The sequence below is a fragment of the Oncorhynchus keta genome, chromosome 34 (assembly GCF_023373465.1).
Source record: "Oncorhynchus keta strain PuntledgeMale-10-30-2019 chromosome 34, Oket_V2, whole genome shotgun sequence".
NCBI classification, from domain to species: Eukaryota; Metazoa; Chordata; class Actinopteri; order Salmoniformes; family Salmonidae; genus Oncorhynchus; species Oncorhynchus keta.
Window position 1 is genome coordinate 41,404,196 of NC_068454.1, and position 288,358 is coordinate 41,692,553.

The 288,358-nt window shown below is 42.5% G+C and overlaps 3 protein-coding genes across 4 annotated transcripts; 1 reads left to right on the forward strand and 2 right to left on the reverse strand.

Annotated features, from left to right (window-relative positions):
- Positions 1 to 11,811: 11,811 nt before the first annotated feature.
- On the reverse strand, positions 11,812 to 42,326 carry LOC118367144 (protein Wnt-6-like). The gene is made up of 5 exons (XM_035750228.2): positions 41,753 to 42,326; positions 41,435 to 41,526; positions 34,468 to 34,688; positions 14,590 to 14,900; positions 11,812 to 13,433 (listed from the first exon to the last, which is right to left on the reverse strand). The coding sequence occupies exons 2-5, from the start codon at positions 41,512 to 41,514 to the stop codon at positions 12,972 to 12,974; spliced, it is 1,074 nt and encodes a 357-aa protein (XP_035606121.1). The 5' UTR covers positions 41,515 to 41,526; positions 41,753 to 42,326; the 3' UTR covers positions 11,812 to 12,971.
- A 6,500-nt stretch (positions 42,327 to 48,826) lies between these two features.
- Positions 48,827 to 68,080, forward strand: LOC118367145 (chondroitin sulfate synthase 2-like). Its single transcript, XM_035750229.2, has 4 exons — positions 48,827 to 49,464; positions 53,864 to 54,428; positions 60,668 to 60,850; positions 61,476 to 68,080. The coding sequence occupies exons 1-4, from the start codon at positions 49,184 to 49,186 to the stop codon at positions 62,736 to 62,738; spliced, it is 2,292 nt and encodes a 763-aa protein (XP_035606122.1). The 5' UTR covers positions 48,827 to 49,183; the 3' UTR covers positions 62,739 to 68,080.
- A 4,420-nt stretch (positions 68,081 to 72,500) lies between these two features.
- Positions 72,501 to 173,475, reverse strand: LOC118367146 (acid-sensing ion channel 4-A). 2 transcript variants are annotated; one of them, XM_035750230.2, is made up of 11 exons: positions 172,522 to 173,470; positions 84,496 to 84,640; positions 83,969 to 84,096; positions 83,709 to 83,862; positions 82,867 to 82,920; positions 78,720 to 78,873; positions 78,113 to 78,204; positions 77,756 to 77,835; positions 77,186 to 77,293; positions 74,409 to 74,562; positions 72,501 to 73,417 (listed from the first exon to the last, which is right to left on the reverse strand). In XM_035750230.2, the coding sequence occupies exons 1-10, from the start codon at positions 173,095 to 173,097 to the stop codon at positions 74,431 to 74,433; spliced, it is 1,623 nt and encodes a 540-aa protein (XP_035606123.1). In that variant the 5' UTR covers positions 173,098 to 173,470; the 3' UTR covers positions 72,501 to 73,417; positions 74,409 to 74,430. The 2 variants fall into 2 exon arrangements, with proteins under 2 accessions (XP_035606123.1, XP_035606124.1); XM_035750231.2 differs by lacking the exon at positions 74,409 to 74,562 and having other exon boundaries at positions 172,522 to 173,475.
- Positions 173,476 to 288,358: the final 114,883 nt, after the last annotated feature.

Consider the following 288,358-nt stretch of genomic DNA (forward strand, 5'->3'; position numbering starts at 1 on the left):
TGACTCAACCCAGTCAAGTGATGCACCCCTCCCAGGGATGGCATGGAAGAGCACCAGTAAGCCAGTGACTCAGCCCCTGTAATAGGGTTAGAGGCAGAGAATCAGAGAAGCAAAACCTTCAAATCAGCCCTTGCCTTAACAGGAAGCCAGTGTAGAGAGGCTAGCACTGGAATAATATGATCACATTTTTTGGTTCTAGTCAAGATTCTAGCAGCCGTGTTTAGTACTACTTCATGTCTTTCAAGGCAATCTTCCTGCTCACTTTCTGGGTAAAAGTTTTGCAGCGTTTTGAGAATAGAAGCTTAATTCTTCAGTCAGGATATATTTATCTGGACACACAATAAGGCACTACAGGAAGAAATACAGGCTCTGCATAATCAATTTAACGCTCTTCTGGCAGAAGCCTCCACGGTGGCAAATGAAATGGGTGTAACTACTCAGTTTCACAGTGAACAGAGGAGCCGCCAGAGAAAAAAAGAAAACGTTTCCCTGACGAGACCGAAGATGACAGAGCAAATTAACCGTCAGACACTGGATTTCGCAACACAGTGTTTTATGTGGCTCTGGATAGTATAATCAGTCATTTGGATGTGCAGTTCCACACGATTACAGCTATACGCGAGGAGTTTTCACCAATACTTACATTTAGGAAATTGACTGAAAACCAAATTTGTGTATCTTGCCACAAATTGAGAAACAAGTACTCCAAAGATCTCACAGATGGATTTGAAAATGAAGTGCGGCGTCTAAAGACGATATATGGTGTCACTTTTTTCAGATGGTCTTAAATGCCTTAAATCCTATATGCCATCCACAAGATGCAGCTACAGAGCATTTTTGGAGAGGTGTGCGTTGCACCGCGAATCTTCTGTACAATGACCTGTAACAGTTGCTGGAGGTGAACGTGCCTTCAGTAAGCTGAAACTTACAATGAACTGTCTAAGATCTACGATGTGCCAAGACAGGTTGGACATCCTTGCTATCCTTTGAATTGAAAACCAGTTAGCTAGAAAATGTAACTTTAAAGACATTATGAATGAGTTTGCTCACAAGAAGGCTCGACGCTGGGCTCTTGGTGCAGTGTAAGCTCTGAGTTTTGTTTACAGGGAACAAACGCAAGGACAAATGCCTTAACCTGTTCTACCCAAGCCTGCCCGGAGATGGGCAAAATACTGTTCCAGAGTATTATCTGCTATGGTTTATCTCCTGTTGAATTTACTCAAGAAGGCCCACATAATGTCTTGACACTACAGTTGCAGTTTCACAGATGCTTGTTCTCTGTAGATACCACATTTATGCCTGCAGTCCACATAATTCAGGACATGTATATTTATTTTGGGTATGTTATTTAGGCATATATTTAGGAATTATGCGTAGGGCAGAAGAGGGTTAGCCTTGTTTATAAGAATTGGTATTCAATTCTTTAATCTGAAACATGGATCATTGGTCATTTCTTCATTAAAACTGACTACAATACCATATATTGTTTTTTTAAAGTCACCAATTGTGTAGTTATTTATAATAAAGCATCATAAAAATGGCATGACCCAGACTGCTTTTGTTAACATTAGGAACCAAAAATGTTTGCAGTACTGTTAATATAGGCAAAGGACGAAGGTGGAAACTAGAATCTGCACAATTATAGAGCAGCAGAAGCTTATAGTTAGTACATGTAATAACACATATTGTTCGGTACGGTATTTTCATCTGAAATGTTCTAATTTCTATGTTAGGGGCCCGGTAGTTTTTTTTCTTCAATTCTGGCAACACCCCTGGGGATCCTAATAAAAATAATAAATTGCAGATGTCCTTCACAACAGGTAGTCTTCAATAAAAGTCTGCTGGCTGCACAGTTTAAATGATTGTCTTATTCAAAGTTGACTTAATATCTATCAATGTGCTCTCTTTCATAAAAAAAAAAGGTAAATAGTACTCGAGACATTGGAATAATTTCCAAATTTCAATAGATTTAATGAAAATCAGAGGTCCTTCTGTAGCTCAGTTGGTAGAGCATGGCGCTTGTAACGCCAGGGTAGTGGGTTCGATCCCCGGGACCACCCATACGTAGAATGTATGCACACATGACTGTAAGTCGCTTTGGATAAAAGCGTCTGCTAAATGGCATATATATATATATAAGAAAATTAATTTCACAGTATAATTTCAATGTGATGGTGAAAGCGTAGTAAAAAGGTTCACACCAAGTGTGATGTTGAATTTTTTTATTCAGAATTAAATTATAAGGAGGATCAGGTATCAGCCAAACAGCAATCAGCTAGCTTGTCTAACTACCTTAGCTGGCATACCTTCTGGCAAGGTTGGTAGACTTTAGAAAAGCAAGCAATTACTAAATGTACTGAATATGACTCACATTCCTTTCAATCTTTTACCTAGATTTTTAGCAGAGATGAAGAGAAGCATATTTCATTTCTTTAAAAAAAAAAACTACTAGTCAGGAGGGTACAGACTGTTCGAGAGATATGCTTAGATACGCAGAAAAATAAACATAGAATTAAGCATAATGTTTATGGCTCTAGATTGTAGAAAAAAACTGTTTAATGTCTTTGAAACATTCAAAATTCTCCAACTTCCTGAAAGAGGGTGTAACGAGCGTCGTCGTAGGTGGAAGGAGGTGAGGACCAAGGTGCAGCGTGGTAAGTGTCCATAATCTTTAATAAAGTAATTGAACACCGAAACAATAAATAAAACGACAAACGAACAGTCCTGAATGGTGCTGGAAAAACACTGGACAGAAAATAAACACCCACGAAACCCAGGTGGAAAAAGGCTACCTAAATATGATTCTCAATCAAAGACAACTAACAACACCTGCCTCTGATTGAGAACGATACTAGGCCGAACACAAAAAAACAACATAGAAAAACATACATAGACTGCCCACCCCAACTCACGCCCTGACCATACTAAAACAAAGACAAAAACAAAGGAACTAAGGTCAGAACGTACTGTGTGCCACTTCAGATATTTGCGTTGCATGACGCCCCCTGCTCCACTGTATCATGTCCTGTGTGGATTGGATTTTCATGCTGGTAAGGTAAAATTCTCTTAAAAACAAAAAAGCTAAAATGTCTACTATTCTATTCCATCATATTATATTCTACCGCATTCTATTATATTCTGTTCTATTCTCTACTGTCTGGGTATCTTCAGTTATTCCCAGATATTCCGTGACCAGGTAGTTTATGGTTTGAACTAAGCATTGGATGTGTTATTAATTCCTGGAGGGCAATAAGCAGGGAATCTTCTGTGCTGGTGTTTACATATCAGCTGGCTCTCCAGAGCTCATTGAGGAAAATCAGAACATCGCTTATTTTCGTTACCGCTTGAATTACTCCTGAGTATCCCTAATTGGGCATAATTACATGTTTGTTTGATATTGTTATTGTGTAAGAACATCTGTTTGTGCAATGCTGGAGATACGACCAGAGAAGTATGTAAGACAGAAAACATCTCAGCAAACATGACCCCATTGGCCCCATGTGGGTACTTGTTAGGCAAGGTGGCCACGGGCTAGCCCACACCAGGCCCACAGCAATCAGGCATCAGCCCAACAGGTCTATCCCACACCAGCCCAACACAGGCTAGCCCACACCAGTCCAACACAGGCTAGCCCACACCAGCCTAACAGGCTAGCCCACACCAAGTCAACACAGGCTAGCCCACACCAGCCCAACACAGGCTAGCCCACACCAGTCCAACACAGGTCTAGCCCATACCAGCCCAACACAGGCTAAACCACACCAGCCCAACACAGGCTAGCCCACACCAGCCAAACAGGTCTACCCCACACCAAGCCCAACACAGGCTAACCCACAGAAAGCCCACACCAGCCCAACACAGGCTAGCCCACACAAAGTCCAACACAGGCTAGCCCACACCAACCCCACACCAGCCCAACACAGGCTAGCCCACACCAACCCCAACACAGGATAGCCCACACCAGCCCAACACATGCTAGCCCATACCAAGCCCAACACATGATAGCCCATACCAAGCCCAACACAGGATAGCCCATACCAAGCCCAACACAGGATAGCCCATACCAAGCCCAACACAAGATAGCCCATACCAAGCCCAACACAGGATAGCCCATACCAAGCCCAACAAAGGATAGCCCATACCAAGCCCCCATACCAAGCCCAACACAGGATAGCCCATACCAAGCCCAACAAAGGATAGCCCATACCAAGCCCAACACAGGATAGCCCATACCAAGCCCAACACAGGATAGCCCATACCAAGCCCAACAAAGGATAGCCCATACCAAGCCCAACAAAGGATACCCATACCAAGCCCAACAAAGGATAGCCCATACCAAGCCCAACACAGGATAGCCCATACCAAGCCCAACAAAGGATAGCCCATACCAAGCCCAACAAAGGATAGCCCATACCAAGCCCAACAAAGGATAGCCCATACCAAGCCCAACAAAGGATAGCCCATACCAAGCCCAAGGATAGCCCATACCAAGCCCCCCATACCAAGCCCAACAAAGGATAGCCCATACCAAGCCCAACACAGGATAGCCCATACCAAGCCCAACAAAGGATAGCCCATACCAAGCCCAACAAAGGATAGCCCATACCAAGCCCCCCATACCAAGCCCAACAAAGGATAGCCCATACCAAGCCCAACAAAGGATAGCCCATACCAAGCCCAAGGATAGCCCATACCAAGCCCCCCATACCAAGCCCAACAAAGGATAGCCCATACCAAGCCCCCATACCAAGCCCAACACAGGATAGCCCATACCAAGCCCAACACAGGATAGCCCATACCAAGCCCAACAAAGGATAGCCCATACCAAGCCCAACAAAGGATAGCCCATACCAAGCCCAAGGATAGCCCATACCAAGCCCCCATACCAAGCCCAACAAAGGATAGCCCATACCAAGCCCAAGGATAGCCCATACCAAGCCCCCCATACCAAGCCCCCCATACCAAGCCCAACAAAGGATAGCCCATACCAGGCCCAAGGATAGCCCATACCAAGCCCCCCATACCAAGCCCAACAAAGGATAGCCCATACCAAGCCCCCCATACCAAGCCCAACACAGGATAGCCCATACCAAGCCCCCATACCAAGCCCAACACAGGATAGCCCATACCCAGAAGCCCAACACAGGATAGCCCATACCAAGCCCCCCATACCAAGCCCATACACAGGATAGCCCATACCAAGAAGCCCAACACAGGATAGCCCATACCAAGCCCCCCATACCAAGCCCAACACAGGATAGCCCATACCAAGAAGCCCAACACAGGATAGCCCATACCAAGAAGCCCAACACAGGATAGCCCATACCAAGAAGCCCAACACAGGATAGCCCATACCAAGAAGCCCAACACAGGATAGCCCATGCTAAGAAGCCCAACACAGGATAGCCCATACCAAGCCCCCATACCAAGCCCAACACAGGATAGCCCATACCAAGAAGCCCAACACAGGATAGCCCATACCAAGCCCCCCATACCAAGCCCAACACAGGATAGCCCATACCAAGAAGCCCAACACAGGATAGCCCATACCAAGCCCCCCATACCAAGCCCAACACAGGATAGCCCATACCAAGAAGCCCAACACAGGATAGCCCATACCAAGCCCCCCATACCAAGCCCAACACAGGATAGCCCATACCAAGAAGCCCAACACAGGATAGCCCATACCAAGAAGCCCAACACAGGATAGCCCATACCAAGAAGCCCAACACAGGATAGCCCATACCAAGAAGCCCAACACAGGATAGCCCATACCAAGAAGCCCAACACAGGATAGCCCATACCAAGCCCCCCATACCAAGCCCAACACAGGATAGCCCATACCAAGAAGCCCAACACAGGATAGCCCATACCAAGCCCCCCATACCAAGCCCAACACAGGATAGCCCATACCAAGAAGCCCAACACAGGATAGCCCATACTAAGCCCAGCTAAAGAAGGGGGCTCATTCGATTATTGTGTGGTGTGCACACAATTACTTTTATGCAACCATTACTGAGTGTCGTTCCAGTTTAAGCGTTATGTTGTGAGATGCCCAATTTTTGGGATCTTGTACACTGCCAATAATGAAGTCTTTAAAAAGACTTCAAAAAGTGCATGTGACATGAGAAATTAAAAGTCGGTCCCACTCCTTGTTCGGACGGCGTTCGGCGGTCGACGTCACCGGCCTTCTAGCCACCGCCGATCCACTTTTCATTTTCCTTTTGTTCTGTCTTTGTCTTTCACACCTGGCTTCACTCAACCAATTACTTGTTTATTATTTAACCCTCTGTTGCCCATGTTTTGTTTGTGAGTGATTGATCATTGTACATCGGTCCGTTTTTGTGGGCTCGCTATGTTGCTGTGTATTTTTGTATTTTGAGTAAAGTACGTTGATTACTCATATCTGCTGTTCTGCGCCTGACTCTCTACACCAGCTACACATAGGACTATTACAGATGTCTTTCTGATACAATAATGTATCACATTCCATAAAAACCTTTAACACTTGGAAATTATGCAATTTATGCATTGAATGAAATACTTAATAAATGTCAAAGATGCATTGGTCCAATGTGGGCAGCCTACACGGGGACAATATTTTAGCCTGCATTGGGCCAATTTGGGAATATTTGCTAGTATTTTCTTTGTGCTTATTTCAGACAAAGTGAGGGCTGCCTTCATCAGATATGGGCTACTCACACAAGGCCACACGTGGCAAATGCCTTCGGGGCTAATGTCCAGCCAATGAGCAAAGGTGCATTGGCCCAATGTTGGCAGCCGATATGGGGCCAATATTTTTTCCTGCATTGGGCACAAATCGTGCCAATGTGGTCATGTTTGCTGGGATAGAATACACATTTTGAAATATCTGCTGTTTGTTTGCTCTACTGTGGGAATATTGTAGTGGGATCTCTCTCTCTCTCTCTCTCTCTCTCTCTCTCTCTCTCTCTCTCTCTCTCTCATAGGCAGTGCTGACCCAATCATCTGGACTGTCTCTCTCCATGGCCTCCTGTGAATCATTCACCAATGTCTTGTTGATCAAGACAAAGGATCGCAACAATTTACGGAGCGGAACTTTTACAACTTTTACGTAAACTGCACATAAACCCCAGAAAGGAGGAGAAAGAAGTGGCTTGAGGCATTATCGATGAGCAATCTGAGGAGAGAAACGGGGTGAAGATAGAGATCTGAAGATATGCTGAGCCCGGGCATCTTTCAAAACCTTTAAGTGGAGTGATCTCAGGTGACAGAGATGAAGATAAGGATGAGAAAGCAGGGATTTCAGTCTGTTGAAGCACCTGGCCCACTAGGTCTGGTCAGCTCAGTGCACGAGTGTCTCCATCCCGAATGGCACCCTATTCCCTTTATAGTGCACTACATCTGACCAGGGCCCATAGGGCTCCTCTGTTCAATGTAGTGCACTATATAAGGAAATGCCATTTGGGACGGAGACATTCGTGCACTGAGCTGACCAGGCTGACCAGGCGACAGATCACTTTGGCTGGCCAGTGGCCTTGAACAGAGAGTTATACTGAGTGGAGGATTTGAAAGCCACACAAGTCAACAAAAAGCTCCAAACCCATAGGTATTGGTGTTGCAAGTCATCCATCGCAATTAACCAGCTATTCCCTGACGCAACATTTCGAGGAGTTGTCTTTGAAGCATGGCTCAGATGGGAGAGGGAAAAAAACACCCTGTTCAAACAGCGCCATCTTGTGTCAAAAGATCATACTGTCCTCTATATTGGCCCTGAATCTCAGTGCCGATTTGAGGTGTTTTTTTTCCTTTTCGATCACAATGAATAAGATTGCATAGACAGGGGGACCTGATCCTAGAACAGCACTACTGCTCTGAGACGCATGACACATACGGCCCCAGGACACCAGAGAAACTGAGCCATATACTGTATCATAAATACTCAACAAGAGGGATGTACTCAAACAGTGAAATCAACATTTGATTCCAGACAGAGACAACTACATTAGGGAATTCCCGTATGGAGTGTTCGCAAACAACATTGTTTATTGACACAGTCCTGGAGTGACTGTCCTGAAGCCTGTTTTCTTTTGAACAGGCATTGCCAAGTCAACCTAAAACAGCAGGTTCCTCAATCACCCCCCGACCAAGCAGCAATGTTTTTACTGCAAAGGATAACAAGGAGGTCTACTTTTACTAAACAAAGAGTGCTCAATTGTATGTTCATCCAGCCAAAGTAATGATACACTGTAGGTAATTGTGTTACTCACATAGTATGATGCCGCGGACCATGGTGGGCCCCTCTCAGTCAGTCCACCACGCAGACAACAGCTGAACTTCCAGCTCCAGCGGGACGTCTCGCTCGTGAGTATCATTGTTTCATCCAAACACAGCGCTCACACACTGCTAGAACACGGAGGTTTACACTCTGTGGGTTATAATTAGATTGATTATGGATCGGATTAAATCTCACACAACGTTTGTGAGTAGATTTATAGTCGATAGCATCTCAGTGACGAGCAAGAGAAATTCACAAAAGTTCACAGAACATTGTGGTGTTGTGTTGTAACAGTTACTCTAGCTCTCACTCTCTCCTTTGTTCTTAGCAACGAGTCAAGCTGCCTGACAACAGAGAAAGATCTCCTTGATTAAAGGAGCGAACAAGAAGAGATTCACGTTTAAGTCAATTTAACTGGCTTTGAGAGGACTTCATATCGACAGCTACTCTCTGTGACAAACATGTTTCCCAAATGACACCCTATTCCCTATTTAGTGCACTCACTACTTTTGGCCAGAGTCATATGGGTCTTGATCAAAAGTAGTGCACTAGATAGGGAACAGGGTGCCAGTTGGGACATAAACAAAAGTTCTAGTATCTAAAGACCTACAGTATGCACCTTTAATGATAACCTCTAAGCTCAGTGACTAGACCACCGGGAGTTCATTCATTGCCCTTACGATAACCAGACGCTACCCCAGGAGGACTCCTATTGGTCTGATTGATCCAAGGAAATGACTGTCTGCCTCATGACATATATCCACTTACAGTGGCAGGCCTTCATTAATGTCTCTGTGTGTTTTACAATCAGCGGGCAAAGACAGACAGATCTCCGAATACACCGCATTCCTCGGGGCACTGTTTGGGGGGGGGGACATATGGAAAAGTACAACCTCTTCATTGAAACACGGCAGGGAGAGCGAGAGAGGCAGCCACATTAATACCAGAGCTTCTATAAATCTATCCACTGTCTATGCAGTTTCTCTGACTTTACCATTGCTGAGCCGTGGCAGCTTGAGGAGAGAGCGCCTCAGGCGCTCTCCATGTCTGTGGCCTACCTCTGCCTTCAACACTGCTGGCTCCACTGCAATGCGAATTCCTGGATAATATGAACTTGTGTCGACTTGCAAGGCTCAAACTAATACAGCGGGAGTTTTCCACCCCCCCTCCCCAACACCATAAATAACTAAAAACAACACCTTTGTTGCTGAGTGGCAAAAGGATATAGTTGAAGCAGAAGTGTCGAAAAGATCTTTTTGAGAATGGTCATTGGGAGTGAGGTGAAACCCTCAACCCTGACCCAGTATGAAGTCAACCAGTTAGAAATAACACTTACACTATGTGTTGAAGGTCAATGGAAGGAAAAAGTGACATACGTTTCTATAAATCTACCAGTTTATACAAGGGTAATGAATCTAAAGCTCTGCTTTATCTTGGTCTAAAAAAGTTAAGTTGATGTAGTTCACATCAAATACAACAAAAATATTTTTTAAATGAAATACCCCAAAAATCAAGAGTAGAGAGAACAGTTGACTTTTTATTTGTATAGTAAATGCAGAAACTCACTTGTCAATTCATTCCCATTTCTACACATACTGTAACTGGAAAATAACAAAATGGATATGAGACTAACTTTGTAGAATACAAAAGTTTAATCAATGAAGAAGCAATTATGGAAGTCAAAATCCTGTCTCTGAATCCAAACAAATGCTGACGAATTCTCTTCCGATCATTCAACATGCCCTGACAAAATGATGTTTTCAAAACTTGGAAATTGGGTCTTGCCTTGAATCAAACCGTCAAAGCAGCTGTCTTCCATTTTGACAAGGGCTGTTTAAACATACATGCAGTAACATCGAAAAACTCCTGGCAGCCCAACAAGTCCTAAAGTTGTTCTATGGGGAAAATATAATGGCCAGTTTTTTTAAGGTACACCCATCTAGTACTGGGTCAGACCCCCCTCTACAAGGTGTGGTGTTCAAACGTCGCTAGGAAAACATTTCACACACACAGGATGGACCATGGACTCATAATGCTTATGGCAAATCCTGACGACTCAACAGGAAACGGGATTCGTCGGAACAGGCAATGTTTTTCCACCCTCAGTTGTCCAGTGTTGGTGATCGCATGCACACTGGTGCCACTTCTTGTAGTTTTTGACTGAAAGGAGTGGAATCTACTGCAATAGCCCATCCGTGACAAGTTGTACGCTGCGTGATGCTGTTCTGCACACCACTGTTCTACTGCACCGGTATTTGTCTGTTTGTGGCCCCCCTGTTAGCTTGCACGATTCTTGTCATTCTCCTTCGAACTTTCTCATCAACAAGCTATTTTCCCCTACAGGGCTGACACTGACTGGATGTTTGTTTTGTTTGTCACGCCATTCTCAGTAAACTCTAGACACGGTTGCGGGTGAAAAACCCAGGAGGCCGGCAATTTCCGAGGTACTGGAACTGGTGTGCCCGGCACCAACGATCATGCCACACTCAACGTCGCTTGGGTCACTCGTCTTGCCCATTCTAACGTTCAATCGAACAGTAACTGAATGCCTCAATGCCCGTCTGCCTGCTTGATATAGCAAGCCATAGCCACGTGACTCACTCTCTGTAGGAGCGAACCATTTTCGTGTACCTACTAAACTGGCCACTGAGTGTGTCTCACATAGGAATAGCTACATTTGGTCTGATTTCCTGATTTGGTAGACTGCAACCTAAACGTAACATGGTAAAGTGGCCAATTCGACTGTTTATGTAAAGAATGCCTAATATTGTTGCAGAGCTCAGTCAGAATAGTTGACCACTTTACCATGTAAAGAATGCCTAATATTGTTGCAGAGCTCAGTCAGAATAGTTCCACTATACCAAGTTTTTATACCTTAACGTGATATGCTTTTGCACAAAAACTACATTTAGGTAAATGAAAAATCGAATGGTGCTGACTCCACAGACAGGACTAGTAGCTCTGAAGACAGAATAATCCTGTGCAGTGTGTATCCACTGTCATGGTAACAATATTAACGATGAACCCTCTGGCAAGGAATAATCTGGTCATAAACCATGGCATATTGGCAATAAATTGTAGCGATGTCATCCCTCATTGTACTCTCTCTCTCTCTCTCTGTCTCTCTCTCCCTCTCTTTCTCTTTTGCCCAACAAAAGATCTTACAGATCCCTGAAAGGTAAGTAGCAACAAAATCATACTCTAAAGGAAGGGTAAGACACAGTACACTAGAATACCTTTGACCTATACACGTAAAAAGTGAAAATGTACAGCGCGTTTGGGTACAACACGCTTCGTAAGTGATTGTTATTATTAATGATGGTGAAGATAGGTTTTGTTGCCCCCAAATAAAAAAAAATAAAATAAAAGCAGAGATCTGATCTGCCTATTCCGAAGAACGTAGGCCTTAGAGTCAAAATAAATGGGCTTCCTGATGTACAACTCACTTCAGCGAGTTGACTTATCAAAGAGACAAATGGATGGATTCATTGTCAGCATTGTATGTGATTGTGGAATGGCCATTCTGCAAAACATGACTATATGTAACAAATCTATACGCAGCAAATGCTTTAATTGAAAGTGCATTACAAAAGCCCTGTATATTAAACAGATACACATAATATTATACTTTCTCGATACTGCACCTCGTACGAAAAAAAAAGAAAGTTGTAACACGTTTCTCCATTTGCAAACCACTCAGACAACAACCAACGTAACATATGGTTCACAGAGATAGCTCCCATGTTCAAAGTGCTTTTCAGAGAGACGGTAGGCACGTTCCACACCTTATCACTATGAGTAGTCTTGTCATAAAATGTCCATAAATAATAGTCTCGGGTGTCAGTTCAGCTCCTCACCATGAAACGTGATGGGGTTCGTCCTCCAAACAAATAATCCCCAGATTTCCCTTTTTCATACGTTTTGTGCTTGATACCTGTATTCCACATTGTGCGTGTCCATTTTCCTTTCTTCCATCACATTCCAGTTACCGTGTGTAGAAACGTAGCATGCTGATGTGCTTGCTGTCTTGTTACCAAGACCATAAGTCTTATTTTCCACACTCAAAAGTCATTATGCTTTTGTTACAATAGTCCTCACTTGTAGTTACATGGTTAACTGACTATGAAGAGTGTTTCCCTAATTGTGGGTTGTAAGCATGTTCCTAGAGGGCGTTGGCATTGGGTTTGAGGCTAGAAACAGTTGTTATGCTATTTTCTGGTGTGTGGGTCACTGCGCAAACACGTTTGGGAACCACTGCTTTAGAGGCAACGACCTCCGTACCGACGACTGAGAATGGTACCAAGCTGTCTGATGGTCTTCTATGAGATGGGACCGAACCGTTCAGTTCTAGAGTGTTCTCAGAGCTGAATTTGAACTTTTAACCTTAGGTGTGACCTTCAATATTCCACTCTGGAGAGCTGGAACAGTTGTTGGGTAAGTTCCTCCGGTGGGTTTCTAGAAAAAGAACCTAAAAGAGCCTCCATTTCTGGGTCATAGAGCTCTATGTGGTGAGCACTGGAGTAGCGGCCATTCTGGACTGTTCTACAGCTTGAGAGAAGAGTTACTGCAGCTGTCTGTCCAAGATGATCCTAGATAAGATACTAATCTCTCAGCGTGCTCCTGAATTGAACTGTGGGAGCATGATCTCAGTGCATCTTTCGTGTGAGGCAGAAGAGGCCAGGCCTGGAGCCAACCCAGCTTCACTATGGTAATGCTAGTGACAGAGACTGAGTTCTTTCCTCACCGAGCACTTCTTACACTGCACCACGCAGCACCAGTGGAAGCGGCAGAGGCAGTTCTCCTCGAACACCACCGTCTCGTCTCGGTAGCCACGCTCACAGCACAGCAGGTCACAGCCGCTCACGTCCATGGCTGTGCTGTTGCACATGCGGCCCCGCGTGCCCAGCGAGCCCGTCTTCCTATTGGGCGAGCAGAAGTCGGGCGACTCGGCCGAGTAGATCAGGTCCTGTTTGCTCGGAGGCTTGATGTTCTGGCCTACGGGAACCAGGGTCTTGCCATCATTGCCTCCCATCACCTTGGAAGCGCCATTGAACCGCTCGAGGAGGCGATCACCCACCTCGCGAAAGTGAGGCATCTTTTTCCAGCAGGTCCGGAGTGTGCAAGACCCGGACAGGCCATGACATTTACATTCAGTCCTCATATAATTCCTCACCGCCTGTAGTAAAGACACAGAGATAGATAGGTGAGATTAAAGCAGACTCTATTCAGAAGGAATGTATCCCTTCCCCCATCCCCAACCGGCCTCTGGCCTTCCCAGAGCTCACAGGCCTTGACATCAGAACAGAGATCAATTGAGTTACAATTGAGGTAATTAAAACCCATTTTGGCATGCAGCGTTCTACCCTCCTAAGTCTTTAGCCTCATGCGGTTGTTTTTCTACATGTGTCCAACCTTTTCTTCTTGTTGTTTAATTCAAAAACCTGTCTTCTTGAGACTATAATTGGCCCAACTACATAGCCACTCCTCCCCATTTACCTGTCTCTGACCCCTTGGGAAAGGTTTTGGCTTGTGTGCCCATGTAACATACTGTGATGAAGCAATACTGACAGGGGTGAACAAAGTCCCAGGAAATTCAAAGCAATAACCTGTAATTGGCTTCTCAAAAGAGCAGACAACCTCCTAACTGAGTGCAATGCTCCTCTCGTCCTATCAACAAGGAGGCCATTGTGAATGCAATATTTTACATTTTTAACATACATGTACTGTATTGAGTCCTTGACAAAGACCTGAAAAGGTTAAAGTTTTACAAGGAGAAAAAGTAGCAGCTACTTGCCTTAAAGCCTTGAAAACTGAGGCTCACACTTGTTTTCCTTTATCCGAAATATGATTCTGGTTAAGATATCAGTTTACATTGTTACAGAACTACAGCTAGAGGCTGTCTTGGATGATGCATTGGATAAAAAGAGGAACATTCAGCTAAATAATGAATACTTTCAGCACTTTTTCACCAATTTTCAACTTTGTTTAAAAAAAAAGCCATACAAATAAATTAAAGAATTTCACTTGATGACACTTGAAAACATTTGACATGTATGCTTGCTTGTACTTTTGCTTAAATCAGCACAGGTAAAATAAAAGATAGGAGATGAGTGTGTTTGGGGGGAATTATAAAAATTCCATTCACAGCCTGGGATGGTCTAGTGTTCTAAGCTGCTGCCTCTGGAGCATGTGTACTGTACATTTTACCGCTGGCAGCAAGGGGCCCTTTCAGCTTCATTTCCTTTCTATCTCTACCCTTTGTAATAAAGGATTAAAAAGTACAAAAGGAGTGCCACAATTCTTATTAAAAAAAAGAAAAGTTCATTCACTACCAGTCGTCCTGCTTCGTTGTTGTGGAGATCGATCAACGTCCTGATGTCACTCTTGCCCTTTTTCCTCTTGGCATCCATGAACTGCTTGGACTTCTCGTAGCCAAACTCCACGTCGTCTCCACAGCCGCCCCACTCCCACTTGACTCCCTCGCCAGAGGTGGTGGTGGAGGAGGAGGCAGGCCGGGGGGGAGCCCTGCTCCTGGTCGCCTCACAGCCACACTGCAGCAGCTCCCCCATACTGCAGGCCTGAGTCACCGTGTGGGTCACCCCAGCCGCTGTGATGGCGTACACAAACGCTGTCTCCCGGATGTCTGAAAGACACGCGCGCCCCCACACACACACACACACACACACACACACACACACACACACACACACACACACACACACACACACACACACACACACACACACACACACACACACACACACACACACACACACACACACACACACACACACACACACACACACACACAGGGGTATCATCAGAGGAGTGAACAGAACAGTGACCCAGGTCACATACCGTGCTGATACCACTGGTATCTGAGATAGGGGGGGGGGGGCTAGGACACAGCTGCAGGACTATTTGTGTAGTAGGGGAGTTTACCCCTCTAGCCCAGAGGGATGTACGGCTGCAACTGCAGATTGATCCTCTGTCTTTATCTTAGGGACCACAACATCATTCTAATTTGTATTGTCCTTTGTTGCTTTGGATAATACAACATGTCTATGCAGTGTTCCTAGCTGCTATGGGGGAGAAGAGGAGGTAGGCAGTTAGTTGTCCATTGTGTCGAAGCTGAAATGAATGACATTTATTTTCTGGAGCTGGAAGACATGAGCGTGTCGTCACCGCTTACCCCTGTGCCAATTCCATATCGCATGATTCAGTGAATGGGATTCATTAAATCTAGTTAAACGGAATCGGTGCCGTGCGAGGGCCCTTCAGACCAGCACCCGGTGATATTAATACCAGCTGTCCGTCTGCACACCCACTGATGGCTCCATACAGGCCGGTTCTGTGTGTGTGGCGTCTCCCTGCCAGCCCAGACCCAGCCTCAGCCCCAGCCCAGCTTGGACCAGCACCTGAACACACAGTTCTCCTCACATTCTGCTCCAATAAAGCCCTTCCCTGCCTGCCTGCCTGTCGTGTGCATTGTTAAGGCCATTCCCCATCCCACATCATCCCTGTTTCATCTCAGGTTTAGGATGTAATAGATCTGGGGGGGAGGGGGGGACAAATGTTCTCCTTCCAGGACAATTGAGCGTACAGAAGGGATAGAGCTGACTAACTCAACAACTTCTGTTGAGACTTCTCTTAGACAGGCCAGTCATGTCTGCTTTTGCAGGAGGTTTCATATAGGTTGCGTCCTAAATAGTACAATATTCACTTTATAGTGCGCTACTTTCGACCAGGGTCCACTGAGTGCACAAAACATTAAGAACACCTTCCTAATGTTGAGTTGCGTTCACCCGCTGAATGGCACACACACACAATCCACGTCTCAATTGCCTCAAGGCTGAAAAATTCCTTCTTTACCATGTCTCCTCCCCTTCATCTGAGAAGTTTATTTAACTAGTGACATCAGTAAGGGATCATAGCTTTCACCTGGATTCACTGGGTCAGTATGTGTCATTAAAAGAGAAAGTGTTCTTAATGTGTTGTAATCTCAGTGAATATAGGCCATTCTACAGAAGTGATGCAAATTGGGGGGTTAAATGTTTTTTTTTGTATCCTATTTCTCCAAAACTTTAAGCACGTCTTACAACACACTGTATGTCAGATAGACATATCTACCATTGGAGGCTGCTGAGGGGAGGACGGCTCATAACAATGGCTAAAACGGAGCCAATGGAATGGCATCAAACACACAAACCATGTGTTTGATGTATTTGATACCATTCCACTTATTCCGCTCCAGCCCTTGACACGAGCCCGTCCTCCGCAATTAAGGTGCCAGCAACCTGCCGTGATATCTACTACTCACACACTTTGTTTGTATTGCATATTTGAAATAATGTACCGAACTCCAAGCCACTAAATTTGTCACTACCGAAACATAGTGATAGTTGCAGCAAAGCGAGAACCATGCACAGTAGTGATCATTGTGATTAACCTTCTATTACAGATACATTTATTAAACGTTATTTGCAGACAACATTTACAAAATAGGAAAAAAACATGATTTTTAACCAGATCGTCAAAATATTTCAATTTCATTTATAGAAATATAATCTCTATTATTCTCTATGAAAGGTTCAATGTTGATTTTATGAATCTGTAACGACTCTCGTGGGTTGAAGAAGGGGACCAAGGTGCAGCGTGGTAGGAGTTCATGATTTTTAATCAACTGAACACCGCAACAAAATAACAAAGTAGAAAAAACGAAAGCGCACAGTTCGGTCAGGCAACAAAACAGATAAACAGAAAATAACTCCCCAAAAACCCAAACGGAAAATCACAACTTACATATGATCCCCAATCAGAGACAACGATAGACAGCTGCCTCTGACTGGGAACCACACTCTGCAAAAACAACAAAGATATAGAAAACATAGATTCTCCCACCCGAGTCACACCCTGACCTAACCAAACATAGAGAATAAATAAGGATCTCTAAGGTCAGGGCGTGACAGAATCTGAAACTTATTGATTCATTATGCATCTAATTAGTTATGTTCGTTAGATGTTTCAATTGTCACTTTGTCTCTGTGGCAAAACATCAGGCGTTTCGGTAGTGGCCAGGTGTCACATTAGGAACTTAATTAGGAACTTAATTGCTTACTTAATTGAAACCATATCAAATATGATACACATAAATATCACAATCAATAAATATCTTTCTGTTTATTTCTGCCTTTTCACTGCTGCCCTGCACAGTAAAAAATAAAAGTGTTAATTTAACTCCAATAGAGTTTAATTCAACACTGTTTCAGATAACATTTGGTCCCAGTCTACAAAATTAATTTGACTCAAAATGGTGTGTTAAAATGTGTAATAACACTGGTTTAACATATATAGGCTATTACTCTACAATTAAGTAAATGTCAAAGTGAAAACCTTGCTATTAGTTGTTGACCTTACTTACAATTGCGTTGACAAGTAAGTTGAAATAATGATCATCCACAACCACAGCAGAGGATTGGCACGTTTTTTCATTCCACTGAATTGAGTTGAATTACACTGCAATGGCTGCATAATTTTACACTCCGACACTATAGCTCATTGACTCCTCATAATGTTGAAAAAAACTCATCCCGGGTTCAAATAAGTCAACACTAATTCTTACACCCACTTTTTTACTGTGTAAGAATGTTGTTCATCGACTACAGCTCAGCCTTCAACACCATAATGCCCTCCAAGCTCATCACTAAGCTCGGGACCCTGGGTCTGAACCCCTCCCTGTGCAAAAGGGTCCTTGACTTCCTGGCGGGCCGACCCCAATTGGTGAAGGTTGGCAACAACACCTCCGCAACACTGATCCTCAAACACGGAAGCCCCACATGGGTGCGTGATCAGACCCCTCCTGTACTCCCTGTTCACCTATGACTGTGTGGCCACGCACGTCTCCAACTCAAATCATCAAGTTTGCTGACGACAACAGTGGTAGGCCTGATTACCAACAACAATGAAACAGCCTACAGGGAGGAGGTGAAAGCCCTGGCGGAGTGAAAGTAATCTCTCCCTCAACGTCAACTAAATGAAGGAGCTAATCGTGGACTACAGGAGGCAGCAGAGGGCATGTTGGGCATGTTGTCCGGTCCTCTGGCAGTCTCTATGGGGGTGCCACAGGGTTCAATTCTCGGGCCGACTCTTTTCTCTGTATATATCAATGATGTTGCTCTTGCTGTGGGCGATTCCCTGATCCACCTCTACGCAGACGACACCATTCTGTATACTTCTGGCCCTTCCTTGGACACTATGCTATCTAACCTCCAAACGAGCTTCAATGCCATACAACACTCCTTCCGTGGCCTCCAACTGCTCTTAAACGCTAGTAAAACTAAATGCATGCTTTTCAACCGTTTGCTGCCTGCACCCGCACGCCCGACTAGCATCACCACCCTGGATGGTTCTGACCTAGAATATGTGGACATCTATAAGTACCTATGTGTCTGGCTAGACTGTAAACTCTCCTTCCAGGCTCATATCAAACATCTCCAATCTAAAATCAAATCTAGAGTCGGCTTTCTATTCAGCAACAAAGCCTCCTTTACTCCTGCCGCCAAACTTACCCTAGTAAAACTGACTATCCTACCGATCCTCGACTACAAAATAGCTTCCAATACTCTACTCAGCGAACTGGATGCAGTTTATCACAGTGCCATCCGTTTTGTTACTAAAGCGCCTTATACCACCCACCACTGCGACATGCATGCTCTCGTCGGCTGGCCCTCACTACATATTCTTCCCCAGACCCACTGGCTCCAGGTCATCTACAAGTCCATGCTAGATAAAGCTCCGCCTTATCTCAGTTCACTGGTCACGATGGCAACACCCGTAGCACGCACTCCAGCAGGTGTATCTCACTGATCATTCCTAAAGCCAACACCTCATTTGGCCATTCTTTCCTTCCAGTTCTCTGCTGCCTGTGACTGGAACGAATTGCAAAAATCGCTGAAGTTGGAGACTTTTATCTCCCTCTCCAACTTTAAACATCTGCTATCTGAGCAGCTAACCGGTCGCTGCAGCTGTACATAGTCCATCGGTAAATAGCCCACCAATTTACCTACCTCATCCCCATACTGTTTTTATTTATTTACGTTTATGCTCTTTTTCACACCAGTATCTCTATCTGCACATGACCATCTGATCATTTATCACTCCAGTGTTAATCAGATTTTTTTTAATTATTCGCCTACCTCCTACCGCCTTTTGCACACAATGTATATAGACTCTTTTTTTCCTACTGTGTTATTGACTTGTTTATTGTTTACTCTATGTGTAACTCTGTGTTGTTGTCTGTTCACACTGCTATGCTTTATCTTGTACAGGTCGCAGTTGTAAATGAGAACTTGTTCTCAACTAGCCTACCTGGTTAAATAAAGGTGAAATTAAACATTTTAAAAATTAAAAAGAGAGGATCCAGATTGTCTAACCCAGCAACGCTTTCAGAACATCAGCTATCTGGATTTGGTTGAAGGAGAAATGGAGGAGGCTCTGGCAATTTGCTGACCAGGGTAGGGGTAGCCAGGTGGAACGCATGGCCAGCCATGCTTATTGAAATTCTCAATTATCGTGGATTTATCGGTGGTGACAGTGTTTCCTATCCTCAGTGCAGTGGGCAGCTGGGAGGTGGTGCTCTTATTCTCCATGGACGTTACAGTGTCACAGAACTTTTTGAAGTTTGTGCTACAGGATGCACATTTCTGTTTAGAAAAAGCTAGCCTTTGCTTTCCTAACTTCCCTGAAAAGTTGCATATCGCGGGGGCTATCCGATGCTAATGCGGAACGACACAGGATGTTTTTGTGCTGGTCAAGGGCAGTCAGGTCTGGAGTGAACCAAGAGCTATATATGTTCCTGGTTCAAAGTTTTTTGAATGGGGCATGCTTATTTAATGGTGAGGAAAGCACTTTTAAAGAATAACCAGGCATCCTCTACTGACGGAATGAGGTCAATATCCTTCCAGGATACCCGGGCCAGATCGATTAGAAAGGCCTGCTCGCAGAAGTGTGGTTCTTCTGTAGCTCAGTTGGTAGAGCATGGCGCTTGTAACGCCAGGGTAGTGGGTTCGACTCCCGGGACCACCCATACGTAGAATGTATGCACACATGACTGTAAGTCGCTTTGTATAAAAGCGTCTGCTAAATGGCATATATTATTATTATTATATTATTATTATATATTATATATATTATATTATATTAAGTGTTTTAGGGAGCGTTTGACAGTGATGAGGGGTGGTCGTTTGACCGCAGACCCATTACGGACTAAAAATCAAGTGTCGATCATAGAGATAAATAGAGGACTCTTGATGGATATGACCCATTTAAGTATGGACATTGCAATTGAGGGCTTCAACCATTTTAAAGAATTTCAAAGTTAGTTAAATACTGTGACTTACTAAAACATTTCGTAGAAAGAAATCCCATCTTCAACTAGGAATCGATTCTTAAGATTCAGTATTTTTTTTAAAAGGAGGAGACTGATCAGTTGCTGTACTTCCGAGAACACACGCATCTTTCATAGCGAGCTAGCGAGGAGGGGCACAGTATAGGCAGGCATTTTTCTTAACGTTAAGGATCCCAATTTCATTTAACTTTTTAACATTTAAATGTTCACACTTCTACCCAAAACCATACTTTACATATTTATTGAAATATTAGATGTTCGCTAGTGACATTTCTTAAAAATACATGAAGATTTACCAACTTTTCTCTAAAATGTTTGCACATAGACTACTCACCATGTGGCCATGCTGGAGAGAGGTGCGATCCATTCACCTGGTGATATTTGTAGGGGTGTGGCTTAAGGCACATTATACAACTGGTGGGTCTAGTCCTGAATGCTGATTGGTTAAAACAACATTCCAGCCGGTGTCTATTCCACAAGTTAGCACCGGCTAAATCTATGACGTTAAAATGCCTATTTACTCTGTTCTATCTGACTGCGCAATTCACTGTCTCATCAGCCCAGCCAAGCAATTTATAAACTTGATCTTGACATTATCTCACATTTCTTTTAGACTAACATTTTGTTTTCAACAGCAGAGATTTGTATAAACCTTGCTGTCTGTCTCTCCAACATTTGTAACATTGTTTCAATATTCAAATTCGATCTCCAGCTGTCCTATAGTAATGAAAGTGGTTGGGACGATTGTGTTAGCTGTGTTGTTGGCTAGCTCCTCTGAACAACAGTGTCCTGACTAAAGAGCAAATGTTCTATGCCAGGTGAAATCGTGCCTCGTTAGCTCATTGTTATGGATGTGTCCAATTAAATGTCAATAGAAAACAGCTTATACAAATGCAAATGCAGCTAATTTCCTGTTATTCTGGCTGCACTTTTTGACGTGGCTGTAAATTAGCCGTCGTTGGCTAGATAGCAAGCAAGAGATAAGAACGTTGCCAGCCAGAATGGCAATGGAACATTTAGAATGAACGACTGGGTCGCGTCCATAGATACAGAACAAAAAGACTGAATGACTGGGTTGTGTCTCTGGCAACCGAACCGATAGAACGAATGACCAGCCGGCTTGGGTAGCAACCCTAGATTTGTGTCAAGACTATATATTGTGGACGGATTAAATAGTATGAAGAAATTAATCAAAATAATGTTTTTAATGAAAATATGTCAACCATTATTTGAATATGTTGGTAACCTGTTGTACAAAAGCGAGAGATTGCCCCTCGAAGCCAGTGTTTGGAGGATATATTGGCACTTTGTCTCGGGCCTAACAGCACCCATGCCAATATCCTCCAAACACCGGCTTCTCGGGCATCATCACTTAATTAATTCTGCAGTCTTTTAATGTGTGTGTTTCAGTAGTGTCATCAAAAGGTGGGACAGCATTTTTTGTGTGTGTGGGGGGTCTTTAAAAAACAAACAAAACTACTGATTAGAACAGCGTCTTCCAATGTAATTATAGAACAACTCAACATGTTCTATTGAAATAATAGGGGTAAAAACAAAAATATCATAAATCAAGATGTGCTTTAGGAGTCAGGGTGTGGGACAGCCACCTCTCAATAGAAATAGGTGTATAAACAATGATTTTGTACTATATTAATGTAACAATATGTTTGTTATTGCCTTGGAATGAATTAAAGCATTCCAAGGCATCATTTTTTTGTTTTTTAATAGTTGTTTTTGGGGTGGGACAGCAATGTACCCCTCTTCTGTTGAATCACCCATATATGGGATAGGGTGCCATTTGTGACGCGTCCATAGAGGGATTATGGGTAAATGTCTAACAGTCACGCCTGTTTACTGTTTCAGTTGGAGAGGCGGGGATTTAAACGATGCGAAGAGAAATCGAACCGTAGACAACTAATCAGCCTCCACAGAATCTCTGAGGAGGTCGATGTCTCGACAAGCTACAGTCATAGGTGTTTCAGTAATGTCCCTCGGGCTCGCTCGTCTTTAGCCCCTGCTCGCTCGTCTTTAGCCCCTGCTCGCTCGTCTTTAGCCCCTGCTCGCTCGTCTTTAGCCCCTGCTCGCTCGTCTTTAGCCCCTGCTCGCTCGTCTTTAGCCCCTGCTCGCTCGTCTTTAGCCCCTGCTCGCTCGTCTTTAGCCCCTGCTCGCTCGTCTTTAGCCCCTGCTCGCTCGTCTTTATCCTGAGCAATGCAATCATCGTGTCTATATTGGAAAGAAGACATTTCATTCATAGAAGTGAAATGAAACGTTATAACACAACCAAAAAGTATGTCTGTACAGTTGTATCATGTGGCCCAGCCCCTTGACTGAGATAATAAAAACACGCTTACATGACAAAGAGAGCAGAGGTTATGAAAAAAAAAGATTTAAAAGAAATATCTTGATTTGAATGAACACCATTTTTCTATTTTCCCCAGAGACAAATATTCCCCCAAAATCCTCCAGCAGCCTACGCCTAGGCCTGCCTGGGAGATAACTTGGTGCCAGAAGGGGCTTTGCAAGGAATTAGACAATATAATACTCAATCTTTGAGTCAATGATGCATGCGTTCAGGTTCAAATGAATCGACGAAACCCAGGGCCCCTCTATGCAGCAGTACATGTGACACGGCCTGATGAGTGTGAATCATTTTGGTTGATTGATTTTGCTGCCCTGTGCCACAGTCCAGGGGAAGGTCAAACCTTGTACAGCACATATCTCATTGCATCTCTGAAATCCATTCTGTTACCTTGAGACTTACAGAACAGTGAGTACACCACGCAATCCCTAAACATGCATCAAGCAGACAAACACACGTACTCAAAACGACACACATTCCACCTTAAAAATGATGCGTAGCCTTATATCGAGCAGATTTGACTATAATCTGAAAATTGACGAAATGCAGCTGCTCTGTTGATCTCTCAATCAACACATACAGTATTTCTTTCATCATGCATTATAATATTGATCGATAAGACTATGACTTTTCAGATCACCCAGTAGTGCTTTCTGCGGAGTAAGCTTCAGGTAAATATTGCAATTCTTCCGCCATTCCTGGACCCTGGATTTCTAGTCCAAGGCCATATGACCCACTCAAGCCCTCAACTTACAACCAGAGGAATGTTTAAGATTGTGGCTGAACACTGGTGTTCAACGGACGCACACTACTGTGAATAAAAAGATGACATTGAGGAAACACGAGAGACGATTGAGCTACAGTAGCTGAACTCCAGTGGACCCGTGAGAGTGTAATCGAAAGTGGCACGGTGTTACCTGATACAACAAAGCCATTACACCCTCTTTTATCTGAGTTTAGAACGGAGAGAAGAGGCAACATCTTCACTTTGATCGTATCAGTGTCAGGGCTTGACACAGGATCAGGATAAGCCCTGTGTAATTAACACTTCAGGGCTAATCGGTTCTAACACAACCGAGATTAAGGCAATTACGGTGGTAGATCATTACCGAGAACAGTAATTGCCTAAAAACAAGTGGATAGTACATGACTTTAATGTTCGCAGTGGTACGTAAACGTTTTGTATGTTCATTCATATTTGTCCACACCGTAAAAAAAAAAAATAATCTAGGTGTTTCAACTAATTATTATTAAGTAACTGGTTCCACAGCCTTTATTTCATTTACTCAACTTTTCGGTCCAAGTGTTACCTGAACTAAAACATTTATTTGGCCCAAACTTAGCTCCAACTTGAGAAAACTTTGGCAAAAATGGTGTTTGTTGAACTTGTTTTTGGAGGGAAGCTTAACTAAAAAAGGGTGCGCAACTGTTTACACACACACACACTGCTTTTAACATACAATGTTTCCAATGTACATAGTTGACACACGTTGACATACATTTTGCATGTTCATTCATACACTAATTGAGATTTGAACTCACAACCTATCACTATGACGAACATAATAGCTTTTCTTGAGTGTACTTTTAACAGAGCTGAGATTTACAGTGAAGTGCAAAGTGTAGCAATACAGGTGAAATCAGTAATTGACACAGACATGATGATGATGTAGCAGGAATATTGTAATGCTGTGAACCAAGAGGTTCCGAGTTCAACTACCAGGTTGAGGACATGTTGAATACTAATTACTGTGTACATGCACAATGTAATCAAGTAGGTCAATGTGTGTCAAATCTGTACGTTGAAAACATTGTATGTTAAAAGCACTGTGTGTAACTCGTTCCACAGCCTAAGACGTCCAAATAATAGTTTCTAGTTCAAATCAAATGTCATTTGTCACATGCGCCTGTATATAACGGTGGTAGACCTCACCGTGGAATGCTTACTTACAAGCCCTTAACCATCAACGCAGTTTTAAGAAACCCCCCCCACCCCATCAGTAACAAATAATTAAAGAGCAGCAGTAAAATAGCAATAGTGAGGCTATATACAGGGGTACCGGTGCAGAGTCAATGGGTGGGGGCACCGGTTAGTCGAGGTAATTGAGGTAATATGTACATGTAGGTAGAGTTATTAAAGTGACTATGCGTAGTTAATAACAGACAGTAGCCACAGCGTAAAAGAGGGGGGCATTGCAAATAGTCTGGGTAGGCATTTGATTAAATGTTCAAGAGCCTTATGGCTTGGGGGTAGAAACTGTTAAAAAGTACCTTGGACCTAGACTTGAAGATCCGGTACTGCTTGCCGTGCGGTAGCAGAGAGAACAGTCTATGACTAGACTTGGAGCTCTGGTACTGCTTGCTGTGCGGTAGCAGAGAGAACAGTCTATGACTAGACTTGGAGCTCTGGTACTGCTTGCCGTGCGGTAGCAGAGAGAACAGTCTATGACTAGACTTGGAGCTCAGGTACTGCTTGCCGTGCAGCAGCAGAGAGAACAGTCTATGACTAGACTTGGAGCTCAGGTACTGCTTGCCGTGCGGCAGCAGAGAGAACAGTCAATGACTAGACTTGGAGCTCTGGTACTGCTTGCCGTGCGGTAGCAGAGAGAACAGTCTATGACTAGACTTGGAGCTCAGGTACTGCTTGCCGTGCGGCAGCAGAGAGAACAGTCAATGACTAGACTTGGAGCTCTGGTACTGCTTGCCGTGCGGTAGCAGAGAGAACAGTCTATGACTAGACTTGGAGCTCTGGTACTGCTTGCCGTGCGGTAGCAGAGAGAAGAGTCTATGACTAGACTTGGAGCTCAGGTACTGCTTGCCGTGCGGCAGCAGAGAGAACAGTCTATGACTAGACTTGGAGCTCAGCTACTGCTTGCCGTGCGGTAGCAGAGAGAACAGTCTATGACTAGACTTGGAGCTCAGGTACTGCTTGCCGTGCGGTAGCAGAGAGAACAGTCTATGACTAGACTTGGAGCTCAGGTACTGCTTGCCGTGCGGCAGCAGAGAGAACAGTCTATGACTAGACTTGGAGCTCTGGTACTGCTTGCCGTGCGGTAGCAGAGAGAACAGTCTATGACTAGACTTGGAGCTCAGGTACTGCTTGCCGTGTGGCAGCAGAGAGAACAGTCTATGACTAGACTTGGAGCTCTGGTACTGCTTGCCGTGCGGCAGCAGAGAGAACAGTCTATGACTAGACTTGGAGCTCTGGTACTGCTTGCCGTGCGGTAGCAGAGAGAACAGTCTATGACTAGACTTGGAGCTCAGGTACTGCTTGCCGTGCGGCAGCAGAGAGAACAGTCAATGACTAGACTTGGAGCTCTGGTACTGCTTGCCGTGCGGTAGCAGAGAGAACAGTCTATGACTAGACTTGGAGCTCTGGTACTGCTTGCCGTGCGGTAGCAGAGAGAACAGTCTATGACTAGACTTGGAGCTCCGGTACTGCTTGCCGTGCGGTAGCAGAGAGAACAGTCTATGACTAGACTTGGAGCTCAGGTACTGCTTGCCGTGCGGCAGCAGAGAGAACAGTCTATGACTAGACTTGGAGCTCAGGTACTGCTTGCCGTGCGGTAGCAGAGAGAACAGTCTATGACTAGACTTGGAGCTCCGGTACTGCTTGCCGTGCGGTAGCAGAGAGAACAGTCTATGACTAGACTTGGAGCTCCGGTACTGCTTGCCGTGCGGTAGCAGAGAGAACAGTCTATGACTAGACTTGGAGCTCCGGTACTGCTTGCCGTGCGGTAGCAGAGAGAACAGTCTATGACTAGACTTGGAGCTCCGGTACTGCTTGCCGTGCGGTAGCAGAGAGAACAGTCTATGACTAGACTTGGAGCTCAGGTACTGCTTGCCGTGCGGCAGCAGAGAGAACAGTCTATGACTAGACTTGGAGCTCAGCTACTGCTTGCCGTGCGGTAGCAGAGAGAACAGTCTATGACTAGACTTGGAGCTCAGGTACTGCTTGCCGTGCGGTAGCAGAGAGAACAGTCTATGACTAGACTTGGAGCTCCGGTACTGCTTGCCGTGCGGTAGCAGAGAGAACAGTCTATGACTAGACTTGGAGCTCCGGTACTGCTTGCCGTGCGGTAGCAGAGAGAACAGTCTATGACTAGACTTGGAGCTCCGGTACTGCTTGCCGTGCGGTAGCAGAGAGAACAGTCTATGACTAGACTTGGAGCTCCGGTACTGCTTGCCGTGCGGTAGCAGAGAGAACAGTCTATGACTAGACTTGGAGCTCCGGTACTGCATGCCGTGCGGTAGCAGAGAGAACAGTCTATGACTAGACTTGGAGCCGGTACTGCTTGCCGTGCGGTAGCAGAGAGAACAGTCTATGACTAGACTTGGAGCTCAGGTACTGCTTGCCGTGCGGTAGCAGAGAGAACAGTCTATGACTAGACTTGGAGCTCCGGTACTGCTTGCCGTGCGGTAGCAGAGAGAACAGTCTATGACTAGACTTGGAGCTCCGGTACTGCTTGCCGTGCGGTAGCAGAGAGAACAGTCTATGACTAGACTTGGAGCTCCGGTACTGCTTGCCGTGCGGTAGCAGAGAGAACAGTCTATGACTAGACTTGGAGCTCCGGTACTGCTTGCCGTGCGGTAGCAGAGAGAACAGTCTATGACTAGACTTGGAGCTCCGGTACTGCTTGCCGTGCGGTAGCAGAGAGAACAGTCTATGACTAGACTTGGAGCTCCGGTACTGCTTGCCGTGCGGTAGCAGAGAGAACAGTCTATGACTAGACTTGGAGCTCTGGTACTGCTTGCTGTGCGGTAGCAGAGAGAACAGTCTATGACTAGACTTGGAGCTCAGGTACTGCTTGCCGTGCGGTAGCAGAGAGAACGGTCTATGACTAGACTTGGAGCTCCGGTACTGCTTGCCATGCGGTAGCAGAGAGAACAGTCTATGACTAGGGTGGCTGGAGACAATTTGTAGGACCTTCCTCTGAAAAAATTGTCAAAGACTCCAGCTACCCTAGTTGGATGAACATATGAGATAATTTGAGCAAAGCCATCACTTTAAGTTGACTGAATTCTTGCCTATGTTTTCTTATTGTTGGAGCCGAATTTGTTAAGTTCAGGTAACACTTTGACTAAAAAGTTGAGTAAACAAAAAGAAAGACAGCGGAAAGTGTTACTTAATCACATTTAATTGAAAGAACTTTCTTTTTTTTTTTACAGTGCAATTTATCCCATGTCTAACTGGGATCATTTCATTGACATTATGACATTATGCCACAGTGTCTCACCTCATCCAGAGAGTTTGGCCAGAGTCCTATGGGTCCTGATCAAATGAGGTACACCATATAGGGAATTTTATTTTATTTATTTTTTTATTTCACCTTTATTTAACCAGGTAGGCTAGTTGAGAACAAGTTCTCATTTGCAACTGTGACCTGGCCAAGATAAAGCGTAGCAATTCGACACATACAACAACACAGAGTTAAACATGGAATAAACAAAACATAGTCAATAATACAGTAGAACAAAAGAAAACAAAAAGTCTATATACAGTGAGTGCAAATGAGGTAAGATAAGGGAGTAAAGGAAATAAATAGGCCATGGTGGGGAAGTAATTACAATATAACAATTAAACACTGGAAGGGTAGATGTGCAGAAGATGAATGTGCAAGTAGAGATACTGGGGTGCAAAGGAGCAAGATAAATAAATAAATAAATACTGTATGGGGATGAGGTAGGTAGATATATGGGCTATGTACAGGTGCAGTGATCTGTGACCTGCTCTGACAGCTGGTGCTTAAAGCTAGTGAGGGAGATATGAGTCTTCTGCTTCAGAGATGTTTGCAGTTCGTTCCAGTCATTGGCAGCAGAGAACTGGAAGGAAAGACAACCAAAGGAGGAATTGGCTTTGGGGGTGACCAGTGAGATATACCTGCTGGAGCGCGTGCTACGAGTGGGTGCTGCTATGGTGACCAGTGAGCTGAGATAAGGCAGGGCTTTACCTAGCAAAGACTTGTAGATAACCTGTAGCCAGTGGGTTTGGCGACGCGTATGAAGCGAGGGCCAACCAACAAGAGTATACAGGTTGCAATGGTGGGTAGTGTATGGGGCTTTGGTGACAAAACGGATGGCACTGTGATAGACTGCATCCATTTTGTTGAGTAGAGTGTTGGAGGCTATTTTATAGATGACATCACCGAAGTCAAGGATTGGTAGGATGGTCAGTTTTACGAGGGTATGTTTGGCAGCATGAGTGAAGGATGCTTTGTTGAGATAAAGGAACCCAATTCTATATTTAATTTTGGATTGGAGATGCTTAAAGTAAGTCTGGAAGGAGAGTTTACAGTCTAACCAGACACCAAGGTATTTGTAGTTGTCCACGTATTCTAAGTCAGAGCCATCCAGAGTAGTGATGCTGAACAGGCGAGCAGGTGAGGGCAGTGATCGGTTGAATAGCATGCATTTAGTTTTCCTCGCGTTTAAGAGCAGTTGGAGGCCACGGAAGGAGAGTTGTGTGGCATTAAAGCTCGTCTGGAGGTTAGTTGACACAGTGTCCAAAGAGGGGCCAGAAGTATACAGAATGGTGTCGTCTGTATTGAGGTGTGCCAGAGAATCACCAGCAGCAAGAGCAACATCATTGATGTATACAAAGAAGAGAGTCGGACCGAGGATTGAACCCTGTGGCACCTCCATAGAGACAGCCAGAGGTCCGGACAACAGACCCTCCGATTTGACACACTGAACTCTATAGTAGTTGGTAAACCAGGCGAGGCAATCATTTGAGAAACCAAGGCTGTCGAGTCTGCCAATAAGAATGTGGTGATTGACAGAGTCGAAAGCCTTGGCCAGGTTGATGAATACGGCTGCACAGTAATGTCTCTTATCGATGGCGGTTATGATGTCATTTAGGACCTTGAGCGTGGCTGAGGTGCACCCATGACCGCCTCTGAAACCAGATTGCATAGCGGAGAAGATACGGTGGAATTCGAAATGGTCGGTAATCTGTTTGTTAACTTGGCTTTCGAAGATCTTAGAAAGACAGAGTAGGATAGATATAGGTCTGTAGCAGTTTGGGTCTAGAGTGTCACCCCCTTTGAAGAGGGGGATGACCATGGCAGCTTTCCAATCTTTGGGAATCTCAGACGATACAAAAGAGAGGTTGAACAAGCTAGTAATAAGAGTTGCAACAATTTCGGCAGATCATTTTAGAAAGAGAGGGTCCAGATTCTCTAGCCCAGCTGATTTGTTGGGGTCCAGATTTTGCAGCTCTTTCAGAACATCAGCTATCTGGATTTGGGTAAAGGAGAAATGGTGGGGGCTTTGGCGGGTTGCTGTGGAGGGTGCCGGGCAGTTGACCGGGGTAGGGGTAGCCAGGTGGAAAGCATGGCCAGCCGTAGAGAAATGCTTATTGAAATGTTCAATTATAGTGGATTTATCAGTGGTGACAGTGTTTCCTAGCCTCAGAGCAGTGGGCAGCTGGGAGGAGGTGCTCTTATTCTCCATGGACTTTATAGTGTCACAGAACTTTTTGGAGTTAGTACTACAGGATGCAAATTTGAAAAAGCTTGCCTTAGCTTTCCTAACTGCCTGTGTATATTTGTTCCTAACTTCCCTGAAAAGTTGCATATCACGGGAGATATTCGATGCTAATGCAGAACGCCACAGCATGTTTTTGTGCTGGTCAAGGGCAGACAGGTCTGGAGTGAACCATGGACTACATCTATTCCTAATTCTACATTTTTTGAACGGGGCATGCTTATTTAAGATGGTGAGGAAGGCACTTTTAAAGAATAGCCAGGCATCGTCTACTGACGGGATGAGGTCAATGTCATTCCAGGATACCCCGGCCAGGTCAATTAGAAAGGCCTGCTCACAGAAGTGTTTTAAGGAGCGCTTGACAGTGATGAGTGGAGGCCGTTTGACCGCTGAATAAGGTGCTATTTGGGACATAGACTAAGTGTGTCACATTCATTAGAAAGGACAGATACTGAAAGACCTCAAATGAGTGGTGTTTGTTTTCTCTCCAGGAGTCTGGAGAACCCCCCTCCCTCCGGCCAGACGATGCAAAGCTCCCAAATGATGATTGACAGAGAAGCAGACAGAAGCAGGAGCATTTTAACAGAGCTAATAATGAGCTGCATTCCTGAGGTGGCAGAAGAATTATGATTATTCTATCTTGTCACAACTGCATATTGTCTCTGAGCACGTCTAAATTACTTCATTACAACCATGAGACAACATGTCGAAGCAGCCAGCATAGCTCACAGCAAACCCCTGGCATCGATAAGTCAACACAACAACATCTCTGGTTTATATGTTTGAATATAGGAAGAAAAAGCCTCCAGTCATTTTTGCAAAGGGAGAAAGATGTAAGCTACTTGGCGCAGCACCCCCAGCCCGCCGCGTGCATGTGAGGAAGTGAACCTGTCCTTGCAGATCTTCCTGCACTGACAAATGGTCATTAGAGCTACATCTTGGTAATTGTTCGGAATGCTTCAAAACATAGGAGCACTTAAGCCATACCTATAGACATGGAGGAATTTATGATTAATTGCCATTTTGGCAAGGAGATTCACTGAGTTCTCCAGTTCTCAGTGAAAGGAGTAGCTAATGTTGTAATCCTTATACTGACAGCAAAAACTCTTCACTAAATTTACACTCAACGAAAGCTACAAAGATGCTATTTAGATCTGTCTGTCTGGGAACAAATCGGGGCCTGGGTTCCCAAAAGCATCATAAAACCTTTTACATGTAAAGTTCCCTGTTTATAGGGGTCTGCGTTGTTCTGGTACCGGTTCCGAGCAAATTTTTGGCTTACGAATTGATCTGTGGACACTGTCGATCAACATGGCTTGCATTGAGCGATAGCCCTGGTTCCTACAGACACAGTAGTATATTTTGTCTGCCTGTGTGACGTAGGGCGTATGTGAAATATGAAACCACTTGAAGCTGGGATGTCCCTCCTACCATTTAATTTGCTCTTCCGACTGTCCATCAACTCCTGGCTGAACCCTACGTCACAGCCACTGACAAAGCACATGTCTGCAATCCTTATTGAATAGTGCAGCAGGAGAGAGTGATTTCGTCACAACTGCACATTCAGAGATTTAAAAAAAGCCATTATTATAAAATAATTCATAGATTTTAAACAAAAAACACATTCTGTTTGTCTTAGATGAGATGAACACCTAAGGAGTTCATTTACATTACATTTAAGTCATTTAGCAGATGCTCTTATCCAGAGCGACTTACAAATTGGAGTTCAGGAAGCCAAGCTAGAGCTCGGTGAGACATTCACAGTGGTGGAGGCAGATGTTTTGATCTCTAACACTAAGCATACAAATATGTATTTTACAGTTATTAGAAGGGTGAAATCTTATAGTTAGTCAATTTATAACTTCATTATACTATATTTAAAAAGCATATAAGTCATTTTGAGCCTTATTCATACAGTTTTGTTGAATACGAAATACATAGATATTTTTTTATTGTATCTGTACTGTGCTTGAGCTTGTGTCCTCAAAATTGGGTACACCTCAGCAATTTATAACAATTTATAACAATTTATTTTGAGTATGCAGCATTACTAGTTATTGTTTATGGCTCTCTCGTGATAAATAATTACTTTTGGAGATGACGTAAATTACCTTTTCGATTACATACATCTAGTTACACTGGTTTTTGTTAGAACCTTCGTAGGAGCATCAATAAATATCCTAGTTGTTTCCCAAAACCATCATAAGTAAAGTTGCACTTGAAAACACTTGTTATCTACTGACCGTCTCAGACCATAGAGACGAACATAGAATCAAGCTGTTTGCAATACAATTTTGTCTTCGCAATTTAACAAGCAAAGAATAAAAAGATGATTCTGAAATGACTGCATTAAAACAAAACACAGCAGGGCTATAGGCAACATAGGCCTATATATATATATATATATACATATATATTTATTGTTCAGTCAATTGAGTTCTATTTGTAGGCTACACTGTCTATAACGCCTCAGTATATTTCATGATGTGTAACAACATGTGCAATGAAGTGCCAAATTAATCTGTGATTTAGTGCATTATTATGGAGTAAGCATTAGAATGAGCCACCTCAATACTTGCAGCCATATGGTGATAGCTCTCTTGGAGCTGGTCTGTCATCAGTATTGTGGAGTAATTCTAAAGCTACGGTAAGATTTGAATGGAGAAAGCTGATCAGGGAGCTGCGCTGCCTTTCTTTCATTCCTCTCAGTATCGACAAATGGTCCAACGATGCACTTCGCTCACGCTACATCTTCGGGCGATGTGGGAAAGATGCATCGTTAAAACACTTTTGTAAGCATCGTTTCCATCGCTATCGGGAAACCGGGCCCAGTCCAATAAGAAGCGGTCACATAAAACCAGGTCAGATGAATGTTCTAGATGTTCCTTGGATCAACATCTGACGGTTGGATTCACATCTGACCGGAGGAGACTAACCGCACCACAGGCACTCTCCCCTCTGCTGACTCTCAGCTTCAAAACAGGAATGTTGCAAACCACAGTTTAAAGGAAGATGATGTATATAATCTAGCACTATAGAAGGTATCATCTTAATACCCACATATTCCTCACCGAGCGAACAAAATAACTTTGAAGCGCCTGTAGAATACTTAGCTTTGCCTCAAGAGATTAAAGGCTTCATCTGTAATGACTTAAATGGCAACGGCATGAGATATTTCTTTACTCCGAATTGAGTCTTTAGAACTAAGCGGCGGTTCTTCGAGACAAAATCTTGAAGGGAAAGTTATAATGGACACTTCTTGTGTCAGATTAATGACGGTAAAGAACAGGAATTCTGTCAACGCCAGCAGGCTGCTTGCAACGGTACTCTCATTGTTTTGAATATGAAAGAACTGCTCAAAAGATTCTTCCAACAACTGAAGGCATGCATTAGCTAGATTAGTAGAAGATAAAACCAATAATGGATACACTATACTGGAGCTAAACGGTGGTTTGTTGACAAAACACTTCCTTGTTGGTACACACAGAATGGTCTCTATTAAGCAAGCATAGAAAAGTGCAACGGGAGGAGACAACATACAAAAAGCAAGACAATAATTGCATAGTAGCAGGGCCTACATTTGTTTTATTACTCAGTTCAAAGAGCACCGACAATGGTAGAGATCAGTGGTTATATGAGAAGCAATTTAGGGGGTAATTTGGAGTTTGCAATTTGATGCAAAAGAGAAGCAGTCAAGTGTAAATCAGTCTTGTTAACATACAACAGCTGGCCTTGTTCTCCACTGCACTTTGGATCAGAGTAAAGTTGAAGTGAGGCCATTGGCTGTGCACTCAAAGGTCAAGGGGTCACGTCTTAAGTGAGACACTGTTAAACCATTTGAAAGGCACTTAGATGATTATTTTCTATGTCAGGCAGGCAGTGTGTATGTGGAGCTATTGGAAAGATTAGGGGGAAATTATCACAGGGTCCTATTTTCCATAATGACAAGTGCTCACTCACCTTGTTGGAGTATTTTGCCAAAGTACTTGTTCTGACTGGTGCAGTTCCAGCGGCGGAAACGAAACTGGTACTGGCACTCCCGCACACCCAGCTTGGCACCCTTGGCGACCTCGTGGACGATCTCTGGCTGGTTCTGGCACAGCTCAGCCTGCTTGCCCGCAAGTCGCTTGGTCTTCCGACAGATACTATTGGGGTCCATGACCAGAGGGCTCCCCACTGCCCTACAGGGAAGCATACAGCAGATAGACTGTGACTACAACTCACACTACAGCGGCATAGCATTATGATGTTTTGTTCGTGTCTTACTCTTACTCCATATAAGTATCACTAAAGCTAAATGTATGTGTTCTTCTATTAGGCCGTTTGATTACTTGACATCGGGTGTGGAGAGAAATAGTAAAGCTGCAGTGATGTGGAAACATAAAAAGGAGCAATAGAGCTGCGTCTTAATTGCCGGGTTTCTTACCTAGCGTTGACAGATGTATGTTTACCCTTAGGAAAATTGTTTATTTCAATTCCTAACGGGAGTACGGGGCCTCGGGTTCAACACTGTGAACTCTCGCCAGTCCTTCTCGTGACAGTTGCTATGACATAATGTGAGAACAGCCCTATCCTCCTGTTCCCTCGATTCAATAACTCTGCATCTGACTCCAGTTCAGGTGATGTGATCCGTAAAGCTCGGGTCCGTTTTTATCATTATGTGGGAGTAGGAGTGTGTGAGAATACCTCATTGCTTTTCACTCACCCGTGTCACAGCTAATCTTCCTGACTAATAACATTCATCTGCCTTGTGAGTTTGTTTTAAGAAGTCAAACAAGCACTCTTGCCAATCCCGAGCATTTGTGGTCTGATAAGAAGCATGAGACACAGGACCGTTGCTCTTCAAATGTAATGCATCCCATCTCCAGTAAGTCAATTACATTATTAAGTCGAAACCATTTATATATCAATGTCTGAAATGTCACTGTATATCTGTGATTCAATCAAAATAAAAATGATTTGTAGGTAGATGCACCTTTTTTAGCCATATCATCATGGAAAACAAAAAATGTAACTGCCAACATACTGTACACAAAATAGCATAATGGCTGCACAGATTAAGTATAGAAGAATGATTGAAAGCCTAATAATTCACACTGCCCTAAAAGCGGGGAGTGAACAGTAGCTTAATGCCCACAATGTGAGCTGTCTTCACTGAAGTGTGAGAACTTGACTCCGACAGTCCAGCGTCACCGGCTTCTGGGATCCTGACATCCTACTGCCAGTTACTGATGATGTATTGGCAATGTCTCTATGGAAACGGATCACAGGGGAACACATCCCTGGCGCGCTATAGTATACCTACACAGATCTGAGATCCAATGATTCCACACCCATGTGCAAGTGACATGGGCAAGATGCAGAACTTCGCAGACACACCGAGTCTTAACACCCCTTGATTATCTGACGTGTCATGGATCGTCAAACCTGGGGGGGATCTGCGAGCCAGGATCATAGCTTTGAAATTGGCTCGGCAAGCTGCTCACAAAAAAAGGGACCACGTTTTACAGCAGGAGGTGTAGACTCGTAAAAAAAAGGAAAAAGGAAAAAGAAAAAAGAAGCAAGACCATGTTTGAGTTTCTTCTCCAAGTCCTGTGTCATTGTCAAAGTGAAAGGGCAAACCCTCCTCGCCCAATTCAAAAGCAAGGCTTTTATATCACACGAGCAGCCGAAGCAGCTAGAACACTGGCAAGGACGAATCATGCGGTCTGAATATGGCTCCGGCGATATGTATGATGAAGACATTTCTCTGTCTTGAACACCATGCTTTGTTCCAGTGTCAATACAAACCAGGACCGACCTGAACAAAGCACTCACTATGAGGAACACAATGTTATCAGTGTTGAATATGAAAGGATAGGGAGCTCTATAAAAGCACACATATCGGAACGACAAAATCAGATAAGCAATCAATCTTCCACGTCCATGCAATGTGTTCATTATTCCGTCTCCCTTATCAGTCACGGTAATGCTCCTGGACACGATAATGCTGAAACAGAGTCTTATCACGAGAGAAAGGAGGATGCACTACCATCTACGCCATCAAGAGCCCTCCAAACAGTGCCTCGCATGAAATATCACAGAGATAACCAGAGACCAAAAATAGAAAGGGAAACACTGATAAAGGACATGTATCCAAATAATCTAGTCTCCATGTGGGCCATCATGATCGTTTGGAGATAAGCTGTTTGTCTAGCTTTGTGTGGACCTCAACTGACATTATGAAGCGCATGGCCATAGATATATGGGCTTTTTTTTCTCACTTTGCAAAACAATACATTTCATCCTCCTTTCACCCGAGCTGGAGAGTGGCTTGTGTTCAGCTCTCTGGTCCGTGTCGCCGAGCCACGGCACAATCGTCTCTAAAAACTCAAATCCTGAACTCAAAATCCTGCACAACACCGACGCACCGCCGCTCCCCGTCACATGTTTGTCTTGCAATAAGTGAGGACCACATGAGGTCCATGCGCGCACTGAAAAACCTCAATGTCTGGAAATTGGCGGAGGCCACATGCTCTGTGGTGAAACAGTGTACATAGCAGCCCCAGGCCAAGCCCTGTCATTGAATGAGACCTCACGTTGTCCCTTATTGCAAGACAAACGTGTGACAGACAGCAGCGGTGCGTCAGTGTTGTGCACGATTGGATTTAGTGCTGTGATGGCGCCAGAGGGGAAGGCTGCCGTCTTATTGGATCTCAACCAACCCTGCTATTTTGTTTGTTTTGTACATAAGGTTGCTGATACAGTCTATTTTGACTGAAAAGAGCTTCTGGACATCAGAACTGGGATTGCTCAACTCAAACTGGACGAAGAGTTCTTCTCAATGAGTCGGACGGGAGGGATATAATACAGACACCAGACCAGGCCCAGATCCCCGTTATTCGATGGAGAAGGAAACTGAGATTTCGCGGAAAGAGATCCGGGTGCCTTGTGAGGCTCAGGCGACGAAGGGCTAATCTGCCCATGCCTTCCGTCCTGCTAGCTAACGTTCAATCGCTGGAAAAATAAATGGGACAAACTGAAAGCACGTTTATCCTACCAACGGGATATTAAAAACTGTAATATCTTACGTTTCACCGAGTCATGGCTGAACGACGACATTAAGAACATAAAGATGGCGGGTTATACACTCTATCGGCAGGACAGAACAGCAGCCTCTGGCAAGACACGGGGCGAGGGCCTATGCATTCATGTAAGCTGGTGCACAATATCTAGGGAAGTCTCGAGGTTTTGCTCACCTGAGGTAGAGTATATCATGATAAGCTGTAGACCACACGTATCTACCAAGAGAGTTTTCATCTGTATTTTTTTTATAGCTGTCAACATACCACAACAGACCGATGCTGGCACTAAAACCGCACTCAATGAGATGTATACCGCCATAAGCAAACAGGAAAACGCTCATCCAGAGGCTGCGCTCCTGGACTTTAATGCAGGGAAACTTAAATCAGTTTAACCTCATATCAGCATGTTAAATGTGTAACCAGTGTGAAAACAATTCTAGACACACATTTACTCCACATACAGAGATGCGTACAAAGCTATCCATCGCCCTCCATTTGGCAATTCTGACCATAATTCTATCCTTCTGATTCTTGCTTACAAGCAAAAATTCAAGCTGGAGGCACCAGTGACTCGGTTTATAAAAATGTGGTCAGATGAAACTGATGCTAAGCTACAGGACTGTCTCGCTAGCACAGAATGGAATATGTTCCGGGATTCTTTTGATGGAATTGAGGAGCACACCACATCAGTCACTGGCTTTATCAATAAGTGCATAGAGGACGTCGTCCCCACAGTGACCGTACGTACATACCCCAACCAGATGCTATGGACTACAGGCAACATCTGCACTGAGCTAAAGGGTAGAGCTGCCGCTTTCAAGGAGCGGGACTCTAACCTAGAAGCTTATAAGAAATGCAGCTATTTAAACAGGTCAACATTCACAAGGCCACATGGCAGACAGATTACCAGGACGTGTACTCCAAGCATGCGCTGACCAACTGGCAAGTGTCTTCACTGACGTTTTCAACCTCTCCCTGTCTGAGTCTGTAATACCAACATGTTTCAAGCAGACCACCATAGTTCCTGTGCCCAAGAACACTAAGGCAACCTGCCTAAATGAATACCAACCCGTAGCACTCACATCTGTAGCCATGAAATGCTTTGAAAGGCTGGTCATGGCTCACATCAACACCATTATCCAAGAAACCCTAGACCCACTCCAATTTGCATACCGCACCAACAGATCCACAGATGATGCAATCTCTATTGCACTCCACACTGCCCTTTCACACCTGGTCAAAAGGAACACCTATGTGAGAATGCTATTCATTGACTACAGCTCAGTGTTCAACACCATAGTGCCCTCAAAGCTCATCAATAAGCTAAGGACCCTGGGACTGAACACCTCCCTCCGCAACTGGATCCAGGACTTTCTGACGGCCACCCCTAGGTGGGAAGGGTAGGTAACAACACATCTGCCACGCTGATCCTCAACACGGGGGCCCCTCAGAGGTGCGTGCTCAGTCCCCTTCTGTACTCCCTGTTCACTCATGACTGCACGGCCAGGCACGACTCCAACAGCATCATTAAGTTTGCTGATGACACAACGATGAGACAGCCTATAGGGAGGAGGTCAAAGACCTGACCGTGTGGTTCAAGGACAACAACCTATCCCTCAACGTGATCAAGACAAAGGAGATGATTGTGGACTACAGGACAAAGAGGGCCGAGCACAACATTATTCTCATTGATGGGGCTGTAGTGGAGCAGCTTGAGAGCTTCAAGTACCTTGGATCCACATCACCAACAAACTAACATGGTCCAAGCACACCAAGACAGTCATAAAGAGGTACGACAAAACCTATTAATGCTCACGAGACTGAAAAGATTTGGCATGGGTCCTCAGATCTTCAAAAGGTTTTACAGCTGCACCATTGAGAGCATTCCAACAGGTTGCATCACTGCCTGGTATGGCACTACAGAGGATAGTGCGTACGGCCCATTACATCACTGGGGCAAAGCTTCCTGCCATCCAGGACCTCTATACCAGGCGGTATCAGAGGAAGGCCCTAAAAATTGTCAAAGACACCAGCCACCCTAGTCATTGAGTGTTCTCTCTGCTATTGCACGGCAAGCGGTACCGGAGTGCCAGGTCTAGGTCCAAGAGGCTTCTAAAACAGCATCTACTGCAAGCCATAAGACTCCTGAACAGCTATTCAAATGGCTATGCAGACTATTTGCTTTGCCCCCCTCTACGCTGCTGCTACTCTCTGTTATTATCTATGCATAGTCACTTTAATAACTCTAACTACATGTACATATTACCTCAATTACCACGACACCGGTGCCCCCGCACATTGACTCTGTACCTGTACCCCCTGTATATAGCTATTGTTATTTACTGCTGCTCTTGAATCATTTGTTATTCTTATCTCTTACTTTTGGGGGGGGGTATTTTCTTAAAACCGCATTGTTGGTTAAGGGCTTGTAAGTAAGCATTTCACTGTAAGGTCTACTACACCTGTTGTATTCGGGGCATTGTGACAAATAAAATGTGATGTTTGATTTGATTTGATTTGATAACGATCTGGTATAATGAAGTGCTTCTCTACAGATGATGCCGAGCTGAAGCTTGGCCCAGAACCCATTCCAGGAGCGGATGAGTGGAAATGGCACACGCTATATGCACACCTGTGGGCCACACTCCTGGCTGCCTGCCAGACTATGACCCACACACAGCCAGGAGGACCGGGAGTTTACTTGTCCTGAAACTTGCAAAGGCATTCCAAAATCTCTGGTCTTCACTGCTCTCTGCCAAAATGATTAGAGCCTAATCAAAGAAGCTCTGAAAGAAGAGGTTTATCTCAGAGACGTTTCATCTACCCCCACAAATGGCATCCTGTCTGTCTGGTCGGGCTAACAACCATTTGCTTTTAAAGACAAGGGGCAGAGAGACAGGAGTGAGATGGCATGCACAGCTCTCAACAGAAAGCATCTTTGTCCTGTCAAACTGCAGGACCTCCAGGTGTGCTCACCTGAGTACTCCAATTTTGTCTTTGGGGAGAGAGGTTCACAGTTTAGCAGTACTAATAGCTGGCCTTCAAACTTGAAAAGGTTTGATTTTGTTAAACATCCCTCTTCAGATGTGCTTGTCTGAAATGAATTGATTATACTTCAGAAAAGAAATCATCTGTCTTGTGTCTTTTTAAGTCTCATACATCTCAGAGTACTGAACAAATAATTGTTTTATGATGACATATCCACTGCCTCAAGGTCCACAGGAAAAAATTCCAACTCTGACCTCCCTAATATCTCTGTTTTTACAACAGGCAATCGCAGACCTCCACAAGCTGAAGCTGAATCTTTTTTGGCTAGCTGAGTCATAACATTTAGGGACTAGTTTTTTATTGTTGATTTCATTGAGTTACTTAACCACATTTTAGATATTAGTTCGTTACCAACAATAAAAAATGCTGTATTGAAAGTAAATGTTGTGGTTCGTTATTAAGACATTTTTAGAGATTGTCTGATCAGTCATTACAATTGTTTTGAGTGAGTTTGCAGTAGGGAGGTGGTGATAGATAAAGAAAACGAAAACGTTTAATTAGTATGTAATTGTAGGCTAAGTATTACGAAATGCTTCACAGTGCGGTCAAGGTCATCAAAAGTATTACCATGTTATTACACTTGTCAATACGAGGCTCTTTGAATGGTGGTTGTATCAATAAAGTCAAATTCAGAGTTGCATGTATTTGAGTACATCCTGACATGCCAATCTTTAGCCAGATATCAACTATGGGCGCGTGCAAAACATAACCTTTACATAACATCAGATGACAAAAAAACACCGTATTCTAAGAAACCTTATTTAAATTAGCAACTCAATTTGACGCACATGTTAATTGTTTGTAGCATGACTTACCACCATAACCCAATGATATTGACCGGACACAGGAGGATGAAAAACAGGGCTAGTTGAGTCCGAGATAATGGTATCGTCATGATGAGAGTGTCCTTAAAAAAAAACAACAACGTTAAATTAAAAAGTGAGAGGCGCCAATCCCCAATTCAATGAAGGTGTTGTTGTTTTCATTGGATGTCCTGCAGAGTTCGTAATCTGCAGGATTCAGCACACACCCACTAAATGCTCAAAAAGTCATTTGAACCCCTCTTTGGATGCACAACTAAAGTTCGATTACACGGTCAGGAGGGAAGAGAGATCGTGATGAAATGTGTTAACCTCTTCATAGTCGTCTCTCTGGCAGATAGATTCAAGACTGAAACACCAGAGGCAGAGGTGACAAGCACGTCCTGACTAAAACACCCAAATTCCAATAGCACAGCGATTTTAATCTGGCAGCAAGGATACTACAGCCCGGGGGTGATGGAATGTAGCCAGACCTTGGGCAGAAAAGTAAACCCATGGACCAGCAGATTCCGTGAGGACAATCAATGCTAACGTTTTAGTGCAAAAGTAATACAATCTATTGGCCTTGGTAACAACTGTACATTTTTACTCCGCATCGAAGTGTCGGGTACTTTTCGATTCACAGGTAGGCGTAAAACCCGCAAATTTATTCGGGTGTCTGCGCTCTAATGCACGTTTCAAGTGGGAATGTACTTCCTTTGCATAAAATATGCGCTCATCTCCCACCTGGTATGATGTCGCTTCGGGCCAAGTGAAGACCTATTTTGTCACTCAGAAAAACGGGATAATTAGTTGGAAGAACCTGACTGTGTGCAAAAATATATATTTTACATCAGAATGGCCGAGAAAGGGAAACATTTTCCCCTGTGTGTTTATAGTGAAGAAATTAGAGCTTTCAGGTGTTGTATACCTTTGTCACATTTGCCAATATCTGTTGATAATGTGAACATGCATACTTCTGGGGAAACGATGTAGACCAAAAGTTGTTTTTCCGAAATAAAGTACACCAATAGACCAGTAAAGCCAACTTCCATTGCAACTGTAACAGTTGTGGAAAGGCAATAACTTTTTCATCAAAAATATTTATTTAGGGAGAGAGAGATAATATGTTTCTGCTCATCCATTCATCTATATTTGTATTTATTTATTCAGGACAAATAGCCTAAGGTAATCTTTGGGCTATTACCTCCGTCTGTGCTGAAATATATTTTATGATTTGTTTACATTATACTGTATGGAAAAACCTTCTCAGTGCTTTTTCTTTGCTGAGCTCACATTCTATTTTTTCATATTAGTCGTTCATAAATTATTTACAATCTTTTCACGACAAAAGGACACTTTGTGCCCATGTGTCATACATATTTTACATAGGATTACCATCTACTTATCTCCTTTTAGAGTTGCCAAGGGCATCCCACTTGAAATTCAAGATCTCTGTCTTCATGTAGCCCATCAAAGATTCACCCCTGCATTCCAACACAGTGATCCAATCAATCACATTATAAACACAAGCAAACAGGTCATTTCACTAGTCTCATTTGCATTTTTCATTTTTCTCTCTTATAGCCCTGAGCAGCTAAGAGGAAAGAAGAGGAGCCTTGTCTACTATCTCATGTCCAGGTCTCTTTGATTCATACCTTTTGTTTTCCCTCCAACTTCAAAGGTGAGATATGGAAGAGTTTTGTCTAAGCCGCAGGTGTGTCACTGTAATGATAGTTCAATTTATCATTAGATAATAAAAAAAATGTTAAAAAGTGATATATGGATCAATGTGTCATCAATGGGTCATGTGACAAAGCAGACATTGAATCTAAAGTTTTGTTGTTGTTGTGTGACTTACAGTAAAATCAAGATCACATGTCGGACACAATTCAGAGTAGACTGAACTGTGTATTTTCTGTGCAATTTTGTATCAAGTTTGAAGTCTCTCTTTATTAACCACATGCAGACAGTTCATGTCCCAGCTTTGAGTGCAATACATTACATTTGACCTAATCCAATAAATTGGCCTACGTAAATCTACCCTTACATTTTTGGAATTCCTGCAAAGAAAAATGCCCTGCTATTTATATGAATTGCACTCATAATCATATAATAAAGTTATGAAAATTGGGTTATCACTCCTCTTCTATATTTAACTGAGGCATAATTGCAAGCATGACTACTCCACTTGTAGTCCCCCCTCCCCTCTCTCTCTCTGTATGGGTGAGTGTTTTTGTTAGGGAAGACTGATTCTTCATACTTGGCTTAAACTTTATGGACAATAAAGATCCCATTTCAAAGTACAGCAGGGTGTTGAGCCTGGGGCCTTGGCTGAGTGTTCCTGGGAACAGCCCTAAGCAGAACTAGAGTATGTCTTTAGCTGACAGTGCTTCAACAATCCCTTGTACTGCTAGCATGTGCTTCATACTTCGCGCTTGCAACGTGGCTCAGCGTACTCACCTTTTCACACTGCCTTCGTCCAACCATGACCTACTGTCTGCCATGGGATTGCACCTCCTATCTCTGGTTACCAGAGCCTCATCTTTCTACCACACATTAGCCATTTGTTTCTCAAATCTTTTAAAATCCCCTTCATCTGGCAAAAAAAAAAGTCTGTCAATGGATTCCCCTGCGATTGTCATCCAAAAATGATTTGAAATCCCATCACACATCATATTTTATATGCCAAATTAAATTAAGGCTAAGTCAAACTCGCATGATGTGTATGTGCCTTGACCTTTTTAAACAAACCACAGTCATTTTTTTCACAACCGGTGAGGAAATGTTATTAGAAAACATCAATATTGCCACATGATACCACATATCTGTAAACACTACGTCTGTTTGGAAAAATAAATTGTGTTGTTGTCATATGTCATATGATATGATGTCCTGACTACAGCAAACGAGGGAGACGGGTGTAATATTTTCATCAAAATTGTGTAAATGTTTTTAGGAAAACAGTAAATTGCTCAGAGTAAATTGCACAGAGAAAAAAAAGGATTATCTCGTATTCTCACATAGGCAAGGCCCGTTGGTGTTGACACCTACAAATCAATGTCACTTGTCTGCACTGTCACCTATGACCCTTTGCGGTGAGTCCAGACCGCGTGCTTCCTCGACACAAACCTAATTCCCATGCAGATTACGCATTCTGACTGTAAAAACCTGTTACATTTGTTTTACTGATCATGAGCTCACCCCCTCAGCAGCAAATTGTCCCCTTAGAATCGGGTCAGCCTATTGAAAACATAATTGATTCCAGCGGTTTTCGCATCTTCCAAGTGCGTCACTTTTAATACTCCATAATAGCATCACTGTTGAACTTTTGTTTATTAGATTAGGTTTGGTCCAATCAATTGCGTGAAAGTGAGACCCACTGTCTCTCGGATAGTGTCGATCTGATAGTGTGCCTATCACTTACACGCACAGCTGCTTTTATTTCACCAAGATCTGTCCTATTGGGCAGGGTCCTTTAACACGAAGCCATGGCACTACAGATGTGTTCTTATCTTGGGCCTGTGTTGAGAAGACAAAAGAGACAAAAGGAGATAACATTTGCTGCTTCTGAATTTTCGCTCACTCAACATGTGTCTCCGTGGTGCTGCCTTGCGTCAACAGTGCCGGTGTCTTACAAAGGAAATACAGTATTTATGTACTACTAGTGAATCTCTCCCGGGAGAGAATGCTCTCTCAGAGGTCTTTTGCTTGTGTTGCACGTTTTGCAGGGAGGTGATCAGAAGTTAACAAGCCACACACGGATCACTGGAATGATAACTCCAGGTCATGCACAGTGTTCACAATGAGATGTACAGTAGTAAAACATAGTCGGGCCACAGTGTGCAACCATGGGAGAAATGCATTCCCTAGCATGTACAACAACATTGATGATAATAGTTTCTTTACTTTTGAAAAAGAAAAAAAAAATCTTTATTACTTTTCTTTTCATTACCTTCACTACATTATTGTTCATTATGATACCTCATGATGGTATGTACAGTGGGTACACTACATAGTCAAGCCCTGCTACTTTGGAAATATTTGTTTTATTCGTCTTGTCTGGAAAAACAATGATATGGTTTATTAGTATATAGCGCCACATTGTGGAAATATATGTAAAGGACGCTTCAGAGAGAAGAGAGGAAAGAATTCATGACTAGCCTTGGCTACACACACTGTAGTGTGAGCTTTGACGTCATCAATCATTTTATGAGATGTGCCATGAACGTATAAACATAGAGAGAGATATTATTAAAACACTATACGATTCCATGCAGTATTACAGTATTCTACATTAAGGATAATGTGGATGCTACAATCATTTTCAATATGCTGCATTTAATCTCTCTGAACGTCCTTGCGCCCCCCTGAACCGGTCTCTGGTGTCACAGGTCTGAATCAGCATGAAAACCAGTAGCCTACTGCTGCGGCCGTCCAGGGGACCATAATTGATGTGATGATCGTTGCTTGCGAGTGCGACTTTGGTAATCAGCGTTTGAGTAGTTGAGTAGCCTCAGAGGCGAAGCGAAGCCCCACTCCCGTCAAAAATCTATCCACGCGAGAATATAGCGATAATCAGACCATGTGGGGATTTTTTTTGCATGGATGTATTTGAGAGTGTCGGATTTGGTCAGCAAAAATATGTGATTGCTTTTCTAAGTGAGGCTTATTTGATCGAATACAAGTGCCATATTATATCTAGGTTGTTATGAATATTCTGATATAAGTGGACGCACGTGGCATTTTGGCAACTTTGAGAAAAACGATTTTATATTTGAGTTGTGTCTGTCGTTCACACACGAGTATCTGCCCTCTCACTGGCTACAATGTTCCCACCTGATCTCACCTCATTTTCCTGTCTTTGCAACGACTCCCATTGTTAGAGCAGAAACAAGACCATCTCGTCATTATATATCATTTTATTTAACCTGTTTTTTAAACTAGGCAAGTCAGTTAAGAAAAATTGTTATTTTACAATGAAGGCCTGCCCCAGCCCAACCTTCCCCTAACCCGGACAAAGCTGGGCCAATTGTGTGCCTCCCTATGGGACTCCAGATCACGGCTGGTTGTGATACAGCCCGGGATCAAACCAGGATCTGTAGAGACACCTCCAGCACAGAGATGCAGTGCCTTAGACCGCTGTGCCACTCGGGAACCTAAACACATTATATAGAGTATCTCTGATAGCCTATTCAAAATATGTTAGTACCGGAAGACACATTTCAGTTGAATGCATTCAGTTGTACAACTGATAACGCATCCCCATTTCCCTTTCCCTATTCAGAATCCTACCCTAAACCCTTACCCTAACCTTAACCCTCACAATAACCTTAAAAGCCCATTGCAGTCAAAAACATGATTTTCTGAATTTTATATGTATTTCTACACTATGTGGTTGGAATAATACTGTGACATCTTGAAATATATGATGCCCTTTAAGTTTAAGAGATGTTTGAAAAGACTGCCTGAAATTTCTGCCTGTTTTGGAGGGATGGAGTTTTGGCCTGTCTGGTGACATCACTAGGCAGAAAATTTGTTAATAATAACCAATAAGAAGGATCATTTCAAACCTCTCTGCCAATAACAGCTACTTTTCAGTTTTCATCTCCCCACTCAGACGACTCTCAGGCAGTCCTAGTAAAAAGCTATTTTTGTGTATTTTTGTATATTTTTATTGAGAAAATTCACAGTAAGGTACTTAATTGTTACCCAGAAATATTGGTATTGAGATAAAAACGGCTGCATTGAGCCTTTAACCATAACCATAATCCTTACCTAACCCTTAACCATTGAAATTCAATTGGGTAAGGGCTTCCCAAGGATCCCGATAGCAAGGAACACTCAAAATAGGTTGCCCTTCCGGTGATTTGGTGCACGTCTGCCTCGTGAAAATGTTCTTGATTTAATTTGCATACCGCATCGCAGATGCGTTTGGAAATCTTCATGAGCAATGCATGTATGCAAAGTAGCCAAGGTTACCAGTGCTATATGTTGCTTCAACGGGGAGGTGAAGGGCAAAAAGTGAAAATATGTGTCAAATGACACGGTGCATGTTGGTTCTTGCCAAGAGGTGGACCATAAACAGCTATTGGGAGAGGGTGAAGCAGATCCTTTTGCACAACCCAAAACCCCTAATTTCTTATATACTAAAACAAATACACCAAGTGGTTAACCAGGTCCATTCACGTATAGGTCGGTGACTTATCAGCACCTCCCAAGCTCCTCACTTCTTCTCTGAGTGGACTCGTGGGATGGGGGTGCGTGCGGTAGTGAGTTGTTACTGTTATTGCAACTTGGTGTGTTTATTGTTACTGTTGGTTGTCGTTGCTGATTGATGCTTCCATATTTAGCTCTATTATACAGTCCTTTGCTATGAGTGATATTATTGCTCCAGTTGTGCTATTGTTGTTAGTAGTCTGTTGCATTCTGTCTTATTCTGGATCCATGAGCTTATCCTGTGTCACAGAACCACATCCTTTCCACGCCCCTATCTGTTGTTTGTGTGTCTCTATGACAATGAAGTGATCTAACTTTGAAGTTGCCTTATTCCCCTCTGACCGGGGGAGGTACTAGTGGGCCACAGATCAGCCCAAACGGAGAGTCGCTCTCGTTCAGGTAGGTTAATGCTACTACAAGTTTTTTTAAAAAATGGGCCTATTACAATAATATTTTGGAAATATGGCCTATTTTGCAGTGTAACATCTACAAGTTTGTTTTGTATTGTCAGATCTAACTGAGTGTCCACTATCATCCATTTAAGTACCCTAGTTCCCATAGCCTCTAGTAAGGTGTCGGGGCTTATAGGACAGTGACCTGGCCTGAGGGGCTGTGACCCCTACTGGCCTGACCTGGAGAAAGATATGCAGTGTCGTTTTAAACACGTAACAATTTCTTTCTAATCTAGGGCCTTTTTAGGGTCATTTTTGCAAGGTAAAAAAAAGTGACAATCAGAGAGAGTTATCCTCTAAAATTGCACATATCCTCATAGTCCTCTCTTTAGTCTCTTACGGAAGGTTTCTCAGACACATATTATGAAAAATACATACATAATCATTATTCTATTATTTAATTAGTATTTGTAGGCCTGTGACACCCCAGGCCCTTCATAAAACCAGGCCAAGGTTTCCAAGTCAAGAAGACAACGACAATGTGCTTCTTGTAGGGCATGTTTGAACAGTCGTGCAGCTTAACATTTGTTTTATTTCACACACTAACCGTGTATCATAATTCATAGCAACCGTGAATCATTATTATTTGATTTTGTCTTAACCCGCAAATCTGGGCTTTGTGTTATGTGACTCTAGGGTGCCCTCTAGTGTGACAGCGCACCCCTGTAAATAGGCTTTTCAGCTGAAGCAAGGATTGACTTAAAAACAGCTCATGTTTTATTAAAACCAGCATTTATCTAGGCCACAGTATTGTGATCTATTTAGCCATGGGCGAGGTCGGCGGGTTTTATTTGACCAATTTTGTGATTCAGAGGGCTACAGAAAGAGTGCTGGAAACGCCTATGCTTATGTATTTCTGACGTTGGTGTGTTTTATTTGAGGCGGAGCTAGAGACCACTGACACGTAAGGATCCTGCATTAATTCCAAGGGAGAAGCTACATAGGCCTACATCTTTTTAGTCGAGAAGAATGTCCTTTTTAAATACAACCAGCTGCTAATGTTTTCTATTCGGGTTGATGCATAAAATTACCCAACGAGTCGCACATTAGGGTGCGTGTAGGCTGGCGACGTAGTCTAAAGTCAACGTTGAAAATGAGATTTGCAATGTTTATTTCTCTGCTGAGGCCGATCGGCCCGGTTATTATCGGTGTTTCTTTGGGATTTACCTTGAGTTTACTTAGTGTGAATTGGGTAGAGGAAACTTGTGTCCTCGACGGGAAAGCGAGTGAAGAAATACGTTTGGCCCAAGATGGGAATTCAAAAGGAGCGAGGAGACCCAATTCGATATCGACTGTGGATGCCGAGGAAGATTTTGAGCCAAGAATAGTGCCATATAAACCAGTCCAACAAAGCCAAACAAAGCAACTTTTTCGGTAAGCACTCAAAAGGGATGGTTAAAACCCGAAAAAGGTCAAATGTGTTATTATAAACACGATTCAACAGTGTAGCCTAATTTAGATCTTGTTTTTTTCAGTTGACTTCTGTCTGACGCTATTGCCCCACAACTTTTTTTCAGAATGAATACTTTATTGCCCGTTTTCCCAGGAAAACAATGTAGCCAATTTCTCTTTCAGAGGTATATTACGAGTTTAGGTTAATTTAGGCATGTGGTTGTTTTTCACCTTTCTTCGGCAGTTGTTCATTTTTGGCATTATTTTCAACTCATAGATGTCAAGCACACTTAAACAACATCAGATAGCAATTGATGAACAATATAACATTACATTGGAAATTAGTCCGTTTTGGAGTCTGCTTTTAATTATGACCACTAAAACAGAAACATCTGTGAAAGGACAACATTCCTGAAACTATATCACTCATTTTTACAACCTTCGCCCTATCTGTGCCCTTCAGTCTCGGCAACCAGAGTACAGTATTTGGGCCATAACAAATTATTGTAAAGGATTGTATTGATGTAGTCTACCTACTGTATGTGAAATAATATTTGGAGAATTGCATTTTAATATGGTGCCATGTGCTTGCCTAACCCTGCGTAGGATACACAGTCAAGTTTTGCATCATGGTGTAGTTGTGTATTATCCTGGATGTAGAGTCAAGTTAAACAAAAATCCTTGAACTATGAAATAACACATGGAATCATGTAGTAACCAAAAATAAGTGTTAAACAAATCAAAATATATTTGAGATTCTTCAAAGTAGCCACCCTTTTCCTTGACAGCTTTGCACACGCTTGGTATATATACACACCAAGCATGTGCAAAGCTGTCAAGGCAAAGGGTGGCTGCTTTGAAGAATCTCAAATATAAAATATATTTAGCTTTGTTTAACACTTTTTAGGTTACTACATGTTTTCCATATGTGTTATTTCATAGTGTTGATGTATTCACTATTCTACAATGTAGAAATACATAGAACCCTTGAATGAGTAGGTGTTCTAAAACATTTGACTGGTACTCTATGTATATGTACAGTGCCTTGCAAAAGTATTCAGACCCCTTGGATTTCTTCACATTTTGTTACATAGTGGGATTAAAATGGATGTAATTGTCATTTTGATTTAAAAAATAAATAAGCGCTAAAATGTAGTTGTTACATAAGTATTCAGCCACTAGTTGTTACATAAGTATTCAGCCACTAACCTAAATTAGTTCAGGAGTCAAATTTGGAATGATAGCTGTTGAAATTATCTTTTAAATGATTAACCCTTCATCTGTGCCCCATACATACTACATCTATGGTCCCTCATTTCAAGCACAGATTTTACTACCAAGACCCGGGAGCTTTTGATAAGCCTCAAAAAGAAGGGTAGTGATTGTTAGATGGGTAATAATAACAAATTAGACATTCAATATATTTTTAAGCATGGTCAAGTTAATAATTGTTTGGGGTTTATATATTAAACCACCCAGACACAAAGATAACCGTCCTTCTGCTCAGGGATGTTACCATGAGGCCATTGGTGATTTTTAGAACAACTACGTTGTTCAATGTCTGTGATGGTGGAAAACTGAGGATGACTCAACAACATTGTAGTGACTCCACAATAATGACCTAAATATTCCAAAACATGCATCTTGTATGCAACGAGGCACTAAAGTAATCCTGTAAAGGAATACACTTTATTTTGCCAAAAGATGTTTGGTGCAAATCCGGCACATCAGAGGAACTGCCTCTTTATTTTCGAGCATGGTGGTTGCTGCAGCATGGTATGGGTATGCTTGCCATTGGCAAATGCTGAGGAGTTTTTTTTTAAAGGATAAAAATAAATGGGATGGAGCTAAGCACAGGCTAAATCCTGGAGGAAAACCTGCTTCTGTCTGCTTTACACCAGAGACTGGGAGAAGAATGTACCTTTCAGCAGGACAATCGCCTACAACACAAGGCCAAATCTACACAGGAATTTCCAAGAAGATGGCGAATGTTCCTGAGTGGAACATAGTCATGTGAAAAAGTAGGCATACCCCCAGATTTATTTTTAATTTTTAAACATATTTGGACAGACGGATATGCGATCTTCACTTCAACACTATTGACAGATAAAAGGTAACCTAATTTACAAAATACACCGAAAGATTATACTTTGCAATCATCTATTCATCAAAAATCAACAAATGTACACCCCTAGCTTCAATAGCTTGTGTTTCCCCCGTTGGCTGAAATAACTTAATGTAGCTGTTTCTTTTAACTGTCTATCAGTCTCTTACAATGACTGGGTGGAATTTGTGTCCACTCTACTTTACAGCACTGCTTCAACTGTCATGTTTGAGGGCTTTCTTGCATGCACGGCCCGCTTCAAGTCCCCCTACAACATTTCGATAGGATTGAGATTTGGGTTTTGACTCTGCCATTCCATAATAACCCTCAATTTCTTCTTTTTGAGCTGTTCTGTTGTAGCTTTTGCTTCTGGGTTTTGGATTATTGTCCTGTTGCAAGATCCATGTTCGGTTCAGCTTCAGCTTTTTGACAGATGGCCCAACATTCTCAAGAATTCTCTGGTACAATCCTAGAATTCATGGTTGACTCAATGATGGCAAGTTGGCCAGGCCCTGAGGCAGCAAAGCAGCCCCAAACCATAATGCCACCGCCTCCATGCTTTATGGTTGGTATGAGGTTCTTTTGTTTTTTTTGCCAAACATGGTGTCTTGCATTGTGCTCTGGACAGATGAGGTGAAGTTGTTTGGCCACATTGTTCCAGTAGTTTTGGTCTTTACCCAGGTGTTGTTTGGCAAACGTCAGTCGTGTCTTGAGGCGTCTTCCTTCCTGACCTCCCATGTAGGCCAAGTTTGTGCAGTTTCTTTCTGACAGATGACTCCTGTACTTCGACATTGATTGTGGCAAGAGAGGCCTGTAAGATCCCTTGATGTTACCCTGGGGTTCTTAGAGACTTCTATGAGCATATTTCAGTCAGCTCTTGGGCTGAATTTGGTGGGATGACATGTCCTAGGTAGATTGCCAGTGGCCTGGAGGTTTCTCCATTTGTAGATGAGCCATCGGACAGTGGAATGATGTACTTCAAACTTCTTGGAACTGGATTTGTAACCCCTCCCAGAATCATGGGCATTAATAATTATTATTTTAAGAGCCTCGGATAGGTATTTTGCTTTTGGCAGGATGTGTTACCACACACCCATATGGTTATGACCGAACCAGACCAGGTTTCTAATCTTTACGGAAGGCTGGACCCGCCTACATTTCTCTCCAATGATTTTCTAATCACTTGCACCTGTTTTGGTGCACCTGGTTCTAATTTTAATTTTATATGATGGTAAAGTTAGGGGTGTACTAACTTTTTCTTCATAAGTAAAATGCATTTGTTTATTTTAATTGCGTAACACTTTCAAAGTGAATTTTCTTGTGTGTGGTTTGTTAAATTGGGTTACCTTTCAACGAATGTGGTGGGAATTTAGCTCAAATATGTTAAAAAATATCTACTATCTATACTTTCCAGGGAGTGTACAATCTTTTCACATGACTGTATATCTGCTTGAAAATATTTGATAAGACTTGAAATTGACTGTCTAGCCATGATCCCCAAAATTCTGACAGCTTGAATAATTTTGAAAATAATAATGGGCAAATATTGTACAATCTAGGTGTGCAAGGCTCGTATAGTATAGACTTACCCAAGTTGATGCGCAGCTGGAATCTATGCCAAATGTGTTTCTAACATGTATTGACATAGGGAGCTGGATGCTTATGCAATGACTATACATTTGCTATTTAATTTCTATTCATCTATTAAATGTTCAAGTTTTTCCTTCCACTTGGACATTAGTATTTTGTATAAATTGTTGCCAAAAAATGACAAATCAATTGTAATCTCACTTTGTAACACAATGTGAAGAAATCCAATGGTTCTGAATACTTTTGCGAGGAACTCTAAAAATAGGTACAAAATCTCTGTTTAGTCTGTTTTTGTGTACTTGATTCTCTAGATTGCTGCTATTTTCAAATGGGAAAAGTTCAATCGCTTAAAGTTCCGATCCATAGTTGCTACATACATTTTTGGATTGATAAGTACCCATCTGATTCTTGAAGAATATAACACAAATGCCTCGTGAGCTTAGTACAACTGTCGTACACCAAAAAATAAACTCCAATTTTTTGTAAACCATGTAAATGACCACTGTTTTTAATACCATTTTGATATCACGGATGATCGGTCCTTACATCCATAGCCTAGGTTCCATTTCTCCAGCCTCATCCCTCAGCTTCTTACTGAAACTGTGTTTTGGGGATGAGACTTAATATTTTCAATTGAAGGATTGCGTCTTTTTTAAAAATGTTTTAATGAGAGTGTATGTTTTCCAGGGCTAAGTACATCAGTACAGAGCTGGGGATCCGGCAGCGCCTCTTCGTAGGGATCCTGACGTCCAAAAGCACCATCAACACATTGGGGGTGGCCGTGAACCGCACCATCAGCCACCACCTGGACACTGTGGTCTTCTTCACCGGCATGCGCAACCGCAAAGTGCCCCACGGCATGTTCGTGGTCACCCATGGGGACGAGAGGCTCATATGGAACATTTTCCAGACCATCAAGTACATCTTGGAGCACTACGTCCATGAGTATGACTGGTTCTACCTGGCCCAGGACGACACCTACACCGAGGCAGACCGGATCCAACAGCTGGTGGATCATCTGAGCATAGACCGGGAGCTTTACATGGGCAGACCTGAGGAGTTTATAGGTGGGGAGATGGAGGGCAGGTACTGCTACGGTGGGTTCGGATACCTCCTGTCCCGTACCCTGCTGCTCCGGCTCAAACCCTTCCTGGAGAACTGTAGGAATGACATCCTGAGCGCCAGGCCTGACGAGTGGCTGGGCAGATGCATCATTGATTATGCCAACACCAACTGTGTGGCTGAGCATGAGGTAGGCTATATATTGCTACTGTCTTGTACAGACGAGTTCCACTAAGAGTTCTGTTCCATGGGTTTATGATCCCTTTGACCAAGAGACTGTTTTCCCGAAATAGATTAGGCCTAGTCCTAGAATAAGAAGCATGTTTAAAGGAGATTCTCTATTCAGTAAGGAGATTCTCCTTACAGTAAGGAGATTCTCTATTCAGTAAGGAGATTGTCTATTCAGTAAGGAGATTCTCTATTCCGTTTTTTTAAGGCCCCGACTAGGCTTAATCTGTGCCCGAAAAAGCATCCCCAAGTGTTTCTCAGTAAGTGAACGTTTCTTGTGTCAACAAAGCAGGACCCGTGTTGAATACATAATGTCAAATACTTGCGCTGCGCTTGATTTAGTTTGTCCAATTACAATAGAAGTAATGTATAGTCACAAAAGTGGACGCTCAAGAATTGAACATGTGTATTTGGCCCAGGTCTGCTCTGAATAGAAACTACAAGTCGATTGCCTTTCACTGGCATCTTCCCCCAAAAAGATGAAACGGAGCCTGACTTTATGACGCCTCATAAACTTGACTCATTATCTGTCAGTGTAGTCGGCTGGTTCCTGCTCCGTAATCGCTTGACACACGCATACCATATTGTAAAAAATATATATATACTACATCAAAACATAAGAGCCATCTTTCAAGATCCACCAGCCTCACATTAGAATACTTTCTTTCCAAACTACATCTGTAGTTAAAAAGTAGTCTCCTTAAAGTGTACACATTTACATTTACATTTAAGTCATTTAGCAGACGCTCTAGTGACATCTATAGAATAAAGCATGTTGCACCATTATTAGTGCTAAAACATAGTTGTAACACCATCAGTGTTTTAGTACTGCATTCTCTGTAGAGTCAGATTTGCCCGTCTTCACACTGGGGCCCCTGAGGGTACTTGTCCCCTCTGCTGTGACGGGGAGCTTTGCTTCTCCTGTTCTGCACTGACAGTCAGGGACCCAGTGGAGCCCTGTCACAGTCACACTGCTTGTCCAAGTGACAGTTTAAAGACTGTGCACCTTCGATAACTACATTGATTTAATCTGTTTGTATATGTTACCCGTTTTGGCCCATAGTGTGGCCGCATGCACATTACACCATTCTACCGCAATACTATTTAGAAGTTTATTTATTTTTTTACATAATGAGTAGTTAACGCAAGACAGTTTGAGTTTGCCTAAACTTTTTTTCTGTGGCGTGTTACGTTCTATACCCTCTTTAATTGGGCTTCCTTTTTTTCTCCTATGGTTGCATCTGAGCAGGAAACCATCTTGTTTAAGAGTGTGTATTGGAACAGAAACGGAGGGCCTGTTTCACTGCTGCGTGGTCATCTTGCCTCAGGGCCAGCACAACTCCAGGAGGGAGAAAGGAGAAGTAGGGGAAAAGTCAGATGAAAAAACATGGGAGAGTGTTACGTGGAAGTACAACTCCCATTCCACAACTGTATTTGTAACAGTTATCAGTTGTGTCGTAGTGACATTGATTCTTTAGACCTTTGCAATTAATTTCAGTCCGACGGTTGGTGACCTCTGTTCGTGCGATTTCATTATTTGTTATATTTTAATAGCTTGATCAGATTGGATAAATGCTTTCTTCCGAATTTTTAAGGTGCTTACTCTGTTTATTCTAAATGGTTGTCTCTTTAGATTAAAGCTGCAATACGTACCTTTTTGGGCAACCTGACCAAATTCACATAGAAATGTGAGTTCTAGATCTGTCATGCTCATCAAACGCAAGTAAGTCCAAGAGGCGGTGGATCTGTTCTGTGCTTTTACTTTGTTTTGTAAATTAGTTGGGGGAAAAATAATAATAAGAAATATTTCACCAGCGGTTTAGATGGTACAATGATTATCTACTGTACACTATACTTGCTTGTTTTGTCACACTGAAATTAGGCGAACATGCAGTAGACTTTTAGCAACCTGGAAATGGCGGAGCGATTTCTGCATAGTGCATCTTAAGTGGTCTTATTACTTATGGTAATGTAGGTGTTCGTACACTGATTCCTCTTAGGTTGTGACACCATACATTCCAGTAGTGTTTTTCCTATGAAGCCATTTCTAAAAGTTTGTTAAACATGAATTGTTTGGACAGAAGTTGTTTCAAGTTTTATTAGCTATAAGTACGGGATAGGCAAGGTATACATAGTCCGTCCAACGAAACGTTTACTTGCAGGTTCCTTCTCGACAATGCAACAGCAATAAGAAATGGTAAAAGAATACAACAAAGTAAAATGGCAGAAGAATAGAAAACATTTTAGCATAAGTATAATACAGGAAGGAACTATTTTTAGTACAATAGAGCAGGTGGTCAGTCCAGTTCAAGTGTTCAGCAGTCTAAAGGCTTGTAGATAGAAACTGTCAGACCTCTTGTTCCAATAGGTTTGTGTGGGGTCCCTTCCTTAGGCGTTGTTTTGAGTAGATGTCCTGGATGGGTGGAAGTATCGTCCCAGTGATGTACTGGGCCGTCTTCACCACCCGCTGGAGGGTCTTGCAGAGCATTTGAACCGGTGGGCTATGTGTATTTTTATTTCATTAATTGAAGAGAGAGAAAAAAAATACAATCTAAAGTGCTTTACTCTTACATGTTGTTAGGATCTGTAATACAATGGTTGTCGGAACTCTTAGTACAGAAAGTTGGTGCTCAAAAAGAAGCCTTTCCCTTTTGCTATGACCGATATGGGCTGTAAGGGTCAATGGGTTTGGAAACTGCTAGTGAAACAGCTGCTAAGAAGAGTTTTTCTAAAACATGTCAGAGGACCGATGTTTGATAGTGGAGCATCATCAGGGCTAAATGTCTATCACTCTGAAATGCTGTTTTAGTTTGGAAAGATAACTAATTGCCTTAGGTGGACTAAAACTGATTCACTGTCTGACACATTCTCTTATTTTTATTTTTTTCTTCATACCGTCTCTTTGAAAGCACCCCATATCTCCCCTACATTCATTTACTCCATCCAAATAGATAGGAAAGCTTCCAAAACCATTTCCAAGTAAACAATTCTATCAGCTTTCAACCGTCACTAGTAAATAATACACAGGGCTCTATTTCCAGCTTTCACTGAGGCCGCAAGTGTCAAACGCACGTTAGTTGGCCATTTCGGCATGCGTGAGGTTCGGCAATTTATCTGTCTAACATCGGCTCTCTTGCACTGAGGTGGGAGGGGTAGCAATATTTGACTTGTGTCTTCAAAAATGAAAATTTCATGGAGCACAAAGAGTGAGATTAAGACAAACGAAAAAGCAGGTCTTCGCGGTAACATGGATGGTAATGACATGGAATTTGAGGGCGGGAGCACAAACCTATTCAGCCGTGACGCACCATGCCCATACGCTCCTGTAACAAGAGGGGAAATTTGCATTTTGCGCTGGTAACCCTGGCATTTAGAAACGTGAAACCTTTTACATTTTTAAGTTGATTTAAAAAACCAAGCATAGCCTCCCCTCCCCCTCCGAAGGCAGTTTGTTTTTGGTAGCAGACTATCAATAAAGGGTTTGACTAGCGAGACTGCTTTGAAATAAACCTTAGTCACCTACAGCTTTACTTAAAGATGAAATTTGGAAGCAGCAAAACAGTGAGTGGATAAGTTATTTCAGCCAGCTCCCATTATTATTTTGGACATGTGTTAAACCTCTTAATCAAATCAAGTTTTATTTGTCACATAAACATGGTTAGCAGATGTTAATTCGAGTGTAGCGAAATGCTTGTGCTTCTAGTTCCGACAATGCAGTGATAACCAACAAGTAATCTAACTAACAATTCCAAAACTACTGTCTTATACACAGTGTAAGGGGATAAAGAATATGTACATAAGGATATATGAACGAGTGATGGTACAGGGCAGCATACAGTAGATGGTATCGAGTACAGTATATACATATGAGATGAGTATGTAGACAAAGTAAACAAAGTGGCATAGTTAAAGTGGCTAGTGATACATGTATTACATAAGGATGCAGTCGATGATATAGAGTACAGTATATACGTATGCATATGAGATGAATAATGTAGGGTAAGTAACATTATATAAGGTAGCATTGTTTAAAGTGGCTAGTGATATATTTACATAATTTCCCATCAATTCCCATTATTAAAGTGGCTGGAGTTGGGTCAGTGTCAATGACAGTGTGTTGGCAGCAGCCACTCAATGTTAGTGGTGGCTGTTTAACAGTCTGATGGTCTTGAGATAGAAGCTGTTTTTCAGTCTCTCGGTCCCAGCTTTGATGCACCTGTACTGACCTCGCCTTCTGGATGATAGCGGGGTGAACAGGCTCGGGTGGTTGATGTCCTTGATGATCTTTATGGCCTTCCTGTAACATCGGGTGGTGTAGGTGTCCTGGAGGGCAGGTAGTTTGCCCCCGGTGATGCGTTGTGCAGACCTCACTACCCTCTGGAGAGCCTTACGGTTGAGGGCGGAGCAGTTGCCGTACCAGGCGGTGATACAGCCCGCCAGGATGCTCTCGATTGTGCATCTGTAGAAGTTTATGAGTGCTTTTGGTGACAAGCCGAATTTCTTCAGCCTCCTGAGGTTGAAGAGGCGCTGCTGCGCCTTCTTCACGACGCTGTCAGTGTGAGTGGACCAATTCAGTTTGTCTGTGATGTGTATGCCGAGGAACTTAAAACTTGCTACCCTCTCCACTACTGTTCCATCGATGTGGATAGGGGGGTGTTCCCTCTGCTGTTTCCTATGTACATATGTCCATAAGAAATGTGCCGGTCGGTAGCCCTCGTATTTATTTATATATATATTTTTAAATTAAAAACTAAACTTTTTATTAGGATGATTCAACGTCCTTGGCTTCATGGTGAGAACGTCCATGGCTCGCATGAAATGCAATTTAGGAGCTGTCTGCTATTTCTGGAGAAGTGTGAATGCTATCTGTAGAGTGGATGTGTAACCTATAATGATGAGGGGACATTACCCCCTCTTTATATTGATTTTGGATCTTTGTTTGGATCTCCTATGAGAAGTTTTGTAAGTGCGTAAAACCCTCTGTCGTCTACATTGCCTCATTTATTATGTCCTCGCAGGGAGCCGTTATTGTGGCTGTAACTATATTTAGACGGCCTATTTAAAACAGGTTGTTTTGATTTTAGAATCGGTCACTCGCTTTTTAAGCCGTATCAGTAGTGACTTTAATCTTGCTTATTGACAATGTTTGGCATGTCCATCATTGAGACGTGGCAGACGTAATGCTATTTTACAGTTAGCATTTTTCATTGATATATTGGCTAGGCCATGTTCAACAATACATTTCCATATTGAAACCGTGCAATTACTTCTTCGAACAATGTGCCTTGCAAACATGTTCAACAGATTTAGCAAATATGGGACAGGCCTACATATATTTTGTTTCTGTAGGCTATTTAACAAAGTAGGCTATAACAAACTAACATTCAAATCAGTGTTGATGACAACGCAATACATAAGTCTGTAAATGCACAACTTGAAGCAACCACCTATTTAGCCATGGAGCAAGTTCTGATTGGCCAGTGAGGGGTCAAGCCTCCACCTACAACTAATTTATTCATCAAAACCCAGCCCTTTCACGCCACTGCGGCCATAATTCCAGCTGTGAAAATACCAAGAATATAGCACTATTGACAGCGCTAACATTTACCATTTGCCTTAGATTTGATGAAATGGAACCCAAAGACTTAACTCAGTCTTCTGTTTGTTTTCACCCAATTTCCCATGTTACCACTTTGCTAAATGTACAGTACCATTCAAACGTTTGGACACACCTACTCATTCCAGAGTTTCTTTATTTTTACTATATTCTACATTGTAGAATAATAGTGAAGACATCAACTATGCAATAACACATAGAATCGTGTAGTAACCCCAAAAAGTCTTAAATTATTTGCCTTGCCTTAATGACAGCTTTGCACACTCTTGGCATTCTCTCAACCCGAGGTAGTCACCTGGAATGCATTTCAATTAACAGGTGTGCCTTTAAGTTAAGTTGTGGAATTTCTTTCCTTAATGCGTTTGAACCAAATCCGTTGTTGTGACGAGGTAGGGGTTGGTATGCAGAAGAGAACCCCCCAAGAAGTGTTACTACATGATTCCATATGTGTTATTTCATAGTTGTGATGTATTCACTATTATTCTACAATGTAGAAAATAGTAAAAAAAATAAAACCCTGAAATGTGTCGGTGTGTCCAAACCTTTGACTGGCACTGTACATACATGTTTTGTTTTGTTTTCAGGGGCTGCAGTACTACCATTACGAGATGGGCAAGAACTCGGATCCGAGTAAGGTGAAGAATGTGCAGTTTAATAATGCCTTGACTGTCCACCCGGTATCTGACCCTGAGCAGATGTACAGACTACACAAACACTTCACTGAAATCGAACTTCGGAGGACATACGATGAGATCGAGAAGTTGCAGGTATACGATCTAATCCTGAACGCCACAAAACATCCTTTGTCCAGTGAACACCGATGCAGTCAGTCTCCCCTGTCTGTTTTCATTTAACATTGAGCGCTGAAGGCTTATTTCAGTTTAATATTTGTTTTGTGAATGACTGTTCTCTTGGTTGGACATAAGGGGCATTTAAAGATATGCTTGGGAACTTTGCCAACTAGTATTTATTAAACCTCCTGCTTTGGGCTGGATGAGTTGTGTAGTTCATTCATGCATAATTCCCTAGTTTTGAAAGTTTTCTGGAAGCCTTGCGGTGCCATTTTCCCCAAAATGTTCCCCACGTGGGCCAGCTCCCTAGCAATTTGAGTTCATGCCAATGAGATTCAGCCCCTCGCCATTTGAGTGACAGCTAACAAGATGTACACACAGGAGAGAGAGAGAGAGAGGATGTTGTGCAAATATCTGCATGTGACGTAGTATGCAATTTTCTGAGACCACTTTTGGCTCGTGAGCACTACTTTCAGAACTACTGGCTGAAACATACGAAAGTACTGGAGAATCTCTTAAATTGTAGCAGTACAGTATCACTGTCAGTTTGACTTTACAGTTTTTTTTTATTTTTATATCTGTACATTTCATGTGTTCACAGGCAGAGATAAAGAATGTTAGCAAAGTGGCTTTTGATGGCAACCGGAGCGCCCAGTGGCCCGTTGGGATCAATCCTACGTTTGAGCCGAAGTCCCGTTTTGAGGTCATCCGATGGGACTACTTCACAGAGGAGCAGGTCTATTCATGCATTGACGGCTCCCCCAAGTGTGAACTGCGTGGCATTGATCGGTTGGATGTGGCCGACGTCATCGAGAGAGCCATGGGGGAGCTGAACAAGAAGTACAAGCCTGTCCTCCACCTGAAGAAGCAGCAGCTGATCAACGGCTACCGCCGCTTCGACCCTACTCGGGGCATGGAGTACACCCTGGACCTGCTGCTGGAGGTGGTCAACCAGAAGGGCCGCAGTCGCTCCATCACCAAGAGGGTCCACCTGGTGCGTCCCCTGAGTCGCATCGAGATCATCCCCATGCCTTACGTCACAGAGGCCACCAGGGTTCACGTCATCTTGCCATTGACTTTTCAGGAACGGGGTGCCGTCAACCATTTTCTAGAAGTGTTTGCCACAAATTTGTTTGAGACCAGTGACAACGCCATCTTGACTTTACTGTTTATCTACGACCCATTCGAGGCCCAGCAGGTCAACCAGAATGACATATTCACCAGTGTTAAAGCGCAGATCAATGCATACGAACGCAAGTATCCGGCAGTGAAGATCCTGTGGATAAGTGTCAAGACAGAAACCCCTTCTCAAATCAAATTCATGGACATAATTTCCAAGAAGCACCCAGTAGACACGCTGTTCTTCATCACCAACGTCAACACCAACGTCAACTCCGAGTTCCTCAACCGCTGCCGCATGAACTCCATCAACAACTGGCAGGTATTCTTCCCAATCCACTTCCAGGACTACAACCCAGACATTGCCTTCCACAATCAGGAGCCCCCACCCACAGTAGACCTGGTCAAGGACGCCGGACACTTTGACCGCAGTTCTTTCGAGGAGGCGTGCTTCTACAACTCCGACTACATGGTGACGCGCACGCGCATGGCCTCCGACGTGCAGGAGAACGAGGAGATCATGGAGACCTTGGATATCTACGACATGTTTGTCAGGTACTCCACCCTGCATGTGTTCAGGGCTGTGGAGCCGGCTCTGCACCAGAAGTACCACTACCAGGCCTGTAACCCGCAGCTTAGTGAGGACATCTACCACAGGTGTGTCCAGAGCAACCTGGATGGCCTGGGATCACGTTCCCAGCTCGCCATGCTGTTATTTGAACACGAGCAAGGAAATAGCACTTGATCACCAGCCCCCTTAGAAACTTGACCTAGTATGTGTGTGATTGTGTGTATGCGTGAGTGTGATGTGTGTATGAGTGTGTGTTTGTTTTAAAACTAATGCAGTACATTCCTAAGTGGAAACCTTTTTTTTTTTTTACTAAATGTTTACAATAAAAATGTGCTGTCCGTACAGAAAACGATGGTGGAACCAAATGTGGTTTAAACATTCGGATTTGGTGGTCATGCTGGTCATCTCATTATTTTAACACTTTACAAAAGTTCTACATACCTTTGTGGCTCTTGAGGGTATGGCTTTAAACCTGCACAGCTTTTGATGCTTGGTCATTTGCAGTTTAGTAATCACTACTAAAGCACATCTGTGTGCCTTTAAAAAAAATGTTTTAACCGTCAGTCAGTCCTCTTGTATTTTCATGTCCGTTATCATATCAAGCAAAATAAGTAGAGATTTTTTACATTGTATACATTTGATCAATATTTGAGTCCTTTCCTTTCACATTACACTTCTCACATTTGAATGAATGAGCTGGCATCTGCAATATAGATTCACTCTACTCGCATGTTAACGGGAAGGAAGCTTTACGGCACTGACGTCATCAGATGCAGAATGAGATTACTGTTGGGTTGAGAGGATTGGATGGTATGTGTTGGTTGGTACAGTAGGTTCCCATAGGGTGACATCACAAACAAGCCTGTAGATGTAGAGCCTCTTCAGGAGGTTACAGTAAAAAGAGAACGATATGATTGTCTCTTATTTAGAATAGGGAATTATGTAATATTTATCCATTACATTTATATATGCAACGTTCTGAATGTTTTAACTCTGAATACACACACCCCTGGTCAGATACGTTTGACTGAAGATATTTTGTGAGAGTCCTTGTTGAGAGGCTAACGCACAGTTCAGACGCTGAAATGTTGGTTAATCGAATGGAATAGAAATTAAGAGGTTGAAAGGTTTTGCTTGACATACTGATTGGTTTCATACTACAACCGCTTTCAACACTACAGACTTCCTTGTAGGCTTTGGGTCGAATTCAGGCACAACACCTATTGTTTTAAAGAAGTTCATTGCACAAAAAGGACAAAGACAGACGATTCCCACACCTATGCAGCGCGGATGATAATGTTTGAAAAGGTGAATATGATCGGTTTAATGTGTATATTATAGGGATGGGCATTTTACAATTGTTGAAAGTTCGTGGACCCCTTTTAACCCAAATCCTAATTGCCCTAATATATTAAAACAATAAAAATGCAAGTGCCATTTTAAAATTAATTTATTGAAGCCGTAATATCAACTGGTTATATTATATCATGGAACACAATCTTCAAAAAGGCCGTAACCTCCGCATTTGCGCTTGCTTGTAGAACCCTGTGGCTGTTCAATGGCTTAGCCTTTTGTTAATTTAGCAGACAATACGCTCTTATTTCCCGAGCCCTTATCAGTCAAAACACATATTTCATAGTTTAAAATATATTACATCGTTTTTAAAATGGAACAGAATATTTTTCAAACTGGAAAAAAAAGTTGCCAGTGCAAAGTGATGCTCATTGCATGTGGAACAGTTATCACCAGTGATCATTTGACACGTTTCTTAATAGAAGAACACTCACATTGAACACTGCATGGTGATGCATTATGGCCACATCTTTTTATCGAGTAGGCATATACTTGTTTATTCAGATGAAAATACGCTCTTTGTCGTCATCAAACTAATGTTTTGAAGATGTTAAGTGTGGAACCTGTATGTTTAGGGGGGTTATAGCCTAGGCTAACAGATTCTAAATGGCACCAACAGTTCGCAAAGTAACTTAAGCGGAAATAGTCAGAACACAACTATTCCAAAACTGCAGCTCGTTCCTGGAACACATTTTCCAACTTCAATCAACCAGTCCATTTTGAATTTGTAACTGTGTTCATTTGGCTTGGAATGTAGCTTGTGTATCCAATCCGTTAGATACGTGTTTTATAGGCATTTTGTTTCTGTAGGCCCAACCGGAGCTTGTGTGGCGGGATCGGATCCCTCCACACACGAGACATTGAGGGAAAGGGGATTTGGAGAAGAAATGTGTGACGCTTAGTTTCTTTTGTTGTTGTACCCAGCAAATGCACATGTTCATATGGAACACAAGAGTCGAGGCAAATTTGAACGTTGTCTAAAGATAAAATGTCACTTGCCTGAGTTTTACAGTGGGCTATTTGGAGAAAAAAAAGTGATCTCTGGTTAAATATAGAGCTTTTACGTCCGTTGCAGTACTAATTTACTCATGCCTACTCGGTTAACGCAACGTGTCTTCAGATTTCCTGTCTCCCAGTCTCCTCAAACTTAATATAAACCATGATGTTAGCTATATTACTGCAACGTATGTTATATTTTTTCCCCCCGAGATTGCAAATAAATCTGTACGTTGTAGTGCCCATCGGTTATGAATGTTTCAACCTGTGTCGAGAAGGGGCACACTCTAAAGTGATTTTCGTACCAAGTTACGAGAGCATTTTCGCTAACCCTTTTCCTCAGGCTCCTTACTTGCTGCCTTAAATCTCCCACCCCACTGTGTAAGTTATCCTAACCTGCTACGAAAAAGTGGCGTAAAAATAATTGCCCGTGTTGAGAAGTTGTTTTTGCCGTCTGTTCAGGGTTTCAAAGATCACCAAAAACGACTAACCATGAGCATTAGCGTTTCAGCCGCCACAGAAACAGACCCTGGGTCTGTTCTAACGTGACCAACAACCTGGGTGCCTATTTCTCCCGACAGGGGAATAATTGCTCTTGCGCTCTATGAAACGGATACGCTCTTCACCCGTTCCGCGCCGAAAGAGCGGCAGAGAAGTCAGAAGGAGTGGCAGGCACCCTAGTGGTTAGATTGTTGGGCCAGAAACCTAAAAGTTCCTTGATCGAATCCCCGAGCTGACAAGGTAAAAATCTGTCGTTCTGCCCCTGAACAAGGCAGTTAACCCACTGTGCCCAGGCTCTCATTGTAATTAAGAATTTGTTCTTAACTGACTTGCCTACTTAAATAAAATAAAAACACAATTTCAGATGGCACTCCATGCCCGCTCTTCCATAGAGAAAGTGATGATTTTTTTTTTTTTTTGTGCACCGATAGAGCAGTGTTTGAACTTGGGCAAGGTGTGACTGGACTAGTTCACAGTAGTTTCGGTGTGTTACACACATGTAATCTCAATATTTTTAAAGTAGGTATTTGAAATCAGTTGAACAAGACTGCAGTTATTAAAAATAAGAATTTGTTCTTACCTGACTTGCCTAGTTAATAAGGTCAAATAAATTAAATTGTGGTATGTACTGTAGAAGTTGGCATTCAACATTGTTACATTACATTTCTATTACATCAGAATATACCTGAATATACACTACCAGTCAAAGTTTTTAGAACACTTACTCATTTGTACTATTTTCTACATTGTAGTATAATAGTGAACACATCAACTATGAATTAACACACATGGAATCATGTGTTAAACAAATCAAAATATATTTGAGATTCTTCAAATACCCACCCTTTGCCTTGACAGTTTTGCACACTTGACTCTCTCAACCAGCTTCACGAGGTAGTCACCTGGAATGCATTTCAATTAACAGGTGTGCCTTGGTTAATTTGTGGAATTTCTTTCCTTAATGTATTTGAGCCAATCAGTTGTGTTGGGGGGGGGGCATTCCATGTTATGGCAAGAACAGCTCAAATAAGCAAAGATAAACAGTCCATCATTGACTGACCTTCGTGTCTGAAAGTAATCTGGAAAATGTCAAGAAGTTTCTTCAAGTCCAGTTGCAAAAACCATCAAGCACTATGATGAAACTGGCTCATGAGGACTGGCAAAGGAATGTAAGACCCAGAGTTGGCTCTGCTGTAGAGGATAAGTTCATTAGTTACTAGCCTCAGAAATTGCAGCCCAAATAAATGCTTCTGAGTTCAAGTAACAGACACATCTCATCTCACATCTCAACATCAGCTGTGAATCAGGCCTTTCATGGTCGAATTGAACACCAATAAGAAGAGACTTGCTTGGGCAAAGAAACACAAGCAATGGACATTAGACCGGTGTAAATTGGTCCTTTGGTCTGGAGTCCAAATGGGAGAATTCTAGTTCCAACCGCCTTGTCTTTGTGAGACATGGTGTGGGTGAACGAATGATCTCAGCATGTGTATTTCCCACCATAAAGCATGATGGAGGAGGTGTTATGGTGTGAGAGTAGTTTGCAGGTGACACTCTGATATATTTAGAATTCAAGGTACACTTAACCAGCATGGCTCCCACAGCATTCTGCAGTGAGACACCATCCCATCTGGTTTGCGCTTCGTGGGACTATAATTTCGTTTTTCAACAGGACAATGACCCAACAAACCTCCAGGCGGTGTAAGGGCTATTTGACCAAGAAGGAGAGTGATGGAGTGCTGCATCAGATGACCTGGCTTCCACAATCCCCCAACCTCAAACAAATTGGGATGAGTTGCACTGCAGAGTGAAGGAAAAGCAGCCAACAAATGCTCAGCATATGTGGGAACTCCTTCAAGACTGTTAAAATCATTCCAGGTGAACCTGGTTGAGAGAATGCCAAGAGTGCAAAGCTGTCATCAAGGCAATGGTTGTCTACTTTGAAGAATCTCATATTTTTTAACACTTTTTTTGGGTGGGGGGTTACTAAGTGATTCCATATGTGTTATTTCATAGTTGTGATGTCTTCACTATTCTACAATGTAGAAAATAGTAAAAAAATAAGAAAAACCCTTGAATGATTAGATGTTCTAAAAATGTTGACCGGTAGTGTAAGGTAGTTTGAAATTACATTTGATATTTCCCTGCAACATTTATGGAAGTAAAAAAATATATATATTTCATGTTGATAAGTATTATTATATGTATTTAAATGGTATCACATTGTAGCCCTCAATATCTAATGGTTTGCTATCAAGCACACCCCAATTCCCACTCAGTATTGTGCAACCAGAGGCCTTTTGAGTGGATGCAGCAGGTACTAGAAACCTGAGTTTGAAATGTGAGTTTAAGTAAAATATGTGCAATACTGTATAGATTACAACAAAAACATTGACTGTCCAATCAAGAACAAGGATGACATTTTTGTGACGTGTTGCAAGTTGAATACATGCTCTAAATTATATTTATTTAAAACTTATACCAAGGAAATATCCTGTGTAACAACACTGAATGTGACATGAACTACATTGACTTAACTTGCATTACTGTTTTGTGTGTTAATACACCACATTAGATTTATATTGTATTATACTGACAAACAAAATGGACACTGTCTATCATGACATGAAAACCTACTTAAAATAAATAACGTAATTTTCCCTTAAGTCTTGCTTTTTTTCTTTCTTCCCCAAGTGGTTTTGTAATTGCATCCACAATTCTTAATGCGTGTCTACTTCACCAGAGACTTGAGATTACATTATGCAAATTCAGAAGGCTGAAGCTCAAATAGAGATCTCAATTTGTTTGCTTTGTATCTCTGTGTGTGTGTGTGTGATATAATTTGTTCTGTTATTAGCGTTGTTTACACATGGTAATAGTGTGCGTGATAGACGTTTCCTATTTTTGTATTTTACACAATGTATTTTATTTTTACTGCCACTGTAATTCCAAGTATTGGATTGAGAGTTTGATCAATCCTTTTATTTACCAGTAATTTGAAGTGTCCAGTGCACTGTAGTATGTTTCTAATGGTAGTGTTAACCAAAGCCATTACTCATTGACTTGAGAAACTGTGGCAGGTTAGACATTCAATCCATATCCTCCCTTTTTAAAGCAGCTGGCCCAATGCTATCCAGATATATATCAAAGGGTCCTATGTACAGTACAAACTGTGATGTTTTGACCCCATCTTAGGACATTTGTTACACAAATGCAGAACAGTTCTTCCCTACCAACAGAACCAAAATACTCATTGGTGAGTCTTCTGTTACAAAGATTTAGCATGGCATATTAATCCAAATGAGTCATTATGTAGATAAAACACTCAATGGTATACTGAAATCTTCAATGAACTGTGAATTATTGTAATTTTGAAATAAACTATTTCAGTATGAGAATTTAGTCTTATTTCCTTTTTTTAAATGTGTAGTTTGGTGATGACCCAGCGTGGATAAATAGTGAGCGGAACATCAGATTGAGGCAGTGGCGCCAACAAAGCCAAAGTTGTCCTTTAGGTGTCAGCAAAAGAGCACATAATCATTCAGCCACGGCCAAACGTTGGCTGCTTGTCAATATTGCGAAAAGTGTGTGCTACGACCCAATTTCTTCTGTTTTAAATGTTTAAAACCACACGTTCAAACTTTCAAAGGCAGTACACTATATTATACTTGGTATATTTCCAATCTTATTTTTACTTTGTCTTGTATCAAATGTTCTTTTAAAATGTGTTTGGGAAAAATGTGAAACGCTAAATTATATTTATAGCGGGTGTATTTCAAGGGCCCAATGCATACCACCCCCAGGCATGCTGTGGAACCACCTAACTATATGGCAGCTGGGATCAAATTGTATGTCATTATTGTTGCACTCCATTTGGGACTTTCTCCTCCCACAAGGAAGGGTTCATCTGAAGAATTCAGACTTGAGGATTGTGTCCCAAATGGCAACCTATTACCTATATAGTTAATTACTTTTGACCAGAGTCTGTGTCCCAAATGGCAACCTATTACCTATATAGTTAATTACTTGCACCCTTTTTAGGTGAGCTGTTCAACTTTCACATTGGTTACACCAACTTGTTATCGAAAACGCTCTTGTTTGTTTCACGTTGATGCTTTGCAGAGAAACGGTTGAGTCACACTCAACCTGTTGTAAATGTATGAGCAACGTAAGTTGTCTTCTCCTTTCGCTCTGAAATGATTTTGACAACAGTCGCAGTGAGTATTAATACAAATACCTGACGGCTAAAGCTCCTTAAAGCTCAAGAACAAAAGTGACGAAGGCAAAGAAAAAGTGCATTTACAATAGATCATATGAGGCATTTTAATGTACCAATCTAAACTTTAATATTTGTACTTAACATTTATAAAATGTGTTCTAACAGAATAAACAGTTACAATAGCAGACTTCTGAACAAAACGTCTTCAGCATTCTCCTGTAAATCTTAGTGAATTTCCATTGGTGTCATACTGTTTGATAGAATTGCTCTGATCCGTTCTTCATCTTGAGCTGTCGACAGTGTAACGGTGCATGCCGCAATGCCATTTCACTCAATGAAACCCCTATTGCTGTCATGTGGAACATTCAGACCAAAATGAGAAATTTCGCAATACACAAATTTGTTATTACAGAGAATTGATTTTGATTGTGTGAATATACAACATGTCAACAGTATTGCGAACCTGAACAAGCAGAGAAGAGCGAAATTCAGTGAACGAACGAGTAGAGTGGCAAATTTAGTAATGGTAATGTACAAAATGTCGTCAATTGGGGAAATCAAGCAAGGTCAACTCCAGCTACACAGCCACCATTTAGTTCCACTGTAATATGCACAGATGTCATTTGCAACTACTATTTGTAAAATTACATACCAAATGATTTCAGAATTCTATGGACACATTCTCAGACGAGCCAAACATGTATGCTATACACACAGCAAATCACAGACCGACTCTGAGGCTTTCCTGTATCTATACATGCATGACCGCCTATACGTGACTGCAACAAGCGAAGTCAAGCTTTACATTGATCATTTGACCCCACATTCACCTTAGTACAGCATCTCCTCAGTGTGCGACCTGTCCTTCAGTGTTGTTGATGACAGAGGAGAAACTTGGTATCGGGTGCCATCAGGGACCATGATTGGGAACTTTTGAAAATGTCATAGTGACACATGATTATGAATATTTAAAAGCCATATTTGGCCCCTGTGATTACTTGACATGGGGCAAGAGTAGATTTTATTTACGCTGATGAATGGGTAATTTCATTGTGGACTTGTCAAACAAAGCACAGCTCAGAGCACTCAGCAGGGTTACAGATATTAAAGGCCCAGTGGGGTCAAAAACGAGAGTTTACTGTGTTTTATATTTCCACACGAAGGCTGGAAAAATATTGTGAAATTGTGAAAATGATGATGGTGCCCTTTTAGTGTAATGGCTGTTTGAAAAGTCCACCTGAAATGCCAGCCTGTTTTGGTGGGATGGAGTTTTGCCCTGCCTGGTGACATCACCTACTTCATAGACTAATAAGAAAGAGTTCCAAACCTCTCTGCCAATAACCGCTAGTTTCCCCCTCTCCACTCCCAGACAGTCCTAGCTAAATTCTTGATTGAGAAATTTCTCTTTGCTAAGAACCTTTTTTCTTCATTTTTGACCATTTTAATTTAAAACAATCACAGGAAGGTACTTCATTGTTATCCAAATTATTTGATATTGAGATAAAAAGGTCCATTGCGGCCGTTTCTAAGATCACAATCAAAATAAAAAAATAACAAATAGTTATTCAAACATCTTTATCTATTTATGTGATTGTGTGCTGTAATGTGAGGTATACATGAATAACCCAGCAAAATACAAAATCATATACCTACAGTCGATTTTCAGACAGTAGTCAAAGTGATAGGTCTTTCACTGAGGCTGTTCTACACTGGAGTGGACAGCGGTTTTAGTCCAGGATAAACTTTTACTGTAACAAATTCACTATCTAAGCCAAGAGATTGCGCAGGAGACATAAAGCAATTATTTTGGAAGCAACTTTGCTTCCAACAGGGATTTATGGGAAAGGACTCTTCTGGCCCTTTCTTTAAATAGAGGCGCTCAGCTACTACAGACTGTGGAATGTGCTCAATTGTGTGTATTCTGATTCATCCATGTCAAGGGGATTCACAGCACAGCTTGTTGCTTGCTATTCATTGCCTTTTTGAATGATGACCCAATATGGACACCGTAATTGTTGTAAGAACTTCACCCATGCCCAAGTCAGTAAATAAAATTAAAATAATGACAGTAATAAACCATATCTATGTGCATTTTGTTGCTTGGAGCAAGGCAATTCCAATCATCTTTCTGACTGGTTTTGCTAATAAACAAAAATATGTCAGTGTGATTACTACAATCATAACAGCTATATATATATATATATATATTTTTTTAAATAATCTTCTCTAAAATATATAAATCAATTACAAAAATTAGTATTAGTGTTGAATTAAATTAATCATTATCCATTTAAAACAGTGCTTTCTCTCTGTGTTCAGGTTGAACCTATGTAAATGTATAATGCTACTCTCTAAAACACCTTTCCCATAAACCAGACATGTCAATCTCTCCTGGCTCAAAGTAGAGGAGAGATTGACCTCCTCACAGCTTGCCTCTGTGAGAGGTATTGACTTGTTGAAAGCACCGAACTGTCTGTTCAAACATCTAATACACAGCTCAGACACCCATACATACCCCACAAGAAATGCCACCAGGGGTCTTTTCACAGTCCCGAAGTCCAGAACAGACTCTGGGAAACTCAGTACTACATAGAGCCATAACTACATGGAACTCTCTTCCACACCAAATAACTCAAGCGAGCACGAAAATCAGATAAAACAACACCTCATGGCACAACGAGGACTGTGAAGAGACCCAAACACGTACACACAATAACACACACACACACACACACACACACACACACACACACACACACACACACACACACACACACACACACACACACACACACACACACACACTTGTAATGTGGTATTGTGGATTTTATATTGTACATTTGTAATAAAAGAGCAATAATGTAATATATTGTATGATGCGTTGTTTTATTTATGATTTCAGCTGTTGTGTTTGGTTGTGATGTAATTGTTTTAACCCTGCTTGGACCACAGGAAGAGTAGCTGCTACCTTGGCAGCAGCTAATGGGGATCCTAATAAATACTAAATAGTGTATAGCTGGTACGCAGTATGGGCCCTATCATCAAAGCGAGGATAGTATGGTTTTAACACGCCAAAATATCAATGTAATTCCTCTGATTTTGTTTGATATCTCTGTATAATGGTTCGATTGAATATGACCGACTGTCTTATACTCATCTTGTATACAACATAAAGGGGAAATGATATCTCATCAAATAATGACATATTTTACAATGATTCAAAAACAGTGAGCTGAGTGAGAACTTATTGAGAATAATAATAACAAATTAAGAAAGGTACACAAATCAAGATACTGGAGTTGAGTAGAAATGAATCAAGATGGCTCAAAATGACATGCAGTCCTTGTCTTGTTCCCATGTGGTGACCATGTACCAAAATAACCAGTATAGAAATCGCAGAGTGGCCAGCTGTCAATTGTAGGAAGATTGAAGGTGGGCGTCTCCAGCTGGACAGTAATGTGGGGTCCAATCTGTGCTTACATACAAGTGGTCTGTTTGCAGCACAGGTTTGGTGTTCAACTTTGGCTGTAGCTTTTTCACTGGTGACAGCAAGAAAGGTATAGAACTGAGGTCCCAGGGTCTGTTTTGATGCCCGATCCAGCCCAGAGAGGACACAACTTTTGTTGTCATCAGGATGGAAAGATGGCCGCCGGCTCTAGCAGGCAAAGTCCTCAAACACTCCATGTGGCTGTCCTTGGTGATGGGGGAGATGGTGGTTCGGTAGAATCGTATTGGCGTAAGCTCCTTCAGGATGACTTCTGGTCATGGTCATATCACTGGACTCCTGGTGGCCACAAAGACCACAACACAATGAGATACACAAAATGGGCCAGTTTCCCAGACACAGATAAAGATTAGTCTTGGACTAAGGGCTCTATTCAATTCGTATCGCCGAAGTATCGCTGAAGATCCATGTATACATTTTAAGGTAATTTCCAATTGAGCCGAAATATGCAGCGCTTACTGTGAATGCAGTCTCAGCGACCACGGGTACATTGAGCATCTCTACTGATCGGTGTCCCACCCACGGGACAGTTGAGCTAATGTGCGCTAATGTGATTAGCATGAGGTTGTAAGTAAACAAGAACATTTCCCAGGACATAGACATATCTTATATTGGCAGAAAGCTTAAATTCTTGTTAATCTCACTGAACTGTTCAATTTACAGTAGCTATTACAGTGAAATAATACCATGGTATTGTTTGAGGAGAGTGCACAGTTATAAACTCAAAGTTATTAATATTCCAATTAGGTACATTTGAGCAGTCTAGATACACAGGACTGGATCAGTCTAAAGCTTTGCACATACACTGCTGCTAACAAGTGGCCAAAAACTAAATTGTGCTTGGGCTGGAATAATACATTATAGCCTTTCTCTTGCATTTAAAAAATGATGGTACAAAAAAATACAAAATAAATATATATTTTTTCTTTGTTATTATTTTTTACCAGATCTAATGTGTTATATTCTCCTAGATTATTTTCACATTTCCACAAACTTCAGTGTTTCCTTCCAAATAGTGTCCTGAGCTACAGGCAGGTAGGTAGATTCAGGTATGTCATTTTAGGCAAAAATTGAAAAAAGGGGAGGATCCTTAAGAGGATCAATCGCGCTACAAAGCAGATCTTCAGCGCTCAGGATTGAATAGAGCCCTAAGAATGTTCAATGGAGGCTTAGTCTGTGTCCTGGAAACTGGCCCTAACTGATGTACAGTTTAATGTTGGCTCAATAAACCAAAATTACAATGCCTTTGAATAAACCAAAATGATAATACCTTTGATGTAATGGTAGATATTTCATGTAGATGATTTTTTTACATCTAGGGAAAATGGATGATTTTGGATGATTTTATATGAACTCGAGAAGTAATTTTGTTCCTCATGAGAGAGGGACCTGGGAATTGGAGTTGCCTCTGGGGGGATGTAATCCTGTACAGTGGGATAAAACAATATTTTTAACAAGAGACTACCCTGATGTCCTTGAGAAAGACATGCAGTAATATAACTTGTAGTGATATATACAGATGTATAGTGATATAGCTTATAGTGATATATAAAGATTCGTAGTGATACATACAGATGTATAGTGATATATCTTATAGTGATATATAAAGATGTACAGTGATTTAGCTTATAGTGATATATAAAGATTCGTAGTGATACAGTGCCTTGCGAAAGTATTCGGCCCCCTTGAACTTTGCAACCCTTTGCCACATTTCAGGCTTCAAACATAAGGATATAAAACTGTATTTTTTTGTGAAGAATCAACAACAAGTGGGACACAATCATGAAGTGGATCGGCATTTATTGGATATTTCAAACTTTTTTAACAAATCAAAAACTGAAAGATTGGGCGTGCAAAATTATTCAGCCCCCTTAAGTTAATACTTTGTAGCGCCACCTTTTGCTGTGATTACAGCTGTAAGTCGCTTGGGGTATGTCTCTATCAGTTTTGCACATCGAGAGACTGAATTTTTTACCCCATTCGTCCTTGCAAAACAGCTCGAGCTCAGTGAGGTTGTATGGAGAGCATTTGTGAACAGCAGTTTTCAGTTCTTTCCTCAGATTCTCGATTGGATTCAGGTCTGGACTTTGACTTGGCCATTCTAACACCTGGATATGTTTATTTTTGAACCATTCCATTGTAGATTTTCCTTTATGTTTTGGATCATTGTCTTGTTGGAAGACAAATCTCCATCCCAGTCTCAGGTCTTTTGCAGACTCCATCAGGTTTTCTTCCAGAATGGTCCTGTATTTGGCTCCATCCACCTTCCCATCAATTTTAACCATCTTCCCTGTCCCTGCTGGAGAAAAGCAGGCCCAAACCATGATGCTGCCACCACCATGTTTGACAGTTGGGATGGTGTGTTCAGGGTGATGAGCTGTGTTGCTTTTACGCCAAACATAACGTTTTGCATTGTTGCCAAAAAGTTCAATTTTGGTTTCATCTGACCAGAGCACCTTCTTCCACATGTTTGGTGTGTCTCCCAGGTGGCTTGTGGCAAACTTTAAACAACACTTTTTATGGATATCTTTAAGAAATGGCTTTCTTCTTGCCACTCTTCCATAAAGGCCAGATTTGTGCAATATACGACTGATTGTTGTCCTATGGACAGAGTCTCCCACCTCAGCTGTAGATCTCTGCAGTTCATCCAGAGTGATCATGGGCCTCTTGGCTGCATCTCTGATCAGTCTTCTCCTTGTATGAGCTGAAAGTTTAGAGGGACGGCCAGGTCTTGGTAGATTTGCAGTGGTCTGATACTCCTTCCATTTCAATATTATCGCTTGCACAGTGCTCTTTGGGATGTTTAAAGCTTGGGAAATCTTTTTGTATCCAAATCCGGCTTTAAACTTCTTCTCAACAGTATCTCGGACCTGCCTGGTGTGTTCCTTGTTCTTCATGATGCTCTCTGCGCTTTTAACGGACCTCTGAGACTATCACAGTGCAGGTGCATTTATACGGAGACTTGATTACACACAGGTGGATTGTATTTATCATCATTAGTCATTTAGGTCAACATTGGATCATTCAGAGATCCTCACTGAACTTCTGGAGAGAGTTTGCTGCACTGAAAGTAAAGGGGCTGAATAATTTTGCACGCCCAATTTTTCAGTTTTTGATTTGTTAAAAAAGTTTGAAATATCCAATAAATGTCGTTCCACTTCATGATTGTGTCCCACTTGTTGTTGATTCTTCACAAAAAAATACAGTTTTATATCTTTATGTTTGAAGCCTGAAATGTGGCAAAAGGTTGCAAAGTTCAAGGGGGCCGAATACTTTCGCAAGGCACTGTACATAAAGATGTATAGTGATATAGCTTATAGTGATATATAAAGATGATACATAAAGATTTGTTGTGACGCAAAGATTTATAGTGATATATAAAGATATATAGTGATATAGCTTGTAGTGATATATAAAGATGCATAGTGATATAGCTTATCGTGAGATATATATATATTTATAGTGATATATAAAGATTTATAATGATATAGCTTGTAGTGATACATATTTATAGTGATTTATAAATATTTACATTGATACATAAAGATTTATAGTGAGATAGCTTATAGCTTATATATAAAGATGTATTGATACATAAAGATTTATAGTGAGATAGCTTATAGCTTATATATAAAGATGTATTGATACATAAAGATTTATAGTGAGATAGCTTATAGCTTATATATAAAGATGTATTGATACATAAAGATTTATAGTGATATATAAAGATGTATAGTGATATGTAAAGATTTATAGGGATAGAGCTTATAATGATAAATAAAGATGTATAGTGATATATAAAGATGTATAGTGATATAGCTTGTAGTAATGTATCAAGATTTATAATGATATAGCTTGTAGTGATATTTAGATTGACAACCGTTGTGCCCAAATGGTTGTACATCACGGCTAGAGTGAACTGAACATCCCCATTTCTAGGAGGTTCATTCTCCCTTCATGCACATACTGTGGATGTGTAGGCCTGCAACATGCCTGATGCAACATGCCTGATGCAACATGCCTGCCCTCCCCAAGCAACACGCTCACCTTACTGGCTTTCATATCTTGCAGATCCACAGTTGCAACCGTGGTCGTCTGTTGTTTCTTCTCATCCTTCTGTGGCCTCAGCAGACGCTGCAGCCTGTGCTTGATCACCTGCATGAAGAGAGGGAAGAGAGAACGTCAGGAGTCCACTCCATCAGCACATCTGACATATGCCAGTGCTCAGCGAGCGGGGGCTATCCATATCATTAGCCTCGTATAACACGAGTGAAATCATTCACACTCATAATTGACACATAAGCAGTGATCGTAGTCCTCACGTAACAGTTGAAAAGGTCAAAGTCCCACTGACACTGATTAAGGCTGCCATTTTAGAATGTTGTCCTTGGGGTTTACAGATTATGAACAGCTGAAATGTGTGTAGGGTTGTAAAATTCCAGTAACTTTCCCGAAATGTACAGGTATTCCAGAAATCCCGGTTGGAATCAGGTGGGTGTAAGCAGGAAATCCGGAATCCGCCAACCAGAATTTCTGAGGAAAACTAACAGAATTTTGCAACCCCAAATATGTCCCCTTTTGTGAGCTTCATGCACATACACATATGAGACAATGTACCTCGTAAACATAATCCAAAATTTCTAAGATTGTCAAAATACTGGCTCCAATGAACAAGCCCATCTGGCCTCCAATGTCACCTGAAAAGGAAGATATCATATTAAGATTCCTCCTGGTATGGTTCCAGGTGATGCCAATGATTACTCATTAAATTCATAGTTCAAACCCATTATCTTGAGTCCAAATTCCAGTTATTACCATTTATTACTAATTTATTACAAAGAACCACTGTCAGGCAGTTTCTATATTAAGACTCATCTTTAAACCACATGAAACACCAATTATTGAAAACGTTGAATTAAATGTAAAAAATGGCGAGAGAGAAAGGGGTCTAGGGCCGTAAAGAGAAACACTCACCTAGTAAACCTGCAACATCGTACGCTTTTTTTTGTTCAATTGTTTCGTAGTTAAGAGCCTCGAAGAAGATGTCCAGCACCAGAAAGTTGTCTCTGGAGACGGAGGAAAATGTGAACATTAATAAAAGATAACTGCATATGTTTATGATACGTTTGTTATAACCAATAGTGAAGTGTTACAAAGAAAACAATACAACTTGCACTTTCCTTTTAAACTCAAACACAGCACTGCAATATTAACAGGATAAGACGTCAACACATATACTGTACCATGTCCTTTTTATGGTCATCATTAAATTGTCACGGTGGCACATTCATGCCTTAAAAGCAATTAAAAGTAATCAAGTTAATGACTGTCAGATTATGCAGCCTTTAAGATCTTAACAGCATTGAGCAGTGGACTTGAAAAGCACAGGCCGCATCTGAAAACGCAACCTAGTACCCTACTTTTGACCAGGGTCCATAGGTCTCTGGTCAAAAAGTAGTGCACTATATATGAATAGGGTGACATTTTCTCATGATGTGTAGCCAACCCCTGAGGGTGTCTCCATTTTCCAGCGCTGATCTTTTCCAGGTCATAGTAATATAAGTCGTCGAGTTAGATCTACCTGATATACTCCTCAGACTTGTCGTACTTCCTGGACAGGTAGCGAGCGGAGCCCTTGCTGGGGATCTTGACCATGGAGAGTTCCTTGCCGTAGCGGGTCAGGTTGCATGGTGTCTCACAGGGACAGGTGTCCCCAGTGCTCTTCTGGAGAAGGGCTGGGAACACAGAGCAGATTGTTACATCCTGGGTTTGCGACATAGCCTGGAACACAGAGCAGAGTGTTATAGCCTGGGCCTGGAAGATAGCCTCGAACACAGAGCAGTGTTGTTAGCCTGGCTCTAGGACATAGCTTGGGTCAGTAGGCCAGTCTAAAGCCAGGTGATCCTAAATGAGCTATAGACTCCAGTGACGATGGAACAGCTGCCATGCACAAAGTGAGGCCCTTGTTCTCCTGCATGGGCACCATCAAATAGGATGCTGGTGTGTTTGGGTTCCATCTTTGCCTCCCTAATAACCACTGTTGATGGATTTCAGTTAGCAAGTTAAAGGGGAATTCTGTTACTTTTTTTTATCCCCATATTGGTGGGATTTCCCTTTCTTATAATTCAATGTTTACTAGTTTCTAAGTTTTTATTGTCACGTGCACTGTACTAGTACCGTGAAATGCCTTTCACGCTCTCTCTTTCCCAACGATGCAGTAGTTCTATAAAAAATTTAAAAAATGAAGAAAAAAAAAATGAAGTAGACCAAAAAAAGAAGAACACAAAACAAAGTAACTCATCTATATACAGGGTTAGTTCCAGGGTCAGTGCTAATATCCTATTTACAATGGGCAGGGATACTGGAGTGATACGATTAGATATGTATAGGGGTACGGTGTGCGTATGTAGAGTCAGTATGAATATATGTGTGTGAGTGTGTAGAATGTGCATAGAGACCGTGCAAAAAATAAAAGAGTCCATGCAGATAGTCCACGTAGCCATTTTGTTATCTGTTTAGCAGTCTCATGGCTTTGGGGATCGAAAGATGTTCACGAGCCTATTGGCGTCATACTTGATGTTCGGATACTGCTTGTCGTGCGGAAGCAGAGAGTACAGTATATGGTTGGGGTGGCTGGAGTCTTTAACAATTTTCCCGGGACTTCCTTTCAACACTGCCTGATATAGAGGTCCTCGATGTCAGCGAGGTCAGCCCCAGTGATGTACTGCCTGTCCGCACCACCCCTTGTAGCGCAATGCGATCGAGGGAAAGGTGCCGTTGCCATACCAAGCAGCGATGCAGCCACTTAAGATGCTCTCAATGGTGCAGCTGTAGAACTTTTAAAGTATTTGATGGCCATTGACAAATCTTTTCAAACTACTGAGGTGAAAGAGGCGCTGTCGCGTCTTCTTCACAACTGTTTGTATGTGGTATGTAGACCATTTTAAGTCCTTAGTAATTTGGACACAGAGGAACTTGAAGCGCTTGACCCGCTCAACTGGAGCCCTGTCGATGTGAATGGGGGTGTGCTCGCCCCACTTCCGTTTCCTGTAGTACACGATCAGCTCCTTGCTCTTACTGACGTTGAGGTAGAGGTTGTTTTCCTGGCACCACACCGCCTGGTCACTGACTTCCACACTGCCAGGTCACTGACTCATTGTCGCCGGGGATCAGGCCAACCCCCGTTGTGTCAACACTTGATGGTGTTGGAGTCGTGCCTGGCCATGCAGTCATGGGTGAACAGGGAGTACAGGAGGAGACTAAGCACACATTCCTGTGGGGCCCCCGTGCTGAGGGTCAGTGTGGCAGAGGTAATGTTACTACATGCTTAATATACTTACTGAAATCATGGCTATTTCATTGGGTGCACACACTAACACATACAGTGCATTGACTTTTTCCACATTTTGTTACATTACAGCCTTATTCTAAAATGGATTAAATTGTTTCTCCCCCATCAATCTACACACAATACCCCATAATGACGAAGCAAAAACAGTTTTTTAGACATTTTCCTATATTGATTAAAAATGGACTTATCATATATACATATGTATTCAGACACTCAGTACTATGTTGAAGCACTCTTGGCAGTGATTACAGCCTCAAGTCTTCTTGCGTGGCACACCTGTATTTGGGGAGTTTCTCCCATTCTTCTATGCAGATCCTCTCAAGTTCTGTCGGGTTGGATGGGGAGCGTCGCTGCATAGCTGTTTTCAGGTCTCTCCAGAGATGTTTGATCGGGTTGAAATCTGGGCTCTGGCTGGGCCACTCAAGGACATTCAGAGACTTGTCCTGAAGCCACTCCTTCATTGTCTTGGCTGTGTGCTTAGGGGTTGTTGTCCTGTTGGAAGGTGAACCTTCACCACAGTCTGAGTTCCTGAGCACTCTGGAACAGGTTTTCATCAAGGAACTCTGTACTTTGCTCCATTCATCTTTCCCTCGATCCCTGCCGCTAAAAAACATCCCCACAGCATGATGCGGCCACCATCATGCTTCACCGTAGAGATGGTGCCAGGTTTCCTCCACATGTGACGCTTGGCATTCAGGTCAAAGAGTTCAATCTTGGTTTCATCAGACCAGAGAATCTTGTTTCTCATGGTCTGAGAGTCATTTAGGTGCCTTTTGGCAAACTCCAAGCGGGCTGTCATGCGCCTTTTACTGAGGAGTGGCTTCCGTCTGACCACTCTACCAAAAAGGCTTGATTGGTGGAGTGCTGCAGAGATGATTGTCCTTCTGGATGGTTCTCTCATCTCCACAGAGGAACTCTGGAGCTCTGTCAGAGTGACTATCAGGTTCTTGGTCACCTCCCTGACCAAGTCCCTTCTCCCCTGATTGCTTAGTTTGGCCGGGCGGCCAGCTCTAGGAAGAGTCTTGGTGGTTCCAAACATTTTCAATGTAAGAATGGCTATTGTGTTCTTGGGGACTTTTTTTTGGTACCCTTCTCCAGGTCCTGTATCGGAGCTCTACGGACCATTCCTTTGACCTCATGTCTTGGTTTTTGCTCTGACATTTACTGTCAACTGTGGGACCCTATATAGACAGGTTCGTGCCTTTCCAAATCATGTCCAATCAATTGAATTTACCACAGATGATGATCAATGGAAATAGGATACACCTGAGCTCAATTTCGAGTCTCATAGCAAAAGGTCTGAATAGTTATGTAAAACATTTTTTTGCAAAAAACAACCTGTGTTTGCTTTGTCCTTATGGGGTATTATGTGTAGATTGATGAGAAAAAATATATAATTTAATCCATTTTAGAATAAGGCTGTAATGTAACAAAATGTGGAAAAAGTGGCCTGAAAAAGGGGCCTGAATACTTTCCGAATGCACTCTACATGCATAAACAATTTCTCATTCACAGCGATAAAAGCAAATATATGCACAATCAGAAAAAAAACTCACATACTACATAAACATAGACCACAATACATGGCTTACTCAATCATCCCTCTTTTCAAGACAAAATTCAATTCAGTTGGACAAAATGGCCAGTGTCTATGACCTGATAACAGTAATTCCAATTTTATAACTCTTATAATGAGGTTATTTGTATGCAGGGGCAACACATAATCTATTCTTGGACTGAGACACAAAAAAAATCAACTATATAATACAAATATATAAATAATGTTTTAAGTTATTACCTTTCACAATGGGTGAATTTATTCTGATTATTTGAGTGGAGAATGTAACCGATATAAATATGAACAGTTCTTGTAAGATATATCTACATTTAGCTCACCCACCCATTAAATGGGCTTGGATTTTTTTGTGAAGGAGATAATTAAATGTCTGGCTTATTAGGCTTGAAAATCCTAATTGTACTAATATATCTCTCATCACATAATAAAGCGTTTCTTTTATGACCGTCATAGTATCTTTGAGACAAATCACCTCTGCATAGAGATAACCCGAACCAGACAGTGGGGAGTCGGCCGCACCGTATGGAGTTGGTTTGGTCAAGGAATATCAATGTGCTGTGAAAGCTCCAACGTGAAGTCGAGTAAGGAGTTGGGTAACATCGTTGTCACTCACAGCTTGCGCATTTCCTTCTACAATTGACATATCAACATGGAGGAAATTTCATTTTGAAATCTTTACCCAGGCTATCTCCAACCATACACTGAAACTCAATATCTCCTTATAAAGTGAGTCAACATTCTGAGTTACTGATTTCACTGTCGTTTTACTCTATTATAATAGTAAATAAAAATGTTTCTTACCAAGCGCCTTGTCAACACACTTGATGTTACTGGGAGTGCAGATATCGGCAGTTCCTGCAGTACAAAACATGAAATGAGTTTGATCAATCAAAAACAAAATGGTCGCCGCCTGTATCTCTGCCAACATGGAAAACTCTCATTGAGAACAGAACACTAGCTTATCATTCATCTACGAACGCAGACATGGGAAGATGAGTTCCAGGGATAGGGTGTCCGCCTCTGATTGCATCGAGAAATGGAGCACCGGGGCCCCACCCCAAAGGCATATTTAGAAAGTCTAAAAACCAATCAACGATTTACCTTCTCACCATGACAAACACAGAGCAGGGGGCACTAACGATAGGAATTCATCAGGAGCACAATTAATCGCGGGAAATATGTGTGGCAACGCAGACGACAAAATGTTCTTTGAGTTAATGTTTTGAGAACAGTCGCCTTTCCAATTTGCATTAGGGAAGATTGATTTGGGGACATTAAAGTCGGGGGCACAGAGGAGCAGAGTCGTCATTATGATCAGGGTAGCAGGAATGCACAGGAAATCTTTCACCATATTTTCAATGGAGAGAGGTCAGGTGTGTCTGTACAGGGGATTTTCATCAAGGAATGAAAAGAAGCAGATTGATATACCACATAGGACTCCAGCCGTGCCGAGACGTACATATTGACACAGTGTGTGAACATGAAATGGTTGAAACAGGGACAAAATATCTAATATCAGTGACCCACTGGTTGAATCAACGTTGTTTCCACGTCATTTCAAGGAAATCAGGTTGAACCCACGTGGAATAGATGTCGGATGGATGTCTGTGCCATGTAGGGAGTGTTTACAGTAGACTACTTACCGGGCATGTGCACCATCCTGCAGTTGCACTCCCGGAGCACCTCCCTGGTCTCGCAGCGCAGGCGGCAGGCACTGATGCTGTAGGTGTCGTATCCCGGGATCATCTGGTCGCTGGTGGAGCGGCAGTTCCCCCAGGGCTGGGGCAGGTAGGTCAGCTAAGCACAGAGTGATTGATTAGAGCCGTGTCTGAGCCACAGGGAGGAGAAGTGGGAAAAGTACTGAGGGGGTGGTAATCTGGGAGAAAGCAGTGCCGGGGCCTACCCTTTGTTCCTGACATGAAACAAAGGTCTGGAATCCCGGGGAGACTCCGAAGCCCAGCTGGTGAATGTAGGGAGGCTCATCCTGGCTGTGGATCTGCACGCGGATCCCTGCCTCTAACGACGTCTCATCTTCCGGGATAAAAGAGGCACGCGCAGGCAGTACAAAGACACACATACAGAGTGGATTCATTCAGCCTTTTATTCATCAATCCTAGGGGAGGGCTAATTTTCACTACGCCTATCTCAGTCATGAGAAAAATGAGACACTGACAATGTGTGTGTGTGTGTGTGTGTGTGTGTGTGTGTGTGTGTGTGTGTGTGTGTGTGTGTGTGTGTGTGTGTGTGTAGTATATGACTAACAGTGCTGTCAACAGATGTATCCCTTCCAGTAATCATTTTACAAAAACATTATTCAGGATGGTGATGCCATTGCAAAAATGTATCGCTAGGGTCCCGCACAAACAAGATTCAGAGATTTATGACAACAGACACAGGAGCCCGCAACATCACGTAAGATTTATGGCTTACTTGTCTCTTTCCAGATGGGGAGATACTCGTCCTGTTGAATATCCAACATAATCTCCAGGCCATTTCCCATTCCACCTTGCTTGGTCTTCCTGGACGTCGACTTGTTCCCGTTGAAAGTGTAACATTTTCCGTATCTGGTGTAGACCTACAGGAGAATATGTTCGTATCAGAAATGTCATAATAAACATGACAATATCCATCTCCACTATGACAGACGTACTCGTGAGGTGTCGTAATGAAGTTGAAGATAAGGCCTGGAAAATGAACAAGATTGTCTACGTGGTTTCACATTATCTGTCTGTAATAAACATAGGAGATGTGTTTTGAGGGGAGAGTTATATACCAACAGTCTTGATCTTTACTGATAAAAACATATCAAAAACACAACTTGTAACGTATACCTTTATTTTACATACTTACTGTATGACTACGATAAAATGATCCATTCAGGATTCCACAGAAATCCACAAAGATCTTTTTAATCTACGTTAATAAGAAAATATTTTTAAAAATAGAAACATTTGAAACTGATGTACAATATCATTCGAAAGCTTGACAGCAGCCTTTTAAGGAAGTGAATTTTCTTTGTTTATGGGCCTCATCTCACTACAGTACAAGCCAAAGTGACACATGTCTATTATTTTGACTTGAAATCACATGACAAACAAGATGAGCAGATGAGACAGCGGGGTTGACAGTAAAATTACATTGGTGTCAAATCCAGAATGTTTCTGTAAAAAACAAGCCTGTTTTAACTTCAACATCACCCCACTTAGAGTTGCATAATTCCAGTAACTTTCTCAAAATGGCCTGGTCTTCCAGAAATCGCAGATGGAAGATTCCCGGAACAGTAGGGAATAAGTAGGAAATCCAGAAATCCTGGGAATTATCAGAATTTTGCAACCCTAAGCACAAGCCTTATAATGACTGGTGTGACGACTAAATTAGGGACAAAAATGAGACAACACTGATAGTTACACACAAATTAAAGCCACGGTTGATCTATAAAACTCGTACACTGTCATCTGGCTCTGCTGGTTGTTGTACACCGTCCATAAAAGTCATTAAGACCAGTTTTGTTGTTGTTTGATTCCCAGATTGCCCCTTTAAGCCCAAATCAAAGTGTTTTGGTCGCCTACACAGATTTGCAGATGTTATCGCAGGTGCAGCAGAATGCTTAAACAGACGCTTACAGTTGAAGTCGGAGATTTACATACACTTAGGTTGGAGTCATTAAAGCGAAAATGTTCAACCACTCCACAAATTTCTTGTTAACAAACTATTATTTTGGCAAGTCGGTTAGGACATCTACTTTGTGCATGACACAAGTAATTTTTCCAGCAATTGTTAACAGACAGATTATTTCACTTATAATTCACTGTATCACAATTCCAGTGTGTCAAAAGTATACATACACTAAGTTGACTGTGCCTTTAAATAGCTTGGGAAATTCCAGAGAATTATGTCATGGCTTTAGAAGCTTCTGATAGGCTAATTGACATTATTTGAGTCAATTGGAGGTGGACCTGTTGATGTATTTCAAGGCCTACCTTCATACTCAGTGCCTCTTTGCTTGACATCATGGGAAAATCAAAAGAAATCTCAGAAGAATGATTGGAGACCTCCACATGTCTGGTTCATCCTTGGGAGCAATTTCCAAATGCCTGAAAGGTACCATGTTCATCTGTACAAACAATAATACGCAAGTATAAACACCATGGGACCACGCAGCCGTCATACCGCTCAGGAAGGAGATGCATTCTGTGTCCTAGAGATGAACATACTTTGGTGCAAAAAGTGAAAATCAATCCCAGAACAACAGCAAATTACCTTGTGAAGATGCTGGAGGAAACAGGTACAAAAGTATCTAAATCCACAGTAAAAATGAGTCCTATATTGACATAACCTGAAAGGATTCTCAGCAAGGAAGAAGTCACTGCTCCAAAACTGCCATAAAAAGCCAGACTACAGTTTGCAATTGCACATGGGGACAAAGATTGTACTTTTTGGAGAAATGTCCTTTGGTCTGATGAAACAAAAATAGAACTGTTTGGCCATAATGACCATCGTTATGTTTGGATGAAAAAGGGGGAGTCTTGCAAGCAGAAGAACACCATCCCAACCGTGAAGTACTGGGGTGGCAGCATCATGTTGTGGGGGTGCTTTGCTGCAGGAGGGACTGGTGCACTTCACAAAATAGATGGCATCATGATGCTTGAAAATTATGTGGATATATTGAAGCAACATCTCAAGACATCAGTCAAGTTAATGCTTGGTCGCAAATGGGTCTTCCAAATGGACAATGACCCCAAGCATACTTCCAAAGTTGTGGCAAAATGGCTTAAGGACAACAAAGTCAAGGTATTGGAGTGGCCATCACAGGATTGAAGCCCTGACCTCAATCCTATTGAAAATGTGAGGACAGAACTGAAAAAGCGTGTGCTAGCAAGGAGGCCTACAAACCTGACTCAGTTACACCAGCTCTGTCAGGAGGAATGGGCCAAAATTCACCCAACTTATTGTGGGAAGCTTTTGGAAGGCTACCCGAAACGTTTGACCCCAGTTAAACAATTTAAAGGCAATGCTACCAAATACTAATTGAGTGTATGTAAACGTCTTCCCCACTGGGAATGTGATGAAAGAAATCAAATCTGAAATAAATCATTCTCTCGACTATTATTCTGACATTTCACATTCTTAAAATAAAGTGGGGATCCTAACTGACCTAAAACAGGGATTTTTTTACTAGGATTAAATGTCAGGAATTATGAAAAACTGAGTTTAAATGTAGTTGGATAAGGTGTATGTAAACGTCCGACTTCAACTGTATTACCAAACTGGGATGTTTACTAAAACATCGTACACACCTACCATAGGGTTCCTTTGACAGAAAAAAAAATATAAACATTTCAAATCGACTGTATGATCGTTCAGTAAATGGGTACACATATAGAATATGTAGGAACAAAACAATGTTGTCAAATGATTCAAAGGCATGCAGTATAATTGTGGCTAAACCAATAGTGTATGAAGAGGACAATGGTGTGCAAGCCGCCCTCTTTGACTGACATGTGCTGTTAGTGCAAATTGGTTTAATCTGTGGAAGGCTGGCACAGAGCAAGCAGAGAAGGTAAGCTGTACCTATCATTGATTTAGCCTGCTTCATTGACATACTTAATCCTCCACCGCTGCACTCAAATCTGATCCAGCAGGCTACAGCGGTAGAGGGATTCAAGTTTAGAAATGGAAGAAGAAGAAAAAAAAAGAAGGAAAGAATAAACTCTCTTACAGAGAGTCCCCGAGTTCTGCTCTAAAAGTTTGGCTGTTTTGAGAATGCCGGGGTGTTCACAAATGATGTCCCCAGAGAGCAGGGGAAGTTTTCCCATCATCTCAGCCTGGAAAATCGTTGCTGGCAGAGCCTCCACTGATTCATTTCTCAGCTTTAGAGCCTCTCTCTCTCTCGTCGCTCCAGGAGTCTGTGTGATTGATGGTGCATTTTCTCCGCGTTTCATCTCGCACCAAATTTAGCAAAGTAACAGCTCTGACTTTGTCAATTCCAAGGAGGAACAAAGTATCCTCAAATCACACTAAGGGAGTTCTAGAAGAATCCCTCAAAGGCATCTATAGCTATACACCTTTCAGGTAAACCATGCTGTGGACTAGTGTTCTTGGTAACTTTTAATGAATGTAATAGATAGGTACATTCATGACAAAACTTCTACGATGTTCTCTGTCAAGGTATTGGTTATATTTAACAGATAACCCGGTAAGCCAGATGTCCAGTGACACAAATTTCCTAGGTGGCAAAGGTCCGGGTGGATATCGTCCTTTATTGGCGTTGTGGTACAGCTCGTCTACGACTTAGGAAAGATGTTGTTGTATAAAATGTACACTTCAAAACATGAAATCAGACAAGACACATTTGAATGAATTACAACTTTTTTCTTCAGAATGTTAACATGTGCATCATTGCGTCAACTTTGCTGAAGAACAAAAGTGATAATTGAAAACGTGGCATAATTGTCTATGCAAAAAAAGTGTACTGTGAACCATTGTAGATGGGCCTTGAATAAAAAACAAACACATTTAAATCAAATAAAATGCATGTTTTCTGGAGAACAAAGGAGAGCTTAACACAAATAACAATTTGAATGTCTCTGTGGGCCGTGCAAACTTAATGTAGAAGTCACTCTGGGCCTTGCCCTTGCATCAATGAGAGAAATTACACTTTTGGTCTCCTGCCAATGCTTTGAACTTTGGGACAAATGGTGTGAGAGCAACTCTGGGACACTGTTCATTGGTGAACCTGGAGCAGTATTTGTTTTTAATAAAGTTCATTGTGGAGAAAGCTGATTCACAGCTGTATGTGGAGCCAAACATGGTCAGGATATATAGTGCCAGTTTCTTGAGAACAGGGACATCAGCTGCAGGCACCATCTTTCCCCAGATAGTAACAGGGTCACAGTCACCAGTCTGCTCCTTCAAAGACACATTTTCTTGCAGCTCAATCAACTCCATTTGCAGTGAGGCAACATCTACCAATCTGAAGATTTGTTTTGCTTTTTCTGACAACTTTGTCACATTTGTGACCAAGAAGGGGTTCTGAATGAGCAGCAGCAGTTCTCTCCCAACAGTGAAGTCATCAAAGCGAGCCTTGAAGTTATCCATCAGCTTCTGGATGACTGCTGTTATCATATCACACACTGTGTTGTGCCATCCCTTCAGCTTAACATTCAGTTGATTAAGGTGTGATGTAATGTCTGTCAAAAATTCAACTTTTCACATTTTCTTCTTTACCTTCCAAAAACTGAGTTGCCTTGTCACTCTTTTGCTCTGATAACAAAAGCTTTGATTTCTTCCTGAATGGCCCAAAAGTGTTCCAAAACCCTGCCTTTGCTGAGAAATCTTACATTGTTGTGCAGTAGTAAGTCAGCAAAATTGGCATTGGCCTCTGTCAGAAAGCCTCGTAGCAGGCAGTGTTGTAGGGATGATGTTGCTCTCCAAAAATTTGATAAGTTTCATTGTCATTGTCATGACCTCAGGATACTCTTTCCCCAGACTGGCACACAGAACAGATTGATGGATGATGCAGTGGTATGATGTCAGGTCAGGGTGGTCCTCTTTTAAACATGCAACCAGTCCCCTCCCTCTTCCTACCATGGCTGGATCTGTGATGATGGAGACCACAGACTTCAGATCTCTCCAGCTTTTTGTCAGCATCCCTTTGATGACCTCATGGGATAGATATCCTCTCCCCGTGTGTGTGTGCTTCTAGATTTGTTAAGCCCAACATCTCCTCACAGAATTCCTTCCTTGTTTCATTGTAAAATATTTAGAAACACCAGAAGCTGGGCATTATCAGTGTCTTCTATTGATTCATCCACAGCTAATGAAATGCGTGGTGAATTCTGAATGGCCTCATCGAGTTGTGAAGTTACTAAATCTTCAGCTAATATTTCAGATTGCTGTGGAACCTGACAGTGAGCTCGGTTTGATATTTTCCCTGAGCCCATGTTTATGTTAACCTTCAAGCAGAGTGTCAGCGACTTCACACATGCCTTCTTTAACTATCTCAGCATCAGATATTTTTTTTTTTTGGGGGGGGTTCTCCCAAAACCCAAGATATTCCTCAGTGAACACTCCATTGCACGTTGTTGGGCTGTCAGGCAATTGACAAGGACTGTGGTGGGCCTCTCATATTGGGATTTGAGTTGATTAATCTTGTTCGTTCTCACCTTCGTGTTCAGGGGATGCGTCTCATCCAAATTTCTCGGGGACATAATCTCGCTTAACATTGGCACTTTTCACGAGGGCTATGGACTCGCTGCATATCAGGCACATTGGTTTTGTGCTAGTTGCGGTGAGAGTTAACGTATACTTTTCCATCCACTCATCTTTGAATATACAGTTTTCAGCGTCAACTATTTGATTATTTATTTTAAAAAGACACTGGTAACTAAGCTCCCGCCATCTGTGACATTAACAATTGCCAGGTCGCAATTGTAAATGAGAACTTGTTCTCAACTTGCCTACCTGGTTAAATAAAGGTGAAATAAAAAATAAAATGAACAGTTGAACCACGGTCAAATCTTTCTGTTTCTTTCTGCCTGCTTGTCCCAAGTTTCTGCAGAGGATATTTGGATTGAAGTTATTAGCGTCTTTGTATTAGCGTTTAACCATGCGGTTGGATTAGACAGGGTTGTGAGTTAGAGAGGCCGGTTGATTTTTAAAAGCTGTCTAAAAATGATTTATTTACTTTTATATAACCAAATGAAATGTTGTCCAGTCCGTATTGACCTGTCTCTGGGTCTGGACGAAGACCGCGGTCCGCCAGTTGAGTTTGGCTGCTGTTAGCCAATCATAAACAAGTACATAAACAGATGTAAGGGATTTACTGCACGTGTAAACCAGTAGGCGCTGAATACTGACCTATGCAGCTGCTGCTGTGCTATGCATGATGTGACATGTCTATTTTCTCAATGAACAAGTGAACCTTATCCCGGACGTTTGACACGCTGTCAGAAGCAGTCCGGTAAAATGGGAAGAAGCTGGACAAAATAACAGAATCCGGAGTTTAATCTGCTTTAAAGAGTTGACTTTGAGCGTCCGGCGGACTGGCCCACGTGGCACCGGCAATTTCACGTGTTACAGAATAGCTACCAAGCTAAGTGAAGAAAACAGTGACATTTAAGTGAGCAGACTCACATACTCTATGCGCCCAGAGGCCAAAAATATTTGGAAGACATTCACATTTGATGAAAATGAAAAAGAGGACTGGAATACAAATGCTAGCTTGGTTTGAAGAGTACTTAGTGGCTACGAAAAAATGTCATCCATGAGAAGGCATGCTTCCACTAGCGAGTCCAGCAACTGGGGGAAAAGCTGAAATGTTCATCAGGAGCACTCTACAATTTCAACGATCTGTGACTCGGTGAGCGGAGAAATGAACACGTCGGGGAACATACAGCCTTGCAGGAGGTGTCCCACCGACGTTCGGCACGGAGGAATGACAGACTTCTGTAAAGAAAGAGACACGACAGAGGCAATAGGAGAGAGAATGCCTAGTCAGAGCACACGAGCAGCAGATGCATAAAATGTGGTAAAGCTCAGCACAAGGTGGCATCTAGGTGCCCAATGGCAGTTTCGATGTGCAGGAGATGCAACAACAAGGGACACTGGGAGCCACTGGGATGTTGCAAACGATTACGAGAGTGAGAATGCATACTACCTAGGTGCCGTTGATACAGAAAATAATGGAAGGAAACAACATAATTGAGAAAGTGACACAACCCACAGACTTGTTCGCACCAATGGTGACAGTGATGAAACCGAACGGTAAAGTACACATTGGTCTGCAGAAACCTAATGGGAATGTGAAAAGAGAGTGATTCATAATACCTACTACTGAGGAAACACTAGCCAAACGAACAGGTGCCATTTTGTTCTCATGAAAACCACGCAGCAAGTGTTTTTTTTGGCAAATACCATTACACAGCGAGATGCTACACACAATGCTACAGCTCAATGGCGACAGCTGGAAACCTGTTGCATACTGTTTGGAGTTTGGGGCAATGTGAACATTTCCAAAAGTTGGCATTGACACATTCAGTCTAATAACAGGCCGTAAACCCCTCAATTCCATTGATAGATAGCGACGACTTAGATGCAGTGTCGATAAGATGTCAGAGACTTTTACTGAGATTGATGCGATTCGGGGCAACAGCAGAATATGCACCCGGTAAAACATTGGTAGTGGCAGACACACTATCACGCAGCCCACTGCGCAGGGAGCAGAGCACAACTGATGTCACTGGACACGACGAAACACTGTGATTGACAGCCTAACCTGTACAGAGACGAATAAGTCAAGGCTGTCCAGAACATTCTAAAAGTATACCAGCAACCGTGTTAGACTACTATCCGGTGAAAGATGCTTTATCAGTCATAACAGATGCACTGAGACTACTAGATTCTGTTCATGTTAGTCATGAGGGACTAAATGCAGAGAAAGAGCAAGAACCTCAGTGTGGTGGCCAGGTTTATCATCGGAGATATCAAAAGCAGAGTACTGTCATGCAAGTTTTGTTGTGAGACACGCAAAACACAACAGAAAGAGACACTCAGTCCGACCCCCACTCCCAGAGCAGCGTATAGGCACATACTTGTGTGAGTATAAAGGTCAACACTACCTCGTAGTGTCAGACTAATATTCTCGCTACTTAGAGATACGGACGTCTTGTCTACCACAACAACAGGGCCGGTTATAGCGAAACTGAAAGTGACATTCGGCAGGTTCGAGGTTCCGACCCAAAGAGTCGGTAATAATGGACCCTGGTATACCAGTGAAGCCTGGAGAGTTTATTAAACAGTAAAACCTCACAGCCTGCATTGGAATGGACATGGTGAACTTGCAGTCCAGACAGCAAAACAGATCTTACAGCAATATGTCCCACTGTTAGGCTCTTGTGTGCTACAGAGCGACACCAGCTACATCTACAGGTGCGAGCCCTGTAGAGCTGCTGATGGGATGGAAAATCCACACAACACTACCTACACTGGAAAAATAACCTACATCCGAAATGGCAAAACAGAGCTGTTATCGGGCAATGAGATGCGGCAGCAGAACAATGCGCTTTCTACTCTAACAGACGTCACGGAGTACGAGACCTATCCACTTTGAGACCGGGGAATCCGGTACTGGTCAAGCTGGAAGGGGAAAAAGATATGGAAAGGCCCAGCGTTGGTAGTGAGAGATAATGTGACTCAACGTTCTTACCTTCTGAGGTTGTGGGAGAGAAGAGGACAAATCGCCGGCATCTTCAAGCACTGCATGTGTCGGGCTCCAAAGAAATGGAACAGAGACTAGCTAGCCCTGAGCTAGGTTCGCAAGAGACGGTGGTGCGGTCAGGCCAACGCTTCACCGGGGGGCACACTGCCTAGCCTCCAGGACATCTACAGCACCAGGTGTCACATATTGGCCAAAAAAATCATTAAGGACCTGAGCCACGGCCTGTTCACCCATCTAGAAGGCGAAGACTGTACATGTGCATCAAAGCTGGGACCGAGAGACTGAAAAACAGCTTCTATTTCAGGACATCGGACTGTTAAATAGTCACCACTAGCCGGTCTCCATGCAGTACCCTGCCTTGAACTTTAGTCACTGTTACTAGCTGTCTACCACCCGGTACTCTGCCCTGCACCTTAGAGACTGCTGCCCTATGTACAGTGCCTTCGGAAATTATTCAGACCCCTTAACTTTTTCCACATACATTATATATATTTTTTCCCTCATCAATCTACACACTATCTATTAGTATGACACTACAATCCCCATAATGTCAAAGCAAAACGTTTTTAAAAAAAAAACAGTTTTGCTAATTTATAACAAACAAATCAACTTAAATATTACATTTACATACGTAGACCCTTTACTCAGTACTTTGTTGAAGCACATTTTGGTAGTGATTACAGCCTCCAGTCTTCTTGGGTTTGATGCTACAAGCTTGGCACACTTGTATTTGGAGAGTTTCTCCCATTCTTCTCTGCAGATCCTCTCATGCTCTGTCAGGTTGGATGGTGTCGCTGCACAGCTATTTTCAGGTCTCTCCAGAGATGTTCGATCGAGTTCAAGTTTGTGCTCTGGCTGAGCCACTCAAGAACATTCAGAGACTGGTCTCGAAGCCACTCCTGCGTTGTCTTGGCTGTGTGCTTAGGGTTGTTTTCCTGTTAACAATTATTTGGTTACTACATGATTCCATATGTGTTATTTCATAGTTTTGATGTCTTCACTATTATTCTACAATGTAGAAAATAGTAAAAGTAAAGAAAAACCCTAGAATGAGTAGGTGTTTCCAAACGTTTGACTGGTACTGTATATCATGGTGTGCATAGACAGTATGGACAGTATATATATAGAAAAGGTGAGTATAGCAGTAGTTATATGGGCTTTGTCATGACTAGAAGACAGCATATATATACAAAGTGTGTAAAACAGTATGTAAACATTATTAGAGTGACCAGTGTTCAATTACTTTATGTACATAGGGAAAAGCAGCCTAACAGGGTAGAGGGTAGGGTGCAGGGTAGAGTACCGGGTGATAGCCAGCTAGTAACAGTGACAAAGGTTCAGGGCAGGGTACAGGGCGGAGGTTGGCTAGTGGGGACTGTTCAACAGTCTGAATAATAGTCTGAAAGATTGTGGAGCTACAAGCAGGCAATACAAACAAACAATGTACAAAACTGTTTATTGTGTTACAGTAGTTCAAGTTGATTTCAATGAATGATCAGCAGAGTATGGAGAGGTCAGTTAAACTAATAGAAAATATGTCTCAAGCTGACAGGCTTGCTTATTTTGGAAGTTACTATAAGCGACTTGAAGTTCGAGTTGAGGTGATACCTTACTGTTGACATTACAGATTGCATAGTATGGTTGACAAAGCAGGAAAAGGGTCATTATCTTCAAGGAGGAGGTGTCAAGGTATTAGCCAAATCTATTAACAGACAACCCTGTAAGCCAATCATAGACAAGTATTTGAACCGATGTAAGGGACATATTGCACGTGTAAACCAGAAGGTGCTGAATACTGACCTATGCAGCTGCTGCTGTGCCATGCATGACGTGACATGATCTATATTCTTAATAAACAAGTGAACCTTATCTCGGGTCGTTAGTTCATTTGACATTCTCATCCTCTGCTGAGGGACAGAGGTTAGAAAGTCAAAAAGGATACAAATTCATAGGGCAACACCCACATGAACAGCTGGATAGTTACGTGTTATCCACATTAAAATGCAACCCAAGTCCGTAGCAGTATCTTTGCTTTGGAAAGATGCCTAGCTACGTCTCATTTGCATAAATCTATCCTGTTCTAGCACCCAACTTAATTGGGCTTAATGTCAGGCCATTAACAGTGTTTTGGCATTGTTTTATCCTTAAATTGCTTTCTTTCTCCCCTTGTCTCTCCATTTTAAACACATTAAGAGGCTCACCACTTGCTTTATGACAGTCATCGGACACTTCCCGGGCGCTTTCCTTTTAAATAACCCAAAAAGAATCACTTGCTTCTCCAGAGGACATCCATTTCCTAGCATGTGGCCGTGTGTCAGCGGCCTCTTTTCGTGTATGGATGAGGAGGAGGATTGGAATTCATTTCAGAGGGTAGTGGAACATGCTGCATGGCTGATTGGCAGTTGAGTCCCATTAAGGGCAGCTCACGCAGGTTTAAGGGTGAGACGGAACGTTTTCTCGTTTAATGGCTTCATTACAGACCTCTGGCAAAGTGCTAGGGATCACACAGTGGCATACATTTATGGAATACTTACATGAGAGCTGCACAACCCTCGGATACATGTCTTGTCTTTTGGTTGGTTGCTCTTGTGTTAAGTTGCAAACACTGGTAACCTCCCAAAACTTTCCCCGGTTTTCCAGAGATCCCGCTCGGAAGATTCATGGAATCAGGAGGGAATAAGCAGGAAATCTGGAATCCTCCAACCAGGATTTCTGCGTAGCCTGGGAATTTTGGGATAAGATTGTGGAATTCTGCAACCCTGTTTGGAGACCTGTCTTGGTTGGTAGCTTTTGTGTTGAGTTGCAAGGCAGGGAGGATTAAGTAAGGACTATCTACGAAGTCTCACAACCGCCTGAATAGCACATACAGTAGTAGCGAGGTGCCAGAGGAATTTAAGGAACTAAGGGAGACGGTTCTACCTCACTGCTCAAGGTGCAGTGGCTGCAGTTTAATCACTTAATTCTCAAATAATCCCGAATCAAAGTATGCTATTAGAGTCTATCAGAGGCAACATAAAACATATGAGATTTGTCATGGGTCAGACACCCAGACACTGGTTAAAAAGGAGGAGACTTCGAAACATGAAGTCTAAACAGTGTGGATAGGAATGTGAGGCACGCAAGGTTCTGCACCATTAGCTCCTGTCTCAGGGGTAAGCCACTCCACTCGGCGTCTTGGGCACCACTTTGGCACACTATCAAACACATTACATTTATTGTATATCAATTCCTAACTTCATTAAACAACTGACTGGCAGCATCTCCTGAGTGGTGGCCTATCCCTCTCACATACACCACAGTAAGTAAGATCTGTCATCAAGGACTTGTTTGCACCACTTTAAAATCAGAGTGGATTATGACGGTAGTATGAATCCTTATTTGAATTGGATATTTGTAGTATATTATGTAGTTTAAGGACAGACGCCACAGCGGTGAGATGATCCTTTATCAAACTATCGAGTCTATAATCACTGTTGAAGAGAACCAAGAGGAAAAACCATCTATATTTTCAAATGTTTCGTTATATTTTCTTTTCACAGTTTGGTTAATCATCAATATCCTGGTGAATATACAGTATATTGTGTGTGTGTGGGGGGTTGGAGGTGGGTAATTACAAATATTTATATGTACTGAAATATCAATTACTGTATTGTTCAACAACATCAAAAATTCTAGGACTTTTATTTTTCTTCTTATCTCCCTCACTCAATCCCAAAAATAAGAATGGAGGGGGGAAAAATGCACTATACTCCTTAGAATACAAATATTGTTAAAGGGCTACTTCAGGATTTCAGCAATATCAGGCCCTTTACCTATACCTTGTCCTTCTGTAGCACAGTTGGTAGAGCATGGCGCTTGTAACGCCAGGGTAGTGGGTTCGATTCCGGGACCACCCATACGTAGAATGTATGCACACATGACTGACTGTAAGTCGCTTTGGATAAAAGCGTCTGCTAAATGGCATATATATATATTTACCTACTTCCCCAGAGTCAGATAAACTTGTGTATACAATATTTATGTCTCTCTGTCCAGAATGAGCAAATTTAGAGTTAGTTTCGCGAGCCAATGCTAACTAGCGTTTAGAGCAATGACTGGAAGTCTATGGGTATCTGCTAGCATGTTAGCAGATACACATAGACCTCAGTTAGCAACTGCACTAGCGCTAGTTAGCAACTTCCTTCCGACTGCACGCGGAGACAATAAAATGGTATCCACAACTTCATCAGAAACCAGCAGTCTGTATAGCCCTCCTTCCTCTCCTCGTGTTGGATTATAACAGGCTAATGGAGCAGCACGTGAGCACTTGACAAAGACTGCGTCCCAAATGGCACCACAATGCTCTGATCAAAAGTAGTGCACTATGTCGGGAACAGGAGGTCATTTGGGACGCAAGCAGCAGCTCAGACAGATGGGGGGAAATCTACCTTGACAGTGTTGACAGAGTGTGCCAACATCCAACAGTGTACACGGGCACACAAATGAGCCATTTGGAAATGTGATTAGATACCACTAATATAACGGAGATCTATTAATTTCTATCACCAGAGGCATACAATTCTCTAAGCAGTCTTTGCGGGTAATGGAAATGAGTCCTCCCTTGCTTGTAAAAGCTTTGTTAAATGTCTTGGAGGACTGAAACAACTGATTGGGCACAGAAACGATGCCCCCTGATCTCCTCTATAAATCAAATGATTAAATCTTCCCACTTTTAAAACACCCAAAGGCTTCTATAAATGTATCATCGGGAAGCATTGGATGCGGTATGCGCTTCCTTTCTACGTACTTCTGTAGTCATATCATTCTGTCAGATCTGTATTTAAATGAGCACATTTGTTTACTGGATTATGCATCACGTGTCTAAACGACACTAACCGTTTGTGACAGTTGACTTGTGTGCCTTTTCTTGCCCACGGTATTATAGCTACAATCTCTGGCTCCCCCACTTGGATGGTCAGGATCATAGAGTGGATGAAAGGACTGGGAAAGATTAGTACAGCAGCACTGCTGACTGCATGTTATCATAGGTCACAAGGGTCCTCACCAATATATAGAATCCACGGTTATCAAATATGTGCCCGGGCTATTCCCTTCGGGTCAATTTGCTCTTTGTTCTTATCAGTGATTCTGTTTGGTAATATTTGATAGAGCTTGAAGGGGAGAGGAGGGATCGGCCCTGGGCATAGTGCGCCGAAACAGCCCTGCCTGAGGCATTAGACTAACTGTCGACTTTGTTTTCTTGCTGCGGTTTAGATTTTTCTATTTTAATTAAGGCACCTCTCTCGTTAACATAGACCTTCATTCCCCCAGCTCTCAATCTTCCACCTCTCTCTCCTCCAGACTCCTCCACCTCCCTGGTGCAAACGCTAGAAAACTACTCCCGCCGCTGTCACTTTTTGCCTGGCAAACGTTCTATTTGGTGTTCATCAGGTGTGAGACACTGTCGCGTTCGTTTTCATTTCTCTGGGAAGGAAGTCTGGGAAAAACAATATTTGTTATTAAGGACGGACAAGTCCACGTTGGAAGAACGGCAACTATCAAATAACCACCACATAACTCATCAGTATAAAACATATGGTGTTCATGGGTTTAGAACGTGTTTTTTCAGTCAATGGTCCTTTTAGAGTCTACACCTAGACTGAACACATTGTGGTCATTTGGGAAAATGACCTCGCCCAGCATTATTACACATCTATTGCAAATGTTGTTAAATAAGTTCTACGTAGAATACTTTTAGATCACCATAGCCCATGTTGTGATATTCCAAATGAGACATGCAACACTACCTTTATTCACAAGGTGGTGCAATAAGCGCAACATATTAGGCTTACCCAAACCTCTTGTTTTGGTGGGCTTAACACGAACAAGGAAACAATGTTCACCTTGTAATATTGATGATCCTGGGGACCGGTGTGGTACATGGTCTGTGAGTCAGCAGACTGTGCCTCCGAGCGGCATCTTTACTCGGGCCTACACACTTCTTCTTAGAACGTGTGGAAGTTAGTGGATGACACATTTTGCACACTTGAATTACTTTCTTTGGTTAGCATGATGGTGGGGATCAAGTGCTAGCCACCACTGTGATCTTTGTGAAGACCATAGAGTTAGATGGAGGGCGCACTTTCCACAAAGCCTGGCCCAATTCCAAATGGACCCCGAGACCCTAAGAGGATTTGATTGGTATAAGCAATATGGTGGAACTTCAACCTATCAGAGGACAAGTTGGAGCTATTACCATATTAATTGCACCGGTCATATCATCTCAGATCGCCACAAGTGCATAGGGCGAAAGGTCTAGGGGTATATTAGGATTGAGTTCCTGTTTTAGCATGGCCAGCGCCATTGATTACTTTCATCATTTTGAAGTAGACTGCTGGGTGGGACTTCCTCTGGGTTTAGCCACAATGTGAAAGATGCAAAGACATGCCCTCTATCCAACTCTATGGGCAACATATCAAAGAGTGGTGGAAGAGCTGTCCAATCCAACCAGGTCCAGATATATGATGGGCTATTAGCAGCAGCATTGGGTGCCATTCTCACAGATGTTTGGCATGTGGACTCTTGAGCTGCCAAATTGGGTCATGAGACACAAGGATATTTTCCAAGAGGCCTGTGATGCTCCCAAGATGCTCCCATCAAGTCTATGGTCAGTCAATAACACCCCAAGGCGGCTAACATTCAGGGAAAAAAGATACTACTTCTTACTGGTCAAGTCTCAGAAAGCTCACCCCTAAAGCTGTTGGACTCAAATATAACCAATGCTGTTTGGTTTTCTGTGCCAGACTTCTCTGAAAGGATTAGTAAGGTAAATATGTGTGAACTCTGTATATTTTGTGGTAATGGCAACCCCATACTGGTATGAATGTTGCCACAAGTGAGTAGACTACTAATGTCAGGTGAAGGACTCGTTTGGTATACACGGGTCTACACATATTAGAAAGGCTCCTGCGGTTACAGCGCTACCTGTCAATGTGGATTTGATCTCGCTGGTGTTGAGCAATGATGACACACATTTGGTTTTATTTACAGCCAAACTCAAGAGCTAGCGCTGATGTTATTCTGCTCTTGGGGGAAGATGAGTTGGAGGTCAAACTGATGCCAATGCATGGGTCAAGTGAGGGGAAATGACTTCTGAGTGAAAAGGATCCACTGTGTTGTACCAACACCAGAGACGATGATCAGTGACAATGATACAAACACATAAGCAGTGAGACACTGCATATAAGCAACAATTCTTTTTACATTTCTTCTTCTCCCCGTCGTTGGATAGTTCCCTCAAGGTAAATGGGTGTAACATTTTCCGTCAAATCCATTTTAAACTGGATATTAGGGTCGAACATTTTTGGTGAGCAGTGGAGATGCTATCAAATCCCATACAGGGAATAAAACAAAATAGCCTTGTCAGAATAAGCATTCAAAACAAAAATGGTCAATGATTTTGTATTATTTACAGTATAATGTCATTGGCAAACCCATTTGTAAGCGGTTAGCCTCTGACTTGGACTACGTCCTGTGGATTCAGGCGGCTGAAGTTACATGAATTCCCCAGGAAATGCGAGTCGTCTAAATCCCTGAAATGTATTTTTCTATAATAGACACCAAGGCGAGAAGGACATTACTAAATAACACTAGCGCAATTGCTAACCAGCGTTAGTGCAATGATTGAAAGTCTATGAGTATGTGTTGCTAGCTCTACCTTTCTTCGTACTGGACACAGAGACATACAAATGGTATCCACAAGTTCATCTGACTCTGGGGAAGTAGATAATGGGCCTCATTGCCAAATTCCCAAAGTATCCCATTAAGAGGGTTCATGTCACATTTGACTTTCTCCCTCTCCCTCCCTCTCTTCCCTTTACTATTAATCACATTGCTAGTCACCATAGGTTGAAAAGCCAAGTCAAACATTGTTGTTGTTGCTAACATAGACCTACTGTATGACCAATTTGGGTCCTGTCAGCCACCTCGAAAATGTCCCAAACACCTTCCTTTCGTCTGAGGAAATGTACAATCACTCATTTACAAATAAAGATCATTTTAAAAGATGGAATGAAGGAGCCTGAACAAAGACAAATGACTTATTTTGGCCTTGACGCCTTGATGCCCAGCAAGGCTTCATACGAGGATGGAATGTCTTCAGCTGAACTTGTTGAGGTTTTTGAAGGGTGTCGGGTATTAAGAAAGACCCTTAGAAATGCAATGGTAATGGATTACGTAAGCGACCATGCCCCTCTGCTCAGTGAAACACTTCGGCTTCCTCCTTTGGTCTTGTTTAAACAAGGGTAAACAACAGTAAACATGCCGTCCCCCAAGGCACATCATTCACCCAAGTCTCCTAACAATTGGGCCAGTGGTGTCTGAGATATCGTGTATGACCGCCATACGTACAGTTGATTACTATAGCGCACCCCTGGGCCAATCCGTGTAATTTTGTAAATGCCAGATCTCTATGGCAGGATGCATCATTCAGCCAAGTTTCGTCAGAATCTGGCCAGTGGTGGCTGTGATATAGCATGGGTAAGTTAGACTTATCCCAGAGTCAAACAGATCAAGCGATATAAACATGTGCCCGTTATAGCGCCACCATAAGGTTGATATGAATGTTCTTGCATATGTTGAGTCTTGACAGTGTTTGCCAGATGTGTACCACATGTTGTTACAATATGAATATCCTTGACTGACTTATATGCATTTATGTGCCAGACCACGCCCACGTGAATGTTTATTGGTCAATAGCATCTATGCTGTTTTAGGTACTAGTCTGGCAAGACACGTCATTCACCCAAGTTTCGTCAAAATCGGGCCAGCGCTGTCTAAGATATCGTGTGACTAACAAAAAAACGTACTAACGGACAGAGGCAGATCCACAGTCCACATCGTCGGGGACAACAAAGCAAGGGATGGACAAACAAGTGGAGGAGCTGTCAATGACCATTCATTAAACTCACACTTTGTTACCAGGCCCTCTATTTACTGGACAGCAGTGTGAGCTACACGTAGGGTATTTTAACTGTGTGTGATCAAGCAAAAAAAATAAACTATTACAATTGAAGGAAAAAAAGAGCCACAACTTCACAATGCAGATATAGGAACCGATTTTCAAAATGGCCACCGTACATTCAACTGATTTGCTGCACTTCAAGGCACGTTTTTGAATGTTGCCTTATTTCCACTATTAAATGAGAATAAGTGCTGTGTAATGGCTGATGAACATGTGTCAGGTTAATAAAGTAATATTAATGCTTAGCGTAGGGTAAAGGCAGACGTTCATTATTTAGAGGTCAAAATGCTTAATAAATCAATTAATCAACATGAGACAGACCACGACGGCCGTGTGCAGTAGATCACCTGCTGGGTGTCAACGAACGTGTCAAATCGTCAGGAAATTAAGATACAATGAGGGCCGATGTTCTGTGGTTACAGGCGATATAGGACATGCCTGCTGTGTATGGCTGATGTTTGTGTTGGTCCTTCTTGACCCCAAAATCAACCCTGAACGTATGCTTCACAGCAAACATACTGTAGAGATCAAGAGGATAATTATGAGTACCTGATTATACAGTATGTAATTATTCCACACACACTTTCATCCCACTATCATTCGAGTATTATCCTGAATGGTTCCCCACTTTTTGTGCTACGTTTTTATTTTAACTACCCACAAGCTTATTGTCTAACTTCTGCTCCAAATGTTTAAACTTTGCATAAGAATGAAGAGGTACCTGTGAAATGAGATGATGAAATCCAACGTCGATGTCCCACGGACCAAAATATTAAATTACCTGGGAATCCTTTGTGATGCAAGATATCAAAGAGATAGGACAATGTGCCCCCCCCCAAAAAAAAAATATTTGTCCAAACCTTTGTATGCTTTATTTTTCACTGTACCATCTTTCTTCATCTTATCACCTGAAGTTATTGCAACACACAAATCACTTATTGCACAACCCATAAGGGTGACTAGTCCCCAAAGTGGTGATCCTAAAAGTCTGAACATGCTTTAGGAGTTCTAACAAAGAACATAAACAGTTAGATATGAGAGCTTGACCCGTCCAAATTCCCAGTTTAATTAAAGACAAGTCCCCTGTTCAGTCATTTGAAGTCTCCTTTATTAGAAAATTTAAAAAGTCTCCTCCCCAGAGAGTCTCCAAGTCATAGGGAAACTGTGCACAATATGATTTTAATTTCCCAGGAGACCACAGCACGGTAACTATTTAACGATGGGAGGCGCGGCTCTACTGAACGAAACAAAAAGGGGGCGCTTTCTTTTCTTTGTCATCAAATGTGTCCTCCTCTTCACGAAATGTTTGACTGATTTAGCTGACATTCAATTGCCCTTTAACTACCATTCAACTCCAACCTGGGCCTCATTGCATTCATCACCTAACTCAGATATAGTACAGTGTTGGGTGGGGGTGGGCACTGGGTTTGGCACTGTAGGCCTATTACTGGAAGATCAAATGGACACCATAAACGTTTGTCTAAAAAAATATATAATTTGCCATTCCTCCAGAAATAATCCATTAAGTACTCTTCTTGCGGGACTAAAATGTCTATTGAAGGGTAGCATGTAGGGAAAAATGCTGGAGGGTGGAGGCATAGAAGACCAGCAGTCTGCCAGTGGTACCAGGGATTCATTTTCCCATCAGGAAAGTTGTGGGACTGATAAAGTAATCACCAGCATAGTACATCTAACTGTTAAGCACCTGGAGAACCCCAAGCCTATGCTAGACTGTTATTTATTGATTTCAGTTCAGCATTTAACTCGCTACAGCCACATGTCCTACTCAGTCAGTTAAAGCAAATGGGTGTTAAGCCGTACACCATTAGGTGGTACCACTCATTCCTGATTAGCCAAACTCAGCAGGTTAGAGTTAACGGTACACTTGCTGAGTGTAGAGACATTAGCACTGGTGGCCCCGCAGGGTTCTGTGAGTTATCCCATCTTATTCATACATTTTACACAAATGAATGCACCAGCAGTAATCCTGATAACTATATTGTCATGTTTTCAGATGATTCCGCCACTCTTGGTCTGCTGTATAATGATGCTGATACTATCGTGTACAGGTCAGAGATCCAGGTCAGAGATCCAGGTCAGAGATCCAGAGAAAATGACAACGCGCCTGTGGTTGTCCACTATTCCAACATAGCACAGGTTTGTCCAACACCGCCTCTATTTCCTACGTAAACTCAGGGTTTTTGGAGATGGCCAGAAAAGTATGCTACTGTTCAACCATGTGGTCATAGAGAGATATGGCATCCCAGTCTGGTTTGGTAATGTATCCGTCCAACTAAAATCTCAAATTGCCCACCTGACACAAACTGCCATGAAGGTTATGGGTGTCAGGCAGGAGTGGAGGATCCTCAGAGGAGGAATTGAATTTCAAGAAAAAATGCAATATGTGAAAAATGAAAAACGTTATAATTTTTTAAATAAAACTATACTAATTATATTCACTTAACTACACAATTGATTAAAACAGATAATTTTGCAACAAAGGTCTGTAGTGGCCTCAGCAGCACTCTGACGGGTAGCTGGAGGACAGCTAACTTCTGTCCTCCTCTGGGCACATTGACTTCAATACAAAACCTAGGAGGCTCATGGTTCTCACTGCTTTCCTTAGACTTACACATGAATTATGACGTTCTCCAATTCATCAGAGCTCTTGCAGCATGAACTGACATGTTGTCCACCCAGCACTGCAGAGCATAAAATGTGCTGAGTAGTTGAATCAAAGAGAGAGATGGAAAATAGTTAATGCCAGAGAGAGAGAGAGAGAGACATCTAGCTATATTTCGTAGTAAATATACTTTCATTTACTTAGCTAGCGTCTAATGCAGTTAGCTAGTTTAGCCTACTCAAACACCCGACTCAAATAGAGAGGAAGCCTATGTTAGCTAGCTGGCTATAGCTATCCAACACTGTTCCAAGTCAAGGTAAGCTTTTTATTGCCATTGGGGCCCTCCGGTGTAACTGCTAAACTGCTTCCCGCTGACTGTACACTGTATGGCATTATTGTAGCGGGATTGCTAAAGCGTTAGTTCTAGTATCTACACTACATGGCCAAAGGTATGTGGACACGCCTTCAAATTAGTGAATTTGGCTATTTCAGCCACACCCTTTGCTGACAGGTGTATAAAATTGAGTACACAGCCATGCAATCTCCACAGACAAACATTGGCAGCAGAATGGCCCGTGCTGACTTTCAACGTGGCACCGTCATAGGATGCCACTTTTCCAACAACTCAGTTCGTCAATTTTCTGCCCTGCTGCCCTGGTCAACTGTAAGTGCTGTTGTTGTGAAGTGGAAACGTCTCGGAGCAACAACAGCTCAGCCGAGGTGGTATGCCACACAAGCTCACAGAACGGGACCTCTGAGTGCTGATGCAAATAGAGCTTAAAAATCGTTTGTCCTCAGTTGCAACAATTACATCAAATCAAATTGTATTAGTCACATGCACCGAATACTAAAGGTTTAGACCTTACAGTGAAATGCTTACTTACAAGCCCCAACCAACAATGCCGTTTTAAATATGGATAAGAATAAGAAATAAAAGTAGCAAGTAATTAAAGAGCAGCAGTAAAATAACAATAGCGAGACTGTATACAGGGGGGTACCAGTACAGAGTCAATGTGCATGGGCACCGGTTATTTGAGGTAATATGTACATGTACTGTAAGTAGAGACAGTGACTATGCATAGATGATAACAACAGAGAGTGGCAGTGGTGTAAAAGAGGGGGAACGGGGCAATGCAAATAGTCTGGGTAACCATTTGATTAGGTGTTCAGACGGAACAGTCTATGAACAGGGTGGCTGGAGTCTTTGACCATTTTTAGGGCCTTCCTCTGACACCGCCTGGTATAGAGGTCCTGGATGGCAGGAAGCTTGGCCCCAGTGATGTACTGGGCCGTTCGCACTACCCTCTGTAGTGCCTTGCTGTCGGAGGCCGAGCAGCTGCCATGCCAGGCAGTGATGCAACCAGTGCTCTCGATGGTGCAGCTGTATAACCTTTTGAGGATCTGAGGACCCATGCCAAATCTTTTCAGTCTTGTTAGTTTTTGGTGATGTGGACACCAAGGTACTTGAAGCTCTCAACCTGCTTCACTGCAGCCCCATCTATGAGAATGCAGGGATGCTCGGTCCTCTTTCTCCTGTTGTCCACAATCATCTCCTTTGTCTTGATCATATTGAGGGAGAGGTTGTTGTCCTGGCACCACACGGCCAGGTCTCTGACCTCCTCCCTATAGGCTGTATTATCGTTGTCGGTGATCAGGCCTACCTCTGTTGTGTCATCTGCAAACTTAATGATGGTGTTCGAGTCGTGCCTGGCCGTGCAGTCATGAGTGGACAGGGAGTACAGGACGGGACTGAGCACCCATTCCTGAGGGGCACCCACCCCTGAGGGGCCCTTGTGTTGAGGATCAGCATGGCGGATATGTTGTTACGTACTGCTCCCACCTGGGGGCGGCCCGACATGAAGTCCAGGATCCAGTTGCAGAAGGAGGTGTTTAGTCCCAGCGTCCTTAACTTAGTGATGAGCTTTGAGGGCACTATGGTGTAGAACGCTGAGCTGTAGTCAATGAATAGCATTCTCACATAGGTGCTCCTTTTGTCCAGGTGGGAAAGGGCAGTGTGGAGTGCAATAGAGATTGCGTCATCTGTGGATCTGATGGGGCGGTATGCAAATTTGAGAGGGTCTAGGGTTTCTGGGATAACGGTGTGAGGAATGACCAGCCTTTCAAAGCACTTCCATGGCTACAGATGTGAGTGCTACGGGTCGGTAGTCATTTAGGCAGGTTGCCTTAGTGTTCTCGGGCAGAGACACTATGGTGGTCTGCTTAAAACATGTTAGTGTTACAGACTTGGACAGGGAGAGGTTGAAAAACTCAGTGAAGACAATTGCCAGTTGGTCAGTGCATGCTCGCAGTACACGTCCTGGTAATCTGTCTGTCCCTGCGGCCTTGTGAATTTTGACCTTTTTAAAGGTCTTACTCACATCGGCTGCGGAAAGCGTGATCACACAGTCTTCCAGAACAGCTGGTGCTCTCATGCATGTTTCAGTGTTATTTGCCTCGAAGCGAGCATAGAAGTAGTTTAGCCCATCTGGTAGGCTCATGTCACTGGGCAGCTCTCGGCTGTGCTTCCCTTTGTAGTCTGTAATGGTTTGCAAGCGATGAGCGTTAGAGCCGGTGTAGTATGATTTGATCTTAGTCCTGTATTGATGCTTTGCCTGTTTGATGGTTCGTTAGAGGGCAGAGCGGGATTTCTTATACGCTTCAGGGTTAGAGTCACGCTCCTTGAAAATGGCAGCTCTAGCCTTTAGCTCAGTGCGGATGTTGCCTATAATCCATGGCTTCTGGTTGTGGTATCTACGTACGGTCACTGTGGGGACGACGTCATCGATGCACTTATTGATGAAGCCAATGGTTGATGTGGTGTACTCCTCAATGCCATCGGAGGAATCCCGGGACATATTCCAGTCTGTGCTAGCAAAACAGTCCTGTAGCTTAGCATCTGCTTCATCTGACCACTTTTTTATTGATCTAGTCACTGCTGCTCCCTGCTTGAATTTTTGCTTGTCAGCAGGAATCAGGAGGATAGAATTATGGTCAGATTTGCCAAATGGAGGGTGAGGGAGAGCTTTGTAAACAAGCTCTGTGTGTGGAGTAAAGGTGTTCCAGAGTTGTTTCCCCTCTGGTTGCACATTTAACATGCTGATAGAAATTTGGTAAAACAGATTTAAGTTTCTTGTTTGCTTATGGCGGAATACAGCTCATTCAATGCTGTCTTAGTGCCGGCCTCTGACGGTGGTGGTATGTAAACAGCTACGAAAAATACAGATGAAAACTCTCTAGGTAGATAGTGTGGTCTACAGCTTATCATGAGATACTCTACCTGAGGCGAGCAATAGCTTGAGACTTCCTTAGATATTGTGCACCAGCTTTTATTTACAAAAACTGTACTCCGCCGCCCCTTGTCTTACTAGACGCCGCTGTTCTATCCTGCCAGTACAGAGTACAACCAGCCAGCTGTATGTTGAATGTGTCATGGTTCAGCCACGACTCCATAGGTGGGAGTTTATTTGATTGCCTACGAATTCTCAGAAGGGAGTCCGCCCTCTGGCCCCTTTTTCTCCTCCTCCTCTTCACATAAATCACGGGGATCTGGGCCTGTTCCCGAGAAAGCAGTATATAGTTTGTGTCAGGTTCGTCAGACTCGTTAGAGGGAAAAAAAGGATTCTGCCAGTCTGTGGTGAGTAATCGCAGTCATGATGTCCAAAAGTTATTTTCGGTAAAAGAGACGGTAGTGGCAACATTATGTACAAAATACGTTTAAAAAATAAGTTGCAAACAAAGCAAATAAACAAACAAAAAAACACAATCGGTTGGGGACACGTAAAACGTCTGCCTTCTTCTCCGACTCCATTCACTACCGGGTCACAAATTGACTTTGGAAGCAACATCAGCACAATCTTAAGGTTTAGCCCCTCTTTAAAAATGTTTTGCCTAAAATGACATACCCAAATCTAACTGCCTGAAGCTCAGGCCCTGAAGCAAGGATATTCACATTCTTAATACCATTTGAAAGGAAACACTTTGAAGTTTATGGAAATGTGAAAGGAATGTAGTAGAATATAACACAATATATCTCTTAAAAGATAATACAAAGAAAAAAACCTGTTCTTTTGTATGTTCAAAATGCAAGAGAAAGGCCATAATGTACTATTCCAGCCCAGGTGCAATTTAAATGTTGTCCACTAGGTGGCATCCGCGTATGTACAACGTTTTAGACTGATCCAATGAACCATTGCATTTCTGTTCCAAATTTTGTATCAAGACTGCCCAAATGTGCCTTATTTGTTTATTAATAACTTTTCATGTTCAAAATGGTGCACACTCCTCAAACAATAGCATGGTATTATTTCACTGTAATAGCTACTGTAAATTGGACAGTGCAGTTAGATTAACAAGAATTTAAGCTTTCTGCCAATATCAGATATGTAATGGGAAATTATCTTGTTACTTTCAACCTCATGCTAATTGCGTTAGCCTACGTTAGCTCAACCGTCCTATGGAAAGGACACCGATCCCGAAGAAGTTAATGAAAGTCTAAACGCTTTGCACAATCTTCACATTTTGCTGCCTTAAAATGACATCCACATAACCTACTCCACATTTTTTAAGTCTAAGACAAATTATAGAACATTCATGAACATGTATTGATTGCATATGTCTTCACACCCCAGAGTTACTACTTGGTGGGAAAACCTTTTGCAGCCACTACAGCTGTCAATCATTTAGAATATAATTTGTCCAACCTTGCACAACTCTTAGGGCAACATATATCCATTGGTTTTGTCAAAATTGCTCAAGGTAAGTACATTTGGTTGGGAATAATTGATGAACATCAATATTCAAACCTTGTCTCTGATTTTTCAAGCAGATTTAAGTCAGGCCTATGACTGGACCATTCTGGAATACTTAACACCTCTTGGAAAGCCATTCTGGTGTGTCTTTGGCATTACAATTTGTGTAATTGTCCTGCAGTGTTAGGTTTTTAGAAGACTGAGGCAGGTTTTTTTTATCCTGACAAAGTCCCCAGTCCCTACCAGTGACAAGCATACCCATAACATTATCCTGCCAGCACAATACTTGAAAATACAGAGGATCAACAACATTGCATTCATGTCACATTACTGGCCTGTATGACAAAGTGAAAAGGTAGCCTGTGTTAAAATCCACTCCAAATCATAATTTCAATCATCCATTATGACAGCAACAAGGCCGTTAAGTAATACTGCAAGACAACGCAGCAAAAACGTTAACTTTTTGGCCTAAATGAAAAACTACAGGTTTGGGTCCAATCCAAAACAACAAATCACAGAGTGAAACCTTCTGCATTTTCAAGTATTGTGGTGGCATAATCAGGTTATGGGTATGCTTATCACTGGCAGGGACCGGGGAGTTTGTCAGGATCTGAAAATAGGAAAGAAGCAAAGCCCAGGTAAAAAGTTAGAGTGAAACCCACCTGAGTCTTCTGAAAACCTAACCCTGGGATGGGAAAAAAATGAAACGGGACAATTACACAAATTGAAACGCCAAAGACACAGCAGAATGGCTTTCCAAGAAGTGTTGAGTGTTCCAGTCTCAGTCCTGACTTAAATTTGCTTGAAAATCAGAGACGTGGTTTGAATAAAAATTCAATTGAATCACTTTTTTCGAGGCAATTACTATGTTGCATGTGTAATATATAGCAGTGTTTAGACCACCTAAAACGAGACCGATTCAAGACCAACACTGGAGCATTTCGACTAGTTTGCAGCATCTGCAGCAGGTGTTATCAAAGAGGATGTTGTTGCTAATTTGTTAGCATCTCCCTTTTCAAGAATAACTTTCAACAAGAAGTTATGCCTCAAATGATCACCATCTGGTGAGTGGAACTGCGTTTCTTATTGCAGCGCGCTTGCTGTTGTTAGCCATCTCTTTGAAAATAACTTAAGTGTGTGAAACATTGTTGCATTTAAAGTGGAACTGACCGCATTATAGAAACATGAAATCATATTCAAATCTGTTCATTCACCCCCAGAAAGTATATTACACTTAGATATGGTCATTTTCACGTTTTCATCAATTCTTAGAATGTTTGTGAATTACGCATACTAAGGCATTTGTGAAAATTCTATAGCGATATGGAATGGAAAAGCGGCCGTGTGTTTGGACAATACGTAGACATTGCAGTAAATAAAACAGAATAAAAACATCTGTCTTGTCCAGGACTGGAGTCTACACAGACTGGTGCGCTATAGCCAATCAGAGCTCCAGTATGCCTTTATACAAACAGCCAATCAGAGCTACAGTAGGCCTTTATACAAACAAGCCATTTGCCACACGGCCCTAACATCATTCACTTTGAACTGGACTGTGTGTTTACAGGCAGTTGTGACTGCGTGACTTTAGATCATTAGAACGCATTCGCCAAAAGCCACAAAATATTATACAATCCTATTGATCAAATAACCATGAAAAGGCTCTCTCTCCCGCAGTTATGCACATCAACAACCAAAAGATCAACAACTAATGCTAGCCAGAGCAAGATGAGCTAAAATCTAACATTAGATAAAACCTCTCAAACTTTTTAAGCTAGTTGGCTGTCAAAATTGTGAATTATAGTGTCTTCGACCTTCTGCAGCTTGCCTGCCAACGCATGCTTGTCCCAACCAAGCACCCGAGCTGACTGGCTAAAGTTGGCTAGCTTGCTACTTCCAGACACAAATGAGAGAACACCCCACTCTGACCATTTTACTCGCCGTAGCAGAGCTAGTTGGGCTGTTTACATGTTATCCAGAGCTTACTTGACAAACTCTTACTTTTTTTGCCTACGTTTACTAACATGGGTCACATTCAGCGAGTGTTGCGCGTTCGTAAATTCATCAGTTGTTCTGCGCTCTGGCAGATAGCCAGAGTGAATTTGCGAACGCAAGAGATACAGTGGTTCGGGAAAGTATTCAGACCCCTTGACTTTTTCCATATTTTGTTACGTTGCAGCCTTATTCTAAAATGTATTCAAATACATCCTCAGCAATCTACACACAATAACCCATAATCACAAGGCAATTTTATTTTTGATGTGCATATTTATGAAACATTAAAAACAGAAATACCTTATTTACATAAGTGTTCAGACCCTTTGCTATGAGATTCGAAATTCAGCTCAGGTGCTTCCTGTTTCCATTGATCATGCTTGAGATGTTCCTACAACTTGATTGGAGTCCACCTGTGGTAAATTCAATATATTTGACATGATTTGGAAAGGCACACACCTGTCTATATAAGGTCCCACAGTTGACAGTGCAAACCATGAGGTCGAAGGAATTGTCCGTAGAGCTCCGAGACAGGACTGTGTCAATACACAGTTCTGTGGAAGGGTACCATAAAATGTCTGCAGCACTGAAGTTCCCCCAAGAACACAGTGGCCTCCATCATTCTTGAATGGAATACATTTGGAACCACCAAGACTCTTCCTAGAGCTGGCCGCCCTGCCAAACTGAGCAATCGGGGGAGAAGGGTCTTGGTCAGGGAGGTGACCGACAACCTGATGGTCACTCTGACAGAGCTCTAGAGTTCCTCTGTGGAGATGGAAGAACCTTTCAAAAGGACAACCATCTCGGCAGCACTCCACCTATCTGGCCTTTATGTTTGAGTGACCAGACGGAAGCAACTCCTCAGCAAAAGGCACATCACCACTCGCTTGGAGTTTGCCAAAAGGCACCTAAAGACTCTCAGACCATGAGAAACAAGATTCAAGATTGAACTCTTTGGCCTGAATGCTAAGCATCACGTCTGGAGAAATCCTGGCACCATCCCTACGGCGAAGCATGGTAGTGGCAGCATCATGCTGTGGGTATGTTTTTCAGTGGCAGGGACTGGAAGACTCCTCAGGATCGAGGCAAAGATGTACGGAGCAAAGTGCAGAGAGATCCTTGATGAAAACCTGCTCCAGAGTGCTCAAGACCTCAGACTGGGTTGAAGGTTCAACTTCCAGGACAACAACACTAAGCAGACAGCCAATACAACGCAGGGGTGGCTTCGGGACAAGTCTCTGAATTTCCTTGAGTGGCCCAGTCAGAGCCCGGACTTGAACCCGATCGAACATCACTGGAGAGACCTGAAAATAGCTGTGCAGCGACGCTCCCCATCCAACCTGACAGAGCTTGAGAAGATCTGCAGAGAAGAATGGGAGAAACTTCTCAAATACAGGTGTGCCAAGCTTGTAGCGTCATACCCAAGAAGACTTGGGGCTGTAATTCAACAAAGTACTGAGTACAGGGTCTGAATACTTATGTAAATGTAATATTTAATGTATTATTCGCTGGTAGATATAAGTTGAAACGTCTTTCCTACCGATGTCATTCGTCTGTGAGATGCTCCATTCCAAAACCAGTTGAGAGCTGCACGCTCTTGCTGCCTGCAGATGATATTCTGCTGAAACTAGGCGGTGTGACGTGCATGTGAATATATTTCACGTACTTTGTGCATGATTTTGTACTACATAATTGATAAGTCGTATACCTCCACGACACTACTTTGATACGAATCAGTAGGGATTAAGAAGTGAGTACGCGCAATCCCCACTGAAAAAAAACTGGGCACACGGTCTATACCCTCCACTACACCACTGGCCCTTTGTGTTTGACAAAAAGTGCAATCTCCCACAGGAGTGCGCTGGTAATTTGGTTGCTGTCCTTTCAGAATCAGAAACCTGTCACACATTGAAAGCCTATACTGTAGGTTCGCCACTGGGCAAAAATGTCTATAATAGATAATGCTGTTAAGATATTCATATTTCAAGAAAGGAGTGTATATATTTGGCCTGGCGAAGCAGTTTTATGCGATGACTGAATGGAAGCAGAAAATTATGATTTTTTTTACTCCGCTGGTCTCGGTCTTGTCTCAGGAAGAAATGATGAGTCCTCACTGTCCGAGTCAAGACCGAGATACTCAATATGTGGTCTCGAGTACTACACACTGATATATAGTGTCTACTTTGTATTCAGCAGTACTCTGTGTCTAAGACAATTTTCCCATTGGGGGTTAAAGTTCATCCTATCCAATCCTATCAACTGCATCATGGTAAGTCTACCTTTGATACCGTTTGGCATGTGTGGCACCTGTACTGCGCTTCACTGAGACAGACAGACGGACCTGAGAACGCCTTGGTCGCTCTGCATGGGACAAGTTGTCAGCACTTTGTCAGGCCTCATGATTTCCAATCCCCTACAGGGCCACGGAGAGGACACAGAGTGTGCTGGGGTCTCCAGGACAGGTGGGACTCCATTTGAAGTCAAATCACCCTGACAATTATTGTCATGCATTTCTCATTTCAAAGAGCTTGTGCAAAACCAGCCTACTAGGAAAAGGCCGAGTGGCTTTCAATGTGTAGTGTCATGAGTGAGACGGTCAAGTTTTTGACCTTTGCTTACGAAAAGAAGTGGGAAATTCCTATTAGAGATCTGTGAAATCGATCAATGTAAATGTATAACAACGAAACACTGTTTAATTAATGCCTGATTTCCTTTATAAAGAAACAATTTCAGATCCCTGTTCATCAAACTGAAATAACATCTGCTCAGAGGCAATACATCTCAGAGTAGAATATTTTTAGCATTGCCCTGGATTTAGCCATGTTTTTTTCTATAGGGCAAGGTCAGGTGGGGGCAAATCTACCCCCTGACTTCCAAGAAGCCTCCTGTTTGAAGCAGCTGTTTGAGAGACATGCAAGCCCCTGACCACCGTCTTTGCCTTTCATTTAAATGTTGACAGATACTGTCTGACTAATCTGCCTATAATACACTGCATGTAGCTGGTGATGACAGAAATCAATAGACACTTAAAGGACGTTCTAATCCTATTGTATCCAGCCGGGCAGTCTTTTATCCTTAAGGATTTTCACACACTAACTTAAAATCTGTTGAGTGGTCTTCAGGGCGGAATTCTTATTCCTGTCAGCGATGGGGGGGGATTATGGGTAAGATTTAAAGCTTCTACCTCCAACTTTTGCCAGGAAAGGTGGGCGAAAAAACAAAGGAGAAATGAGGTTTACATTTTGAGTGAGCCGACACCCCGGTGCATGGCGTAAAGAAACAAACAAAAAAATCACCCATCAAAGTGGCAGATGAAAAACCATCTGCTATCCTTTATCCCAGACATGTTTCAGTCATGAAAATATAAAACTGTTCTCCCGTGGAGAAGAAGCTTTACTCTCCTGTTTCAGGATTCACAACAATATACGGCGGAATATACCTTTGACAATAAAATGGAACACCTGCCTTTTTCCCAAGGATCGCTTGAGACAACATATGCACGTTTGGTAGTGCCAGTTTTGATCTGCTGGTGTGTTTGCATTATTCTTAAGCAATTCAATTAGCCCCAGTCCCCATTACACCTGGCTAATGGCAAGATTCTGCGTGCAGGTGATGAACTGGAAAGGCTTTAGAATGCTCAGTCAATTTGGACAATTACAGAGTGCAAGCTATACATGTGGGAGTGTGGCTTTCTGTTAAAATCAGAACTTTCCATTACATTTTCATTGTTTTACGATAAACGTTCCCACTTCCCATTAAATTGTGGGCTACTTATTTGTTTAACACTTTTTTGGGGGGGTTACTACATGATTCCATATGTGTTATTTCATAGTTTTGATGTCTTCACGATTACTCTACGATGTAGAAAATAGTAGAAATAAAGAAAAAAAAAACAATGAGAATGAGAAGGTGTATCCAAACATTTGACAGGTACTGTATGCTGAGACCTTCTTTCTGCTCTTTAATGGCATGATAATAACACGCAATAATGACAGAATATGTGTGGTATAATCCACTACTGCGTTTGCCCTAGTGATCCTCTTAGCAAGACTTACTCCACATTAGAGCTATTGTTGTGTCAAAATGTCCCTGCCTGCTCCCTCTTCACATCAATCCCCAGCTCAAACGCTGGTATTTGCTGCTATTTTTAGGATGAAGCAAACTTGGTAAAAAAAAAATAAACATGATTGACGTTAAGTTATTCCCCAATCCTTGAACTGTGTAGCAAGGCATGGAGTTATGACTCAAATCACAACTAAGAGAGGATCAGATTGGCACAGTGGAAAGTGTTGGTGGGTAATTGAATTGAAAAGCACAAAGCCGCTGTAGATCACACTCAAAATTCCTCAAGCCCTCGAATTCAAAACCAAGTCACGACCCTGGTCGCCATAAGTGCAATCCAAGTCAAATCCCAGTTGGTTGCATGTGTGTCTCTCTGTCACGAGCAATCCAAATTCCCCCATCAATCGGGCAGCGGAAGACACGATCCCTGACAACTTTTCACATCAGCCGGGGATTAGGAAGAGGGGTTTACGCTAGCCTTGCCAGAATCACGGATAACATTTTTGGAATCAGCAATTTAAACTAATTTCAAGGCTGGCTCCGCAGCAATTTTCTGGATCAATGGAACGTCATAGCTCACTTGGTCACTAGCCCTCTTATCGCAGGTACCTACAGCAACGGGTTGTAGGGGGGGCCTATGCTAATCACGGAGTCTGGAGGGGTGAGGGGGCATGTTCCTCCAACAGGGCATCTCTGCCCCTTTCCTGCCAGTTCAAAATCCTAAACACATTTGATGTTTCTCTAATTCAGAGTTAACAGTTATTTTATCCTAAAAAAGTGGCTTTTAGGGACAGAAATATAAACATTTTGCAAACACTAAATGTATAAATGAAAATGTCCAAATCCATTTGCTTTATTTTGAACAAAAAAATGTGTGCATTTGATCTTTCATTGAAACGAAGGTACTCTTAAATGAGACTTGCAAGAACATTACAGCTACCACTCTCCTTAACAATCTTTGTTAGTCAAAAGTCATACAATCAGATTATACCACAACACCTAGCCTTTCCATCCTTGAGCCAGACACTTAAGTGGGTATTGGTTAAAGCCTCCCCGGGCCATCTCAGAATATAAATGATGTAAATACAAACCATTCCATTTTACAGGACGCATTTAACATATATTATTGTGATTGCCATGAAACTAAGCACATCTGAGGGCTGGAGACATTCTGTATACTTTTGTAGAATATGGTTACGGGGGGGGGGTAAAAGTAAGTATCTACAAATATTTCTGTTGTGTGGCTTCAGGGTGGCACAGCTGAGGACAGCATTATCACAGCCACTATTCATTGGCGCTGCTGGCGCCCCTATTCCATTGAACACGAATAACTCAGATGTGCGACTGAATTTCCAAAGTTATTAAATCTGGCAGAGTGAAAAAGAAAATCAACAAAGATCATTCCATTGTAATCTGTGGATTACTTGGCAGTGCTTGCACTTTTTCCAATGTCCCCATGCTTGCGCATGTCAAGTCTGGGACAACGGGAGGGAAAAAGGGGGAAATAAAACACAATGAAAGATACTTTGAACTCTCCAAGACTAACACACCATGCTACTGTTGTGTTTAGTCAGTGTCAGTTCCATTTGTTTCTATGCTTCAATTACCAGAGAGGGAGTGCAGCAAGGGGTTAAAAAGCAATTTCCCCCATCATGACATCTGTACAAATAATGGTGCCAAATGTTGGAGGAAAAAGGGGCCCAGATAAGGGGTAAAAAAAAGCAGTGGTGTTGGAGGAGAGGTTAATCCGCCTGTTTAATCTGTGGAGGTATGGGGAGGCCTTATCTCTGCCTCCTGCTGCCTCTGCACACTCCTTCAGCACCCAGGCAGTCTGACTGTCTGAGATCACTCAGTACTGAGAGGCGGGCGGGCCGGGGGGAGCTAGGGGGGAACCAGGGACAGCATCCGGGTTACTGCCATCCCAGCCCTGCCTAACTCAGCCCAGACATCCCCCATCCAGCTTTGTAAGGGCCACAGAGAGGGAGCGGAGAGTACCATACCACTGATTCTATCGGACACCCAGGGGTTGGCCACTCATTCTTTCCTTCCTTCCTCTCACTGTTTGTTTTATAGAGGGGGTGATGAATCTGGGCCACCGGAGCCTTGGCACTACACTCCAGCTCATTCGACTGGTTCAGTGGGCTGCAAAAAGACTGCAAATTGTGTTTGTAAACTCAGCAGCTGTCAACTACCAAGAGGCTTAGTACAATGTGGGAAAAGCGAACAAACATAAATATCACTACAGTGATAAAAAAAAGGCTATGGGCTATATTTTAACAAACCTAACACAATGGTACATCTTATAGTGGTAGCTATACTGTAGTTCCCGGGGGTGTGTCAGAATTATTTGAGCTATTTTCACAGAGAGAATTGTGTGTGCAAATAGTTGGCGGTGGCGTGAAAAAAATGGGTTTTGATTCATAAATAAGTTGTAGGTATGACGAGGGCTTGACCATTCACTGGCCAATCAGCGTGTTCCATGACGTAATACTTGATGATGTTGTCTCGATGTGTTTGTCATCAACTCCAATTCGGCTTGGGGGGCACAAAATATTCACGTCCTAGTCCGTTGTATATTGTTACTGTTTATTAAATACGTTATAAGTGACAAATCAAATTGTTTTTGTCACATGCTTCGTAAACTATAGGTGTAGACTAACACTGACATGCCTACTTCCGGGTCCTTTTCCAACAATGCAGAATGAACTCATTACTAAGGTGTTCCTAATGTTTGTAGGTTGGGGTAAAGTGACTAAGCAACAGGATAGATAATAGACAGAAGCAGCAGTGTATGTGGTGAGTGTGAAAGTGTGTGTGTGTGTACGTGGCGTCAGTATGCATGTGTGCACGTGTTATGTGTGTGTGTGTGTCTGTGTGTGTGTGTGTGTGTGTGTGTGTGTGTGTGTGTGTGTGTGTGTGTGTGTGTGTGTGTGTGTGTGTGTGTGTGTGTGTGTGTGTGTGTGTGTCAAGATGATCTCAATGGTGCAGCTGGATAACATTTTGAGGATCTGAGGGTCCAAGCCAAATCTTTTCAGCCTCCTGGGGGGCTGTCTTGGACCATGTTAATTCCTTAGTGATGTGGACACCGAGGAAGTTGAAGCTCTCGACCAGCTCTGCGATGGCCCCGTCAAATGTGGATGGGGGAGTGCTCGTCAAATGTGGATGGGGGAGTGCTCGTCAAATGTGGATGGGGGAGTGCTCGTCAAATGTGGATGGGGGAGTGCTCGTCAAATGTGGATGGGGAGTGCTCGTAATAGTAAAATACATACAGTTTTTTCGAAATATGTTTGGAGTGTTTGGTAGTCAACATTGTTGTAGTTGCTTTAGTTGTAGTTGCCATACATGTCTTTACGCATCGCACTTAAAAATGTCTGAGGCTCCCATTAAAATGTAATGTGTTGTATGTGTGTGAGGCACGTTTGCAATATCCACTGTAGATATGACATTATAGGACTAAATCATTCGAACATGCTCGGAGGAGCACGTCTTTGGTAACCGGACAAGAGGTGGGGATGGATACAAGCGAAATGGAGTAGCCTCTGCAGGTTAGCACATGTGAACTGTGAATAATGCAAAAGCATGATGGCAAAAGCCTCACAAGTAGACCCTTTAGAAAACCGTTTGCAGGTAGGCTACTTTGCTAGTGCATAGCCAGGATTAGACCGACACCCAAAGCACTGCTGTTCAACCAACTTTTGTTACATTCAGGTAAGCTACTGAGGGCTCCGTTTTTAAAATAGAGTGAAACGGACAGCAAGCAATTGTTACAGATAAATGACTTGAATGTTTCTAAATATGAGGGTCACAGGCATCATGTCATCTGTCGTTCCATGATGGGTATATATGACATGTAGCCTACATGGAGGGAGTTTTACGCAACATCCAAAATAATAACAGGAGCCGGCTAAAATAATGTTCAAAACATAGATACGAGGTTCATGGGGCACAAAAAGCACGTATTTAGACAGACACATTCGTTAGACAGACACATTCCCGAACCTGTCGCAAGGTGTGGAGCGCCAGTTTTAACATGCTGAAATTGACAAATAACGTGCATTTGACACTTGTGCCGCCTTATCGCCAGCCGAAAAAGAGTCTATTCACAGCCTTTGCATTTTTTACATTTTATCACAGTCAGACTCAGTCTTCATTAGTCAAGCATTGTCTTTTGAAGAGAGATAAACTGTCGAATGGAGTGCACTATGTAGGGAATAGGGTGCCATTTGGAATGCATGCTAGATCTGCCCTCACTGTTCCTGAATCAGGAACAGGACTAATGACTATATGATTTAAAAACCTTTGTTTCTTGTCGTCCCTCACTTGACCTTACCATGAGCACTCTGTTTTAGCCCTTGGATCGAATGGGTCTTTCTAGTGGCATACTTGCTAAGTGTCATGTCCAAATGCTCCGTATAGCACAGCTTGAGACTGACTTCGCTTACTGCACAGCAGGGGAAACTAGTCAATTACCAAAAATGTTTATCCCAATTATTTTGCAAATGCTCAGAACAGCAACATGATTGTGCAGACATTGATGATAACATCTTATTAAACAATCTAGTCCGCGGGTTATCCATAATGAAACCATACACAGAAGGGCATCACTTCCAGGTAGACATTAATTTAATTCATCAATAGTGTAGATATTTACTAGCTAGGTTGTCTGCTGTCTTATGAGCTGTATCCAAATTGTTCATCAAGGTCTTATAACAACCAAAGGCTAAGTGATCAGCCGTAGAATTGACTGAGCATGACACTGCACCAGGATGGGCTGTATTTGATAAATGTCATTGGTATTTGAAAGGCTTGGAAAAATAGGTTTGTTGTTTTGAAGATGCAGTCTGCCCATCCCTGACCAAGCAGAGCAGAGGAGAGAAAAAGAGGTGACAGAAAAGGATTGACAGGTGTTCCTTCTTCCAGAGAGAAGGATAGGCTGTCTTTCCGCTGTCAAATCCCATGCCTTAACCAATCACGTTGCCGCTAAGACCCGACTTTTGGTGACTCTTAAATCGACCTATTTGCACTGAATGAAATGGTCCCTTTTGCGCTTGTTTTTAAGGACACGTCTCAACTATTGTCACCGCTCCCACTTCAGTGCAAGTGAGTTGATGTCGGCCAGGGACTTTTCCGAACCTGTAGCAAGGGGTGTAGTGGCAGTTTTTACATGCCGAAATTGACAACTAAGTTACATTTGACCGGTGCTACCTTATCGCCAGTCGAAGAATAGAGACTTACACAACATATGTCATTTAATTGAGCAAATATTACAGTCAGGCTCAGTCTTCATTGGTCAAGCATTGACTTTTGAAAAGAGAGAAATTGTGGAATGTAGTGCATTATGTAGGGAATAGGGTGCCATTTGGAATGCATGCTAGATCTACCCTCACTCAGAAAAAAGCCCAGTCCACTGAATCAGGAACAGGACTAATGACTATATGATTTAAAAACCTTTGTTTCTTGTCGTCCCTCACTTGACCTTACCATGAGCACTCTGTTTTAAACCTTGGATCGAATGGGTCTTTCTAGTGGCATACTTGCTAAGTGTCATGTCCAAATGCTCCGTATAGCACAGCTTGAGACTGACTTCGCTTACTGCACAGCAGGGGAAACTAGTCAATTACCAAAAATGTTTATCCCAATTATTTTGCAAATGCTCAGAACAGCAACATGATTGTGCAGACATTGTTTAATAAGATGTTATCATCAATCTAGTCCGCGGGATCACTTCTCGGTAGACATTCATTTAATTCATCAATAGTGTAGATATTTACTAGCTAGGTTGTCTGCTGTATCCAGATTGTTCATCAAGGTCTTATAACAACCAAAGGCTAAGTGATCAGCCGTAGAATTGACTGAGCATGACACTGCACCGGGATGGGCTGTACAGTACAATCGGAAAGTATTCAGACACCTTCAGTTTTTTCCACATTTTGTTACCTTACAGCCTTATTCTAAAATTGACTTAATCGTTTTTTCCCCTTCTTCAATCTACACACAATACCCCATAATGACAACAGGTTTTTAGATTTTATTTGCAAAAAAGTACTTTCTTGAAGCATGCTTAGCAGCGATTACAGCCTCGAGTCTTATTGGGTTTAATGCTACAAGCTTGGCACACCTGTATTTGAGGAGTTTCTCCCATTCTTCTCTTCAGATACTCTTATGCTCTGTCAGGTTGGATGGGGAGTGTCGCTGCATAGCCGTTTTCACTTCTCTCCAGAGATGTTTGATCGGGTTCGAGTCCGGGTTCTGGCTGGGCCACTCTAGGACATTCAGAGACTTGTCCCGAAGCCACTCCTGTGTTTTCTTGTGTGGTTTAGGATGTTGTCCTGTTGGAAGGTGAACCTTTGCCCCAGTCTGAGGTCCTGGGCACTGAGTTTTAATCAAGGATCTCTCTACTTTGCTCCGTTCATCTTTGCCTCTATCCTGACTAGTCTCCCAGTCCCTGTCGCTGAAAAACATCCCCACAGCATGATGCTGCTACCACCATGCTTCACCGTAGGAATGGTATTGGCCAGGTGATGAGTGGTGCCTGCTTTCCTCCAGACGTGACACTTGGCATTCAGGCCAAAGAGTTCATACTTGGTTTCATCAGACCAGATAATGTTCTTTCTTATGGTCTGAGAGTCCTTAGGTGCCTTTTGGCAAACTCCAAGCGTGCTTCAATGCTGCAGACTTTTTTTGGTAAACTTCCCCAGATCTGTGCCTCGACACAATCCTGTCTCAGAGCTCTACGGACCATTTTTTCGACCTCATGACTTTGTTTTTGCTCTGACATGCACTGTCAGACCTTATATACTGTAGATAGGTGTGTGTGCCAACTCATGTCCAATCAATTACATTTACAACAGGTGGACTCCAATCAAGCTTTAGAAACATCTCAAGGATGATCAATGGGAACATGATGCACCACAATTTTGAGTCTCATAGCAAAAGGTCTGAATATTTATGTAAATGAGGTATTTCTGTGTTTTATTTTTAATACATTTGCAAACATTTCTCAAAACCTGTTTTCACTCTGTCATTATGGGGTATTGTGTGTAGATTGATGAGTTAAAAAAAAATCAATTTTAGAATAAGGCTGTAACAGAACAAAATGTGTAAAAAGTGAAGGTGTCTGAATACTTTCCGAAAGCCACTGTATATGAAATATGTAATGTGTTTGTTGTTTTGAAGATGCAGTTTGTCCATCCCTGACCAAGCAGAGCAGAGGAGAGAAAATGAGGTGACAGAAAAGGATTGACGTGCTCCTTCGTCCAAAGAGTAACTTCACATTTCAGTTTGGTCTAGTCTAATTAAAGTGGCAGAAGGAACCGGTCTTTTCAAACGATATGTTGAAATGGGCTACCTTTCCCTTTGATATTCAGAGAAATAAACAGTCCTACTAAACGATTCCGCATCTCTGGCCTCCAGCTACTAAAACAATTACCAGAAAATCAATTTCTACATACAGCTACCTGTTTTTTTTATGAGTCTGTTAATGAGAACATTCCATTGACTTGCCATGGTCCTAACAACACCGAGTGCCATTTTTTTGGTTTAGTTTATTGTCCTTCGCTTCAGAGTTGGTCAGAAGAAAATAGATTTTTGTCTTGCCAAAGGTAAGTGTGAGATCCTTAAAATAGCCATTTTCAATTCCCATGTATTCACACATTGCCTTAACTTGCCTCTAAGTTTCAAACATATTGTAATACAAATCTGAGGTGTGGCCTTTTGTGTTGGATCTCTGAAGCAGGCTTTTGAGGCTGCGGGTTGCGTCCCAATACCACCTTCTTTCTCCTAAGATGTACACACGTTCACTACTTACCTCACATTTAAACCCATTGGATTGGTGGAGGCGTGGGCTAGCACCTTCTCTTACACCAGTAACTTCCTTTAAAATCAGTGAAGGGAAGTGAACAAGTGCACACTTTGGGAGGAAGGAGAGATAATTGGGATGTAGCCGAGGTTTCTATTAAGTTCTGTATTCTCCTGGAGCAAGGGCCCGATGATTTGCACTGTTAATGGCGGCTGTAATGGACAGCCGATGGCTAATGACAGGTGTATTAAGTGATCATAGGATTTTAATGGGCACTTAGCCCCGACCCTTGAAGACAGAGTCAACACAGAGCTGCTGAGAACCATCGGAGCAGCTGTCGCACTGTCAAACAGAGGGAGCTCACTCGAATGATCCACGTCCACTCTTTTTCGAGTTGTCTTTTGCACTCATTTCGCTCTAGACTCAAACGTCAAACATTGACTCAATGTGACATTTGTTTCAAAACAAATGTGGCATTTAACAACATGACTGCATCGTGTGCATCATGTATCTACTGTATCTACGGAGTTTAATTTTACAACTGCAAATGTCATTGGCGTCATCATGGATGTCGCACAACTAGAGGATGGGAGTAATATGAATTTATATTCCATTTTGACTCTACTGCCAATCACTGTGTAATATAAGGTCTGTCAAAATGGACGTCCAAAAAGGTAATGGATCTACTGTACCTTTTTACGTTCACAATCTCGCTCCTCTAAGACGAATCATTTTTATCTGATGCATACCAAACATCAGGGGTGAAATTTCAACGTGATAACTGAACAGAATGGGCAGAGTTGAACACTTCATTTTTAAAAATGTGAATTACTTTTCACATATTTCAAATCAAACAAAGAACATGTTGTGCCTGAATATTAATATGTTTCTCACATAAACATTGAGGACAAACGTTGTGGGCACGCAACAGAAAGAGATTCACAGTAGACATTATTTCCTCTTTGATTGAGTTCTCACACATTTGTATTGAAATTGTCACGTCTACCCCCCCCCCCCCTCCGGCGCTCGACGTCACTGGTTTACTAACCAGCGGTCCTGGAAAACCCTCATTACGCACACCTGGCAACCCTCATTACACACACCTGGCAACCCTCATTAAGCACACCGGCACACCTGGACTTCACCACTGCCCTGATGACTTCCCCTTTATCTAGCACTCCCAGGCATCACTCTTTAGGCAGCATTGGTTCAGCTCATGTCCAGACGCTTCTCTTGTTTTGTAACTCTTCATGTTCGTTATTATTAAACTCACCATCTGCACCTGCTTCCGGACTCCCTGCGTCTACTTTACAGAAACACGATGAACACATTCACCAGAAACAAAACACTCTAGGCAATCTACCCTAAGTTACCAGGGCATTTTGGCATTGATAGGTAGAGCTAGACATTTCCTATCATCATTTATTAATTTTGTACTGGAAATTTCAACTCCAACGGGTGGCGCAGCTAGAGACTGCACATGTTTTAAGACGTGACAGGAGCAGGCTGCTTTAGACTAGACTGCAGTAGCGTCATTTGGAGACTTAAACCTGCACCTATCAATCATATTAAAACTTGATTTATACCACCTGCAAAACAAAACTGCACCTCAGGTAAACTACAGGATCCTCTCTCGGCGAATGCTGTTACCACAGCCAAAGGGGATCTCAGTCTGAAAGTTTAATACCCTGCCATAAAACAATTAGCTAGATTGACATTGCAACACATCACTCTTGTACTTTATACAATAGTTATAAAATGGGGGAAGGTCATTTGCATTGAATTGTATGCTTGAGAGAACAGAGGTAAACTGTGTCGCTTGTCACTCCCTGTCTCTCTTCTTGCACTACTTCACTGGCAGACAGTATTATGTGACTGTCATTTGTCTTAATATAGTGCATTCATCTTCTAAGGTTTTAGCCAGGCACCTTAGGGCAGCGTCTCAAATGGGACCCTATTCGCTTTTATATGTACCTACTTTTGTAGTCAAAAGTAGTGCATTACATAAGGAATTGGGTGGGCCCCGGGCAAAAGTAGTGCACTATATAGGACAATGGAGTGCCATTTGGGATGCAAACCAGGTTCCTTTGGACAGCAGTGAGGTAAAGCCTAGGTCACAGAACCAGGAGTCCCGCAGAGTAAGCGCAACAAGCAGGGCCACGCTGTGACGTTCAGCCGTCAGTGGGCTTACTCTCTCCCGATCATTTCATTTCCTTTTCTCTTGGCCACTTCACACATTTCATCAAGCAACATTTTAAATGCCAGCGGTTTCATTGATTTCCATTAGAGCAGCTCACATCTCTTGGCTGAGGCCACGGCAGGGATATTTTAGCATTCCACTTTAGCACACTCCGCAGCCTCTGGATATCACTTGCCACAGCCTTCTCCTCCGCCTTAGTGAACAGTGTAAGTTGTGTTTAATTGAACAGCTGAAAATGTTCGAATCACATGAAATAGGGCAGAGGGCAACAACAACAACAAAAATCGAACAATTGGATACAGGAGAATAATGACCAGTGTTCCTGTTTCCTTCCCCTGTTGACATTTTCACACACCTTTCAGTGCACTCCTCCGCTGAGGTTTAAGCAGTACTCAGTCCCTCTGTCTCGCCCCGGGGCTCGCCCTGAGACCAGCAGACCACTGGTTCAATCCCTGTCTCACGGGCTGTAGCACAGACCAGAGAGAGATGCATCTCTGTTCCCAAACAGGCACTAAAGAGCAGGCCTTCGATCCAGGGGACATACTTGAATGTCACCTTCGATCCCATCACAAAAATCTGCAGAGAAGGTCAGCATCCATGAGCTATTATGAAGAATCCCATACAAGCAGCGCTGGAAATAACATGAGGGTGCATTAGGAACCCAGAGGTTATGTGCCAAATGGCACACTCTTCCCGATCTAGTGCACTACTTTTGACCATATGGACCCTGGTCAAAAGTAGTGCACTATGCAGGGAATAGGGGCTCTGATCAAAGTAGTGCACCATCTAAGGAATAGGGTGCAATTTGAGATGCAGGCAGTGACAGAGGCACCCCATTTGTTTCCGGTATGCTTTGCAGGGAGGGAAATGTGTGTGCTTGACTACAGAGGCCACCCAAGGAGAGGCAAACTCAGCCTGTTGCCACTAGTGTAATTCTCAGAGTGAGGGCTTTACCATAATTGGCCTTGGCATTAATAACAAAACAAAAAAACTAATCAGAACTGGTGATTAACATGGTATGGTCAAACGTATTCCTCCGCCACGAGTGACCGAAATACTCTCCGACGCAGCACCGTCTCCATGGCAACGGACAAAACAGGGCGATAGTGGCCAGCCTCACGAGTCTAGTTTTAATGGGGTCAATATATGGAATATGTACTCGGCTCGGAATTTTGACAAACAATTGCCCCTAGCATTGGCCTGATGAGAACACGAACACAGTGAAGGAGCAAATGCTTGTCACACAGAAAACACTCATGTAGAATCATTTCCAAAATCAATGTCTCATTCAGATCGAGGTCTGAACATGTCCAAATCCTAATTAAAGTTAGGAGTTGACCCTAAAAAAATAAAATAAAAAACGATTTTCTTTGGCCTATATCAATGTCGATGGGAGAAAGCAAACATTGATGTACGCTTTAGGTTTCACCCAGTCTCTGCCGAGCAACGTTATCAAAATGGTAAATCAAAAAAACGTGCTCTGTCAACATAAAACCCAACTCCCTGCTGGATGCCTTTATCTCACCTGCGAGCTCCCACTGACCGCTCATGTGACAGCATTTGTGATGATGCCTCAGAGCTGCACAGATCAAGCGAAACCTTGCCTTGGCTGTGCTACCTTACCTTCCCTATATAGTGCACTACTTTTGACCAGAGCTCTATGACCCCCTGTTTAAAAAAATTGTGCGCTACATATGAAATAGGTTGTGCCATTTGTGATGCAGACCATTTTTACAAAATGTCAGCTAAACAAAGCTGTTTTCAGCAGACATGCACAATCTCAAAACAAGCTCATTAAGGTGTGCTGTGCTCAAGTATTATCTCCCGGCCCTGCTGCATGCCTCCAGGTCTATCAGTAGATATTGTTATTGGAAGAATTTGGACGTTCGTGAGCGAGAAGGTCAATGAGCTGATGATGAAAATGAGTCCCCTGCTGCAGCTGATAAACTGCTATTGATTTGACCATGAGAAATGGCAAACAGAGGGAAAAACATGGCTGCCTGTGTGAGAGAAACTGTTTACGGTATGGGCCAGGTACATTTCCAGGTGGCAAATGTAGAAAAACCTTTACTCCGTTGTAAAGCTCTGATATCATACAGTATATTTTGAAAAAGGAACTCCGGTGCACTGGTATTCTGATGGAGCAAAACGTTGAACGTAACATTGTAGAGACTGAGAAGAATTGTAGGCTAAACTTAAAGGATATTATAGACCATCCCAAAAATACAGAGGCATTGCATCCATGTAGGAAGATTGTAGAGAACAAGTATGCTGGGGAATCTTTTACCTCTATGCACTGGGTACTACACCAGGTGTGCCGACAACCCTCTAGTGTACAACACACATGTTAATTAACATAGATGCTTGTTAAAAACACCAAAGAGATACTGTAAATGAAGAGGTGTGGTGACCAATGTTCCCTGAAACAAAATTGGGCACTGAGCAAATTTCACAGTTCCGCTGAGCGCAAACTTGAACATTGTGAAAGTTCTGTGCAACTTCCAGCGTGCCGTTTACTGGGAACACTGAGGCTGTACCGGCCTTAAATGACAGTTTTAACAGTGGCCAAGTAGGCTACTGTGGCTATTTGATCATAATATAGTCCTACCAGAGTGCCCTACCATCAAAGACAATGGAGAAAATGCATCCCATGACATTTTCACAGCTGTTCTACCTTTCAGCCACATTAGCAGCAAATGTGTGGTGTTCAATATAGTTCTACATTCCATGAGAATTTGGGGGGAAAAAAACATGCAGGGCTTGATATTAACCTATTTTATCCATTTGACTGAACAAATTGTTGTGTTGATTGATGCAAGAAACCACTTTACAAAATAAAATGCATTATTATTCCGATACATTTACTACAGAGAAACAGACAAATTATGCTACCCTCTGCCTATTGGCTATTTAGCTTATTCAAGCCTGTCTCAAAATACAACACTGCCCTTTTAAGAAGAAAAAAAGCTCTTTACCTGACTCATGTTTTCAAAGAGGTCAAGAAATGTACATATTCTGTGCTCTTGTAGGAAGCAATCAGTCCCCTATTGCTGACTACAAATGATGCATAACTGGGCTAATAACTCACTAACTAGCAAAGGATATAAACAAAATGTGCACACGTGGTTACATGAAGCTCTCGCTTTGATCTCAAAACAAGCGCATCTACTCACAACCACTCATGCTGTAAACACAGTCTAGTTCAAAGTAAATGGCACAGATTCATATATGGTTACGGTCTATTTGCATATAGGCCTACTGCAGCTCTGATTGTTTATGCTGCATTGGTCTGTGTAGAGTTGTCGTGCGTGTCAATGCAATAGAATCCTAATCCAATGCATTCTTCCGACAACAAAATCTCTTGCATAGTTCATTTTGTTTTGGTATGTTGCATTGAAAGTGGTTAATATTGCGGTGATTAGATCACAATTGCCACAGTATAGGGAAACGTTGATAGTGTTCACAGGGAAAACTCTAGAACAGTGGTCCCCAACCTTTTCTAAGTCAAGATCACTTCCAAAGTCGAAATGCAAGCCAATATCTACCTAACAAACTTACAAAATAAAACATGAGCCTATGCAACATTAACCAATTAAAAACAGCACTGTAGCAGTGAGGTTTGTGCATTAAGCTATAGGCCCAATACATTACCACTGCATGTTGGTTTGAATTGCACTGCCAATGCATTGTTGTTCGGGCCATTATATCTTTTTAAATGTGAGGTAAGCTGTACAGTATGATCACACAGGTAATAGATCCGTTGTTGTATTACTTGAGGCACAGCAGAGTGCACATTCATTAAAAAATAAATTTTAAATGCTTTTTATTTTTATTTTACTGGGCTGATGGTGCCTGCAATCTGATGGTCAGTCTCAGCCTGGGGGTCTGCCTCTCAACATCCCTCCATTCTCCCTTTCCTCCACTGACACGGACTAAAAAGGGACACCGTCTTCCAGCTGATGGTGAAACTCGAGGTGCACCACATTATTTTTGCCTCATGTTGTTACTTCTGTGAACAAAGGAACGTTAAATGTTCCTCTATATTAAAAAGGCCCATGCCGCTAATAACAACTACGCAAGCCTATAGATACACTTTACTACTCATTCATTACTACTGCAGTGCTTGTTGCAGCGCTGAGTGGAAATAGGAAGAACGCTCATTTTATGGCTAATACAAGTGTTGAATACAAAGTGTTGACAGTGCTGAGTAAGAACTTAAACATGAACTCACTCATAGAAACAGCAGCTCTTTCTTGTATTCATTGACAGTCTCTCTCTAGTCATGGTTTTAAACATTTTGAAATCTTACAGCATGAACTCTGCTGTAGCTTTCTTTTATGTCTGCTACATTACTGCACACACGGTAATCGGAGTCTTCCGATTGGCCAGCGGTAGGCCTATAGTGCACTTGATTTGCTCTTCGGGCCGGGGGAATGCAGATTTTGTACCTTCAGACACAGGAATTGGTTCAAAATGGCAACAGTTGCCTACTGGGTTGTTTTTTTACAGGAATGTTTGGCGATCGACTAGGAATGACCCGTTGATGGCCACTGCTCTTGGTCTGTTGAGCTTCTGCGCGCCTGCACGGAAGTCTCGGGTGCAGCATAGAGGCAACTACCACCCCTGCACATCAAGAAATATCATACATTTTTGTCATTTAGCAGACGCTCTTATCCAGAGCGACTTACAGTAGTGAATACATACTGTACATTTTCATACTGGTCCCCCGTGGGAATCAAATCCACAACCCTGGCATTGCAAGCACTATGCTCTACCAACTGAGCTACACAGGACTAGAGAGCTGAGCCACTCTCCATATTTAGTAATATGTATGAGCAGCTGGCCAGTTTATTTTTCACACGAGTAGGAGAAAGAGAGGGCTGAGGCCAGGGTGTTAGCCGATGAACTGATGGCCTTTGCTGTGTTCTACAGGGCCCGAGTCAGTTCGCGAGCATCGTTTACCTCCTCCCAGAAGACACTGGTCCATTGCTGCTGCAGGCTAATATTAATTAGTGCTTGTCAGCAGAGCACTCCTTTAAAACAGGTCATGCGCAAGGTCAATGTGTTACATTATAATTACCTTACATGTTGGAACAAGATCTTCCCTTTGAAATTGGCTGGTACACATACAGTGGGGAGTACAAGTATTTGATCACTGCCGATTTTGCAGGTTTTCCTACTTACAAAGCATGTAGGGGTCTGTGATTTTTATCATAGGTACACTTCAACCGTGAGAGACGGAATCTAAAACAAAAATCCAGAAAATCACATTGTACGATTTTTAAGTAATTCATTCGCCTGTCGTCGGAAGGAGTGGACCAAAGCGCAGCGTGAAAAGTGTTCATGATTACTTTAATATTAAAAAAACACTTGAACAAAGTAAGAAAGCGAACAGTTCTGTCAGGTAACAGAGACTAACAGAAAATAACTACCCACAAAACACAGGTGGGAAAAACGCTGCCTAAGTATGAATCCCAATCAGAGACAACGATAGACAGCTGCCTCTGATTGGGAACCACACTCAGCCAAAAACAAAGAAATAGGAAACATAGAATTCCCACCCTAATCACACCCTGACATAACCAAATAGAGAAATAAAACAGCTCTCCGAGGTCAGGGCGTGACAGAGGGAAACAGTGCCCCTCTGTCTCAGTATGTGTATTCCATGTATGCTGTCTGGACCAAAGAGTATAACATGTTGCCACTGTAGCATTTGATTGATTGATGCCAGCAAGCATTTGGCCTCCCTTGATAAAAAATACATACAAATAATTAGCCAATCAGAGTTGAGCTGAGCTCAACTGGGGGTTGTCCTGGTGCAGCAAAACACCCCCCAAGGGATGCCAGTTTGGATTTGACTTCACACAAATCAAATCACTTCTTAAGCAAAACTTAATTTTCATTAAAACTCCAGAAAAACCTTTCCGAGACTCTGTCTGGTTGTGTTGACGTGTTGATGTCCTGCAGTAGCTAAATCTGCCATTTCTTAAACCATGGATGGAGCCGGGGATTTGAACTTGTGGTTTTACATGAATTCTCTGGACAACCTAATGATTATGATGGCGATTCTGATCTAAACATAAATTCATATGTTGTGCCACTGAGACGATTAATGTTCAAAATGTAGCCTAGATGTAGCCTAGACCTTTTAGGTTCATGCTAACTAGCTAGCTAACTTAGATGGTTCATTGTTGCCCATGCTCTGAAGTTAGGCTAGCAAGCATTTTAGCTAGGTAGCCTATGACAACAAAAACTAAAGATTTACTGTATGTCAGCGCCATTGACCGTTTTGCCAACATGAAAGAGAGAATGGCATTGGCGTTCAACTAGTCTACTTTTAGAGTGAGTCAACATTTTTTGTTTTACTTGCACACACACGCACACACGCACACACACGCACACACACACACACACACACACACACACACACACACACACACACACACACACACACACACACACACACACACACACACACACACACACACACACACACAGAGAGAGAGAGACAGAAATCAGTAACATGGACAGCGACATGATATTTAGCAACACTGATTGGACTAAATAGTTTTCGGTATCCTTAAGTTGTTTTCAGTGTATTAAGCAAGTCAGCCGTATCAGCTATGTTTTTTAAAAGGCAGTAAATGAGGCTGAATTAACTGTTTCGCTGCCAGACAAGGCTCCGCTGATAGCCAGGTGTAGCAGTGGTAAGGTGTGGGGACTGCTGTTGGGACTCTGCTGTTGGGACATCTTTATGTAGGCCCTTACAGTTTGTGGAAACCGTTTGTCACAGTTATAGTGCAATTAATGTATTGTTTAGTGTTGTAATGTGTGCGCTAGGAGTCGGGAAGCATGTTCAGGGAGTGCATAATTGAATAAACCAAACAATAATATTGTAACACAATATTGTAATAAACAAGTAACACGAACAACGCACAGACCAGAAACAGAAACAATGACGCCTGGGGAAGGAACCAAAGGGAGTGACATATAATAGGGCAGGTAATCAAGGAGGTGATGGAGTCCAGGTGAGTGTCATAATGCGCGTAACAATGGTGACAGGTGTGCACCATAATGAGCAGCCTGGTGACCTAGAAGCCGGAGAGGGAGCACATGTGACAATTGTTGTGTTGTGTAGTGGCTTTGCCGGCATGCGTCCCCAATATTTTTGGTTTCTTTGCCCCACCAAGATGTAAAATCACCACTGTCTCCGTATAATGTCACACCCTGCAAAAACGTTTTCCGGCATGACTTCGGTTTTATGACTCACTCGAAAAATAGAAAAGTGAGGTGCACCTTTGCATTGGGACTTTAGATGGGTTTGCTATTGAGTTCACTATTTTACAACTTGATATTAGATGGTTCCTCACTCTGAAAGTAGTCTATGGGCCAGGAGAAACTGGAATCCTTGCTTCGGTTTTCTTTAAAAAAATCCTCAACAGACTTCAGCTAACTTTAGCCACCACAATCTAACAATCAATGGAAATGATGGGGGCATGTGAGCATGCTTTTTTTATGGCCAAATCACCTTTAAGTAACATCTAAACAAATAGCTGATTTGAATAGATTTCAGGTGATTTGGACATAGTCTTTTAAAAACATGCCGTCCCCATCACTTCCATTGATTGTTAGCTTGTGGTGGCTAAGGTTAGCTGAAGTCTGTAGTGTCTGTTTAAAGAAAAACTGTAATCCATGGTTCAGTTATCTTGGCCCATCAAGGTGTAAAATAGTGAACTACTCCTGTAAGAGCATTGGGCCAGTAAACGAAAGGTCGCTAGTTGAAAAATCAGTCAATATGACCTTGAGAAAAGCACTTAACCCTCATTGCTCCTGTAAGTATCTCTGGATAACAGTGTCTGCTAAATGACTGAAATTTAAATGTCAAATATCTCTACATTACAGCAAAGTTACAGTGTATTACCATGTCTAAGGTATACAGTATGACAGCAGTGGTACATCCTGTGACTGTGGAGGCTGCTGTGGCCTACACCCTAGTGGCACACAGCTGCCTGTCCCTGTATTGACCTTCTAAATGTGTGTGTCCCTGATCTAGTTCATTTTCCCTTGCAGTGGCAGACAGAACTCTCCAGAGGCCAAACACCGAGCAACGAGTGCATCCGCCTCGTCTCTGATCAAACATCCCTCCTAACGTAACCATCGGAAACCACAGCTTTCTCTTCTTCCCTCTGGTAAAGCCCCACAGACAGGTAGACAGGTAGGATGTGTGTCCCGCTGCAGGACATTCATCACATTTGCTGTGGATCTGCTAAACAAAAGTCCACGAAAATAAAGCATTTGTGTCCTCACCATCATTGTGACATTTTGTTACGACTCAGAGGGACAGGCGCTAATCCACCCCATGTTTCAACATCACGTCTGTAATCTGTGTAAATGAGTCAAAGGCCAGTGTGGTTTAGGAGTGGTGAAGGGGCATTACTCAGAGAAAGACACAGAGGGGAATTGGGGAATATAGTGTATTCTGGAGATGATAGTGTATTGCCATATCATCAGGAAGCAAAACAGTCCTGGCCTCTATTTACATGTACCTCTACTGAGTGTGCATCCCAAATGGCACCTTATTCCCTATGTAGTGCACTACTAAGGGTATAGAATGACATTTGGGACTTGGTCTAAGCCTTGACGATGCATAATCCAAGACGAGAGTCCTTCTGAAACGAGAAGAGCCCAGCTCAGATCCTCAATCATGGGCCATATATCGCGAAACAGTGTGTGACGTTTGAGAATGACATTTTTAATCTGCAGTCCGTTGCCCCCTGATGTGATCTACAGTACCATCGCCAAGGACTAAGACAAGCCCCGTAAATCTGACATGTATTTTACACAGCATCAAGACACCAGATCGATTTGTATCCCTTCCCCTTGAAACCAATAATGAATTCCTGATAACTCATTACCGGTTGGTGGCAACTTACAGCACAAATATCAAAGTGGAAGTTAAATTCAAAGTTACTGTATATTAGCGACGTGTCACAGGCCGCTGGTTGTAATTTCAAGATGTAAGAGACAACACGCGTCTCTATGGTTCAATCATACAATTGCACAGCTGTTAGGAAAAGACAGAGAAAAACAGTGAAATGATCTGTGAAAAATAGGTACATAAGTAATCTGACTCCATTTCTCTGGAGACTTCCAAGGCATCATTTATTTTAATCAAACTCAAAATTGTTTAATCATCCATGCACGGCTTAATTGAATAATTACGAATGTGACTAAATAGACAAAAATAACCGTGGAAAATAAATGTTTCCACAGACAATTCAACGTGCAGTAGAGATTTATTTATACAACTTCATACTCAGACTTAGACACGCTAACAAAACAGCAAAAACATCCAAGCATGATGTCCAAGTTACAGTTGTTCATATTTCTTTGTCCAGGCTGAGAACAATATTGACATACATAATAATATATTCTCTGTACTGCGCTTTCAGAAGTGCGTTTGATTTGTGCGGCCCGGAAACAAACATCATCTAACAGATATTGAATTCTGAGTTGAAACAGATTGCCGGTGCAGAAGGAAAGGGCGTTAATTGTCCTTACTGCACATGTGCCAATGCTGTTCTCAAAATATGTGCATAACGAGGTCGTCGGAAACTTCATGTTCTCATACGCAGAGGGAGACGGAAGAGTCAAGGTAAAAAAAAAAATCCCTGAGGGCTTTAACATGAAAGTCATTCACTCCCACACCTCAACCTCTACCACGCTGAGATGAAACACATACACACAATCTGCATCTCTTCTTCAAAAGCAGTCCACCCGATCTTGTCGCATAGCCCGATCACAATGAGTTTCGTCCTGAATGGCCCAAACTAGCTACTTTTAGCGATCTTATTGAGCTCTTATGATGTACTCTTCCAAAAGCACAAACAAATGCCTTCGCCCAGAGAGGAAAATACAACATGCACACAATTCCTCTCTTTTGAGACAGAATTTATGAGCCGCAATATTATTTGCGTGGTTTGCAAAGGTCAGGGAACCTACATTTATCAGGCACTCTTCATCTGTCTCTTTGGCAATCGTTGTTCAAAATGGCCTAATTATGGTGATGACAACATCAAGTGTCCCCCTGAGCCCAATGTTCATTCCTCCTAAATTGTGTGAGCACCCTACTTATGCAGAGTCACAGTTGTCCACCGCTGGGCGTGTTCGATCAGATGGGAGACATAGGTCACAGAACACTGGAGCTTAGCCTTGACAGTGAGCTTCTTAATTAATCTCAACCCTCTCCAGGTCCAACATTTCCATGATGACAACAGGTTATAGCTCACACAAGTCGACAGGTCTCCACAGTGCAATAGCCATGGTGGGTGTAGTTTTATGTGATACTTCTCCATTGAGAGTTCCTCATATTGGACCATACATCAGAAATCAAATCAAAAATCTTCATAAACAACAGGTGTAGACTGACAGTTAATAAACACTTACTTAGGGATCCTTTTTCAACAATTCAGAGTTAAAGATAAAGACACAACAATTTAAATATAAATAGTGACACAAGGAACAAATACACACAAATGACAATAATGGGTATAAAATAACCCGTCTATATACAGGAAGTAACAGTACAGAGTCAATGTGCAAGGGTACGAGGTATTTGAGGCAGCTATGTACACTGCGAAAACATATAAACGCAGCATGCAACAATGTCAACGATTTTAATGAGTTACGGTTCATACAAGGAAATCAGTGAATTGAAATGGATTCATTGTGCCCTAATCTATGGGTTTCACATGACTGGGAATACAGATATGCATCTGATGGTCACAGAAACCTTAAAGAAAAAGGTAGGTGCGTGAATCAGAAAACCAGTCAGTATCTGGCGTGACTACCGTTTGCCTCATGCAGCGCAACACATATCCTTCACATACATTTGACCAGGCTGTTGACTGTGGCCTGTGACATGTGGTCCCACACCTCTTCAATGACCGTGAAAAGTGGCTTGATATTGGCAGGAACTGGAACACACTGTCGTACACGTCAATCCAAAGCATCCCAAACATGCTTAATGGGTGACATGTCTGGTGAGTATGCAGGCCATAGAAGATCTGGGACATTTTCAGATTCCAGGAATTGTGTACAGATCATTTCGACATGGGGCCCTGCATTATCATGCTGAAACGTGACAGGTGATGGTGATGGCAGCGGATGAATGGCACAACAATGGGCCTTAGGATCTCGTTACGGTATCTTTGTGCATTTAATCGGCTACAGAGAGCGAGATGACACAGTCATCCAGAACAGCTGGTGCTCTCATGCATGGTTCAGTATTGCTTGCCCCGAAGGTAACTTGTCTGTTAGGCTCACATCGCTGGGCAGCTCGCGGCTGAGTTTTCCTAAGTAATCATTGAGAGTTTGCTAGCCCTTCCACATCCGTCGAGAGTGTAGTGGCGTAGTGGGATTCAAACATAGTTCTGCATTTACGCTTTGCCTGTTTAATGACTCGTCTTAGGTCGTAGCGGGATTTGTTATAAGGGCGGATTTCAGTTTTCCTGCATTAAAATTACTGGCCACAAGAAATGCTACCTCTGAATGTGAATGTGAATGTGTGAATGCGTGAATGTGTGAATGCCACCTCTTTTCTTGTTCGCTTATGGCCCTATAAAGCTCATTGAATGCGATCTTAGTGCAGCTACGGTTTGTCATGGTAAATAGTAAGTTACGGAACATATAGGTGAAAACTCTCTTAATAAATAGTATGGTCTGCAGCTTATCATGAGGTATTCTAACTCAGGTGAGCAAAAACTTGAGACTTCCTTAACATTGAGACTTCCTTAACATTAGAGATCGTGCATCAGCTGAAGACTCCCCCTTCGTCTTACCCGTGTCTGCCGTCCGGTCTTGATGATGCATAGAAAAACCAACGAGATGTACAGTATATTCATGTCCCCGTTCCTCGACTCTGAGAAACATAGGATATTTCAGTTGTTCAGGTCTCGTTTGTAGGATAGTCTCGAAAAGAGCTAATCCAGGTTGTTCTCCAGTGACTGCACGTTCGCCAACAGAATAGAGGGTGATGGTGGTCCGTTCGTTTTCGCTGACGTAATCTCGCCAGGGATTAGGGCCTGGTCTGGAGTAAGCAGAACGTCCGGAGCTGCCGACACGTTGAAGTAGAAATTGTCATCCACACTAAGGTTAGTGTTCACTGTTCTAATGTTCAGAAGCTGTTTTTGTTAATTGAAAATGATTGCAGAGACATTATGTACAAAATAATTTAAGATCAGATAAAAATAAAACGCAATATGGAACAATTGGTAAGGAGCCCGTAAAACAGCTGCTATCCACTGCAGTGCCATCTTGGAAAACATGTTAGATGTGCTGCGATAGTTTGTTATGAAGATGAGTAATAATCGGAACCCCATGAGATCATGTCATATAGATTACCCATGTAGTTTGCCTGGTAAGGAGATTCAAAAGTATTTTACAAAAATAATCTCTCTCTCTCATATATATAAACTATTCATTAGATGTAGGCCTATGTATTTGCCATGTATGTGCTGTGCTCTGGTTGGTTAAAGACAAATCACGTACCGTTTTGAGTGTGGTGTGGAATGATTCAGGACACTGTTCAATCAGTTTGAATTGGTTATTTCCTGCATCGATCTTAGTCATTTCTGCTCTACGAGAAAATGTGCCACTCACTGAACATGTAAGTGCCCGGCCCAAAGGTCTCATTGATTCTAAAACAACAGAAAGATCAGGCAACTCAAAGCTTTTGATAAAAAAAATAGCAGCAATACATTTTATTAATGACATTTTATTATGAAGCTCTGTTTGTTTTTCTAAGAATTGTCACGTTAATGTATAATTCGTGGGTGGCAGGTTTACAATAAGTAAACATTAGACATTTTGTTTGTCTATTCTTAATAGGGTACCTGGGCAAGAGGAAGAAAATATGTACTTGACAAGCACAAGGCGGCTAGGGCCACAGAGAGCTAATCATATGCACACAGTGTACAAACACTAATTACACAGTGCAGTTAAAGCAGCAGCTAAAACCAATACGGGTCCTAGAAGTTATCAGTGTATGTTGATAACCACCCAGACAATTCCGACCATCATTAACCTCTCGACGACCCCAGTTCAGCTCCACAATCTCTGGGATTCTGGGGGATTAATGCTACATTTACATAACTAGGGTCAGGAACGGACAAACGGCGTATTAATAACAACGGGGCTGACATGATCCTCATTGAACTTAATCGAAGTCTCCCGCTACGATTAGCTGTCATCATAATACAACACTGGTTCGGAAACAATGTGATAATAACCTCATCAAGCAGCCGACAATGTTGATTATTATGTAGAGAGGCACGTGATACGACGCGGGAGTAAAACATGCAGCGCTATTTAGATACAAATTTGATCAACTGTGTACATTGCAGCAACTCAACCGGCACTATAGTTTTTTTTACCACCGAAGAACACGCAAAGGACGCAGAAATCCAACGCCTCATTGATTGAAGCACCACTAAATGTCACGTGCGTTCTCAAATGCGTCTGCAGGGTTGCTTACATTGGTCAAACTGAACCAGCATTGAAACTCTGCATCGCAGAACACAAGGCTGCTTATTTGTAGTAAAAACACGGACTTTGCTGTTGAGCGCCACTGCATAGAAGCCACTGGTGTAATACAGTTTCTCTGGTCACCCGCAGAATCAGAGTTGCAGACACCCAATTATCACCTATGTATATACTTTATTTGGATATGGCCTATTAGATTAATGAGAGTATTATTTTGTGCTATAATATGCCATTTACCTTGAAACATTATTATTCTTTTCTTACATTGGTGTGTCTCAATGGGCTACTAGGCTATAAATAGGAGCTAAGTGCAATGGTCAGGTCACTGAGGAAGTCAGCTTGATGTCGAAACGTCAGTCACCTGTTGTAATCCTGTACAATGGATTAAAGTGAGCTCAAAGAAATCGATCTCTGCCTTTTTTGTTGAGTGCTCTTACTCCTTTCTGCCTCGAATACGTCCTTTTTGAAGTTTTTCTTGGACAGCCCTTCTCATGACTTTTGTCATTGTTGTTTTCTGAAGTGAGAAGGCCCACCTGAACTCTGTGCATAAGTATATTGAATTTGAGCGTTAGCGAATGGAGTGCAAGACAAATAAAACATATGAGTCACTTAAACCCAGGATTTTATTAAATGGTGTTACTTGACTGGCCAATGGCCAAAAGTCCTGTGTTAGATGTACTTTTTTGAACATGAAATCACAGCACCTGCTTATGCAAGTCATGACACTTTTCTTCACCACGCCTCTGGTGTTTCGTTACACTGCATCTGTTTAACACCTGCCAGTCCCACATTGGCAAGGCATTAGTCAAATTAGAAATGCCAACATTCATATCAAGCCTGAAGCCCTATCCCTGCTTGCAAATAAAGTGCTATTCTTCTTACTAAATTGCCTATTTAGCCAAAAAGGATGGAAAGTGTAGGGTAATTCCACGGTAACGGAATTGTGCTGAAACTCAGACTTTTCACTTAATTAACATGTATGCCAAACAAAAACGATTGATTTCAAAGTTTAAGGCCAGGCACCACTTACTAATAGGGATTTTTTCCCCCCCTTAATTATATCACAATCAACTTTTACCGGTTGACGTAGACACAAATATAATACTGTTTTGTATTACAATTTTTCTCAAATATTGTATACAAATATCAAAATGAGACTATATCTCATTTTGACCAGCTCGCTGGTCACCATAGCATCTCCCACCTGTAGCACACGCTCCAGCAGGTATATCTCTCTAGTCACCCCCAAAACCAATTCTTTCTTTGGCCGCCTCTCCTTCCAGTTCTCTGCTGCCAATGACTGGAACAAACTACAAAAATCTCTGAAACTGGAAACACTTATCTCCCTCACTAACTTTAAGCACCAACTGTCAGAGCAGCTCACAGATTACTGCACCTCTACATAGCCCACCTATAATTTAGCCCAAACAACTACCGCTTTCCCTACTGTATTTAATTAATTTATTTATTTTGCTCCTTTGCACCCCATTATTTTTATTTCTACTTTGCACATTCTTCCATTGCAAATCTACCATTCCAGTGTTTTACTTGCTATATTGTATTTACTTTGCCACCATGGCCTTTTTTGCCTTTACCTCCCTTCTCACCTCATTTGCTCACATCGTATATAGACTTGTTTATACTGTATTATTGACTGTATGTTTGTTTTACTCCATGTGTAACTCTGTGCCGTTGTATCTGTCGAACTGCTTTGCTTAATCTTGGCCAGGTCGCAATTGTAAATGAGAACTTGTTCTCAACTTGCCTACCTGGTTAAATAAAGGTGAAATAAATAAATAAAAATATGTGCATATTTGCAAATCACACAAATACATTTTTCAAGGCACTGGATTAAGTCAGCCTAAATGTTTTGGTTTTATTTTGTTAAGACAGACCAGGACTGAATTTACTCAGAAATATAAAAAAAAGTATTTTGGCAAATTTTTCAAAAGAAAATGTAATCTAGAATGTTTTTTTTTTTTTAAACATATCAACAATACCATCTGGGCTAGTCTAGAGAATCTATCTAAAGATAATCACACCAAATTTGATGAATGTGGCTGCTTCTGAATCTAAGGAAATGTAGTTGGCATGTGAGAAGAATCTGACTTTTGGGAAATGGCAGTTAAAGATCCTGAAGTACACTGAATTTAGATTACCAAATGCCAAACACCTATTTAGACCCAATCACAATCTTGTCAGAGTAAGTTACAACATATAGTCCAGTTTGTTACATTTTCTATGAAGTGGGCTTTAGAATTATGTGTAATTCAATGTAGTGAGCTTTGAAATTATGGATGTAATGTAGGTCCATTTTAAAGTGGTTAAAATGAATGAAATTTTGATGACGGTAGTATGACAAACTAATAAAATACATTTTACATTTTGACACTTACTTTTTTAAAATACTAATGTTAATGGACCAAACTTTTTGTTTTTTGCCCAAGCACTACACAGCTGATTCAAATAACCATCTCATCACCTAGCTTTGATTATTTTAATCAGCTGTGTAGTGCTAGAGTAAAAAACATATTATATATATGGTTATATATATATATATATTATTTTATTTACTGTTGGCACTGTGCTGTCCAAACTTGTGAAACATAGACATCTATGATTGGTTCAGATTTGATCCTGTCCGGACTATTGTGGCCTGGACCAAATCTGAACCAATCATGGACGTCTATGTTTTGGCCAAATTAAGTCCAGTCCAGACTTTTGGGGACATTGAAATCAAGGCTGGTCTGGACCAAAAAATGATGTTGTGGACGTTGAAATCAAGGCCAGGGCAGACTGACCACATTTCAACTACTTTTCAACACCCATTGACATCAGGTGTCATTCTGTGCTCGGTAGTTGGTGATGCCGGTTACAGTAAATGGAAATAGAAGGAGAGGGAGGGAGGGAGGGAGGGAGGGAGGGAGGGAGGGAGGGAGGGAGGGAGGGAGGGAGGGAGGGAGGGAGGGAGGGAGGGAGGGAGGGAGGGAGGGAGGGAGGGGTTTTCCAGACTTTTCAAACTCTTGCTTTGACCACCAGATGACAAAAATAGAAGGAAAACAGTTATGAGCTGAACAGAACAGCATGCCAGTGGAAGGGAGGACAGTAGCAAGTGACCACTCTGTGGTTTATGACGATTATGATTTCCCATTGGAGAAATTCCGTTACCAATTGTTCGGAAATTCTGTTACCGATTTGGTAACAGCATTTTGAGTTTTAATCACTTAATAATTCAGAAACAAAATTAATATAAGTAAAAGCACTAACTAATTGATAGGTCTACCTTTACTTGTTACTTCTGTGATCTTTCACTATCCTCCCTCCTCATGAGGGAGAGAAATGTGTAAATATCTTACAAATATGTGTTTTTTTTGGTCATGGTATATTATTAAGGCACAAGGCAATGTTTCTTCAATTTATAAAAATGTGCAAAAGCATGAGATGAACTATATAACAGCAACAACAAATAAATCTCAACACCATGGCAAAAAGTGTAGAATTGCTGGAAATTAGCTTTAAATCTGCAACATTTTCTCTGAGCCTCATGACAAATTGTGTAGAATAGCATTATAAAACTCTGCTCTCTGCACATTGCCAAAATTTGTTCAAATACAGGAAGTTAGCCGATTTCCCTCAAATAAAAAACTCCTGAAGCCCTAAATGCGGAAGTCTGGCCCTGAATACAAAAACTCCTTTCTTGCTTAATAATTAATGATCTGCATAATGTGGACAGATTTTGGGCGGAGTAAACACTCTCGCTTCGCCTCTTCCTCTCTGCCTGTAGTAATCTGTTGTTGGGTTAAGACAAAATGATAGCCGGTGCAAAATAAGATAAGAAAGATAAGTTATACAGTTCCTTCGGAAAGTATTCAGACCCCTTGACTTCTCCACATTTTGTTACGTTAAAGCCTTATTCTAAACTGGATTTTAAAAAATGTCAATCCTCAGCAATCTACACACAATACCTCATAATGACAAGCGAAAATAAATTTAGAAATTTTTGCAGATCTATAAAAAATAAGAAATCAGAAATACCGAATTTACATAGGTATTCAGACCCTTTGCTATGAGAATTGAAATTTAGCTCAGGTACATCCTGTTTCCATTGAACATCCTTGAGATGTTTCTACAACTTGATTGGAGTCCACCTGTGGTAAATTCAATTGATTGGTCATGATTTGGAAAGGCACACACTGATCTATAAGGTTCCACAGTTGGCAATGCATGTCAGATCAAAAACCCAGTGTATCAAGGCACAGATCTAGGGAAGGGTACCAAAAAAAATCTGCAGCATTGATGATCCCCAAGAGCACAGTGCCCTCCATCATTCTTAAATGGAATAAGTTTGGAACCACCAAGACTCTTTCTACAGCTGGCTGCCCGGCCAAACTCAGCAATGAGGGGAGAAGGACCTTGGTCAAGGATGTGACCAAGAACCAAATAGTCACTCTGACAGAGCTCCAGAGTCCCTCTGTGGAGATGGGAGAACCTTCCAGAAGGACAACCATCTCTGCAGCACTCCACCAATCTGGCCTTTATGGTAGAGTGGTCAGACGGAAGCCACTTCTCAATAAAAGGCACTTGACAGCCCGCTTGGAGTTTGTCAAAAGGAACCTAAAGACTCTCAGACCATGAGAAACAAGATTCTAGTCTGATGAAACCATGATTGAACTGCTGAATGCCAAGCGTCATGTCTGGAGGCGAAACATGGTGAAGCATGGTGGTGGCAGCATCATGCTGTGGGGATGTTTTTCAGCGGCAGGGACAGGGAGACTAGTCAGGATAGAGACAAAGATGAACGGAGGAAAGTACAAAGAGATCGTTGATGAAAGCCTGCTCCAGAGTGCTCAAGACCTCCGACTGGGGCGAAGCTTCACCTTCCAACAGGACATTGACCCTAAGCACACACCCGAGACAACGCAGGAATGGCTTCGGGACAAGTCTCTGAATTTCCTTGAGTGGCCCAGCCAGAGTCTGGACTTGAACCCAATCTAACATCTCTGGAGAGACCTGAAAATAGCTGTGCAGCGATGCTCCCCATCCAACCTGACAGAGCTTTAGAGTATCTGCATAGAATAATGGGAGAAACTCCCCAAATACAGGTGTGCCAAGATTGTTGCATCATACCCAAGAAGACTCGCTGCCAAAGGTGCTTCAAGAAAGTACTGAGTAAAGGGTCTGAATACTTACGTAAATGTGATATTTCCATTTTAAATGTTTAATTTTTTTGCAACAATGTCTAAAAACCTTTTTTTTGCTTGTCATTATGGGGTATTGTGTGTAGATTGATGAGGGAAAAAATACTATGTAATCAATTTTAGAATAAGGCTTTAAATGTGGAAAAAGTCAAGGGGTCTGAATACTTTCCGAAGGTACTGTATATATATATATATATTTATACTCCGGACTCTGACATTGCTCGTCCTAATATTTCTATATTTCTTAATTCCATTTTTAACTTAAAATTTTTTTTTTGTGTATTATTGTGCATTGTTAGATCTTACTGCACTGCTGGAGCTACATAGGAAGACAAGCATTTTGCAGCACCCGCAATAACATCTGCTAAATATGTGTATGCGACCAATAACATTTGTTTTGAATCATACACTTTTTTTCTCCAGGGGAGAATACTTTCTTAAACTGACGGGCTGAGCTGTGGGACAGTGGCTGCGCATTGATAAATATAAAGGAATTCTTAACAGGCATTACCCGGAAAATGTGGGGATTGTGGTGAATAATTCCCTGCTATCAACCAATTGGCATCCAGGATGTAAAAAAAAACAGGTTTTATAAATATATACAGTATATCACACAGTATATAAGTAGGCAACAAAACAAAATCAAGATAACTTGCTATCTTTTCACGTCTTCCTAAAGACCATGGTGGATACTGCTGATGCACAGCAAAAATATGCAGTGGGAAGCAGTGGGTTAGGGCTGAACCTACACATGTCCCTGGGAGACTCAGGAGCCTTCATTAGCAAGTTACAGGGTGAGAGTTACTGTAGCGTTATTAAGTAAGACACTTCAAACAGCCAATTGATCAGTGAGGTTGAAAATATAATCTCAAACTCTGATGACTACTTTGGGATGCTTTAGATGTGCTAATTAGGATTATTGATCCCATATCATGTCACAGTTTAAGATGATTAAGGAAAACTCCCACATAATTTACTGGGAGTGCAAGGTGTGCAACTTTGCAACTTTCATGAAGGACACTTCTTTAAAAAAAAACTGTTTCTCTGACGGATGCATTTTAATGGCTCGAGAGGAAACAATGAGAGAGGAAAAAAATACTCTCACTGTAGGATAACCTTATATCATTGGGAGTGGAAGCAACAAGAGAAGAAATGATCATAGGAGATAGGAGAACCTTAGATCCTTTAGTTTTAGGGAGATAGTCTGGCCACTGTAGAAGTGTTTGAGGTTTAAAATTAGGGCTGCCTCCTAACTTCAGTGCCAAGTGAGTGACAGAGCAGTGACAGAATACAAATGTGAACCTTCATTGCACTGGGCATCCACATAAACATTCGCAAACCCCGGGCCGCACTTTGAATTGCTAATTTAGTTGTGATGAAGCTGACGGGAATGTGTTTTGAGAGGGAACCATGGAATATACAAGCGATCCCGCCTCCGTTTACAAAGTCATCCATTTACTACGTTTTTCACCTCCCCACTGCTCCCAGACAGAATGGACAGTCCACTATTTTCAACGACATTGATCAGCCGGGTGAGAAGCCGAGCCTGGGATATTACGAGGGAAAATTATCAGTTAGGGCTGGAGAAATGACTTACTGCACGGAGACTTTGATTGACTTCCCTCTGGGAAGACACTGCGTTAGGACTCCATTGGGGTGGGAGGCCGTGGTTTACCAGGCTGTTGAATGGACAGCAGGAGAGTGGAGCTAAGTTAAGTAGAGGGATGTTGTTGTTGTTGAAAAGAGAGTCACAAAAGGGAGCAACAACGGACAACGCCAAAGAGGGAAAGATGAAGATATGTCTAACCGCTCTCTGTTTGAGACGCACAGGGTTGGAATAATGTATTACATTACACACACACACACACACACACACACACACACACACACACACACACACACACACACACACACACACACACACACACACACACACACACACACACACACACACACACACACACACACACACACACAGATCCTGACCTATCACCCTCTCTAAAGAGGCAGCATGAAGGCTTATGTTAGAGCTGGTCACAAAGACATGTCTAAGGGGTTAACAGATAGTCAACTCCTTGGCATACTTAATCAACGCAATTACATCCGTCTCTTTTTAAGTAGACTTACACAATCAATGCAATGCAGTGCTCTTACAAAATGATGCAGATAATAAGAGAGGAAAGTGTTTGTGTTCATTTGGTGAAAGTCCTAATGCAACACGTCGATAATGAGATATGAACCCGCAAATGCAATCAAGGACAACAAAATCCAATTTTGATGAAGTTATCCATTATCACGTTGACTCTTATTTCCTCGACGTAGTTCGAGGAAATAAGCCTGTGCCTTTAGTTGCACGGCCACATGTCCGACCGCAAACCAATCCATTTCTACACACCTCCTTTCTCATTCTGCACTAATGTTAGAGGATCCCTTGAGGTTGAATGTCGTTTCCATCTCTTGGCCAATTGTGTTGAGTATCGTTCACATCTTCTGTACTGCCACTGTCCCTTATGAGTTGCTGAGGCAAGCTTACTAAATGTGTGTGAATCTCCAGATAGGTCCCTGAACACACTTCTTAAGTGGACAATCGGGTCTGTTGTCTGTATAGAATTGTATATTTCTTGTGGAAAACGATTTGAACATTAATAAATAAAAAGGACTGGAACTGATTGTTAGGTTGATGGATGGAATATTAAATACATATCCATCTGTTCATTTAAGGATATTTTCTGTGTTCTGCATTGGTCACTATCAACACGACGTAATATGAAAGTTTGGTTGAATTTGGGGGATGGACTGTATTCCTGTAAACATATATAATATTCCTGCAAATGCACAAGTACAGTGAAATGCCTTTCTTGCGAGCTCTAAACACAACAATGCAGTAATCAAGGTAGCCAGGTGGTTAGAGCGTTGGGCCAGTAACCGAAAGGTTGCTAGATTGAATCCCCGAGCCGACAAGGTAAAAATCTGTCGTTCACCCCCTGGACAAGGCAGTTAAACCACTGTTCCTAGGCCGTCATTGTAAATAAGAATTTGTTCTGACTTGCCTAGTGAAATAAAGTTTAAAAATATCAATTAAGAATTATACTGCATGACTGACTTTTACATATTTGGTGTAAACCCAAAAAGCTTAGTAGTACCTGCATTAAAATAATGTTGGTTTTTTTGTACAATTTTTTTTTACCAGTATTTTACCTCCACCGCCCTCAAAATGCCATAATAGCCTGTGGGAAGAAGTATTCCTTTTTGCAGAGGGCTTCTCAGTAGAGACAACATTGCCCTGAATCTTCTAGATCTCATTACCAATGGAGATTATGGGGAAAGTGGCCAGGCTGATGTGGTAAAAAGCAATAGAGGTACCCGAGGACGGAGTAGAAAGCTACGTTAAAGAGATTCCGACAGGCATTTCAAGTCTTCTAAGCAACTCCAGGCATGGTGGGGAGAACCAAACAGAATGCTAAATAATCAACTATCCACCCTCTTTCTAATCTCCATGACTTTTCATGCCAAAGCTGCTAAATAGCTTTAGACTGAACTTAATACACTGAGGCCTGACACAGGCACAGCCAGCATGCAGCCTCTGAAGTTCAGGCGTTGCAGTTTAACGCAAACAAAGGTGAAAAGGAGGAACTGAACTCTAAAGATAGGCGGAACACACCAATCAGGTAGTTTTATAACATAGGGTGAATTCAGAAGAAGTGGGATGTCATATATACCGGGACAGCTTAATCCTGATGTGTTCAGTTCTTGATCTGACAAGTGAGAATCACAACTATTGTTACTAAGCCCTTGCAGAGAAATCATATGATAAAAAAATCACATTACTTCATTGGTGTGTCATCATAGAGGTGGGCAGAGCAAGGTTCTAACAGGGAGCTCACGCTGCGAAGCACGCGATAAGGTCAGTGACATATAGTTTCATAAAGCATCAAAACAGAACAAAGCTGTCATAAATAGTGCACAATGAAAAATGGTGATGTAAATGTACATATGTACTAGATACGTACTGGTGCATCAAAATAAAACCTTTGAAAACAAACATTTTATGAATGTATTTTGTAATTCAGTCATTTTTTTAAATCGTTGTCCCACTTCATAGCTACAGTTGAAGTCAGAAGTTTAAATACAATTTAGCCAAATACATTTAAACTCAGTTCCAAAATTCCTGACATTTAACCCTAATAAAAATGCCCTATCTTAGCACAGGTAGAGCATGGCGCTTGTAACGCCAGGATAGTGGGTTCGATTCCCGGGACCACCCATACGTAGAATGTATGCACACATGACTGTAAGTCGCTTTGGATAAAAGCGTCTGCTAAATGGCATATATATTAAGAATGTGAAATGTTAGAATAATAGTAGAGATTTCAGATTTTATTTCTTTCATCACATTCCCAGTGGGTCAGAAGTTTACATGCACTCAATTAGTATTTGGTAGCACTGCCTTTAAATTGTTTAACTTGGGTCAAACGTTTCGGGTAGCCTTCCACAAGCTTCCCACAATAAGTTGGGTGAATTTTGTCCCATTCCTCCTGACAGAGCTGGTGTAACTGAGTCAGGTTTGTAGGCCTCCTTGCTCACACACGCTTTTTCAGTTCTGCCCACAAATGTTCTATAGGATTGAGGAGAGGGCTTTGTGATGGCCACTGCAATACCTTGACTTCGTTGTCCTTAAGCCATTTTGCCACAACTTTGGAAGTATGCTTGGGGTCATTGTCCATTTGGAAGACCTATTTGCGACCAAACTTTAACTTCCTGACTGATGTCTTGAGATGTTGCTTCAATATATCCACATAATTTTCCTGCCTCGTGATGTCATCTATTTTGTGAAGTACACCAGTTCCTCCTGCAGCAAAGCACCCCCACAACATGATGCTGCCACCCCCGTGCTTCACGGTTGGGATGGTGGCCTTTGGCTTGCAAGCATCCCCCTTTTTCCTCCAAACATAACGATGGTCATTATGGACAAACAGTTCTATTTTTGTTTCATCAGACCATAGGACATTTTTCCAAAAAGTAAGATCTTTGTCCCCATGTGCAGTTGCAAACCGTAGTCTGGCTTTTTATTGACGGTTTTGGAGCAGTGGCATCTTCCTTGCTGAGCGGCCTTTCAGGTTGTCAATATAGGACTCGTTTTACTGTGGATATAGATACTTTTGTACCTATTTCCTCCAGCATCTTCACAAGGTCCTTTGCTGTTGTTCTGGGATTGATTTGCACTTTTCGCACCAAAGTATGTTCATCTCTAGGAGAAAGAGGGTGTCTCCTTCCTGAGCGGTATGACGGCTGCATGGTCCCATGGTGATTTTACTTGCATACTATTGTTTGTACAGATGAATGTGGTACCTTCAGGCAATTGGAAATTCCTCCCAAATTTCTTTTGATTTCCCCATGATGTCAAGCAAAGAGGCACTGAGTTTGAAGGTAAGCCTTGAGATACATCCACAGGTACACCTCCAATGTACTAAAATTATGTAAATCAGAAGCTTCTAAAGCCATGACATAATTTTCTGGAATTTTCCAAGCTTTTAAAGGCACAACTTAGTGTATGTAATCTTCTGACCCACTGGAATTATGATGGAGTGAATTATAAGTGGAATAATCTGTCTGTTAACAATTGTTGGAAAAATGACTTCTGGCATGCACAAAGTAGACGTCCTAACCTACTTGCCAAAACTATAGTTTGTTTACAAGAAATTTGTGGAGTGGTTGAAAAATTTGTTTTAAATGACTCCAACATAAGTGTATGTAAACTGCTGACTTCAACTGTAGCTAAAGTAGGACATCACTGAGTAGCTAAGGTGGTGATAATCTTATAGGTTTTTCCAATGGAAAGAGATCCCGTTTACATTAAGGAGGCCCTGTACATAGGTTAGGCAGGGCTCTGGTTATTTTAGTACTGTTATCATGTTCATTTTTGGCACCAATGGCACCAAGCAGAATTTTCTGCGCTTCTGTCTTCTGTAACCTCTTTCAACATCCATCCAACATATTAGCCCAACACATGATCAAGATGTTTCCTAATCACACACAATGTAATTGAATTATCGTTAGGGTACAATTAAAGCGATCCCATTTTATCTAACCTGCTGTCCCAGTTGACCAAATGCAAACTGAAAATATGGTTTTGACTCAGTGTGCCCAAATGGGTGTGAATATAATGTCAACATTAGTCCTTTTTGTGTGATTAGGGAAAAAAATCTTGAGGATTTCAGAAATGTATCATGTGTTGGGCTAATATGCTGGATAGATGTCGTAAGAGGTTGCAGGAGAATGAAATGCAAAATGTGTCCCACTTATTCCTAATTCACCCTACTCTATTTGACATTCAGATCAACTAATATCCATTCCACTAACAAGAGACTACCTTTCTGTCTGTTCCATCTTCATTTCTGCCATTGATTCAAAGTGTACATTATATGAGTCATAGAATATTCTAGAAAACCAAAAGTCCTCTGACATACTATAAAAATGCAACATGGGAAAAAAATGTTATGCAAAATATAAACAAATGAATAATACGGATGAATTCAAAACATGCATCTCTGCATTCACAGGTGTGTAATTCAAAGTATGCCTCTCCCACTAGTTACTACCTGGAGTTGAGCGGGACTCTGGTTAACATTCAAATCATGAGGCTGCTGGCTAGTTTAAAAAAAAAAAAAAAATGTCAGGTCATTATAGATTGCAATTTTTGCCAGAGTAAAATGAATACATTAAATCTTTATTACCCGCAAGACGATGTGAGAGAGGCAGGAAAGACACCTTCAGAATATTTCAGTCTTTTCCTGGTTTACCCGTCAGATCAGAAGAAATGTTTTTTTTTCCTTCTTTTTTTCCCTTCTTTTAAAACTTTCTGGGGCCTGTCATGTCAGGGTCAGCGTCTAATCACATAAGGGCTTGATCAAAGTTCCAGTATCTAGAGGGAGAACACAAGAGCTGATTTCTCAGTGTGGGAGATTAATCCACCATCAACTAAACCAGCAGCACCCCGCCCACACTACCCACCTCCGCAACCCACCCACCCCCACAAAGCCTTCTGCTGACTGCTAGCAAGGCCAGACAGACAGCTCCGGAACCTGTCGTAATCAGGAAGATAGAATAAACAGGCAGAATCCAGACTCCATATCCTAGCATAAGATAGATGATCGTAGGGATAAAAAAAAAGGAGGGTAAATCACGAGTTGGACGTCTCCTAGGTTGGGTGATCAAAAGATCTTAAAGTTGAGAGCGTGGGGAGAATGCTGGAGTAATATTCCTCACAAATCCCATCGTCAATATTTTTAAAAGGAGCAGTTGCCCGTCTTTCATACCTCATCAGTCTTTGGGATCTAAAGCCCTCATCGTCGAAATCTAGTCTAGACCTAAGCAGGGCTGTAACTACATATGAAGACACTGAGGTCCGGACCGCTGTAATGTTTTCAAATAAGATAAACTATATACACACACATATATATATATACTGAACCAAAGATTTTACTGAGTTACAGTATAAAATATATATATATAATATATATATATATAATAATATATAATCTGTCAATTTAAATACATTAATTAGGTCCTAATCTATGGATTTCACATGATTGGGAATACAGGTATGCATCAGAAAACCAGCCAGTATCTGGTGTGACCACCATTTACCTCATGCAGCACGACATCTCCTTCAGATAGAGTTGATCAGGCTGTTGATTGTGGCATGTGAAATGTTGTCCCACTCCTCTTCAATGGGTGTGCGAAGTTGATGGATATTGGCGAAAATTGGAACATGATGTTATACACGTTGATCCAGAGCATCCCAAACATACTGAATGGAGTGACGTGTCTGGTGAGTATGCAGGCCATCGAAGAACTGGGACATTTTCAGCTTCCAGGAATTGTGTACAGATCCTTGCCACATGGGGCTGTGCATTATCATGCTGAAACATGGGGTGATGGAGGCAGATGAATGGCATGACAACGGGACTCTTGTCACGGTATCTCTGTGCATTCAAATTGCCATTGATAAAATTAAATTGTGTTCGTTGTCTGTAGCTTATGCTTTCCCATACCATAACCCCACTGTCATCATGGGGCAGTCTGTTACAAACGTTGACATTAGCAAACCGCTCTCCAGCACGACGCCTTACATGCTGTCTGCCATCTGCCCAGTACAGGTGAAACCGGAATTCATCCGTGAAGAGCACACTTCTCCAGTGTGCCAGCGGGCATTGGAGGTGAGCTTTTGCCCACTGAAGTCGGTTATGACGCCAAACTGCAGTCAGGTCAAGACCCCGGAGAGGACAACGAGCACACAGATAAGCATCCATGAGACGGTTTCTGACAGATTGTGTAGACATTTTAGGTTGTGCAAACCCAGTTTCATCAGCTGTCCGGGTGGCTGGTCTCAAACGATCCCGCAGGTGAAGAAGCCGGATGTGGAGGTCCTAGGCTAATGTGGTTACACGCGGTCTGTGGTTTTGAGGCCGGCTAAACTTACTGTCAAATTCTCTAAAACAACGTTAGATTGTACACTCCCCAAAAACTTGAGACATCTGTGGCATTGTGTTGTGTGACAAAACTGTACATTTTGGAGTGGCCTTTTATTGTCCCCAACACAATGTGCATCTGTGTAATGATCATTCTGTTTAATCAGCTTCTTGATATGCCACACCTGTCAGGTGGATTATCTTGGCAAAGGAGAAATGCTCACTAACAGACAAATGTATGCTCCAAATTTGAGAGAAATAAGCTTTATGTGCATGTGGAAACCACTTTATATGTTGCATTCATAATTTCTGTCCAGTATATATACAATGCCTTGCGAAAGTATTCGCCCCCCTTGAACTTTGCGACCTTTTGCCACATTTCAGGCTTCAAACATAAAGATATAAAACTGTATTTTTTTTTGTGAAGAATCAACAACAAGTGGGACACAATCATGAAGTGGAACGACATTTATTGGATATTTCAAACTTTTTTAACAAATCAAAAACTGAAAAATTGGGCGTGCAAAATTATTCAGCCCCCTTAAGTTAATACTTTGTCGCGCCACTTTTTGCTGCGATTACAGCTGTAAGTCTTTTGGGGTATGTCTCTATCAGTTTTGCACATCGGGAGACTGATATTTTTTCCCATTCCTCCTTGCAAAACAGCTCGAGCTTAGTGAGGTTGGATGGAGAGCATTTGTGAACAGCAGTTTTCAGTTCTTTCCACAGATTCTCGATTGGATTCAGGTCTGGACTTTGACTTGGCCATTCTAACACCTGGATATGTTTATTTTTGAACCATTCCATTGTAGATTTTGCTTTATGTTTTGGATCATTGTCTTGTTGGAAGACAAATCTCCGTCCCAGTCTCAGGTCTTTTGCAGACTCCATCAGGTTTTCTTCCAGAATGGTCCTGTATTTGGCTCCATCCATCTTCCCATTAATTTTAACCATCTTCCCTGTCCCTGCTGAAGAAAAGCAGGCCCAAACCATGATGCTGCCACCACCATGTTTGACAGTGGGGATGGTGTGTTCAGGGTGATATGGTGTGTTGCTTTTCTGCCAAACATAACATTTGCATTGTTGCCAAAAAGTTCAATTTTGGTTTCATCTGACCAGAGCACCTTCTTCCACATGTTTGGTGTGTCTCCCAGGTGGCTTGTGGCAAACTTTAAACAACAATTTTTATGGATATCTTTAAGAAATGGCTTTCTTCTTGCCACTCTTCCATAAAGGCCAGATTTGTGCAATATAGGACTGATTGTTGTCCTATGGACAGAGTCTCCCACCTCAGCTGTAGATCTCTGCAGTTCATCCAGAGTGATCATGGGCCTCTTGGCTGCATCTTGGCTGCATCTCTGATCAGTCTTCTCCTTGTATGAGCTGAAGGTTTAGAGGGACGGCCAGGTCCTTCCATTTCAATATTATCGCTTGCTCAGTGCTCCTTGGGATGTTTAAAGCTTGGGAAATATTTTGTATCCAAATCCGGCTTTAAACTTCTTCACAACAGTATCTCGGACCTGCCTGGTGTGTTCCTTGTTCTTCATGATGCTCTCTGCGCTTTTAACGGACCTCTTTTATTTATTTATTTATTTATCATTAGTCATTTAGGTCAACATTGGATCATTTAGAGATCCTCACTGAACTTCTGGAGAGAGTTTGCTGCACTGAAAGTAAAGGGGCTGAATAATTTTGCACGCACAATTTTTCAGTTTTTGATTTGTTAACATTTTTTTAAAATATCCAATAAATGTCGTTCCACTTCATGATTGTGTCCCACTTGTTGTTGATTCTTCACAAAAAAATACAGTTTTATATCTTTATGTTTGAAGCCTGAAATGTGGCAAAAGGTCGCAAAGTTCAAGGGGGCCGAATACTTTCGCAAGGCACTGTATATATACATATATTTATTTATTTTATTTATTTTTACTATACAAAATAAAGAAAATCAATTAGCCTACGGGTCAACATCTAAATAGTGCTCCCAGCGTTGATCGATGCTCAGAACGTTTATATTCTTGATCTAATCGCATATGCCTCTTTGTGAACGAGTGGAATCATGACCAGTAGTTTGTTCGTTATGTTCGCCTGCGTTCCCCGGATTTGCCTTTTTAGCAGCACTTTCACCACTCTCTCAAATGGCTTACTCCACCCTTTCGCGGCGCAGACCTCGAGGGCCTGAGACATGAAACGAACTACCAGTTCAGAGCGGGCTCAAGTAGGCAACGAGAGACGCTAACAGTTTGCGAAACGTCGGACAAAAAGTCCCTCGACTTCCTCCTTGTCTACAGCCATTCCTTAAAACCAACAAAAAATACGTTCGGAGAAGGAGTGCACAACTAGTAAATAGTCGCTTACAGTCAGGTGGGTATCAGCCGGCAGAGACTTCTATTGCAATATCTTTGAAGGGCTCTGGCTAGTATTACTTAAACAAAGCCTATTTTAGCTGAGGCAAAAAAATAGGCTGCTAAATAATAATAATAACTTTGCTTTACAGAGAGTAGGTTACATACATGAATGTGGCGCTCAGTGGTGAGGCTGAGGCAGGCTGCATGCAGCAGGAAGCAGAGGAGACAGATATCCCTTTCATACACCGACCGAAATCTCACTAATGTACTATGCCTGCTTTCTTTTTGCCTGTTTTTTTTTATTTATCTGAAAGGGGAAGGTGGTAAAAAAAAACATTTTGAAAATAAGACCAACCTAGTCATGATTCCTGCATTTTCACAGGCCCTTTAACCAAAATACTGGTTTCAGGTCTATGTGAATGAGTCTGCTTTTTTTGCCTGCTTTTTTTTTTTTTTGCAGGTAAATTCATTCAGTCCCTGGTTGGAATCCAGGCTGAATCACATCCGGCCGTGATTGAGAGTCTCATAGGGCGGAGCACAACCTGCCCAGCATCGTCCGGGTTTGGCCGGGGCAGGCCGTCATTGTAAATAACAATTTATTCTTAACGGACTTGCCTAGTTAAATAAAGGTTCAACTAAAAACAAATATATGTATTTTTTAAATTTATTTATTAAATATATTACAGAATTGTAAGTCATATTCTAATAGTTCATGTGAATGTGATAGTACAATAATCTGTGTACTCCATTAATTAGTAATGCCTAGGAATACAAATGTGAACGCTATGTAATTTGACAAAAGAGATATGTATGTAAAGAGTTTTTTATGAGAGAGGATTTTATGCAATTCATCGTTACAACTGACGGAACAGTAGCTACGTGCCAGTGTGAATCATTTCTCATATTTCCCATCTATCAGGGGTATAACATTACAAATGTGTAGCTGATAGGCTATGCGTTTGTAGATTGACGGAGGTGAATTAACCTACAGCAGCCAAGGTGATAATGGCTGGGGTACCGTTAAATAATAAAATCTCGACTCACTTCAGCAATATTAATAAAAAAGTGTATCCTGTCAGTGTTTACCAAGGGTCATCACCAATATTCTGTATTCCCGCCTGTAATCCTACACACTAAATGCTAGTGGATTGTTGGGGGATTAAGGAATTATCCACCCCTGCAGGTGAACATGTTGCTAGAATGGGAGTTGCTATGGGGAGGAAATTTAAGACCTACAGTGCCTTCGGAAAGTATTCAGACCCCTTGACTTTTTCCACATTTTGTTAGGTTACAGCCTTATTCTAAAATTGATTACATTGTTTTTTCCCCCTCATCAAACTACATACAATACCCCATAATGACGAAGCAAAAACAGTTTGACGTTTTTGCTAATTAATAAAATATTTTTAAAAATGTCACATTTACATAAGTATTCAGACCCTTTACTCAGTACTTTGTTGAAGCACGTTTAGCAGCGATTACAGCCTCAAGTCTTCACGGGTATGATGCTACAAGCTTGGCCCACCTGTATTTGGGGAGTTTCTCCCATTCTTCTCTGCAGATCCTCTCAAGTTCTGTCAGGTTGGATGGGGAGCATCGCTGCATAGTTATTTTCAGGTCTCTCCAGAGATGTTCTATCGGGTTCAAGTCCGGGCTCTGGCTGGGCCACTCAAGGACATTCAGAGACTCCTGTGTTGACTTGGCTGTGTGCTTAGAGTCGTTGGTTTGTTGGAAGGTGAAGCGTTGACCCAGTCTGAGGTCCTGAGCGCTCTGGAGCAGGTTTTCATCAAGGATCTCTCTGTACTTTGCTCTGTTCATCTTTCCATCTATCCTGACTAGTCTCCCAGTCCCTGCCGCTGAAGAACATCCCCACAGCATGATGCTGCCACCACCATGCTTCACCGTAGGGATGGTAATGGTCAAGTGATGAGCGGTGCCTGGTTTCATCAGACCAGAGAATCTTGTTTCTCGTGGTCTGAGAGTCTTTAAGTACCTTTTGGCAAACTCCAATCAGGCTTTCATCTGACTTTCACTGAGTATTGGCTTCCGTCTGGCCACATTACCATAAAGGCCTGATTGGTGGAGTGCTGCAGAGATGGATGTCCTTCTGGAAGGTTCTCACATCTCCACAGAGGAACTCTAGATCTCTGTCAGAGTGACCATCGGGTTCTTGGTCACCTCCCTGACCAAGGCCCTTCTCCCCCGATTGCTCAATTTGGCCTACCTCCTGGCTTGGCTATTGCTCTGACATGGACTGTCAACTGTGGGACTTATATAGACAGGTGTGTGCCTTTCCAAATCAAGTCCAATTAATTGAATTTACCACAGGTGGACTACAATGAAGTTGAAGAAACATCTCAAGGATGATCAATGGAAACAGGATGCACCTGAGCTCAATTTCGAGTCTCATAGCAAAGGGTCTTATGTAAATATGGTATTTCTGTTTTTCATTTTTAATAAATTTGCGTACATTTCTAAGAACCTGTTTTTGCTTTGTCATTATGGGTTATTGTGTGTAGATTGCTGAGGAAATTGTTTTATTTCATCCATTTTAGAATAAGGCTATAACGTAACAAAATGTGGAAAAAGTCAAGGGGTCTGAATACTTTCCGAAGGCTCTGTATACAACAGCAGATAAGTACAGCAAGGTAAGCCATCATAGGGAGAAGACAGACACAGACATATTCCTACATCTCCAATTCTGCAGCTTTGTGGGAGAAAACTCACCCTTACTCTAGTGGTGTATTCTGATCCATACATTATAATTGATGTATCACAGTTACTGATAGACCCTGGTTCCATTGTGTACTGGTCAACACAAATATGAGTTGTGCGAATCACAACTCACTCCCCATTCCATTCAATGGTGAAAAGAAATTGCTTCGAGTTTTTCCAGATGCAAGTGTAACGTCACGTGGCCATGCAATTTAACTCACTTTTGTGAAGATCCTGTTTGTATCACTTGAAGTGGTGCAATGGGATGCCGTCTGTCACTGAGGCCATCTAGGATTTCACTCCTACCCTTCCCACACACTGCCCTGAGACATCTGCCTCTACCAAATCAGCCAGGATACAGGCCAGTGTAGCTCTCGTGGGGAGAGGAGCAGCGGAGTCTGAGCAGAACCCACTTCCAAGTTTCATCAAACAGTTGAGAGGAATACAGACTGGACGTTTTCCCATAAGCAACTTGAATATAAGATAGAACTGCATCATTGGGCTGCTTTATCCAACTAACTACGAACACAACACACTACAATATCCAAATTAGGGAGAGCGTATTCGCTGTCCTTCAGAATCAGATGCAGCGTAGCTACCGTCAACGAGTCTTTGCTGCACGACTGAGCGTGTACACTTATCCGTGGGGAGTGGAATCGAGGGCAATTGCATGCTCATGGCACAGAACGCAGACTGGCCAGCAGCAGGAGACTTGTAAAGCTTTGTGGCAAACTGTCTCGCCCAACGTCTCGGGAGATAGTGTTTACTCAAACAGCTCACACAGTTTAGGTTGGGAGTTATTCGCTGTGAAATGTCCAACCTGGATGCACCACCTCGGACGGAACTAAAGCAGGGAGTGTATTCATGTCTCATAGCAAGTTTGCCGCAATAACAGAACCATTTTTGGCACATTTTCCCTGTTGCGGTGTCAATCCATAGTCAATGCATGTTTATCCAGCGCTCCCGGGAGGAACCCAGCGTCCACGACCTCTTTCGTATTCAGAGAGGGGACTCTCCCAGTCCCTTTTTTTTGCTCCCTCACGCCCCTTTGTCCACAATTCACAGCACTCCTTTGTAATGAGATGCTAATCCTCTGCAACTTATTCCAGTGTTTGGGAGAAAGAAGGCCTTTATTTATTCAGTGTCTATCTGTATACATGTTTCGTGTGAAGAGGTCTCAGGTCTTCATCCGACATGATCTGCATTTGAACGAGGCGCGTGGTTAAAGGTGACTTCTCCTGAGCATAATTTTACCTACTTGATACGATGCTGGTTTCAGATTGGTTTTCCTTCCTTAACTCAATTGATCCAGTGGGACGTTTAATTATTCAAGCAAAAAGTACATGATATTAATCTTGTGGACGGCTGAATAATTCATTTCTGTATCCGTTGTTCGTTTGCGATCCAAATCTAAAATAAATATTATGCTCCCAAATGTATAGTTTTTAAACATTTGTTTATGAACAAACATTACATGCCACAAACAGGCCCGTTTTCCCCCCTGAAAGATGCCATGCACCTTAATATAGAGATAGAGAGCAGTGACTGGCAGTCCAGTTCTGTCGGTGCCTTGTGATTTCTACCTACTAAAGGGTGAATCCATTGTGTAAAGGTGCCTCTTTCTGAGTAGGAAATCTGCTTGACTTCAATACAAGCGGAGTCAGAGGGGCAGGAAAGGAAAGGCAGATAACGCCCCCGTTTGGAACACTCCAATAGCATATGGAAAGTTGGCACACGGGGTGGCTCCAATTTAGCTCCCGAACCAACTGGCCCAGCACAGAAGTGGACAGCAAGGGACAAGCGCAATCTCGCTGACCACTCTGTTTCCCACTGAGCTCACTGAGTACCACTTTGGGAAGAAAAAGCTGTGCCAAGGGGCGTGGCGCTCATTCAAATCAGCCGTTCTCCTCTCCTTTATACTATGGCTGGAGTGTATGATCATGACATAGTCATGTATAGTACTCTGCTGATATCGATCCATAGCTGTTGCGCTTCCTCAGGAGCTGTCAAATAATACCCCAAGCTCTCTTCAGAAAGTATGATAATAGCTATTAGATCATCAATATTCCAGAATAAAATGGATTCACGAGCATAAATGATATTGTCACGGCCTCTTTCGGGCACAAGGAGCCGACAATTTTTTCTATAATGACAAGTCTCGTTCAATATATCTCCATCTCACTCCTATATCTCCGGTCCTATTGCACATTATCTTCCCTGATGTCCCTCAATGTCGTGGTGATTATTTATATATTAGTGTATTACCTCAACTTGCTAATTAATTGTCAGTTAAGAGATGTTATAGCTAATATGGAGAAAATATACAAGCCGTCTCAGGGGAGAACTTTCATTATGGTACACCTACTAATGAAACATTAGCATCCTGTTCATCTCCCATAGAACTGAGTCGACGGTGAAGGTCAAAGACGAAGGGAAAAAAAGTGTGGTGATTTGTGAGTGAAGCTGCGTGACATTTATTTCTTCCCTGGACATTGGAGATCTGTTTTCGAAGCATGCTATTATACCATCCTTCCTTTACTCTAACGCTCTGTAAGCAAATGGCAACCTAATCCATGTATAGTGCACTACTTTTGACTACAGCCCTATGACAAAGGCCATGGGGCCCTGGTCAAAAGTAGTGCACTACCATATAGGGAATAGGTTGCTATTTGGGGATGCTGCCTCAGAGAGAATGTCAAGGACACACGTAAACATGGACAGAAAGGGATGCCATACCTCATTAATGGCCATATTTATTCTAAGTGATGCCCTTATCACGGTGTTTGTAATGAAATGGATGAGATCACAAATTTGAAAAGATCTATCTTTTTTTTGGTGTTTCCCGAGGGCATTTAGAGGAAAAGCGATTTACATTCTTCTCCCAGGAAAGGACATATGATCTTAACTTATCTTTAGATGAGAAAATCACAAACGGGGAAGCTCTAATTAGAGTATTTACATTCAAGTGCTCCTATCAGCTGCACACACACACACACGCACACACGCACACGCACACACACACACACACACACACACAGACGCACACACACACACACACACACACTGTGCTGATCATCAAAAGTGCTGTGAATTTTGCTGTTAAAATAAGTGCTTCGTTTTATGCATCTCACCATCAACAAAATACAAGGTGCTTCTTCACAGATTCTGCTCTGATCTTTTAAAAGAAAAGTCAGGCAGTCATGTGTATTGGATTTCACTGACAGTATAAAACTGGTGTGATGTTGATATTACAGTTTTTTCCAAATACACACAAAATCTTTTCATGTCACACGATTTTTGAAACCTCTCACTTAAAGTGCAAAACTACACACCAAATATCCAAAACCATAAGTTATTTCTCAGCCTTTGACTCAGTTGTCAATTGCATAAAACACTTTTTTCAAAACACTTACATACCTAAAACACAAAAATCTAACAGGAAGGGATTTGCTTTGCTTTCCTTTTCCAAACACAACCAATCAAAATGCTACACTTATTCACCACACACACTCCTCACATGTGCAAACATGTGCAAACACTAATAGCTTAACTGATCACTAACCAATCACTGCTTTACTGTAGTATAGGCCTATAAATAGGTCATAGGTCAGATGACCTGTTTTGAACAATGGATGCCAACAATGGACAGAGAGCAAGAGGAGTAGGAGAGACAGGAAGAGGAAGAAGAGGACGAGGGCAAAGAAGAGAAGGAAGGAGAGCCATCTCTGATGAGATTAGGGCAACACTTGTTGATCATGTAATCAACCACGGTTTGACCATGAGAGAGGCTGGACTGAGAGTCCAGCCCAACTTGAGTCGATTTACAGTGGCGTCCATAATTCGAACCTTCAGAAATGAGAACAGGTATGCAACTATATAATGACTATTTTAGCATTACAGTAATGTACTGTAAAATACGTATGACTGCATAGTATTGCATACACATTTGTAACTCTAAGCCATCCATTTACTGCACTGCATTGAATGAATAAGGTTGGTTATCATGCTGTACTACATTTGTTTGTACATTGCTTACAGTCCCTATGCTTAACACATACTGTGTTTGAATTCTGTACGGAGTGGAAAGGCAAAGACATCATGGAGGACGAGGACGCTTGTTTACAGATGTACAAGAGACTGCAATTATAAATATGGTTTTGGCCAACAATGCAATTAGGATTCGAGAGATAAGAGAGCATATCTTGAAGAATGACACCATATTTAACAACATCAATGCTGTAAGCCTGTCGACCATACAACGCATCCTCCAACGGCACCGAGTGACGATGAAACAACTTTACAAGGTTTTTGAGAGATACTCTGACAGAGTCAAGAATATGCGACATGACTTTGTAGAGGTATGTTTGCAACACTACTTCCAGTACTTCAGACCATATTTACTCATCTGTATATCCTTTTGTCTTTTACAGAGAGTATTGGAGCTGGATGCCCATGTAATTCACCATGAATTTATTTATGTGGATGAGGTTGGCTTCAACCTCACCAAAACCAGGCGCCGCAGAAGAAATGTAATAGGACAGAGGGCAATTACCAATGTCCCCGGACAGGGTGGGGGTAATATAACTATGTGTGCTGCCATCACTCAAAACGGGGTCCTCCATCACAATGCCACACTGGGTCCGTACAACACCGGCCATATGATCACTTTTCTGGATGCAATTTACACAATGCTTGTCCCTGATCCAGATCAGGAGCCTGCTAGATTTGTGGTTTTATGGGACAATGTTAGTTTTCACCAGGCTGTTCTGGTCCAAAACTGGTTTGCCACCCATCCACAATTTGTAGTTTTGTACCTACCCCCATATTCACCTTTTCTAAAGCCCATAGAGGAATTCTTCTCAGCCTGGTGCTGGAAAGTGTATGATCGCCAACCCTATGCCCACATGCTGCTTCTCCAGGCAATGGAGGACGCATGTGGGGACATAGAGGTTGCCTCTGACCAAGGTTGGATACGCCATGCTAGGAGATACTTCCCTCCATGTGGGGACATAGAGGTTGCCTCTGACCAAGGTTGGATACGCCATGCTAGGAGATACTTCCCTCAATGTTTGGCAAGAGAAAACGTATCTTGTGATGTGGACGAAGTATTGTGGCCAGACCCAGGTCGGAGAAGAGATGAAGGGTAGCTAAGCACTGGTGACTGCCCCCCCTACCAATTCCTGGACTGTCCCCCCGGGACACCACACACACAATTGTGTTCTTTACTGTATTCTAAAGAATATACTTTTGGTTTACATATGTTTATGGTTTTGTTGTATGCTACTGTATACAACAGTAATGTTTGGCCGAATAAATATTTTCTGTTTCTACATTGCATTGGTGTTTACAGTGTACTTGTTACCCCTCTCAGCAGATTACTTTCACTGTAGAACATTGTATTAAAATGTAGATATAAGCCTATGAAAGACCAAAGAGCTTTAGATTTAGAACAACAGTGTTTACATGGTATATTCAAAAATGTACTATTATGAAAGCAGTGTTTGCCATTTGATGCAAATGCTTCATTCTGACATGTGTTCATGGCATTTTGAATGCAGTGTTACATTTTGAAGGAGATGTGAGGCATTTTGCATTTTGTGTGTGCAGTTTTGGGAATTTGTGTGTAGAGTTTTGAAAAAAAAAGGAGACAGTTTTGAAAACGTGTGTAAAGCAGTTGGAAAAAACTGTAAAAGGTGAAAAATATATGATAAAGATGTGAGCAGAGACAAACCAGTAAGCTCTTCACTTGGCATACGTTTTCAGAAACAGTGGTTGGTGGTGGGCAGGACTCTCCCATGTCCAAGTATCTCTTTGCCCCCTTTTAGACTTCAAACTTAGGTCCTCATGAAGACGAATGTTCCTATGGTCATGAGGGGAACCCAGGACATGAGGACAGTGTTGCTATCAATGGCCAAAGGGACTTCCCTCTGGGGTCTGCAGTGTTAATCGGAGCCACTAGGTCCTCACCCCACTGGATCAATGTCAGCAGACATTTCCTGGTGCGTGCCAAGTTATCTGTGTTTCAACTTTAATAGGTTATTGAACGGAGACGTCATTTTAGGGAGCAGGGCCGTATTTCACGTTACTGACAATGAAATGCGCAAAACCTTCTCAACAGCATACATTCGGATAAACAGAATACATCTTGACAACACTGTCAGGGAGGAGGAGTACAAAAACAAAGACAGCGAATAGCACATCAAACACTGCTATTAAAGCGAGGAATGCCGCTTATCTGACTCATTAAGACAACAACAAAATGTACGATCAGAAAAATGTGGTATAATTAGTTTAGGTAATAGCATACGGGGAGGATGATTAGCAGAACTGAAAAACTATTTCTGAAGGACATGTCCTCCTACTTCAGCCGGGTTCATATGAGTTCAATCTAAATCATTTCTGAACGGTCAACACGGAATTAAAGGCCGTCCTCCTAAATGCTGCTGGATGCCCTTGCTCCATCACACACGGTCACAACCTTGGATCCAGACATGATCAACAGCATATCAACAAATGTCACTGCAAGAGACGGTAATCCAGGAGCAGCATCCTAAAAGACACACTATTTCCCATATACTGCACTTCTTTTGACCAGGGCCCATAGGGGCCTATAGGGCTCTTGTCAAATGTCGGGCACGGTTCAGGGAACAATGGAGCCATTTGAGACGCACACAAGGTGAAAGCACTGTGTCAGGCAGAAGACGAAAAGGCCAGGAAGAGTATCCCACCACAGCCCACCACAGCCCAGAGGGACACGGTCCGGGCCCTGTCCGGCCCACCCAGGAACCAACCAAGCACAGTAATGATCTTGGCTCCAGTCGTGTAATCTGCTGCAGCACCAGAATTAAACGGTTTGTTTACTTTAAGCTGTGTAAAATGTGTGTATATCCACAACAAAAAGCATTTATTAATATCATATTGGAATCTAACAGGAAGTAATTTGGTTGCTTTTTTAGTGCAGTTCCTTCCACTGTAATGTATTTCCTGCACCTCAAGCACTTCATAAGTGAAATGTACTAGCAGGATGACAAAATGAGAGGTGGGAAATCAAGCACTGGGAGATAAATCAGGTGGCATTTTTTGTGCGTCTGAAGGTCGAGTGGTTTGTCAACATCACATCTCCACATCTGGCACATGGGGAAATTGTCTGTCTGGAGAGATTAGCCTATGTACAGAAATAGAAATATACCAACGGTCGTGAAAATCATGTGGGCATAACTTTATTCAAGGTACTATAAAAACCTTGTTCAAGTAACTACCTTCCGAAATTCTCTCTTTACTTTGTTTGATTGTATTCAATCCCTTTTTTCATTTAAAAAAAAATTAGTAACTAAAGTACCTTCAAAAGGTTATTTCCATCTTTACTTTAAAAAAAATATATATATAATCCCTCTTTTTCCACTCAACGTAACAGATATCAATTTACAGTTACCGTGCACCACCATATAAATATGATGTTCTAAGGGGAGGAGGGACAAAGCTGATGTTTGGGGAGGAGGGACAAAGCTGATGTTTGAGGAGGAGGGGACAAAGCTGATGTTTGAGGAGGAGGGGACAAAGCTGATGTTTGAGGAGGAGGGGACAAAGCTAAATTCCCATCGTAAACCAAAAAAGGGTGCAAACTTTTCACTATAGTGTAAATGCTTATTAAATCAGGCCGTAGTGGTTTCCAGAGTCTAGCCTATATTGCACTATACGCAATTGCAAGGAATACTTCCAGCACACATTTTGATCACATCTCTTAGCAAAGGATTGCTACGATGGCAACTGGGAGGCATCCGCATTACCGCAATGGCATTCTCCATTACACTACGTTACCGTATCGTTCAGAAAGCTTTGACATGACTCAAAAGGGATTTCTATGATTACACAAGATGTCTGTGCGGGGTCAACCCCAGGCAGTGTATTTGCAGTGGGCTCAAATGTAACCGTCGTGAACCACTCCACAATCCGTTAACAGCCATTTCAAATGTAGCCATATAACACTATGGTTTTACCAAACCTCTCTCACGGGGGAAGGGGTTCTAGGTTCAGTGTCGTCTTCGGGACACTGTTAGGGGTTTAATAGATCGGAGACAGAATATCACACCTGGCACCCCAACGGCACTGCGGGTCAATCGAGGGCATACCTGGTTTGCGTCAATCTTTTGAGCAATAGTGGCAAATATGCAAAGAATGATATACACTTGGCACAGCAATTGAGATCAAATGTTTGCGAAATCCCGCTCGATAGTGTATTGCAAGTGTGGGGCCAGGCCACACGCGAAAGATCAGCGAGGGGGCCGAGCCAAGTGACATTAGACATAATTCAGGACGCAAGCCAATTCTCCAGCCAAGCAGATACACCAGGCACGGGCAGTTCCTCATGCAGACACAGATAGCGCTGGGGGTAGATATGCCACCGTGAAATGTGTGCTCCTTGCTATTTCCTGCCGCTGAATGGTAGTCCGAGTGATCAATGACATTTCCAATGCAAATCGCAGCCACAATGGTTTCTACAGTTGAAATCTCTTTGAAATGTTCAAATGTGCTGCCTCCTTCAAGGTAATTAAGTGATACTGGTAAAAGGAAATGAGAGGCACACATCCATTATCTGGTGTGGTCTAAAAGCAGGCTTGATTAGTTTTTCACACGCATTTCCACTAATGTATTTCGGGGACTCTCACGGCTTGCTCCCCTGAAGAAAGGAAAGGGTTTACAGTGCATCTTTGGTCAGCAGCTTTCGTCATCATCACCTAGGCTGCCACCCGAATGACACCCTATTCTCTATATTGTGCATTACTTAGTGCACTATTCCCTATATAGTGGACTACTGCTCACACAAAGGGAATAGGGAGCAACTTGGAATGCAGTCTTACTGTATTCCCGATGGAGACTGTAAAAACTGTTTTTGAAAACATACATAGAGAATGCAGAGTGTATTTTCAGCCCACTATTGTATGAGGTGTGGAAATGGCTGCTCATGGTTCAATGGGTAGCAGTACTAGACCATTGGAGCACCCTTTACATGTAAATGAGGAAAGGTCTGACATATTGACCGAGTTTGTCCAACAACTATCTGTTTCTTCTAATAGAAATGTTAAAATCTAACTCGAACATGGGCTCTGGCAGCACTAACAAATGCAGCAGAGACTCGGCCCAAAACACAGCAACCAGATAATTAGTCACACCAGGCTTAAGGGCTGGGAAGCAATCTGACTGAAGGATTTATCGATCCATTGGAAGGGGGAGGGCCACAAAGTTCGGGGTTATTATCAATCTTGATGAATCAAGTCCTTCAGCCGGTGATGAAACACACACACACACACACACACACACACACACACACACACACACACACACACACACACACACACACACACACACACACACACACACACACACACACACACACACACACACACACACACACACACACACACACACACACACAACAGCTTGGTGTACTAGTTATCAAAAGGAGACATATGTGTATGTGAGTAAAGACTCCCAGAGGTTCGAGGGGGTTAACTGCACCAGAGCATTAGAAGCCTTTATCGTGGAGTTAAAAGCCATCCCTAAGCTCTAGCTTCATCTGATATACAGTCTAGTGCTCCAAACATTGCAGAGGTAAGACGTTTTAAATGTGATCAGAAATTATTTTAAAAAGCCAAATCACCCCCTTAAAAAATAAACTGTTTGGTTTTGTATCATACAATAACTGGTCACAGGTGGGATTTATCTGATTAGATGTTGATGATGCATATCGAGTAAAGCAGCCGACCAATTTGACTGTAATTCATCTCCAGCGAGTGTGGCAGCGTGGAGGAGGACAGTGTGTGGGACAGGGCTGGAATAGGTTCCACCGACTGTACTCTTCACATATCCCCCATCAGAGCAGCATGATGTGGGATCAACTGGGGTATTCTTTACACGTGTAGGAGCAATAACTACACAGACTGTGCATTGGTCTGGCGAGCTGCTCATATCCCAACCGAAGACGGGCTCTGAATTCAGAGTGAGTCTGTACATCAAATGTGGAGTAGCATGGTAAGCTGCGAAGACTGGAGGGAAAGAGGCCCACTGCAGTGGAACTGGATTGGCTAATTGACAGGCTGTTTCAGATGGATCTCCAGAAAAGTGGTCACTTTCCCTGGTCCCCAGTCCTCTGTCTCTATCTGGGGGTTGGAGGGATGCGGGGAGGGACGCTGAACCCACTGGGGGGAACTGTCATTCACATACTCCTGCGCGTCATGTGCAGCACTCACTCCAAGACAAAAGAGACATGCCACCCCGGGAGAGAGTGGGTGCCAGCCACACAGAGACACAACACAGAGCACCTGTTCATGGGAAAAGTTCTCACAGGACGACACGAAGGAATCAGATCTAGAGAGTGCCTTTTGTTGTTGACTGGGAGTTTTTGGCCTATAGGAAATTCACTGGAGCTTGTATGAACAAAGCCCCCAGATCTCAAGGCAGTTGTCAGCCTCGGTAAGGATCAACAGCAGCATCACCATACATGGTTGCCGAACCCTTCTGCACACTATTGATTTGCATCATCCTTGTTCCAACCCTTTAGAATATGATCAAAATAGATGAGGTGGAGATCAAGAATATTCAACCATTCAGGTTACACGTTCCATGTTTTATTGTCTACTAAAACACAGCCGCCTCTCAACAAAGACTTAACATGCAGAAATGACAAACTGCAGACGGGGGGGGGGGACCTTTAATGGCGACTGCGTTAACCCAGGTTTCATAGGTTGCTGCACACCATTACAAGTCCAACGCCACTTAGTTAACCCCATGAATATATGCAGAAGGGTTCCGTCCTAGCTGAGAGATAAATCTGATAATGCAGCTGCAAACAGAGCCGACAGAGAGCAAACAAATCCAAAATATCCTGTTTAAAAAGCCAAAGGCTCTCTGCCAGATCCACACGATAGCGCCACACAAATGAATGAACAATTATCCTGAGGTTACAAAAATGAACAACAAAGTGTCAAGGCATGTTGAGTTAGCTCGATCTGGTGCTGATGAATTCATCTGAGTCAATAATATGACTTTTTTTATTATAAAAAAAAAATGGCATAAAATGCTAGTAAAAAAACAATGCTACCAATCAGCAAAGGTATCAAAGGGAAACAAATCATTTCGATGCATAATTATGTACGGATCGCATCCTAAAAATCGATCGTCTGTTTTTTTTCTTCTATGTGTTGACCAGTCAAACAACAAGACCTCTATGGAAAACAGGTTGGTGAATTGAATATGGACTGGGAATGGCTAACATTGGGTATCTGTACAAATAAAACAATACGACTATGCTAGTAGCTGCATTTTTCTTTGCATTTTCCTTTCAATGCAGAAGAACCGCTCCTAAAAATACACCTATCCACCTAAAAATACACCTATCAATCTTCTGAAAAATAACAACAGGTCTTTGATAGTCCACTTTCATCCAAGGTGTTTCTGACGATACGGTTCCATGGAGCTGCTGTGTTTGGATGACAAAGACACAGGTTTTGAACCATGCCTATTTTCCTTCAACAATCATTTCACCAGAATGTATAATAAATTGCTACGTATCTCTATCTTGGTAGGTAGGGTCTTGAGTGCCTCGAGCGCAAATGCACGGTTTGAATTCCTTTTTTCCCCCCCTTTTCCAATTATTGCTTTTCAAAGCACACGATTCAGACGCACAGTGACACACTTATTTTTCAATAAAATGTTGTGTTTGTGTCTGACTTGTGACCATTCAAGCGTTGTGAGAGACCATTTCTTAAAAACAATAGAAAAAGACCAAAACAAAATGGCAGTTTCACGGTAGTCTCTCTTTCCTACGATCAAATGACCTAGTGGCTTCATGGGTGGAATGTATTCCTATTTTTCCTCATTTCATAATTAATCAACATTATTTCAAAAAATTGCGCTGAAAATCCGATGTTTCTATGTCAAACAGTTTTGTTATATTTCAGTCTTCTTTGATGTATATATTGTCGCGTAATACGGGGATGCAAACTCAAAATTGAATACATTTCAACTCCATATCTGACATGGTACAGATTAGCCCATAACCATGTGTGTGAGTTGAGTACACTTTTGTTTCAAAGTAGATTTGTTGGTGATTTCTACCTGACCCTGAGTAAAAGGATAAAGACAGACAGAAAAGAAAAAAAAATGAAACGGACAAAGGCCTTGTGATGAGACTATTCATCAGACTCTTCTCCTGAGCACCATCTTAGTCATTACCGGAACAAAACATCTGGAGACCTCCAAACGATCCACTGAAACTCACGACGCTGTGCAACAAGGCAATCCCGCTAAATGCAAATCAATGAGAAGAAGAAGAATGAATGCGTGTACAGAGAGAGATGGAGAGCGCACGTGTGTGTGTGTGTGTGTGTGTGTGTGTGTGTGTGTGTGTGTGTGTGTGTGTGTGTGTGTGTGTGTGTGTGTGTGTGTGTGTGTGTGTGTGTGTGTGTGTGTGTGTGTGTGTGTGTGTGTGTGTGTGTGTGTGTGTGTGTGTGTGCATGTATTAGTGTGCGTGTGATTGATAGCATTTCAACTGTAATAACCATGCTTCCATTGAGTTAGTTTAATATTCAGCCTTAGCTACTGTGGTGCACACCTCTGTCGCTCCACGCACCTCAGAGGCACGCACACATGAAAAGTGGAGTAAATGCCGTGTGAAAGAAACTCTGTGGCTGGGCTTAACATCTGTTAGCTAGCTAGAGCACATCCCTCACATCCAATCCCTTTCTGCCCTCACTCAGAGCTCCCAACCCAGGCTGACTGGCTCCTCACACGGACGCTCCCTCCAAGTTCTGCTGCCCTTGGGGGTGCAGTAAATGACATGTCATGCGTGGAAGAAGTAGGAAGCCTGTAACAAATCTAACTGACAGCCCCCCCCCCCCAAATGCCGACCACAGAGCTATACAGAGAAAGAACAGCAACTTAAGGAACTTTCTATGGGATCTTAAATCTGTGCTGAAGTCACTCCCCATCCAAGAGAACTAGCAAGGTTTCAACAGCTGACACGGGACAGCCCCGTTCCTGGACGTCGCGCTCCTCCCCTAATTAATGTACCGCGCGAGAAGTGACTGTCAACGTGTCAGAGGACGTTCTCATCAGCTGGTGTAGAAATGCTGTAGCTTGAACCCGAGTGCATAACAAACTGTTGGAATCATATCTCCACAGCTGCCAGTGTTTTGCCATCTTTACCCATCTTTTTGGTCCCCTAGGGATACATGGCATTTTCCTTGGCATGTCAAAATGTCAAATGTAAAATCTTATTAAATGTACATGACAGGGGTAGTAAAATGTCTACGTGAGTAATTATGTAGGATCAGAAATACTACGAAGAGGAAAAAAGCTGCCTATACATTGCAGCAGCCACAGAAATCAGAGAGGACACGTCATTATTTCCTTGGTCCGTAACTTGGCATATCAAAGGTTAAAACGGTGTAATACCACGATAAGAGAGAATCCTTGGGTCTCAGGAAGGTGAGCATATCAATGTTCAACAGACCCTATTAACACTTGACACCAGTACTTTATCATCACTAAAGCAATTGCATATTCCTGTTCCTCCTTGAGAGAGGGGAAAAAAAATCCATCTCCTTTCAGGACTGTGGCTTTAATAAATAGTGCACAACACACACACAGAGAGAGAGAGAGAGAGAGAGAGAGAGAGAGAGAGAGAGAGAGAGAGAGAGAGAGAGAGAGAGAGAGAGAGAGAGAGAGAGAGAGAGAGAGAGAGAGAGAGAGAGAGAGAGAGAGAGAGAGAGAGAGGACATGACTGGATGTGAGAGAAGCTTATGGAAATGGTTTAATTCCTTTTAGTCAATCTGGCTAATGCAAAAATCATGTATGTCTGTCTCTAAATATTTCATCTTAACAGCAGCGAGATTGAAATACAACATTGGTGGAACATTACTCCTTCCCTCCTGAAAGGTACAAGAGCTGTGAGAGCTAGGGAGCCACAATCCCAGACAGAGAAAGAGAGAGAGAGGGCGTGAGGGAGAGAGAAGTTAGCTTTTAAAAGGTAATTTTGTGGCCGTGTACTCTCTCAGTTTGCAAACCATTTTTCTCTTGAGAGCAGCCAGAGCCGTCGTTCCATGCCGTTACATTCTCAAACGCTAGGAAATCATTAGAGAACTGTTGCTCCCCTGTATATGACGAAAGATAACAGAGACACAGAGCTCTGAATCCTATTTATTTCAGCTTTTCCCAGTAAAAAGCACATGGCTCTTGAAGTAACACTAAAACACGGAGAATTTAAATTACACTGGCTTTAAAGTATATAGCCGACTCCAACATTATCTTTCATGCCTCCAGGTGCTTTGCAAAAACAAGAAAAGTGTCCAAGGATCCGTGTTTTTGATCAAATTGCAGAATATTTAACTTCCAAACACATGTGTACTTATTTTTCTAATGCCCTGTGTTTTCAGTATCTGTAATGTTTTTTTTTAGTTCAGAAGAACCCGGGAATTAAATGTTCTTTCTCAGAACAAGACACAGGTATGTCAGCTACTTTGGGAAACTTTTCAACTTACCACAGAGAAGTCCTCAGCAGAGCAGTTCTGTCCACTGAAGTTGCAGCTCTTCAGCATCTCGTCCAGCTGATGTCCTGTCCGGTTGAAGATGTCCTGCATGTCCGGCGCAGGATAGTCCAAATCGGTGGGTTTGTGGCCATCCCGGTTTTTTGGTGGTAGACCTGTGAGGTTAGCCAGGTGGTAGATGTCGGCGTCGGTGAGAGCGGAGAAGCGGAAGCGGTTGATGTTGCAGATGGTCACAGCGGGAAAGACCATCTCAGGGCTCGCTTCCTCATTCAGAGCGGTGACGTGAGGGTGCTCCAGGTAAGAGATGGCACACTTTGCCGCCTGGTACAGAAAGAGTGCCAGAGAAGCCAAAAAGGCAAGTGCCCAGAGGGTCTGCCGAATGCCCAGGCGCCCCGAGACAAAGATGTGGTTAATCCCGTGGAGAGAGCTGGAGTTGGCGAAGCCGACCAGGTCCTTAGCTGGAGGTGAGCAGCTCTCCTCAATCAGGCTCTCCTTGTCCCCATCCTGCTTGCCTTTCTGCTTCTCATCCTCCTCTGCAAATTTGATTTTGCAAACAAATTCGATCGGCATGTGGGCAGCCAGCTCTGCGTTTGGGGTTGTTTTGATGACAGCTGTCAGCCCTGATCCACTTGTCCCGTCTTCTCCGGCTGTTGTCCTCAGAACAGATTACAACTCCACAAAGAAGAAGAAAAAGGCACGAGAGAGTTGCTGTTGCTGCTGCTGCTGTTAGTGCTGCCACTGCTCCTGCTGCTGCTACTGACTGCCACTGCTCGTAGTGAATAGTGCTGCTGTGCTGCTGTTCTGGATGCGTGTCTCAGTACTTGATCATCTCGCAGAGTCTTGCTTATCAGCAGTAATACAGCTGTCAAAAAAACACCCTTGCTCTCCGCTTCAGACCCACACATGAAAATGCAGCATTTTGAGTCAAGCTAAAAGAGGCAGGGGGCTACTTAATAATTCATGAGAAGGCAACACTGTGATTATTTCCTCCTCACTGGCGCGGGCTGCAACTTCCCCCGTTGTACGTCACTGTGCTTCCCACAGCCCGCTCCTGCTTAATCCACTTGTTTGAAACGGTCTTACTCCTTGACCGTAATAAGTTAGGGTCAAAGGTTGTTCTGCCAAACATCCGGTGCTTTATGAGAATTGCAGGGTGTCACTAGTTTTAAATCCCCCCCTCAGATCCCCAGAGAATGCCCAATTGGAACAATGATGAGGAGTGAGAGAAGTGGAAAGGAGCACCAGGCAACTCCTAGCAATCAATCTCCTCTTTGGAACAACAAAAAAAAGTGAAAGACTATCGATCCGTCTGAAGCATCTGTCAGAGATTAAGGAAGGCAGTACAACGGTCCATTCTTATCAGGAATTAATGGCAGCGTCACAGAGGCTCCAGCACGAATTTGAATTCGGGGATGCCTTCTGATCTGGGACCGTGATGACGCTGGAGATGTTGAAATAAAGTATGGATTTCCACCCACTCCTCCTCTTTGACAGTGTCCGCCTTCATGTTATTAACGGCCATTATCAGATTGCCAAACAAAATGATGTGAATGGGAGGCACAGAAGTGGGCTCCCTAATGCATGTTATTTCCCTTTAAATTGGATTAGTCATGTGATTCACATCACACCGGGCTGGGACCTTTAGAGGAAAAAGGCATGTTTTGAAGATGAATTTAAAAACGCATTCAACATACAGTACGTGCCAAGTCCTCGCAAGTGGAGATGGTGAGAGGGTAGAGGATATAGGCTTTTAAAAGCTTCATCAAATTGTTATTTCCACGGACCCTCCACCTTTCTTACTCACTCACTATATAGACTGGGGGGACTAAATAAAACTGGGAAACAGCAGGAAAGTTTACCTTTGACTTCTGAAAGTTAATAACCGAATAGCATGAAATCTTGTCAAATTATAGAAATAAGAAATGATCAAGAATGCAGATATTGATTGAAAAGACAAGAACAATCGATATACGCTTAGTTTGCGCAAAGCCAAGGAAATTCCCATCCACAGTGAGAGCTGACAAAGTGCCCTCAAGTAGCTGCTGAAGCCATACCCTTGACCCTTCTCCCTTGATCAATGTCACGGTAGTCACTTCAACGAGGGTTTTTACTCCGTCAAACAGAAAGGGATGGACCCTTGATCATAATTCCGCACAGATACATTGAGACACTGTGTCTAAGGAATATTACATTAACTTGGTGGTAATGATGTTTAGATGGATTAACCATGCTTCTGGCAGTGAGGTCTGCTGTACATGAAGTATTTTGTTGAGAGATACCCTGAAGTTGCTGAGGTTCTTTACAACAGCCACACAGAGGGCTGGGCAGACCATCATCCCGGGGGAGGGGGTACAGCCCTCATTCCTGTCTACAAAAAATATAGCAGCCACATCTGGCAAATTCAACAATTTCTCATAATGGAGAGAATTAAATTTGCATTTAGCCAAGACAGGTTTTTTTCATCTTACAACCCAAAAAACACAGTACACTAACGGATCAAATATATAAACGATGTCAATGAGTTACAGTTCATACAAGGAAACTACGCACAAATCTATGGATTCCACGACTGGGAATACAGATATGCATCTGTTGGTAACAGATACCTTAAAAAAAAAGTAGGGCCGTGAATCAGAAAACCGGTCGGTATTTGGTGTGACCACCGTTTGCCTCATGCAGCCGACACATCTCCTTTGCAGAGTGAATCAGGCTGTCGATTGTGGCCCGTGGAATGTCGCCCCACTCCTCTTCAATGGCTGTGCGAAGTTGACGGATATTTGCGGGAACTGGAACATGCTGTCGCACACATTGATCCAGAGCATCCCTAACATGCTCAATGGGTGATATGTCTGGTGAGTATGCAGGTCATGGAAGAACCTGGACATTTTCAGCATCCAGGAAGTGTGTACAGATCCTTGCGACATGGGGCTGTGCATTTTCATGCTGAAACATGAGTTGATGGCGGCGGATGAACTATGGGTCTCAGGATCTCATCACAGTATCTCTGTGCATTGAAATTGCCATCAATTTAATTCAATTGCGTTCGTTGTCTGTAGCTTATGCCTGCCCGTACCATAACCACACCACCACCATGGGGCACTCTGTTCACAACGTTGACATCAGCAAACCGCTCACCCACACGACGACATACACGCTGTCTGCCATATGCCCGGTACAGTTGAAAACGTGATTCATCTGTGAGGACCACACTACTCCAGCGTGCCAGTGGCCATCAAAGATGAGCATTTACCCACTGTAGTTGGTTACGATGCCGAACTGCAGTCAGGTCAAGACCCTGGTGAAGATGACAACCACGCAGATGAGCTTCCTTGTTTCTCACAGTTTGCGCAGAAATTCTTTGGTTGTGCAAACCCACAGTTTCATCATCTGTCCGGGTGGCTGGTCTCAGACGATCCCGCGAGTGAAGAAGCCGGATGTGGAGGTCCTGGGCTGGAGTGGTTACACGTGATCTGCGTTTGTGAGGCTGGTTGGAGCTATTGCCAAATTCTCTAAAATGACGTTGAAGGCGGTTTATGGTAGAGAAATGAATTTGAAATTCTCTGGCAACAGCTCTGGTGGACATTCCTGCAGTCAGCATGCACAAGATTTTAGGGAAACAAGCTTTTTTTTGTGCGTATGTAAAATGTCTGGGATTATTTCATCTCATTAAACATGGGACCTGTTGAGCACAGATTATAAACAACTTTTTTTTTGCTGTTTCGATCACATTATTCAAATATTTTGAGAGCTCAAAAATAAGGAGGAATGGGTTCATCCAGCGGTACTGTATTTGATAGCAGCTGGTAGCCGTAGTCTTTTTATCCCAGTGAAAAGGAAAATGGTGCTACTGATAAGCTGTGAGAGGAGGCACCTGCCACTCCCAGTAGCATGGTAATTCCCTGCCGCGTGTTGTACCCTTGTTCAGCATCTTTGTGCTTTTTGCCATACCCTGCTTTATGTTGAGACGCAAAAACGACAAACCTTCCAGCAGCCATTGTTCACGCACAAAGCACACATGGAATATAGGGTATTTCTGATTGGTTGGTGTATTTCAAAGACGTGGGGGGGGAATCATAACATCTTAAAGAAAGCTATTGTGATGATAGGATTCAATAAACCTCCAGTGAAGTGACTGAGTGAAACCTAGAGACTATGGTAAATATTAGGGATTAGGGAAAAAAAAATCTACACATTAAGACTTCACAATATTCTTTTTGGACGATAATTATATAGATTCGTTGACTCCAAGTATAATTGGATAATATAACACCTAAAACGCCAGTGTTTTTCATTCTATAGCTTATTCTCCATCTACTTTTTAAATAGTGGGCCAACACGTTTTCAGCTCTTTCATTTCCATGACGGATCAAAACCCATTTTCTCACGCGCTCTCTGCAGCAGACATAAAGTGAACAATATGATTGGAACACCAAATATCAATGAAATTGCAGTATCGAATCGCAATACATATAGAATCGTACGAATCACAGTACATATCGCATCGGCACTTAAGTATCATGATAAGATGGTATCGTGAGGTTCCTGGCAATTCTCAGCCCTGGTAAAAATCATATTACATTTCATATCATATTTTGGTAGCAGCAGCCGAGCAAATGTCACTCGTTGGCTTCAGGCTATTCAACACCTTCGTCCATTAAAAAACTATTGTGATGGTAGGGATTACTTGATGTACATGTAAGTACACTGAACAAAAATATGAACACAACATGTAGAGTGTTAGTCGCATGTTTCATGAGCTGAAAGAAAACATCCCAGAAATGTTCCATACGCAGAAAGAGCTTATGTATCTAAAATATGCACACATTTGTTTACATCCCTGTTTGTGAGCATTTCTCCTTTGCCAAGATAATCCATACACCTGACAGGTGTAGCATGTCAAGAAACTGATTAAATAGCATGATCATTACAAAGGTGCACCTTGTGCTGGTGACAATAAAATGCCACTTTAAAATGTGCAGTTTTGTCACACAACTCAATGCCACAGATGTCTCAAGCTTTGAGGGAGCGTGCAATTGGCATGCTGACTGCAGGAATGTCCACCAGACCTGTTGCCAGAGAATTGAATGTTAATTTATCAACCATAAGCTGCCTCCAAAGTAATTTTTGAGAATTTGGCAGTACATCTAACCGGCCACACAAACTCAGACCACGTGTAACCACGCCAGCCCAGGACCTCAACATCTGACTTCTTCACCTGCTGGATCATCTGAGACCATCCAAATCAAAAAAAAATTGTCACATTCACATGGTTAGCAGAAGTTAATGTGAGTGTAACGAAATGCTATGCCTCTAACCATGCAGTAATATATAACAAGTAATCTAACAATTTCACAAAAACTACCTTATACACACAAGTGTAGAGGAATGAATAAGAATATGTACATAAAAATATATGGATGAGCGATGGCCGAACGGCATAGGCAAGATGCAGTAGATGGTATAGAGTACAGTATATACATATGAGATGAGTAAAGTAGTGTATGTAAACATTATATAAAGTAAACATTATATAAAGCCATTGTTTAAAGTGGCTAGTGATACATTTATTACATCCAATTTTTAATTATTAAAGTGGATGATAGCAGGGTGAACAGGCAGTGGCTCGGGTGGTTGTTGTCCTTGATGATCTTTTTGGCCTTCCTGTGACATCGGGTGGTGTAGGTGTCCTGGAGGGCAGGTAGTTTGCCACCGGTGATGCGTTGTGCAGCCTTGCGGTTGTGGGCAGGACAGTTACCGTACCAGGCGGTGGTACAGAAAGACAAGATGCTCTCGATTGTGCATCTTTAAAAGTTTGTGAGTGTTTTTGGTGACAAGCCGAATTTCTTCAGCCTTCTGAGGTTGAAGAGGCACTGTCTGTGTGGGTGGACCATTTCAGTTTGTCCGTGATGTGTACGCCGAGGAACTTAAAACTTTCCACCTTCTCCACTACTGTCCCGTCGATGTGGATAGGGGGCTGCTCCCTCTGGTGTTTCCTGAAGTCCACGATCATCTCCTTTGTTTTGTTGACATTGATTATGAGGTTGTTTTCCTAACACCACACTCCGAGGGACCTCACCTCCTCCCTGTAGGCCGTGTCGTCGTTGTTGGTAATCAAGCCTACCACTGTCGTGTCGTCGGCAAACTTGATGATTGAGTGGGAGAAGTGCATGGCCATGCAGTCATGGGTGAACAGGGAGTACAGGAGAGGGCTGAGAATGCACCCTCGTGGGGCCCCAGTGTTGAGGATCAGCTGGGTGGTGATGTTGTTTCCTACTCTCACCACCTGGGGGCGGCCCGTCAGGAAGTCCAGGACCCAGTTGCACAGGGCGGGGTCGAGACCCAGGGTTTCGAGCCTACTGTTGAGTTTGGAGGGTACTATGGTGTTAAATGCTGAGCCGTAGTCGATGAGCAGCATTCTTACATAGGTATTCCTCTTGTCTCGATGGGTTGTGGCAGTGTGCAGTGTGATTGTGATTGCATCGTCTGTGGACCTATTGGGGCGGTAAACAAATTTAAGTGGTTCTAGGGTGTCAGGTAGGGTAGAGGTGATATGGTCCTTGACTAGTCTCTCAAATCACTCCATGATGACGGAAGTGAGTGCTAAGGGGCGATAGTCATATAACTCCGTTACCTTAGCTTTCTTGGGAACAGGAACAATGGTGGCCCTCTTGAAGCATGTGGGAACAGCAGACTGGGATAAGGATTGATTGAATATGTCCGTAAACACACCAGCCAGCTGGTCTGCGCATGTGCTGAGGATGCGTCTAGGGATGCCGTCTGGGCCAGCAGCCTTGCGAGGGTTAACACATTTAAATGTTTTACTTACTTTGGCTGCAGTGAAGGAGAGCCCGCAGGTTTTGGTAGCGGGCCGTGTCGGTGGCACTGTATTGTCCTCAATGCGAGCAAAGAAGTTGTCCACCCAGACAGCTGATGAAACTGTGGGCATGCACAACCGAAGTATGTCTGCATAAACTGTCAAAAACTGTCTCAGGGAAGCCCATCTGCAGGTGGAAAACAGCGTGTATGGCGTCGTGTGGGCGAACAGTTTGCTGAGGTCAACGTTGTGAACAGAGTGCCCCAAGGTGGTGGTGGGGTTATGGTATGTACAGTCATAATCTACGGACAACAAACACAATTGCATTTAATCGATGGCAATTTGAATGCACAGATATACCGTGACGAGATCATGAGGCCCATTTTCGTGCCATTCATCCACCGCCATCACCTCATGTTTCAGCATGAAAACGCACGGCCCCATGTCGCAAGGATCTGTACACACTTCCTGGATGCTGAAAATGTCCCAGTTCTTCCATTGCCTGCATACTCAGACATGTCACCCATCAAGCATGTTTGGGATGCTCTGGACCGATGTGTATGACAACGTGTCCCAGTTCCCAACAATATCCAGCAACTTCACACAGCCATTGAAGAAGAGTGGGACAACATTCCACAGGCCACAATCAACAGCCTGATTAACTCTATGCAAAGGAGACGTGTCAAGCTGCATGAGGCAAGTGGTCATCACACCAGATACTGACTGGTTTTCTGATTCACACCTCTACCTTTTTTTTTAATGGAATCTCCTACCAACAGATGCATTTATATATTCCCAGTCATGTGAAAGCCATAGATTAGGGCCTAATGAATACATTTCAATTGACTGATTTCCTTATATGAACTGTAACCAAGCAAAATCTTAAAAATTGTTGAATGTTGCGTTCATATCTCTGTTCAGCATAGAACTGGAGAATTACCTTCACTTTTCAGTTTTGTGCTACATAATAAATCCAGATTGTTGCGCTTCCATTTTGCTGTTCAATATATTTTTGATTTATCTTGGGAAGAAATGTATTTTATTTTATCTCTGCTGAAAGAATTGTTCCTTGGGGTGAATGTTTTCCACACAGGCATATCTATTCATTCCCAAGAGTGCAACTATGAGATAGGAGGTTTGACATTCTGACAGACCCTAGCCAGCCTTGCTGCTACACAAGCAAATGAACTTTGAGACTCTGAGGCTATGTAATTGTTGATAGAGAGGTATTAATTCTCTGACAGTTGTTAAAAAATGTTCCTTGAATGCAGGTGAGGTAACAAGCAGTAACAAAGGTGTTTATCTGCACCAAACAGACAATCCAACTGCCTGAAACCGACCAGGGAAATGTCAGATTTACATTTAAGCAAAACAATATTGTATTTCTAGTTGGTTTTCCTCATTTGAGGATAGGGGACTGAGAGAAATGGAAGGATGTGTTGATATTTACCATTTTTGAAAGTAATAAATAGCGTAGATCCCAGTATGGGAGATTCAAGTGTAAAATGAAGGTAAGATGACAACAACAACAAAAATATGTCCCTAAAGCTGTGTTTTCTGATACTTTTCCCACTAATTGGTCTTTTGACAAATCACGTCAGATCTTTTCACGTCAGATCTTTTTCAGAGCTGATCTGATTGGTCAAAATAACTGAAGTGTCTGTCCTATATCTGAGAGTTATAAGAAAGATCAGGAAATGATATTATATATATATATATTTTTTTTTTACATGTATTTGACACCTCCATATATCCTTCCATAAACGTTTTAAACTGGTACTGGGGAACCGTCAGACAAGTCTTGTGAGGCTTGTGGTTGGTTCTAGAGCAAAACAACCGACACCTACCTGTTTGGAGCCCAAACTATTCCGACGCCACAGACAGAAGTTGTCAGTACAGCTGATCTGCCGAGTCCCAAGACGCTTGTGGGGGCTCGTAGCAAAACGTCTCATCTTTCCATAGAGGGGTCATAATACACTGCTCAAAAAAAATAAAGGGAACACTAAAATAACACATCCGAGATCTGAATGAATGAAATATTCTTATGAAATACTTTTTTCTTTACATAGTTGAATGTGCTGACAACAAAATCACACAAAAATGATCAATGGAAATCAAATTTATCAACCCATGGAGGTCTGGATTTGAAGTCACACTCAAAATTAAAGTGGAAAACCACACTACATGCTGATCCTGGCTGACTTTGATGTAATGTCCTTAAAACAAGTCAAAATGAGGCTCAGTAGTGTGTGTGGCCTCCACGTGCCTGTATGACCTCCCTACAACGCCTGGGCATGCTCCTGATGAGGTGGCAGATGGTCTCCTGAGGGATCTCCTCCCAGACCTGGACTAAAGCATCCGCCAACTCCTGGACAGTCTGTGGTGCAACGTGGCGTTGGTGGATGGAGCGAGACGATGTCCCAAATGTGCTCAATTGGATTCAGGTCTGGGGACCGGCGGGTCTGTCCATAGCATCAATGCCTTCCTCTTGCAGGAACTGCTGACACACTCCAGCCACATGAGGTCTAGCATTGTCTTGCATTAGGAGGAACCCAGGCCCAACCAAACCAGCATATGGTCTCATAAGGGGTCTGAGGATCTCATCTCGGTACCTAATGGCAGTCAGGCTACCTCTGGCGAGCACATGGAGGGCTGTGCGCCCCCCCAACGAAATGCCACCCCACACCATGACTGACCCACCGACAAACCGGTCATGCTGGAGGATGTTGCAGGCAGCAGAACGTTCTCCACGGCGTCTCCAGACTGTCACGTCTGTCACATGTGCTCAGTGTGAACCTGCTTTCATCTGTGAAGAGCACAGGGCGCCAGTGGCAAATTTGCCAATCTTGGTGTTCTCTGGCAAATGCCAAACGTCCTGCACGGTGTTGGGCTGTAAGCACAACCCCCACCTGTGGACGTCGGGCCCTCATACCACCCTCATTGAGTCTGTTTCTGACCGTTTGAGCAGACACGTGCACATTTGTGGTCTGCTGGAGGTCATTTTGCAGGGCTCTGGCAGTGCTCCTCTTTGCACAAAGGCGGAGGTAGCGGTCCTGTTGCTGGGTTGTTGCCCTACTACGGCCTCCTCCATGTCTCCTGATGTACTGGCCTGTCTCTTGGTAGCGCCTCCATGCTCTGGACACTACGCTGACAGACACAGCAAACCTTCTTGCCACAGCTCGCATTGATGTGCCATCCTGGATGAGCTGCACTACCTGAGCCACTTGTGTGGGTTGTAGACTTCGTCTCATGCTACCACTAGAGTGAAAGCACCGCCAGCATTCAAAATTGACCAAAACATCAGCCAGGAAGCATAGGAACTGAGAAGTGGTCTGTGGTCACAAACTGCAGAACCACTCCTTTATTGGGGGTGTCTTGCTAATTGCCTATAATTTCCACCTGTTGTCTATTCCATTTGCACAACAGCATGTGAAATTTATTGTCAATCAGTGTTGCTTCCTAAGTGGACAGTTTGATTTCACAGAAGTGTGATTGACTTGGAGTTACATTGTGTTGTTTAAGTGTTCCCTTGATTTTTTTGGAGCAGTGTAGTTTGTATGCCAAACTGTTCAGACTTTACAGATGGTTTCGTGAGAAGAAAAAAAACATTTTCACAATGCCTCATGGTCTGACAAACGCTGCTCTAGCTCTGCCACCTTTCACAGAAGCTGCAGATGTGGAACCTTGGTGGATGCACCGTATTGAGACGCATCCATTGCACAAAAAAGAAACGACGGATCTCTAGTTTAAACCGACGGATCGTTGTGGGGATTTTATTCTCACGCTCGCCTGCTAGTTTTTATTTTATTTGAGAGATTACGTCATGCGTCGCAGTGCTTGAGGAGTCGCCACAGATCCGGGTCCAATCGCGGGCTGTGTCGCAGCCGGCCTCATGGGTCTCCCGGTCTCGGGCCGGCTGTGACACATATCCTTGTCCCATCGCGCTCTAGCGACTCCTGTGGCGGGCCGGACGCAGTGCACGCTGACCCTGTTGCCAGTTGTACGGGGTTTCCTCCAACACAATGGTGCGGCTGGATTCCGGGTTAAGCGAGTATTGTGTCAAGAAGCAGTGTGGCTTGGCGGGGTCATGTTTCGGAGGACGAATGGCTCTCAACCTTTGCCTGTCCCGAGTCCGTACGGGAGTTGCAGAGAAGGGACAAGACTGTAACTATCAATTGGATATCACGAAATTGGGGAGAAAAATGGATTTTAAAAAAATAAATAAAAGAGGTAATATTATTACACCAGGTAATAATGGAACAGCGGGAGGGGACACACACAAACAGGCACACTAACACATTATGTTGTTGTATTGTTTGTATATCGTTGTATTTTATATTTCTGTGACTGTCCTTGCCTCGCAGTGTATCAGTGTTTTGTTATACGTCATGTTTTGTGTTTTTTGTGGACCCCAGGAAGAGTGGATAGTATTAACATGTTGCCCTGATATATGTACTGAGGCCAACCTTGCTGCTAAGTATAGAATTGGAATTTCGGCTTTACATCCGGTTCACAATTCATTACAGATTGAGACTTTTTCTTTCTTTTAATTCCCCTGAAATTGCGAAAATAACTGGTATGACATTGAAAGCCACACACCAGACTTTTCCCCCCATTTATGCTGAGATTGGACACGGTACGGATCAGTCGCATAGTTCAGCCTTGGCCAGCACAAATCCTGCTCCCATGGTCTAATACTACATGAAAGTCCAAAGTGCCAGAGCCTAGCGAGAGCTCTCATTATTAAGGTTAGACTATCTACTGAAGGACCATATGGATACTCATTTTGCTGTATGTATGAATGGAGCCCATTGCCCAAGGGAGAAAAAGAAAGAGTGTAGCCAACGCAGTGGACTGAGGAATTGACATGCTCTGCACACATGAGCAGAAAGCTCAAGGTTCACTGATTATTTTCAGAGCCCCGAGGATCATTTTTATTCAAGAAGCAGTACACTGCTTTATTTAAAAATGCACAATGTCTTACTCATGCACACTACTGTTCAAAAGTTTGGGGTACTTAGAAATGTCCTTGTTTTCCATGAATACATACATGAAATGAGTTGCAAAATGAACAGGAAATATAGTCAAGACGTTGACAAGGTCATAAATAATGATTTTTAATAGATTTTATATTTGTGTCCTTCAAACTTTGCTTTCGTCAAAGAATCCTCCATTTGCAGCAATTACAGCCTTGCAGACATTTGGTATTCCAGTTGTCAATTTATTGAGGTAAACTGAAGAGATTTCACCGCATGCTTCCTGAAATACCTCCCACAAGTTGGATTGGCTTGATGGGCACTTCTTACTTATCTGAAACTGCTCCCACAACAGCTCAATAGAGTTGAGATCCAGTGATCGGTGACTGTGCTGGCCACTCCATTATAGACAGAATACCAGCTGACTGCTTCTTCCCTAAATAGTTATTGCATAGTTTGGAGCTGTACTTTGGATCATTGTCCTGTTTTAGGAGGAAATTGGCTCCAATTAAGCGCCATCCAAAGGGTATGGCATCTTTAATTTTTTTTGCCCATCTTAATCTTTTCATTTTATTGGCAAGTCTGAGATATGGCTTTTTCTTTGCAACTCTGCCTAGAAGGCCAGCATCCCGGAGTCGCCTCTTCACTGTTGACATTGAAACTGGTGTTTTGCTTGTACTATTTAATGAAGCTGCCAGTCGATGACTTGTGAGGTGTCTGTTTCTCAAACTAGACACTCGAATGGACTTGTCCTCTCGCTCAGTTGTGCATCGGCGCCTCCCACTCCTCTTTTTATTCTGGTTAGAGCCAGTTTGCGCTGTTCTGTTAAGGGAGTAGAACACAGTGATGTACGAGATCTTCAGTTTCTTGCCAATTTCTCGCATGGAATAGCCTTCATTTCTCAGAGCAAGAATAGACTGACGAGTTTCAGAAGAAAGTTATTTGTTTCTGCCCATTTTGAGCCTGTAATCAAACCCATAAATGCTGATGCTCCATATACTCTGCTAGTATAAAGAAGGCCAGTTTTATTGCTTCTTTAATCAGGACAACAATTTTCAGCTGGGCTAACATAATTGCAAAAGGGTTATCTAATGATCAATTAGCCTTTTAAAATGATAAACTTGTATTAGCTAACACAACGTGCCATTGGAACACAGGAGTGATGGTTGCTGATAATGGGCCTCCGTACGCCTATGTAAAATCAGCCGTTTCCAGCTACAATAGGCGGCAGGTAGCCTAGTGGTTAGAGTGTTGGACTAGTAACCAAACGGTTGCAAGATCAATCAGCTGCTCTCAGCCACAGTTCAGATGAAAGACTACTATTCTTTAAGGGAACCAAAAATAGACCGAGGCTAACAAGTGCAACATTATTGACAAATCCTCAAATAAAAAAAACAGAGGTTATTGACAATATGCAGGGTTTTCAAGTATTGACAACCAAAATGGCAGAGCTCTGCATCTACAGTTAGTGAAGGACACAGCCAGAGTAGAGCAGACTAACTTCCCAACAGTATGATATTTTTGTGCCCTCACCCTTTCCCCTCCCCACACCCTTCCCCCAAGAAGAAGAAAGAAAGGCACTCTCTCCCATAAGCAAGTGGAACAAAAGCTAAATGTCACAGGCTGAATCTCCTTTCACAGAAATCATTCATGCGCAATTTCTACAACACATGGCTTTTTGTAAATAATACATGCACTTTCTTTTTAAGAGCTTCTTAATAAAAATCCCTCTCCCTCTTCGAGAGTTCATGGGAGTGTCAGGTTTTCTGTGGAGGCCGGCCAAAATAGCGATGGCCTGTAATGCCAGGGGAGAACATTGACTGACTGAACCTGATACGTTTGCATCCGACACACAGAATAACAGTCCAGTTGAAAACAATGGATGACAGAAGACAGTAGGAGGAAAAACATGATACATGTGAGGAGGGAACAGATATTTACAAATGAACGATTTTTTTGGGGGGGGGTTACAAAACAAAGTTTACACTGATAAAGCCAAGTTGTGTGTGTTGTAAAATGAATAGCAAGGCGCTCCGAGCCATCTTGCGATAATTGCTTACTTTGTACTTGGAGACATTGTGATTAAGTGGACTGATACGGCTATATTTCACATGGGACACCTCTCCCCCTGCCTTGATTATCTATATGTTTGTGTTTGATGTCTTGATGCAGAGCGGGAAGCCTCATTAGAGGACAGATGCTGACTTGTTATTGGGCTCACAGGCTGTCAGTGCAGGACAGATGGGATGTGGAGGGAAGCCTGGGAGGGACCGCTGACCCTCTTCCCCTCCCCATCAGCATTACAAACAAGACGGGCATCACACTCCCAATCTTTCCCCTGCTCTGACAGAGCCTCACCTGCCCTCCAGCCCAAACAACAACAGGGCATGTTCTGCCGCCAGCTGTGTACCTCACCACCACTCACGCCTCGGTAGAGTCTGTGAAAACTCACTCCAGCCCTGTGAGGCTCACTAGGATTTCACACAACAGAGAGTCAGTGACGATGATAATGATTCTGTTCTGTTTTGGGTGAGGGTGGTGGTGGTGGTGGTGGGAAGAGAGTTAAAAGTTGAAAACTGTCTCTCTGGCTGGATCTTATCGCTAATCCAGTTATTTTGAGAGGTAGAATCATTGTGCTTGTTTGTGCCGTCTTGGCTTTCAGAGGTGGGGAAACAGCTCATTAAATTGCCTTAACATAGCAACTACCGAATGCAAGACAAACAGACGGCTGTTCGGTGTAAGAGAAGGGGAGAAGAAGAAAAAAAAACAGTCCTAGAACAACAACTTATTAAATATAAATGACGACAATTTTGAGACGGTGTAAAAATTCCTCAAAACAGCCCGGGCTCCCCGCTAAGTGAAGAGTGTCGCAGCCACATCCTGCGAGAAAAGTTGAGGTTGCATTCTGTAAAGAGGTCCTGATCCTCCCGACGATCAAAGAACAACATGCTTGAAGAACAGCATCCTTAGGGAGAGGCCCTGACACCGGGTATTAGAGGCAGAATAAATCATGTAATGTTGCTGTATCATCTCTGGCCTGATCAATCTACTCCAATCAATGAGCCCGTCTCCAGCCATGATATCTGAGAGACAGGAGAGCGGGCACCTAAGCTGCTCATTAGCATTGGGGAGTGATTGGATAGCTAAAGGAGGTACAAGGGGAGCATGGATGGATCAGCCAGGGGGCAGAGAGGGGTGAACTGAATAAATATTGCAGAAGAGTCACCCGATAATGGGATCTTCACAAAGGCAATGAAAGACAGATCAATTTGACACAATTTAGCAAGGTCTTGCTTGAAAACATCTGTTGGGCACAAATGTGTTGATGTGGTTGTAAAGCTGTGGACGTTTATTACTTTCCAGAACAAGACACACTTCTAGTTCAAATGTGTTCAGTTGTTCCACACTAAATTGGATTGACGGTACACTTGAGCCATTCAGAGCATGCTGGTGCGATCTTACATGAGCCAGAACTTCATGTTGTTCAGTCACTATGAATGGGAGTCGATTTTATTTCATTTATTTGATTTCTTCTGTTCATGAAAACAGATGAAGAAAGTTAGGACCCATTCTATTGAAAGTACATCAACGGCGTTGAGTACTTCAAAAAGGAAAATGTAATACAGTGTAACAGTACAATGTGCAGCTGGCTACTTGTTGATTTACCATTATTCACATTGTACGTGACTTTCATTCTCACCAAGGAAAGTCCCATTCTGCCCAAACAGATCCGAAATGTCTTTATCATCAGCGGGGGGAGGAGGAATCTATTATGATGTGAAATGTACTGCAATGCTGTCATTTGATCTCTTAATAGGTGCATTTTGGTAAATTACCAAGGTTGCAAATGAAAGAAGTCCAATGTGAATAAGGCATCAGTGTAAAACATAACCAAGCTGTGAACATTAGGTAACCTTCATGGTAACCTTCTGAGATGACCTTTTGCATCTGACCATAACACAGAGAATTCAAACATTTGCATGAGAGGAAAGCAATGAATCAAGTCTGCATGGCATTGCTATTAATACGATGTAATTGGTGTCTTCAAAGGACTATGACAAAACAGCAATTCACCACAATAAAGCAGTTTTTTTTTTAATTATGCATAGACATTAAAATACAAAGCATGTCAACAAGGGCTGGGGCTACGTAAAAAATACCTTTTCAAACAGAGACCAAAATAGCTGCTTTCAGGGGGACACTAATGCCCATTAACTCAGATTTTTTTTCACTTAAAAAAAAAAAAGATTTTCGACAGAGTAAAAAAAGAAAAATATGACTACATCCAAGAAATATTTTGGAATTTGAATTAATGGAGGTCCTTGTGAGGGATGGTAGCAATAATTAGATCAGCAGCAGAACACGTAATGGTGTCTGACCTTTCCTAGTGCTCCTGGCTTCAACCTCCAGATTGGGACATTTAGCTGTCGCTGTGGACAATTATCTCTCAGGTACTTCCTGCTGTGTTGGATAATAATACTTAATTAGCCAAAGAGCAGAAAACATGGGGAGGACTCTCTCGATCTGTTAGAACTGCAACTCTCGGGCCAGAGTGTGCAGCGTAGTCAATCAGGTCCACTCTATTGCCTCCTCTCTCACCTGCACAGTGGGTTTTCCAGGCCCCATGCAGGCTGCGCTGGTCTTAATCAGAGCCCTTGGTGGTATCATGCTTTCAGGGGACACAGAGGTCAGGCCATCAGTGGAGAGGGAAAGATGAGGGCCCATCTGCCTCTCCAGCCCCAAAACCACTCTCCTCCCCTAACATGGGTGGAAAAGGAGCAGCCTTGCCAAAAGCTATTGAAATATGCGTGTTCTCTACTGAGAAATGGTGAGAAAGGTGACTTTCAACAACTCTGATGCATATGCATGCATGCGCCACACGTGACATGATCAGGGAATGGAAAATTATCACCACGGTTTTAGGAGATCATGCAGTTTTATTTAGATCTATATCTTGTCATTCAATTAATTGATCATTTCAAATGCTTGCTATTACATGCTGTTTACGGTAGTTAACATAGCTTGAGGCGTATTTGCACATTGCTTGGGCCATTCCATTCTCTCCATGATGAGCATAAGACAGAGCAGAATTCAATCCCCTTATGCCCTTATGCAGGATAGAGTGTGCCTGCTCTCCTTTGTAGCATATTGTCCAAGATACCAAAATAACATGAGTGAAAGTACTTTTAGATCCGTTTGTGTTCCATACCCACTTTCCCATATCTTAGAAAAACATATTAACCACTCTATCTCTGGCCATATCTGGACTACTGTCCCCATCTACTATGCAAATGTTCATGCATCTGCATGCATCAAATAAAGATCTCACAACTGGTTGTGAAAGCTGCAATCAGTAGAAAAAGTTGCCTGTAGTGTAAAGGGGAGTTAGGAAAAGAAGAGTCCAGAGGAATGGCTGACAACACATAATTTTATGTGAATACATATCCTTCATAGTGCTTTTTAAAAGGTCAGGGAGTCCACGCTTCAATATGATGTAGGCATTTGTGCACCGAAAATGACATTTGTCATCCATCTCCTGCCTCCATATTTGTTCCGAGATGCTGCAGGGGAGTCTATCAAATCTGTACGGCCATACTGGATAAAAAACAAACAAATACAGAATATACTTTGAATTAAGAACAAAAACAACCTTCTAAGTGAGAAGTTAGGCTGGTCTGACAAGCAACACGAGGTCTAACTTCACACATGCACTACTTAGGTTTAATAGACTCACAGCTTTGACCTACTACAATAGCTATGTTGGTCTATTGTACTGCAAACAACATGTACTGTAGGCTACTCACCACAGGGCAGACTCACACCTTCTAGCTGTATCTTGCTGGCTTACCTGAGCTAACCGAAGCTTTTTTGATAATGGAGTAGATAGCTATCTAGTAGCTACATACGTAGCAAGCTAGTAAGTTAAGCAGTGCTGCATTTTCCCAAAGTTTGCTTTCAGCTTTGAACTTAGCTAGCTATCTACAGTATGTTTTGTGAAAAAATGTGAGATATCGTCAATATTTATGGTCACAGTTATGGTGCACAACATGTCCATATATACAGTCGTGGCCAAAAGTTGATACAAATATTAATTTTCACAATGTCTGCTGCCTCAGTTTGTATAATGGCAATTTGCATATATTCCAGAATGTTATGAAGAGTGATCAGATGAATTGCAATTAATTGCAAAGTCCTTCTTTGCCATGCAAATTAACTGAATCCCCCAAAAACATTTCCACTGCATTTCAGCCCTGCCACAAAAGGACCAGCTGACATCGTGTCAGTGATTCTCTCATTAACACAGGTGTGAGTGTCGACGAGAACAAGGCTGGAGATCACTCTGTCATGCTGATTGAGTTCGAATAACAGACTGGAAGCTTCAAAAGGAGGGTGGTGCTTGGAATCATTGTTCTTCCTGTGTCAACCTTTGTTACCTGCAAGGAAACATGTGCCATCATCATTGGTTTGCACAAAAAGGGGTTCACAGGCAAGGATATTGCTGCCAGTAAGATTACACCTAAATCAACCATTTACCGGATCATCAAGAACTTCAAGGAGAGCGGTTCAATTGTTGTGAAGAAGACTTCAGGGCACCCAAGAAAGTCCAGCAAGTGCCAGAACCATCTCCTAAAGTTGATTCAGCTGCGGAATCGGGGCACCACCAGTACAGAGCTTGTTCAGGAATGGCATCAGGCAAGTGTAAGTGCATCTGCATACACAGTGAGGCGAAGACTTTTGGAGGATGGCCTGGTGTCAAGAAGGGCAGCAAAGAAGACACTTCTCTCCAGGAAAAACATCAGGGACAGACTGATATTGTAACGGTTCTCCTCGTCATCTGAGGAAGAGTAGTCAAGATCAGACCAATGCGCAGCGTGGTATGTGTCCATGTTAATATTTAATAAATCAACTGAATAACAAAACAACAAAGAGCGTGAACGAAACAGTCCTGTAAGGTGCAACAACACAAAACAACTACCCACAACTCAATTGGGAAAAACAGGCTGCCTAAGTATGGTTCTCAATCAGAGACAACGATTGACAGCTGCCTCTGATTGGGAACCACACCAGGCCAAACAAATAGAAAAATACAAACATAGAACAAACATAGAATGCCCACCCCAACTCACCCTTGACCAACCTAAAATAGAGACATAAACAAAGGAACTAAGGTCAGGACGTGACTGATATTCTGCAAAAGGTACAGGGATTAGACTGCTGAGGACTGGGGTAAAGTCAATTTCCCTTTCCGATTGTTTGGGGCATCAGGAAAAAAGCTTGTCCGGAGAAGACAAGGTGAGCGCTACCATCAGTCCTGTGTCCTGCCAACACCATGGGAGTGGGCTCACTCACAATTGTCTCCTAAGAATACAGCCATGAATAAAGAATGGTACCAACACATCCTCAGAGAGCAACTTCTCCCAACCATCCAGGAACAGTTTGGTGTCGAACAATGCCTTTTCCAGCATGATGGAGCACCTTGCCATAAGGCAAAAGTGAGAACTAAGTGGCTTGGGGAACAAAACATCGATATTTGGGGTCTATGGCTAGGAAACTCCCCAGACCTTAATCCCGTTGAGAACTTGTGGTCAATCCTCCAGAGGCGGGTGGACAAACAAAAGCCCACAAATTCTGACAAACCCCAAGCATTGATTATGCAAGAATGGGCTGCCATCAGTCAGGATGTGGCCCAGAAGTTTAATTGACAGCATGCCAGGGCGGATTGCAGAGGTCTTGAAAAAGAAGGGTCAACACTGCAAATATTGACTCTTGGCATCAACTTCATGTAATTGTCAATGTACGCCTTTGAGACTTATGAAATGCTTGTAATTATACTTCAGTGTTCCATAGTAACATCTGACAAAAATATCTAAAGACATTGAAGCAGCAAACTTTGTGGAAATTAATGTTTGTGTCATTCTCAAAAGTTTTGGCCACGACTGTACACTCTTGTTTGGGTAATTCTGGCTAGCTAGCATTACGAGATGCAGAGAGTTGATTGTGGACCTCCATCCAAGTAGATTTGCTGCATGTTATCGAAATTGGTTATACTGGCTTAGATGTGATAGTAGGACGATTTGGTTTTAACATTGATTGATGTGTAACTAAGAATATTGCAGAATTCTTAATATATACAATTATAGGACAGAATATAGATAAACCCCTCATGTGACACAATGTTTTCCAACACAATATGGGCCCAAATTCAGAGCAAAAAGGAGGAGTGAAATAGTGAATTGCTGTGTTTGCGATCAATCCCTGTAAAATGGCATATGCCACTGCCTGGAATCAGAACAATAGCACAGACACACACTAAATGGCTTCAGTCACTCATCAATTACTAGGGGACAGTGCGGAACATTACAAAAGCTCCCTAATTACATTTAATCTTCACTCTAGATGTAGAACAGGAGGTTAACATAATATCACTTAACCAATCTTCATGGTTCAATAGCTCTAAATGACTGATATAATGAAAGTCAGTCTGCTTCACTAACACTGTCTGACTGGTCATTTTTTTTGCAAGACAAGGCATTCTCTAAAATTCAATTTTCCCCAAGCTTGGTTTCTTTGTTATGTCTGTTAACTTGAGATGTCGTATGTCTGGGAGATTTCCATATTTTTTTTTGTTACCATTTTGTCAAATCTCTCCAAATCTATTAGTTACTGCAGGCACAATGGTTAGATAGGGTAAATCCCTTCGGCATGAGCTCCCCTCTGTGCCAAGGACTTGAAAAGGGATTCTAGTTCAGAATGAGTGAGTTCTGGGATTTAAATATGTCATTTGGCTTCCTATTCTCAAGAGGTGGAGCAGAGTAAACGTTGACATTTAAGTGTCTAATGCTGCACCTCAAATAGCAACCTATACCCTACTGCACAACTTTTAACCACTCTGTTTAAGAGTAGCGCACTATATAAGGAATAGGGAGCCATGTGGGATGCAGCCTAAGTTATTGGGAAGAGTAAAATCCTTTGCAAAAAAACTTTGACAAAGTAAACAAACAGATCCCCCAGCCAGATGGGACCTCAATTTACCCCCAGCCCTCATACTGTAACTACAGCTGAAGTCGGAAGTTAACATACATTTAGGTTGGAGTCATTAAAACTTGTTTTTCAACCACTCCACAAATTTCTTGTTAACAAACTAAAGTTTTGGCAAGTCGGTTAGGACATCTACTTCCTGCATGACACAAGTAATTTTCCCAACAATTGTTAACAGACAGATTATTCCACTTAATCACAATTCCAGTGGGTCAAATGTTTACATACACTAAGGTGACTGTGCCTTTAAAAATCTTGGAAAATTACAGGAAATGATGTCATGGCTTTAGAAGCTTCTGATAGGCTAATTGACATAATTTGAATCAATTGGAGGTGTACCTGTGGATGTATTTCAAGGCCTACCTTCCAACACAGTGCCTCTTTGCTAGACATCATGGGAAAATCAAAAGAAATCAGCCAAGACCTCAGAAAAACAATTGTAGACCTCTACAAGTCTGGTTCATCCTTGGGAGCAATTTCCAAACGCCTGAAGGTACCACGTTCATCTGTACAAACAATAGTACGCAAGTACAAACACCATGGGACCACGCAGCCATCATACTGCTCAGGAAGGAGACGCGTTCTGTCTCCTAGAGATGAACGTACTCTGGTGCGTAAAAGTGCAAATCAATCCCAGAACAACAGCAAAGGACCTTGTGAAGATGCTGGAGGAAACAGGTACAAAATTATCTATATCCATAGTAAATTCCTATTCCAAATTCCAACATAAGAGTCCTATGTTGATATAACCTGAAAGGCCACTCAGCAAGAAAGAAGCCACTGCTCCAAAACCGCCATAAAAAAAGCCAGACTATGGTATGCAACTGCACATGGGGAAAAATATCATACTTTTTGGATAAATGTCCTCTGGTCTGATGAAACAAAAATAGAACTGTTTGGCCATAATGACCATCGTTATGTTTGGAGGAAAAAGGGGAAGGCTTGCAAGCTGAAGAACACCATCCCAACCGTAAAGCACGGGGTGGCAGCATCATGTTGTGGGGGTGCTTTGCTGCAGGAGGGACTGGTGCACTTCACAAAATAGATGGCATCACGAGGCAGGAAAATTATGTGGATATATTGAAGCAACATCTTAAGACATCAGTCAGGAAGTTAAAGCTTGGTCGGAAATGGGTCTTCCAAATGGACAATGACCCCAAGCATACTTCCAAAGTTGTAGCAAAATGACTTCAGGACAACAAAGTCAAGGTATTGGAGTGGCCATCACAAAGCCCTGACCTCAATCCTATAGAAAATGTGTGGGCAGAACTGAAAAAGCGTGTGCGAGCAAGGAGACCTACAAACTTGACTCAGTTACACCAGCTCTGTCAGGAGGAATGGGCCAAAATTCACGTTACATTTTTTACATTTAAGTCATTTAGCAGACGCTCTTATCCAGAGCGACTTACAAATTGGTGCATTCACCTTATGACATCCAGTGGAACAGTCACTTTACAATAGTGCATCTAAATCTTAAAAGGGGGGGGTGAGAAGGATTACTTTATCCTATCCTAGGTATTCCTTAAAGAGGTGGGGTTTCAGGTGTCTCCGGAAGGTGGTGATTGACTCCGCTGTCCTGGCGTCGTGAGGGAGTTTGTTCCACCATTGGGGGGCCAGAGCAGCGAACAGTTTTGACTGGGCTGAGCGGGAACTGTACTTCCTCAGTGGTAGGGAGGCGAGCAGGCCAGAGGTGGATGAACGCAGTGCCCTTGTTTGGGTTAGGGCCTGATCAGAGCCTGGAGGTACTGAGGTGCCGTTCCCCTCACAGCTCCGTAGGCAAGCACCATGGTCTTGTAGCGGATGCGAGATTCAACTGGAAGCCAGTGAAGAGAGCGGAGGAGCGGGGTGACATGAGAGAACTTGGGAAGGTTGAACACCAGACGGGCTGCGGCGTTCTGGATGAGTTGTAGGGGTTTAATGGCACAGGCAGGGAGCCCAGCCAACAGCGAGTTGCAGTAGTCCAGACGGGAGATGACAAGTGCCTGGATTAGGACCTGCGCCGCTTCCTGTGTGAGGCAGGGTCGTACTCTGCGGATGTTGTAGAGCATGAACCTACAGGAACAGGCCACCGCCTTGATGTTAGTTGAGAACGACAGGGTGTTGTCCAGGATCACGCCAAGGTTCTTAGCGCTCTGGGAGGAGGACACAGTGGAGTTGTCAACCGTGATGGCGAGATCATGGAACGGGCAGTCCTTCCCGGGAGGAAGAGCAGTTCCGTCTTGCCGAGGTTCAGCTTGAGGTGGTGATCCGTCATCCACACTGATATGTCTGCCAGACATGCAGAGATGCGATTCGCCACCTGGTCATCAGAAGGGGGAAAGGAGAAGATTAATTGTGTGTCGTCTGCATAGCAATGATAGGAGAGACCATGTGAGGTTATGACAGAGCCAAGTGACTTGGTGTATAGCGAGAATAGGAGAGGGCCTAGAACAGAGCCCTGGGGGACACCAGTGGTGAGAGCGCGTGGTGAGGAGACAGATTCTCGCCACGCCACCTGGTAGGAGCGACCTGTCAGGTAGGACGCAATCCAAGCGTGGGCCGCGCCTGAGATGCCCAACTCGGAGAGGGTGGAGAGGAGGATCTGATGGTTCACAGTATCGAAGGCAGCCGATAGGTCTAGAAGGATGAGAGCAGAGGAGAGAGAGTTAGCTTTAGCGGTGCGGAGCGCCTCCGCGATACAGAGAAGAGCAGTCTCAGTTGAATGACTAGTCTTGAAACCTGACTGATTTGGATCAAGAAGGTCATTCTGAGAGAGATAGCGGGAGAGCTGGCCAAGGACGGCACGTTCAAGAGTTTTGGAGAGAAAAGAAAGAAGGGATACTGGTCTGTAGTTGTTGACATCGGAGGGATCGAGTGTAGGTTTTTTCAGAAGGGGTGCAACTCTCGCTCTCTTGAAGGCGGAAGGGACGTAGCCAGCGGTCAGGGATGAGTTGATGAGCGAGGTGAGGTAAGGGAGAAGGTCTCCGGAAATGGTCTGGAGAAGAGAGGAGGGGATAGGGTCAAGCGGGCAGGTTGTTGGGCGGCCGGCCGTCACAAGACGCGAGATTTCATCTGGAGAGAGAGGGGAGAAAGAGGTCAGAGCACAGGGTAGGGCAGTGTGAGCAGAACCAGCGGTGTCGTTTGACTTAGCAAACGAGGATCGGATGTCGTCGACCTTCTTTTCAAAATGGTTGACGAAGTCATCTGCAGAGAGGGAGGAGGGGGAGGGGAGGAGGATTCAGGAGGGAGGAGAAGGTGGCAAAGAGCTTCCTAGGGTTAGAGGCAGAAGCTTGGAATTTAGAGTGGTAGAACGTGGCTTTAGCAGCAGAGACAGAAGAGGAACATGTAGAGAGGAGGGAGCGAAAGGATGCCAGGTCCGCAGGGAGGCGAGTTTTCCTCCATTTCCCCTCGGCTGCCTGGAGCCCTGTTCTGTGAGGTCGCAATGAGTCGTCGAGCCACGGAGCGGGAGGGGAGGACCGAGCCGGCCTGGAGGATAGGGGACATAGAGAGTCAAAGGATGCAGAAAGGGAGGAGAGGAGGGTTGAGGAGGCAGAATCAGGAGATAGGTTGGAGAAGGTTTGAGCAGAGGGAATAGATGATAGGATGGAAGAGGAGAGAGTAGCGGGGGAGAGAGAGCGAAGGTTGGGACGGCGCGATACCATCCGAGTAGGGGCAGTGTGGGAAGTGTTGGATGAGAGCGAGAGGGAAAAGGATACAAGGTAGTGGTCGGAGACTTGGAGGGGAGTTGCAATGAGGTTAGTGGAAGAACAGCATCTAGTAAAGATGAGGTCGAGCGTATTGCCTGCCTTGTGAGTAGGGGGAAGGTGAGAGGGTGAGGTCAAAGAGGAGAGGAGTGGAAAGAAGGAGGCAGAGAGGAATGAGTCAAAGGTAGACGTGGTGAGGTTAAAGTCGCCCAGAACTGTGAGAGGTGAGCCGTCCTCAGGAAAGGAGCTTATCAAGGCATCAAGCTCATTGATGAACTCTCCGAGGGAACCTGGGGCGATAAATGATAAGGATGTTAAGCTTGAAAGGGCTGGTAACTGTGACAGCATGGAATTCAAAGGAGGCGATAGACAGATGGGTAAGGGGAGAAAGAGAGAATGACCACTTGGGAGAGATGAGGATCCCGGTGCCACCACCCCGCTGACCAGAAGCTCTTGGGGTGTGCGAGAACACGTGGGCGGACGAAGAGAGAGCAGTAGGAGTGGCAGTGTTATCTGTGGTGATCCATGTTTCCGTCAGTGCCAAGAAGTCGAGGGACTGGAGGGAGGCATAGGCTGAGATGAACTCTGCCTTGTTGGCCGCAGATCGGCAGTTCCAGAGGCTACCGGAGACCTGGAACTCCACGTGGGTCGTGCGCGCTGGGACCACCAGATTAGGGTGGCCGTGGCCGCGGCTACGCGGTGTGGAGCGTTTGTATGGTCTGTGCAGAGAGGAGAGAACAGGGATAGACAGACACATAGTTGACAGGCTACAGAAGAGGCTACGCTAATGCAAAGGAGATTGGAATGACAAGTGGACTACACGTCTCGAATGTTCAGAAAGTTAAGCTTACGTAGCAAGAATCTAATTGACTAAAATGATTCAATTGATACAGCACCCAACTTATTGTGGGAAGCTTGTGGAAGGCTACCTGAAACATTTGACCCAAGTTAAACAATTTAAAGGCATTGCTATCAAATACTAATTAAGGGTACGTTAACTTCTGACCCACTGGGAATGTGATGAAAGAAATAAAAACTGAAATAAATCACTCTACTATTATTCTGACATTTCACATACTTAAAATAAAGTGGGGATCCTAACTGACCTAAGACAGGGAATCTTTACTAAATGTCAGGAATTCTAAAAAACTGAGTTGAAATGTATTTGGCTAAGATGTATGTAAACTTCCGACTTCAACTGTATACTTACTGCAATAGCTTTTATGTATTTTAGTGAAGGCCACAACAAAGTCATGGGGAATCAGAAGTTGTTGGGTTATTGGGCTAGGTCAGGGGTCTTCAACCTTTCCTTGCCCAGAGACCCCCTACCAGGCAAACCGTAAACCCAGGGACTCCCATCATATTTAGCAAAAACATGTTTTGTCTTATCATTAGCTGAATGATAGCTTTTTCAAAGAGAAATTCCATGGAGTCCATGGAGAATAAGTGTACCTCCTCCCAGCTGCCCACTGCACTGAAACTAGGAAACAGTGTCACCACGGATAAATCCACGATTATCGAGAATCTCAATAAACAATTCTCTACGGCTGGCCATGCTTTCCATCTGGCTACCCCAGCTCCGGACAGCTCTGCACCGCCAAGCCCCCCCCCCCCCCCCCCCCCCCCCCCCCCCCCCCCCCCCTAGACCCAAACTGTTACAGACCTACAGTATATCCATCCTGTCCTGCCTTTCTAAAGTCTTTGAAAGCCAAGCGAACAAACAGATCACCGACCATTTCGAATCCCACCTACCTTCTCCGCTATGCAATCTGGTTTCTGAGCTGGTCAGGGGTGCACCTCAGCCACGCTCAAGATCCTAAACGATATCATCACCACCATCGATAAAAGACAATACTGTACAGGCCGTCTTCATCAACCTGGCTAAGGCGTTCGACTCTGTCAATCACCGTATTCTTATCGGCAGACTCAACAGCCTTGGTTTCTCTAATGACTGCCTCACCTGGTTCACTAACTACTTCTCAGACAGAGTTCAGTGTGTCAAATCGGAGGGTCTGTTGTCTGGACCTCTGGCAGTCTCTATGGGGGTGACACAGGGTTCAATTCTCGGGCCGGCTCTTTTCTCTGTATATATCAATGATGTCGCTCTTACTGCTGATGATTATTTGATCCACCTCTACGCAGACGGCACCGTTCTGTATACATCTTCTTTGGACACTGTGTTAACAAACCTCCAAAATGAGCTTCAATGCCATACAATACTCCTTCCGTGGCCTCCAACTGCTCTTAAATGCTAGTAAAACTAAATGCATGCTCTTCAACCAATAACTGCCCGCACCTGCCCGCCAGACTATAGCATCACTACGCTGGGCGGTTCTGACTTAGAATATGTGGACAACTATAAATACCTAGTTGTCTGGCTAGACTGTAAACTCTCCTTAGACTCACATTAAGCAGACTCACTGTAGACTCACATTAAGCATCTCCAATCCAAAGTTAAATCTAGAATCGGCTTCCTATTTTGCAACAAAGCCACCATCACTCATGCAGCATACCCTAGTTAAACTGACTATCCTACCGATCCTTGACTTCATGGATGTTATTTACAAAATAGCCTCCAACACTCTACTCAGCAAATTAGATGCAGTCTATCACAGTGCCATGCGTTTTGTCACCAAAGCCCCATATACCATCCACCACTACAACCTGTATGCTCTCGTCGGCTGGCCCTCACTACATATTTGTCGCCAGACCCACTAGCTCCAGGTCTTCTATAATTGTTGCTAGGTAAAACTCCGCCTTATCTCAGCTCATTGGTCACCATAGCAACACCCACCCGTAGCACGCGCTGCAGCAGGTATATTTCACTAGTCATCCCCAAAGCCAACACTCCCTTTGGCTGCCTTTCCTTCCAGTTCTCTGCTGCCAATGACTGGAACGAATTGAAAAGAAAATCACTGAAGTTGGAGACTTATATCTCCCTCACTAACTTTAAGCGTCAGCTGTCAGAGCAGCTTACCGATCGCTGCAGCTGTACACAGCCCATCTGTAAATAGCCCATCCAACCAACTACCTATCTCATCCCCATATTGTTTTTTGTTTTTCTGCTCTTTTGCACACCAGTATTTCTACTTACACATCCTCGTCTGTACATATATCACTCCAGTGTAAATTGCTAAATTGTAATTACTTCGCCACTATTGACCTATTTATTGCCTTACCTCCTTACTTAATTTGCACACACTGTATATACATTTTTCTATTGGGTTATTGACTGTACGTTTTTGTCGCACTGCTTTGCTTTATCTTGGACAGGGTGCAGTTGTAAATGAGAACCTGTTCTCAACTGGCCTACCTGGTTAAATAAAAGGTGAAATAATAAAAAATAAAAAAAGATAATTGCAAGGAAAAGTATTCAACATTTTCAAAGGAATAGATTTGGTAGATTATTATTTTGACTTCCCCACATTATAATTATAAAGAGCATCTGTTTAGGTGGTTAAACAAAGGTTAGCCATGTGTTGGCAAAAATGTATGTCCAAGTCAAGAAAGCTTACCAGCAGCCAGAGGCGCTTGCCGCACCGGTAGCCTATTCAAACGGTAGTTTTTTCAAAGCCTTTGCCAGCTCCTCCAGTGAGTGTAATTGGATGCAATGAGTGTAATTTGCTCCATATTTGGAGTTGAGAAATAATTAGAAATATGATAATCTCATCATTTCTACTGTAGGTACAAGGGCCTGAGATCAATATTTTTAGAGAGGATATCCAGTAAGGCTCCCTTTTGAGGTAGTAGGATCTCGATGTTACCTCCTCTCCTTGGTAGAGCAACATGCTCATTGCCTGTGTATTTGAGGGAGGAGACTGGATGGTTAGCTTCAACAAAGTGAGCTGCTATTGGATAGTCAATGTTCTTACACCGGATTGAGCTGCGGTGTTCAGCTATGCTTTGTTTTAATTATCTTTTTGTTTGTCCGACGCTGGCATTTCCACATGAACAGGTGATGAGATCGATTTACTCCCTTGGTCTTGCATGAGATGGTACCCCTTACCGGGATTTTTTTTTACCTGTATGTGGGTGTCTGGAGAAAGACACGTTTATAGTGCTATTGCACTGTGCTCCTGAGCCCTATTTGTAGTTCCCATTTGGGATAGGTGTCAAGAGTGTCTGAGTGGGCTCAGGGGGCATGTCAGATCTCACCAAATGATCTCAAATATTGCGACCAAGCGTATAGACCACCAGTGGGGGTTCATTGAAGAGGTGTGTGATGTGTTTGTCTGATTGCAGAATATGCCAGTGCTTTTTCCGGGTTGCTTTCATTTTCTCCGAGCCTTTGGTGTACTTAGTGCAAAAGACAGTTGCATTGTTTTTCTTCTTTGGTCGATTTTTTTTTGTAATTCCTCTCTAGGTTTTTGAGATATTTTCATCATTGCAGCATCAAGAGTTTTGTCCTTGTAGCCTCTCACTTTGAATTTATTTGTCATTTGTTTTGCAATGCTGTCAAAATCTGTCTGATTCCTTTAACCCTGCATAACTGGCTATATTGGAAGACCATTCTTGAGGGGAATGAGATGCATACTATCTGCACATAGCAAGGTATTGCGACCTGTGGGCTTTGTGTATACTGTAAGTCTGTGTGTAATGCATCATTCTCTTTGATTATCCATAAGTCCAGGTAGTTTATTTTTCTCTCATCAGGCTGCATGGTGAATTTTAGATATTCAGAGCTCTCGTTTAGCTGAGTTTGGAATTAATTTAGTTCCTGCTGACTTCCTTCCCAGAGCACAAAGACATCATCTATGTATCTCTTCCATAGGAGTATTTTAGAAAGTAAGGGGTGTGTCTCTGTTTCATAAAGGAGTGCTTCCTCAAATTGTCCCACATACAGGTTTGCATAGTTGGGGGGGGAGCCCATGGCTACACCCCGAATTTGAAGGAAAAAGTCTGGCTCAAAGACAAAGTAGTTATTGGATAATACCAGTTCAGGAAGTTGTAAGATGCAAATCATTGGATGGAGCGAGGGTAGAGTCTCTCTGCTGAAGGAGGTGTTGCAGCGCCTGCAAGCATCCAGTGTGTGGGATGTTAGTGTACAAAGGTCTCCACATCAAAAGTGTCAAGCAGGGTGCCCTCTGGTATCCTTCCTAAGCCATCTATCAATGAGATCATGTGACTAGTGTCTTTGACATAAGATGGGAGATTCTCAACCATCGGTTTTAATGTGGTTTTCCACAAATGTAGAAATGTTGGATGTGACAGAGTCGATTACTGATACAATCTACCTGGAGGAGGAGACACTTGTTTGAGTAATTTAGTGACTGTATAGAAAGTTGGTGTCTTGGGAATTTTCACACAGAAATTCAACTTATGTTTTGGTGATTTGTCCTGATTCCAAACAGCCTTCTACTGTGGATGAGGTATTATGCTGGAATTCAAGGGTAGGGTCACAATTCAGTTTGTGATAGTAGAAGTCATCCTTTCGATAGTTGTCGGCGACATTCATTCACATAGTCACATTTGTTTTGTATACAAATTCCTCCTCCTTTGTCACATTTTTTTTTTTTTAATGATGATCGAAGAATCTGACTCTAAGTCCTTCAGAGCCATTCTCTCATCTCTACTCAGGTTATCATAGGATGTGTGTTTCTGTTAGTCTTTCAGTAAGTCACCTACATAATTTTCAACAATCCTACAGGTTTCTATGGACACATTGTGTTTGGGGGGGGTATGAAGGAACCTTTTGCTCTAAATGTGGTTCTCTCAGAGTTCTCAGTTACCTCAGCTTAGATAATGGCTCCATCTCCTCCTTGACTCAAGGTAGGACAGGTAAGTCTATTAATTAGCGTGGTAGACCTACAGTTGAAGTCAGAAGTTTACATACACCTTAGCCAAATACATGTAAACTCAGTTTTTCACAATTCCTTACATGTATTCCTAGTAAAAATTCCCTGTCTTAAGTCAGGTAGGATCACCACTTCGCTTTAAGAATGTGAAATGTCAGAATAATAGTAGAGTGATTTATTTCAGCATTTATTTCTTTCATCACATTCCCAGTGGGGCAGAAGTTTACATACACTCAATTAGTATTTGGTAGCATTGTCAAACCTGTAACTGAGTCAGGTTTGTAGGCCTACTTGCTCGCACACGCTTTTCAGTTCTGCCCACACATTTTCTATAGGATTGAGGAGAGGACTTTGTGATGGCCACTCCAATACCTTGACTTTGTTGCCCTGAAGCCATTTTGCCACAACTTTGGAAGAATGCTTGGGGTCATTGTCCATTTGGAAGACCCGTTTGCGACCAAGCTTTAACCTCCCGTTCTGATGTCTTGAGATGTTGCTTCAATATATCCACATAATTTTCCCCTCCTCATGAGGCCATCTATTTTGTGAAGTGCACCAGTCCCTCCTGCAGCAAAGCATCCCCACAACATGACGCTGCCACACCCATGCTTCACGGTTGGGATGGTGTTCTTCGGCTTGCAAGCCTTCCCCTTTTTCCTCCAAACAGAACGATGGTCATTATGGCCAAACAGTTCTATTTTTGTTTCATCAGACCAGAGGATATTTCTCCAAAAAGTAAGATCTTTGCTGAGCAGCCTTTCAGGTTATGTTGATATAGGACTCAGTTTACTGTGGATATAGATACTTCTGTACCGGTTTCCTCCGGCATCTCCACAAGGTCCTTCGCTGTTGTTCTGGAATTGATTTGCACTTTTCGCACCAAAGTACGTTCATCTCTGGGAGACAGAACGCGTCTCCTTCCTGAGTGGTGTGATGGCTGCGTGGTCCCATGGTGTTTATACTTGCGTACTATTGTTTGTTCAGATGAACGTGGTACCTTCAGGGGTTTGGAAATTGCTCCCAAGGATGAACCAGACTTGTTGAGGTCTACAAAGGCCAGCATCCCGGATTCGCCTCTTCACTGTTGACGTTGAGACTGGTGTTTTGCGGGCAATATTTCATGAAGCTGCCAGTTGAGGACTTGTGAGGCGTCTGTTTCTCAAACTAGACACTCGAATGTACTTGTCCTCTTGCTCAGTTGTGCACCAGGGCCTCTCACTCCTCTTTCTATTCTGGCTTAGAGCCAGTTTGAGTTGTTCTGTGAAGGGAGTAGTTTGCAGCGTTGTACGAGATCTTCAGTTTCTTGCCAATTTCTCGCATGGAATAGCCTTCATTTCTCAGAACAAGAATAGACTTACGAGTTTCGATAGAAAGTTATTTGTTTCTGCCCATTTTGATCCTGTAATCGAATCCACAAATGCTGATGCTCCAGATACTCAACTAGTATAACTACGGACAGTTTTATTGCTTCTTTAATCAGGACAACAATTTTCAGCTGTGCTAACATAATTGCAAAAGGGTTTTCTAATGATCAATTAATATTTAAAAATGATAAACTTGGATTAGCTAACACAACATGCCATTGGAACACAGGAGTAATGGTTGCTGATAATGGGCCTCCGTACGCCTATGTAGAAATTCCATAACAAATCAGCCATTTCCAGCTACAATAGTCATTTATAACATTAATAATGTCTACACTGTATTTCTCATCAATTTGATACTATTTTAAATGACAAAAATTAGCTTTTCTTTCACAAACAATGACATTTCTAAGTGACCCCAAACTTTTGAACAGTCGTTTATATTTTTGCAGCCCCCCTGCAATACCTCTGTGGCCCCCTATGGGACAGCCATTTGAATACCCCTGGGCTAGATAGTTCCTTGTAATGGTTCTGCTCAGGTAATGGTAGAAGGGGCAGGATGTGATAAACAAATGGGCCATTTTCTCTCAGGTCATATCAGACCCACCACTGTCCAATATGCTGTGTACACTCATGAGAGACATTGCAAAATAATTTTTTATTGTTCTGGACAGTACATTTACAGTATAGGCGACCATATGAAGTTGATAGAGAGAATACTGTTAAACTCTGACATTGTTATAAAAACTACATAGAAAGAAGAGGAGTAGGTGGCCGGTACATTGCAATAAACTTTAGTGAACTATTAACAGAAAATATTTACAAAAGGATACATATTGCAGCAGTCAGCATAGTACATCAGGAAGCACAACTGCACCGCGTTTCACCTTCTAGAGTCTTCCTCAGGCAGCGTTGTGAAAAAAAGACACAAAACTGAAGAAAGCAGTCTGCGTATAATAACTCTCAAAGGACAAACACATAAAGCTACATGATACACGTCAAAGACTATTTTTTTTGACAGAAAACACATTTTATTTATAACGTGCTGAATACAACCTTAGAGTGAAATGCTTACTTTACAAGCCCTTAACCAACAATGCAGTTCTAATAAAATACCTAAAAATAAAGTAAGAGATAAGAAAAACAAATAATTAAAAAGCAGCAGTAAATAACAATAGCGGGGCTATATACAGGGGGTACCGGTGTCGAGGTTATTGAGGTAATATGTACAGAGTTATTGAAGTGACTATGCATAGATAATAACAGAGATTAGCAGCAGCTTAGAAGGGGGGGGGGCAATGCCTGGGTCGGGGTAGCCATTTGATTAGCTGTTCAGGACCGCTTGCCTTGCGGTAGCAGAGAGAAAAGTCTATGACTAGGGTGGCTGGAGTCTTTAACAATTTATAGGGCATTCCTCTGACACCGCCTGGTATAAAGGCCCTGGATGGCAAGAAGCTTGGCCCCGGTGATGTACTGGGCCGTACACACTACTATCTGTAGTGCCATGTGGTCGGAGGCCGAGCAGTTGCCATACCAGGCAGCGATGCAACCATTGTTCTCACTGGTGCAGCTGTAAAGCCTTTTGAGGATCTGAGGACCCATGTAAAATCTTTTCGGTCTACCTTGTCGGGTAATAGGTTTTGTCGTGCCCTCTTCACGACTGTCTTGGTGTGCTTGGACCATGTTAGTTTGTTGGTGATGTGGACACCAAGGACCTGGAAGCTCTCAACTTGCTCCACTACAGCCCCGTTGATGAGAATGGGGAAGTGCTCGGTCCTCCTTTTCCTGTAGTCCACAATCATGTGATTTATTGTAAAACACATTGAGTTGATTTCCTCTTAAAAACCTGTTATGGCTAGGAGTACCGGTAGCGGAACGTTTCGACAATATCCGGTGAAATTGCAGAGCGCGAAATGTAAAAATAGCTTTTTTAAATATTTAACTGTCATACAATCATACTTTCATACAATCAAGTGCAATACACCAAATTAAAAGTTAACTTCTTGTTCATCCATCCACCGTGTCAGATTTCAAAAAGGCTTTACGGCGAAAGCAAACCATGCGATTATCTGAGGACAGCACCCCACCATACAAACATATGACAATCATATTTCAACCCGCCAGGCGCGACACAAAACTCAGAAATCACAATATAATTCATGCCTTACCTTTGAAGATCGTCTTCTGTTGGCACTCCAAATATCCTATAAACATCACAAATGGTCCTTTTGTTCGATAAATTCCATCGTAATATCTCCAAAATGTCCATTTATTTGACACGTTTGACTCAGAAAAACACTGGTTCCAACTCGCCCAATATGACAACAAATGATCTAATCAAACATTTTAAACAACTTTCCTAATCCAACTTTAGGTATTTTAAAATACTCAAAAAAATCTAAGACGGGATTAACTGCATTCAATAGAGGATAAAATGAATGTGGAGCGAGCTCCAGGTCACGCGCCCCAAACAAAACAGTCCACTTGGCTATACACCCAGAAAGGAAAGGGCTACTTCTTCATTACTCAAAAGAAAAGCATCAACCAATTTCTAAAGACATCTAGTGGAAGCCTTAGGAACTGCAACCAGATGCCTCAGAAATCTAGATTCACATAGAAAACCAATTGAAAACGCAGTCACCTCAACAACAACAAAAAATCATGGATGATTTGTCCTCTGTGTTTCGCCTGCAAAATAAGTTATGTTATACTCACAGACATGATTTTAATAGTTTTATAAACTTTAGTGAGTTTTCTATCCAAATCTACCAATTATATGCATATCCTAGCTTCTGGGCCTGAGTAGCAGGCAGCTTACTTTGGGCACGCTTTTCATCCAGATGTGAAAATACCGCCCCCTAGCCCGAAGACGTTTTAAAGGGATACTTTGCGATTTTGGCAATTAACCCCTTTTCTACTTTCCCAGAGTCAAATGAACTTGTCGATGCTATTTTTAAGTCTCTGTGTGCAGTTTGAAGGAAGTTGCTAACTAGCGATAACGCAATTGCTAACGAATGCTAGCTGCTACAATAGACTTCCATTTTAGCTGTTACCATAGACTTCAAGTCATTGTGCACGCTAGTTAGCATTGGTTCACAAAACTACCTCTAACTTCCTTCATATTTGAAAAACAGAGACTGAAAAATTGTATCCATGATTTCGTCTGACTCTGCGGTAGATAAAAGGCCCAAAACCCAAAGTATCCCTCAAACACAACAGCCCCTTTAAGTAGGGCCACACAGCACTAATAAAGGAAGCAAATCCCAAAAAACATTGGACATTTCATTTAAGCCAATATGATCTGTGTTGCCAGAGAAAACGTAATTATGTTTTTAAGATATTAACATAATGGCATGTTGACTCTAATCTATTGTTCTTTCCCAAATGATTGAATAACGTTATTTGACTACCTCATAGATAATGATAGGTTATTATAGCAATGAGACTGCTCTAAGACAGATGTGGTAAGACAAATGTGTAATTACATTTTTGTTTCAATAAATGATTCATTGAAGGTAGTAAAGACATTTGAATTACAAGTATACAGTGCATTCGGAAAAGTAATCAGACCCCTTGACTTTTTCCACATTTTGTACATTACAGCCTTATTCAAAAATGTATTAAAAAACATTTCCCTCATCAACCTACACACTATACCCCACAAGGACAAAACAAACATCGTTTTTACACAGTACTTTGTTGAAGTGCCTTTGGCGGCGATTACAGACACAAGTCTTCTTGGGTTTGATGCTACAAGCTTGGCACACCTGTATTTGGGGAGTTTCTCCCATTCTTCTTCTCTGCAGATCCTCTCAAGCTCTGCCAGGTTGTTGCACAGCTATTTTCAAATCTCTCCAGAGATGTTTGATCGGGTTCAAGTCTGGGCTCTGGCTGGGCCGCTCAAGGACATTCAGAGACTCCTGAGTTGACGTGGCTGTGTGCTTAGAGTCGTTGGCCTGTTGGAAGGTGAACCACTTTGCATTCAGGCCAAAGAGTTCAATCTGGGTTACATCACACCACAGCATCTTGTTTCTCAAAATCTAAGAGCCTTTAGGTGCCTTTTGGCAAACTCCAAGTGGGCTGTCATGTGCCTTTTACTGAGGAGTGTCTTCCGTCAGGCCACTCTACCATGAAGGCCTAATTGGTGGTTTGCTGCAGAGATGATTGTGCTTCTGGAAGGTTCTCCCATCTCCACAGAGGAAATCTGGAGCTCTGTCAGAGTGACCATTTGGGTTCTTGGTCACATCCCTGACCAATGTCCTTCTCCCCTGATTGCTGAGTTTGGCCGGGCAGCCAGCTGTAGGAAGAGTCTTGGTGGTTCCAAACTTTTTCATTTTAAGAATGATGAAGGCCATTGTGTTCTTGGGGACCTTCAATGCTGCAGATTTTTTTTGCCACCCTTCCCCAGATCTGTGCCTCGACACAATCCTGTCTATGAGCTCTACAGACAATTCCTTCAACCTCATGGCGTGGTTTCTGTTCTGACATGCACAGTCAACTGTTTCTGAAAATAAAAATATTCTAAATATTCTAATAACCTGTTTTCACTTTGTCATTATGGGGTATTGTGTGTAGATTGATGAGGAATAAGGCTGTGACGTAACAAAATGTGGAAAAAATCAAGGGGTGTGAGTACTTTCCGAATGACCTGTACACAAATCATGCACGTGAATGTAATGTCAACTTATGTCAACTGAGAGCATTTACTAAGCCACAGTAAAATAGATAGCAAAAAGAATAGATAATAGCATTTTGCCATTTTATCCTATGGTACATGTTGTGGCCTTACATGTTAAATTGTGTTTACTGTTGCCTAATCCCTCCTCCATCAGTTGTTGTGCCACAGTATCGACAGAAAATGAAAGAGTAATGTGTTCTCTGGTCTTACCTACAGCATAAACCTCTCCTATAATTCAACCTCCATAGTTTACGGCCATGTGTTCATGTGAAGGGAATACTAATCTTATTCTGAAGGCCTAATGGCTCTGAAGTGGGCTCTAGAGCTAAGAAAAAAGTGCAAAACCCTCATACTGACATTTTCTGCCTGGCCTAAATGGACATAAACAGGTTTTGTGAAATACAGAACTGATATTGTGTGAAGTACTATTTTGTATTTTTGACAGATGGTGCACAGTGTGTCTTTGACAGTCTAAACTTATATGTGTTTGGTTATTGTTCAACCCCATCACTCATTCCTGATTGCATAATCTACAGGAAATGATGATGAGAATTCGACATTAGTATATAGGAAATGCCTTTTCATCTCTTTTGAAAATAAATGACTCATATCCTCATCAAAATGCAACCATGTTAATAATTGGACTATCATTTATTTGCTTTAACCCGGGAAAAATTGCGACTGTGGTTTTGCCATTTCTCTAATTCCTTAATTATGGCCCTTTTACAATTACCACATAGATTACAACAGCAAGTCCTGCCAATCTCCCAGATGGGGCACCGTACAGTGAATGGCAGGGTTTATTTAGCTATCATCCAGTAGAGTAGAAAGGCATTTTCCCTTCACCCAAGGAATCTCCTTGCCATTCAGAGGCTCTAGCAGTGTGTGTCTTGGGAGGATAGTCCCAGTAGGAATTAGATAGAACATCGCAGCCCGCCACCTGTGGGGTAAACAACCCAATTGGCACACAGCAAAAACGTCACCTTTTTTCCGCCCGTGTCCTCCTATTATTATTTTCAACATTGCCGTCTCCTGAGCATTCTCACTACTTAGAAAAATGTCATATTGTAGGGCTTCCCACGTGCCTGTATTCTTGACAATGCTAGCAGCCACTTGAGTGCTAGCCAACTACCGACCGGAACATTAAGCTAGCCAAGATCAACAACACAAACAAGAGGACTATGCTGAAAAAAATATATCAATGCAACGTGCAACAATTGCAAAGATTTTACAGTTCATAAAAGGAAAAGAGTCCATTGAAATGAATTCATTATGCCCTAATCTATGGATTTCACATGACTGGGAATACAGATATGCATCTGTTGGTCACAGATACCTTGAAAAAAGGTAGGGGCAGTGATCAGAAGACCAGTCAGCATCTAGTGTGATCACAATTTGCCTCATGCAGTGCGACACGTATTCTTCACATAGAGTTGATCAGGCTGTCGATTGTGGCCTTTGGGATGTTGTTCCAATCCTCTTCAATGGCTTAGCAAGGTTGCTGGATACTAGCGGGAACTGGAACATGCTGTCGTACATGTCGATCCAGAGCATCCAAAATATGCTCAACGGGTGACATGGCTGGTGAGTATGCCGTCCATGGAAGAACAGGAACATTTTTAGCTTCCAGGAATTGCGTACAGATCCTTGTGACATGGGGCCACAAGCTGAAACATGAGGTGATGGCGGTGGATGAACGGTACGACAATTCTTTTGTAAAAATGATTTCACCTTTATTTAACCAGGTAGGCCAGTTGAGAACAAGTTCTCATTTACAACTGCGACCTGGCCAAGATAAAGCAAAGCAGTGTGACAAAAACAACACAGAGTTACACATGGGATAAACAATCGTACAGTCAATAACACAATGTACCTCGGGATCTCATCATGATATCTCTGTGCATTCAAATTGCCATCGATAAAATCCAATTGTGTTCGTTGTCTGTAGTTTATGCTTAGACCATACAATAACCCCACAGCCACCGCACAACGTTGACATCAGAAAACCGCTCGCTCACACAACGCCATACGCGTGGTCTGCAGTTGTGAGGCCAGTTGGAGGTACTGCCAAATTCTCTAAAACAACATTGGAGCCGGCTTATGGTAGAGAAATGAACATGAAATTCATTGTGCACTAAATTTGAGGTGAAAAAGCTTTTTGAGCGTATGGAACATTTATGGGATCTTTTATTTCAGCTCATGAAACATGGGGCCAACACTTTACATGTTGCATTTATATTTTTGTTCAGTGTAGCTACTTGTAGCCTACTTGGACACCGGGTCCCCGCATTTCCGATGCCGAAAAGCCTGAAGCCACATGGCTGTTATCGCAGGCTCTATCTCCCGAAGTCTGAGCATTGTGAACCATAGGTCTGGATTTTTTTACTGGTTACGTGTGTATTAAACAACACAGCAGCTTTTCGCCATGTTTTGTCATTTCTGTATAACAAAAAAAATCGACAAAGTTGGCTCTTTTACAAAGGGGGTCAATGAGAAAGAATGATTGATTTCCCCAATCCTCAATTTGTGGTTGAGGGGAATTCCCTCTTATGACATGAATATCAACTTAGAGCATAGGAGCATCATAAAGATCCTTTCATTTATTATATATGTAATTATATGGTGAGCATTAAACATGGTAGAACCTACATTCTAGGAAGTAACAGGGTTGTGTGTATGAGTGTTCCTGGTAAGGTGTGCCTGTAATTCAAGTCATTCTAAGTACAGGGACGTCAAACGTTCAGATTGCTGCATAAACACTGGATGCTCTAGTCTAGAGCGCATGGTTACATTGTTTGAGAAGATTTAACTCTGGTTAAATGCTGAGAAATAGATGCCTTTGTTGCAATAGTTTGTGTGGGCAACATACAGCGTATTTGAAAGTATTCAGACCCCTTGACGTTTTCCACATTTTGTCACGTTACATCCTTATTCTAAAATGTATTAACTAGTTATTTTTCCTCATCAATCTACACATAATATCCCATAATGGCAAAGCAAAGACAGGCTTTTAGAAATGTTTGCTGAAATATCACATTTACATAAGTATTCAGACCCTTTACTCAGTATTTTGTTGAAGCACCTTTGGCAGCGATTACAGCCTCAAGTCTTCTTGGGTTTGACGCTACAAGCCTGGCATACCTTTATTTGGGGAGTTTCTCCCATTCTTCTTTGCAGATCCTCTCAAGCTCTGTCAGGTTGGATGGGGAGTGTCGCTGCACAGCTCATTTCACATCTCTCCAGAGATGTTCAATTGGGTGAAAGTCTGGGATCTGGCTGGGCCACTCAAGGACATTCAGAGACTTGTCCCGAAAGCCACTCCTGTGTTGTCTTGGCTGTGTGCTTAGGGTCGTTGTCCTGTTGGAAGGTGAACTGTCTCCCCAGTCTGAGTTCCTGAGCGCTCTGGAGCAGGTTTCATCAAGGAACTCTCTGTACTTTGCTCTGTCATCGTTCCCTCGGTTCTGACTGTTCTCCCAGTCCCTGCAGTTGAAAACCATCCCCACAGTATGATGCTGCCCCAACCATACTTCACCATAGGGATGGTGCCAGGTTTCCTCCAGACGTGACGCTTGGCATTCAGGCCAAATAGTTCAATCTTGGTTTCATCAGACCAGATAATCTAGTTTCTCATGGTCTGAGAGTTCTTTGGGTGCCTTTTGGCAAACTCCAAGTGGGCTGTCATGTGCCTTTTACTGAGGAAAGGCTTCCATCTGGCCACTACCATAAAGGCCTGATTGGTGGAGTGCTGCAGAGATGGTTGTCCTTCTGGAAGTTTCACAGAGGAACTCTGGAGCTCTATCAGAGTGACCATTAGGGTCTTGGTCACCTCTAGGAAGAATCTTGGTGGTTCCAAACTTCTTAAATTTAAGAATGATGGAGGCCACTGTGTTCTTGGGGACCTTCAACGCTGCATCCAATTTTTGGTACCCTTCCCCAGATCTGAGCCTCGATTACAATCCTGTCTCGTAGCTCCATGGACAATTCCTTCGACCTCATGGCTTGGTTTTTGCTCTGACATGCACTGCCAACTGTGGGACCTTATATAGACAGGTGTGTGCCTTTCCAAATCATGTCCAATCAATTGAATTTACCACAGATGATGATGAATGGAAACAGGATGCACCTGAGCTCAATTTCGAGTCTCATTGCAAAGGGTCTGAATACGGTATTTGGTATTTCAGTTTGGTCTTTTTTTATAAATTAGCACAAAAAAATGAAACTTGTTCTCACTTTGTCATGATGGGCTATGGCGTGTAGATTGATGAGAAAATTAATTAATTTAATCCATTTTAGAATAAGGTTGTAGCATAACAAACTGTGGAAAAAGTCAAATGGTCTGAATAGTTTTCAAATGCACTGCATATCATTATCTTAAATTGACAGGTTTAATTGTTTTGCAGTATTAAATTAAAGTACATAGCAGAGCTAAATTACCTAATGTGGACAGTTTCTGTTACTACCTTACACAAGCTTGCATTTTCCCCCATAAAATTGAGTGGAATTACACGTCCTTTTAATCTCAGATTGGTGGTTGTAATTATAACAGTTTATAGTCATTACGATGACTTAAGATTTATTGCTTCAAACAGATCAGTATCTTTGGTTTTGTACCGTTTATTTTGTCACATGCCCCGGGATGCACAGGACTTCGGGGTGGTCTCTCTATAAAAGTCATTGGCCACACACCAATACATGGACGTGGCAATAAAACTATCCCTTAAATAGCAGCCAACCGTTCTCACTGTTGATATCTTATGCCGCGTTGTGATTAGTTCAAGTTAACTAACAGGAAAAAGTGGTCTGTTCACGAAATCAACATCTGACATTGCAAAATATAGATATAAGCCTTCTACAAGTCATGAGTGATGCTCATGTGCTTCACTGGCCACACTAAAGGGTGAAATAGCAACCATTTGCCCTCTGTTCTATTGATTTCAGCGTGATATCGATGGAAGTTATGAACAAAAAAGCGTTGCTTTACACTTACCGCGTTGGCGACCCACTTGAATCCAAATGCAACACTTCAAAATGTAGCTATCTGTCTTCTACAAATCGTCCTCTAACCAGTGATGAACACATTATTCCCAGGTTCCGTGTGGTTTTTGAGCTGTGATAGTTTTAACAAGACGTGCAACCTCATCTTCCACCTCTAGGGCAATTGATTTCAACATGATATCGATATGAGTGATTGACAAATAAGTGTTGCGTTTCTCTTTCTGTTTTGCTAACCGCTAAATCAAAAATGCATCACTTCAAAATGTAGCTGACTGTCATCTGCAGGTTGTTCTCTAACCAGTGATGTCAAAAAAAGATATCCAGTTTCCACGTGTTTTTTTTGTTTTGTTAGTTTCAACAGCGCCTACGACCTTAATCGATATCAGTGATTTATTGCCACTTGTCAAAACAACAGGGTTTTGGTGCATGTGCAGTTTATAAGGTGCTTGTTTTAAAAATAATATGATTACTATTGTGGCACATGCACAGCATGTATAGATAGTACATTGTATGTTTATGTTCCCCCTCATATCACAAACTGTTTCTGCATATCGGTTATTGATTTGGACACGTTAAAAAAAATGTGTTTTGACATTGGGGCTATTTATCAAAATGTCTCGTCAACAGGAATCAGCGACGACATTGTCAAGCTCTAGGAATATGAACGGAGCTTTCAACAGTGTACTTAATCAGGTAAAAACTGCTGAATGTGTCCAAAAATGTGCTGCGATTGATTGATTTTGAAGATATACCAGAAATCACCAAAACGGGTTTGCCTTGCCTACTAAGTACACTGACATGAATAGGGCTCTGATTTTGACCTTCTCATGACCATGGGACCCCAATCAACTTCCATTGACCAGAGGAGCACTGTGGCCTACACAATCTCCTAGCACGCTTCTAGAACGCTGCTGATCGCCAGGGATGCTTTCTCGCACTACTGAAGGAGCTATCAATGCCATTTCTCCACAAAGTCACATCGCAGAAGGAGAGTGCGCTAAGATAGTGGAACGTGCAGAATAGGACTGAGCCAGCTCGACGTTCTGTAGCGACGTTTCCTACTGTATGTTCCTGGCACACACATACACATGCAACCGTTAGCAGTAACGCATCCCATGCATGCGCACACATGCAAGGGGCTGTGACATCATTCTTATGTGCACAACTCGATACCTTGCACCTGGGCACGGTCCGTTACACTCACTATCCTGCAGGAAATGTTACGTTGGGACGGGATGTAGTGTAATTTGCTTCCTGCCTCACAGGTCCCTAGCATTACAAGGAAATGCCGTGTTGTGCCCTTACCGGACTAGCATTGTTGACTAAGATTATTAAGTGGAATATAGAACATAAATAACGTGGGCAAAACGTAGGCAGCTATGCCCCTCAAATCCCACCACAGCCAATGTCCTATGCCTTTAGACACAACCCCCAAAGATCTGCTCTCAGTCCAACTTGAGCATGCTGACGCATCGAAGAGGGAATTCACCTTCCCTTGCCATATTGTTCAGCACAGAATGCATGTGTCACTAGCCAATGTATCTCTTTCTTTTATAGACACAGACTTTGAAGAGAGAACACTTAAACCCCTGTCTCTGAAATAGTTATTCTGCATTCTCATTAGCACACAAAGGAGCACTAGTAGTAGTAAAAAAAAAAAAAAAAAAAGCTGACCTTGGCACCGTGGTTTGAGGGGAACCTGTGATTTGAAAGTCAAGGTCTTTAAAGGCAGATAAGCAGCAGTGCATTTTAATCCCCTCTCTGCTGAGCGGGGCATCTGGTTAAATAACTGCCTTTTTGCCCCTTTCCCTTAGAGTGGGGATTTCTGTTACGTCTGTGCTTTCCACCGCAGATTTCCCAAGGCTTCAGATCCATCTATTGTATGGCCACATTGTGTCAGACTTAAGCCCTTATCCTGAATCGCCGTCCCCTAGACTAGAGCAGCATATTCCTGTACATGTCAGGAATGGAGTCCTTATTTTCTGTGAGGCCTCAGATTATAAAACTTTTGAGAGGTTTTCTTTTCCTCTCACAACAGCAACTCTTGGTCAGTTATGGTTCAATCTCCAAAACCAATTAACTTTTTTTTTCTCTTCGCCCTGTGCTGATGCTCCTTTGAACATCCAACTTTGCCTAGTGCTTGGTGCTTAAAATCCAAGGTTTCCAAGGCAACCAGCAAGATGCTGCAGCTTTACCCATCTTGGATAATTCCACCAGCTGCTCTTCAGCCAGGTTAATTAAGTATTAAAGATAACAAGTTGAAGCGGCAATGGTCAAGACGTATCGTGACAAGTGGGTGGATTCCTATAATGAAGCTCATTATTCTTCCCTCACTATGTCCTCGCATCTTGATACAATGCGAGGAAAAAGAGTGCGACTTTTAAAAAGGCATGCACTGAACGTTTGACTAGACCAACGGAAAAGATCACAAGAGGGTTGTCCATCTGTGACAGCTTCTTTTCTCCCTACTTTGGTGATGATGCCATCCGGATTCCCTTCAGGTATGGGACATCTGCTCATATGGACATGTGGGATGACGCAAACTGGATGACCAGAGTGACAGAGTAGCGGACACCTCCTCGTACAACTAATATGTCCTCGTAATTAGGTTGACTCACTATGGGAAAGCCTTTTTTTTTTTACCAAACTGGAATCCCCATAAATATAAGGTGCAGAAACACCATCCTGCCAAGCTCTCATCAGTTCCATTTCATTGTGAAGGAGGGGGGGGGACGTCTATGCTTCCAGACAAGTCGGTTAATCTGCATCATAGCCAGGACTGTGATGGGGGGCATATGGAGAGTTAATACAGGGCATGTTTATATAGCCATGGCGTTCACATAGATGCTTTAAATACCTCCCCTGCCGCACTTTGATGCCGGAACCGTCTGGAAGGCGAGATACATCACTGAGTTTGGGGATTATATAAACCCTGAAATGTGTTGTTTTTTAACCCCAAAGTCTTGTGCTGGGATCAGCCTGTTTTGACCTTTCTGCCAGATGGCATTACAGTAGGAGAGGACTGGAGCGATGTTGACGACGTGAGGTGCAAAGCCCCGGGCCCTGACGATTGGCATACTCATCTTCCTCTCTGCAATGAGTTTGACACCCAGCACCCCAGATGGATCTGCAGAGAAACATGCTTACAACAAAGAGCACTGCAGAGGTCTGTCCGTTACTGTTCTCCAAAAACCCTCTCAATTCCAGACGAACGGGCTGGAGGGGAATGTCTTAAAAAGGAATTTCAAAGTTGTTTACGGAAGTATGTGTTGTGATTACAAAAGAAAAACCACAATGACCAACTAGAGGGACATTATAATGCGAGCGACATTCTGAACGTTATCAAACTGAAGCAATTACTGTGGTGTACCAAAATCCCATTCGGGGATTTGGTTAAGGAAAGGAAGTGTTGGGAGAGATGAAGTACATTACTGTTCATAATTGATATAGCCGTTTACTATTAGAGTATTAAACCGGTAACAAATGCTTTTCCATAAATGTTACATTTCAACCACACGAACTGCATAAAAATATTAAAGATTGCATCATGTAGGGTCACTTTGGTAACAATTGGAAAACTTAAATGAAACAAAAATGACATACTTCCCAAGTCGGTTAACGCTGCTCATCGTTATAAAAAAAACGTTGAATATGCACACAATTCTTATTTTGAACATTTTACCCATACAAGTGAATAATGATTCATTTGGCTCAATATGGAATGCTTTAACAGTGTAGCTAGTCCTATGCATTATGCAGTAGCCGAGTGGGTGAGCTGAGAGCAGATATGGCATATAGACAGCAAGCGTCCCTGTACCAAACTAATGAGCGCCATACACTCCATTCCACAATGCATGTCGTCATTCCGGATGCTGGCGCATTCTGTTTATTTCGCTCAGACTTGGCTGAACAATCATGTGCAGGGGCAATTCCTTTTCGTTTCGTGGCAAATTTGTGATTGGAATATAACTATGTGGATCTCCGATGCCATTCTGGAGAATAAATTAGAACACTTTCACTGGAGCTTAGAGCACATCATTTAGAATGGGTGTAATGAGAAAGCATGAGGGAAGGCAATTAACATTTAAAAGAGGGGCCCGGCTCGTTCGTAAATGGGGATGATCCCATGGCTTCTGTGTGCCTTGGCACTCTGCAAATATTGAACAAGGCCCTGCCTAAAATGGACGAAGGTAAAGAGGAAGACAGCTATCATGTCTACAACTAAGGGAGCAGCCTGTCTATATTCCAAACGGTGTCTTTTGCTTGTAAGTAGCGTCGTGAATGCCTATCTTGTCAAATAAAAACGACATTTATCTGGAAAGGAGGCAAGGGGGTCTTGTCACTTTTAGATTACCATAGTTTGCTTCCAAAATAGAAATGAACGACAACTGCTTTCACGATTGTGGCAGGCGAGTATTTTACTATGACATCATTACATGTTCACATAAACTAGGTGTAATCAACCAGGTCTACTATTGTACAACATGATAAATGGTGGAGCTGAGGGGAGTTTTGGCAGGTCCATGTAGGCTCCATGGACCACATTACTCTGAGTAAATGGGTTTTGATAGCCCTGAGGAACAGCTTGGGCCAAAGAGAATCCGTCACTACTGCTGGAGAACTACAGGGAACTAGAGGAACACAAGGGGTAAGAAAAAGACACCACAATGTCATCCAGTACAGTCCTTGCCCCCCAAAATGTGTTGTATTATTCATATACCCGAGAGGTTGCTATATTGTCAATGCTGAATTACATTATGTAGTCAATTGCTACATAAAAAAATATCAAACAAAACACTTCAATATTTAATACTAAATTGACTTAACAAGACTGAACTAAAGTCACTGTACTGTGTGCACACCGAGTAAGCCTACTGTAGGTGTTTCCCATTTTGCATCCTGCCTCGGTTTGCAAACAGTGTTTGTTCAGATTAGAGCCAAGTTCCTACAGAGAAGGTTTGCTTGCTGTCCTTCCCTGGCCGCTGTGAAGGACAATCCCCTACGGTCGTGACTGCCTGTTCAATCAGACTCCAGCAGCGAGAGGGAGGGTCCCCATCCTTGTCAGGACGAGTCATTGCAGTGCACTACTGACGTCACGCTCTCAACAAGCCATAATATTCCCCCTCTCAAACTCAACTGTCTCTAAAGTCATGACAGTACCAAGGAGAGATACTCTTTATTTAGTGGAAATATTTAGTGGGAATGCTGGAAAACCCTGTTGATTGAACGATATGGAATTGCTATGCCTATATATATATATTTTTTTTAAATCCCTGCTACGTGGCAGGCGACATGAATCTTGTTGCTATACCACTTTATAAAAACACATTTATGCAGGAATCAATGTGACAGCCCTTGGTCTATAGGGGCATGGTCCCGGAATCTCAGGGGTTAAAACGTCTAGGTGGGAGAACCGCCAGTCAGTGATGTGGCGAAATCTCTTGAGAGATAAGCCATGGGATTTTCAGCCATAGAAGTGATGCAAGAGAGAGAGCAACAAAGGAACATTTACAAAGTGAGAGTGGGTGCTTTTAGTGCTATTTCGGTCCTGCCTGGATCCAGGTGAGCAGTGTGAGACTGTGGCTGGCTTGTCTGCACCACTAAACCTCAGTCTCTCTTCTCCTTTTCTTCCCAGTAACAGTAGGAATTGTCAAACGAGGCGCTTTGTTAGAAACAGGTCCTTTTGTTATTTAAGTTCTAACTAAATCATTTTCTGAAAATACTGTGCTTAAAAAGTCAGGGAACACGAGTGTGTTGAGATGTATGGAGAGGGGGGAGTATAAATGAGGAGAAAAAAATACTATTTTAAATGTAATGTTCCTGCAGCTGCGAGAGTCACTTTCAATGTGTCATGTCTGTGAGTGTCTTTAAGTGTCATTAAAGTTCTGAAGTTTCCCTGCAGAATCCCAATCAATTAGCATGTCATTCCACGACAACCATGGAGAGGCAACACAGACAGAGGACTTGGAGATTGAACTTATTTATGACACCCATATTGACTTCTGGTTGTTCCCCTCAGTACATTTTCCTGAATATATGCTGTTCCCTTTTTTTTAAAGATCTCAACAACAACAACAAAAGGCAAAAAGAGAGCCACCTCACGAATAACCATAGAGGCATTGGGGAACACTACAGTAGACTGTGGAGAGAGAAAGAGAATTATGATCACATCAGTACTGTTCTTGTTTACTGGCGGTCTAGTGAAAGCCGAAATGAGTTTTTCGGGGCTGAACTATTTCCTTCTTTTGGCTGGCTTTGCATGTCATACAAGAGGCATCGCTAAGTTCTAGATAACCTTGATTGCATATCAGCCGAGAAATCCTCCTTTATCACGAGTAATATTTCCTCTGAGGCTGTAATAATAGTAGAATGGCTTCGGATCTTGGCCGCGATAGATTTGTCTTTGGCGCTGTGCAAAGAAAATGTCCACACTATCAGGATTCCATCTGTAAGTGCAAACAATGCCAAGATGGGTCGGCGTCTGGTTTATTTGTTTCACGTTTGTTCTCCATTCCCGGTGGGTAATAGTTTGCAGAGAAGTGTCATTGACTAAAACAGACAAACATTTAAGCTGAGAGGTGCCCTGACTGTAAAATAGTCTCTGAATCCGGCAGTATCGATTTCTTGTCCCGGGTACACAAACAGAGGAGCAGGGGAGAGTATCATCGTTACCTCTCTTTTCCATCGCTATTGTTTCTGATAGGCTTGCAGAGAAGCTGGACTGGTAGCATTGTCCTCCTCTCACGCCATGCCTGCCCACGGAGCCTGTACTTAAAGTCTGGAACAAATGGACTGATGCTATCTGGTCCTGCAATACAGTGACTTCAACAAAAAGCAATTCAGAGGGACATTCGGCATTTATAAATGTCAACTTAAGTTTTTTTTTAAAGAAGGTTGCAGGTCATGAACGTTTTGTAATTAAAGGTCAACATCCATGATAAAACAGTTGTATTCTGAGATTCTTCAGGGGGATTTGTCATCAAAGAAAGGGGATGGGGGGGGGGGCAGCAAAATTAAACAAGGGAAGATAATGCTCTGAAAAGCTCCGTAACAGGAATTGATGAGAGGAGTTTCGTGAAAGATGCAGGCTGGACTGTAAATCAATACAGGCAAGATGGATGACAGATCTGCTATGGACTCTGAGATCTGACAGGAATATTAAGAAAATGTAGACAAGAAAAAAAATGCATACTTGAAATATAATGTAGGTAAAACTAAAATAATCTCTCTCAAATGTAAATATCCAACTACCAGTGGAGGATCCTCAGAGGAGGAAGGGGGGGGGGGACCATCCTCCTCAGTGAATTTCATAAAAATAAAAATAGTGAAACATTAAAAAGTGATCATTTTTAGATAAAACTACACAAAATATATTCACGTCATCAAATAATTGATTAAATCCCACTGTTTTATGAAGGTTTACAGTAGCCTCAACAACAACAAAAGCCGGAGGACAGAGTTTATCCTCTGGGCACATTGGCTTCAATACAAAACCCAGGAGTCTCATGGTTCTCACCCCCTTCCATAGACTTACACAGTAATTATGACAACTTCCGGAGGATGTTCTCCAACATATCAGAGCTCTTGTAACATGAACTGACATATTGTCCACCCAATCAAAGGTTCATTGAATGAATCTAGTGCTGCAGTGCATACAATGTGGTGCGTAGTTGAGTCAAAGAGAGAGAAAGACAATAGTTGAACAAAAATATTTATTAAAATGAAGGAGAAGCAAGAGAGCGTGGGAGATAGCTATTTTTCGTAGTATTTTTGCTTTCACTTACTTAGCTAGCTAGATTAGCCTCCTCAAACACCCGGCTCAAACAGAGATTGCTGCTCTGTTAGCTAGCTGGCTATCCAATACTGGAACTCTTCCAAGTCAAGCTAAGCTTTTGGTTTTATTAATTTATTGCCACCAGGGCCGCCAGTTTAACTGCTAAAGTGCTTGCTGACTGTACGCTGTACCTCATGATTGTGGCGGGTTTACTAATGCGTTAGTTCTATTAGCTAGGATGACTAAGATGTTAGATAATATGGTGACAACGATTTAGGCTGTGTGTAGCGGTTAGCGGTTATGATGTGAAGGTTTGTCTTGGATTTTTTTTTTTTGTCTGGTCACACAAAGCTGATGTGTTCTGCACTGAAGTCCACAAGCGGAGGGAAAAAATGAGAGAGGAGGAAAGCTTGTAGATGCGAGAAGGAATTACAATGAGCAAGGTGATCATGTTTGTATAGAGTTCTAAATTGAGCAGCTGCTGAAAAATGAGCTCCTGTATATATTGAGATTTAAATGTTTTTTTAGAGTGAAGTACATCGAAAAAAATCAAGAGAAAACTGCAAGACTCAATAGAAGACAAAACAAGGAACAAACCAAAAAAGACAGGCTTTTGAAAAAGTAACTATTTTTCATAAAATTGTACAGTTATCTTAGCTAGCTGAATTGCTAGCAGAATTGTTTACTTGTTGCTAAGCAGTTGCTAGGGACTCTCCTGGAAGAAGCTAGCTAGCTTACAAAGAATAACAACAAAAAATATCTAGTTAACAGAAGAAAGGAAGACAAAATAAGGACAAAAGAAGGACAGAAGAAAAAGGAAAAGAAAGAGGACAACAAAGTGAAACAGTCAGCACTTCTATTGCAACTTCGTATTTCGTCGTCCTAACGTAGTCTACACTGCTATCTGCCCAGCAGCTAGCCAGCTAGCAAACGTCCACCGTCTACCGAATAGCAGCACTGTAGAAACTATTACACTCAACTGAACGACTTGATTAGTGTAGTGTTAGCTAGCTACATAGTTGTCTTTGCTGTCTTCGTATCCAAGATAATTGTGTAGTTTAGAGCGTGTAGTCTTAGAGTGATTATCTTAATTTACCGAGGTTAGCTACCCAGCTATTTGTCGTCCTTAACGTAGGAGACACTGCTAGCTAGCCAACGTCTACTGAATAGAACTGCCGCACTCAACAACCCAGTCGCATTCCGCTTCGCTCCACAGGTAGTATCACATTTTCATTTCATTTCATTACAGCACAACGGTTTGATTTGTTTGATCGTAGCTAGCTACATAGCTAGCTACATAGCCGTCTGTGTATCAAAGATAATTGTGTAGTCTAGAGCGATTTTCTAGGTTAGCTAGCCAGCTATTGTCGTTCTTTTAACGCAACGTAACGTAATCAACACTGCTAGCTAGCCAGCTAGCCCCCGAATAGCAGCACTGTAGAAACTATTACACTCAACGGAACGACTTGATTAGTGTAGTGTCAACAACGCAGCCACTGCCAGCTAGCCTACAAAGTCAACAACGCAGCCACTGCCAGCAAGCCTACTTCAGCAGTACTGTATCATTTTAATCATTTTAGTCAATAAGATTCTTGCTACGTAAGCTTAACTTTCTGAACATTCGAGACGTGTAGTCCACTTGTCATTCCAATCTCCTTGCATTAGCGTAGCCTCTTCTGTAGCCTGTCAACTATGTGTCTGTCTATCCCTGTTCTCTCCTCTCTGTACAGACCATACAAACGCTCCACACCGCGTGGCCGCGGCCACCCTAATCTGGTGGTCCCAGCGCGCACGACCCACGTGGAGTTCCAGGTCTCCGGTAGCCTCTGGAACTGCCGATCTGCGGCCAACAAGGCAGAGTTCATCTCAGCCTATGCCTCCCTCCAGTCCCTCGACTTCTTAGCACTGACGGAAACATGGATCACCACAGATAACACTGCTACTCCTACTGCTCTCTCTTCGTCCGCCCACGTGTTCTCGCACACCCCGAGAGCTTCTGGTCAGCGGGGTGGTGGCACCGGGATCCTCATCTCTCCCAAGTGGTCATTCTCTCTTTCTCCCTTACCCATCTGTCTATCGCCTCCTTTGAATTCCATGCTGTCACAGTTACCAGCCCTTTCAAGCTTAACATCCTTATCATTTATCGCCCTCCAGGTCCCCTCGGAGAGTTCATCAATGAGCTTGATGCCTTGATAAGCTCCTTTCCTGAGGACGGCTCACCTCTCACAGTTCTGGGCGACTTTAACCTCCCCACGTCTACCTTTGACTCATTCCTCTCTGCCTCCTTCTTTCCACTCCTCTCCTCTTTTGACCTCACCCTCTCACCTTCCCCCTACTCACAAGGCAGGCAATACGCTCGACCTCATCTTTACTAGATGCTGTTCTTCCACTAACCTCATTGCAACTCCCCTCCAAGTCTCTGACCACTACCTTGTATCCTTTTCCCTCTCGCTCTCATCCAACACTTCCCACACTGCCCCTACTCGGATGGTATCGCGCCGTCCCAACCTTCGCTCTCTCTCCCCGCTACTCTCTCCTCTTCCATCCTATCATCTCTTCCCTCTGCTCAAACCTTCTCCAACCTATCTCCTGATTCTGCCTCCTCAACCCTCCTCTCCTCCCTTTCTGCAGCCTTTGACTCTCTATGTCCCCTATCCTCCAGGCCGGCTCGGTCCTCCCCTCCTGCTCCGTGGCTCGACGACTCATTGCGAGCTCACAGAACAGGGCTCCGGGCAGCCGAGCGGAAATGGAGGAAAACTCGCCTCCCTGCGGACCTGGCATCCTTTCACTCCCTCCTCTCTACATTTTCCTCCTCTGTCTCTGCTGCTAAAGCCACTTTCTACCACTCTAAATTCCAAGCATCTGCCTCTAACCCTAGGAAGCTCTTTGCCACCTTCTCCTCCCTCCTGAATCCTCATCCCCCTCCCCCTCCTCCCTCTCTGCAGATGACTTTGTCAACCATTTTGAAAAGAAGGTCGACGACATCCGATCCTCGTTTGCTAAGTCAAATGACACCGCTGGTTCTGCTCACACTGCCCTACCCTGTGCTCTGACCTCTTTCTCCCTCTATCTCCAGATGAAATCTCGCGTCTTGTGACGGCCGGCCGCCCAACAACCTGCCCGCTTGACCCTATCCCCTCCTCTCTTCTCCAGACCATTTCCGGAGACCTTCTCCCTTACCTCACCTCGCTCATCAACTCATCCCTGACCGCTGGCTACGTCCCTTCCGTCTTCAAGAGAGCGAGAGTTGCACCCCTTCTGAAAAAACCTACACTCGATCCCTCCGATGTCAACAACTACAGACCAGTATCCCTTCTTTCTTTTCTCTCCAAAACTCTTGAACGTGCCGTCCTTGGCCAGCTCTCCCGCTATCTCTCTCAGAATGACCTTCTTGATCCAAATCAGTCAGGTTTCAAGACTAGTCATTCAACTGAGACTGCTCTTCTCTGTATCACGGAGGCGCTCCGCACTGCTAAAGCTAACTCTCTCTCCTCTGCTCTCATCCTTCTAGACCTATCGGCTGCCTTCGATACTGTGAACCATCAGATCCTCCTCTCCACCCTCTCCGAGTTGGGCATCTCTCTGGCGCGGCCCACGCTTGGATTGCGTCCTACCTGACAGGTCGCTCCTACCAGGTGGCGTGGCGAGAATCTGTCTCTTCACCACGCGCTCTCACCACTGGTGTCCCCCAGGGCTCTGTTCTAGGCCCTCTCCTATTCTCGCTATACACCAAGTCACTTGGCTCTGTCATAACCTCACATGGTCTCTCCTATCATTGCTATGCAGACGACACACAATTAATCTTCTCCTTTCCCCCTTCTGATGACCAGGTGGCGAATCGCATCTCTGCATGTCTGGCAGACATATCAGTGTGGATGACGGATCACCACCTCAAGCTGAACCTCGGCAAGATGGAGCTGCTCTTCCTCCCGGGAAGGACTGCCCGTTCCATGATCTCGCCATCACGGTTGACAACTCCATTGTGTCCTCCTCCCAGAGCGCTAAGAACCTTGGCGTGATCCTGGACAACACCCTGTCGTTCTCAACTAACATCAAGGCGGTGGCCCGTTCCTGTAGGTTCATGCTCTACAACATCCACAGAGTACGACCCTGCCTCACACAGGAAGCGGCGCAGGTCCTAATCCAGGCACTTGTCATCTCCCGTCTGGATTACTGCAACTCGCTGTTGGCTGGGCTCCCTGCCTGTGCCATTTAACCCCTACAACTCATCCAGAACGCCGCAGCCCGTCTGGTGTTCAACCTTCCCAAGTTCTCTCACGTCACCCTGCTCCTCCGCTCTCTCCACTGGCTTCCAGTTGAAGCTCGCATCCGCTACAAGACCACGGTGCTTGCCTACGGAGCTGTGAGGGGAACGGCACCTCAGTACCTCCAGGCTCTGATCAGGCCCTACACCCAAACAATGGCACTGCGTTCATCCACCTCTGGCCTGCTCGCCTCCCTACCACTGAGGAAGTACAGTTCCCGCTCAGCCCAGTCAAAACTGTTCGCTGCTCTGGCCCCCCAATGGTGGAACAAACTCCCTCAGGACGCCAGGACAGCGGAGTCAATCACCACCTTCCGGAGACACCTGAAACCCCACCTCTTTAAGGAATACCTAGGATAGGATAAAGTAATCCTTCTCACCCCCCTCCCCCCTTAAAAGATTTAGATGCTCTATTGTAAAGTGGCTGTTCCACTGGATGTCATAAGGTGAATGCACCAATTTGTAAGTCGCTCTGGATAAGAGCGTCTGCTAAATGACTTAAATGTAAATGTAATGTTATTTGTATGTGGCTGCTATGAAAGTGAACTGTGATCAGGGGTGAACGTGTGATCAGGGGTGAATTCGTTCCTCCGTTTCTGTTGAAAAACTTTTTTTAAACAGAAGCAAATGGAATGAAACGGTAATAAACATACCTGAATTTGTCCAATAGAAACTCTTGTTTGCAACTGTTGGACTAATGATTAAGCCCTAGATCAGCTAGATGCAGGCAAGAGTGTGCAAGGCGGTATTGAATGTGTCACTGTCTGTCACCTTGATTACAAAAAAATTATCTCAACCTGTGCGCCTATGTTGTAAACCAGAGCTTGGTGTCCCGCTAACTTCCTGTGAAACTGGAGGCCGAGCAATTCAAATAAAGGTACATACAAGTGTCTTATATCAGTTGAAATCTTAAATTCTTGTTAATCTAATTGCACTGTCTGATTTACAGTAGCTATTACATCGAAAGCATGCCATGTGATTGTTTGAGGACGGTGCCGCACATCAAAATATTGTTCCACCGGAACAGGTTTCATAAATTCACAAATAGCGATTAAATATTCACTTACTTTTTGAAAATCTTCCTCTGATTTGTCATCCAAAGGGTCCCAGCTATAACATTTAGTGTTGTTTTGTTAGATAAAATCCTTCGTTATAGCCCAAAAAGTCTGTTTAGTTGGCGCTATCGATTTGAGTAATCCACTCGTTCAACATGCAGAAAAAGGAATCAGAAAATCTACCCCTAAACTTTGTTTCAACAAGTCTAAATACGTTTCTATTCACTCCTCAGATACCCTAAAATGTAATCAAACTATAATATTTCTTACGGAAAGAAGTATGTTCAATAGGAATCCGATTTTAGCAGGTGACTCTTGTCTTCATGGCACGCGCAAACACGAATTTCCAAGACTGTGTCCCTGTACTAAAACTGATATTTCTTATTCGATTTGGAAGTTACAAGCCTGAATCCTTGAACATACACTGCTGACACCCTGTGGAAGGCATATGAATTGCATGATGGGAGCTAGAATTGAGTATGCCCCTATACTTGCCATTGTAAGAGCATGGTCTCTTTCAACAACAACAAAAATCTGGTTGTTTTTTCTTTGGACTTTCTCCTACCATATATATTGTGTTATATTCTCCTACATTATTGTAACATTTCCACAAACTTCAAAGTGTTTTCTTTCCAATGGTACCAATTATGTGCACATCCTGCATTCAGGGCCTGAGCAACAGGCAGTTTACTTTGGGCATGTCAATCAGGCAGAAATGTAGCCCTAATCTAGCCCTAAAACGTTTTAATTCATAGACTAGGTTGTAGCAACCTCATGATGGGTATAGGGAAATTTGAGTATCATGTAGTAGCCTAAATCTATTGATGTTATATTAAGCCGGGTGAATAGAATATGAATGACCAATATGATGTAATAGAAATAAGGCCGTGCTCATAACAAAAAAATATTTTCCTCCCTCACCAAATGCCACTGCCAACGACCCCTTTAAAAATGAACACGACAATAACTAACTCTGAGAAAGCAGGCCTACTCGAACTTGTCCCAATCCTCTGGGTGTGTGAAACCATGTCTAATACCCATCAAAGCATCCCCAGGACCTCTCAAGAGCTGTCAGACATTTCCCGTAAACCAGCAGTGGGAGTGTGGGGGGGGGACAACTCCATTTGCAAACCAGGACCATCAGGAGAATTTAAATAAATAAAAAAGGTTACTGGGGAGCTGGAGAGCATCGAATGTTTCCACTTAAGCAACATGGGGACAGGTCAAGAGGGGTGGCCTCCCTCGGTGGAACAAGGCCTTTAGATTGGGCACATCGTGACAGAGACAGTGGCAGCTTGGCTGCAACAGGAACCCGTCTTGGTGGTACCGATGCCGTCCCACAACACCAATACACGACTGCTAATGAATTAGCCAACACGCTGGCTCTAAGTTGGACAAGTTAATTGTTCTGAACACACATCGCTGAGAGGCTCATGTTTTACAGCTTCTAGAAAACAACAGTAACATTACACTATCATGACAAATGGACCCTCAGCTATGTGAAATATTGTCTTCCCCGAGGCTGGCGTGGAGTTGATAAAGGAAACAAAAAGTGTCTCCAGTCGCATAATAAAGAGACTCCGATCTGTTCCCCCTGCCCAATTGCACGTGAAATGACGTCTACTATTCACTGCTCTACAAGCATCGCCGGGTGTGACATTAAGTCTAACAATTGTTGGTACTGTATCGACATACCTGAATACTCTGATAGATTGACTACTTTGCAACTATGATCATGGAATTACTCAATTAAACGTGCCGATTCAAAAAGGCCGGAGAATTGATTATGCAACCATTTTTTATTTGTGTTGCGTGAGATCGATTTATTCACTGTAGCGTGCGCCATTCCCCCTGTGAAATGTGAAAACATGAAAGAATTGTCCGGAGGAATCAATGTTAATGAACAAAAACAAAAACACATTAATTACTGCATACAAAAGAGCAAGATGATCCATAGTGGGAACTCAGGATAACCTCAGTTCCCGATATTTAATATTCATAAAATATTCACCCTAATAGATTGTAATCAGTTAAACTAGACAAACGGGTGCCTTGGGAGAAAGCCTTTGTTTTCATTCAAGGTAAACGGCGCCAATGGGGCTTGCGACAGACAGCTCTTCACAACTTGGAGTCAAATCTACGGGTTGTGCACTTACCGCAACAATGTCGGGTTTGTTATTACTCCAAGCCAAAGGACTCTGATTAATCATAATATTCATGAGTGTGCGGCTGGTGACAGAGTGGGAGTGACCTTGACTTCTTTGCTCAACGCGCTTATGCACGCCCCGGAGTCAGGGAATATCAAAGGGGACACACTCCCGGAGATCTGGGCCAGAGACATCGCACTCATCCGTCACAGGCCCACAGGCTAAACCAACACTTAGAAAGAAGGCTGCTTTGCACTGCAATGCTCTGCTCTCTGGAGAAGAAACTAGACATTACTGGGCCTTCTTACTGGGTCTTCTTAACTCCGGGTATAATCCTGAGTGACTAAAGCTGTTGCATAAACAACTGAAAAACTTAAAGAAAAAAAAAAACGGTCCAAAGACTATAATGACAGTAAAGCTCAACTTCACATAGCGACGACTTCCAGAATATCGGTGAAACACAGCGTAAGGAAGAAAGCGGTGACTGCTAAAGACGTTACAGGACAAATGGTCTTGTCTTAAATGTTTTTGAATTTTTTTTTTTATAAAATCAAGACTTGAGTAAGAACTCCTTTCAATGATGGGTAACTGTCACTAAAGCTGTCCTACATAACCCTTGCTCACTAGGCTTTGAGGGAAGAGGAAAAGAGAGGTGAGGGTTTCTCTGTGACTGGTTCGATATGGTGAAGCTGGTGCTGCAGGACATAGGCCTACCGTACCACACTCCAAACAGGCAGGGACAAGTATTGAATAGTGTGGCAATACTTTGTCAGTTCTGCTGTTGATATGTATATAGCACAAAAGAAGAGCTCGTATCAGTTATTATTGGTTTCAGAGAGAGGGATTTGTGACCCATCATCACCACCATCATCCGTTTTCAGGTTTATCAATATTATCAAACGGGATTGATAAAGACCATCTATTCTGTGCAAATAAATTAGTTCTAAAATGTATTCTGGACAGATCTGAGGAGTAAAAAGATTGTTTTGTGTGATAACTAATCTATTTCTCGACCCTCCTGTAGGCTATCAGATCTCCCCATTGGACACATTATTAGGGAATGTTCGTCACTCAAGCCATCCCATTTATTCTGCACTGTCTCCCATTCCTGTCAATTTATGGCACTCCAAGGAGTCCACCTGACCAGACAGACCAGCTCAGCCTTTCCCAGGGCAACCTTTCTGCAGCGCCAGCATTGGCTGTCAGGGACATTTAACGCCAAATCTACATTATTTATGAGAGTACCTTTGAAACGCTTTCCTTAATTATTTCCCACATTTCCATAAAATACTCTTGCAGGTCCACTTGCAACATTGCAGATACATAAACTTAATATGGGGAGCACAGAAATAGGGCACGGTGTTCAAACATATTGAGCTGTGCCTCATCACTGATTGATCATGTTTACTTCACCAGTGTTACAACTCGGGTTGCAGTTAAATGGCTTTAAACCAATTCAGGACACGTTAAGCACTGTGGTTTCCTTGGTTACTTTTTCTCATCCAATCACAAAGCAGAGTGCCTATTGCTTTCCTCGCTCTCACTTTCCTCCACCTCTCAGCCTATAAATGGAAGATTCAGTTAGAAGACTTAAATAGACCCATTCAAAATAGCCTTGGGTAACACGACAACAAGCACAATAAGGAAGTAAGTAAATTACGTTTGTTTGTGCCTGAGTATGATAAATCAAAGTCACCTCCGATGCCCAACAAGCAGACATAAATCAAGCCTCAACTCAGACGCCATCTGACTTATGTGGGAATCATGCCGTCGTCTTTGAGAGCCCAAATCAAGGGTGTCTTAAACGTAGCACGTTAACACCCCCAGATCTCTTTAGTTCGGAAAACAAACAACCCATCATCTCTGTAGCACCAAATACTCAGTAGCCTAATTGAACTAAAATGGAGCAACAACCTGCATGTTGGAGTAAAAGAAAAACAGAGAGACAACACAACCATCCATGGATGGCTGCAAAAACTTGGTTCTAAAAGTGATACATGTGCATTAGTAAAATCGACTCCGGGGTCTGAAGATAGACAATCGTTGCTCATAGGACTAGAACAGTATCATCCAAGATATTTGCCATTCAACAATTTCCATTGAAACATATTTCCTGACTCTCCAAAGGGCAACTGCTGTGTATCCTATGAAAGATAATGCTCTTTATCATATACAATCATTGTCAATTCTACTTTCCGTCTATTCTACTGAAGCAGTGATACACAGGATAAGTGACCTTGGCGGTCATTTCTCTGCCAGTGCCAAAGTCATTATATTGTAGGTACTCTTTAGCAGAGCAGTAAACTGACTAGCCGAAATTTGAAGCATTTATGCATCAAAATGTGATATGGGGATTCTTAACCAAGGACCCTGTTAAAATGGAGGATATATAACGTTTATACGGTCTTAAAGCTGTGGCTGCGCTGTGAACCCTTCCCCACTTAACTTATAAAATCCATGAATCCAAGCCATGCCCTTGACTGTATGGTCAAGGGCATGGCTTGGATTCATGGTTGGTCCATATGATTTCAATCACTTTCTGACCGGACAGCTTTTGATTTGAGCAAAACCTTCCATACATGTTTGCCCATGTTAGGAGTGGTCGGAAAGTGACTTTTTGGACCTGAATGCACATTCAGGCGACAGGGGTGCTCAAAGTTGATCCATTTTGCATACCCCACCCTACCATGAGACTTCCATGTCTTCATCACTGAAAAAGATAGATTTTGATATAATTTGAAAGCTTACAAACGTGGTTGTCAAACTGTTTAATGATTTATTGAAATACATTTTTTACGTAAAAAGTTGTCTTTAAAAAACAAAAAAATAGCCTTTAAGGCCAATTATCCACAAAAAAAAGTGTAAAATCTGATTTTGTTCATGTTTATATATGTTGCATTGTCGACCCTATTTTACACCATCTGATGTGTTTGTGTTGTGCCCGCCATCAGTTGAGACACAGCATATTCTTTGAATACAGGATGGGTGTCATGAATTAGCAATAAATGTACTAAAATATGAAAGCATTTGGAATTTCAACATTGAGGTCTACACATCAAACAATGTTGACTTGAGTGGCAATAGCCATTGTTATAGAATTAAACTGGCATTGAAATCATAGAAATATAGATAATAGAATATAGATACCCATTCAAGTTGACATTCGGCGGTGGGCTGGCCGGCAGCAGTGGCGACCTGTCATTCAGGGCAGGTGGGGCTCATTTTGAGCCGCACCTGTTTAGCTAAATATATATATATATATATATATATATATATATATATATATATATATATATATATATATATATATATATATTGATTATACTGATTCAAGGGTTTTACTTTATTTTTTACTATTTTCTACATTGTAGAATAATAGTGAAGACATCAAAACTATGAAATAACACATATGGAATCATGTAGTAACCAAAAAAAGTAGTAAACAAAATATGTATTATATTGGAGATTCTTTAAAGTTGCTTCGCCTTGATAACAGCTTTGCGAACTTTTGACTAGTACTGTATATTTATATGTATTTATTTTATTATTGTTTTTGCATGTTTTGCATGTTATTTTGGCATTAATATGTGTCACATGTCAGTAAGCAAACAATGTAGAAAATATATATATTATTGAGTTAATTAATAAAGCCACATACAGACATGGTCTCTTTTTTTGCTTTCTTGAGTAAGGCAGTTCCAAAATGCAGGTGCTTTATTCTAGCTCAGTTCTTTTTATGGTGGTGGGACAGCCAGCAGAAAATATGGTGCGGAGGGGTTGGCAATGTTCTCTAGTTACTCCACTGTGGGGGGGAATACTGCTATGGGTGATGAAAATTTGGTGAGCACGACAACAATGCTCACAACTTGCGCCCCTCCTCCAGTCCCCATTGGCTGAGACCAAGAGGTTGTGTCCGTTTTCTGACACTCATGGTGTCACTGAGCACGGACAACAATGCTCACAACTTGCGCCCCTCCAGTCCCCAGCTCAGGCCATTACCTTACGACCCCAGCACTTCAATCAAGCCCTAGGGTGGAAAATGAGAGACCAAGAGGTTGTGTCACTTATTGAGATCCAAAACAATATTGTAATGCTTTTGACAGCAAAGATAGATGAAAGGGCAAATGGCTTGGAGGACAGTACACTCATGGTGACACTGACAGTACATCACCACAAAATATGACGAGGAGAGCTGGTGGAACCGACATGGAATTCCAGAGCATGCCCCTTGTGATCTGCTGCCATAAGGAAAAGATTGTTCACATTAGAAGTGCCCTTCCAAGAAGGCTCATTGAGGTTCACGGAGGATCTGACCTCAGCGGACAAAGTGGCACGAGAGAAACTGTGGGCGATGGTGGCTGCAGCTCGAAAGGCAGGGAAAACTGATTTATTTTTTGTCGGTGCAAGAGTGATCATCGATGGGAAAGAAATGTGGCCAAATCAGAACATTTGAGAGACAGCCAGTGTCTAACTCTGACAGAACAGGTAGGCCTAAAAACGTCCTAATTTGCCAGGTGAAAAGCAGCCTTTTATTATAAAAAATGTACAAAATGACTTGAATGAGAAAAGGCTGACCTGAGAACTGGTAAACTTAACACTAACTATGGGTGAATAACTACTTATTGTAAAGTCTACACAATGTCTTCCCCTTGTGGGAGTAAGAATACTTTGTTAACTTTATGACCAGTGTTTGTTAGTTTTTTGTTGGAGAGATTAATAATGGGATGGAAATCCTTTTGAGTTACATATCCTTAGGAAAATATTATAGTAGTTGCAAGTTCAAATCCCCGAGCTGACAAGGTACAAATCTGTCGTTCTGCCCCTGAACAGGCAGTTAACCCACTGTTCCTAGGCCGTCGTTGAAAATAAGAATTTGTTCTTAACTGACTTAAAATAAAATTAAAAAAATACAAATTAGCATAACAAGGTTGTTGGCTGAAGTTGATGTCTTTATCTCTTTGTTCAATTAATGTCAGGGGTATTTGTAATTTACTCAAACATAAGGCTATTTTCGTGCATTGCAAACAACCGTTTTTTACTTTTACTTTCTACAAGAGACTCATGCTTGTTCTTCCGATTTATTTATTGTGAAAAATCCGTTATCATATGGCAACAACCAACCTGCAGGTGTAGCAGTTTTAAGAGGTGCGTTTAAAGGGAAGGTCAACAGTAGTAAGTCTCACCACTCTGGACGTTGGTTAATTTGAACAGTGATTTTCAACGGTGAAATGTTTTTATGAGGGAGTATTTATGCGTCCAACAACTGACAAAACAACAGGATACTATTTCAAGAATTTGAAGAAGAGATTAATAGAGTTATAAGTACATTTCAGGATATCACAATTATCTTAGATGGAGATTTAACAGAACTCTGTTAATCTCATCTATGATTGATTTGACTGACAGATCATCCCTCTCTTTTGCATAACAGATCCTAACAGCCTTCCATTCCAGCATTGTTAATTTTTCCTACAGGAAAAATTTAATCATCTATGTCTTGGTCTTGGACAAAACCTTTTAGTCAGGAGACTGTAAAGATTTTGGAGATCTAAATATCCTGACAAAAAGGACACTTGGAGTAACAAGGACATCCAGGACCAAGGTGGTGTTATAGACTGTTGTTTTCTCTGCTACCGCACAGCAATCGCCACCGGACAATTTACATTGACCCCCTCCCTTTTATACACTGCTGCTACTCGCTGTTTATTTCTTACCTATGCATGGACACTTCACCCCACCTACATGTACAGATTACCTCAACTAGCCTGTACCCCCACCCACTGACTCAGTACCGGTGCCCCCTATATATAGCCTCGTTATTGTTATTCTTATTGTGTTACTTTTTATAATTACTTTTTATTTTAGCCTACTTGGTAAATATTTTCGTCTTCTTGAACTGCACTGTTGGTTAAGGGCTTGTAAGTAAGCATTTCACAGGAAAGTCTACACTTGTTGTATTCGGTGCATGTGGCAAATAAAGTTTGTTTTGCTTTGATTTGATTTGACATGTCCAGACAGTCAAGAATTGACTTCTGGTTGATTTCTAATTCGGTAGATAACACTGTAGTCAAGGTATCTATTGAACCATCAATTGTTACTGATCATAAAGTTAGATTCTTATCTTTAAATATGAATGGATTTGAAGTTAAACCAAATCGGAGTTATTGGAAACGCAATAATAGACCGTTGGAAGAGGATCATTTCAAGAAGGATGCCAAAGATATTGTACAAGAAAATTGGAGGAAGCCCAACTATTTCAGTCTTTTGGAAAATATTGGGAATTAATGAAGTATGAAATAAGACAAGCAGCCATGAAGAGAGGTAAAGAAATTGCTGAACTTAAAAGATTGAGGGAAGATAAACTTGTTAAGGAAATCCTTTCTCTAATCTCTATGGAGGACCTTGATGAAGAAGGAAAGGGTCAGTTGTTCTCATTACAACTAGAAATGGACAGAATGTATGAAGAGAAAGCAAAAGGGGCATTTGTAAGATCAAGAAGGAGATGGTGGGAGGAAGGTGAAAAAAAATACAAAAAACTTTTACAATTTAGAAAGAAAGAATTCTGAATTTACATCTATTCATAAACTTAATATAGATGGCAAAGAAAATGAAAACCCCAAATATACTTGAAAATATGTTTCAGAATTCTATGGTAACATTTATACCAGTAATGCCTGTCCTACTAGTGACATATCTGCCTTTCTAGACTCTGTCAAAGACTGCAAAATTCATAGGTGAAGACTTTCAACAGTCTTGTGAGGAATTTATATCTATTAATGAACTAAAAAAATAATCAAGCAAGTTAAAAGTGAACAAATCTCCAGGGAATGATGGCATTATCAGTCAATTCCATAAATATTTTTTAGGAGGATATTGTTTAATTTGTATTTAATGTTTTTAAGGAGGCAATTGATTTAGGGGTCCTGCCTGTTTCCATGACACAGGGCCTAATTTCTGTAATTCCCAAACCAAACAAAGATCCTATGATGTTAGAAAATTGGAGACCAATCACATTAAATAACAATGATGGAAAGATACTTACATCCATCTTTGCAGAAAGACTTAAAAAAGGTCTTGACCAAATCATTGATGATACCCAGTCTGGTTTTATGAAGGGCAGACATATATGTAATAATATTTGACTAGTATTGGACTTGCTAGACTACAATGAGCACATTATAGAAGATAGCTTTATTTTATTTGTAGACTGTTACAAGGCTTTTGATACAGTTGAACATTATTTTCTTTTTGAGAGTCTTCGATTTTTTTGGTTTTGGTCAATATTTTCAATTTGTGTTTAAAAAGACACTTTACAATAATAGTAAAGTATGCAATATCCCTGTAAAAGATGTGATCACATATCTTGGTATTAAAGTTAGCAAAGATCAGAAAGAAAGGGCCAACTTAAATGTCTCTCCTATTGTAGAGAAAATTGGAAAGAGATGTAACTCCTGGTTATTAAGAGATCTTTCTTTATCTGGACGTGTACTTTTATCACAATCTGAAGGTCTGTCCAGATGAGTTTATACCTCCCTTGCCTTGGATGTTGCTCTGTCAGTAACTAAAATGGTTTATACTAAATTATTTAACTTCATATGGAGGAATAAACCTCATTGTTTAAGAAAAGCGGTAATATGTAGCACCCAAAGTGAGGGAGGGTTGAATGCTCTGGCTTTCAAAACGACTAAGATCATCTTTAAAATCAAATGGATACAAAACTATTTAAGAAATAAGGATTGCATTTAGAATATAATCCCTAATTTAATATTCCAACAGATTGGTGGTCTAGAATTCTTACTCAAACGCAACTTTGATATGGGTCAAATTCCTATTAAACTCGCTAACTTTCATAAACAAGTACTTCTAACTTGGAACCTCATGTACAAACAGAGTTTTTGCTCACATAGATATACAATCTGGAATAATAAAGACATAAAATTCTAAAATAATTCTTTGTTTTTCTAGAACTGGTTTGACAACAACATCATCTGAGTTAAACAATTATTGAATAATGATGGACAACTATATGATTATCCAGAATTGATTAGAACACACAATGTTACATTCAGTCCTGAGGAGCATCAAATTGTTGTTAGAGCTGTCCCTAAAGGTGCTATTCTTCTTTTAGGAGAATATAACAGTACTCCAAGTGCAACTGTTGAGGATTTTGTAGCCTCAATACAACTAGAAGGAATTGACATTTCAAACTGTAAGTATAATAACATGGATATAAGGAAACTATGTCAATATGTTACTATTCCCTCTGCTAAAATGTACTGGAATGCAGCCCTAGGACAAGAGAACTGGAACAAAGTCATGTTGTTGTCTGGCAAATATTGTATATCTAATAAGGTGAAAGAAGTATCAAACAAACTCATTCATAGAATCTACCCTGTAAAGACCTTTATTATACACAGATTTAAAATAGCTATTGATAACAAATGTGTATTTTGTGATTGTGACCCAGAAACTATTGACAATTTAATTTAGGACTGTTCTTATGTCAGAAGATTTTGGAGTGAGTTAGAAGATTTTATTTGAAAAGAAACGACTATAAATGTTTATCTGAGAGACTCTAATATTGTTTTATTTTGATTCTAATGATATGGACCCTGATTTAACTTTCATTGTTCATTTGTTTTTTTTCATGGAAGATTCTTTGTCCATAAAATGAAGTGGGCAGAGAACAAACCCCTTTTCACATTCTTTAATTAAGATAGAATTTAAATATTATTTTGAAATGACCAGTAAATGTACAAAAAAAAAAAAACAATACACACCCTCAAACATTTTTGACAACTTGAAAATGTTTTCGATATGTAACACTGTTAGGTACTGTCTGTTAGGTTCATGTACTCGTGTTTGTATATTTCTGTTTTTGTATTTGTTGTGTTCATAATAAAACATACTTTTTTTTAAGACATGAAAAAATAGATACTTTCAAAATCTTAACTAGCACGGTAGACAAGCAGACATCCTCATGAATCACGTCGACAATGTCCTGGCAAATCCTTTACAATCCTTGTCATATGAAGAGAAATTATAGATAAAACATATCGGTGCCCATCGGCCATTGTACCTAAACATTACACAAATCGAAAATTCAACAATGATTGGTTTGGAAGTAATCAGTGGCTAACTGCAATCGTTGCAAAGCAATCACCAGCCTGCTATTCAGTGGAGTGGGTGTGTGGTCCAAGTTTGGCTGTATGGGTCTCTTTTTCAAGCTTAAAATGATAAACATTCATGCTGTCAATCCAGGAAGACTTCTGTCAGGTTTCACAAACAACTGGAAACTCGAAACTGGGAAATCTCAGACTTCAATCAGTTCAAGACAACTGGGAACTTTTAAAATGGTCATCCAACTCAGAATTCCAAGTCGGGTACTCAGGCCTATTTCTAGAGCTCTGATCTAAAGACCACTGACGTCATGATTCAACCTTGTTTTTTTCCGAGTTCCAAGTTGTCTTGAAAGCACCATGAATACAGAGAATGCCAGACTTTGATGATAATTTGCCCACAAGAACCGCAGTGCCACCTTCCTGTATAAGTGAGCACAGCAGAACAAGGTAAGTCCAAAAATGTATTATATGCTGCTGTATAAATTATGTAATATGCCAGCCTTGAAAGTCATGCTAAGTGTATGCTTTGTAGTAAGCCGTTGGTAGCCCATGTGTCTCACCCTAATGTGTCTCAATTTACCCATCATAACTCAGCCTACTGTTCTGACTTGGTGGTGCACACGTAGCCTATAACATGTTTAAGAGAAATGTAATCATCAAATATTGTAAGAGTTTTCATTTTCTGCTTATCCGCCACCTTTATTTATCCTACTGTTCTGACTTGGTGTACAGGGAGAATAATGTGAGAACGACCCATGTTCTGAGTTCTGTCACTGTACATTTCAAAAGTGCTGAACAAATAGTTATATTGACTACATTTGTCTTAGCTCGCTCATTAATATCTTAGTCGAAATTACGGATGGCCTCTTATCCACTAATCGTCCCCTTATGCCATAGTTTGTACATCTCAATTGTCAGTAGAAACCACATTTGTTTAAGCAAGTCAGCCATATCAGCTATGTCTTTTTAAAAGGCAGTAAATGAAGCTGAATGAACTATTTCGCTGCCAGACAAGGCTCTGCTGATAGTCAGGTGTAGCAGTGGTAAGGATTCACTCCATGGTGCAGAAAAGAAACCTCTGCTGTTGGGACAGCTTTATGTAGGCCCTAACAATTTGTGTGCATCATTTGTCACAGTTATAGTGGAATTAATGTATTGTTTAGTGCTGTGTTGTGCAGTGGTTTTGCTGGCATGCATAAAAATTTAAAATAATTATTAAAATAAAGATTTACATTCTAAAATCGCCACTGACCGGCGGACATCTTACTGATAGTAATTGGAAGTTAAAGTTTCAATGAAATGTAAATGTCAATAGTGCACCAGAGGTCTGAAGCGATGGGTCCATTTTATGAATTCTATTTCTATAACTGAAATGACACTCATCGTGTATTCAATAGTATGCTGTGTCTCAACAGATGACGGGCACAACACAAACACTTCAGATGATGTAAAATAGGGTCTAAGCTAATCAGACTTTCAGATCATTAACCTTAAAACGTAAAACATGACATAATAGTTTGAGAATCCAACTCAACCGTTCATCTTTTTCAGTGATGAAGACGTGGATGGCTTACGGTAGGGTGGGCGGGGTCGGCAAAACGGGTCAACTTTGAGCAGCTCTATCTGCTGAATTCTTTGGCATTCCGGTCCAACATGTCACTTTATGACCCCTTCTACCATGGGCATGTATGAAAGGTTGCATTCATGTAAAAAAAAGGGTGCCGTCAGAAAGTGATTGAAATCATATGGAATGTCCCTGAAGAGCTCCGTGGCCTAGGTGCAATTATCAACAAGCAGTGGGGATGGCAACGGAAAGAGACGCTCTGTAAAACTAACCAAAGCATGAGCCCTGGCCATAACGGCTCCATGAAGGTCTGGTGCGATACGACATGCAAGCCATATGACACATGAATCAGAGTAGTACATCCCTCTCAATCTGACAGATTTTAAATAAAGTGGCATAATTATGTTTTTTTTTTTTTCAAAATAAGTGGATGACTAACACAACAAAAATAGCTAAATGTGCAGGTGTTTGATCGAATAACTGTGCATTTGTCAATGGAAATGTGTGGCTGCATTCCCCAGACGTAGGCTTTGAAATAATGCCCCCGTTTCCTGGTCACGCAGTGGAATAATCAGTCCCCCCTTCAGCAGAGCTGGTAGAATGATTTATTCTCATTTTGGTGGCTAGATTGGAGTTTTAATGTATTTAACGAATTGCATCCCATTGGGAAAATGATGGAAGAGGTGGAGGGAGGAGCGTCTGATTTGGCTGCATGACCAAATTGTGGAATTTACAATTGAATCCCCATATCTAGACAATAGAACAGGGATGGCTTGATCTCGGGTTTGGGTCAGGTTTGGGATTGGGGGTGTGTCACTGTCACATCAGCAGCAGACCAGAGGCCATCTCGCTCATCATTTCTTGAGCCCAAACACTGGGGCCATCCACTTCAGCCACCTCCACGGTACCTGAGAGCAAATGCCTCAACATGCGTGAATTCACAGCTGACTAGATTTTTTATTTATTTAAATGTATTGTATTTTTCTACTTTATTTAACCAGGTAGGACAGTTGAGAACAAGTTCTCATTTAACAACTGCGACCCGGCCAAGATAAAGCAAAGCAGTGCGACAAAAACAACAACACAGAGTTACACATTGGATAAACAAACGTACAGTCAATAACACAATGGAAAACTCTGTATATAGTGTGTGCAAATGAAGTAAGGAGGTAAGGCAATAAATAGGCCAATAGTGGCGAAGTAATTACAATCTAGCAATTTACACTGGAGTGATATATGTGCAGATGAGGATGTGCAAGTAGAAATACTGGTGTGCAAAAGCAGAAAAACAAATATGGGGATGAGGTAGGTAGTTGGTTGGATGGGCTATTTACAGATGGGCTGTGTACAGCTGCAGCAATCGGTAAGCTTCTCTGACAGCTGACACTTAAAGTTAGTAAGGGAGATATATGTCTTCAGCTTTAGTGATTTTTGCAATTTGTTCCAGTCATTGACAGCAGAGAACTGGAAGGAAAGGCGGCCAAAGGAGGTGTTGGCTTTGGGGATGACCGGTGAGATATACCTGCTGGAGCGTGTGCTACGGGTGGGTGTTGCTATGGTGACCAGTGAGCTGATACGGCGGCGCTATACCTAGCAGAGTGGGTTTGGCGACAAATATGTAGCGAGGACCAGCCAACGAGAGCATACAGGTCGCAGTGGTGGGTAGTATATGTGGCTTTGGTGATAAAACAGATGGCACTGTGATAGACTGCATCCAATTTGCTGTGTACAGTGTTGGTGGATAATTTGTAAATTACATCGTTGAATTCACGGATTGGTAGCATGGTCAGTTTTACGAGGGTAAGTTTGGCAGCACGAATGAAGGAGGTTTTGTTGCAAAATAGGAAGCCAATTCTAGATTTAACTTTGAATTGGAGATGCTTCATGTGAGTCTGGAAGGAGAGTTTACAGTCTAGCTAGACACCTAGGTATATAAAGTCAGAACTGTCCAGAGTAGTGATGCTAGTCGGGTGGGCGGGTGCGGGCGGCAATCGGTTGAAGAGCATGCATTTCGTTTTACGAGCAATTAAGATCTCAGCAACAGCACTTATGACAGGGGAAGAGCCAGGACAAGCCAATCGACTTAGAGAGCAGAAGGTGGCCTTTGGTTAAGAGAGAGAGAGAGAGATACTACACGGAGGAGTGACATTGTCTGCAGGCCGCATTTACTATTTCTACATTCAGCTACAGCCCTGTACAGCGGGAGCCTGGTGAACTGCAACTTCCAAACATATTCAGCAGGCAGAGTTGAGGAGAGCCCTTGGATTTACAGTGCCATAGACTATCATGTAACACTCTGCCTGTGTCATGAAGATAAATGCTACATCTTATTTAGCTATTTTCCCGGTTGTTCAAAGGGAAGCAGGTGTATAACAATAAAGTACATTGATTTAGGACCTCTGTTCAAAACTGGTGCTTTAAACAACAAATCGGAGTGTGAAGATAAAGTCCCTAGTAAACATTTATGAGAGATACATAAAACAAAATAGCTGCAGTTGTTAGGGAGGGAGACGATGCATGCCTATAGGCTTTTCAGTATTGTAGTATTGCATACACTCGGTGGGCCAGTTTCCCGGACACAGATTAGGCAGAGTCCCTGGAGTAAAAAGCTACTTTCAATCGAGAATCTCCATTGCAAACGCTTTTAATTCTTGGGCTAGGCTTAGTTTGTGTCTCGGGAAACTGGACCTCAATGCATGACGTCGGCTTTATTTGAACTAGGTTTGATGATAACGCCATTGTACAATTAACTATGATCTGACCCGTAAGAAACTGTTACAAAAAGACTGAGATTCCTGACTTAGCACATGAGCCAGTAGCCTCCTATGGAAGGAACATCAAAGGAGATGCAATGGGAACAAGATATGGACGAACAGGGACAAAAATGTTGGCTAGCAAGGAGAGGCCGTTATTAATCAAGTAAATGACATCTAATGAGCTGCCCTTTCAAATTCCAGCCTAGTCTGGAGGGAACTGATGGCCGTTAATATTTAATAGATACACGTGTCATCATGTCACAAATCAATCTGTCCCTCCAATTAGTTCGGATTTATTAAATCGATGGTCAAGAACCACTCCTGTTCAATGCGAATTGCCGACATCAGTACAGTAATGATTTATTTGGGACTGCGAATGAGCTTTTTAGTAAGTCAAATAGAATAGGCAGTTTTTCCTCGACTGTCCAATGCATGGCCTGCTGTTGAGCAATTTCTCTCATCCTAACTTCAACTTCCAAATGAAACAATTTGAATGAAAGTCATTCTCGGGGGGTTCTACCGACCACCAGCGAGGCGGTAGAAGTATTCGCACTAAAAGTGGGCGTTTACTGCCAGGACTGCCTGGGTAGGCAGCCAGGCAGGGTGTTAAACAGATATTTCTACCACGCGTCAAAGCAACGGAACAGCCAGTGGGTCATAAATATGCAATGCACCGAGGGTGTTCATGGAAAGCAATAAGGCATCATCATCACAGAGAGCACCCTGCTGTCACTCTGCTTCGCAGTCACCATTAATAAACACTGACAGCATGACCCCTTGACCTGTCCCTGTGGCCATGCGGGTGATAGATGCCTGCCCCACCCCCAGCCTCAATGAGAGTGGGTGTACAGCTAACGATGCGCGTGTGCAAAAACAGAGTGTTGAACATACGTTTCTATTTGTATTTTATTTTATTTAATCATGGGGAGCCCATTGAGACCAGGGACTCATTTTGAATGAGTCCTTTTCATTTTTAACTAATTCAACACAAACATAACTAATTCAACACAACAAAAAGACATGTACTGAATGTAGCTTAGTAGCTACCAGACGTGTGCTACCCATGTCATGCCATTACATCCTTCGGCTAAGGTAAAGCAGCAAACATGGACGCCTGCATACAGTATAGACCCCCGTACTCAACTGGCAGACAGAGAACCAGAATCCGGACCCAGAATGGAGTCAAAAAAGAAAAAGAAAAAATATATATAAAAATAATAATAATTGTCGGTCAGGCTTCGACCCGTGGAATCATATAAACCCACATAAGACATGGAAGAATGCTTGTAATTTCAGGAAATTAGCTTTAAAACAGTAAATACAATTTCTGCCCCATGCAAAATGTGTGGAATTGTGGGAAATTGCAACATTTTCTATCGGCCAACAAGAGGAGTGTGAACAGTTCAGGGTCGCGAGTGTAGCAGGGTGGGGATTTGTTACTACGCTGATAAATTACATTATCCATCTGGTCCTTTGCCACCTAGGAATTTTGTGTGACAGCGCCTTCTGAAATAGTACTTGAATACCCCTGGTACAGACGATGCGGACTACAATTCTGCTAACATGCCATGCGTCTAATGACAATTCCTAAAGCACTCGGTACCCCCGACATTGAACTGCTTTCTGTGTCACTGCGACCTTACTATCTGCCCCGTGAGTTCCCCCAATTGTTTGTTACCGTTGTGTACATTCAACCTAAAGCTAATATAACAAAGGCATCAGAGATGATTTATAATCTGTCACAGAAACTGGAATCCCATCTCCCCCGACACACCCAAATTTATTTTAGGGGATTTTAACAACTGTACCTTGCACAAAGTCTTGCGCACATACCAACAGTATGTGAAATGTCACACTAGGAAAAATTGACTTGTGCTATGGGACAATACCAAAGGCTTTCTCTGCCACCACCAGACCTCCCCTGGGGACATCAGACCACAATGTGGTCTACCTCAAGCCAACCTTCTGTCGGCTCCTGGAGAGGGAGAAACCCACAGTTAAAACTGTCCAGATCTGGAATGACAACAGTATCACTTGTCTCCGGGGGTGTTTTGACTGTACAATGTAGGAGGTATTTGGTCTCCAGGGGTGTTTTGACTGTACAATGTGGGAGGTATTTGGTCTCCAGGGGTGTTTTGACTGTACAATGTGGGAGGTATTTGGTCTCCAGGGGTGTTTTGACTGTACAATGTGGGAGGTATTTGGTCTCCAGGGGTGTTTTGACTGTACAATGTGGGAGGTATTTGGTCTCCAGGGGTGTTTTGACTGTACAATGTGGGAGGTATTTGAGGATAGCAGGATAGCAGCATCTGGATGAACTCACAGATGTTATTTCAGACTATGTAAACTTCTGTGTTGAGTCAGTTCTGCCTACTAAGACCTGTAAACTCTTCCCTAACAACAGGGTATCAAAACATCTAAAATCACTACTTGATAGGAAAAAGGCAGTTTATGCTGGGGGTGATAGACAGGCTTTAAGAGATGTACATCGTCAGATCAAAAGACAGATACTGGTGGACAAAGAGGCACACAAGCAAAGGATGGAGAGGACCCTCTCCTCGGGAAACACAAGGGTGGCCTGGCAAGGGATAAAATCCATGGCTCGTACCCCCCACATAGGCAGGGGGAAAACCGTTTGAGAGAGTTGTTGTTCAACAGTCTGATGTTCAGGGGATATAACACATACAAAAGCCCAGGCCCAGACCAAATAAGTGGGCTTGTGTTAAAGCACTGTGCTGAACAACTGGCTGGTGTTTTTACAGACATTTTCCAATCCTCACTCGACCAGCAACACGTGCCAGCATTGTGGAAAAACTCTATAATTATACCAATTCCTAACGCATCTAATCCCTCTGTGCTGAATGACTACCGCCTTGTCACCTTGACATCCTTAGTAATGAAATGCCTTGAGAAAATGGTGAAAAGTCATATTCTCAGTATCGCCCAGAAGCTCCTCGACCCATTTCAGTTTGCCTATCAGCCCAGCAGAGGAGTTGATCATGCCATTCTTACCCTCCTTAACATGGTCTATAGACATGTTCTATGTATATGCCAAATCCCATGTCAGGGTTCTGTTTGTTGACTTTTCTTCTGCCTTCAACACAATCCAGGCTTACATTCTGGCACAGAGACTCATTCGGGACTTCTCCTTAGATGGGGGGCTGGTTTTGTGGTTGTTGGACTTCCTGAGCCAACGCTCACAGCGAGTCAAAATGGGTCCCCATGTGTCGGATATACGCAATACCAACACAGGCGCTCCTCAGGGATGTGTTTTGTCCCCACTTCTGTACGTCTTGTACACTAATAGTTGTACTAGTTCCCATACTGACAGACACCTCGTTAAGTTCGCTGATGACACTGCCTTGATCAGCCTGTTGCATGATGATGAGGAACATCATGGCCCGGTCCTAGATGACTTTGTAGAGTGGTGTGAGGACACCACACTTGGTCCTCAATACCAACAAGACCAAAGAGATGTGCATAGACTTCAGGAAGCATACAACACCTACCTCTGCAACATCTATCAGAGGTCAGAATATAGAGATTGTAGAGGAATACAAATGGACAGTAAGCTTCAGTGGAGTAAATGGACAAACCTGATCTACAAAAAGAGCCAACAGAGACTCTACTTTCTCAAAAAGTTGGCTTCTTTTAATATAGACTGTACTATACTGACTCCTTTATTGAGAGTATTTTAACTTTTTGTATTGTTTGTTGGTTTGGCAATGCCACTATCAGCCAGAGAAACATGCTGAGAAGGATTATTACCACAGCAAGCAAGGCGCTTGGAGTCAAACAGACAGGTCTGGATGAGATCTTTAAGGTCAGGGCCCTCCGTAAGGCTCACAAAATCATTTTAGACCCAAGTCACCCCCTGTAACTGGAATTACTCCCCTCTGGGCGCAAGTATAGGGCACCCCTCAGCAGGAAAAACAGAACGAGACAATCATTTGAGCCAGGTGTGATATCCCTCCTAAATAGCTCGGGTGAATGTTCCCATTGACACCGTAAGGCCAGCAGGCTCCTCTTTTCTTCTTTTTTATTTAATGTTTTATTTCTTATTTCTTACTGTTATTATTATTATTATTATTATTGCTGCGTAACTGTTATGAAAGTTGCATTGTCCATTTTGTTTTGTATTTAAACGCCACTTTAAATGTGTACATGACACTACAACAAAATTTCCCCATGGGGACAATAAAGTAAGTAAGTGACAGGGAGACGGACGTAATGGTGATGCTAGTATTACGTAACGATACTGCATGTTTACATATCTATTCACTGCAGGAACCAAACAAACACAGCGCCATGGTGACGCTGGTCTAGCCTCAGGTTGCAGAGGCGTTGTGGACAAACAGAAGAGGGGGGCTTGTCACACCTGAGCTGCTGTTGCTCCTTGTCTAAGAGGATTAACCTTTGCATGGACCTGTCTCCATTAGAAGTGTTCTGCAGCAAAGCGGGCGCCTGGGAGCAAGCTGTTGCACTGGGGGATTTTCCTCAGGAAGCCACCTATCTTGTTTGATCTCCACAAGAGGAACGGAGAGGAGAAGAAAGGAGAGGATAGAGACAAAACCAGCAGCAGCTGGGGACTGGCTTGGTATTTAGAGAAATACACCTCCTCCACCAGACAGACAGACAGCAGCAGCAGAATCTGCTCATCAACATTAACCTAGAGTCGATTGACGCACCGGTGCGTCAGTCTAACTAACACAATTAAAAATGTAAAATAATTGTTTTTTGTCATTTTAAAATAGAGATGTCTTTTTTTGCATTAGATGCGTCTCAATCCACTTCACCCGCCTATGTCGCAGTTCCACATCTGTGGTAAAAGGTGGCAGAGCTAGAGCGGTGTTTGTCAAACCGTGAGACATTCTGAACACCGGTCTTCTCACAAAAACGAACAGTTTGACCTAAAAAAATATTGACCCCCACAAGTGTCAGGGGACTCGTCTGAAGTCGGTACCATCAATGTGCCAACTTCTGTTTGTAGCGTCCAAAACTGTTTGGACTAAAAACAAATGTGACCACACTGTGGAAAGGGGAGATTCTTACGAATACGATGGTGTTCTCCATTTTGTTCTACTACCCCCTTAAGTGTCACGGATTTGTCTGAAGGTAACCGGTACAAGTAAAAAGAAAATATGGAAGTACAAAGGTAGTTTTGTGCCCACCCAAAAAAAGGGGTTCAATTTGTTTTAAAAAAAAACACACACAAAAAATGTGTTATATATATACAGTGTGTATGTATATATACTGTACAGTACCAGTCAAAAGTTTGGACACACCTACTCATTCTGTAACGTAGACACTGGGAGTTGAGAAGCAGGTGGTAAGTGTCGTGGGGAACAGCATCAGCTGTTATAACATTTTAAAATGACATTTTAACAAAATGGTGGGCTGGTCCAAGACTGATCAGCTCAACTAACCATTAAAAAGAATATTGTAAGAAGAGAATAGTTTCAATCAATGTAAGGTCAATGCAAACACACAATATAAAAATGTTTATTTACCGAATATAAAGGAACCACGAGAAGGTGAGATACGGTAATCATTGGGAAGCTGTAACCAATAAGTCACCTCATTGACCCTCCGGAGAACATTGAATGGCCCTACAAACTGGTGGAGAGCCAGACGCGATCCCCAGGATGGAACACTGGATTCCCACTGCGGTCTATTTTCTCCTTCTTTACGGTGGATGGCACACTGGAGTCTGACGTGAGCCTCGTTCCAGACTTCTGTGCGCCTGAACCACTCATCAAACGCAGGAGCGTCGCTCTGGCCCGGGGTCCACGGACCCAGAGCCGTCTGAAAACCCAGAACACACTGGAAGGGAGTCAACCCAGTGGGGGAGTGACTTAACGAATTCTGGGCGTACTCCGCCCACGGAAGGAGTCACACTTGACCCACTCACCCCACTCCTCGCACTCACCCTTGACTGTCTCTTTTGCCATTTATGAATGTGTTATTCAATGCATTTATCTGGGCTATAGTAGGCCAAATTCAATATTCAATATTTATATTTGCTTGATACCTAATGGGTCCAACATTTTGTTAATGAAATAACTAAATTATCCATTGTATGGCCATCTTTGTCACAGGTTCTGTTTTTTGTGTGTTGTTTCCTCAGGTTCCTGCTGGAGGGCACCCTTTACTTTTTCAGTTTCCAGGTTACCCTGATTATTTCTTATTGGTTTCACCTGTGTTTAATTACCTTCTCTGTTCACCAGGTGGCCTGGTTATTTAAGTTCCTCAGTTGGCCTGTATCGTTGCTTTGGTCGCATGTTCTGTTAGTGTGCTCTTGTGCTGTTGCCTTGTTTCTTTCAAGACTCTAAGTAAAAGTTCTGGATTTACCTCTGCCTGTGGAGTTTCTCTGCGCCTGGGTTGGAGTTCGTACACGCATTACTGTCACAATCTTAAAACAATTCCATATCTCAGTTTAGAACCCCCCTTTAGACTTACAGGGGTTAAGGACAGGAGGTGACTAACTGTTTGTAAAGGCTCTCTATATGCTCTATCCTTTGCTGAAAGGCTGAAAATGATGACCTTGTGTAGGTCATGTTAAGGTATTTATTGAAGCAATGAAAAAAGTTCCCAACTCAATGCAATTTCTTACAGAGTGCTGATGTGATCGACAATGCATTTCAAAAAACGAAAGTCAAATTAGGTTTCAACTTCCCGTTTAGAAATTCCAATAGGTTCCAATAATCAAAGTCCACACCCGATGTAATGAATTCCCTGTATTGGGGGGGGGCAGCTAAATGACTGTAAGGTACATAAGTCCGTGATCCTTACACTCCACCCCAGTCTAGGCCCTATTAGCTGTGATGGATGGGTTCATAACTTTAATTGCTGAAGGGCAGCTGCTCTGTTTCATGATTCAACCCAGCTTTCCGGTGTGTTAACTGCATCACCTGCTGTGATGCAGGGCGATTCTGATCAAATAATCTGCCACCTCTGGCTCTATTCAAGGGAAAACTCCAGAAAAAAAAACACTCAAAAGCCAGAGATCGCTTGATCTGAAGACAGAGGACAGTGTCCCAAATGGCACCCTATTCCCTTTATATGCCCACGGGGGCTATGGTCCAAAGTAGTGCCCGAGGGAGTAGGGTGCCATCTGGGACCGTGGTCAGATTCATTCATCGCTGATGAGGCGGGGGACCCCGTACGCGGTGCTTCTAATTTAGACGGTGGTTAATTCATTTGATTTTACTTGGAAGCATTCTAACAGAAGGAGGAGAATACGGAAGATCTGTCCCCGCTGTGTGCAGTCAGAATACCGCCGTCCTTGTTCACGATTACAAGGAGTTGTTGTTGCAGGAGAAGAAACTGCCGGGAACTCATCAGTCCCATAGTTTTAGAGCATCCTCACTGTTTTGCATTTAAAATCTAATCAGTCACTCTGGTGTACTTGATTGACAGGCAGCGTTGACAGGCAGATTGAGAGCAAGGTGAGAGAACCTACATATTAAGCTGCCGTCTAATCAGTTATCATTCCTTTTGGTAAATTGCTTGATACTTGCCATATTGATGACTAAGTACTAGAGCTGGGACGGTAAACTGAAAATGATTGACACTGACTTATCGCGGACATTTTGCTGATGTCGTACATTACAATAAATAACCTACTAGTGAAATTAAGTGAATAAGTTTTAAATGAAATATATGGATGCGTTTTAATCTGACAATTGATAGCAACCAACATTCAAAGTAGTAGTAGCAGTTTAACGGAGAATATTTTTTTTTAACAACTGTGGTGCGCATTATCGTTTGATTGATTTGATATCGTAAAAATTCAGTCAATTTATCACCCAGCTCTACTTAGTACAACTATTACTATTAAGTGTAAATCAAAACCAATTGTATGGGTCACTTACACATATTTTGACTATTAACATAGGGCAGAAGTCTCTGAGGTGCAGGATAGAGTACAGAGTGGTAGCAGGCTAGTCACTGTGACTAAGGTTCAGGGCAGGGTTCTGGGAGGAGGCTGGCTGTTGGTGACTATTTAACAGTCTGAAGGCCTGAAGGTAGAAGCTGTTTTTCAGTCTCTTGGTCCCAGCTTTGATGCACCTGTACTGTCTCCGCCTTCTAGACAGTAGTGGGTTGAATAGGTCGTGGCTTGGGTAGCTAGAGGTCCTTGATGATCTTCTGGGCCTTCCTGTGACATCGGGTGCTATAGATATCCTGACGGGCAGTCAGTGTGCCCCCGCTGATGCGTTGTGCTGACTGCACCAACCTCTGGATAGCCCTCCGGTTGCGGACGGTGCCGTTGCCGTACCAGGCGGGGCTACAGCCCGACAGGATGCTCTCAGTAAGGATGCTCTCAAGAAGTTAGTGAGGGTCTTAGAAGCCAAGCTGAATTTCTTCAGCCTCCAGAGGTTGAAGAGCTGTTGTGCCTTCTTCACCACACTGTTTGTTTGAATGGGCCATTTCAGGTTATCAGGGATGTGCACGCCAAAGAACTTGAATCATTTCATCCTCTCCACTGCGGCCCTGTTGATGTGGATGGGGGCGTGCTCTCTCTGCTGTCTCCTGAGGTCCATGATCAGCTCCTTTGTATTGTTGATGTTAAGGGTAAGGTTATTTCCCTGATGCGACTCCGCCAGGTCCCTCACCTCCTCTATGTAGTCTGTCTCGTCAGTGTTGTTAATCAGGCCTACCACAGTTGTCGTCAGCAAACTTGATGATTGAGTTGGAGACGGGCATGGCCACGCAGTCATGGATGAACAGGGAGTACAGGAGGGGGAAGAGCACGCACCCTGTGCCCTAGAACACTAAGGTAACCTGCCTAAATGACTACTGACCCGTAGCACGTCTGCAGACATGATGTGCTTAGAAAGGCTGGTCATGGCTCACATCAACACCATTATCCCAGAAAGCTTAGACCCACTCCAATTTGCATACCACCCCAACAGATCCACAGATGATGCAATCTTTATTGCACTCCACACTGCCCTTTCGCACCTGGATAAAATGAACACCTATGTGAGAATGCTATTCATTGACTACAGCTTAGCGTTCAACACCATAGTGCCCTCAAAGTTCATCACTAAGCTAAGGACCCTGGGACTAAACATCTCCCTCTGCAACTGGATGCTGGACTTCCTGATGGGAGGCCCCCCAGGTGGGAAGGGTAAGTAACAACACATCTTTCACGCTGATCCTCAACACTCAGAGGTGTGTGCTCAGTTCCCTCCTGTACTCCCTGTTCACTCATGACTGCATGGCCAGGCACGACTCCAACACCATCATTAAGTTTGCCAATGACACAACAGTGGTGGGCCTGATCACCAACAACGATGAGACAGCCTGTAGGGGAGAGGTCTGAGACCTGGCCTTGTGGTGCCAGGATAACTTGTGTTAACAAACCTCCAAACGAGCTTCAATGCCATACAACACTCCTTCCGTGGCCTCCAAATACTTTTAAACGCTAGTAAAGCTAAATGCATGCTTTTTTTCAATCCTAGGTATTCTTAAAGAGGTGGGGCAGGTGTCCTGCACCCGGCTTTTCAACAGACTGAACTTCATCTGCAGGCCAAGGTTCTTAGCTCTGGGAGGAGGACACAATGGAGTTGTCAACCGTGATGGCGAGATCATGGAACGGGCAGTCCTTCCGGGGGAGGAAGAGCAGCTCCGTCTTGCCGAGGTTCAGCTTGAGGTGGTGATCAACCAATCGCTGCCTGCACCCGGCTTTTCAACAGACTGCTGCAGGCACCCAGAGTAGCATCACTACTCCGGACAGTTCTGACTTAGAAGATGTGGACAACAACAAATACAGTGGGGCAAAAAAGTATTTAGTCAGCCACCAATTGTGCAAGTTCTCCCACTTAAAAAGATGAGAGAGGCCTGTAATTTTCATCATAGGTACACTTCAACTATGACAGACAAACAGCTGTTGAAATGGCTACCCAGACTATTGGCATTGTCCCCCCCCACCCCCTTTTACGCTGCTGCTACTCTCTTTTTATATTAACAATTACCCCGACTAACCTGTGCCCCAGCACATTGACTCTGTCCCGGGACTATATTCTTATGTTCTTAATTCCATTCCTTTACTACATTTGTGTGTATTGGATATATGCTGTGTAATTGTTAGATATTACTTGTTAGATATTACTGCACTGGCGGAGCTAGAAGCACACACATTTCACTCTACCTGCAATAACATCTGCTAAACATGTGACCAATACAATTTGATTTGATATGGTACCTCTGTATATAGTCTCGCTACTGTTATTTTACTGCTGCTCTTTAATAAAAAAAATGTTTTAATCTTTTACTTATGTATTTTTTTACTAAACACTTATTTTTCTTCACTGCGTTGCTGATTAAGGGCTTGTAAGTAAGCATTTCACTACACCTGCCTATCAAGAAGTCCAGGACCTAGTTACACAGGGCGGGGTTCAGACCCCGGGCCCCGAGCTTATTGATGAGCTTGGAGGGCACTATGGGGTTGAAGGCTGAGATGTGGTCAATGAACAGCATTCTCACATAGGTAATCCTCTTATCCAGATGGGATAATGCGATGGAATCATCCGTGGATCTGTTAGAGCGGTAATCAAACTGTAGTGGGTCTAGGGTATCGGGTAAAGGTGGACTACAGGTTTAGACTGTGGTTGTACTGTAGCTGTCTGACCTGCTGTATACTAAAGCAATAAGGCCCAAGGGGTTGTGGTATATGGCCAATATACCACGGCTAAGGACTGTTCTTAATCCTGACGCAACGCGGAGTGCCTGGATACAGCCCTTAGCCAATGATATAATGGCTACATACCGCAAACCCCTGAAGTGCCTTATTGCTATTATAAACTGGTGGCAAACGGAATAAGAACAGTAAAAATATATGTTGTCATACCCGTGGTATACGGTTTCATATACCACGGCTTTCACGGTGAAAAGCTAAACGTCATAGTCATGGTACATGATCTCACATGCAAATGTCTGAATGCTGTTTTAGCCAATCAGCATCTAGTATCCAAACTACCTGGCTTATAAAATTCCATATAGGGCTTCTGACGACAGATCAATTTCGATTTTCAGTAAGGTATGACTAGAACGGGATTATAAAATGAATTGCTTTCCTAGAAATGTCCATGTTTAAGTATTTTAAAAAAAACATGTATATACATAACAGCAAGCAGTAGAGACAGCGTTACGCTGTAAATAAAAGCTGAAAACTGTAGGAAACAACTCTTTATACTCAGGGAAATTGTAATTTCTGACTGCTAAAATCTTCAGTAGCAGCCAGGAAATCCAAGAGCACTTCCCCAAAGTCTTTTTTTTTATCATCAAACAAACACACTCTGTAAAAGCAAAGCGAGAGGCAGCCATGTTTGTTGGTAAAAGAACATGTTAATATCAAATTGATGTCTTAAGGAACGTACCGACTGAGAAAGTGGGCTGTAGCTGAAGCACATTGAACAGAGAGAGACAAGGCCAATGCCCATATATTAAATTATCCCCCAGTCTACCCTGTGGTTACCGTCCATGCGCCTTTCGCCATGAAACTTCTAGGAAACCAGTATGATTTCCTTTTTCAGTTAATCTAACATTGGATTCCTTGCTTCCAATACCAACATTTCCCGTAGGTTATGTCCCAATCACTTCTCCTTCCTCCCAAAGTGTGCACTTGCTCACTTCCCTTCACTGATTTGAAAGGAAATGGCTGGTTTAAAAAGTATTGCGGAAAGTCCCACTAGCCCATGCTTCCACCAATCCAATGTTCTTAGAATTATTGTCAGTAGTGAACGAGTGCACACTTCAGAAAGGACATATCATTGTGATGCACCTTAGATCATAATGGCATCAGCGATGTGCTGTGTGGCATAACAAAAGAATAGGTCTGCAAAATACTGAATATAATTAGCTTTTTCCGCAATCCTTTACAGCTAAAGTCACAACAGCATGTGATGTACAGGTGACTGACTATGACTGCAAGGTAGGAAGTCTTAAAACGGCATAATTGCTAAATGGACACATGAAAAAATATGAATACCCAAGCAAAAATGTAGTCTTGCCAAATTAGAAAAATTGCTGCTCCTATAAAAAAAAATCCCAGTATGAGAAAAAATATTTTTTTAATGATGGGTCAATGCACACGGCCCTCTTACTGTAGCAGAAAATAAAGACATATTTTGTGCACGTTGATAGACTTACGTTAGACAACACAATTATTCACTGTGGCCTGCTTGACGAAAACATACAGTGGCTTTCAGAAAGTATTCAGACCCCTTACCCTTTTCTACATTTTGTTATGTTACAGCTTTATTCTAAAATGGATCAAATAAACAATTTTCTTCGTCAATCTACAAACGATACCCCATAATGACAAAGTGAAAACAGGTTTTTAGACATTTTTGCAAATAAAAAACAGAAATACCTTATTCACGTAAGTATTCAGACTCTTTGCTATGAGACTCGAAATTCAGCTCATATGTGCATCCTGAGGTGCATCCTGTTTCCATTGATCATCCTTGAGTTGTTTCTACAACTTGATTGGACTCCACCTGTGGTAAATTACAATTGATTGGACATGATTTGGAAAGGCACACACCTGTCTATATAAGGTTGACAGTGCATGTTGACAGTGGATGTCGGAGCAAAAACCAAGCCATGGGGTCGAGGGAATTCTCAGTAGAGCTCCGAGACAGGATTGTGTCAATTTACAAATCTAGGCAACGGTTCCAAAACATTTCTGCAGAATTTAAGGTCTCCAAGAACACACTAGCCGCCATCATTCTTAAATGGAAGAAGTTTGGAACCACCAAGACTCTTCATAGAGCTGGCCGCCTGGTCAAACTGAGCAATCGAGGGAGAAGGGCCTTGGTCGGGGAGGTGACCAAGAACCCGATGGTCACTCTGACAGAGCACTAGGGTTCCTCTGTGGAGAATGGAGAACCTCCCAGAAGGAACAAGGTCTATGCAGCACTCAGGTCAGGTCTTTAAGACCAATCAGGCCTTTATGGTAGAGTGGCCAGATGGAAGACACTCCTCAGTAAAAGGCACATGACAGCCTGCTTAGAGTTTGCCAAAAGGCACCTAAAGGACTCTCACACCATGAGAAACAAGATTCTCTGGTCTGATGAAACCAAGATTGATCTATTTGACCTGAATAACAAGTGTCACTTCTGGAAGAAACCTGGCACCAACCCTACGGTGAAACATGGTGGTGGCAGCATCATGCTGTGGGGATGTTTTTCAGCAGCAGGGATCGAGGGAAAGATGAATGGAGCAAAGTACAGAGAGATCCATGATGAAAACCTGCTCCAGAGTACTCAGACTGGGTACTCAGACTGGCCAACGACCCTAAGCACACAGCCAAGACAATGCAGGAGTGGCTTCGGGACAAGTCTCTGAATGTCCTTGAGTGTCCAGCCAGAGCCTGGACTTGAACCTGATTTATCAGGTCTGGAGAGACCTGAAAATAGCTGTGCAGCGACGCTCACCATCCAACCTGACAGAGCTTGAGAGGATCTGCAGAGAAGAATGGGAGAAACTCCCCAAATACACATGTGCCAAGGTCGTAGAGTCATACCCAAGAAGACCTAAGGCTGTAATTGCTGCTAAAGGTGCTTAAACAAAGTACTGAGTATAGGGTCTGAATACTTACGGTGTTGTTTGTAAATATAATATTTCCATTAAAAAAAAATAGATATATATACATTTACAAAAAATCTAGAAACCTGTTTTTGCTTTGTCATTATGGGGTATTGTGTGTAGATTGATGAGGGGGAAAAAACAATGTATTTAATTTCAAAATAAGGCTGTAAAGTTACAAAATGTGGGGAAAAAATCAGGGGGTCTGAATACTTTCTGAATGCACTGTAAGCTCAACGTGGTGACAAACGCTTATTGTGTCCAATGCAGAAATCCCAAGCACTCTATGAAAGACACAGTTGATCAGTGCCAAAAAATGACAGCCCTGTAATACTCTGTCATATCATTTGGAAATGTCCCGCCAACATTGAGTTGAATGGTGCCCCGGGCAATATGTCCGCAAGACCTTTGCGTTAGACGAGTATTTACTCAACCTGTGCATAACGGATGAATAGAAGCAAGGCTATGTGGGAGATGGTGTTAAAAAGTTTAGTTTACCTGACCGTCGTAATTAGCATATAGCCTGATGTTCCTTCTCTGCACGTCAATATGAGGACTGAAATTTCAAAACATACTCCTGACCAAACTGTGAGCATTGTCTTAGGGCAGAGACTCCTAACGATATGAGCCATTTCAGCTGTTCCCAAGGTAATGCATTAGACCAGCTACCAGGCTATTTCTGTGTCCCTTCCTCAAAAAAAAACTGTTTTTCAGTATAGTAAAGAGTGTCTGAGCTGTAATACATCTCATCGATTGATTCCTGGACGCTCGGGCCTGGTGTTTAAACAATAATTGATTTCTCTATTCACAATGTTTCTGGAAGTATTGATTCAGCAGCTGCTGAGCTACATATCAGTTTGGGTGGAGTTATAGTCAAAATGGACTTATGGGTGTTAAATTGGGAAACAGTGCTTTTGGCAGAGGTGTGTAATTTTCTGAATAAACGCGATCTGAATTTCTTTCCCATTTACGGAGTAGTCCAATTCTCCATTGTATCAGTGATACTGACGACACAGACTACTGTGACAGTGAAAACAATCGATAAAGCATCACAAAGCGACGATTCTTGCAGAAAGGGACAGACAATTGCAAACAATTATTAGAAAATGGCGGAGAGGCAAATAGGAAATTAACTGTTAAACCTACTTCCAGGTACGTTGAAGTGGTCTGGAGCGGCGAAGGTCATTCTAAACAGATGCTGATTGTCCTTTTTGTGACCAAATTCAAATTTCACAGTGTACAAAAAGCCCACTGGCTAAATTCATAAATACAACTCTGTGGATTCCCAGTCTTTTCTCAAAAGGAGAATTCCTCATTTCGCACCTGATCTTTGTATCTTGAAATAAGGCCTAGGTCTGCCTGGGATACGATTGCAAACAAACTTTTTCAGAGGAAAGCTTCAGCTTGTTGAAAACAGTGTTAACGCATTCAGAGTGGCTCATATTACCACTGCTTCTTTAGACTGGTGAAATGCCTCACAGCAAGTTGAAGGGAGGAAAATCTTTATTGTTCATCAATACTATCATAGCGGGACAGCGATGTAAACATCTCCAGTGAAATGGCAAGATGAGCCTACAATAGCTGTGTGTGTGTGTGTGTGTGTGTATTCAGTTCGATCAGAGTAACAACAGTGTATATTTGGAGAACATGCCCCATGCTAGTGCAGTCTAGTTGTCCTAAATGGTTGCTGGATGAATACGTGCTAATGTTGGGAGGCAGGCAGCCTAGCGGTTTAGAGCTTTGGGCCAGTAATCGAAAAGGACACTGGTTCAAATCCCCGAGCCGACTAGGTGAAAAAATCTACCGATGTGCCCTTTGAGCAAGGCATTTAAACCTAATTGTTCCTGTAAGTCGCTCTGGATAAGAGCATCTGCTGAATGAATAACATGTAAATTTCTATTGGAGAAAGCAGCAAGAGTGACTCTGGTGGATATGGATGGATTTGCTAGAGCAGGGTCACAGAGAGGGCGTCCAGTTCTGTTTAGGGGTCATTCGAAGGGATGTAGAACCATGGAAATACACTTGGATGTACATTATTACATTTGAGAGGCAAGATTCTAACTCAGATGCATATTTTCTAAAGTCCGGCAGTCTTTGGCAGTCTCATTAACCCTTTATAGAATGATGAATATCAATACTTAGGCTATACAGTATAAGCACTATCCTAAGTTCTAACAAGTTACAAGGGTTAAAGTAATCACTGCCATGTAATGGTTAAAGTTGGGCTCTCCAGATATGTTTGAATTTACTAAAGTTGTTTTACGTCATGTCAGTGCTGCTAGAGCCGCCCACTTATCTACGTAGATATTTGGAAATAGGATTTTTGTTGTTGTTGTTGTTGTTGTTGTAGTGTTACTTACACAAAAATACGTTCCTCATTTTGGGGTTACACCAATTAAACCCTAGGAGAAAGCAAATGATTTCAAATCAAAAGGTTTGGGGGTGATATTTAAGGGTATGACCAAACCTCCTCACAATTATAAAATCCAAACAAAAAAAAGAAACATTGTTATTGTACATGGAATGACATCGAAAATCAAACATATAATGTATAGAATTAATATTCCATCCATTCATGTCAATTCAGGTTGGCCATTGTAAACTGACCCGAAATGATTTTGGTCACACTCATTAAAGATGACTGTAAAAAAAAAAAAAAAAGTTTTAAAAAAATGCTATGTCATTCAACCAGACGCGTATCTATTCTGCATGTTTAATAACATTGTGCACATTGAGATTTCCTTTAAGTCTGGACTGGAACAGTGCCATTTTCCTGTTGCAGGGGGCTGCCTGAACTAGCCTCCATCTCTGCCATGTCAGGTCTTTAGTGCTTTTGTGGTTTGTGTGTAGAACAGAAACGGGTAAAGAGCAGCGGGAGGGAATGCCTGGGAGTGTGCAGACAGCCTACAGCCCTCAAACAGTAGACAATGGGCAGAGCAAGTCACTAATTGGTGCATACCCAAAGGAGATGTTTTATTTCGTCAACAAATACCATCAAAGGAAGAGGAAGAAGCCGTGTATCTGAACTGTAATTGCGTGCGACGTGTGTGAAGCTTAACAAACGGAGAAGGGGATGAGGGAACGAGTGGCATTTCACACTCGGCCAAAGCAAAGGCCATTTGTATTGGGGTTTCCGTCAAATAGTCCTGTAATTCCACTGGTTGCCTGTCCACCAACCTGCACTCATTTGCTCCTCAGCGTATGAATAAAATTCTCCACATCGATATTGTCCCCCATATCTTTTAGCTTCTCTGTAGATGTGTAGATGGGTCTAATCCGTCTCTGCGTAGGAAGATAATATTGATGATTGAGATTATACTGGACACCCACTCTGACAAACACACTCTCCTCGTGTAGGTCCTCACAAAGGCAGCATTCATTCTGCTGAAGAGAGAAATGGGTTCAGCTGAACAGCCACTACAGTCCTTGAGAACACGAGTACACGCTGTCATTTTGGGCTCCAGCTAAGTACACTTCACAGTGTCCCTCTGGATCTGAACAGAGGTTTATTTTATTAATTCTCTCCTCGATAACAGCTTCTTAAAACACCGGCAGAGACAGCTTTTGGAGGACTAATTATTATTTGGTAAGAGGGCAAGGATAGGGATATGATTACATCTCGGTTCTACTCTCTGGGATTTCAATGGAAAAAGGCCCAGGGCTCGCTTTTCTATCAACAATACGTTTTTAACGGCATAATGTCATTGTGAAATAATGCAACCTGAGTACAAAGCCATATCAACGGATAAGCATGCCGCACACTATAGTATTTGCACATGATGCTGTGCCTCAAAGGAACACAAAAGGAATTACCAAATTGAACAGAAAAAAAAGCATTTTGCCTTTGAATAAAGATTCAAAATATGGAATTTTGCAACCTTCAAACTTTGTGGAATTGAATTTCCCATCTTGCCACAAAAAGGAATTTGTTGGGAGGAATCTAATTGCTTTGGACAGTGGCCAGGAGGAGGAGAGTTGCGGAACTGGGTTTATTATTTGATGTGATCCACCATGGCAGAGGATCAAATGGGAGACAGAGATTGAAGTTGCTCCAGTGACTTCAATAGCCAATGTTTTTAGGTTAAATATCGTTCCGGTCCAGTCAGTCAGTAGATACATTATAACACAAACACTGACAATGGCAACAACAACCAAATGTATACTGCATTGAGAAATAATTGCAAACATTGCTTTTAAAATGGCATAAACAGGAAGTGAAATGTGCCGTTCCCATGCTTAGGGAACTCAAGTGTTATACTTGTCACATTTGAATGTTTTATTCCTTAATACTTCATTTTGGAATGTCTGAGAAGTGAAATCGATAAAAGCAGTAAATTGGTATGGTGTCCATGCCAAAGGACGTCAAGTTTTCAACAAATCCGTTAAAAATGAATCACCACAGAAGGAGAGCCTGTCAGAATGTGCCACTCCAAATGTTAATGCCTAAGCATATGTCTATGCATGCATCGTTGCTCATGATGCAATCAGCAAGATTAAAAGGAAAGCCAATGAACATGATCAAATTGTCCTTAATTTGACAGGCCCATTCATCAGGCTGTGTCAGATTCCTCTCTGTCACCACCAGCAGCCCCTCGATCTGTTCTGTTCTGCTGCGCCACTTTGATGGGAAAATGAAAGTGTTGTTCAGAACTGTCGCCATAAGTGTTCTACCGTCTAATAAGCAATATCGTTCTTCCTGTGAACCTTCTTTCAGACATAAATGTCTTTATTTTGTCTCAAGAGTGTTGTGAACTTCAATCACATCCTATCAAGTGAAAGTATGTTTTTCTTGCCACACAAATTGCCTCTGTGAGGCTGTGACAGAGCTAAACTAATGGGCACCTCAAAAATAACATTTATAACTAAAGTAGATGTTTAAAGAAACATTATAAACAGGTATTGGACAACCTTATGTGGCGATCACATGCTGTTGGAGTTATCAGAAGTTCCGACTGGGACGTTTAACATGAACTACCCTCCAAGTCGTAACTACAAGTGGGAAACTCAGGGGAAATGTTATGACCAGAGTTGTGATGTCTCCCCACTCACCTTTTCAACCAGAAGAATGCAAACAAATATGTTCTTGACATTTACAAACGTATCAATGTGGCTAATGTAAATAGTTGGACCCTATTGTCAAAGTTAAGCAAGCTAGCTAACTTTATTGTTAACAACATTAGCCATCTTATCAAGCTAGCTAAAATCTTATTGGCTGAAGAGTTTGTCGGACTTCTGACTCCCCACGAGCACGATTGCCCCATATGCCTACAATGTGGAACTTATTAGCACAATTCTTTACCACAGACTGTCACCCTGTCATAAATGCCTTCCATAAATTCAGCTTTCGGTATCTGACACCGAGATTCATTCCTCAAATCTAACCCAGGTGACTCACAGCTTCAAATAAACAATGGTTATAAAATAATTTACTCACAGTCATCATATCCTAATTAGGCATATTTACTTTGGCAATAATCATTTTCAATTTCACGCCATTTTAACTTGAAGTTAATTAAAACAAGAATGTTAATTTCCAGCCCCTTCCCTCACCCCTCTTCCCCCTGCCTCACCTGCATTATAATATGATGGTAATGGCTGACACAGTCAGAAAAACTCAATGTGCTTTTCAACATTTCTAGTTCTGCAATCCCCGAAAGGCAGAGTCAATACTAACACATCTACTGGAAGAGAAACACGAGATGAAAACGACAGAGCAATTGTACATTCAGACGGTACGATAATTAGTTTGACTAATGAGGCACATTTGCGCCTACAAAAAAAAAAAGACATCTGGAGGTCCCACAAAACCCTGCTTGTGTGCATTTCTCCCCTGATGAACCTTGGCCACATGTGTAAACAAACACTGAGAATTGATAAAGCTCGGTGGTATTCACCCCCTTCCTTATTTCTGCGTTCAATCCGTTATTAATTTACTCAAATATGATTTGTTTCAAAATAGTCCAATATCTAAGAGAGGACAAGCAGGTGAGGCCTCTTTGGAAGCTTGGGGGTTACGCAACGGTTCTCTGACATGAGTGAGATACAGTGTCCCACAGTGGAAGATACAGTGTCCCACAATGCCCCTACAAGCCGCATCGCACGATGCCCTTGAACAAGAGGTATCCATCCATACCTCGAAAGAAATGAGCCCTCAGGCCCTCTGGAGGCTGTGACCCATTGCTATTATAGGCCAAAATGTCTTGCACGAAATCTTGGATACAGAGCATTGGTAAGGGAGGATCTGTTTTTGGGTCACACCACTTCTCAAAAACGCACCGCTTGTTTCCATTACAGTGAGCGTGTAGAAGGGGCTCTAGCACTCTGGGTAGTCTCAATGACAGGCAGGCTGCTCAATAGTCAAGGCCCAGATGGCAACGGGTGAAGGGGGGAAAGTCTCTCTGTTCACTTGGGTCAGCAGACCCTTCCATAACGGGAGTTGTCATGGCTCCTTGTACAGCAGAATGATCTCCCCTATCCAGAGCTTGCCGTGCCATCGAGGACCGACCAGGATGAGAGATAACCTTGTTCCCTCACTCTGGCTAGAGTGGGGAGTATGAGGCTGAGGGGAGGAAAAGCGTAATGCAACACCCTCGGCCAACGGTGCACCAGCGTGTCCACCCCACAGAGATGTGTCCCTTGCCAGTGGGAAGAACAATGGGCAGTGTGCATTTTCTCGAGATGCAAAGAGATGTATGGATGCTAGACCCTATCCCTCCCAGATCTGTTTCCCACCTTGGGGAAGGAGTCTCCAGTAAAGTTGATGGGGATACCTTCTGGACAATAAGTCCACTCCTATGTTCAATACGCCCGGGAAAAGCATTTCGCTACACTCGCAATAACATCTGCTAACCATGTGTATGTGACCAATACAATTTGAATTGACATGAGTCGCGTGTAGGGATAGTAGGTGTGCTCTGCTCCAAGAAATAATCCTGATGGATAGTAAGTGTAAGCGCAGGGAGCGAGTGCCACCACAGTCGGATTGTCTGTTCTGGTTAAGACCTGACATTTCCGAAAGGGAGGGGAGATAGGTAGGGGTGTGCTGATCTCGGCATACTTGTATGCGCAATTGTACACACTTGATACGTAATCACACTTGATACTCGTAATCGGATTTACGAGGAAAGCCCATACCTCAGGTCCGCATTGGACTACTGCTCACTCAGATAGCATAGTTAAGTTCCTTCACTCGTTCACACAAATTGTTCGAAGGTAAACGGCCATAATAGATGGAAATGCACATTATGGCAATTTACTTGCTTAGTCCTATTCAATTATCAATGGAATAGGCTAATAAATACACTAGACTCTCTAATTCTCTTGCCCCATATATTGTTTTACTTTCAAGAGGAGCGGAGCTTTTCTCTCCCGACAATTATGTCACAACATTTGTGCAATCAATCAATCTACATTTGTAATTTAATGTTTTTTTGTTGTTGTGGGTTTTTTTTTTACCCCCTTTTCTCTACGATTTCGTGATATCCAATTGTTAGTAATTACTATCTTGTCTCATCATCCGACCAATGTGATGGAGTGACCACCGTGCACCTGGCGACCCTTGATTAGTGTGCACTGCGCCCGGCCCCACACGGGAGTTTCTGGTGCGCCGGACGATGCTAGGCCAATTTGTGCTTCGCCCCACGGACCTCCCGGTCGCGGCCGGCTGCGACAGAGCCGCCCTAGACCACTGCGCCACCCGGGAGGCCGTAATTGAATGTTTTAATGATCTGTCGCTCTGTAAACATGCCTGGGAATAAGAAATAATAATAGCATGGGCTTGGATCACGACATAACGACAGACGTCGACAGCAAAACGACAGACGTCGACAGCAATGGAATAACTATACAGACAGACAAAGTAGGCCTACTAAACAATGCCAAGTAGACAGACAGAAAAACCATATGGCCTGAGCAAAGTCTACAGAAAATAACTGGATTGAACAACAATGACTAGTTGCGGATTGTGATGGATGTTTGGAAAAAGGGAGACTTGTGCACTGAGAAGAGTGACTTACTGCGTGAAACAGCAACCTCTGTGTCTGTCTGGGTAAATGAGAGCCGACAGAGAGCGGCGTGTTCTTATCCAATCATTGCAGCAGGTTCAACTGATACCCTGCCCATTTCCTTACAGACAGACGAACTAGTCAATAGTTGTTTAGAGCACACAGCGCATCACACTGTTTGAGTGGAAGATGCGGGCTGGCAGCTGAACATTGTTTATTAAATAGATCACGGATAATTACAAATTACAAAAGACGTTCGAAAAATTCTCCATGTCCGTTACGATACTCGTTTGACCGAGTATTCGGCAAACCCCTAGTAGAATGTGTTTCAGTGAAAGAAACACTGTCTGTCGTCACCACGTTCCTCGTTGCCGTTATCCTTAGGTGAGCGCCAAAGACGATCGAGGTGTCATGTACAAAGACATAGGGCAAAAACCCAGCGCTGGAAGTCTCATCCTCAGTATGCCAAGAGGTACTACTGAGACGGTGGATACCATCAACCCCAGCACTCGGAGGCAGATCTTGAACATGACCGAGTGCCCCATGTGGAACAGGAAGAGGGCCCTGTCAGAATGACGAGTGTTGCTTACCGGTCATCCGAGAGTGTTGCCTGATAAGAGAGAGAATACAGCTTGACGCCTAGGCACTCTATTCTCCGCATTGGCACCAAACAGCTCTTTCTCTGATTGATCTTTGAACCCTAGCCCAGAGAGGTGAGTAACAAGGGAAGTTGTGTCTAGTACCGCTTGCTCCCAGGATGAGGAGCAAACAAGTAATCGCCTATGTAGGAGGAGATTCTCGGCCCCTTGTTTCTCAGGGGTTTGAGGGCTGCCTCTACACATTTGCTGAAGGTTCGGGGAGCTAGCGCTAGCCCAGAAAGGACAGTGAGGTATTCATAGGCTGTGCCTTGAAAAGTAAACATTCGAAACCTCCTGAGTGCTGGCAGAATGCCTTTGGGAAAATAAGCGTCCTGCAGGTCAACTGAGGAGGACCAGTCACCTCGGCGAATAGTGCGAGACAGCACGTCGAACATAAGCATGAACGTGAAATTCATCGGATAGCTGTTGAGGACACGTGGGTCCAATAGGTAGAAGATAGTGCATCTCTAGCATCAAATCGGCCTGGTAAACCAACGTTCAACGCCCGCACAGAACATGCGGCAGACAAGTAGACATTTTAGTCGATGGAGTCAAAGAAGTAGTCCGTCTTACCAGGGAGAGAAGTGCCATGTTCATGTCCTTGACACTAATGATGGCAAACAGTGTTTGGCCCAATTGAGTTTGGCTTCCACCATGTAAACTGGAAGAGCAGGGAGTTGTTGCTCACCTGGGGCGGTGCGTCCCTCTCTGCACTGCCACATCCCACTGGTTCGGGCCAATCAATACCGAGTCTGGTCACTCCCTCTTTAGAACGAGGGGAGCCTGTCCCTCATTCGCCACTCGACCTGTCTGTCTTCGAGTACTGACCTGTCTGTCTCTGAGTACTTAGAGTTTCTGGTGAATCCTACTGTGAGATATCGAAACGGACAATTGAAAGAGAACATTTTTGTATACGAGACCATTTCTGCTTAGTAGACCATGACATTAGGTTTGTGTTAGGTACGTAAAATTACAATATTGTAACCAAATCCTCAAAAAGGCGCAATATTCCGTTCATGGTATATTTGCAGATAAGTTCAGAGCTAATCTAGAGCCTCCCTGGATGTATTTTCCCTCCTGCAAACACAGTTTAGACGGTTAGGTCGGGAGAGAAACTATCAGCACCCTAGAACCCAGGATACATTTGTCAGCCTTACTTTAATGTGTGATTCATTTCCACTATTTGTGATCCCCCAGCGAGACAGCAAGTAAAGCCCTGGTTTAGGCAGCATGGCCGTCTGAGATAATGCTGCATGACTCAACAACCAAAACCATTTGAATTCATTATCAAAGGACTGTGAAATGGAGAGAGAGAGAGAGAGAGAGAAAGAGAGAGGGGGCTGAGAGAAAGAGAGATAGAGAGTGAGATAGAGAGAATGAGTGTGTGTGCATGTGTGTAATTTAAAAAAAATAAAATAAGCCTGCCTGGCCAGCCCTATAGTCCTACCATCTAACCACAAGATCTGAGCCAGAACACCTATTAACCGTCAATATTGCATATTGTCCTCATTAGAATGTATGTGGATTTTGTGGACATTAAATAATGGGAGACATACTACAGTGCATTCGGAAAGTGTTCAGACTAAAGGTCGACCAATTATGATTTTTCAACACCGATACAGATTATTGGAGGACCAAAAAAAGCAGCGATTAATCGGCCAATTTTTATTTATTTATTTGTAATAATGACAATTACAAAAATACTGAATGAACACTTTTATTTTAACTTAATATAATACATCAATAAAATCAATTTAGCCTCAATTAAATAATGAAACATGTTCAACTTGGTTTAAATAATGCAAAAACAAAGTGTTGGAGAAGAAAGTAAAAGTGCAATATGTGCCATGTAAAAAAGCTAACGTATGAAAGCTGGTGGTTCGTTTTAACAAGAGTCTTCAATATTCCCAGGTAAGAGGTTTTAGGTTGTAGTTATTATAGTAATTATAGGACTATTTCTCTCTATACCATTTGTATTTCATATACCTTTGACTATTGGATGTTCTTATAGGCACTTTAGTATTGCCAGTGTAACAGTATAGCTTCCGTCCCTCTCCTCGCCCCTACCTGGGCTCAAACCAGGAACACATCGAAAACAGCCACCCTCGAAGCATCGTTATCCATTGTTCCACAAAAGCCGCGGCCCTTGCAGAGCAAGTGGAACAACTACTTCAAGGTCTCAGAGCGAGTGCCGTCACCGATTGAAACGCTATTAGCGCGCACCCCGCTAACTAGCTAGCCATTTCACATCGGTTACACTAGCCTAATCTCGGGAGTTGATAGGCTTGAAGTCATAAACAGCTCAATGCTGGCAAATGCACGAAAGTGCTGTTTGTATGAATGCTTACCACCGTTCAGTCAGACTGCTCTATCAAATCATAGACTTAATTATAACATAAAAACACGCAGAAATACGAACCTTAGGTCTTTAATATGGTCAAATTCTGAAACTATCATTTAAAAAACAATATTATTCTTTCAGTGAAATACAGAACCGTTCCGTATTTTATCTATAGGGTGGCATCCCTAAGTCTAAGATATTGCTGTTACATTGTACAACCTTCAATGTTATGTCATAATTATGTACAATTCTGGCAAATGAATTACGTTTTTCGTTAGGAATAAATGGTCTTCACACAGTTCGCAACGAGCCAGGCGGCCCAAACTGCTGCATATACCCTGACATCTTGCACGGAACGCAAGAGAAGTGACACAATTTCCCTAGTTAAAAAAAGTCATGTTATTAGGCAATATTAACTAAATATGCAGGTTTTAAAATATATACTTGTGCATTGATTTTAAAGAAAGGCATTGATGTTTATGGTTAGGTACACACTGGTGCAACGACAGTGCTTTTTTGCGAATGCGCTTGTTAAATCATCACCCGTTTAGAGAAATAGGCTGTGATCAGATGAGAAATTAACAGGCACCGCATCGATTATATGCAACGCAGAACTAGCATTGATAAACTAGTAATATCATCAACCATGTGTAGTTAACTAGTGATTATGTTAAGGTTGATTGTTTTTTATAAGATAAGTTTAATGCTAGCTAGCAACTTACCTTGGCTTCTTGCTGCACTCGCGTAACAGGTAGTCAGCCTGCCATGCAGGCTCCTCGTGGAGTGCAATGTAAGGCAGGTGGTTAGAGCGTTGGACTAGTAACCGGAAGGTTGCAAGATCAAATCCCCGAGCTGACAAGGTAAAAATCTGTCATTCTGCCCCTGAACAAGGCAATTAATCCACCGTTCCTAGAATGTCATTGAAAATTAGAATGTGTTCTTAACTGACATGCCAAGTTAAATAAAGGTTTTTTATAAAATCGGTGTCCAAAACTGCTGATTACCGATTGTTATGAAAACTTGAAATCAGACCTTATTAATCAGCAATTCCGATTAATCGGTCGACCTCTAATTCAGACCCCTTCACGTTTTCCACATTTTGTTACTTTACAGCTAAAATGTATTAAATTGTTTTTTTGCCTCATCAGTATACACACAATGCCCCATTATGAAAAAGCAAAAACAATAAAAAATGGAAATATCACAGTTACATAAGTATTCAGACCCTTTACTCAGTATTTTGTTGAAGCACCTTTGGCAGTGATTACAGCCGTGAGTCTTCTTGGGTATGACGCTACAAGCTTGGCACACATGGATTTTAGATTTTTTCCCATTCTTCTCTGCAGATCCTCTCAAGTCCTGTCAGGTTGGATGGGGAGCGTCGCTGCACAGCTATTTTCAGGTTTCTCCAGAGATGTTCAATCATGTTCAAGTCCGGGCTCAGGCTGGGCCACTCAGGGATATTCAAAAACATGTCCTGAAGCCAATCCTGCATTGTCTTGGCTGTGTGCTTAGGTTCGTTGTCCTGTTGGAAGGTGTACCTTCACTCCAGTCTGAGGTCCTTAGCGCTCGGGAGCAACTATTCATCAAAGATCTCTCTGTACTTTGCTCCGTTCATCTTTCCCTCGATCCTGATTAGTCTTCCAGTCCCTGCTGCTGAACAACATCCCCACAGCATGATGCTGCCACCACCATGTTCCACTGTAGGGATGGTGCCAGCATTCCTCCGGACGTGGCACCTGGATTTCAGGTCAAAGAGTTCAATATTGGTTTCATCAGACCAGAGAATCTTGTTTCTCATGGTCTGAGAGTCCTTTTTAGACTGATGGAGGCCACTGTGTCCTTGGGGACCTTCAATGCTGCATCATTTTTTTTGGTACACTTTCCCAGATCTGTGCCTCGACACAATCCTGTCTCTGAGCTTTACGGACAATGTATTGTTTAAGTTCAGTTATTACATTTCTGGATCAAGCCTTGGCAGTCATTCTGATCTCATTCCCAATGATCAGTGGTTTAGTTTATTATGTTACTGTCCAGGGGTTCTGAATTTGCGATGCACCTAACTGTCCAAGTTTTTCTATGTGATACCCTTTTGATTTGAACATTTGAAAAGTTTTAGATGGGCTATATGGTCTACTAAGGTATATGTTGAATGTGATAGTCTGCCTATAACCAGCCAGAGTAGGCCTATAACTCCATTTCTATTTTCAAGCATAGTGGTGGCTGCATCATGTTATGGGTATGCTTGTAATCGTTAAGGATTGGGGAGATTTTCAGGATAAAAAATAAACGGAATGGAGTTAAGCACAGGCAGAATCCTAGAGAATCCAAGAGGACAGTTTCAGGACAACTTGCGTTCTAGCAGACACTGGGAGATTAATTTACCTTTCAGCAGGACAATAACCTAAGACACAAGGCCAAATCTACACTGGAGCTGCTTACCAAGAAGACAGTGAATGTTCCTGAGTGGCCAAGTTACAGTTTGATTTAAATCTACTTGAGAATCTATGGCAAGATCTGAAAATGGTTGTCTAGTATAGCAAATTTGACAGAGCTTGAAGCATTTTGAAAAGAATAATGGCCAAATGTTGCACAATCCAGGTGTGGAAAACTTTTAGAAACTTACCCAGAAATAGTCACAGCAGCCAAAAGGTGTAAATTAGATATTTTTGTTTAATTTCCATGAAGTTAGAAAAAAAATCAAAAACACGTTTTCTCTTTGTCATTATGGGGTATTATGTTTCGATGGGTGAGAACGTTTTATATTTAATCCATTCTGAATTCAGGCTGTAACACAAAATGTGGAATAAGTCGAGGCGTATAAAGACTTTTAAGTATGTAGTACGCTAGAATGGGTATTGTCTTCATTAATCAACAGAAGGAAGCCCCTTCCCTCGGAGGCAGGCAGGTAGGCAGTGCTCCATGGTGCACAGTGCAGTGCGGTGTGAGGCGAGGGGTACCGCTGGTGTTTCACAGCCCCGTTTCACAGAGAGGGCATGCTCTCTGATTGATGATTTTATAAGTAAGACCTTGCACCGCGTTCCCCCTGGGCCGGGCCTGTGCTTCCTGGCATCAATCACGTGTCATTTCCATTCCTGCACCACTGCGTGACAGAAATACTGTAAAGGTGATCTATGTGTGTGTTTTAAGTAATTATTAAGTGTCCAGCTACACTTATAAATCATTCACATCCACTCACCTCCCCCCTCAACACTCTCACATTCTCTCACTCCCTTTATTTATACACCCCCACACACCCCCCCACACACACACACACACACACACTTTCTAAAATAAAAACAACTCAAAGCTAGGGAGCTAGGGTTAGTGATGTTTCCATCTCCTCTCAGTTTTCTTTCAAGGTTTGTTTAATTGAGGTAGGGAGGCTTGGCTTAAAGGTGAGCTGAGGGGTTGGGCTGCCGGCTGGGTTGGGCTGTATGGCTCTGGACATGGCTCTGGCTGGTGTGAAGGCCTTGGCCTGGCGTTAATGAGAAGCCTGCCATCAATCAGAGGCTGCGGGATGGGAGACGACTGCAAATAAGTTAGTGATTACAGGAGGCCAGTGACGGGCAGAGGCCAACAGGGGCAAGGCGGGGGCAGGACCCTCCAATCCTCCACACTTGAGCTAAGTAAACACGTGTCAAGGTGACAGGGGTCAGGGCACACTGCTGGACCTTTATTAGATCCTGACGCAGAAACCAAGATGCTCTCTGTCATCATGGTGACCACACTGCTGATTGATGAAGCTGTGGGAGAGGAAGGTTGGAGTGGGGTGGGGGCCGGAGTGGGCAGGCGTTTCAATCTCTAGGCTTTTAAAAAAAGGGTTCTTGACGGACAACATATTCAAATTATAAAAGGTAATGCAGACTCGATCAACGCCAAAAGATTCATCAAATTCAGTTGCTACTTCACATGGAGATGAGTTGATTGCAGGTTGATCACACTATGCACAAGCAGTGTCTCTAAATCAACATGATACAGATGGCAAACCAAGTGCAAGTCCCTTGTGGAAGAAATATCTCCAAAATAACTGCTACGTGTGTGATGGAAAACAGATTAGAAATGTTAGCCAGCCTGGTGATATTTGGGCCAGTGATGCGTTTGCACACTCTTTTACTGAGCAATGGTTTTGTAGATTGCTCGGGCTTCCCGGAGCATCAATCAACTTAGCAATTTAGATTCGGTTTAAAAGAGCTGTCTGTTGGTTAGTCAACAAAACCTTTATCTATTCAAAGCCTAACAAGGGGAATGTATGAAGTTCAACTCAACAGTTCAAACTATCACATCGAAGTTGAATATTTTTTACAACACAAATTATACTAGTATACTAAATCTAGGCCTACCAATTTCCTTTACCTACTTCTGTTCTATAGATCTTCTAAGCAAAGTAGCTGAACGTCAGTATACTCAATCGCCTCCATTTTTGCATACCCAAGCTATTGTGGTACTCCCTGCTCCAATATGTTCATGCTACAAGCCCAGAGGCTGCTTACATGAGTGCGCCTGAACTTCATGACTGAAGGCACAGCAGCCCAGACATGTTTTTATGCATTTTTCATATTATCCACTACGGCGATTGCTAAATACCATTATGATTGTGTTTAACTTATCTTTAAGATAAGGTATAGAGTTCAAAATGTATCTTCAGAACCCCTGGACAGTACCATAATAAACTAAACCACTGATCATTACTAGCCATTTGAGAATGTAGAACTGGAGAATAAATGTCCAATGTAATATCTGACGGTGCTACTGGAAGACGCAAAGTGGAGGAATGTTGTGTTGTTTACACAGTCAATCCCAGTACGTCAGGGCAATGGTTAAAATAGAAGCACGGTAGTAAATACTCATTTTACTGTAGGCACGCAAGGAAAGAGGACCCGCGTGTATTTCGACCTCCCCTCAAGAGTCCTGTCCAGGGTGGGTACTTGTACATCAAGCTGCGTCACGTTACGGAAACAGGAGATGCGGTCCTGTCCTATGGCCTGTTCTGGCTCGGACAAGGCTTGGGCTTAGCGTTTCCCAAATTCTGTCATTGGGCGACCCCAAGGGGTCCACATTTTTTCGTTTTTTTTTGCCCTGGCACTACATAGCAGATTAAATGATCAAAGATTGATGATGAGTTGATTATATGAATTGGCTGTGTAGTTCTAGGGCAAAAACCAAAATGTGCACTGCTTGAGGTCCTCAGTACTTAGTTTGGAAAACACTGGTATAGTGTGTGTGTAAGAATTAACGTGCACATCCTCACCGGCCCGGGGGAAGTCTCATTGGATACATTTTAAAAAATGTAATAACTGACAACTTTCTGCTTTGTTTGTGTGTTTGGTAATGCCACTGTCAGTCAGGAAAAACATGCTGAGACGGATTATCACTACAGCGAGCGAGGTACTTGGAGTCAGACAGACAGGCTTGGGTTGGATCTTTAAGCAAGGGTCACGGAATCCTTTTAGACCCAAGCCACCCCCTGTACCTGGAGAAGATCTCAATTGCATACTCCTTGTGTCCTCTCTACTTGTCTCCTTGTCAAAACCCATGTGAAAAGAAGAGGTCCCTCCCTTTTGATCTTCTCCTCCAATGGGTTTTGTGAAGGAGGCTAGGAGAGAGGATGCGAGGAATAGGCAATTGAGACTCTCCCCTGGACCTTGAACTATTCCCCTCTGGGCGCAGATATGGGGGCACCTCCGTGCAGGAAAGACAGATCTAGACAATTGTTTGTGCCATGTGTGATATCCCTCCTAAAAAGCTTGAGTTAATGTTGATATCAGGCTGGTGTTCTTTCATCGGTATATACTGTATATAACTGTCGTGAGTTTGTTGTCTATGGTACATTTGCTTTTTCTTAACGCCATTTTAAACGTGCGCATAATACTGCGACACATTTTCTCCACAGGGACAATGAGGTCCTTGTCAATGTCGGACCTTGTCAAACAATCTTTCATAGTGCCAAACTCTGTCCAACAACAAAAATGTATGGGGATGTATGACCAGAATAGCCAGTAAATATGAAAACAGTTCAGTAAATCGTAGAAAATGAATCACAGATAACTGAATATTCATTATTAATCTGGATGCAGGAAGCACGATGTGCTTCAATTTAGTACAGCATATGCAACATGGATAACAAATCCTAATGAAAGGCTACTTCAATATTTAAAACAAGTCCTTCATCCAAATGTAGCTGGAACCGTTTCCTGTCCATCTGTCAGCCTGTGAGTCTCAGAGCCGGCATGGCCCCCTGGAGATTCCAGGGGGAGTTTTGGATAAGAGTTTAGGGTTTTTGAGTTGTAAATTAGTCCATAATACGCTGGCCTATCGTTGAATGAGTGGGATCACAGTGAAAGTGAATGAAAGCGAAGGAGTGGGATCATAGTGAAAGTGAAGGAGTGGGATCATAGTGAAAGTGGAGTGGGATCATAGTGAAAGTGAAGGAGTGGGATCATAGTGAAAGTGAAGGAGTGGGATCATAGTGAAAGTGAAGGAGAGGGATCATAGTGAAAGTGAATGAAAGTGAAGGAGTGGGATCATAGTGAAAGTGGAGAAGTGGGATCATAGTGAAAGTGCAGGAGTGGGATCATAGTGAAAGTGCAGGAGTGGGATCATAGTGAAAGTGAATGAAAGTGAAGGAGAGGGATCATAGTGAAAGTGAATGAAAGTGAAGGAGTGGGATCATAGTGAAAGTGGAGAAGTGGGATCATAGTGAAAGTGCAGGAGTGGGATCATAGTGAAAGTGCAGGAGTGGGATCATAGTGAAAGTGAATGAAAGTGAAGGAGAGGGATCATAGTGAAAGTGAATGAAAGTGAAGGAGTGGGATCATAGTGAAAGTGGAGAAGTGGGATCATAGTGAAAGTGCAGGAGTGGGATCATAGTGAAAGTGAATGAAAGTGAAGGAGTGGGATCATAGTGAAAGTGAAGGAGTGGGAGCATAGTGAAAGTGCTGGAGTGGGATCATAGTGAACGTGAATGAAAGTGAAGGAGTGGGATCATAGTGAAAGTGAATGAAAGTGAAGGAGTGGGATCATAGTGGATGAGATCCGTCAACCCCAGAGATACACATAGCATCCATCCAGTCTTCCAGCTGTACGGGGCCCGCTGGCCCCTGTCCTCACCTGGGAGGACCCTGGCATTGGAACAAGGAAAATAAACCACATTTTGTTGAGATCGGATGAAGGATGCCACGGTGTGTCACAGTAAACTGAATGAACTGACTATCGGTGGAGAAGGATACACTTTGATAAAGCTTTTGCTCAGTCCGTCTTATTTTTCAGTCGAAAATAACACCGCTCAGCAAAACTATCGGAAACGTTTCATGTCAATCCCAGACGACACCAATAGGACATGCTTAGATCCTTTTCATATAGAATATTAGACAGTATACTCAGTGGAGGCTGCTGAGGGGAGGACGGCTCATAATAATGGCTAGACGGGAGTCAATGGAATGGTATCAAATGCCATTCCAATGACTCCATTCCAGTCATTATTATGAGCCGTCCTCCCCTCAGCGGCCTCCACTGAGTATACTGTATAGTCAATATAATCATATGCACTTCTTCCAACCTCCACAAGCAAATGCCCTGAAACAGTACCAATTTCAGATTTTCTTCTAGAATGACTTCCCGTCTGAACATTGTTGTTTTTTTCAAGTGACTGTGCACCATTTCAGATGTGTGTTGGCTGTACTATGCATACACACCATGCCTTTCAACAACTATAGTAATGAAATGACGGCACTTCATCTTACCGGTTTGAGACTGGAAGTGGAGAGGCAGGCGTTTTTAGTCACACCGCAGGCTTTAAAGCTTCTTCCTTTGGTGAGAGCGACAGAGTTCAGGTTGATCCCAGCATGTCACACACATTCAAACCCACTTCCATCGGGGTTGCCTGATGAACCATGAAGCCCAATGTGACGCTGACCCTCAGCACAGCTAATCTCAGTGCACCAGAGTCCTGCTGGGGGAACCTAGACAATCTCAGTGGCCTTCCTGCCTCCCTGCCTTGCCATTGCCTGCATCCTTCAAAACTTCTCCATAAACATGAGGCTGCTTTCTGGTCTGCTGGACACACACAGGAAGCCCCTGCCTCCCCCTTCCTCCCTCTCTCCTGCCTCTTCCACTGCCCTGTGTTCTCACTGCCCGGCAGATCCATCGATTTTCTAAACTAGTGTATAATGCAGGATGATGTCGCGCCCGCCCCCTCTCCCTGGTATGAACTCTGGGCCAGTGGGTCTGGCATGTCCAGAGGAGGACAGAAGGCCAGTCCAGGGTTGAATAATTCCCAGTGGCTGATGGGTTTGGAATGGATGAGACCTTGTCTCGGTCTCCATGGCGGCGGTGGAAATGATGACAGCAGTGGCTGCGATAATGGCAGCACACATGCGGACGGGAATCCATCCCGATAACAGTGAGACAACACTGATGGACTCTTTCAATGTCATTAGTGTCCATCACGTAGAATTACAGGGCAAAACCTCAAAGCCATATCTGTAATTATCAGCATGGCAGCCTGGTGTGTGTTTCTCCTGAAACAAGACAGAGATTAGGCCCATCGAGCTGGTCCGGGAATCTAATGTCATCTACTCAGACCTGGAATGCTTCTACAGCTGGACATGCATGTGCCTCCTTTATCCCCGTGCCTTTTATTTTCATTACAGCAATTCTCTACATTCATGTGGACGTGCTGATACAAACCAACGCAGACAATGCAGGGATAAAAACCCATCCATGTCTCTCCAACGTTGTCCTAATCTTTAATAGAAAACTCAAACGTGGGATTAAATCATCAGCGCGTTGAAATGTTTCAGAAGCTATTGGATGTATTTTAACTCTCGCTACCTTCATAAAGATAATTGTCTGTTTTTTCACCTTTCTTTATAGATACATGTCAATTAAGAACAATTTCTCATTTACAATGATGACCTGTCAGGGAGTGAGCACAACACACATAACGTACTAATAGATTAAACAATAACATACAAACAATAGTCAAAAATACACAATGCACAATCAGTAAAACAGGCAGTAAGACATTTAGTAATAGGCAGTATTTAAGAGGCAGGGGAAACAAATGCAGTTATCTTTTCAAATCTCCAGACAGTTTGTTTTTTAAAAGCAGCAATGGACACAAAATAGCTTAGTTTCTGTGTTTTTTATGGATGGTCCGGTCTCTTGAAGCGGATAATTGAAAAGCATTTTCACCAAAGATACTGCATGTCTTGGAGATTGCCAGGTTTATGTACAGTAATTGCTGGATCTCAGATTGCTGATGGTGGTGGGGAGTCTTCGCAGTGAGCTGAGATAAAGAGGGGTCTTGCTGAGGAGGGATTTGTATATGAATGTGAGCCAGTGGGTTTGACGTTGTACATGTAGGGATGGTCAGTTAATGGATGAATATACTATAAGTCACAGTGATGGGCTTGGAATGGAGCACTAGTGGCAAAGCATATGGCAGAGTGATGAAGCGCATCTTGTTTGTTGAGGGCGGACTTTACCACAGAACATAAAATATTAACACAAGTGAATTTTGGCCAATATCAACACGTGTCGCTATTAGCTTTGACACATTAAGAAAAAACATTAGGAACGAACTTCTTCAGAATTGGTGTCCCGTCCACGGGACGGTTGAGCTAACGTAGGCTAATGCGATTAGCATGAGGTTGCAAGTAACAGGACATAGACATACTCTATCTGATATTGCCAGAAAGCTTACATTCTTGTTAATTTAACTGCACTGTCCAATTTACAGTAGCTATTACAGTGAAATAATGCCATGCTATTGTTTGATAATAGTTCACAGTTTTGAACTTGAAAAGTTATTAATAAACCAATTAGGCACATTTGGGCAGTCTTGATACAACATTTTGAACAGAAATGCAATGTTTCATTGGATCAGTCTAAAACATTGCACATACACTGCTGCCATCTAGTGGCCACAGTCTAAATTTCAAATGGGCTGGAATAATACATTATGGCCTTTCTTATATTCTCCTACATTCGTTCAAATTTCCACAAACTTCAAAGTGTTTCCTTTCAAATGGTATCAATAATATGCATATCCTTGCTTCAGGGCCTGAGCTACAAGCAGTTAGATTTGGGTATGTAATTTTAGACTAAATTATTTTTTAAAGGGATCGGATCCTTAATTAAAAAACAATCTCTAACCAAATATTTTTTTTACATTTTTAAAAATTAAAATCACAGTGCAGTTATCACAAAACTACCACTAACAGGTCCCAACTATCATCATAATGGGGAAAATACTAAATTAAACATACAGCACCTAACGCAACAACGCTGTGACGTTAGTAGGAGATATGCATCTTTCAAATGATTTACAACGGATGCTAAGCCCTCTGCACGTCATCGTCATTTGACAGTTGAAAAAAATGTCAGAGAGTGAGACAGGGAAGCAAGAGCAGTTAAGTTCCATATGACAATATTTTGAGGAGTTAAATGAGGTGTCGGTGAAATGCAAACTTTGCGAGGTGGAATTGAGTAACTGTGGCAATGCAGGTGCAATGCTCAGCTATATGAAAGGGAGGCACAGTGAGACCCAAACCGTTGCTGGCAGCAGTGCAGGCCTCCAACAACAGACATGAGACAGGCTCTTCACACAAAAGAAGTGTGATGAGGGACGGAGTGATAAAATCACAATGCTGATTTCAAAAAAACAAACAGCAACCCAGCGTAGACCAGCAGAGGCTGGTGACAAACCTTGGCTGTGTTTTTGCTGCTAACCAGCCTTCATACATGCAAAAACATAGATACTGAAACAAACATTTTTTTTTTTAAACTGCAATAAAGCATGCTGGCAAATCTAATACTGATGGCCGTGGTTTTGCAGACCAGCTTGACCAGACAACGCTGGACCAGCATACACACAGAAACAAAAGGTTATTGAGGGGTTCTTTGTCAGGGGTGAGGGTGATGTGTAACCATTTTTTTTACATACCAGGAAGGGCTCTTTAGTGCTGTGATGGTTGTGAAGAACCCTCCTGTTCTTTAACTCTGCACCACGTTTTCCTTTTATGCCATTTTATGCTACACTGTTAAAATGTTCCTGTAATTTGACAGTACACTACAGGCCACTAGTTGCTGTGAAAGTAAGGTAAACATCAAGTTACTGCATTTGGACAGCTGAATGAAGATGTTATTACTGTAAATGGACAGTATGCTGCTTAATTCTGGTTACTTGAGACTATACCTCATTTTTTGAGCTTACAACCTCTTGGCTGCTAATAACCTGAATTTCCTTCTACACCACCAGGTCTGTGAGCATGACAGAGATTGGCCACACATTTAATGGCAAGAATACATTTCTACACTTTGCTAAAAAGTTGCCCAGAATCAAGTCAAGTGCTCAGGCACCCTTGATGTAAAACGTGCATACATTCTTAGGGGATTTAAACTTGAACTTGCCAAAGTTTACAGTAATGCAAACTTTGGCAAGTTACCAAAGTTTACAATAAGTTACCAAAGTTTACAGTAATGTACTGTTAAAGCAAAGTTTATTTGGAACTGTCAACAAGATGTCAATAAGTTATTGTGAAATGCACAGTAAGGGCCTCCTGAGTGGCGAAGCGGTATAAGGCACTGCATTGCAGTGCTAGCAACATTACTACAGATCCAGGTTTGATACCGGCCGTGACCAGGAAACCCATGAGGCACCGCACAATTGTCTGGGTTATGGAAGGGTTTGGCTGGCTGGGATGTCCTTGTCCCAATGCGCTCTAGCAACTCCTGTGGCAGGTAGGGCACATGCACATTGACAGGTATACAGTGTTTCCTCCGACACATTGGTGCAACTAGCTTCCAGTTTAAGCAAACAGTGTGGCTTGGCGGGTTGTGTTTCGGAGGACACATAACTCTTAACCTTTCCCAAGTCTGTACGGGAGTTGCAGCGCTGGAACAAGACTGTAACTACCAATTGGGGAGAAAAAGTGGTAAAAAGTACCAAAACATATTTTTACATGCACAGTAACTCACTGTACCTTCACTTAACTTTTCTTATTACAAGAAACGTATAGCATTAGGTGAAAACTACTAAGAATTCTTTGTGGTGAGCACACACGAGACTCACCAGGCCTCAACCTCTCGGTTGACAGCATAGTGACCTTCCTGCCACAGCCTCAGGTCAGCGAGCATGACAGAAATCAGCCACAGTAAGGTTACTGTGAATTTTACAATAACTACTTGCAGCAAGCTGACAGTAAGTTGAAAGTTGAATGAATTTCCCGATGACCAACTGCCAATAAAGGAAAAATCCACCCAAAACCACAAATTCCTATCATTTACAGTGTTAAATAACACTATGTGCGAACAATATTTTTGCTGAACAAATATTTTTAAAAATCCGTCATAATAAGGTTGGTAGCAATGTGAAAATCGTTGTAAAAGTCTGTTCAAGTTCAAGTCATGTTCAAGTTCAAGACGACTACAAAACCCACAATGCAATGCTTTCTCTATGGGCTGGCTGGCTAGCTAGTTAGCAAATGTAGCTACACACAATAATACCAAAGCATGTGAAATAGCTAGTTAGCAGTAAAATAGCCTAAACAAACAGCACTATCACCATGTTCAACCTGCAGATCGATGTGTCTCGCAGTTAGACATTCGCAACAGCAATGCAATGCACCATAGAATGAAGAGGCAGACAAATAGGAGATATGTGGTGGACCCTCTGTTAAATTACACATATTTTTTTTGTGATAGGAAGATCTAAAAAATATGATCTATGGCTCAATCGAGAGTAGACAACCTCCCGTGTTATGACATTGGCCAGTACTGAAATCTGACATGTATGATAGACATTTTTGCAATCTAAAAGTCGTATTCATATTAACTTCCAGTTTAGTGAGAGCAACTTAATCACAATAATATGTCATACCAGACACATTTTGGCCTGCTTGAACAGCAATAGCTCAGATACACATGAGAACATGAAATGACCCCGGAAATCAATAGAACTTTGCTCATTAATACACAAAAACAATATAACACTCAAAATGGGTGAAGCTTTCCTTTAAGATACTGGAAAATGCACAGCAGCCTCTTAATTAAGAGTGCAGCTCTTGATTGCCACCCGATTTGACAAAGATTATAAAACTCAATGTGGACAAATGAGATGCTCAACTTTCATCAACATAACGATTAAACAACTTAAACTGGTACAACACTTCCACTAACGGTTGGCACAAATGCAACATTTTAGACCATGCCATTTTAGACAAATCAAAGAGTTCTATGTGGCACCCAAAAGAGTTCCCCCATAGAGACAAATGACAGAATGTCCATTGGTTGTATGCTTTTACAATCTTTATTATACCAACAGATCCAGTGACGTAGCAGAAAATGAAGGTTGCTCACACCGAGAGGTTAGGAGTTCATATCCCAAGTGAGGTTGACTCCCAACTAACCCACATTTTGCTGGTTGGCAAAACCACACCCATCATTATAATATTTACCAGCATGCTCTATTGCAGTTAGATTTTTAAAAATTGTTTGTTGCAATATCTATGTTTTTGCAAGTGCATTAATCAATCAATAAATGAATGTATCTTATGCTGCACAAAGTTACATACCATACACTTTTATAAACTAATCCAATATGTTAGTTGGATTTATTTTGCATATGTTATTGAAATGGTTGTTCCAGTTTAGATGGTTTAGGTAGTCTCATTAATTTATCTTTCTAACCCGACCGGTAGTGACCGGTAGTCATTCTGTATGCAGATTGTGGGAATCTTCTCTGGCTGGAATCCAATAGGAATTGAACAACATTGTAAACCAGCATAATGTGACTTGATGCTGGTTTAGCTTTAGCCATAATATCGATGACAGGTGGGACATGAAGTCCCATGTACAGACCACTGAGAACATGGAGGAATGGCACACAGCACAGAACCTAGAAACGGCCTTAACTACCATTATTGCCGAGTGGGTGGAGGACAGCAGGAAGGTGAGAGTCATCTGGTAGCCCTGACCGCGTAGATGGAACTACATAGCCCCCTTACTGGTCATGAGCAGGACAATATCCGCATTATGAATTGACATGGAATTGTACAACAAACAAAAAAATCTTATAGTTCTAGACAAAAATGGCTGTTGAAAAGTTAATACTGCATATTCCAACTTCCACAAGGCATATTTCAAACTCATGTTTGTTTTGCATGAAGAGAGGACGGGGGGAAAAAACAGAATGGTCTAGGTGAGTAGCTGTAAAGGCATCAATCCTCTTTGCACCCACACTTCAATCTGAAATACACTACATGACCAAAATGTATGTGGGCACCTGCTCGTCGAACATCTCATTCCAAAATCATGGGCATTAATATGGAGTTGGTCCACCCTTTGCGGCTATAACCGCCTTGACTCTTCTGGGAAGTCTTTCCACTAGATGTTGGAACATTGCTGCGGGGACATGCGATACAGCCACAAGAGCATTAGTGAGGTCGGACACTGATGATGGGCAATTAGGCCAGGCTCGAAGTCAGTGTTCCAATTCATCCAAAAGGTGTTCGATGGGGTTGAGGTCAGGCTCTGTGCAGGCCAGTCAAGTTCTTCCACACCGATCTCAACAAACCATTTTTGTATGGGCCTCGCTTTGTGCACGAGGGCATTGACATGCTGAAACAGGAAAGAGCCTTCCCTAAACTGTTGCCACAAAGTTGGAAGCACAGAATAGTCTAGAATGTAATTTACCTTCACTGGAACTAAGAGGCCTAGCCCGAACCATGAAAGACAGCACCAGATCATTATTCCTCCTCCACCAAGCTTTACAATTGGCAAAATGCATTAGGGGCAGGTACCGTTCTCCTGGCATCCACCAAACCCAGATTAGTCCATTGAACTGCCAGAAAACAGTTTCCACTGCTCCAGAGTCCAACGGGAGCGAGCGTTACACCACTCCAGCCAACGCTTGGCATTGCACACGGTGATCTTAGGCTTGTGTGCAACTGCTCGGCCATGGAAACCCATTTCTTGGAGCTTCCAACGAACAGTTCTTGTGCTGACGTTGCTTCCAGAGACAGTTTGGAACTCGGTAGTGAGTGCTGCAAATGAGGACAGACCATTTTTACACACTACGCACTTCAGCACTTGGTGATCCCGTTCTGTGAGCTTGTGTAGCCTACCACTTCTTCGCTGCTGAGTCGTTGTTGCTCCTAGATGATCCTACTTCACAATAACAGCACTTACAGTTGCCCAGTGAAGCTTTAGCAGGGCAGAAATTTGACGAACTGACTTGTTGGAAAGGTGGCATCCCATGACAGTGCCAACTTTGAAAGTCACTGAGCTCTTCAGTAAGGCCATTCTACTGCCAATGTTTGTCTATGGAGACTGCATGGCTGTGTGCTCGATTTTCTATACCTGTCAGCAACGGGTGGGGCTGAAAGAGTCGAATCCACTAATTTGAAGGGGTGTCCACATACTTTTGTATATATAATATATCAACAAAGCTGTGTATATGGGGATTTCCCGTTACTAACACAGGGGAGGGAGAGAAAGCAGGAGAAATAGACTATTCTTCATGAGTTTAACATTCCAGGCATGCAGCTACCCAGAGATGACGGGGAGGCTCAAAGGTTTTTGGGTGCAGAATAAAAAGGACTTGGGAGGGTAATATAAATGTTGAGGTTTCTCTATGATTATTAGTCAAATGATGGTTCAGTAGCTTGAATAATATTTTTACAAATCAATTTTCATGGATATGAATGAAACAGACTGCAAGACAGACTATAAGTCATGCAAACATCATTAGTCTTTCCTTTTGTAAATGTGTGTGTTCAGTAGTTATTGCATTTATCCATAATACAGATTACTTGATAATGGCTTATTAAATCCAAAGTTCACCGTGGTCCGGAAAATTAATTTCAACCGGAGCGCAGGCATTCCTGTAACATTTCGATTTGCCACCCCCCTAATTGCATGACAAACAGACACAGTTAGTACAGCAGATAAGCTCAAATAAAATCGTACCGCTGTGGTATAGACATGTGAAAATTGGCACACTTGTATAACTAAACAATTACTGATATAGTACCATTTGATCCAGGCATCATCGAAGACGGTAGCGCCACCTATAGGCTAAACCTGCAATTGAATATCGACATTATCTCAGCTGTATTTTAGACTCCTGCTTTACGTATGTCAAATATTAACAGATGACTGTAGTTACCAAAAATACCAGACATGTGTATTAAGAGAGAGATTCCAATAGAATCCAAAAGAGATTCCAATATTATCCAAAAGAGATTCCAAAAGAATCCAAAAGAGATTCCAATAGAATCCAAAAGAGATTCCAAAAGAATCCAAAAGAGATTCCAATAGAATCTTAATAGAGAAATCCTCCAAAGCAGCAGGGAGTCAAGGGCCGGACTGAAGTTCATTAATTCGTCTCATGCAAAGATCAAACACATAACTAACGTGATAAGATGGGTTAAATAATAAAAGGCATGCTCATTTTGTACCAGATAATAACACATCCAAGATAGGTTATTTATAGTACTTAAAAGAGTAAAAGGCAGATGCAACCAGGTTTTAAAAATCAGGTCATAGGTGCTAATGATGTAACAGACCATGGAGACAACAAATCCATGTGGAGCTCATTTGGGGAGAAATCACGGTGGCTGAATCTTTATTTTAAGAAACATCCTTCAGGGTACTAGAAGCCATAGAGTTGAGAACCTAGCATACCCATAATGCTAAGGATGTCCAGGTCTTTGGGTTCCTGGCCAGTTGATGATCCAGCCAGTTGTTGATCCAGCCACTTGTCTGGTCCTGAGAATGATACATCCTAGTCCTCTTGACTTGCTGTGTGGGAGGTTCTTCTCTCAACTGCAAGCGTAATCACTTGGTTCAATTAATGACTGCATGGCTTCCTAGAAACACATTAACTGATTTTCCCTGTAGTGGATTTAAAATAGCCAGGGTCTCTCTGGACTGCGGCTTTCCAGAGGCAGGCCTTGAGAGCTGCGGGTCCTTAGGGAGTCCCTTGGTACAGTACATCTGGCTCCATTAAGCCTGTGAGGCTGGCTCTCTGTGAACAGCACCCAACACACACATCGCCTCACACAAACTGCTTCACACACACACACGCCACCTCACACACACTCCGGGTTGGGTTGCAGACGGGTGGTGTCAGATCGCCTCGCTCTGCAAACAAGCTCCGGAAGACATCATCATGCCAAAACACAGCTCATTAAACGCTATTAGCGAGTCATTTAAGCAAATTGAGTCCCCTCTCGACTCCTCTGGTTAGCAAACAGCTTTAGGGTCATAGCTAAAAATGGGGGGGGTGGGGGGCAGGACAAATGAAGCTACTCTAGGTCACTCACTGTGACACCGCTTGTGGGACTTACAGAAATATCATGTTGTTAATGATCACAGACCAGTCTTTGACTCTAATGATATGCCAAGAGCAAACCTATGAGTTGGTTGAGGATATATCATATCCATGTGGCCAGCGTGAAGGCATGCCCTCAAATGACATCACAAACACCTACTGAGAGAGAAACATATCAAATAAAGTCATGAAACATTTTGTCACTATCATGTGAGGGACATGGACAGGCAAGTGTCCTCTGTAGAATGAAAACATATAGTTTATTGATACTCAGTGTGCCACCACCATGTTATCTTCCTTTTGAGATTGTGGTTTAAATGTGATAAATGCACAAAATGTTTTTAATCCAATAGGCTACATCTTTATAGAACAGTAAGACCTTGTGAAAAGTGAAAAGCATTTAAGGCCAGTGCATTTCCTAAAGACGGGGGGATCATGAACTGTGAGCTGGGGGGAAAGTAATTGCACATCAAACTTTGACAAAATGCTGTTTTTGATACTAGAAAATTGGAAGCTGATGCCTTTTCCCTCATGCTGCCGGAACACATAGATAATCTGAGGATTCTGAATCTCTGATGATAAACACTACGGATTTCTGATGCATAGGGAGGTAGAAGCAGGGTAGGAGGCATCTTTCCCTAACACTCTAAGCTACCAGCCCAAAACCCTGACAAGACAATTTTCTACTAGTCAGAGGATGGTAGAAGCTTCTCAAAGATTAATCTTCTATTAGTAATGGGTCTTATGCAAGTGTTCTCGACCAGTCTGGCCCAAAGACGCATGTGGTTCTAAAATAGAATGTTCTGAACCAAAAACTCCACACGTGTCGGACTGTGAACAAAAGTTTGTACATTTTGTTGAATTAAATAACTATCATCAATATGCCAATTCACTACACGTTTGAGTTTCATGCAATATTCTGAAAGCGTTGTGGGAATATTGTAAGAAATACAAGACAACAATGTTGCAATAATAAACTTCTAGGCTAGTTATAAAATCAGGTCTGACACATTCGTTTATGTCCATGTCGATCCACTTCCAACTTGATATCACTGCAAATGTTTTATCCACTTTCAGTGATTTACTGTCTTTTCTATTGGAAATGGAAGATGATCCAATCAAAAGTGAACTAAATGGCCGACAGGCCCTTCATAACCACTAAACCAACGGCAAGGTTCAGTGACAGTCAGTTGTTTTCTTTCTTTCTGATAGACGGGATGAAATGATGACATTCACAGGCCTGTTTCAAAACCTGGTGTCTGGAGCCTGCCTCCAGACACTGCAATAAATCAGGATGACTTTGCCGAGTCCGACTAATGGCGACTAAACAGAAGATTAATACGACTCAAGGTTTTGATAAAGGTCAATTTGGTAAAAGTATGCATCCGTTTGAAGCAATTACCACCAGCGATCTGGCTGTACCTGCAGAATTAGGGTTGCCATGGATACCCGCTGAGCTGGAAATGGGAATGTTCCCCTGCATGACAACATCTTGGATTGGTTCATTACACTCCTATTTACCACTGCTAAAGCCAAGCACGCAAAACCTAAAGACACTGCCAGTCAGGTATAAAGACACTAGCTTTGCATTTAATTCATTAGATATACCAACATTGTACATATATTTCAGCTTGTGCGTATCTGGGAGATTTAAGCATCATTCTTTCTTGACAGGAAAGTTCATATTTTGTGGTTTATGCTTAAAGCAAAAGGGCAACAATTGTATTTTTTATTTTAATATTATTAATGTTGATTGACCTCCATACTGGTACATAAGCTTGCATTTCCGACCTCTAAAAATAAATGATAACCCTGGTGCAATGTGACGAGACGCCAATATCGAGCAGCCAATCTCAGTGCTGAGGCACCCTCTGGTTTGTTTTCCATTGTAAGGCTGCATTGATCTGATCATCCGTAGTAGCCCGGGAACCTACCACTGTAATAGACAAATCGACACATCAAACCTCTAAAACAAGCCTAATCTAAGCCTTTTCTCCGTATAGAGGGCGACAGATAGCCTAGCGGTGAAGAGCATTGGGCCTAAATTACGCTGCTTCAAATCCCCGAGGCCGACGAGGGGAAAAAATCTGTCAACGTGCCAATGTGGTCCTTCTGTGGCTCAGTTGGTAGAGCATGGCGCTTGTAACGCCAGGGTAGTGGGTTCGATTCCCGGGACCACCCATACGTAGAATGTATGCACACATGACTGTAAGTCGCTTTGGATAAAAGCGTCAGCTAAATGGCATATATTATTATTATATATTATTAAGACACATAACCCTAATGGCTCCCGTAAGTCGCTCTGGATAAGAGCATCTGCTATAAATTACTGAAATGTACAAATGTAAATGGATAGACAATACAACTTACCTAACACGCCCATCAATCAAGTCCGAATCGGTCAATACCAACTGCAAGGGACTCTGTTTACATAATGTCAGTAACTATTAGGATAAAAGGTCCGCAAGTCTAATCATGTACACTAGTAAATTACAAATCATGAATGTCTGTGCCGAGGCATTTCTGGGGGTGCGCTGTTTACACGGGTGAGAGAGAAGGATTTCCATATGTCAATTAGACTTGCTTGACGAACGCTCCATGACAATCAACATGAATAATCTAGAGACCAATTACTTGTCTACAGGCCACAGGGCTGCAGAGAAAAACAGTTCCCCCCACAGGCACTGGAACATGAGATGTGCCGGCATAAACGACACGTCCTACAGGAACCTCAGATACCGATTAATCAAGAGAAGGAAACTAACTAGCCGACTTACTATGACCCTTGTTTTTTTCTCTGTATTCATCCCAGGGGTCAAGTGGAGTAGCATTGTGAGAAATAGTCAAATTATCAAGTGTTGACCATCTGCTACTGGACATTGTACAAATGGGCAAACCGTACAAATGCTGTAGTTCATGGCACAAAAAAAATGTACCCGCAATATCATCGTATCCAAGGACGAGTTCAAGTCAAGCGTTTATACATTTCTCGTTCAGCTAACATGCCTAATTAACATTGTATTTGTAAGGTACGAAATCCATCAAAGCTTTATTCCGATGTTTGTGTTTTATCCTCTCTTGGTAAGTTAATGGTGGTGTTTCTCAAGTTGTTCATATTCCATCCAGTGCAGTATGTCTAAGGTACTATGCGGCTTTCATTAAGACGACTCACCTACACAATATACCGATATATTACTGGAAGTTACGACAGTCAGATTGATAAGATATGGCTGGAGCCTCATCTTTTCAGGAGACGTCTCTCTGTGTGGTGACACACTCCCCTGAGTGAACAGAGTTTTAATTAAACCCCAAGCACTAGAACGGAGGATAAAGTCTTCACGACTTTAATGCCTTGTCAGTCGCTGCCGTGGAGGTGAAGAGAAAGCGGGGAAGTTATTTACACCAAGGGGAGAGTTCATCTGCTTTGATGATCTTAGATCTCTAATCACATAGAGAAAGATTGTAAATATCATTGCAGAGTAACCCACCCTACCAATACACTGAGATGCCAGATAAGGGCAAAAAGTTCCTTCGCAAATATGAGTACATCTAGCGAGAAACAGGTAGCTCAGAACATGCGTCTACGTCATACTTGTTTTCCACCATAATTTGCAAAGAAATTCATTACAAATCCTACAATGTGATTGTCTGGATTTCTTTTCCTCATTTTGTCTGTCATAGTTGAAGTGTACCTATGATGAAAATTACAGGCCTCTCTCATCTTTTTAAGTGGGAGAACTTGCACAATTGGTGGCTGACTAAATACTTTTTTGCCCCACTGTAGCAGTGCAATGAATTACTTTATTTACTGACTGTGGGCTAATACGGTGGGGTATGAAGTGTATTAGCACAGTATGGTATGTGGAAAAGGCTTATTCTGAGTACTACT

What these genes read in the sequence shown, in the direction of transcription:
- LOC118367144 (XM_035750228.2), bottom strand. Translation starts at nt 41,514, where the DNA reads ATGACGATACCATTATCTCGGACTCAACTAGCCCTGTTTTTCATCCTC. An exon ending in AATATCATTGGGTTATGGTG is followed by an intron (nt 34,689 to 41,434) that starts GTAAGTCATGCT and finishes GCTTCCCTGTAG; the next exon opens with GGCAGTGGGGAGCCCTCTGG. An exon ending in TGGCAAAATACTCCAACAAG is followed by an intron (nt 14,901 to 34,467) that starts GTGAGTGAGCAC and finishes CGTGTCTTTCAG; the next exon opens with ACATCCGGGAGACAGCGTTT.
- LOC118367145 (XM_035750229.2), top strand. Translation starts at nt 49,184, where the DNA reads ATGAGATTTGCAATGTTTATTTCTCTGCTGAGGCCGATCGGCCCGGTT. An exon ending in CAAACAAAGCAACTTTTTCG is followed by an intron (nt 49,465 to 53,863) that starts GTAAGCACTCAA and finishes TATGTTTTCCAG; the next exon opens with GGCTAAGTACATCAGTACAG. An exon ending in ATGAGATCGAGAAGTTGCAG is followed by an intron (nt 60,851 to 61,475) that starts GTATACGATCTA and finishes ATGTGTTCACAG; the next exon opens with GCAGAGATAAAGAATGTTAG.
- LOC118367146 (XM_035750230.2), bottom strand. Translation starts at nt 173,097, where the DNA reads ATGCCGATCGAATTTGTTTGCAAAATCAAATTTGCAGAGGAGGATGAG. An exon ending in GTGTGTTGACAAGGCGCTTG is followed by an intron (nt 78,874 to 82,866) that starts GTAAGAAACATT and finishes CTGTGTTCCCAG; the next exon opens with CCCTTCTCCAGAAGAGCACT. An exon ending in AAGTCTGAGGAGTATATCAG is followed by an intron (nt 78,205 to 78,719) that starts GTAGATCTAACT and finishes CTCCGTCTCCAG; the next exon opens with AGACAACTTTCTGGTGCTGG.